At 41.9% G+C, this 248553-nt stretch overlaps 4 protein-coding genes and 1 long non-coding RNA gene across 32 annotated transcripts; 2 read left to right on the forward strand and 3 right to left on the reverse strand.

The window, feature by feature from the left end:
- Positions 1 to 30719: 30719 nt before the first annotated feature.
- On the reverse strand, positions 30720 to 62867 carry TMPRSS5 (transmembrane serine protease 5). 17 transcript variants are annotated; one of them, XM_070272801.1, is made up of 14 exons: positions 62604 to 62711; positions 62086 to 62203; positions 59674 to 59797; positions 59198 to 59296; positions 58567 to 58692; positions 57343 to 57478; positions 56879 to 56992; positions 55465 to 55508; positions 54505 to 54667; positions 53335 to 53513; positions 51541 to 51639; positions 50916 to 51100; positions 50554 to 50706; positions 48967 to 49678 (listed from the first exon to the last, which is right to left on the reverse strand). In XM_070272801.1, exons 3-14 carry the CDS (start codon positions 59789 to 59791, stop codon positions 49565 to 49567), a joined length of 1530 nt encoding a protein of 509 aa, XP_070128902.1. In that variant the 5' UTR covers positions 59792 to 59797; positions 62086 to 62203; positions 62604 to 62711; the 3' UTR covers positions 48967 to 49564. The 17 variants fall into 17 exon arrangements, 16 of the variants coding, with proteins under 16 accessions (XP_070128907.1, XP_070128902.1, XP_070128913.1 ...); XM_070272812.1 differs by having other exon boundaries at positions 59641 to 59797; XM_070272806.1 differs by lacking the exons at positions 48967 to 49678; positions 62086 to 62203 and adding an exon at positions 32319 to 32462 and having other exon boundaries at positions 62604 to 62867.
- A 13638-nt stretch (positions 62868 to 76505) lies between these two features.
- LOC111774216 (uncharacterized) lies at positions 76506 to 81738 on the forward strand. Its single transcript, XR_002809048.2, has 2 exons — positions 76506 to 76598; positions 80293 to 81738. It is a non-coding gene; the product is annotated as an uncharacterized lncRNA (long non-coding RNA).
- On the reverse strand, positions 81018 to 125907 carry ZW10 (zw10 kinetochore protein). The gene is made up of 16 exons (XM_001502053.6): positions 125328 to 125907; positions 123345 to 123479; positions 117754 to 117855; positions 117487 to 117564; positions 117174 to 117333; positions 115697 to 115849; positions 108274 to 108465; positions 96316 to 96479; positions 95575 to 95757; positions 91892 to 92130; positions 89749 to 89820; positions 87483 to 87652; positions 86518 to 86648; positions 85585 to 85716; positions 84579 to 84781; positions 81018 to 81609 (listed from the first exon to the last, which is right to left on the reverse strand). Exons 1-16 carry the CDS (start codon positions 125595 to 125597, stop codon positions 81489 to 81491), a joined length of 2505 nt encoding a protein of 834 aa, XP_001502103.2. The 5' UTR covers positions 125598 to 125907; the 3' UTR covers positions 81018 to 81488.
- Positions 125908 to 129609: 3702 nt separating this feature from the next.
- Positions 129610 to 130299, forward strand: CLDN25 (claudin 25). The gene has a single exon (XM_001500389.3). It carries the CDS (start codon positions 129610 to 129612, stop codon positions 130297 to 130299), a length of 690 nt encoding a protein of 229 aa, XP_001500439.2.
- Positions 130300 to 140779: 10480 nt separating this feature from the next.
- On the reverse strand, positions 140780 to 200027 carry USP28 (ubiquitin specific peptidase 28). 12 transcript variants are annotated; one of them, XM_070272816.1, is made up of 26 exons: positions 199788 to 200027; positions 184729 to 184806; positions 183611 to 183743; positions 177343 to 177448; positions 176241 to 176400; positions 170854 to 170940; positions 169779 to 169916; positions 168751 to 168824; positions 167665 to 167741; positions 166262 to 166410; positions 164354 to 164481; positions 161682 to 161777; positions 158229 to 158408; positions 155984 to 156204; positions 154886 to 154956; positions 153044 to 153272; positions 150638 to 150832; positions 149906 to 150045; positions 149624 to 149731; positions 147923 to 148018; positions 147046 to 147224; positions 146850 to 146928; positions 145961 to 146040; positions 145295 to 145418; positions 143126 to 143321; positions 140780 to 142004 (listed from the first exon to the last, which is right to left on the reverse strand). In XM_070272816.1, exons 1-26 carry the CDS (start codon positions 199842 to 199844, stop codon positions 141829 to 141831), a joined length of 3357 nt encoding a protein of 1118 aa, XP_070128917.1. In that variant the 5' UTR covers positions 199845 to 200027; the 3' UTR covers positions 140780 to 141828. The 12 variants fall into 12 exon arrangements, 11 of the variants coding, with proteins under 11 accessions (XP_070128917.1, XP_023500608.2, XP_023500609.2 ...); XM_023644840.2 differs by having other exon boundaries at positions 149552 to 149731; XM_023644841.2 differs by having other exon boundaries at positions 167665 to 167744.
- Positions 200028 to 248553: the final 48526 nt, after the last annotated feature.

The following is a 248553-nucleotide window of genomic DNA, read 5'->3' on the forward strand; positions in this document are numbered from 1 at the left end:
ATTTTAAATGAAATTATTAATAGATCCAAGCCTCTTAGTATCAATGTTGCACCCTACTATTCTTCCTGTTCATGAGTATGTTTTTAATTAGTCGATTAAATAAAATAAAGTTCAGCAAAAACCTTTAGGTAGATCTCATCTGGACTGCAGATTAGACAGGCAGGTCAGGATTCTGGTCTCCTATTTAAGGCCCCAGGGAATTCAACCTTCTAATTAAGACTTAGAAAGTGAAATCTTCCCACCTTAGCTCCCAAGGCTTCTTAATTCTATGATGTCCAATCCTCCCACCTGCCCCAGAGGTGAACTTTGCCCAATTTTAGAAGCTAGCCATCCTCACCCAAATCTGTGTGCTTCTCAACATTTCCCAGACCCCTTACTATGGATTGACCAAATGACAGAGTTCTGGCCAATAGGATATGGGAGAAAGTGATGTGTGCCACTTCCAGACCTGGTCCCCAGCAAGGGCTGCACCAAATGTCCCATCTGAGAGTCTGGCAGAACCACAGAATAGAAGGAGCCTGGCTGGATCCCTGAATCACGGCTCGGAAGGGGGCTGCCCAATAACATAACCCAACCCCATCAACAATTACGTTGATGAGCCAGTGAGATTTGAGGGTTGTTGCAGTGGCTAGTGTTAGTTACAATGGCCACACAGTTCTGATTGACATGCAGTCCAAGATGGAATCCACCCCAAGAAGCCAGAAGGTGAGATTTTCCGAGCATTTGAGACAAGAGTAAGTGAAAGTAACTGCTTGTATATTATTCAGGGTCACTCCGATGCATTGAATGGCCTCTTGACAGAAAATAATGTTTAAAGTCATGTTGGTTTTTGTACTATGTGTAAAACTAGTTTCACAGCTGGCGAATTAAAATTCCATGTTACAACAGAGATGAAAATCATACCTAAGGTTAAAGAATTGCCAACGTAATCCAACAAGCAATTATTTGTAAGGGTTGGGGGAGGGGTGGTAATATATTCAGTCTTTAGACACTTTATGAAACAGCCAAGATTCTTTTTTATATAAGTGCTGATTATAGATTTGTTGTTAGAATTAATGGCCCCATTTTATATACTTACTGGATACAATTGTGCTAGGTTAGAAATCTTATCTCAAGCAGAAGATAAAGTGAAAAGCAACCATTTCTTGAAATAGCAAAGAGTGAATATAACAGACACTTTTGAGAATTGGATACTGAACATTAAAAAAACCATAATTACATAGAAAGAAATTGATTTCTAAGAAAGGAAACTGAAAAAATATTAGAAGTGTTTGTGTTGTATGAAATTAGATCAAGTGTTTATGTCCGCGTTCACTCTGATTTTTATCGTCACTGACGTTATGTTGAAGGCAATCCTTTAATGTTTCAGTAGAAGCCCAGACATTGAGTGGAACATCCAAATTGCTTAGCTGTTTTTTTTGTGCAGTAACTTTTAAACAAAAACAGGTCTGTGATCATTGTTATTTTTTAATGAACCTGGAAACTCAGTGGTGCTGCCTCCAGAAGGGCCTTGGGCTTCGCAGGGCTTTAGAGCCAGGAGTGACAGCAAAAGTATTTTTGGAGGATAAAATTTTCATTGAGTGCAGGGTAGATGTATTGGAAAAGCTTCAGTCCTTTCCTCCCGAGTAGGGAAAAACCCAGTTCTCCTCTTGTTTCTCCTTTACTCTCACACGACTACCACGCGCACAACACTTCTGACACCAGATGTAGGGGAGTTTTCCCCCACCAAGTAATTCTCTGGCATCTACTGGGTGTCCTACAACTAACTCAGTTCTGACACCATCTACCTGGAGACAACATCAGATGTCACAAGTTGAGGGCTGCGTCTCACAAGGCTTCCCCCCTCCTCCCACTTCAGACGCCGATCTCAAGTCCAAGTTGTCATCTGTGCTTCTAGCGGATCAGCTATAAATCAGAGGTTCCCACAGTCCCCTCCATGGGATCAATTAATCTGCTAGAGCGGCTCACAGAACTTGGGGAAACACTTGCTTACATTTACCAGTTTATTACAGGATATGGTAAAGGATACAGATGAACAGCCCAATAAAGAGATACATAGGGCAAAGTCTGAGAGGGTCCCAAGCACAGGAGCTTCTGTCCCAGCGGAGTTGGGGAGCGTCACCCTCCCAACATGGATATGTCTGTCAACCTGGAAGATCTCCGAACCCCACACTATTGGGGTTTTATAGAGGCTTCCTCGCGTAGGCATGATCAGTTATTAACTCCATCTCCAGCCCCTCTCCCCTCTCTAGAGAAGGGAGGGGGCAGGGCTGAAAATTCCAAGCTTCTAAGGACACCTTGGTCTTTCCTGTGGCCAGCCCCCATCTAAGAGCCATACAGGAGCCCACCCAGAGTCCCCTCAGTAAAACAAAAGATGCTCCTAGTTCTCTTTTCACTCAGGAATTTACAAGGGGTGTAGTTGCTCTGTGCCAGGAACCAGGAGCAGAGATCAAATATGTATTTTCTACTATCTCACAGAAGATGACATGAGGAAGAAGATGGAGGTATCAATAAGGCCACTTTCAGAGACAGATTTACAAGGGTTTGGAGAGCATGAAGACCTGAGTTGATAGCAATGGATTTGGAGAAAGACAGAGGGAAGAAATATATTGGAAAAAAGATAGACAGGAAGTGATAACTGGTAGAGGTAAAGAAGGGGAAAAAATATTAAAATCATAAACCTGGGTGCCAGGGAAAAGGACAGAAGCCTGACAGGGTGTTGGGAGGACCTGGCGGAGGAGGAAGGAAGGTGCTGACGAGGAGATGCTATGCTCATAAAGCTAGGATAGCAGAGAGGTCATTCTTGGTTGGGAAGCTATGTTTGCATGGTGTAGAAGCAGAAACACAAGCAGTATGTTTGTAAAACAAAGAAACACCCAGGCCAGCCTGAGAAAAGCTTCCTGGAGACAGCTGTGATATTCAGGAAAGCACATGGGATCAGGCGGGTCTGCTTCTGACTCCTGGCTCTGCCCTTGTGAGCTACATGATCTTGGGCAATTTACTTTTGGGCAATTTTTGGGCAATACTTGGACAATTTTACTCTGGGCTTCAGTGTCCTCCTCTATAAAATGAGATAAACAATAGGTCACTAAACAGAAGTAACTCTTTTTTCTTGATTCTTCAAGACTATTTCCCAAACTCATCTCAGATACAGTCATTCCTGGGATCACAGGGAAATCGTTTTTTAATCCCCTCTCCCTTGGCCCATCTGTAGAACAAGGATGATATTTTTTACATCTATGGTACTTGAATGTTACATGTGTATCAAAATTACCTGTGGTATATTTTGAAAATACAGATTCCTAAGTCCTCATCCAAGAACTTCTGATTCAGTACTTTGGGCTAGGATCCATCAATATCTTTCCAGTTGAGAACCACTAATCCGTGTCAAAAACTGCAGTGGCGATTGAACAATGGTTACAAACCCACGTAGCACAGCTCCTGGCACACAGGGCTTGCTTTATAAGTGGTGCTGGCTGAGATGGTGCTGGAGGTGAATAGTGGGAACGGGGTGGAGTGGTGGTGGTTGATGGTGATGGATGGTGCCAGAGGAGGTGGTGAGTGATGACGGTGGGTGGTGGGTGATGGAAGCCAGGTCCTTGGAGGACCCTAATTCAGCAAGAAGACAGAATTTCTCTGGTGCAGCATGAGGAAACAGTGAATAGGAGGCTTCCAATGGGAACAAGCATTCCTTCTCACTTCCATTAGGAATTTCCTCCTGGACTGAATCAAAGGAGAGGCAGCTCCCCGGAAGTCAAATTCTCCTGTTCTCAGAGGTAAGAAATAAAACTGCAAAACTTTACTGTGACTTGCAAAACAGATCAATTGTACAAAATCATGTCTTACAACACAAACTAAGATCAAAACATTTTAACACCAGCTCATACAGACTTATAGGCTCCATAATAAGATCATGGGAAAATGACTTAACAGTAACTCCATATGAACTCAAGTTTCAGAGACAAGACCACTGACTATTCGAGCAATTCACTTGGGTTACAAATTCTGACCATTCCTTGCCCAGACCTTACTTGGCAACTAGTCCCCTAAGGCCACCCCATCACAAAAGCCCATGACTTCCCCCTTTTGAGCCACTACTGGGGCTCCCTCAGGATGATGCTCCCCGTTTCTCAGCATGTTTAATAAACCCAGTGTGGCATAATCACTAGGTCTCCCAGTGGCCTTTGGGAGGGGGCTTCATCAAGGAAGCCAGAGACCCATGGCCCTTTGCTCTTAGAATGTCAGCTTGTTTTATTGAAACAGCCTGTCCAGCATCTGGACTCACTGAATATGGAAAATGGCTCATTGAAGACCAAGCATTTCAAAGAGGTCACCCCTTCACAGAATCAAAATTCTGAGATATCAAGACAAATCCTTAAAGTGAAATTCATTTGGGTCTTTTCATATCCTTTTGGAAAAGGAGTCTGGGACCTGGAGGAAACAGGAACAGGACACTTGCCTTTCAACACTGGGAGCTCTCTGGTGCTTCATGCAGAGAACAAGGCTGATGGAGGACCACGGGGAGCGTCTTTGTCTGCCTGGAGGAAGGCTGGAGAACAGACTGTCCCTGAAGACTGCCCATGTCCTTGCTGTGGATGAGCCAGCACGTGGCCGTGGCGGGGAGCAGGTGTTCTGAGGACGACCCCACTCACGCACACTGGGACAGAGCACTCACCTCCTTCCTCTCCTCAGCTCCAGCTCCTGTTTTGGAAAGCCCCCTGCTCTCTAATTCCTCCACCCTCTGCCCAGTGCTGTGGGTTAGTGGGCGTTAAGGCTATGGTGGTTTAACATTCAAGTAGGAAGGAGCAGGCCCCGCAGGTGAACGGGAACTTCTTCACCCTAAAGATTGGGAGATTTACTGTTATCTGAAGACAGAAGGACTTGAATGGCCAAATTTATGCATGAGTGCTTTCATTTGTTTATCTTTCTTCCAGCTAGTTGTTTTTAAAGGGCCAGGTTGCCCACATGTTTCTTGCCTAAAGCCTTTTATGGCTTTTGACAGCTTAGGCACTGTCATCCATACCCCGACATGTAAACTAAGGTCCCTCACAGGGTGACCACGTCTCCCCATCTGCCTGGGGAGTCTGTTCCCAGTGGAATTATTAATAGCCTCCCTTTTACTCTCAGATTGGTTCCATTTAGGAAATAAATTATTGGTGATCCCACTAATCTGATGTTTTCAAAGGGGAAATAATGAAACAGTACACTTATTGAGCACTTACTGTATGCTGCACGTGACTCCAATAAGCCTATTTAGATTCTAAACATATAAATCTCTTCAACCCTCACCAGCTCTCTATGAAGTTAGGTAAAATGATTGTTCCCATTTTACATGGGAGAAAATCAAGACACAGGAGGAAGTAACTTGCCCAAGGTTATGCAATCTGACTTCAGAAACAGTCCTCTTAACCACTACCCATTGCCGCCTGGGGGATGCTGGATCTTTACTCCAGAAAATCTGGATGGTCAGAGATGATCCAATTTAGACTTAGCCATGCTAAGGCCCACAGATAGCAGAAAGACGTTGAGGCCTCAGAAGAAACAGAGAAATCTGAAGGTCCCTGCCTGTATTAGTTTCCTAGGACTGCTGTGGAAACTTGCAGCTGTGACAACAGAAATTTATTCTTTCGCTGGTCTGGAGCCCAGATGTCTAAAATCAAAGTGTCAGCAGGGCCAGGCTCCCTCTGAAGGCTCTATGGGAGGGTCCCTCCTTGCCTCTTCCAGCATCTAATGGCCCCAAGCGTTCCTTGGTTTATGGTAGCACCACTTCAGTCTCTGCCCCTGTCTTCTCTTATTTGTCTGTGTCTCAAATCTTCCTCTCTTTTCTCTTATAGGGACACTTGTCATCGGATGTAGGGTCCACCCTAAATCCAGGATGGTCTGATCTCAAGATCCTTCACTTAATTACATCTGAAAAGACCATTTTTCCAACTAAGGTCAAATTCACAAGTTTCAAGGGTTAGAACATGGACCCATCTTTTGGGGGCCACCATTCAACCCCTCCTGACATACATTATGAGAGTACGAGATGTAGTTTCCATAATCTGTATAAACCTAAGTCTAAAGGTATCTCTTTGAGCCTGTCTTGAGGAGTCATTTTATTCTTCCCTGCAGAGTTCTTTAATTTTACCTACTTAAGAAAACTTTCCAAGTTACCACCAGCAAAAAAGTATCCTTGTCTTTTCTAGAAAATCCTCAGAACTTAACAGAGGCCAGGATGCTGAAAAGAAGGAACGCATTTCCTCATCCTGGAAGCTCTGTTCCCCTTCTGCCTGCCGGGGCACTCTCCACCAAACCTAGCGGCACTCCATGGGGCATCGTTTAAACCACCTTTTCACCCACCCTCACAAGCCCACAGAGATACAGTCGGCTCTCGGCTGGACTTCATTAACTAGATGCGTGACTTCAGCCTGCTTCATTTTAATTCTCTAGGCTTCTGTTTTCCCCTAGGCATGGAAAAAAAAAAAAAAGTAGACAGTTTGACCTTGAAGGTCACTAAATTCTAGCATAGAAGTGAACTTCACAGCCTGGGAACCACCAGCTCTGTTGCAAGACCTCCATCTGGTCCTCGCTTTCCTGCTCAGGGAATATTTCATCTTCTCCTCTCAGCCCCAGCCCCATTTGCCCTATTCTCTTGTCCTGAAAGAGCTCTCTCCAAGGCTGATCTTACTCATCAACCGGAAGTCTTCACTACCTCTTACAGATCTTTGCCTCCAGGCAGCGCTCCTTGCTTCATCTTGTTCCCAGTCCCAGAGTTCTTTCCTCCCCCTGAAGGAGTCAGAGCAGAATCCTTTACTCCTTTCTCTAGCTCCTGTTTCCTCGCTGATTGTTAACCTTGCTATTATTTAATGAGGATACACAGAGGACTCCAGCTTTCTTAGCAAATCACCACAAAAGCTGGGCTTCCAGTATTAACATTTGGAATTTATCACATCCCGTTATCAGCCAGGAAGTGAATATGATGAAAAAGAACTTGCTGTAGGGTTTCTAAGCCTTCCCCATTAGAGGTGACAGATGGTTCCCAACCAAAAATAAATGCCAGGCACACTTGATTAAAAATATGCACACCAAACCAAAAAGACAGAGATGCAGAGCAAATTGACAACCACTATTACTATAGCTTATATTTTGCATTCAAAGACCCTGGTTGTGTACACTTTAGTCACGTCAGGCCATAATAAAATCCATACTTAATTTGGAAAAAAAGGCAGACAAACCGTACATGTTCAATATTTTTTCCACCAGACATTAAGCTCAAACACCAGACTCCTCTCTTCAAACCCAAGCACAGGGTAACCCTGCTGCTGTGGGGGCCTGAGGCCAAAATGTCGCCAGTTTGACATCCTGAAGAACAAGTTCAGAGTCAAGGTCAGCACTGTGGATTTCAGGAGATCAACTACTTCAAATAACTGTCATCCTGTGACTACCCTCCTTACCTCCCTCTTGGGCTGGCTTTGAAATTTCCGCAGCAGAAGTCACCTTAGTCTTCACTAGAATATCAACGGTGTTTTATTTTCCAAGTGTGCTCTGGGGAACAGCTGTTTCACCCCTGCCCCAGCAGAACAGCTTGTGCTGCAGAGTCGGTCTTCCCCCCAGCCCACCCCGTCCCTGCCCAGAAGCTTGGCCAGCAGGGTAAACTTAGGGAAGCCACAGGGCCACTGGCCGCCAAGAGCTTGCAGCAGAACTCGAAAGATTTCACCAACTGGTAAGAAGCGGAAAAACATCAAATAAGGAAAAGAATAATCAAGTGAGTTGTTCTGTTGTAAGCTGGCCCTGGGGAGTCTCTGCACGCCATTAATCTGCAGCCTAGCAGCAATCCCTTCCCCAGGGGTGCCTTGCTTTCACAAATAACAAGAGGCCAAACAAAAACACTCGATTTCAAAGCTTCCAAGAATCCCTGAAGAGGCTGGAGTTTCCTCCAGCGGCACAATGATTCTGTGTGTGAGGAGAGATTGTAGGCTGATGACAGAGGAAAGGGAGGTGAAATCTAAGCGGCACCCCACTAGGAAATATGGATGGTAGAAGTTGCCACCTCTTGGGTCTCTCAAAAGCCCAGACAGCTCCCGACTGGACTGGACAGGTTTCCATTCATTCATTCAACACCTAAGATATGTCAGGGCTTACAGCAGTCCTTGTCCTATTAGAACTGTTTTAATGGGAAAATAAACAAGCAAACTTGTGACCATAAAACATCTGAAATGTTTTCTCAGGGACATGCAAGTTGAGGTGTCGAGCGTGCACAGAGAGGGAGGAAGCCCTGACGCCCCAGGCAGGAGGGCCTTCTGTAGGCAGTCATGTCTACACTCAAAATGGAAGGAAGAGAAGGAGGAATGGGAGTGACAGAGAGTCGCCATATTCTATGACGTGGAAAGGAGTTCAGTTTCACTGGAGCAGAAGGGACGAGGGAGGCGGGGTGGTGAGAGATGAGGCTGCAGAAGGAGGCAGCAGCTGGGCGGTGGATTCCAGGTGCTGTAAGGAGTCTGGACATTCTCCTAAGGTATCTGGATAGTCTTAAGTGGAAGAAGAGGAACAAAATGGAGATGGGGAGCAAATGATGTAATTAGATCTGCAATTTAGAGCCACTTCTCTGAGAAGCAGCACCTTGACCTTGGGCTCTTTGTCATCTTTGACACTCTCGGCACTGGTGTCATGGCAATCAGTAAAAATAAAAGTTAAGAAAAAAAAAAAACAACAGAAGGTAGGAGACAGAAGATGGGAGGAGTCCCTGAATAGTTTTGAGCGTCATTATGGGAAGCCAGCTTAAGGCCTGCGGGGTCCAAGGTTCCCTAGAATCCACATCTGAAGGGAATGGCCTCCCAGCCTCCAATGCCAGGGAAAGGTCAGGCCACCAGCCTTCCCCGGAGACAAGGTGTGATGCTGCACACAGACTCGGGGCTCCCTCTTCATGACCCCCAGGCTGAGCCTATGTTAAACTTTCCACTGTTTTTCAGCCAATTGAACCCCATCAGATAATATTGAGTCTGTGTGTATAAAAGATGACAGAAGACCCTCTCCACACTGCTCCACCATCACACTCAATCCCAAGAGACCACCCCTGTCTCTTGCCCTCAGTCAGCACACTGCCAGAGTGAGGCTGCCAGGGTTGCCCTGGGACATCGCTGGGGAACAAGTGGCCTGAAGACTGTGCTGCTGTCAATGCAACCAATGCCTTTCCCACAGGGCCTGCCTGCTGCCTGTTCTGCCAACAGGAAAGTCAGGGTCCTGCCCCTAAGCCTGGAGCGGTTTCTGCCCTGGGGCTGAGAGTGTGAGCGGATGTAATGGGGAGCCAGCTCCAGGTCAGGCCCTGGGTAGGGCCTTCTCGGCCATGTCCTGCAGGTCTCAGCTCCTGTGGGGCTTCCCACTCTCTGGGCAAGAATTTGGAACTGGGGGTTTGGGATTATTTAGCAGGAAGGAGAGATGGAAAGGTTTGGAGGTGCATGCAGCGGTGAGAGAAGAGTAAAGAAGAGAATAAAACTCTTCAAGTGAAGGCAAGTGATCCCCTTAACTATAAACAATCTATGCATCAGGTACCAAGAAGAATCAAGAAGCAATCAAAGACCCTTGACTCCATCAGGGCAACAGCATATTCTTGTGCAATTCAGAACACCGAGAGGATAAGCAACTTTAAGAGGTGCCTTATTTTAGGCAAGAATGGATGTTAAATATGGCTTCTTAGTCACATGTATAAATGTAACAACAACTCACATTTGTATAGAGCTTTATAGCTTGCAAAATTTTATCACCTTCACACTGGATCTTTTTCACAAATCAAATGAGGTAGAAAAGAAAAGTATTATTATCATAGCCTCATTACAGATGAGGAAGCCAGAAGGAGGTTAAGCAAAACAAGTGTTGCATAGCAGAAAGGACATAAGATTTGGGGCTGAAAGACCTTGATTCAAGCTTTGTTTCTCCCACCAACTAAATTTGCAGAAATAATTGTGTGTGTGTTACTATTTAACTAAAGAATGACTGTATTTCTAAGTTCTTAAGGAGGGGATGGGCATGTCACTCTTACCCCCATGTGACATAAGTTGCATTCTCTCCATGGCTCCTACCAAATTATTGCTCTTTAAGTAAATGAATGCAAAGTGTGTTGAGTAGTGCCTGGCGTGCGTAAGTAGCATATGAATGTTAGGCTTGTTTATCTCTTTGTCCCCAAAGTACAGCATCTGGCACATACTGAGTATTCGATAAATAAATGCTGATGGACGGACTGCAAGGCCTTCATCCTGCAGTGCAGGAGACAGACATAAAGAAATAACGGCAGTGCAGTGAGATGCCTGCCACGGAAGGTACGTGTCAATGTGCAACACTGGGGAGTACAGATGCAGCTGCTCACCGTGGGAGGAAAGGTGAGGGACGGTGCATTGAGGAGGTGACCCATGAGGCAGGGCTGAAAGAACGAAGGAGAGTGTATGAGTTAAAGAGAGTGGAGTATAGACTTCTTAGGAGGTTAAGTGTGTAGAAAAGTCCCCAGTTATGATAGAGCAACATGTACTCTGAGAAGAGCAAATAATTCATTATGACTGAAAGGGACACTGTGAGGGGTACGACGGTAGAGAAGAGGTTGGAGCACATGGCCAGGGCCAGGCGTGGTGAGCTTTGGACACCAGGCTGGGAATCTGGATCTTATTCTCTAGCAGAATGTAGAGCCAATGAAGGGATTTTAAGCCAGGGAATGAATATTTGTGTTCTAGCAAGGATGATCTAGGGGTAATCAGTAGGATAGATTTGAAGGGAGTGAGACCAGAAGACGGACCAGTCAGGAAACGATCTTCATAGTTCAGGTAAAGTAGAAGAAGAGATTCGGGTAAGATTGAGATAATGGGGGCCGGCCCTGTGGCCCAGTGGTTCAGATCGCACGCTCTGCTTCAGCAGCCCAGGGTTTCACAGGTTTGAATCCTGGGTGCGAACATGGCACCACGCTTCAGGCCATGCTGAGGCGACGTCCCACATAGTAGAACTAGAAGGACCTACAACTAGAATATACAACTATGTACTGGGGGGCTCGGGGGAGAAGAAGAAAAAAAAGATTGAGTTAATGAAGAAGACAGAGATTAAAAATTTATCTAGTAAGTGTCATCGGAGGACTTGGTAATCCACTGAATTTGTCAGGGGAAAGAAATAAAGAAGGCAAAGATGGTGCTGAGGTTTCCAGTTTGAGTGACTGGGTCAATAGAGGCACCACTGAGTTAGAAGACACTGGACTAAGAGGAGATGAGGAGTTTCCCACTTGGACAGTCTGTGGTTGAGGTGCTTGCCTGGTGTGTACAGGAAGCCATGCAGCAGGTGGTTGAAACTAGAAGACAGCGAGGAGCCTGTGGAGGAGTCTGCCCGGGAGTTGTCGGTTTGTGGTCATCAGTGGACAAGTGATGGCTTAAAAATGGGAGAGGATGAGATCAGTCAGCGAGAGAGGATGACCTATGTTGGCCCACATGGGAGCCTCAGCAAGGTGCTCATTCTGCCAAAGAACTTAGAAATAAGGGAAATTCAGTCACTCTTCTAAGAATTAAATAGTAACATACAGACAATGGATGTGAGGAGTTAACTGTAGGAGTAAACTAAGAGGTCTATAGTCAAGTGCTCAATGAATTTGAGAAGGGCTAAAACACCATCAGAATGGCCCGGTGTAACCTCCCTCCTTTGGACCTTGTCTACAACTATGTGGCCTAGGATTGCTGCAGGATACCAGCCTGAAGAAGCGACAGCATGACAAGAGCATCTCAAAGAAACCAAGCAAGAGCTATGTTTGTACCGTGATCCATCCTTAGCCATTTTCACTCAATGATCAAATAAATCTCTGTTACAGTAATCAGTTGATTTGCATTGGGTTTCCTGATACTTTCAGTCAAAAGATTCCTAAGTTGTATCCTCAGTGAGCTTGGAAGCAGAGCAAGAAGAGGTAATGAATGAGTCCCAGTAGGGACACAGCTGCCTAGGGAGCAGGTCACTTGGGTCTGAGGGCCATGCTCCCCATTCTCATTTCTTGGACGGGCTCTGGATCTTTGGCTTCTCATTTTCAGAACTCTGGAGTCATCAGTGACCCAGTTCCTGCGGCTCTCTCTTAAGAGTGAAGAAGCATCTTTCCAAGCAGACCCCAGTAAACTTGCCCTCATGTCTCATTGGACCAAATTGAGTCACAGCCCTTCCCAAACAAATCCTGAGGCCAGGACTGATTCACGTTGGCTGGATTCTTACAGCCAAGGGAACGAGGTTATACTTAGGCCCAACCTTAGAGCTGGGGGTGGGGGTGGGGGTGGGCAGGTACATAGGCTGTGTGGACAAATATTGGGGACCTGAACAAAACTGGGAGGATTACCAAATGAAAGGGAAATGGATGTCATGGAGGCAACTAAGACACTCACCAGACTAAGCAACTTTACTAACTCCTGAATATAAATTGGCTTCCTACTTAGACCTACCAGAGGGGAGAACAAAAATACTGCCTATATTGCCTAATATTAGAGTCCAAGTTGTATTTCATATTAGTAAGGCTATTTTAGTTTACAAGCAGCTACTATACAGATAAACTTAAAAATCTCAATGATTTAATACAATTAAAGTTTTTCTTGCTCAAACGCTAAATAGTAGCTAAAGGAGAGTGAGTGCTCTGCTCTAGAGATGGGGGTCCCTGCCTTCTTCAAGGTGATTTTGAAAGTAATTCTGGACATCAACATTCAACCTTCAGATGATGAAAGAGAAAGGGTAGGACTGAGAGGGAGGTTTTATGGGCCAAGCCCGGAAGTAGGGTAACTGCCCACAGGTACATGCCACACAAAACCGCAGGGCAGTCTAGGAAGATTCCCTAGCTATGTGGCCCAGAAGAAGGGAAGTGGCAGTGTGAAGAGTGGCCAGTCTCTGCCATAGGGGCTTCTTAGCACCATCTGGCTGCCTTCCCTGCTGCCACCCAACCTCGTCCTACTTGCTCCCTCCATTCTACTTGAATTGCCAAAGAAAGAAAAAAAGAACAAGAGAGAGTATGGAACTTTGGATAACAATAAAATTCAATCTGTGAGGCAAGTAGGAAATCAAGCACTGAAGAAGACTGAGAAGGGAAATCAGAGAACCAAACACAAAACCAAGAACATGGAGACGTGGAGAGCAGAGGAAGAAGGAGTTTCAAGAAAGGAACCTGCCTTCCTGCCTAATCAGATGGAGCTGAGGATTGAATGAGCTGGGAAAGTGGAAGTGTTTTCAAGAAGGTCCACTGTTGTAGCCACGTAAGAGATGACCTGCAATAATCTGTTTCTGGCCTCAGTGGAAAGCCCGGCTTGCCTTCAACATCCCCAGCCTCTGGATTGCTACGTCCCACCCTACGCCCTCCCTTTCTGCAGTCCCAGCAGATGGAGTAACAAGGAAGCTTGGACAACTCTACCTAGTGCCTGAAAAAATGCCCCATGATGCCACAACCTCAGGTAGAGTTTGCAAAGTCAAGAAATGCTCCTAAACCCCCCAAAAGTCACAAGAGCTTGCATCTCCGAGATATGATGCCCCGGGGCCCTTCGGGGAAATATCGGCCCCTTGTTCATGCTGGACTGGAGTGGGCTGCACTTGTACTTGCACTTGAAAGAGGAGAGAGGATAAATACAAGAAATCTTTTGTACAGGAGGGCGGGGTGGGAGGGTAGGAGGAGTGTTTCAAAAGCTTTTCTAAATTTAATTATATGTCATTTTTCTAATTGTACTTCATAATTGTGTAATTATCCCCAAGTATTTTTCTTTAAGTAATAGAACTCATAATTACATACTAATTGAAATGTGTAATCTCGTCATTAGGATATGTAAATATATAATAGTGTGAGGATAAGGTAATTAAAATTCCAGGGATGACTGTGCCATAAAAACCTGTGACATGTTCCTGCTTCTGTCCCAGGATTCTCTCTTCCAACAGACTTTCAAATTCCACCTGGACAGGGAAGATAAGCTCCAAGGCCCGGGAAACATGTGATGAGACAGTACATTTACCAACAAACACAGTCCATCAGGCAGTGGGATGGCCTGCCTTCCCCTCCACAATCCTACCCAAAATACCTCCTTGGGATTTTCCGCTTTCACACCCTTCTCCATCAGGAAGGAACCCTAGAGTTGCAGAAGGGCTGAATATGGGCTGTCTGATAACTCCCTCCACCCTGCCTGAATGCAGAGCTCAGAGAGGGGTAGATTCGCCATGAGGCTACACCCAAGTGATGCACAGAAGGAAGAACATATATACCCCCTGTACCAGTCTGGGTTCTCCAGAGAAACAGGACCAATAGGATCTTTATAGATAGATACAAGAGGAGATTTATTACAGGAATTGGCTCATGCAGTTATGGAGGCCGAGAAGTCCCACGATCTGCTTTCTGAAACCTGGAGAAGTAGGAATGCCAGTGGCATAATTCAGTCCAAATCTGAAAGCCTGCAAATGGGGTGTAGGGAACTGATAGGGATAAGTTCTTGCCCAGGTCCCAAAGCCTGAGAACCAGGAGAGTTTGTATCCAAAGGCAAAAGACGGATGTTTCAGTTCAGGCAGAGAGAGTGAATTCGCCCTTCTGATGGCTTTTTGTTCTATTCAGGCCCTCAACAAACTGGATGACGCCCACGTGCATTGGTGAGGGAGATCTTTACTCAGTCTATTGACTCAAATGTTAATCTCTTCTGTAGACACCCTCACGGACACGCCCAGAAGTAATGTTTTACCAGTCACCTGGGCATCCCTTAGCCCAGTCTAGTTGACACATAAAATTAACCCTCACACCCCACTAGCCACTAACCCTCTCTCTGTGATCCCAGGACCAACCACAGATCAACATTTGATGTTTCCTTCATAGGTGGAAGCTGCCTCTTTTAGGGAGACCCATTGATCAGGATCACTCTGTGAGAGATTTCAGCCACCCAGACAGCCCCAAAGTGGAGGCAGAGAAGCAGCCTCGACCACAGCTACCAGCTTCCTGCCCCTGCGCTAGAACCCAATGGCACAGACCATGAGCAGATCTGTTCTGGTCAACCTCAAATGACACCCATGTCCTCCCCTACAGGGCGACAGGTGAGCCCTCATGGGGTAAACTCAAGAAGCTAAGGAAGCATGGATGAGGAGGGACATTTACCCAGACATGGGCAATGGGGAGGATGTGAGGAGAGCCTTCCTGGAGGAAGTAACATCTCAATTCAAGCCTGAAGGGTGAGCAGAAGGTGAATCTAGTAGAGGAGTCAAAGTAGAGAATGTGAGGTAAGGGAGAGAATGTGCACCACAGCTGGGAGGTGAGAGTGTGGCCAGTTCAACCTGGTGTAGACTGTGAAGCGGAGGGTCAGGAGAGACAAGGCCAGAGGGGAGACAAGGGCTGGGCTGAAGAACCTGTGACCTTCATCAAAGCTTGGATTCTCCTGAACATGATGACTAATTTGGAAGAAAGTTCAAGTCTGGCTGGATGGAAAGACAGACAAATTAATGGATTGATGGAGTGATGATGGAGGGGAGGTCTTGGATATCACGGCTGGGCCTGGAGCAAAACTACAACCTGAGCTCCCCCAAGGCAGTGGTGTTTCCTCCTACTACTGATTCCCCCATCCCAGAAGGCCAGGGCTGGCAAAGCAGAGGCTAGAACTCAACACCCAGGCTCTCTCCACTTTGTGTGCTCATCCTGGGGACATAGAGAGCTTCCTCTTGTCCATCCAACACTTCTTACCTGCTCTGGTCACTTCACATGGACACACACCCCAAAAGCCCCACATCATACAACAGCACTAAAGGCCTTGACCTCTAAGCCCCAGAGTTAGGACCTCTCCAAGCTGACATACACAAACAGACAATTTCCTAACATCGGATACACAGATTGATTTTTCCCACCATCACATTAAAAAATGAGGATTTCAAGCAAGCTGCTTTGAAATTTGGTTTGTGGCCTTCAGAAATCTCGGAGGCACATGGGGCTACAGCCCAGAGGTGACAGGGTAGACACTTTCCTGGGAAGTGGGTCACACACTTGCCTCTGTGGCCCAGGGCCTGAACCCTGCCTCTGGAGCAGGAGTGTTGGAGTGTCCGAGTGACAGAGAGGAAGATGGAGGGTGGCTTTCTGCAGGGAGCCAGTGGAACCCCTCGGTGACAGTGTTGGTGTCGGGGGGTGCAGAGATTAGGGTCAGAAATTGGAAGGAAGGTAAGGGGAGCCCCTACCTGAGTGTTTTTCAAGCATTTTCTCTGTGCTCCAGTCAGATGAGGGTTGAATTGTGACTTGACTCAGTGTCCCCAGATGCCAGAAATCTGTTACAAGACCCTTTCTAACCACCTAACCTGAAGAATACTCAATATAAGCCCTTTTTCCTTTTTTCTGAGATGTCTTTCTATCAAGGTGAAGAATCCAGCCCATGTGCACACGAAAATCCCCATCCAGACGTTGGCAGCCTTGCTCCACCAGGATGCGCCGCGGGATGAGGGAGGAATGAAAACAGAGGGATCCTCAGCACGGGTCTGTGGGCCACTCCTGAGGGAATAATGGGGACCTTCTTCCTGACATTTTCTTGGAAACCTGGCATCTCAACTACAGTCACTGAGGCCACAAATGCCAGCCCCTGACCAGACGGCTTAAACCCCATCCCATTTGTTCAGAAAAGTAACAGTTGCCTCAGTGTAGACATTTTCTCTATGAAAGTTTCTGGAATCGGCTGCCTCAGAGACACACACAATAGGGCTTCCATTAGTAAGACTAGAGCAGTGTATTGAGTTAAATTACATTTTGAAAGCCATTATCCACCTCAGAAGTCTCTCCCACGAGGTCTGGAAGGTGGGGCTGGACAGCACCCAGCTGAGTCGTTACCCAAGGCCTCTTTAGAGAAATCAGTGGATGGGAGGGAGCCGAGGCCACAGAGGGAGACACAGCAACATAGAAAGTGGAGCTGAGATCCTTGGGCACAGCTTGGGGCCTGAGACGCCCCCCGCAGGTTCTCCATCTCAGCACTCCTACGCCAGAGGCCACAGGTGTGGCCAATAGAGCACAGGCTCCTGAGTCACACAGATGTGAGTTCAAGTCCTGGCTTTGTCACCACAAATTGAAGGACCTAGAGAATTTTACCTTACCTCTCTGAACTCTAGTTTATTTCAGTAAAGTAAAAATAGACATACAAATTCATAGGATTTTGTTGTGAAGATTAGATAGTGTCATTAAGTACCTGGCACACAATAGGTATGCAATAATGGTCTTTCCTGGCCTCCACTTGACATAAGATATAATAAACTCTACCCTCAGGGTTTTTTCCTCCCCCCAGGAATTATCTCTGTCCATTTGGCTGACTTACCTGCCTCCTACCCATCCTAATAAAAAAAATAGCAATCGACTGAACAATTACTAACAAGGAATCCTGCCGGGAGCCGTGGCTACATCATTTGATCGGTTGTTTGACAGGGTCCAGCCGATTAATGCCGAGGGGTGCAGGGTCACCTCTTGGTGAAGAATAACTGGCCGGCCCCTCACATAGTTCTGAAACCTGTGCTGCTTCTAATTGCCCTTCATTCCTTTTCCTTTCTTAACCTCTAGTTTTCACTCCTTTGGGTGGCTGCTTGGGAGGCACTACCTCCTGGGAAAATTAGATATAGTAAGAGAATGTGACCACCTGCAGGTAACTTTCAAGATATTTTTCAGTTAATTATTGGAGGAGCACACAGTCCCATTTGAGACAATCAGAAAGGAATCCTGCCCAGATAAGATGTCGAATTAGGTTTATGGCCTCCATCTGGTTAATGTTTCCTTCTCCCTCCAGTTCTTTGTCTAAATATATATATGCATCGTCCTTCTAAGTTTGCTGGTTAATTGGATGATCAAGAAGTATCTACATATTATCCTTGACCTTCTGCTTTCTGTTAAAATGTTATAGAGGTTTTCTCCTAAAAGCAATAAATAATAAACAATTGATGAGTAGAAGGGCCGAGGGGTGCAGGGATGCCCCACGGTGAAGAATGGCCGGCCGACACCCCTGATATTTTCTGAATTATATGCATGCTTTCTAGCAAGGTTATGTCTATACTTATTTCTGCTTTTCATTCTTGAAGATATATAGTTTAGCTTAGCTTTTCAGCCCTTTACTTTACTAACAAAATGATACTTTCTCCGGCAGTGTGTTTAAGGGACTGTTAGCTCCACAATCTAAAAGACAAAGGAATGCTTCCACCCCCTAAAGGACGCGAAAAAGTAAAGATGTTTAACTGCCCGCTGAGAATGCAGATAGCCCTGGGGAGAAGACACCCTGGAGTCGCCTTTTGTTCCCATTAACCATCTACACTAATGGCGTAAATGATTGAGGGAGGTAGGGATGGCTCCACCAGGATGTAACCAGACGGACTGCTGTCCTGTCCGGAGGCCTGGACCTTCTCTCTTTGATTTAACTTTACCATGAATTACAACAGGTGTCTAGGTACCTATCTCTTTTAGCTTAGAGACAACAAACACTAGTTAGTTGCGGAGAAGACGATCATTAACCTTATGCTCTATAGAATGGAATGCTAATAAATATTCTTGTGCTCGTTTTTTTTACTTCCTTATCTCTCTGAGAATATCTGTAGAACCATTTCTGTACTAATCCTGAAAAACATATAAACGACACTTGTGCACAGTAAAGTCGGACTTGCTAACACCAACCCAAGTCTCACATCCCCTTTATTTTCCCCTCATTGCACCGACGCCGTCCATCCCTCAGGAACCTGGACTCAGCCGGAGCGGGACCTGGGCAGAATCCATAATTAGAGAGTAATAAACCTGGAGGGATGGAGGAGGGATCAGAGAATGATGTCCTGGAGTTTCATAAATGCCCACTCATCATCTAGCTGATGATGAGATACGAGGGTTGAGTGAGGGGGTAAATGAGATTATTGAGTCCAAGAGATCAAAGACTAGAAGCCATGCACTAACCACTATTCTGTACTGCCTTTTTTTTTTTTTTTAAAGTTTAGAGACAACCAGAGAGAGCAGACATGCACGTATACCAGGTGTAGCCACAGGATGATACGGTTATGAGGGCTGGGTGGAGCAGATGCTAGTTAAGATGGGCATTAGAGAACAAATGGGCAATGTTTGGCAACAGGAAGATTAGAGGAAACAAGTTCGAGAAAACAGCATGATGATCAATTATTACCAAGGTCTCCTAACTTGGCTCTGGTTTTCCCAAGAAACCGCATATAGAACCAGAAATGTAGATTTCAATCCCAGCTCTTCCACTTAAAAGTTGGTGAGAATGGACACAGCATAACCCTTTTGAAACTTCATCTTCTCAACTGTGAAATATGGATGAGGATAATGTTTTCAGTTACAAGATTAAAGGAGAAAGTGATTTGTAAACAATGTAGGTCAATGATTCCCAGACCCACCTAAATATTAGAATTACCTAGAGTGAATGCTAAAAATGTAGATTTCTGCAGGGACATAGCTGGTCCAGCAGGACAGAGCAGGAAGGTGTTTCCTGGCCCCCCTCTCCCATGCTCGGGTCTACTGCCAGTGCCCCCATCGGCTGAACTTAACCAGAAGGTGGCCAGCGAGGGAGCTGGGTGATGCAGGCTGTGGGAGTACTTCTGGCACACAAAAACAAGGGGACAGACAGACAATAATTAGCACTCTCCCCTCTCAGAAACTTCCAGTGTCTCCCCTGCCTACTAGGTACAGCCTAATCTCCCTAGAAAACCATCCAAGTCCCTTCACAATCTTCACCATCTTTCCAGACTCTTCTTCCCTCACTGCTCACAGACTTGAGCCTGAAATGGCATCGCTTGTTTTCTAGCCCATTGAATCTTCTCATGCCATTCCACCATCTGGAATGTTCTCCCCAGCCCCCTCTCTGTTTTAGGAGATCCTACTCAGCCTTGATTCAAGGTCTGTCTTAAGCTCTGTCTCCTCCATAATTGCATCTATGATCACCTCCAACTGGTAGGAATCTTTCTCTCCCTTTGCTGCCCCCACCTATTGCATTTGTACCACTCGTACAATCCATCACACACCGTTGCACACCTGTTGTCCATCCCCAATGCTCCTTGTGGTGAAGTTATCTGTGTCCATGTATTCCTTCCTCTGTGAGACTGAAAGCTTCTAGAGGGCAGAAACTGTGTCTTGTACATCTTTGCATTCTCCAGTTCCCAGCACTGTCCTGCTCAAGATGTCTCTCCTTCCTCTCCCTAGCTCACAGATTCCTACGTCTTCTTCAAAATCCAGGTCAAATGCCAACTCTATTTCCTCCAGACAGAGCCAAATCCATCTTCTCTTCCTCCTCCCATAGGACTGTGCAATGTCTATCTCACCCCCGACCCACACCCCACCCAGGGAGGCAGTGTCGTTGTTAGGAGTACACGTTCCCCAATCTGTCTGCCTGCGTTCACGTTCTGAAACGTTGTCACTCAAAAGCTGTGTAACACCGAGAAATTTACTTAACTTCTCTACGCTTCTTTCTTCATGGTACCTATCATAGCAAATGAGCTAATATATGTAAAGCATTTAGCACGGTGCTGGGCATATACATTAAATGCTGAATAAATGTTAGTTATTAATATTGTTACTTGACTCTAAGTTCCTTGAAAGCAGGACCTGTGTCTTGACCTTTGTTTCCCTAGTGTCTACACAATGTCTGGTATATAGTAGGTGCTCAATACGCATTTGTGGATTGCATGAATGAATAGGCACTTAATATTCAATAAATATTGGTTGGTTTGTTGGTTGGCTGGATGGCTGGATAGACAGATGAGTGGTCAGATAATAGGTACTGTGTTGCTGATTGATTACGTGAATAAGTGAATCAGTATTCAATACTTGTTGGCTGGGTAGTTCACTGCTTAAAACAAATGAGTGAATGAGAAAATGAATGAATAATAGGTACTTAATAAGAAGGTTGGTTGTTTGTATGGTTGAATTAACAAACAGATTTTCCACAAATGGCAAATGTTCCATAAATGTTAGCTGGTTGAGTGAAGGAACAAACATCCCTAAGATATAACAATAGCCTGGAGCCAAAGCCAGAGAGGACACAGCTAGAGCACTGATGGTGGGGAAGAGGGGTGACAGAGCCTGCCACCCAATAACGGTCTCAGAAACTGTCCCCTTGTCCCTGCTCTTCCTGGAGCTCTCCCCCCACCCAAGAGCTGATTCGACATATTGCCTGGGGCTGCAATGTGAGTGATTGGGATCCTGGAGGTGGAGAGAGGCCCAGAGGTGGGCTAGTCCCACCCTCTTCTCCCCACTCAGCGGAAGAGCAACCTGGAGGGGAAGGGTGCTTGTGGCCCCAGCACTGGCTTCTCTGCCCTGTCCCTGGTGAGGAGCAAATTCCACATTACCTTGGTCTTAGAGGCAGGGATGTCGGCTAATTGGCTCATGCTTTCTTAGCCCCACTCCCTGGCCCTGCTTTTCCCCTGAGGCAACCCTAGAAACTCACATCTCTAGTTAATGAATTATTTTGCAACATGTCTGGGGATGCATGAGCCAGAAATCTTACACATGTTGGAGAATTTTGCCATTTCCATTAAATATGCCATTCATTTGGTGGGTAATTAAATGTGCAATAATGAGCTCTAATTTCCATCTTAAATGACTTTCTAGGAGTAGCAGAAAAGGAGAGGCAGGGTGTAATTTTCTGCAAGAGCCTATTTTTTTTCCCTTAAAGCTTTTTAGCACATAGAAGAAGGTGGAATTGAGTAAAATACAGTTGGTTTTGATTCTGCTCCACCTGTGAGTCTCTGCAATTACCTCCCCCTGGGAAAGAAACTAGAGCCTATAACACAGTAACAAACCCTCACGCTAAAGCCGGCGGAGCAGCCTGGGGATGGCCATCCTGGCAGTCTGAACTTGGGGAGGAGGAGAGAGGTTGGGCAGGAATAGGAGCTGATGGTGCGGTGGGGAGGACGCAGCTCTGCAGACCCCACAAACCCCCCGCTTGTGCAGAGGCCATAAATCCGAGAGAGCTAAGCCCTCCTCCTCTCCATACCTCCCAAACCGTACATGTGCTGAATGGGAGCACACACATGCTCGTACACACACACACAAGCATGGGATTTGCCTTCTAACTCCAGAAGCACCAGCTTCTGTCAGAGCCAGCTGCAGAGAGGCAGCCAAGAAGCAAGAGGGAAGTGAAGGGGTCCACGCCACACAAGGGTTGAAAAGGGCCGTGCATGAAATGTCCCCTTCTGAGGAAGCAGCATGGGCTTTAAATCCAGACGCAGCTGGACTCAAATTCAAGCTCCACCACTTGCTGTGAGAATGCAGTTGAGTTCCTTCACCTCTCTGAGCCTCAGTTTCCTCATCTGTAAGATGAGAACAGTCAAACCCAACTCAGAAGATGATTGTAACAATCAGAGGATAACCCATGTGTAGAGGCCCTGGTACAGCCCTGGCACACAGTAGCAAGTTCTCAATAAATTGGATTCCCTCTTGCCCTTCTCTCCCTCAGTTGGCATTGGGGGTCAGGCTTGCCTGGGTTAACTTGCAATTCCAGGGCCCTCACACTCAGAGATGCCTCCATTCGTCCCCTCTCTTCAGTGTCACCTCTCTCCCTCCCACCATCCCACCTCTAGGATGGCCTCAGCATTTCAGCGGGAAGGAGACTTTTGGGCTTCCTTGACACACAGCTGAGATTGCAGGGAGGCTGAAGAGGTCCCAAGGAACTGGGCTCCTGGTGCTGAACCAAGGGAGCACAAGCGATGAGGGAGGTGGGAAAAGGCTAAGACCAGGCCCTCCCTTCTGTTCCAGGTCTGTGGTGAGTTCACAGATGTCCTGGTCAGCCTTCAGAGGCATTCCTCCCCAACTAGAATCTTGAGAGGCTGATGCCAGGGGCATCGGGCAGGGCTCTTCACGCCCGTTACCATGAATTTGGAGGGCCCAGAGGAAGGGCTGTCACTGGCCAGCGCCTCCCAGCTCCTGGGTCTCCCTTCAGCTTGGCAGAGCCTCTGAGTATGGACAAGGGTGCCGAGCAGGGCCGAGGGCAACAGCTCGGCTGTCTCCCTGCTCCTCTGGCTGGTCTCCATTCTGGGCATCTGGAAAGGAGATAAGTAAATGACTCTGAGGACGTCTCCCGGGTATCTCAGGATCTCAGGCCAGGAAATGGCCTGCATAAGAGCTCAGTTGGAAATAGGCCTGGGGTAGAGATGGGAGTGAGGACGAAATGAAAAGAAATTATCCGGTTGACTCAAAGCAGAGGCTCCACTCAAATAAACAAGATATGGGTGAATATGTGGAGAGAGCGGGGGTGGTCCTTTATGAGGCAAGAACACACTAGAACTACAAGGAACCCAGTGGACAGTTACCCACCTATAGGGCCTGGGCCCCATTCAGTGAAGTTAAGGAGGTGGCCTGTGAGTCCCTCAAGCCACTCAGGGTCTACACCAAGGTTCTTCCATTTATTTACTCTTTCAAGCACTCACTCTCCACTTAATTACTCAATCAATATTTCAGGATTGTCAACTTTACACAAAGCAGACCATTCATATGATAAATGTCATGGGGTTTAGAGGCAGGCAGATCTGGTTTGAGTCCCTATTCTGTCATTACTGGTCATATGACTTTGGCAGGTTACTTGAGGTCTCTGGCCTCAGTTTCCACATCTCTAGAGTAGGATTGTTATGAAGACTAAATGAGAAACTACTTACAAAGTGCTTAGCATGATGGCTAACATATAGTTCTGCATTAACTAAAAAATTAATCGTTGCTGCTATTATGAGGCAGTATGCTAAGACCTTAAGATGCTCACAACATACGACTATCCTTTTAGGCAATCAATGCATAAAATACACGATATAAAAAAATTATGTCCCCAAGGAAGAGAATGTTCTGTCCTTTTTGTTGCCTAGAGCATCTATGAAGGGTTTTGCTCATGATAGAATCTATTTGGTAAATGGAGTTAAATTCCTCAACAACCAAAGATAAATCATTTCAGAAATAATTGATACTGGAGACTATTACCTTATATAGGAGCATAGGACTGGAGAGGTGGCAATTTAAGCTAGGGCATCGACACAGACTCAAATTTAGCCTAGCCGTGAAATCTAGGATTGGACAGTTCCCAGAGGTTGCCTTTATCATGTTTCATTTGACTTTTTCTTAAAGATACAGGACAGAAAGCATTACATGGAGGCTGCCAGGTATTAATATTACAGTGTTCATCTCTGATCTTTTGTACAATATGTACAATATGTACAAAAGATCAGAGATCTGAGGGATGCTGATGTGCAAAGCAATTGCAGTTTGTGAGGAGGAAAGGGAGAGGTATTGAGGAAAATTGGGCAGAATTCATAAAATCATAGAGCAGAATTCATAAAATCCCAGGGCTGGGAACAAGCCTGGAGGCTCCTCTCATAATCCAAAACCATGGGGGCAGGAAGGAACTTTCGGGATCCCCCCACCTTCCCACCCATCGGACAGATGAGCACACAAAGTCCAAGGGGCTCTGAGACTTGGCCAAGGCCACGGGCTAGCTAGTGACAGAGCTGGGACAAAACATAGTCTCCTGACTCCACTTGGATGATTTTCCCACTATATGTGGCTGTCGTCTTCTCTGAATATGAATTCATCAGAGGCAAGCAGATGACTGCTTTCCTTCCCAAGCAGGCCAGAGGGACCCCTAGAGCATCGCTTAGCAAGAGAAGACCAAACACAACTCCTTCTTAGAAGTCAACCACGGAGCATGGCTGCTCTCACACAGATCCCTGACGAAGCAGTTTCTCTTTACCGCCCCCCATGACCCACCCTCCCTACGTTTGCTTGGAAGTGATGTTGTTAAGCACGTTTACATCTGCAGTTAAGGCTGTACAGGTGAATTGGTCCTAGAGACAATTAGAACTGACACTTGCTTTGACTAATGAAAACAATCTGAGGAATATTTAAGCGAGTCACAGCTCAGCTGCCACGTAAAAAAAAAGAAGAAGGATGGGGCCTAAGGGGGGGATGGTGGCTACTGGGGCAAGGCTCTCCAAGGGGCCTCTTCCACCTGAAACCCGACTCAGAGGGATCCAGAGACCCCATCTACCTGCTCTTCCCAGCCCCAGCACAGCGGGAAGACACAGGTCAGCAATGTGCTGCGGGACAAGTGAGGACCGCGCTGGGGTCCTTGGGGGCGAGAAGAAAAAGAAGTTGAAGGACTTAGGGAGCTACCTGTGGACTGGCACCATTTGGATCCAGTCCCTGCCCGCCCACCTCCTTGGGGTCCGATTCCCTGCTCCGGCCCTTGCACACAGCCTCCACCTCCTTGTTCACAGAGGGCTGTCAGCTCTGCTTTGTTCTTCCTGATAACCACTGCAAAGTCCCAAGGGATAATGAAGGGACCTCTTTCACCACGTTCTACCCAGAGGCCTGATACAAGTTCTAACATGTAGTAAACATTAAATAAATAGATGATAAATAACTGATAACCCTTAAGCGCTAGCATTCATTTCCTTGGCAACTTGATAGTTTTGTTCTATCATATCCATTCTTGGGTATTTATGATCTTTCAGACATGGGCGGGTATGAGCAGCATTTCACAGATTGGAAAACTGAGGTTTGAATCAGTGAGGAGGACCTGCCCAGGATTACCCAGCTGGTAGCGGGGAAAACCAAGAATCCAGCAGGTCTTTTGCCCTGGACTCCTTCAGCCACAGGAGGTGCCCGCCCTGACCTGTGAATGCTCCATCTGTAATAGCATTTAAAAGGGAAGGCTCTCTCATAGTCCAGGACCTGCCTTGGGCCATGCACATAGTAGGAGCTCATTAGCTAAGACAAACCAACTTAGAGGTGTTTGACCTTGGAGGCTGTTCTCCCACAGGGGCCTTGGGTGGTAGGGGGAGCTGATTTAAGCCTTTTGGTGGAGGTAGGGTCTGCGGCAATGGCGGTGGTGACAGGAACTGACCTGAGAACAGAATAATAAACAAGGCAATTTCAGATAGTGATAAGAGCTGCAAAGATTGTCACAAATGGAGACTCTCAGAGGAAAAATACAGGACAAAATGCATCAGTGGAATCAAGGCTAGGCTGTATGAGTCAGACTCTAAATGCCCAGATATTCAGGGAAGAGAGAAAATAGTGTAGGGGAAGAAGTCTGAGATGCTTCAGAGAAGTCGGGGACCCTGCACTGTGCCTTGAAGAAAGGTCAGAATTTGGTTCGGTGAAGGGCAGAGAAGCTGGGTCTTCCAAATGTGAAATCCAGAACAAGGGAAATGGGAGCAAGGATGTGATTATTGAGCAAATATTATCTGTCAGGCACCATGCCAGATGCTGTCATGTTCATAATAGCTTATTCCCCAAAAGAGGGGACAAACACAATGTGTGGGAAAGGGGACAAGAAAGAGATCAGACTACAGAAGAGGGCCCAAGTAGGAGAGGAATTAATGAGGAATGAGAGGAAGGGTCAGGAGCTCACGTTAAGACAGACCTTAAATGCTGGGCTAGGCAACCTTTCCTGACCTCTCCTATGTGCTGGCTACAGCACTGTTCCATGATTGCTTAGTAATGTAAGCTAGGCCACAGGCAACTTAATGGTAGGGACTGTCTCATACATCACAGCAATGGTTCCTAGACTTCATTGTGCACCAGAATGACCAGGAGGGCTTATTACAACTCCAGTTGTAGGCCCCACTCCCAAAGTGTCTGATCCAGTAGATCTTGGGCAAGGCCTGAGAATTTGCATTTCTAACAAATTCCCACTCTCACAAACAGCCTCGTGGTTCTTGCTCCCTGTATTCTTACCCTTGCGGGGTTTCCTCCCACATTCAATAGAGTTGACTTGTGTGACCAATAGGGTATTGTGGAAGTGATGGTGTGTGACTTCTAAGACTAGGTTCAAAAGAAATTACAGCTCGCTGCTTATTCTCTTGCATTGTTCACTTGAAGGAAGCCAGCCACCATGTTATGAGGACACTCAAGCAGCCCTGGGGAGAGGTGCACAGGGTTTGAAACTGACGCCTCCCACCAACAACCAACACCAACTTGCCAGCCATGTGAATGACCACCTTGGGAGCAGATCTTCTGATCCTAGACAAGCCTTCAGACGACCGTAGCCCCAGCCAATGTTCTGACTGCTAATTCGTGATAGATCCCAAGGCAGATCTCAGGGGTAACAAATGGTCATTGTTGCTCTAGGCCACTAAGTTTTGGGGTGATTTGTTAGGCAGCCACATATAACTAATAAACCAGGTGATACTGATGCAGCTGGTCCAGTTATGACACTTTGAGAACGACTGCGCTATTTTAACCCTTGTACCTAGCATGTGCCTGGCATATAGGATGCACTCAATAAATGTCTTTTTAATTAATTAATGAGTAAATGGATGAGTGACTGAAAGAATGAAGGTGAGGCTTGAAGCTACAAGTATTGGGGAGCCATTGAGTTGATGAATGACATGACATCAGAGATCTTTGGGGATATTTGCTGAGCAAAGTCTATAGAACCAGTTTGCTGAGTGGCTCTGCTGGTAAAATTGCCAGCTTAGGGTGGAGTCTCCATTCTAGTTTCCAATGCCTCCATCCAAGGACTTGGCAGGCCAAGGAGCCTAGGCTGGGAACGGCTATCTCTAGTTCTTTTTCTGGCCTGCAGGAGGTCTGCAGGACATCCATCTGGCCCCTGCATTTTGATCTCCATCAGGGATCTTTCATCCCTCTCTCGGCCCTCCTTTGTCAGTGTTATCCTCCCATTCTGTCCAGTCCTCCCCTCTCCCTTCTGTTCCTCTACCAGCCTTGCCTTCCTCAACAAGCCCCCTGGGGAAATTCCAGCCTCCTCTGAGGCTGGCCCCATGAAACCTCTTCCTATTCCCAGCCTGGGATGTTTCATCCCTTCTACATTATTCCCATAAAGTTCACAGTACAACGCCACAAATATTTATCAGGTACTAGCTGCCTGCGCCAGCCAGCACTACAGTGAGTTTATTGAGAAAAATAAGACCTATTCACACATGAAAGATTTCCATTACGGTTTCAAAGTACCCTAGACCAGCAGCTCTGTTTCCCCTAAAATCCTTCCATGCCACACTCCAGCACCCCTCCCCCTTGCCTTCCCCCCTCCCCCAACACACACACCATTGCCTCCTGTTTGGGGCTGGTGTGGTATGGGGTTGTGACCACTGGCCTAAGCTATGCACCACCTCACGCAGTGGCAGAAACATATAGAAAAGGGTAAGACAAGAGCATCTCCATCAGAGGGGAGCTTTCATCACAACCCTAGCCCAGGACAAATTCTCCGCTCCCCCAGATATTTGATTACTGCATTTGGAACTAGCCCAGAGCTTTGGAAGAAAACTGACTTGACTTTGGTGTTTTGCCAGCTTTCTCCCTTGCTCTATTGGTCTCAGCCACTCTTCCAGCGCTTCAGACCTAATTGTCTTCCCTTGCGTTTTGGCTCAGGGTGTTTGTGCAGCAATATTCAGGCTTTGGGTGGGATTTCTAAGATACAGTATCTGATATGCTACAGAAGGTTGGGAGTGTCTTCCTCACCTCTAAGCATGACTTGGGATGCTGGGAAGTTCATTTTTAGCATTGTTATGGTCCAGTTAAAGGGGTCTACCCACGCTCCCTTCTCACCGTTGGGTCTCAGAGGCCGCCTTCCAGAATGCCTAGAGCCTCCAAGAGGAGGTTGATCAACCTAGGGGGAGAGAACTGAGCCCAGCCTCAACTGCCAGGCCCTCCCAAGCCTTCCCCATAGTAGCTCCAGAGCTGCTTCTAGAGAAACTCTCAGTTCACACAAGGAAGCAGCCCACATAGTCCTGCAAAGGGTACAGACCACCAGTGTCTACTCAGGCAGTGCCCACCCCACACCACAAACATTTTGGCCTCACCTATTCAGGCTCCCAGTGTCTGACTTCCAGCCCCTTCTCTGAGGCTGCTCTCTGTAACAAAAGTCCCTTACACCCAGCAAGTCTGAATTGGAATGCCTGAGCTTCCCCTCGGATCTGGTCTTCCCATAGTCTTCCCGTGTTAAGAATCATGTTCCCCTTCTCCAGGTGCTCAAGCTAGAAACCCAGGATACATCTTTGCCATCTTCCTCTCCCTCACATCCCCCTGCCCCCACTCATTCTTTCATGGAGCCCAGAGTATTCTATCTCCAATATACATCTCAGTCTATCCATTTCTCACGTTTCTGCCACAACTCTAGCCGAGGCCACTATCATCCCTCCAGAGGACCCCAGACTCATCTCTCAACTCCCACAGTTGTCCCCTTCCAGCCTATTCTCAGCATAGTAACCAGAATGAGCCATCCACAACCAATGATCACATCATTCTCTGCTTCAAACTCTCCCTTGTACTAAGAAAATAAAAAATATCCCAAATCCCTTACAAGTCCTCTAAGATCTTTCCTGTTCTGGCCCCTGACCATCTCAGACTCCTCCGAGGCCACACGGCCCTTTCACCCCTCCTTGCCAATCACAGTCTTCAAACATTTCCAGTCCTTTGGCACATGCTGCCCCCGGTGCCCAGAAGAGGACACTAACACAGGTGTGCCCGTGCTCATTCCTCGCCTAACTCAAGTAGCCTTCAAGTCTTAGCCTAGAATTCACATCATCAGAGGCCTTCCCTGGCCACCTGAATCTAAATCGTAAACCCTGACCACTGCATTTTATTCTCTCATGTACCCTGTCCTTTTGCTTCGGTCCGTAATTGTACGATTATGTATGCAATACTGTGTTTAATATTTCATCTCTACACTCCAAGCTCCATGAGGGCAGGGGCCATGTATGTTTCTTCATCCCTGTATTCCTGACTCGGGGGCACAAATATGAACAAGTCCCTACCCTCGAGGAACTCACACTCTCATGGTGAGGACACATCCATGTTCTAACTGGACATCTAAGGCCTCAAGCTCTGGGGTTTGACAAGGTGCTAGGGAATGGCCGAGCTAGCCCAAGAGAGCTCGAGCTCCACCGAGACAGTTAGCATCAAAAGGATGAGCTGTAATCAACCAGTATGCTGACCATTTGGTCATGGTACCTGCTACTCCTGCAGCTCCTTCGAAGGGACAGCTGCCCATCCTTGACCTGCTGAATGGGTAGTCATGACCATGGCTTTCCCCCAGATCACCCACTCTCTGCCACAGCCAGTTGCATCGTAGTGGGCACCTGTCAGAGGGCAACCACTCCCCTGGCTTTCCAGCATAGCATGGAGCAGCCATGCTCCAATCTTTGGTCTTAGGACATCTTTGCATGCTTAAAAATTACTGAGAACCACTTTTGTTTATGTGGCTTTTATCTATTAATACTTAGCAAATTTTCTAACTCTAAAAATATTTATTCATTAATTCATTTAAAACAACAATAAATCCATTATATCCTAACATAAACAACATATTTTTATGAAAAACAACTAAATCTTCGAAATTTTAAATTTTAAAAATTTTAGTGAGAAGAATGGTATTGTTTCACATTTTTGCAAATCTCCCTAGTGTCTTGTTCCCTAGTGTCTGGTTCAGTGGAAGACAGATTCTCATATGTGCCTCTGCATGCAAGCTGTTGTGACATGTTGTTTTGGTTGATAAATGAAGAAAATCCAGCCTCACAGAAATATGTAGTTGGAAAAGGTGTGAATATGTTAACAGCCTTTCAGATAATTGTGGATACTCTTTTTTGATACTTGATCAAAACTAGACAAGGGATAGATTCTCAAAGCTTAGTTGCAATGTAGAGTCTGAAACCAAATCAGGAAATTTTCATACTCTGTATGTTAAATCCACTGGTCCACCTAGTACTTTAACTAGGTCTTTCTCCCATGCATGATGGTGTTACATCATGTCTTGGTCATTTGTCAAATATGGGCATACTTAATTATGTAGATTTTTCACATGACGTATTTTATTATACAATATCAAAAGCCACATTTGTTAATATCACCACCAATCAGAAAGGTCTTTAGGTATTGGAAAGCTATTCAGCTCCTGCTGGATACAAGTTTTCCAAAATCCTAATGTTCTCTGGAAACTTCAAATGTCATCATTGTCATCACTATCAGTTGTTTTCCTTGAAGCGGCAGACTTACTCCATTCATTTTCAAGAAAACGTCTGCAAAATATCAAATCTGAATAACCAAAGTTTTTCCGTCCATAAATCTCACAAGCAAAATTACGTTCTGTGAAAACAGTGGGCAGTTCAGCTCACAACTCAGTCACACGGATGCTTTTGCTGGAGACACTCACTGTACTTCGGTACGCAGAAGTGCTGTATTTGGACTTCACACAGATATGAAAAAGAGACGTACTCAAAGGTCGAGATTTAATAAAATTAATACTCTTTACCACTTCACCAAAGATACTCTTTAGCGAAACTGGCTCTTTTTTAAATTTTTTTATTTTACTGCAAGTGCATGGTGGTGAAAAATACGATGACTATTAGAATGGTTTGGTGGCCTTGCCTTGATCCATGCCAAGGTGCCAGCTGTGTTGTCCACCATTGTTTTTGTGCCACCACTGCAAGTGTCAACACTCTGAAAAACGCAAATGAAATCTTAGTGTTATCATGAAAATTGTTTCAACCATACAGACCCTCTGAAAGAGTCTCAGACCCCAGGGGTCCACAGACCATACTTATGAGTCCTACCAGCCCAGAGCAAAAGTGATTAGCTAGAACAACCAGATTCCCTCTCTGGAATTTGTAAACCAAGAAACACCGAACCACTAAAGTAGTTAGTAGTGAGAAGTGAACTTGAGAACAGTAGCACCCTTAGATCAGGGCCAGCAGGGCCCCTGTCCCGGGCTTCACACCTTAAGGGGACCCGCACTTCCTCTCTGATGTCTAGGTCCTGTTGGGGCCAGCAGTATCATCCAGGTGGGGAACCCCAATCCTGAACTAGGCCCTGCATTGGCCCTGTTTCATTTCTTTCATTGAAATAACCCTCTACCTCATATGTGGGAGGGACTAGATGCCCTGAATGCTCTAGGGCTCCTGCCAATGTGGTTGTTCCAGGCCCTGATAGGTAGGCCCTGGTTCCAGGAGGGCAGCCTGGCAGGAGGATTGCTTCTGCTGGCTAATGCAGTATTTATTTCATGAGATTACGCAAGATTAGGTGGCCAGAATGGTACTGTCGTATTTCTTTTCGTGACACTCACTCATGTCAGACACAAGATGAGTTCAGGACTTTAGACTTCCAAAGGTCCACCGCCAATCCTTGGGCTTGAGCTGAGTGTGGGGTCCCATGCATCGTGTTCCATCCATGGTGCTGCCTTCAGTCTACAGCACCCAACGACAGTGGGGAAATCCATCTCCCTAACCATTGGCACCCGCCCTCTGCAGGCTCTGTGCCATGTGTCAGGCAGTCCTCTGGGGGTGGCTGGGCCATCTCCTCCAAGGGCTTTAGAGATTATTGCTCCACAGTTCAACAGGCCCTTCCAATCAACGTCCTCTCTTGATTCTGATGGATGTGGTGACACCATGTTCTTCTAGGTTAGTCTTAAACCATCCCAGACGAGGGACTACCTTTCTTCCTCCACCTGTGTGTCCCTATCTATCCTCCCTGCAGGTGACAGTGTGTGGAATACTGAAGTGCAGTCAACATTGAAAGAAATCATATTCTAAGGTGCCTAGAGAAATCAAAAGAAGACATGGTTTTAAAATATGTTGTTCAATGTTTGTGCTATAAAATTCCAAAGATGAATTTAATGTGACCACAGTGCAAAGTTTTATTCATAATTTCTTGTATACTCTGGGTAAGACTTGCATTTGTGGTCATCATCAACAAAGAAGCATAGCAACAACCTTTGAGAGAGTGATTAGAAGCCAGTACTCACAGGCGGTATGACAGATGATACAGGGTCACAAGTAGTGATGTAACCAGCCACAACTACATGGTATTAGGGAAGCGCAGAGGCAAGAAGATTATATTGTTTCAATAAAAACACATTCCTAAGAGCGACGGCATTGTACATAATAACAGTAAAGCTTCCTTTTTCTCAGTGGGAGGTATAAAACTACCCAGAGTTTACAATAAAGAACACAAAGAGATGGTTCTTGGGACTGAAGAGGAAGAGTTGATGCCTAGACATTATGAAGACTCTTCACATGCCCAGAATGGACAATAAACAAACACATAAGTATCTCTCCTCCACCCATTATCCTAAATCTTCACTGATAAATTACTATACCTCACATGGGTCCATGAATTTTATAATATATTTTTATAACAGCTTTATTGAGATATAATTCACATGCCGTCCTTTTAAAGTGTATATTTCAGTGGTTTTTAGTATATTCACAGAGATATACAAACATGATAGCTATCTAATTATAGAACATTTTCATCACCCCAAAAGAAAGTTTGTACCCATTAGCACTCACTCCCCATCCCCTTTCCCCCAATCCCTGAGAACCACTAATCTACTTTCTGCCTCTGTGGATTTGTCCATTCTGGACATTTCATATAAATGAAACCACACAATATATAGCCTTTGTTTCTGGTTTCTTTCACTTAGCATAACGCTTTCAAGGTTCATCTGTGTTATAGCATGTATCAGTTCTCCTTTTCATTGCCAAAAAATATTCCATTGTATGGTTATACCACATTTTCTCTATCCATTTATCAGTTGTTGGACTTTGGAATGTTTCCACTTTTTGGCCACTATGAATAATGCTGCTTTGAATGTCCATGTACATTCAAATATATATACATATATATATATATATATATATATATATATATATATAAACATATACTTTTAATTCTCTTGGGTTTATATCTATGAGTAGAATTGCTGGGTCATATGGTGACTTTATGTTTAGCCTTTTGAGGAACTGTCAAACTGTTTTGCAAAGTAACTGCACCATTTTACGTTCCCACTAGCAATTTATGAAAGTTCTAATTTCTCCACATCATCACCAAAACTTGTTATTGTCTGTCTTTTTAATAATAATTTGTTTTATGGACTAACATATGCTCTATCCTAGAGAATGTTCCATACGTACTTGGAAGAAAATATAGTCTGTTGCTGGAGTATTCTATAGATATCTATTAGTTCTAGCTCATTTATAGCGTTGTCACTATTTCCTTATTGATTTTCTGTCTAGCTGTTCTATATGCTATTGAAAGTGGGTATTGAAGTGTGTCCAACTATTATTATTGAATTGTCTATTTTTCCCTTCGATTCTGTTAGCTTTTGTTTTGTGTATTTTAGAGCTCTCTTGTTAGGTGCATATATGTTTATAATTGTTATGTCTTCCTGAAGAATTAAACTTTTTCATTATAAAGTGTCCTTCTTTGTGTAGTAATAATTTTTGTCTCAAAGTCTATTTCATCTGACATTAATACAGCTACTCCAGATCTGTTTTGGTTTCTGTTGGCATGGTATGTCTTTTTCTATCTTTTACCTCCAACATATTTAGGTCTTTGAATCCAAAGTGTGTCTGTTATAGATAGCACATAACTGAATCACGGGTTTTTTGGTCCATTTTGCCAGTCTCTGTCAAAGAGTAATCTGAATGTTTGCACCTAGGACTCTTCTCTTAGGGCCCAGATAGTTGCCAAGAGGCCAAGGAAGTCCCTGATGGATGGTCTTAACTACTAAACAGAAACTCTGAGAGGAGGGATGAAGGCTCTTCAGAGCAGCAAATGCTTTAAGGAGCAACAATTTCAGTGGGATCCTACCACAAGGAGAGAAATGGGACAGCCTGGGAGCTCCAAAGCCACGTGGCCCACTTCACTGCAACACTGAATCGAGCCCCACAGGGCCTGCCCAGCGGTCTACATGGATCCATTATCTCCCCCTGCATTTACCAACACTACCCTCCTTCCCCCATCCAGTTCTTAAAAGACTTGACATGCCTGGGATTCTGGCTGGAGCCATCCTCATTCCAGGTAACAGACTCATAGCCTGCTGTCCACTCGAGCCGGGCACCTACCTTGTTCCCTGCAGCTTGGCTGGCTGCCCAGGACTTGAGTCAAAAAATTACTTACTTCCTTTCTTGTGCTGGCACAAAAGAAAGTTTTGTCTCTTAGATAGATTTTTCCCCACCCTTCTCTGCAACAACCAGCCCCTGAAAGGAATTGTAGATGACTTTCCTGTTGGCTGAATAGTGAGGTCTTCATCAGTTCAAGCCCAGAATGTTTGGGGACCAGCATTCTCCGAGAGATCCCCAGTGGTGCATAATGAGGAAGAGAAGCATGAACTCACTGGGCAGTTTAACACTGATTATTCTATCATCAAATGTGTCCTTGACAGTGATAAGGTGCTTCCACCCATTTGCTTCCATCCTATATTCACAACCCTGCAAAGGGGAAGGGAGTCTATTATTCTCACTTTATCCATGTTGGAAACCAAGGCTCCGAAAGGTCAAATGACTTCCCCAAGGTCAGGGCCACTAAGTCCCTCAGGGAACATTTTGGCCTGGGCCCTGCTGGGAGGCCCTGTGGCACCCTCTCCTGAGCTTCAGGGAAAGGTTGAGCTTTTTGTCTTCTGCTCAGGAGGCAGGGGTGGTGCAGAGAGCATAGATGTGGGAACCCCAAAAATGTGTACTTGAACCCTGTCCCTACTCCTCACCAGTTGTGTGAATTTGGGTGTGTTACTTAACCTCTCTGAGCCTCAGTTTCTCCATTTACACAGAGAAGAACAAAGACTACCCCCTGGCAGGGTTTTTGTAAAGATTTCATGAACCAACGTGGTTGACATGTGTGGCTCAGTGCCTGGTACATAGGCGGTGTCCCCCAAAGCATGGTCCCCTCCCTGCTCTTCTGAGCTCAGGGCAATCATTTGGCCACGTGAAAAAGGGCCACATTCTCATTCTCAGAGCCATTCTCAGGTTGGAACCAGCTCCCAGCCCATCGAGAGGCCTGAGCTGGGCCTGATCCTTGGGGCGCTGCAACCTAAAGGTATATGGGCTGTGAGTAAGGGGTACACGATCTCTGGGCACAATGCTCAGACTAACCCCGGGGGTGGGTTCAGCACGCTGGAACCTGAGCAGAAGCCCTCGAGGGTCAATGGCAACCATGACTTGTGTTCACTGGGTGAGCAGTGGCACCAGGGATCGGGGGAGGCTGCTGAACTTCATTCACAGTCACAATCCCCAAGCTCAGGCAGCTTCCCTACACCTCGCTGACTCCCCTTAATAGGGCTTTTGCTCTCCACTCTCCCAGAACTCCTTAAATCCTTCCTTGATGCTATTTTCATTCTCTGGTGTGAACACCGGAGATAACAAGCTCCATAAAATTGCTCCCAGCAGGAGATTCCTTTTGTTAATCCTGAAATAAATTCTTTCCAACTTCAAGGCTGGTGGCTATTCTAAGCCCTGCAAACAGGTCACCCGCCAGCCTGACCATGACTGACTCCAGAGCCGGTGCCCCGGCCAATCTGCGCACCCCGATTGACACATCTTCATTTACTCAGTCTGCTCGGCTTACCGTTCCTTCTTGAGAAAATCCAGCCCTGCCTCTGGGGACCTTCCCTTCATAGACTGGTTTTGCAATGGCTGCCCCCACCCTGCTGTTTCCTATCAATTTAGCTGCCTTGCCGGTTCACTTCCAAACCTCTTACCTTCAGTGGAGGCTTAATGGGCTGCTTCTCTTTACTTGGAAGGACCAAGGCCAGAAAAGGGTGTGTCTGAGGAGGATTCAGGAGCCAGGATCACACCTCACCCACAGCCACAGCATCCCATCACCCTTTCTGAACTGGGTCTGTCTCATCCTCTTGGTATCTTGGATCCTGCTGCCTGGCTCAAAGACCCCTAGGACAGTTTGCTGACTCCATGACACCTGATACTTCAGGATAGCATCATGAATCCAGACCACGGATGCCTCGACCCAGCTCCAAAGAGTACATTTCAAATAAGTTCCCGTGTATGTTGAGTCCCTCTCCCCACCTGCACTGCCTATTGCACAGTTTCTACTGAAACCTCCTCCTGAACATCATCAGAAGAACCCACATTCTAAGACTAGCACTGAGGACATTATTGGGAAAAATTAAGGGACAAGTGCAACGTTCAGTGCCAACTAAAAGATATGTATTAGCCCTCAGAGGTCTAATGTGAATTCTTACCTTGAAGAGGCGTAAGAGAGCATAGTGGTCAGGTATGCATAGTGATTCAAATCCCAGCTCTGCCACTTACTAGCTGCGTGACTTTGTGCAAGATGCTTAAACTCTTTGTGCCTCAATTTCCTCATCTGTAAAATGGAGACAATACTGGGGCCGGCCCCATGGCCAAGTGGTTAAGTTCACGCACTCCACTTCAGTGGCCCAGGGTTTCCCTAGTTCGGATCCTGGGCGTGGACATGGTACAGCTAGTTAGGCCATGCTGAGGCGGCGTCCCGCATAGCACAACCAGAGGCACAGACAACTACAATATAAAACTATGTACTGGGAGGATTGGGGGAGAAAAAGCAGAAAAAAAAAGACACCAGTAGATTGGCAACAGTTGTTAACTCAGGTGCCAATCAAAAAATAAATAAATAAAATGGAGACAATAATAGCAATCATCTCATAGGGTTGTTGCAAAGATTAAAAGTGTGGGTAAAGTGCACAAAACAGTTCCCAGCACATAGTAGGTCTTCTCTTGGTGGGCTTTTGTCCTTTGTGGAAGCTCCATGAGTGTATGCAGGTAGGAGTTTTCAGACATGTGAGGTCTCTCAATATCCCGACATTTTACTTGGGTTTTCCCAATGCCCACAAGTCATAGATCAGCCGGGTACCAAGATTGTACAAATGCCGCAGGCTGACGATAGGAAAGATGAACCCAATGTCGCCACCCACCCCCTATTCCTGCCAGTTTTGAGAGAAGTGCCTCTCAACAGCCACACTAAAGCAGTGCGTATTAATGCAACCCTAATTGTCCAACTCCAGCCACGGTCAGGGCCAGCTGCTGTCCCCCAGTGAATGAGCAACACAAATAAATCACATAATACCCTTTACTCTCAGGGTAGGGATAATCTTGTATGTCTCCAGTTTCCCTATGTGGCTTGGCGTTTTTCAAATATTTGATTTAAACTTCATTTAAAATATATTTTAACCATCTAAACCATAATAAAAATGTGTTAAGTAGCCAGTTTGGGTACATGGAGACCACCAGCCCACTTACATAGGATGCCAAAATAACTCATTTTTATATAGGCCTCTGAATCAAGTTTTCTCATTTTAATTAGAGAATATCCTGAGACTAAAAATCAAGCTGCGCAAAACCTATTGCTATTTGCAACGACTTAACTGTAAAAATCAGGGTTTCTTGTTGCTATGCAACTGTTATGGAGCGAATGTTTGTGTTTCTCCAAAATTCACATGCTGAAGACCCAATCCCCAGTGTGATAGTATTCGGAGACGGGGCCTTTGGGAGGTGACTAGGTTTCGATGAGTTCATGGGGGTGGGGCCTCCATGATAGGACTGATGTCCTTATAAGAAGAATACACGAGACCAGAGCATTCTTTCTCCATCATGTAAGGACACAGAATGAAGGTGGCCGTCTGCAAGATGGAGAGAGAGACCTCTCCAGACACCAAACCTGCTAGATCTGGGCCTTGGGAGTCTCCAGCCTCCAGAACTGTGAGAAAACAAATGTCTGTTGTTGAAACCACCCAGTCTACACTATCTATTATGGCAGCCCAAGCTAAGACGTATTTTAACCATTTAAATCGTAACGAAAATGTGTTATATGCTCAATTTTGGCACATGGACACCACTAGCCCATTAACTTAGGAAACAAAATGAACCGATTTTTATTCAGGCTCTGAATGAAGTTTCCCCCTTTTAAGTAAAGAGCGTCCTGAGATTAAAAGACAAGCTGTGAAAAACCCATTGCTATTAGCAACTAGTTAACTGTGTAAGTCAGGATTTCTTGGTGCTATGCAACCAAAACCAAAATCTGGAAATAAACTGGGTCCTGAAACTGATATAACTCTGCAATCTGATGCCCAGCCCTTGACTTCAACTTCCTATGCCCATAAAAACAATATTCACATTGATTTTATACTAAATGTGTATCGCCAATTTGGAATTATAAAATAAATGGTTTTATCTCATATGTTTAAGAATTCTAAATAAAGACTTTATTCTTAAAATAAGTTTGAAACCCTATGCTAATGGTTATAATGGTATGCCAGTGCCCCTCAAAGCTCACCTTCATGCCTCTTCCAGAATCTCTCCATTATACACTCATATACCCTCATTATCAATGACTGTGACTCTCTCTTGCTTTAACACTTTCAGTGGCATCTCCTCACTTCCCCTAAGACAAAGCGAGAATCCATTGGCTTGGCTCCCACATACTCACTGGCATCAGACCCCCTCCAGGTCCTCAATCACAGAACTACTACTTGCTGTTTCCCAGGAAAGGTCAGGTATTTCATGCTCTTCCCTTGGCCTGAACTGCCCTCATTCTCTCTTCGCCTCCCAGCCACATCCCCCTGCCCCTGCCCCAACTCAGTTCTGATATTCATCAGTGGAGGCCCAACTCAAGCAGAATCTCCTTCCCCAGCCCGATGCCTCGTCTGTGCTCCTGTTGCACCTTATAACTGGCCCTGTGCTGAAATGACCGCTGTACATCTCCCAGTTCCCCACATGGTTGCGTGTGTCTATTACAACAGTGAGATATTTATCTCTACGTTCTGGCACACAACAGGTGTTCAATAACAACGAAAGAAGGTGTGGGGAGAAGGAAAGGGAAGAGGTGAGAAGGGAGGACAGAAAGGAGGGAGGAAGGGATGGTCAGAGGCCAGCAGGAGAGATCCGGCAGGACTGGGTCCTCCGTGGTGACTGTGCTGACAAAGCAGACACAAAACTAAATGCAGCCTCTAATGCCGTGCCTGACCACCTTCTGGAAGCACGGAAGAAGCCCTTCCAGATAAGCTGTGCTCTGGACCACCTGTGCAGCAACTGTGCTCCTTGCTCTTTCAGGATAATAATATCGTTGATCTCATTTCAGTTTCATGACTACAGAACTTATGAAGCAGTATTACTCCTACTATACAGTTGAGGAAACTGAGACCCAGAGACATAAAGTGATGGGCCAGAGTTAGAACCCAGGATTCCAAGGAGAGCCTGATTTGACCCCTCCAAGACCCCACTTTACCTACTGTTGTGTTTGTGTGTATGTGTGTGGGAGCACACACACTTTGGCAGGGCACTGTGGGGGTGGGGGCTTAATCTTTTCTATTAAAAACATGATTCAACAAAGCTAGCCATATTGTGAATTTCGTGAGGCAGCTTTTCTTGGGCTTTTTATTCTGCACAGATAGGTTGGTATGGAAACCACACTTCTAAGGTTACGATCGAAACATCGTTTGCCTCCATTGGTTTTCTTAAAACCTTGCCTGCTGATGGTAGGTGGGAAATTTCTACATTTACCACATCAATTCTTTCTCAACAACGCATATCTACCTTTAAAGGATTGTAAAGTAATTGCAGCGAACTCTTTTAAAATTCTCTGTATTTGTACACCTTAAGCAAATAACAAATGTAGCCGGTTTTTAAAGTCTGTCTCAGACTAGACCATGAATCCCTGGAAGGCAGGGTTATTTTATTCAGTTCTGGGTGCTCAAGGCTTCCGTGGTACCAAAGACACAGTCAATAAATGGGGTTTAACTGGATAAACATGACAATTGGCAGATTTGCCAATACAGGTTAGAAACAATACGCTCTCGTATTTGTGTAGGTCTATCCAATCTCCAAGCCCTCTCATTACTTGATTGTATTTGGTCTTCTCATCTACTCTGTGAGTTATGCAGAACATATATTGTTAGTCTTAGTCCCATTACCTAGGGAAGAAAATAGAAACTCAGCAAAGTCCAGTAGCAGCTGGGTTTATTATCAAGTGATGGAGGCCAGGTTAGAACCCCAACTTCTGGGCTCCTGGACGAGCACTCTTCTCTCCTTCCCACCCAGCATCTCCTATATGCCTGCCACACATGATGCAATGAATACCTGAGTGACAGGCTCCACCTCAGGCCAGAACACCCTGGCTTGCTCTTGTATTTATTCTATTGTTTTAGGAGTGTCTCTTATGGTGATTTAGTTTCATATTCGTCTGCTAGGGTTGCCATAACAGAATACCATAGACTGGGTTGCTTAAAGAACAGAAATCTACTTCTCACAGTTCCAGAGCCTGGAAGTCCTAGATCAAGGTGCATCAGGGTCAGTTTCTGGTGAGAATTCCCCTCCCGGCTTGTAGACGGCTGCCTTCCCGATGCGCCCTCACGTGGCCTCTTCTCTGCGCTCGTGAGGAAAGAGAGCGAGCTCTGGTGTCTCTCCTCTTCTTATAAGGATACCAGTGCTATCAGATTAGGGCCCCATGCTTAAGAGCTTATTTACCTTAATTACCTCCCTAAGGACCTGATCTCCAACTATAGTCACATTGGGGGTTAGGGCTTCAACACATGAGTTTCGGGAGGACACAGTTCAGTCCACAAGTTTAATCCAGATCTCTCCAAAACACATACAGATGTGTATCCTGCTTCCTCTCCCGTGTCCTTTCTTTGACCCGACATATCCATTTTTCTAACTAGCTTTGACTCCGCTTAAATTTTTATTGAATTCTGTTCCGTGAGAGAGCTCTGGAGTACAATCTCTTTGTATACTAGAGTTTTTCTCCTTGTTTATCTCAATTAATTTCTGAAAGGTCACATGAGTGGGAATCATAATGAATCTCTCTGGATATTTCTCCACTGAGCATGAGCCCAGGGACCACCATAGGGGCAGGACTGATGGGAGGTGGAGCTCTGTGAAACGTGGCAGGGGTGCTTTACAGCCCTTCAGAGGAGTTGGGGGCCCAGGAGAGAGGGTCTTCTCCTGTCATCTTATCTCTGTCTTGATGGATGGCCTGGAGTAAATTTCAGCTCCCGTGGAGACCAGAAAAGAGAAGCCCTCCCTGCTCTGGGCTGCTCACTTTATAGGACCCCTGTCCTGCTGGGCCAGGACCAGGGTTAGGTAGGAGCCAGCCTGCCCTGCATGATCCTGAGAGCCATGCTCACTCGCCTCACCCTAGTCCTGGCCCTGCTGTCCTGGCCCTTTCAATCAGACCCTCCCCAAGGAGAGAACTCACAGGGCTGAGGTAATGTGCTCACCCAGAGCCCATGTGCCCCCTTCTAGACCCTGGAATTCAAATGGCTGTGAAGATGCACAGGCCTCTTTCCCTGAAGGCAGACTGCACTGGTGGGCACACGCCTAAGCAGGATCTGTGCCCACAGGTCTGCCCACAAGGCCCTGAGTAGGAGGGGATGGATCAGCGGGTGGGAAGAAAAGTGGCCACAGGCCAGCTTTCCCCATCCCGCCGTGTTCCAGGAGGGAATCCAAGGAGCCAAGGATCCTAAATTTGAACCTGGCCTTCCACACACTCAAGAAGGTATACTTGTCACGGCAAGAGGAGAAAACACTTTTAATTTAACTATTTGCTAGTTTGATGTGTAATTTTCAACTATTTAGACATATGGTATGTGGCCTTCCGCCCACAATCCTGCTCCAAGCCAAACAAATGTTAAAGTCGGGCTGGGGGCAGCAGTCTGGAGAGGATGACTAAAGATTCAGAAGCCCCTGTGGGAAATGACCACACACACACATACACACACGTACACACACGCTCGCAAGCATACACACGTACACGCACATACACACACATGTACACAAGCTCCTACAGGTCTGTATTTCTTGTATATAACCCTCAGTGACTGCTCTTTCTGGTAATTTATGATCATATCTGCGTTGAGGCGGTGCATAAGCGCGTGGGTGTGTGGGGGAGGATTAGCATGGTCACCCCAAAAGAGGAGGAGGTCTGTGGTGGGGAAGATTATAGCACTCTGCATGAGAATCCCCTGTCCTTGTCCACAAAGGCGGCAGCTAAAGGTGGTAGGGGGAGGTGTGGACACTGGCCAGAGTCAGAGCTCCCTCTCCAGGGTTAGGGAACAAATTCTGCAGAGCCTTACCCCAGACTGCTTACATTTATCTTCTCCCCTCAGGCCCTTCAAGTTTCCCACAGAACACACACACACAAACAGACACATATACACGCAAATACACAGACGCGCTCAAAAACACACACAGACATACACAAATACGCAGATACATGCATGCATGCAGACACACACACTCAGACACAGACACACAGGCACACAGACACGCACACAATGCGGATCATATCACGTCCCAGAGGTCACTCCCAGTCCCTCAGACTTTCCTCTCTTCTGCTGTTACCTCCCACCACCAGTTTTGACCCATTAGGACGGACTGTACAAAAAGTGGCCCATCTTTTGGTGGCCCCTGGAACAGTACAATGTCACCAAGACGTGGGTGCTATAGCCTTGGACAGGCATGCAGAAGTAACACTGGATCCTGTTCAAGGTCACTTTCCACTGAAATGTTTCAAATCCTAACCACTTCCCACCCGGCCCCAGGCCAGGTGAGGCCATGAAAAATGTCGATTTTTGATTGTGCCCATTGTCAGGGCCATGAGTGACAGATGAGCCCAGCCTGGGGCCCTTTTTTGGGGGTCCCCATTGGCAGCGCAGCTATCAGGCCCACCACATGGCCCTGGGTTTAGAGATTCTCAGATCCAAGCTACCTGCTAACAGTTCGAGCAGGGAGAAGGCAGGAGAGTGTGGGGCCTCAGAGGCAAGGACACTCTGGTCCCCGGTGATTGGAGTGTTGGCCAAAATACCTCCCTCCCAGCCTCACCTTCAGCTCCACCCCGGGGTCCTTGCAGAAAGACTGTGCAAGGGTCAGACTTTCTCCCTGAGTCCCACCATCGCTGCCACGTGCTCCAGCCGCTCCTCGCCTGGATCCGCTGTACAAACACAGGGCGACTGCCAAGCAGTGGGAACAGCAAATCTTCCTCACTCTTTTATGCATGCCCTCACCTCTGCAGACGGTGCTGAGGAAAAATAAACCCCACAAAATCCCCGTGGGCTCTAGCAGTCTGGCAGTCTCTTCTTTGCTGCTCTCTGATCCCCTCCAGGAGGCAGAGGCCAGGGGAAGAGACCCAGCAGCTTCCGTGGGGGCGGCAGTCCCTCTTCTCTCCTCCCGAGTGGGCTCAGCAAGCACCTGTTACATCCTGAGCCCCGTACTAGGCTCTGGGGGCCAGAAATCAGCGAGGCCTGGGGAAACCGGGTCATCAATCTTCAGGGAGCAGCGCTATATCTGCCTCACCTTCCCAGCCTCCCCAAAGCGCAGGAGAATTTCTGGGCCCGGGAGAGCCAAGCAGTTTGCTCATAACACTAGGCAAGGTGAGGTACAGCTGCCCTGGCTGCCATCTGAGGAGCCACCGTGGGAAAGAGAGGACAGCCAGGTCAGCTGCTGACCCTGTGGAAGGAAGGACTCTTGCTCTTAGGCCCTCGGGGCCATTACTGATGTCACAGCCTTTGCAACACAGTCCAGACCTCCAGAATTCCTGGACACCTTACCCTCCGACTCTGGGCCACCAGGGAAGGCTTCCTTTAACCCCAATCAGACAGCAGGAGGACTGAGGAGGCTCAGGGGCTCTGGATTTTGCAGCACCCCTTTTATAGAACAGAGAGGCAGTCGACTTAGCACCACCCACTCTCCCAGTTTGCCCAGGACTGAAGGATTTCCTGGGACACAGGGCTTTCGAAGCTAAAATTGAGACCGTCCTGGGCAAACTGGGAAGGTGGGGTCACCCTAACCGAGGGGCAGTCGGAAAGGATCCTCTCTCCCTGCACCTCAGGACAGAGCAGGTTTGGACTCCGGCTGCCTGTTAAGGGTTCTGCTAGCTGAAAACTTTCCTTGTGATTCCACCTCGTGCGCGGGGAAAGGCTGGAGAGTGGAGGCGGTCCTGTGGCCAGCTTACGAGCTGTCAAGGGAGAATGGGCAGAAGGAAAGTATCTGTGGTCTTCACAGTAGGGAGGAAATCCCCTCACTGTCTTTAGGAGGCTGGGGCCCATGATTCCCCACGCAGAGCCTGGGGTGTCAGGAAGTGGCTGGGGAGCACCTGAGAACGGTGCCGGGTCAAGGGCTTGACTTCTCCTTGACCTCCTCGCCAGGGTGCAGATGCTCGGCAGGAGGACAAGGGGAAAGATGGCTTTAAAGTCTTTTGCCTGATGCTTTGCCCTCCCAGGGACCCAGAGGGAGGCCTCGAGGAAGAGCAGCTGTGAGTGCTGTCCTGGAGCCGGGCGGAGACGCCAGAGCCAGCTCATTCCTTTACGTCTGTCCCAGGGAACACGCTCCCCTCCAGGGGTGTCCAAACTGGAAGCTGTGGGGCGGATGTCTCCAGAGGCAATGGAGGCTTGAGTTAAAGCTGGCCTGACAAGGCAGATCCCCTGAGGACTTCCTCACTCAGACCCCTCATCTGACAGGTGGGAGGCCAAACTCCAGGAAGGCTGAGTCACCAGCTCAGGGCAGCACGTTCTCAAGTGGTTAGAGACCCGGATGGGATCTTCCACCATCAAATGCCTCAGGCAGAGTCCTTGGAAGGTGAGGAAGCTCAGAAGACAAGCCCAGCCCTGTGAAATGCCCTGCCCTCCTGGAGCCCACGTGCTGTTCTGGGAGAGGAGCATTAGTGGGAGATGAGCACTTTCCGAGCCAAGGCTCCTCTCTCCGTTCTGTTTGAGTCCCCAGCTTGGTCCACTCCAGCACCAAATCCAGGTGAGAACCCTCTTAGAGGTGCTGGGGGTGCCCACCTGCTTGACAAATAAAAATGGCAAGCAATAGGATATATTGGAGTATATGAGGAAGCCATTTGGTGTAAACCTAATTCGGCCTGACCTTGTCTTTCCAAAAGGGCCTGACCGTGGCTGTTGAGCATGCATTGTATATCTGCTTTAGACATTCCCTATGGCAAGAACAAAGGCCCTTGAGATAAAGGTGCAACTTCCCTCCCCCTCCCAACACTGGCATTTCCTTAAGGATTAAGCATCTTTCCTTAGGCTAGGAACTGATTGCTGCGCTCACCTGTGACCACGCAGCTTGAGACAATAGACTTGTCTCCCACTACGCCCTCCGAGAGAGCAGACCCACTACCTGCTGTGTCCATCAAGGGCTGTGCCGACAGGGCAATCTTGTGACTATTGTGGGAGGGACATTTCAATCATATGTGAAATATCCTGTTTCGGGGTATATAACCACTCTGTATACCTCACTTCCTTGGTGCCCTTTCTTCCTTCGGGAAGAAAGGCCCCGGGCCATGGTCCTCAGATTTTAGCTCAGAATAAACTCACCCAAATTTTCATTTATAGATTGGTTATGGATTATTTTTGTCGATATGCTCCCCCTTGCCCCTTCCTGGTCTCCTCAGAAGGTGTAAGAAAGACCAGCCTCACCCTCAGGAGTGGAAGCTCCTCCCCACCCAGCACAGGGACCTTCCCAGCCACGGAGGCAGTGAAGATGCAATTTAAAGAGCCATTAACCACACTGGGCTCCAGTCAGATGAGCAGGAAGCAGAGCCCCAGGGTGAAGCAAACTCCTCAAGAGTATATGCTGGTGTGTCTGAGCAGTGAGGAGGGGAGAGATCCACACCTGGAGTGGGCTCTCTTTTGAGTGGCCAGGAGGGGCCTCTGTGCATGGCCAGGAAAGGGCAGAGGAGAGAGAGAAAAAACAGTGGAGAAACTGTGGAAAACTGCCTCCTGACAGCTACTGCACCATCTTTTAGCATCTATAGCATTTCCAGTTTTGTGCTGCTGTGGGTGAGCCCAGCACCTCTAAGAATAAAATGCAAGAGAGAGCCTGAGAATTGTTCCCAAGGAATGGCAAGGTTGCCCCTGGTTGACAGCAACCCTTCCAGGAAAAGCAAGACTCCACACAAGGTCTAACAAGGGGAGCTTGCCCTCCACCAAACCCTCCAGACCCAAGAGCACGGAGAAGGAGGAGAGGAGAGCGGGGCTCCACCCTGGGCATGGCAGCCAGGAGCAGCCTGCTGGGGAAGTCACAGGAGGCTCCCCAGCTCTGCGCAGGCAGGCAGGAAGCTGACTCCTCCGGGAGGCGAGCACAGGTTTCCTGCACAGGGAAATGCCTTGACTTATTGATGAGCAATTACTGTCTCACCATGCAGCTTCATGCCTGGCTGGCCGCTAATAATTTATTGCAAAAAAGTCTCATTGCTCCAATAAGGTAGTCAGCTTCTCTACCTCCAAATTCCCTACAGAGCTTAACACAGCTGGGCACCCAGCTTGTCCTCATTAAAATCCTCCAGACTTGAATCTTCCTACCCTTTCTTGTCCCCATCTCCACCCCCACATTCCAGCAGCTGGCCCAGGGGAGGCAGAGCCAGCACAGGGCACCTTCTCCTCACTTTTCGAAGGGCTGGATTATCAGGTGCCGACGAAGGAAGGACAGCTGAGAGCCTCCGAGTCTGCAGATCTGACTGGTGGCCTCGCAAAGGACACCCAGAGCTTCTGCAGGTAAACAGGGAATCGCTGTTAACAAATTCTCTAATTAGGGTTCTCTTTATTGTCCTCCTGTGGAAGATACTCATTTGTAAGTTTAAGTTAGACCATGAATGTCGTGCAGAACTGGAAATCTGTAAGAAGGTCTCTGGTGGGAGCCACTCAACTTCTCAGGTTTTGGTTACCTCCTACAAGAAGCAGGGATGGCAATGTGTTACGGCACAAAGGGCACAATCTGCTCACCACGAGACCAAAGCCAATCGTCAAGAGGCAAGACGGTGGCAGAGAAAGGGCATTTTATCACAGCTTGCTAGCAAGAGGGAAGATGGCCGACTAATGTCCAAAAGAACCATCTTAAGGGGGGCACAGAATCTTGAAGCATTGATGATGGCTATCAGCATAGACTCTCTGTCGGGGGTCATCACACTCCTAAGCTGGGAGGTGTATGCACATCAGGGGCCATAAAATCTACAGAGCAGGTGGATCAAGTGCATTACTGTAGGCAAGCGACTAACCAGGTGATAAATACCTTCCAGTTGCACACCTCTGTGCGATATTGGACTATCGTGTTCATCCATGTGTGAAATAGTGATGTGGATTTAGAGTAACCATACCCGGGGTTCGTATGCTGGCTCTGGCGTTAGGGAAGTCACTTAATCTTTCTGAACTCATTTTCTTGCCTGTAAAATGGGCACAGTGATAATAATATCTTCACCACACAGCTGTTATGAGATTTAAATGAGATACCACGTGTGAGCAGGGTTGATAAACTGTAAAGTAGTATTCAGATGTCACTGATTATTAACAGCATAATGACTGTGATAAATAGAAACCTCCCTTTAAATCAGCAAATGCTTATGGTTGATAGAGAAATACAAGAAAGATCATAGTTGATGATTTGCAGGTAACTCCTCCCTGCCCGGGGGGCTCAGCGGCGCTGGAACGGCCTCTGGAGGTGGGGACCTACCAGAACAGGGTAGGAAATTCTGATCTCAGGTGGAGGCTGGAGGTCTGGGCTCTAAGAACACAGGCTGAAGCTGTTTGCCACCTGCCCGGGCCTCTCCCATGACGCTTCTGCAATTTGACAGCAGACTCCCAGCAACCTCTTCCCCAAGTAACAAAGCAACAGTGAATTGAGGCCCTTATTTTTTATTGTACTTCATGGAAAGGGAGCAGACCCTCCAGGAATGAATATTCATTTGTATAACCCCTTAAGAAAAAAAAATGCTCATAAACTCCTGGAAAAGCTGTGTTATTACTAAACACTAATTGCATTTCCTTGGGTAAGCACCATAAAAAATTCATTGCAGTTTTTAGAAACAAGATGCCAATTGCATCTTAATTGCTAAAGAGGAGAGAACGGGAGAGAAGCTTCACTAGGAAAATGCTAACCTGGCATAAACTCAGAAAGAAATCTTCCCAAGCCGGAAGGCCCAGTTCTGAAGGAGAGATGGGTCTGATGGGGCAGCCAGACCCTCCGTAAGAGAGCATTGACTTAAGTGGTTCTCAGACCCACAGCATCAGAGCACCTGGGCGGCTGGGGCTCTTTGCTGCAGATCATAGCATGAAGATTTAACCAAAGTAAAGAATTAAATAAGGGCATGCCAAGATTCTAGAGAGACGAGCAAGAGTCAGTGCCAGAGCTTTTAAGAAACATGTATGGGAGGAAGTTTGTAATTCCATCCCTAACGTGTGTGTGTGCTTGTGTGTGTGTGTGTGTGTGTGAGAGAGAGAGAGAGAGAGAGAGAGAGAGAGAGAGGGAGAGGAGAGAGAATGAGAGAGAATCCGACCATGACCATCTATCAATTCACTTTAATAACAGAACTCCTTGGACCAGTTCACAGAACTGTTATTCTAAAACCAACACCCTATTTCAACACCAACCAGAGTGTTTTTACAGCGACCCCACCCAAGCAGGGCCAGCCAGAGCCAGGTGAGAACAAGAAGTAGGCGAGACCAACTGGAGAGGGGAGAGGATCCTGACTCCATGGGCTTAATCTGGGCTGGCTAGCCCTGACCCCATCTGCCTAGAAGCCTCCAAGCCAGGGCTTCTCTAGGGAGGCACTTCTGCCTTGAGCGCACAGGGAGAAGGCCCAGGATATCCCTGAGCATCCTCCCAAAAGATGCGCACAGGGGCTGGGGAGGAAAGAGGGCAGAAGGCTGGCTCCCACCTGCTGCCAGCAGCCTCTTCCTCTCCAGCTCCTCCCCCACACCTCTCAGCTCCCCCACCTTCCCAGCCCAGCCCCAGCCTCTCTCCTGTCAATGACGCTCTCTGGTGAGCTAGAGGGACTGGAAATCAGGGCCCAAGGGGAGAGGCCATGTGGCCTGGAGGCTGGCCCATGGGAGGTGACAGTCTCTTGTGCAGTGATGGAGCATCCATGCCTTCTGCATCAGGAGCCGCTGCTTCTCCTCCATCTAGTGGACCTGTCAGAGACCCCAGGAAACATGAGGCTGCTACACAGCGAGTTGGAGGAAACAACAGGCCTCGGAGAGGGAGTCCTGGGCTGGAAGAGAAAGGAGCTGGATCCACAGCGCAGCTCCACCGCGCACTAGCCGAGTGACTTTCATTTCTGTAAATCACTTAACCATTTAGAAACTTCATTTCCACTTCTATCAAACAGAAAGGCTTTAAAAATACACGCTGCTCTAGGTTTTCTGTAAGGTTTGAACGAGATGGATGCATATGTCCCCTGTAAACGCTAATGTTTATTATCTACCACCCGCCCCGTGCCCAACCTTGCAGAAGGATGATTTTCATTATCAAGTCTTGCATTTACAAAGTCCTTTATATGAAAAAATGTATTTTTATACACATTATCTCACTTGGTCGTCCCACTAAACAGACGAAGCTGAGTAGCTTGCCTCATGTCACACAAGAATTAATTTGCTGCTGAACCCAAACTGTTAAATGCTGAGCTCTCTCCACAGTGAAGAGTCACTGCCTTAGAAACCAGGGGGGAATGATGGTCATAAATAAATACATAAATAACAGGGGGGTCACTCATGCTAAGCCTTGCACCGTGCAGGCCTTGTACAGATCTTACCTCATTTAATCGTCACAGTAGCATGTAACCAGCCACGATGGTTATTACCGGGCAAGTGAGGTTTACTAAGTTATAAACTTGCCAAAAGTCACAGTAAATGGCAGATCTGGGCCACAATACAAACTCAAGTCTCCTCTTCCCTAGTTAACGCTTAAATGTATAGAAATCCAACGAATTCAATGTTACTGCATCACTCCTTCCTCCTCCCACTCTGGGAAACGTTCCCTAGCCCCCTCTCCAGCCCCCAGCAGGGCCCAGGCCTAAGGGATGAGGTCCACAGTTTCCAAAAGGTGGGTTCTTTACATACCTCCCCGCACACCTGCCCCCACACTCACCCATGCTGTGTCCTGGATCCAGTCCAGGAGCTCAGCGACCTTGGCATAGACACCGGGGTGATTGGGCTCTGCGCAGCCATGGCCCCAGCTGACCACCCCCACCAGGCGCCATGTGCCCCCATCCTGGCACACCAGGGGACCCCCGCTATCCCCCTGAGGGATCCAGGCACAGAAACACAGAGAAACAGGCCGTTAGTCCTTCCTGGTAGAGGGGCACAGACCTCCCCATTTCAGGCCCCTCCTGCTTCCAGCATGGATCTCGCCTTCCCTCACCCCTCCTAAAAAGGCTGCTCAGAGCAGGGGCCAAGTCACAGCAAGCCCCCGTGCCCCTGCCCTCCCCCAGGGCCCTCTTGCTGCCACACCTGGCATGCATCGGCCCTCCCGTCCAGGTAGCCGGCACACAGCATGCGGGGGGTGAGGGCCCCGCTGTACACGCAAGAGCTGTTGCAGAGCTGGGTGCTGAGCAGGGGCACCACCATGTCCTGCAGTGTGTCTGAGCTGTGGGCTGCAGGAAGCAGACACAGAGATGGAGGGACACAGAGCAGGGCTGCAGGGCACCAAGCAAGACCCAGGAAGGCAGAGCAGCAAGAGGGGGGTTGGTTAGAGACCCTGGAGACACAAAGAGGTGAGCTCAGGGTGGGAGGTGTGGACTCTGGGCAAGGAGGCAGGGGTCTGGCAGACCTGGGAGCTGGGAGTGAAGAAGCAAAGTAGAACTCACACATCCCCCCGAAAGCTGGGGCTATGGCACTCCTGGGACAAGGGGAGCGGAGGTAAAGGGCCAGATTTAGGGGAGTCTCAGGGGTTGTTCTCTCAGAAAGACACAGGCAGGGGAGACAGGGGCCCCTGGCCTGGCCAAGGGCAATGCCAGAGGAAAAGGGGGCTGGCCCTGCCACGTGGCCAGGGGAGTTGGAGGTGCCTCACCTTGAGAAGGATGCCTCCCCCACCCCCACGCCCCTTTTGTACCCAGGGCCCTGGGAGCTGACTTACCATGGCTGGGGTCAGTGTGGCCCCAGCCAGACACCCAGCACTGCGAGCCCCTGGGAAAATCTTGCTCCTCGGCCGGCAGGCACACAGCGCCCACGGTGTCTGTAGAGAGGAACGTGGTCCTAGGCCCCGCTCAGGCTCAGCTTCCCTTCCCCCTAGCCTGGGCAGAGAACCAGGGCTGGCAGGTCCTCCTCGCCCCCTTCTCAAATAGTCCTGGTTCTTGGCCTCCCCCAGCCAGGCCTCCTGTATGGCTGTGCGGGTCATGCACTGTACCACCTTGGGGGTCGCCGTGCACACAGAGGACAATGTGTGAACCGCAGCGTGCAGGGCACCCTCTAGTTGGGCAGTGTCCCCGCTGTGCACCCCCACCCAGGACTGCGAGAGAACGAAATTCCTTCTGGGTGTTTGTACCTAACTACTCCTAATGAGGACCCATTTTGTACTTTCCCCAGGGTTTGGATCCTCTTGGCATTATTTCCCAAAGTGTGTGACACTCCTTGCGGGTGGAGCCCAAACATGGTGTTAGGTGTGATGTTGAGACCAAATACACACTGATTGACTTGGGGAGACAGGACGTCCTGTCGGTTCTCTTTCAGTGCCTCTAACTGCAGCAGGGAGAAAGACTCGGCTGGTGCTCGGCTGTACCTCTCTCAGTGCCCGTCCACCTCCGCCCAAGCACGCAGAGAGCAGGTCTGCATGCGGCCACGCTGCAGAGGACGGCACCAGGCTAGAACTTGAGCACTGGCTGGTTTTCCCTCTGTGTATTTTTGTGGTTATGATCTATTTACTGTAAGTAATATGGGTTCTCCCATTAAGCACTAACCTAAAGTTTCCCTTTTAAATATATTTACGTCAATTTAGGAATGTTAACTGTTGAACAACAGTTCAGAGGGTACCCATATATGATAACATTTGTGAAAGGCATACGACAACAACCGTTGTCCCAGAAACCCAAGGCGACCGGTAGCAATGAGAGGGAGGAGTGCTAAGTGTATGTGAGTGTGTGCAGGAGTGGGCATGAGTGTGTGTTCGTGAGTGTGCATGAGTGTGTATGGTGTGCGCATGAGAGTGAGCGTGCATGAGTGTGTATGGTTTGAGCATATGGTGCATAGGAGTGAGTATGCCTGTGTGCTTGTGTGAGCATCACATGAGTGTGGGTTGTGGTGTGTGTGTGTGTTTTGTGAGTGTACGTGTTTGTCGGTCAGTGCGCATGTGCGTGTGCATGTTGAGGAGCTGCCCTTGGGCAGATGCTGTAGAGGAGAAGCCCCCGCCCTGGAGTCGGGGCACCAGGCTCAGGAACCATCTGTGCGTGAACTTGAAGAAAGCCACTGCCCTCAGGAAACCTCAGCATCCTTGTCTGTGTGTACCTGCCTCGTCTACCTGTCAGGGGAGGTAGGAGGATTGAACAAAAGAATATTTGGAAAAATGAGAGGAATCTTATTAACTGTAGCATGCCACAAGCTTCCTGGGACCTGAGACCAGCCTGGGGGCAGGGTTGGAGCAGCCTGTTGGCAGATGAGCAGCTGCGAAGCTCCTCTTGGGACCTCCAGGCAAATCCCGCCGCAGCCCAGCTGAGAAAGGGGCCGGCTCTTTAAGCTCTTTGTCCTCAAGAGCATGCAGAAGAGCCGGTGCGGCTTCAGGTCCAGGTGATGCCAAAGTTCAGGACAGTCTGAACTGAATGTTTTCAGGCTTACAGCGCTGGGAGGAACTCTAGAGCTCAGCCCCCCTGCCCGACCCAGGCGTCTGCTCCTCTCTCAGCACAGCCGACAGCCTGCTCACCCAAGGCCAGCGCCTCACCTGAGAAATCGAGTGGGGTCCGGAGCCGCAGGAGGGCGACGTCATAGTCGTGATTCTGGGCGCTGTAGAGTGGGTGGGGGATGATCCTCTCCACCACAGCCCCCTGGTGTGTCCTGACCATGCTGTGGCTGACCAATCCCACACGGACCCGCCAGCTGGACAGGCGGGACAGCCTGAAACTGCACATAGGAGTGATGCTGAGCCCGGGGAAGAAAGGGGCAGAAGAAGTTGACGTAAGTGAGGTGGCGGGTGGAGGAAGCTGGCCACAGAGGCTATTAGTGGGGCCCCCATCGCCAGACTGTAAGTTCCAGAACCATGCCTCTTAGTATCCCCCCCGCAGCTGGCAAGAGACTGGGCATGCAGTAGGTACCTAATAAATGCTCGAGTACTGATGGATAGAGAAGTAAAACATTATGGGTCATCTGCACCCACCACCCCTCTCTCCTGCAAATCCCCCTCCAAGTTCGACTGCGAACATCAAAGGACCTGGTATGATGCCATAACTCTAACCCGAGGCAGAAAAACGTGCATCCATCCTGTCTCTCCACTTACTATGTGTGATCGTGGGGGAGGCACTTCCCTGCTCCCAGCCTCAGTTTCCCCTTGTAAAATGAAGACTACACTAACTGCCCTGTCAGCCACCAGGAGAAGAGGGCCAAAGAGCTCACACACTCATCCGTCACTCATTCCTTCACTGCTCCAACCAGTATATATTAAGCACCTACTATATTCCAGAACTGTTCTGGGCCCTGGGGACAGGGCAGGGGGAGAAACAACAAAGGGATTCAGTGCTAAACAAGACTGAGAGTCCCTGCTCCCATGGGGCTTCCAGTCTCAAGGGGAAGGATGACATTAAACAAACAATGACAAGGAAATGATTTAATTACAGTGGTGATAAACATGAAGAAGTGCAGAGGGCTGTGAGTGTGAAAGCATTTTAAAAACTTAAAAACTGAGCAAATACAAAGAGCCGATATTTGTATGATTACTGCTATTCATGCAGAGCTGTTCTTGCCACTCAACAGGGAGAATTTCACAAACACCACCCACCCACTCAGAGCCGTCATGCGGAGGCAGACAGTTGGACACAGACATTATATACAGGACATACCAACGGCCAAACAGAAAAGACAACGGGGCCTGCTCCTCCCTAGCAGCCCCGAGACTTGCCTGTGCATGCAGTGCGCAGCGGTCACCACCCAGTGTGGCGCCAGCACGGAGCCCCCGCACGTGTGCCGGGAGCCCAGGGCCACGCTGGCATGCCATGGCCAGCGCCCAGGAGCCACGGCCTGCCCCCCGACTATCCGGGAAGCCAGGGGCCTTGCCCCACACTCTGCGAACAGAGAAGCACCAGTGAGATGGAAAGAAAGAGAGGCTGACTCTCAGGGAGTGGCCCACTGTGGACAGCTCTCATCTATTACTCCTGGTCCTAAGTAGGAGGGACCGAAAGGTAGGAATGTGGTTACACACCTGCCTGCCCCATCAGGCTGTGAGCTCACAGACTGCGCTTGCGTTATCTGTGGAGCCCTGATACCTAACAAAATGCCTGTCCCATAGGAGGGGTTGAAATGTTGGTGTGTGGATGGATGGGTGAAGGACAGATGAAGAGATGATAGCTGAATAGCATGAAAGGAACTCCACAGGCTGTCTCCCATTTGGCCCCTGAGGGGATGCCCAGCCAGCCCACCCAGGAGGCTGCTGGAAAGCTTAAAGAAGCCCAAGCAGGGTGAAGACCCTCTGGACTTGTGCCCATCCCCAGTCCACCACCCTCCTCAGTCTCCTGAAGCTGCTAACCAGTTAATAGCCAATAGTAACTCCACCTTTGGGGCTCTCCATAAGAAAGTGGGAGTGTGGGTCAGAGGTCAAGGCAGGTAGTGTCAAGTAGTGACGTGAGGAGGTCATCCACCCAGACCAGTGGCTGGTGTGGCGGGATGTGACAGAGGCTTCGACAGGGCTCTGTTCGGGCAGAATTGTGTCTGCACGAAGGGGCCTGGCAGGCTGATGGGCAGGTGGGTAAGGAACCCCACCCCAGGCCCAGCTGAGTGTCTCTATGGGGCTCTTCCACACTCAGGGCAGGGGGGAGACTCCTTCCTCCCACTGCCACCTTCCTGGACCCCAGACATGACTCACCAGAGCATTTGAGGGAAACGATTTGGCCAGAAGTGCAGTTGTCCCTGCAAAACAGAGGTGCCAGCAAGAAGCTGGGCAGGGGCCCACCCGAGGGCATGGAGGAGGAGGGTAGTTGGCGGGGTGGAGACAGAGGGGGGCCTCATGCGTAGCCACAGCCATCTGCTTCCCGCCCCCACCCAAGCCCCTAGGCCCCTCCTCACAACAGGTCTCCAGGACAGCAGGGCACACTCTGCCCAGTCACCCCAGGCCACCAGCAGGACTTCACGGTCCTCGAGGGTTGATTGGGCAGAGCCCCAAGTTACAGATGGAGTATTTATAGGTAAGACAGTCCAGCTGTTCCCACCAAGGGCCCTTGTGTATTTGATGGATGAGGGGATAAGCAAGTGCGTGAGCGAACAAGGCTCGGTGCCCTGTGCTCCTTCCGAGGGTACTCTATCCTCTTTCTCAAGCCCTTTGCCCGGACCCCGAATATTCATGTCCTTGCTCTCCTCTTCCCTCCTCTTTCTCAGCACAAACCTCAATTCCTTTTGGACCAAAGCCCTCTTCTCTTTCTTTACTCACCTCTTGCCCCCAGCAGTCCAACGTCTGGATCCTTCCAGTTTCATCTAGTTTCCCAAACCCACAGCCCTCCTGGCTCCCCTGGCAGAGTCCATCCCACCTCTACTTCCCTTTGCCCCTTTAGGTATCTAAGACAGGGAAACATTCCAAGCCTCCCCTTCTGCAGCCACATTCCCATGATGGCCCCTCAGAGGACAGCAGCTGCATAGGAGGGGCCTGAGGGAACAGTCCAGACAGGAAAAGAGGTGCAAGGAAGAGAGCAACGATGGCATGCCCAGCCAGCCAGCCCAGGAGGCCGCTAGAAAGCTTGAGGGAGCCCAAGCAAGGCAAAGACCCTCTCTACTTGTGCCCACCCCCAGGATTTGGAGAAGGGCTTGATCCATCCCAGGTCCCTCTTCCCTGGAGTGTCTCCAGGCCCCAAGCTGCTCTTAGCCAGAACAAATCAACCCTTGCTCTCCTGAGATACCAGCATTATCCAAGTAAACTATGGCAGGGCTGAGACGGCACTTAGTTTGGAGACAGGAGCCTGGTTTCAAGACTTGGTTTGGCTGCTTATTAGTTCTGTGACCTTGGACAAGTCCCTTTATCTCATTGAGCCTCAATTTCCCCACCTGTAAAATGGGGATAAAAGTACCAGTTCAAATCCTGTGACGATAACAACCAATCCTGCAGTTCTTATGAGGAGCAAATAAGGTAACATATGAAAACTTTGATGGGCAGGGCTCGTGTGAAGTGAGTTAGTAATTTCTGATTGGGAAATGATCTTCTTTGTCCTCCTATCTTACATCTCCAAGATTTTTGCTGGACTATTCACCAGGAAGTAAGGGACTCCATTCAACCTCCTCAGAAGCCCTACCTGGGCTGCCACACCTCCTCCAGGAGGCCTCCCAGTCTAGGAGGGAGCTGAGCAAACTCCTGGGAGCTGTTGAGCTTGAGGTCAGACAGGTTCACTCCCTTGTGGTGAGTGAGTCTTGGCAGAACAGGGGGACAGAATAGGAGGAAATCGGCTTTAAACAGCAGCATGAGAGATGGTGGTCAGTCATAACTGGAATGTGCATGAGATACTATCCCCGTACGGTGACTGAGCTACACTTTGACAAGGACCTCTTCTGGGATTTATATTTGTTAAAAAGCAGGGATGCTCAAAGGAGAGAAACAGGCTGGGGCGCCATCATGCCCAGAGGCCAGGAGATGGCCAAAATGATCTCTTGCCATTTCCTGAGTACTTTGGTGGTGACAGGCAGATAGAGGTCTCCAATTCCCCTTCTCCCACCCACCAGCCCTCCATGGTCCCCAGGCCCCAGCTCTGGCCCCAGTTACCTGAGGTGCCCCAGGCTGCGGCAGATCCGCACCCCCAGGGCAGAGCTCCAGCCCTCATGGCAGACCAGGAGCCAGTCTGGCCGGGCCCTCACCTGTACTTGCAGCAAGAAGTCCTCCTTGTTTATTCTGAAAGATACTGAAACCACAGCGTGAAAGCACATCCTACGTATTGCAGGGTGGAGGGGCAGGGTGGGTAGGGGGAGCTGGACCTGGCCACTGTGGGACCTGAAGAAGCCTTAATGATAGCAGCTGGGTCACCCAATGTCAGGCTCCCTGTTCCCCAGCGCGCCAGGCCAGTTCTGAGAACAAAATAACTCCTGTTTGTGCAGGATTTCAGTTTTGTGTTTTAACCAAGTGCTTTTAAACATGCTCCATCACTCCTTGTCCGCCCTATGGGGTGAGGATTACCATCCTCCCGGGAAAACTAATGCACGTAAGGTTAAACGGCTTGTATAAGATCACAGAATCTGCAAGTGATGGAGCCAGGACCAAGGCGAGGGCTTCTGATTTCGAATCTTGTGACAATGCTAGTGATGGTTGCCATTTATTGAGAGTCTGCTTTTCCAGACTCGGTACTAAACACTTCTATGTATTAGCTCACTTTATCCTTACAGCTTTATGCAGTAAATATTTTTATCTCCACTTCATAAAGAAGGAAATGGAAACTCAAAGAAGTAACGTACCCAAAGTCCCATGTCTAGCAAAAGGCAGGCCCCAAGCTTTTTCTAGTCTGGAACTGATTCTAACCCCAGCCTTGGCGGCATCATATCTTCTGATCTGCAACTCTTACCTGGAGGGGAGAGGACAATGCGAGGTAGGGGGAAGAGGCAGACAATGTCAAGTGATGTTCCCAGCCCGCTAGGTGGCCACTGGGCAAAGACTCCTGCTGCTCACACGCTGGTTCCCCACACACACCTGGCTCCTCTTCCTCCACATTGCGGCTCACTCTGCCCCAAATGGCAAGTCACCTGGGCTCCCAGCCCTGCCCCAGCTAGAGATCAAGACAGTCCCCAGGGAGTGCTGAAAGCCCTAAGTCAGAAATCAGCTCTGCAACGCAGGACCATGTCACTACCCTCACAGGAGAGGAGGAGATCCAGATGGATGGCAATGAATTCATGGCCCTCCATTTCGCTCTTCTTGCCCCCAGCCGGAAGGGGGGATCCCAGAGCTGCAAAGGGAGCCTGGGCTGGGGAGGAGTCTCATAGCCCTGGGGCTGTGGCCCACCTGCTTTGGGAATTGAGGGGAGGAGGGCTTCCTCGCCACCGCTGGCCTCTGAGCAGTTCAAAGTCATCTCCTCATCCTGCGAGTTCCGCGGAACAGGCTGAGAGGCAGCTGGCCACAGATACAGCACTTCAGAGGACAAGGACAAGGAGAGGGTCACAGAGAAGAGGCTGGGGAAGGGAGGGGTTCCCATAGTAGGCAGCCAAGGGGCAGAATGAGATATCTGCAGCAGAGGGAGGCAAAAGCACCCGCCTGGGGTCTCCATCCACCACCCTGCTTTACGCAGGTCTCCAGCTAACATGCAGAGGAGAGGCATAGCTCTCTGTCTGTCTCTCTGTCTCTGTATCTCTCCGACTGGGAAAGATTTCTAGAAGAAGTTTGACTAGGGCCTCCCTGGATCATCCACTCAAGGACTCTACACTTCTCACTGTAGGACTGAAATGTTCTTCCTACATGGACCCTTAATCCCATCTATTGCAATGTCATCCCTTCTCTTGTTGTCTACTCAGAGTGGATGACAAATACGCTCATCTCATCTGCCTTTAACACCTACTCAGCACCTGCTCCTCTCTTCCAGTATCTCCCAGATCCTATTCTTTGTCCCTCTCCAGACCACTGAAGTCCCAGCACTAACCTAGAAGCCATGAGCCGACACTCGCCCCAGCCAGCAGCCCCAGGGCTCCCAGCACTGCACAGCCACGCCGCCTGGAGCACCAGCGTCTTGACGGAGAGACTGTCAGGGAGGGCAGAGGAGGACCTAGGTGCCCTGTGCCTGCCTGCCAGCCTCACCCCACCCTGAGGCACAACCCCGGGGCTAGGCAGCCACTGAGCTGCAGCAGGAGTTCACCCCACTGTACCTGCCCGCCTCCCTCTGCTCCGTCTGGGTGGGGGCAGCCCCCTGACCACTGAAGCCGCCAGAGCCCCTTCAATCCCCCAAATGGAAACAGAGCAAAAGCATGTCTGGGATAAATAGTGAGGCAGCCTCTCGCCATCCACCAATTGGGGCTGACCCAAGGAGGATCTGGGGAAGAAGAGAATCTGGGGGATATAGGAAGATTATCCCTTCACTGTCCCCACCCTGTCATTCCCCTATGGCTCAGTCTGGCCTACTGGGTTGCTGCTGGGCCTCCGGTCTCCGTAGTGGGTCTCCCAGCACAGATCTGAAGATCCCGGGCCCTGGGCCCTCCTCTGCATACTGAGCCTCCATGGGGGCTTGGCCGTCCAGCATCAGGCTCTGAGGAAATAGTTGTCAGTCACTCGGGATCCCCCTACCAAGGAGAGAAGCCACAGCCCACTGCAAATCCCCATTCTCTAACCTCAGCCATGCCCTCACTGCTGCTTGCAAGCCTTTATTCATCTTGGGGACCCCCCCACATGTTCCCTTAGCTGCCCCTCCAGGCCCTCTCTGCTCTCCTGGAGCCCCTGACCCCACCCACCTTACTCACACACAGCCAGGAAGTGTCAGAGCAGAGCCTTGAACCCAGATTGGGCCCACTCCAAAGACTATGCTCTTCACCACCCCGTCACCTTGCCTCCCACGACCTGTGAGGGCATCTGCTGAATCCAGCAATATCCCTCCTGAAGCCTCCAGATCCCACCCTCCTTCATTCCCTCCTATCGAGAGGAAGAAGTGCCCCTCCCCAGTGCACCATCTGTTCATTCATTCATTATTATTTAGCCCAAGTGGGCAGGCCATGATGGGAGATACTGTATGGAGTTCAAGATAAATCAACACGGACCTCCACCACTACCATCTCAAAGAACTTACAGCTGAGTCCTGAAGATAAGTCATGTAAACAAAGCGATACATGTTAAGCGACAGAAGAAAAGTTCACTTACACTACCACTGGCATTCAGAAGGAGAGCTTAATTCTCACTAGGGAGATCAAGAAAGGGTTCTGAGAAGAGGCAGCATCTGAGATAGACCCTCATGGATGAATAAAGTTTGAACTGACATACATGGGTTTTGGTATTGCAGGCAAAGAGGACTGAATAGGCAAAGTCATGAGGGTAAGAATGCATAGAACAGAGTAAGTTAGACATTTGCCTGAAGTTCATGTGCCATGAAGAAGACTAATGGAAAATAAGATCTTGGGGAAAACACTGGACTAGCAGTTGAAAGCTAGGCCTACAGCCTACTATGTGAACCTGACAACTCAACATTCTTTCAAACTTCAGTTTTCTCATTTATAAAATAAGAGTGATAACCCCTACTTCCCAAGGAGTAATCTCCCTCCTCCAGTTCTTGTCCCCCTCCATCCATTCTCCATGCCAGAGCAATCTTTCTAAAATGCAAATATGAGCAAGTTAACCTCATCTTTAAAATACTCAATGAGTCTTCCTAGCCGTCAGGAGAAATCCAAAGGTCTGTGGCATGGCTCACAAAATCCTCAGTGATCTTGCCCTTCCTCACCTCTCCATCCTTCCCAGCCCGCACTGACTCCCTCCGCAGAGGAACTCAGGGTCATACTGACACACGTGCCAACCTTCAGCACATTTATGCAACCTCACACCACGGAGACTCTGCACCTGTAGTCCCTTCCCCCACGTAGCTGACCCTTCAAGACTCAGCTTAGATGTTGCTTCTCCAGGAAGCTTTCTTCAACCCATAGAGCACTTCTCGTGCCCTTGTACTGTGCTCATTTATTTCTCTCTCTCTTTCCTCACTGCTCTAGGCATCCCAGGGCCTGGTTCAAGGCCTAGCGTGAAGTGAGAATTCAATCAATATACACTGAATGAAAGAATGGAAGGAAGGAAGAAAGGGGGGGAGGAAGGAAGGCAGGCTAAATAAGATGATGTAATTGAAAGGGATCTATAAAGTACAATGCAAATATTAGGTATAATAACAATATTAACAGAAATATGTATAAGCTATGGATCCTTTCTTCAAGGAACTTATAATCCAGTAAAGTAGACAAGACCCCTTAAAGTGGAAGTGACTCCCATTTCCCCCGCAGACCACCTTTCCCTGTCAACACACAGGGTTATGCCCAAAGATCATAAAAACCTGAAACACCGACTCTAAAACATTATTGGCTTAGATGGGATTTTCATGTGTCATGTGGAAGGTTCTTTTCACACTAAAACCCTCCTCATCCTGCCTTTGTGCTCCATCCAACTGGCTTTCCTGATCCTCTGGCTGGGAGAAGGAAGGCCTTTGTCAGACTCACCTTGCTCAGTTGCCTCTAAATCGCCCTGAAAATCACTCCACCAGACGTGTGAGCACCTAAGCTGGCTCAGGTCACAAATCAGGCAGCAGCCCAACCTTCTTTATGGAGCAAGACACCACTCCTACTTCCCATCTCCTACACCAATCACAGCCCTGGGTCTGTAGGGCTGGACCTCCCACCACCAGAAGGCCTTTCTTCTCCACCAGAAACAGGGGTCATGGCTTGCACCCAACCATACGCACTCCTTCTTGTGCCTAGAAGTGAGACTCATAGGGCAGGGACAGTAAGACTGAAGACTAGCAGACCTGAGAGAGCCAGGCAAGCACCCCGAAGAAAACAGAGAAGTGCCTACTGGGGTGAGGTGTTGGTTTCTTCTCTGGGGATATGGTTTCTCTTGAGCTGGTGTCCCTCTGAGCAGAGAGGCAGAACTTGGTCTTGAGAGAATTCCAGGGCATGCCCAGCCTTTCCTCCTGTCTCAGTAGCAAGGGAGCTTGGCTTCAGGTTCAGCCACTGGACAAACTGGCCCCACCTCAGGTGCCGCCCCACCTCAAAACCCACCTGTCCAAGCTCATGTGGTAGCCTGGAAAAATGGTCTTTAATGGTATAGGATCTCTTGGTCCTTCTTTTGAGCAAGATTTCAATGTAATAATGATTTACTCAGCACTCCCCATGTGCAAAGTATGTGGGGGGAAGAGAGGAAAATAAAAAACAATCCCTGGGGGGAAAACCAAGAGGTTGGCCACACAGGGCCCCCCCTAGGATCTACCCCTGCACCAGAGCTGCCAGAGGAGCTCTTTCCACCAGCTTAGAATCCCAAGAGCAGTGGGGAGAGAGAGGCTAGATCGGGATGGCACAGAGATGTAGCCTTACCGTGTGGATCAGTGGCACCGACGTAAAGCCTTAGGGTTTGCTGGACAGGGTTCTGCTCCTGTTCTTGGATCAGCATTGATGAAATAGCCCAGCCAGCTTGGCTGTAGGGTGAGCTCTCCCTAGTTCACACACGGCTCCTCCCCTTGATTCCCCCTAGACACACACACACACACACACACACACACACACACGTGCGCACTCCAGAGAGACAATGAACTCTGCTCAGAAACCATGAATAGACCCCTTGTTGCACGAAAGGGGGCCAAGGGCTGGGCTGGGCTGGGCTGGGCAGCCTCAGCCCCTCCCATATGCTAACTGGATGCTTAGAAACAGAGAAAAAGGTTATGAGGAGGAGGGGAGGCCAGCTACTGTTGCTTAGCAACCAGATCCCTTGTGCCAAAAAGTGTGCCCCATGCACGCTAGCAGAATTCTCCCTTCCCGCTGACAGGGCTGTATTGGAGACACTGATATTAACATTTGTTGAAATGTTCTGAGCCCTCTGGATTACATCTCACCTTTGTATGGGTTGGCTTTCCCAGCAGTCTGGGGCTGTCACCATGTTGGAATTGGGATGATGATGAGGGATCTTTGTCATCTCTCTCCTCAGGGCTGCACCTGTCTCCCCAGTGCCAGGGAAATGGGGCCTCTCCATCAGGCTGCCCTGGGGCCTGGTTCCTACAGCAGCACTCAGTGATATGTTGCTTCAAAGCACGAGGTAGCCCAGCTGAGCCCGGGATGGGCTGAACACACCTGGGAGCCGCATCTCTTTAGTCAAGGAGGCAGAACAGGTCCCAGGGAGGGGAAAGCGTGGTATGGCTCCCCCTCTTCCAAATGCCTCTTATAAATCCCCCCAAAGGGACAGTTACGAATATGGGCTTTAGCCAGGCCTTCCTCCAACCCCAGCTCTGCCACTTCCTTTACACAGCATCACCTGTAAAGTTAGTATAATAGTACCTACCTCATATGGTTGATGATGGAATTAAATGAGATATTAAATACAGACCTCTTAGCCTGGTATCTAGCACAGACTGTTTTCAGTAAGTATTAGCTGCTATTATTATTATTATCATCGTTATTATTACTGTTTAACCTCACACAGACATTATTTGTACCTTTTGCTTCCTATTTTCCTCATACATTCAGTGTGTCAACTCTGAGCTTATGGTCATCACAAAGAGCTCTGCACATCCAGTACAATGAAGAGACAGAGGTCCGCCAGGAGTCACAGAAGCAGCAGGAGAGAGATGGTGCCGGAGGCTGAGAGCCCCCTGGCTAGGCTCTGAGGGCTCCTAGAATAATTACTGTGTGTCAGGACTGAACCTGGCCATGGGGAATGAATAAATCACAAGCCAGAAACTTGGAGGCCGAGAGGGGAGACAGGAGCAGATGTAAATAATGGTTATTTGTGAAAAGTGAAATAGCAGAGGCATGAACACAGAGGTGGAGGAGAATGAAGAAGTAGCTGGCTCCTTTGCCCAGAGGACCCAGAGAAGTCTTCACAAGAAAGGAGACATTGGAGCTGAGTTTTGAGAAATGAGAAGGCAATCACACAGAAGGGCATTTCAAACACATTACAGGTGATGTCAGTGAAAATAGCAGAGTAAAGACCTCCTGAAATTCTCTCCTCCATAAAACCAATGAGAAAACTGGCAAAAAATTGTCAGAATCAACTTTTTCAGAACTCCAGAAATTAACCCAAGGCTTACAGCAATATGAGAAGTGTCTATTCAAAAAAGATGACAGACCACAGCTGACGTCATACTCAATGGTGAAACGCTGAAAGCTTTTCCTTTAAGACCAGGAACAAAAGGATGCTCACTCTTGTCACTTTTATTCAACATAGTATTGGAAGTCCTAGCCAGAGTAATTAAGCAAGAAAAAGGAATAAAAGTCATCCACATTGGAAAGGAAGAAGTAAAACTGTCACTATTTGCTGATAACATGATATTATATGTAGAAAACCCTAAACACACCACCAAAAAACTGTTAGAATTAATAAACACATTTCATAAATTTTCAGGATACAAAATCAATATACAAAAATCTGTTGCATTTCTATACACTAGTAACAAACTATCAAGAAAGAGAAATTAAGAAAACAATCTCATTTACAATTGCATCAAAAAATAATAAAATGCCTAGGAATAAATTTAACCAAATAGTGAAAGACTTGAACATGAAAACTATAAGACATTGCTGAAAGAAATTAAAGACACAAATACATGGAAAGATATTCCATGCTCATGGATTGGAAGAATTAACCTTGATAAAATGTCCATACTATCCCAAGCAATCTACAGAGTCAATGCAATCTCTATTAGATTCAAAGGCATTTTCACAGAAATAGAACAACCAATCCTAAAATTTGAATGAAACCACAAAAGCATAACCAAAGCAACCTTGAGAAAGAAAAACAAAGTCAGAGGCATCACATTCCCTGATTTCAAACTACATTACGAAGCTATAGTGACCAAAACAGTATGGTATTGGCACAAAAACAGACACATAGATCAATGGAACAGAATAGAGAGCATAAATAAACCCATGGTCAATTAATTTACAACAAAGGAGCCAAGAATATACAATGAAGAAAGGATAGTCTTTTCAATAAATGGTGCTGGGAAAACTGGACAGCCACATGCAATGGACCCTTATCATATCCCATGCACAAGAATCAACTCAAAATGGATTAAAGACTTATATTTAAGACATGAAACCGTAAAACTCCTAGAAGACAACATAGGGGGTAAGCTCTTTGACGTTGGTCTTGGCGATGATTTTTTGGATTTGACGCCAAAAGCAAAGGCAACAAAAGCAAAAATAAACAAGTAGGACTACATAAAACCAGAAACCTTCTCCACAGCAAAGGAAACCATCAACAAAATGAAATGGGAACATACATAAAGGGAGAGAATATTTGCAAATCATATATCTGATAAGGGGTTAATATGCAAAATATATGAAGAACTCACACAACTCAATAGCCAAAAAAACCCCAATCTGATTAAAAAATGGGTAGAGGAGGGGCCGGCCCAGTGGCATAGAGGTTAAGTTTGTAAACTCTGCTCGGGCGGCTAGGGGTTCACAGGTTCAGATCCTGGGCACAGACCTAGTACCACTCGTCAAGCCATGCTGTGGCAGCATCCCACATAAAACAGAGGAAGACTGGCACAGATGTTAGCTCGGCAACAAGCTTCCTCACAAAAAAGAAGAAAAAAATGGGCAGAGGATCTGAACAGATATTTTTCCAAAATGGGCAGAGAATCTGAATAGACATTTTTCCAAAGAAGACATACAGATGGCCAGAAGGTACATGAAAAAGTGTTCAGCATCACTAATTATCAGGGAAATGCAAATCAAAACCACAGTGAGATATCACCTAACACCTATTAGAATGTCAGACATCAAAAAGACAAGAGATAACAAGGATTGGTGAGGTTTTGGAGAAAGGGGACTGACGGTAGGAATGTCAATTGGTGCAGCCACTATGGAAAGCAGTATGGAGGTTCCTCAAAAAATTAAAAACAAAACTACCATATGATTCAGCAATCTCACTTCTTGGTACACATCCAAAGGAAATGAAAACAGGATCTCAAAAATATATCTGCACTCCCATGTTCATTGCAGCGTTTTTCACAATAGCCAAGATACGGAAACACACTCGATGTCTGTCAACGGATGGATAACGAAGATGTGGTACAATATACAAGGGAATATTATTCAGCCATGAGAAAGAAGAAGATAAATTGCACCTACAATATCCCCAGGTCCCCTAAACAATGCCATTTGCCACAACATGAATGGACCTTGAGGGCATTATGCTAAGAAAAATAAGACAAACACTGCATGATATCACTATATGTGGGATCTAAAGGAAAAGTCAAACTCAGAAACAGAGAGTAGAAAAGTGGTTACCAAGGGGTTGGGGGGTGGGGGAAATCTGGAGAGGTTGGTAGAAGGGCACAAACCTTCTGTTATAAATAAGATTTGAGCATCTTAGTCATCTTGTCACTCGTATAAGTTATAACATGGTGACTATAGCTTATAACACTGTAATGCGCAATTGAAATGTGCTAAGAGAATAGAACTTAAATATTCTCACCAAAAAAAAAAAAGGCAAATATGTGAGGTGATGAATGTGTTAATGAATTAGATGGAAGGAATCCTTTCACAATGTGTATAGATAGCGAATCATCACTAAGTACGCTTTAAATATCTTACAATTTCATTTGTCAATTATACCGTAATACACCTGATTTTAAAAAAGATTGGGTTCTAGATTAAACTGAGGCTGGCCCCTTTCTGGACATCTTTCTCTGCCTGGCTATCCAAGAAGTCTCTCTCTCTTCCCTTTCTCTCTGCTATGCCTTCCATCCCAGATGAGCTATTCTGGGTTGCCCTGGTCATTTCTCCGGTTTGGACAGAATACCAACCTCTAAAGTGAGGTAGTGGGAGTCTAGGGTGCAAAATTTAAGGAGGTAGTCACTAGCAAGAGGAGTGTTGGCCCTTAAATACCCTAAGAGTGATGCCTTCTGAAATTTTGTGCCCTGGAGTGTCCTATGTGAAAACAACTGAAGCATATCCCCTCTGAATGAGGGCCCTGGGATCTGTATTTTTACCCTGGTGATTCAGAAGTAGCCTGACCCTAGTCCTGGTCCTGTTCCCCTGCCTCCTCCCCACTGATGACTCCCTGACTCTCCAGGACCACATCTATGGATGAGCCTGGACTTATGAACCTTGAAATTCTTGCTTTCTCTCCTCCTTCAGTCACTACTCTCAAAAACAACAAGAGACTTTCTCAACTGTCCAGATGGGCTCTGGCACCTTCAGGCAGATCCCACTCTTGTCTTTCTCCTCTACCCAGGAGGGAGACCATTGAATCTACCGTCTTTCCTATCAGAGAAGAAAACTGAGATTCTGAAAGGTGAATATGCCACAGGATGGTGGAGGCCATCCAAGCCCAGGTCTCCTGACCTCTGGTCCAGGATCTTCCCCCACTCCCACCACACACACATGCCTCATGAGTCATGTAGCCACTAAACAGGCAGACTCAGAGTGAAGAAATTTCACCTGTGGACCACAGCTATGGCCCGTGCCCAAGGAGTGCCATCCTGCTTGAGATCTTCCCTTCCCGTCTGCCAGTGGATGACAGCTTCAGCCCTTGTTTATGGACTTAAGTCTGTCAGTGATCTTCTCTCCCTGACTGCCTGTCCTACAGATTTGAGACTTGCTTAGACAGCCCTTGTAATCATTCTTTCTTTATCTCCTGGAAACGGAAAGGCTGGTGCTCCAGGTGGAGGTGATGAAAGTACGCATGCGTGAGATGCAAGCTCGAGATTCTGGACAGCTCTGTACATCCCCCTCCATCCCATCCCATTCACTGCTTTGACTTTGTCTCTATCAACAATGCACCCCTCATTCTCATCTAGTCTCTCTCTGTAGCATGGTCCATCTGCACCTACAATATCCCCAGGTCCCCCAAACAACCCCCATCCCCTCCAAGTTTGGTTTGATTGTTCTACTGGGGTTGGTTCAAGCCACCAAACCCTCTACTGCCATCCTATAGCCCAATCAGGCCCAGCCACATACCTCTTCCCATCCAGCCCTCTGCAGAGTGGTTTCTCAATGAAGAAGTGAATGATTCTTAAATCTAACGAGAGAGAAGCTTTAATGAGTGAAAAGTGGGAAAATGCTAGATCCACTTAACTTATTCCAGACTATTACTGCATATTAATAGGCAGTGAAGAAACCCCAAGTGTCTGTTGCCATTTTGCTTGCTTCGAATACAAAGAAATGGATAAAAGTGAATTTAGAAGGAAAAGAAAAGCTGTGTGGTCTCACATGATAATCAGCTGCTTATTCATTAGCATATTGCCTTCCAAGCACTCTCTTCTGTCTCGTTATTCTGGCCAAAGTCTAGAATAGGGATGCCTGAGCAAGTGGGGAAGGCCAGCTCATCAGAAGGGTACTGGAGGTGGTTTCCCCTCCGTCTTCTCTGCTCACTTCCCCTTCGTCTCCCCAGCAAGACCCCGCTGGCAAGAAGTTTGACCTTTCTTTGGCAAACTGAAATCTTGAATATCTTGGGGTCATCTTTGCCTGCTCCCAACACCTCACCTTCCATCCAGCCATTCAAATTGGATCTCTCTCAATTCTACCCCTCCTTCCAGCCCTACAGCTACCACCCTAACCATCTACCAGCATCTTCCCCAGAGTTCCTATAACAGCTGCCTGATTGATCTCCTGCCTCCAGTCTATTCCACTCTGATCAGTCTGTACCTTCACTCCTTTTAAGCAAATCCAGACTCTCAACTATCAATATGGAAGGCTAAAATAAATGAAAACACCTTTCTCTTTTCCACCCTGCTGTCAAAGTAACATTTCCTAGAGCAAATCTAAATATATTAACAACCTTCCATGGCTCCCCATAGCCCCCATAATAAAAGCTTTCAAGGGAGCTTTTCATTTGCTCATTCATTCATTCAGCAAGTGTTTGTTGATTCCTACCAAATGCGAGGCACTGTTCTAGACTCTGGAGTTAACAATCAAGGCAGGCAGAGCCCCTGCCCTCCAGGAGCTTATAGTCTAGCTTCATCAAGCCAACAATTAGAATGCAGTGTCTGATGGGTGAAGAACAGAGTATGATAAGAGCACCTAACTTGCACCCAGGGTGTCCTAAGAATGGCACAGGTGCTTCTTTCCAAGTTTACCCAACACACTTTCCTAGCCTCATCTTTTTTCCTCCCCTTTAACCTCCCTCCCATAAGCCAGTCACTAGTTGTTCCTAGAATATCCCCAGAAGAAACCACTGCACCTTTGTCTATGCTGTTCCCTATTCCTGAAATACCCTTCTTCCTTTAACTAATTACTTTAGTCCAGCAGTCAGCCAATATATATTTATTGAGTGTGTGCTATGTGCCAGGCACTGTGCAAATACTGAAGGTACAGTGCCCAGCAAAACCGGACACAATCCCTGCCCTAAAGAGCTTACCATTTAGTGGGAGGAGACACATGTAAATCAAGGGACCACACAAGTGCATATTTATAGTTTGGAAAAAGTGCAGGGAGAGACACGTCCGAGGTGCGAATGTGAGCACAGAACAGAGATAGGACTGAGTCTGAAGACTCAGGAAAGACTTCTCTAAGGAAGGGATGATTCCACTGGGATCTGGGAGGAGCGAGAGCTCTCCAGACAAAGGCAAGAGGCAAATTCCTGTGGCAGGGGAGAGTGTCGTGCCCCCGAAAGACTGAAAGGAGCCCCAGTGGGAGAGGGAAGAGGAGATGCTGTGAGCAGAGGCTGGATCATCAGTGAGTGCACCAGATTAGGCGAAGCCTTTAGAGCCAAGGTTAAGACCAGTCCCTATCCCCAGAGCAATGGCAACCATGTTTAAAAAGCAGCCTAGGGCCACAACCAGCTCACCACCATGCTTTTAAGACTCAAGTTAAAGGTCCCTCCACCTTCCCCCGCACCCTGGCAGCCCCGCACTGGATAGCCCCCTCTAATAGTGCAGGTGCCACGAGCCCGGGGGACACAGTCAGGGCTAAGTCAGGGGACGTCCTCGAGAGCAGGGACCCTGTCCTCTTCATCTTTGTACTTTCAGCTGCACACAGTGTCTGCCATGTGGTAAGTGCTCAGCAACATTTTGTTGAATCAGTCTATCGGTCCACACGTGCAGCTGCCAGTCTATTTTATTTCCTCCCCTCCACCATTTTGCCCGGTCTGGAAACTTCCATACTACTGCTTTAGTTCAGACTCCTATCATAGCCTGCCTTCCAAACACTCACCCTGCCTCCCTTCTCTCGCGCACAATCCATCCTTCATGTGGCTGCCAGGGTCCCTCCCTAAACACAGGACAGACCAGGCCACTCTGCCCCTTGTACAGACCTTTGCTGGCTCCCCACTGCCCCAGGATCAAATTCAAATTCTTTAGGCTAATTATTCAATGCACTTCATGATCTAGTCTCAAACTAATCTTTTTGGCCTCATGTTTCATTGCATCTTTCCTTCCCTGTACCCTATATTCCAACTACAATCAAAGAGTTCTAGAACGTTCCTCAAGTAGACCACCACTCCCACCCCTACACCTTTGTTTCGGCTGTGCTCTCAGCCTAGAATGTCTTTCCCTCGTGTTTTCCTAATCAGAAAACCACCGGTGCTTCAAGATGCAGCTCAACTGCCAGCCCATCCCAAAACTTTTGGCCTAACATCACAAATCCAGAATTAGTGGTGTCTTTTTGTATAGATACATTTATTCCTAGCACCTTGCCCAGTAACTGGCACATCAGAGTCCTCAAATTTAAAAAAAACAAATTGCCCCCATTCTGCGCCTGCCCTGCACTCTCCCTGCATCAGCCCCTATGGCAGCCACAAAGAGTGGGAGGGACAGGCCGAGCAGCTCTCTCCTCCCCTCGTGGGAGCCTGCATTCCCAGGAGGAAAGGGGAACAAGGCCGCCCTTGTTCAAATATTCAGACAAAAATGACCCAAGTTGTATTCTAGGAAATTATTTCTAAGCCTACAGAGAACCATCCATTGTTTCTGGACTATTTCTCAAGCTCAGACATAAAATATGAAGTTTATAATTTACCAACTATAAACAAAAGTGCGCCCCAAATTACTCATTTTGTTAAGCAACTACTTTTTTTTAATTTGCTTGAAAGTCATTTACTTTGGGAGTCATTCAAATTTAAATCTGAAGATGTAAGATAATGAAATTACTCAGACAAACATGGACTATGAGAGGAATTCCCCACATGGTGAGTCAGTGGTGTCACTATCGGACACAAAGGGTGTTTTTCATCTGTTTTAATTAAGACACAAAGGAGTAGTAAAAAATATCCATCATGTGGTTGATTAAAAATAGCTTTCGAAACATCTGCTCTAGGTCAGCAATAGCTGTCTAACACTTTAAGTCAATGTTTAACGACTGACATGACTAAACCCTTCGTGACTCAGAGAAAACAAGTCACTCTCTCCGTTGCAACCTTCTTTGATACCCACTTTGTCACCTACTGGTCTTTCCCCTCTTCTCCAAGACCGGCTTTCATCAATCATCTGAAGCCCATCACTGCCTGACCTCAGCTCTCTCGGAATTCACAGCCCAACTCAGACACACACACGAACGCAGAGACCACAAAATGACCCCAGCAACATGTCATACGGTAAATACCACAGAAGCAAAATCAGAGTTTTCTTCATTTTCATAACCGCTTATGCCAGGGCAGCTCCTTTGAAGTGCGTTCTGTCTTCACGACCATCCTGGGAGGAGAGCAAGGCGGGCATTTCTATCTCCATTTGATTAGTGAGCACACTGAGAGCAGAGGGGCTAGATGGTTTGCCCAAGTTCACACTGCTGGGCCAGGGGACGGGGGCTAAAAGAAAATCCAGGCCTTCTAACCTTAAATCCAGAGCTCCCCGCTGTCCAGGGCTGCCTCCCACAGACCTGGGAGGACAGGCAGGAGACTTAGCAGGTTGGGGCCCCTTGGAGTGAGAGGCAGGGCTGGGACCGGGTCTGGAGTGGGGAGACAGGAAGTGGTTTGAGGAACCACTACAGTTTGGATCGTGGGGCGGAAGCAGCCAACGAACCCAAGGAGAGAGCTGACTTGATAGGTGGCAAGACGAGGAAAGAGGGGAATGAAACTGCAGGGCCTTGACTTTTCCTCTGGTTCCCATCTAATTTTAGAAGACACAGCCAGGGTAGAAAATCCCAAATCCCACTTAAGCTTCCCTCTCTTTTCCTCCCAGAACAGAAGCGAAGTTCCCAGGGCCCGGGCTCCTTCAGTGACACCCGGGATCCGCAGTAAGCCCTGCCAGCCTCGCCTCTGCTCTCTGCTGGTCTGTGAACCTGCGTTCCGAAGCAGCTGTCCTGGGCACCTGGCTAATTAAAGCAGAGCCCAGTGAATGCTCTGTTGACCGGAGACTCACTCCAGCGAGCAGGCCCACTTGGAAAGTGACGATGTTCACGGCTGTTAGTCAACAGATTAAATAAAAGGGACAAAGACGTTAAGGGGCAATAGGAAAAAAAAGTCTTGCCACTAAACCAAGTGTTTGAAACACAGCTGCTAGAGTGTGTGACCCAGAGGAGATCTGTCTGGTTCGATGGTCTGAATTGTGCCCCCTCCCCGCAATTAATACATTGACGTCCTAACTCCAGTATCTCAGAAGGTGACGTCATTTGGAGATGGGGTCTTTCCAGAGGTGATCAAGTTAAAAGAAGGTCATTAGGATGAGGCCCAATCCAATATGGCTGGTGTCCTTGAAAAAGGGTAAATTGAGACAGAGAGACTCACGCGGAGGGAAGATGATAGGAGGAGACACAGAGAGAAGACCTATAAGCCAAGGAGAGTGTCCTGGAGCAGACCCTCCCTCACAGCCCCCGTAAGGTACCAATCCTGCCAACACTTTGGCTTTGGAGTTCTAGGCTCCGGAACTGTGACACGATCTGTTTCTGTTGTGTAAGCCACCCAGTTTCTGGTGCTTTGTTACAGCCATCCTGGTCAGCTAATGCATCTGGAGACTGTGAGAGGCAGAGAGACCCGTGGCGGAGAAGGAATTTTCATGAAAATAATGAAAAGAGCACCCACTCTAGCATCAAACAAACCCGGGTTGGGACGCTGACTTTGTATTGCCCACTGTGTGTCCTTGGGCAAGACGCTTAACCTCTCTGTGCCTTGATTCCTCATCTGTAAAATAGGGACAATACTATCTTCCTCAAAGGAATGTTCTTAGGATTAAACATGAAAACGTAGTCTTTGGGTTATACAGATCCAGATCACACACGGTCCCTCAGCAACGAGACAGAGTCACCAATGGAAATTCTGAACCACCTACCAAACACTGATGACAATGAGCACGAGTCACTTTTGTAAAATGACCACTAAGTGCACGTTAGCCTGATATTACGTCCCCTCTACAGGATCCTGGGAACATCATGATGACAGCTTCCTTTCTCAGTCCTTTCTGCCCCATGGAGTTTATCGCAGACTCGCTCTCTGTCTCTCTGACTGCAGACTCCAGCTTTATGCTGAGAAGTCGCTCTCCTTCATTTCTCAGGCCAGACTTGGGCCAGGAGAGGAGAGTGCATTCAGCAGCTCTCAGGGCCTGCCTCTCACCAGCTCCCTCCCGTGCTCACTCCTGGAGACAGACATACAGACGGGAGAAAAAACTGCACCTTTTATTTGCCGCTTTTGTTACCTGTTTTAAAAAAAAAAAATGCTTGTTACTTAAACCCTCCCATCTCCACCCAAAAATAACAACCATCATATAAAACCAAATGGAAAACTGCTTCCAGTATCAATAATAATAATAAGCTTATGTAATAAAGGCCTATTTGTCCAGAATTGTTGGGAAGTTGGCTGTTTTGGTTAGCTGCCTGTTCTGTTTAAAAGTTATCCTATCAAAGCTGAAGGTTTTCGAAGAATTAGAATGTAAATCAAGTACGCTCAACTCCAAGTGCACCGGGAGGTCTGAAGCGCACCGTTCAGGAGCCTCGCGGAAGTTGGCAGCGTTGCCGGGACACTGTGAGGGCTTCAGTGGGCGCTGAAGAGTCCTCATAACAAGAACTGAAGGTAATTTGTGCCTTTAGGTGGTATAAATCCTACACAAACGGGCTTTTATATATTTACATAAACACAAACATCCACACACAGCCAAGGGAAGAAGCTCTTCTGAGACCCAAAATCGAATCCCTCCCATGTCAGAGGTCTCGTGGGTTACTTACAAGGACACTCGGGCTCACACCACAAAGGTGCCCCCTTTTCTCTTTATTTGAGCCGCGTTGCCACACAGTGCGAGAGGCTGCCCTCAAATCCATCCGTGAGGATTTATTAAGCTTGCTCTGCCCAGCTCCACACCAAGAAAAGCTTCAGACGCCACCCCTGCCCTCCAAGAGTTGCAATTTAGTTGGAGAGCTACCGACATAACCCCACTCTAAACTGTGCGCCTCGAGCCCGGAGTGCCGAGCGCTGGAGTTAACGCGTCCACGACCACCACTCTGTCAGGCCCTGTGCCGTGTGCTTTACGTAGGTAACCTCATTTTATCTTCCCAGCAACTCCGTGAGGTCAGCCATATTATTATCCCCATTTTACAAATGAAGATTCTGAGCCTGACAGAACAAATGACTCGTCTAAGGTCACAGAGTTAAGTACTAAAGTGGGAATCCAGGTCGGTGTAACTCCACAGCCCACGCCGGCACTTCACCCCTCCATCCATCCTTCCTCCACCTCTCCTCTGACCCAGGTCCGGGCAGACCAGCCCGTCATGGCAAGGATCATCCGAAGGATCAGAGCTACATCCCTCCTGCTCCTTCATCGTTTCATCCCCATCTACTCACCCACAGTTCCTAGTAAGGTTTCCCAAGACAAGACAAAACAAAAGAACAGAGAACTGAGGCAATGGGCTTCTCAGGAGCCCCTTTCTTCTATTCTGAAGCAAACTCCAGGGGAAATATACTTCAGTGCCAGTCAAAAAAGGTGTTTACCGTCTTTGCTTCATGGGACAGTAATATTACTTTCTTAATGAGACCGTGACTTTGCCTTTATAAAAAAAAAAAATGAGTTATCATATAGGTCTGCTTCTCCTCTAACTGAACTATTCTTTCCCTCTGACTGCTTTGCTGGCAGAAATTAGTAAAAGACAAACAAAAACCAGTAAGTTAAGATTCTATTGAGTTCTCAGAGACCCCAAGTTAAATTCTCATAGGTTGATAAAGTCGACGTTAAACATTCAACCAGGCACTTGGGGTAAAAAGAAACAGAAAAAGAATGAGAAACAATACTGCCACATGCAGGTACCACAGCACCACCCGGCCAGATAGAGGAAGTGGCTGGTATCTCTCTAGACTGAACAGGAAATTGACGCAGGCATGTAGGGGATTTCAGCTCGCCATGAGAGGTCCCACTCTGCTAAACACCAGAATGTCCAATGTGCTTTTTAATTGCCTTGCTAGTAAGTGCTTTTCAGAAAGCCAAGGAAGAAAAGTGGGGAACTTTTTTTTCAAAACAACAGTTTGAGAACAATTGCAAATTTCACAATAGGCCAGAAAAAAAAAGGTTTGGCCTAGGCACAGGCCCTGGCTTTAGGAAAGCGTATTTTTTAAAGAGTACTGAAAATGTCAGAAATGATCTATGGTAAAATGATCTACTGTAAAAGAAAGACATCATCCTATGAATGAAAGTGAGGGGGTGTGTTCAAAACTGAAAATCTGGGGCCAGCCCAGACAGCCTAATGGTGAAAGTTTGACTCATTCTGCTTTGGCAACCTGGGTTCAGGTCCCTGGCACAGAACCATACCACTCATCTGTTATTGGCCATGCTGTGGCAGCAGCTCACATTTAAAAAAAAAAAAAAAGAGGAAGATTGGCAACAGATGCTAGCTTAGTACAAATCTTCCTCAGCAAAAAAAAAAAAAAAACTGAAAATCTGACCATATAATAAAATATGATAATACAGTAAAAAACAAGAGCGTGACTGCAAATGGAAACCAGCAATGAGTTCTACAAAACAACAACCAAAACAAGAAATAGGTCCTCCATACGCAACAATATAAAAACAGCCTGAACATGGAAAAATAGCGTCAGGAAGATCAGAGCCCAGAATATGCTGAAGTTTATGAAACACACTATTTCAAGGGATTTTGGGGGGGTGGCGGGAGGGGGTATGGTCCCTGAAAGAAAAGGAACAAGAAAGAGTTAGGCTATGCTTGGAGTTGGTGATGGATGTTAAGAAAATGACAGAAAGCTGAACAACTCAAATACCCTTTTGCTTCCATATTCCCTATCAAGGAGACTCCCTCTTCAACCTGGAAAGGATAGAACAAACGTATTTGAGAGGGAAACGAAGCCAAAGATAAGTGAAAAGATAGAAAAAGAAAACCTGGGTTTGAAATGAGTTCACAATTCTAGACTCTAGATATAATTCTAGAATTCCATCCCAAGAGACTTAACAATAAGAGAAACTGCAGATGTAATCACAAAACCGTGTCACACAGTCCTGGAGATGAGTAAGTGTCCCGATTTTCAAAAGGGGCAACAGGTCTACTGTTACGTCAGACCAATGCCATTGAAGTTAATTTTACAAAAGATCCTAGAACAGATTACTACATAGATAGTTGGGGAGCAAGAAGTCCTCATTTTTTAGTTCTAAGTAATAATAATGTAGATAGTGATATGGCAAAGTACTTAAGACTATGCACATAGGAAAAGAGCTCAGTATTGGAATTAAATGAAATTTATAATGAAGTTAATCTGACATATTTAATGTCATACATAATTTTTATCATACTGCATGGTAATCAAGCATAAATGGAGCCCTTCATGCAAATGAAAACAATTATTATTCTTTTAAAGCAGCGATTCTAAAGTCAGAGAATGGGAACGGGAGACAGAAGCCACCAGCGGCTGCTCCACTCCACCCAGACAGACCTCAGGGAAGGGGGTTCCTCTCACTTAAACCAAGCCAGTCCCAGACTCCAACCAACACCATTCCCAGAACCCAGCAGCTGGAGCTGGGTCACCTCATCTACTGGGATTCTCCATGAAAGGAGCCCAAAAGAATCGAGTCGTAAAGAGGTGGGGTGTATCTTCTGATAAAACAAACAAACAGCGTGTGTTTGCAGGAGCAAGAAGGAGGGGGTAGGGGAGGCGGGGTACAGATGAAACAAGATTGGCTGTATGACCATAATTGTTGAAGAGGAGTGATGCTAGGGGTTCACCATACTATTTTCTCTACTGTTATACGTTTCCCTTTTTTTTTTTTTTTTTTTAAAGCTACCAAAGGTTTCCCATTTGACTCAGAGTTTAAAACAAACCCCAAATCCTTGTAACGGCCTATACAATCTATCCCCCTCCTCTCCAGTTACTTCTCTAACCCCCTTAGCCCTGCTCTCTCTGTCACTCTCTGCTGTGCCTTGAGTTCACCAGGCACACTCCTCCCACCTCAGGGCTTTGCACGGGCTGGTCTCTCTGCTGAGCTGTCTGCACCCAGATGGCCACGTGGCTCATGCACCTGCTCGAGGAGGTGCGCTCTGACCGCCCTCTTCAGAACGGCAGCTCGCTCCACTTTCCTTTATCCTGGAACTCCAGGGGAGTTCAGTTATCACCCTACATTTATTTTTTCCATAGCACTTCAAGTCTGCAAACATACTAATTTACTTACTTTATGTTTATTATCTGTCTTTGTCATCAGAATTTAAATCTCGAGAAGGACAGGGGACTTTTGTTTTAGGGGAGTTTTTTTCAGCGACTAGAGCAATGCCTGGCACCCTATAAATGTAAGTGGAATGAATGTAGGAAGGTTTCAGAACTACTTAAAAGGCTGAGACAAGGGAGGGAGTAGGTGTCTCTGGCCTTGGTTCTCGTGTCTTCTTCAATAGCTGGAGCAGTTAAGACCCATCTACTCCCACCCCACTCTCTTGACTGCACAAGAAATCTGGGGCACCTGACTTCTGAGGAGGAGTGAAGACTTATACATAACTCATCAGAATTATCGCCCTCCTCCCCGACTCTCAGCAGAGATTTCATAACTTGGGTTTGAGACATCTAAGGCTATCTCCAGTCATGTCATGTGACATCACATAGTTCCTACCCAGACTCCTCATGACAAAGTGAGGAATTTCTGTCTAAACCATACGATAATTGAAATGCTTCCCAAAATTGGGGCTTTATAGCTTTTGGGAAATTTTAGGCTCTAGCGAAATGTGTATTTTTAGGAGGGAGGAAGTTATTATCGTAAAACAAATGTTCAAAGTCAGTTCTGTGATTAGGAAGAATGTGGGCATCAAAACCCAATTTAAAAGGACCACTTTGTGCCTAGACTGTGTGAGGCAGCTTCCAATCGCCTCAGCCCTTCCTGCCTTTGCAGTGCCCCCGCTCTGCTAAGAAGGTCCTCCCGGATACCTTCAGCTGGCCACGGCACAAACCAGCCGTGGGGCTTGGACAAACTACTCCTTTGGGCCAGCTTTCTTATCACAAAAAGACCCTAGGGTGTGTGTGTATCTATGTATACCACTCAGAACTTTCAGAAGATAGACAAAATGTTGGGAAATCAGATAAACAAGAGAATGAAACCCCACAAAAGGCTGGGAATCATTGCCTTAAGTGATAGTATGTACTTGCAAGCATAGGAAGGAAATTTCCCACATCTCCTTTAACAGTGTTATTAATAGAAGGAAATACGGTCTGATCTACCTACAAGTGATAGTTGGGCGACATGTTGCAGCTTATAATATAGATGCTGTTCAACGTCCGGATAACCTTCCTGGGCTGACAAGGGCCAGAATATAAGCCCAGGGTAAAATGGACAGGCTCCCTGGCTTTCATTTCCACAGACCAGGCCTAGATGCCTTGTGACGCTCCCAGGCCTGAGGAAAGAGTGCCATCTGGAGGATCTCCATTTCAGAGAGAAATCCTCATGCAAAACTGACCATGGAATGTGTCACCACAACGCAGGATCCACACAGTAACAGGAGCCACTATCAAGTCACTCTATGGATTTAAGTTGTTTGAAGTCTTGGCTTTTAACAAAAACTTTCCTTTTTACTAAAATCTTGGGGAACCTTTCTTGAATTTCATTTCTCGAAGTCATTTGTGTAGTTCTGGGTGTTAATTGGGAAGACGTGTGTTCTAGTAGGCGCACGGATCCACTAAATGAGTCAAGCCTCTTAAAGTTCCCTTCCTCTCATAATCTACACACTCTTTCTAAAGGAAGCAGGTCCTACTCCCATTCCAAGTCAGGTTCCCAATCAAAATAGGTGCCCTCGGGCTGGCCCAGCGGCATAGTGGTTAAGTTCGCACACTCTGCTTCAGCAGCCTAGGCTTTGCAGGTTCACATCCCAGACAGAGACCTACACACTGCTCATCAAGTCATGCTGTGGTGCCATCACACGTACAAAATAGAGGTAAACTGACACAAATGTTAGATCAGGGACAATCTTCCTCAAGCAAATAGAGGAGGACTAGCAACAGATGTTGGCTCAGGACCAATCTTCCTCACCCAAAAAAAAAAAAAAAAAGGTACCCTCAAGGTCCCTATAAGAGCTGCCAGACCCAACTCCCACATGCTCAATCAGATGGCTCATCCCTACCAGAGTGAACACCCACTTGATCATTAGCCATCAATTGCCTTGGCTAGGGAAGAGGATGGAGTCTGCCTGCTGTGTGTGCCATGGTATTCAAACTATTCATTAGGGGAAATAGTCCCAAGGAATGGAGTCTACACAGCCTCAGAAAAACTGTACTGCAGTTCTCTGTGCTTCTGAAGGGAGGGAAGGAGTGAGGAACATGCTTTTCAGTCACAAGAGATCCCACCCCCAAATTGCTGTACCTGTCAAGCAACAGGAATAGCTTCCATGAACAAAAGATCTGATGCTCTGTGTAATACTCCTGTGATGCCCTTATTTCAGTTCTGTCCTTAGTTCTCCATTCTCTCAACTGCGGAGAAAAGAATGCTACCCGAAATTGTGTGAATTTTCAAAAACAGGTATCTTCTTCACCTGTGAATGCCTCCTTCCTCTTCTCTCAAGAAAGACAGCTCCTTTGTTCCTAAAAAACTAGTTGGTTCAGGCAATTATTTTTTCTGTGAGTTCTCATAGGAAGACATGCTGAGTACAGACAAACAGCTTGTCATGAACCACAGCTGAGCTTTAAAGAAAACCATTCTTCTTCTTTCTTATTTATTCTTCTATGACCCCTAAACAGGTAAAAGAAAAATTAAGCATCTGGATGACGAGGGGCTGAGCCAGAACTAAGAGTGAGGCGGTGAAGGCAGAACACTTGAAGGCAGAAGGAAAAACACTTTGTTCTGTGTGTGCCAGGGATGGAGCGGCCGAGGCCGAAGGAAGCGTGCCCTCTGTCCTGAAAACGGCCCCCAGACAGCACCTGGCTCAAAGCACATGACGAGCACACCCTTTACCCCCTTTTCACAAGAAACCATACGTCAGTATGAAGAAACACAAGCCCGAGTCCTACCGAGGTCCAGGATAACCTTAACATAATATCTACCTCCAGTAGCTGCAAAGAGTTAAAACACAAAAAGTTGAGCTGAAGGATTACCTGTGTCCACCAAATAAAGGATGAGGCTACAGAGCCCACAGTTAGCATCTCATGGCACAACATTCGCCCAAAAAACAGTGGCAATTTAAACCTTTGTTATTTGATAGGCTCAGAAGCAGTGGAGCTTGAGAAGGCAAAAAAAAAAAACCCCGACCAAGAAAACAGAATTTAGTTGAAATGGCAAAAAGTGCTAAAAATTTATACTGAAAGTCCTAGGAATTCTGGGAAATTGTCAGTGTTATGAAGAAAGAAGAGGACAAGTCAGCGAGTCCTCTGTGAGGATCATAAATGTCAATAAAAAGAATGGCACAGAAGGTATGAAAACTTGGTCTCTTTCGTCAAAGTTCCTGTGTTATTAAAGACACTCACCCTTAAACTCTGAAAAGCATTATTTATTGGAAAGAAATATTAAAGCAAGTCTCCTTAATTCCCGGAAAGCTAGATATGATTGCCCTATTTTGGGGAATATATCTCCCATTTGCTCACAAATTCTTCACTGTCTCTTAGAATCTCCTGGATTCCTCGATCCAAGGCTACGGCCTACACTCACAATGAATACAGTTCCCAGAAGGCCCTGGACGCAACAGGAAATAACACTGTCCTATAGTTTCTTATCAAGGGAGAGTGGCTAGAAAGTGAACAAATTGAGGTGCTTCTCTTGACATCTTATCTTATCATCCAGTTCTTCAACAGGCCAGGAGGGAAGGCATTCTTAGGTGAAATCAAACTTCTGTGATATATTGGTTCATCAAAACCAACGGGTGATTCCAAAGTCTTTAAAGGAGTAATTATGCCAAGAGAGGAATCCACATAGTCAAGACAGCTTTCTTAGGAAGACAGAGCTATTTAATCTTAGCAAGGGCAGCTGCTCTTCTTTCTGTGTTCTGGAACAAGGCACGAATTAAAGCTTTTACTTCACTGGAAGAGAATGCAGCTGCCAAGGGCCCTTTTCCATCTGCCCACCTGCAAAATAAAAGATAAAATTCTATTTCCTATTACATCACTGCAGTATAATCAAGATTTTAAAATTGCTTATTTGATCCCAAATGCTTATTTATGTTAAATGAAAATAAAACAAACCTTGGCATCCTTCCCCTTCTTTACTACCACTCAATCTCTTTGACCTCTTCTGCTCTCTGGCTGCATTTTGGTATTAGTACAGACAGATGAGGAGACCAAGTTAGGAAGATAAGACAGTTCTCCATTATTCTATATTCACTAAGCCCTGTTCAAAGTTAACAATTATAACATTCTCATATAGTCATATAGAGCCTTGGGATCTGAAACTACTTTAAAAAGTGAACCACAGGCAACAAATATTAACTGACAAAGAATTGGTATAAAAAATACACAGAGGAGGGGCCAGCCGGTAGTGCAGTGATTAAGTGTTCAGGTTCCGCTCCAGCGGCCCAGGGTTCACCCGTTGGATCTCGCGTGCCGACATGGCACCGCTTGGCACGCCATACTGTGGTAGGCGTCCTACATAGAAAGTAGAGGAAGATGGGCACAGATGTTAGCTCAGGGCCAGTCTTCCTCAGAAAAAAGAGGAGGATTGGTAGCAGTTGGCTCAGGGCTAATCTTCCTCAAAAAAAAAAAAAAATCACAAACATAGAGGAGCCGCCCAGTGGCACAGCGGTTAAGTTCACACACTCCACTTCAGCAGCCCAGGGTTCTTGGGTTCGGATCCCAGGTGCAGACCTATACATCACTCATCAAGCCATGCTGTGGCAGATGTCCCACATACAAAATAGAGGGAGATTTGACACAGATATTAGTTCAGGGACAATCTCCCTCAAGCAAAAAAAGGAAGGCTGGCAACAGATGTTAGCTCAGGGCCAATCTTCCTCGCATACACACAAAAAGTACACAGAGAATTCCCATGAATCAATAATGAAATCATAAATAACAGTAAAATAAAGGGCAAAAAATATGAACAGGCATTTTACAATAAAAGAAAAATGGATGATTAATAAAAAGATGCTCAACATCATTAGAATTTAGGGAAATGCAAATTTCACACCAACTGGGTTATCAAAAATTTTTAAATCTGATAATACAAAATACTGGTAAAAGTGTGAAACAACAAGATAAACTATAAATATTTGTATAATGGAATACAGCAGTGAGAATGAACTGCAGAAGCACACACCACCACGAATGAATTTCAAAATCATAATATCGAATAAAAGAAGCAAGCGAGAAGATGCTACCGACAGAAAGTTCAAAAACAGGCAAGTCTAGACTTTACATTGTTTAGGGATATGTGGTAAAACTAAAGAAAGGCAAGGAAGTAAGTAACGCAATATTCAAGATAGCGGTTACCTGTGTGGGGAGCATTTGGAGAGGGTCACACAGGCTTCTTTAAAGGTACTGGTAATATTTTTCTTAAGTTGGGTAATAGGTACAGGAACACTGATTTTACTCTTTTTCTTTAAACTGTGAATAAATGTTATATATACTGTGCTCCTTCATATATATATTTTATAATTTTAAAATGTTTAAACTACACGATTGGAGATAGTTTCCTTTGGTAAAAAAAAATTTTCTCAATTAGTTATTATATTTATTGAAATCTCTGGGGGAAAAAACCTTCCTATGAAGAAAAAGGAAGCAAAGAAATACAAGTATTGTAATTTTTCTCATAATAGAAAATTAATGATCATTCTTAGGCTGCAAGAGGGCCCTTTTAACAGTAGAAAGAAAAATTCTTAGCTGCTGCCCTCTGGAGTCTTACCTAAAGATATCTTATTACTCACTAAGGACTTGTAAATAAATAAATAAATAAAATTTTGCACTAATGTAGTTAGAGGTATTTTGATGTGAATTTTTTTTCAAGTAGACATCGCATTTACATCATTTTAGAATGGACAGTATTTGCTGAGAAACTCAGACACATCTAGGATGGCTGGAGATGGACCTTAAGGCCTATTCAGGGAGTTCCCAATGCAAAGTGTGCAAACTTGTTAATCTACCACGACAATAATAAAAGCATCCAGAGATATATAACCAACCCACATCCATTCTGTTTGGGGCAGCATCAATGACCTCTGCACACTCAGTATAATGTGATACAGCATACAATTATGAGGCACAGCAGTGTTAACCGATGGTGCTGAGAGACATCATCATCCACTACACTTAAGAAAAGATGAATCCTTTCTGTGTATATTGTGCTTAATCCCTAAAACTACTGTGCTCCCTGTAGAAAAACTGCTGGTTGATCAAACAATGGTTTGATGCTGAATATTCCATACAGATAAAAGTCACTTCTCTGTTAACATATCAAAACCAATCTTCAAATGCATCCACTGTTGGTTAAAATGAGCAACAATTTCCGTCCAGGTGTCACAAGGTTGCAAGATCATTTGTACAGCATCCCAGAACAATATGTTTAAGACCAAAATAATATGAAACAAGGAAGCTTTATGTTATCAAATATGAGAAAGTGGTAATGAGATCCACACAATGACAGACCACACAAAGGTCCCAACTAGTACTTCTGAATATGAAACTCTCTCCTGAGTCACATTAAGAAACAGAAAAAAGGGGCTGGCCCCATCACATTAAGAAACAGAAAAAAGGGGCTGGCCCCGTAGCCGAGTGATTAAGTTCACACGCTCCACTTCGGCGGCCAGGTGTTGTCGGTTCAGATCCTGGGCGAAGACATGGCACCACTCATCAGGCAATGCTGAGGTGGCATCCCACAAGCCATAACTAGAAGGACCCACAACTAAAAAATATACAACTATGTACTGGGGGGATTTGGGGGAGAAAAAGCAGGAAAAAAAAGACTGGCAACAGTTGTTAGCTCAGACGCCACTCTTAAAAAAAAAAAAAGAAGGAAAGAAACAGAAAAAAGCAATGCTATCAATGACACTAATACTCTTTGTAGCTATGGAGAGATATATGCCTCTATAGAAGGTTATACCCACCGATCTCCAATTTCTTGCAGGCTGGCTTGTAACATCATCATCAATTCTTTGAATGACATCCATTTTGGCACATAGACTGGAACCTCTTCTTGATATTTCTTGTTCTTGCTTTCTTCAGAAAGAGGTGCAAATACCTGGGGTCCTTCATCCATCACTGTTTTGCATAAGGAATACAATCTATCACCATCTTCAGTAGAGATGTCCTGATTTTGCACAAAGGGAACACAACAGAATGGAATTGGGCCAGCTTAGTAGTAAGGAAAGGCAGATCTTTGGTGCATGTTGTCCAGGGGCTCAGCTACAGCAAGATGTTTTCCAACCAATTTAGCATACCTTACTAGACATTAAATTTCATCAGCTCTCTGACAATACCCCTAAAGCTAGGAAGACACAAAATATGTTTCAACAGATTGTCAGTAATTTAGTTTGCCTGCATGAAAGAGCCCATTTCTCCAGTAGAATGTGGCACAGCTTGCTGCAAAGCAGGGCATGTTATTACAAATAAGAGTTCAGCCAATCTATGCTTTAGAGGCATCAGCAGGCAGAGTCCAGGCAACTCTCTTGTAGGATGACACACATAATCCCAACTGCAATAGTGTGTTGGAAAAGTAGTACTTGCACAAGGCTGCATTTCACTTTACTATATTAAATTATTTAGTTCACTTGCAAATTAAATACATATATGATTTCATACTTTATAATACATCTTGGGACTATTCAGTTTACAACCTCCTCAATCATAATTTGTACAGAGGCTAGACGGAGAAGCAATATAATCCTACTTTCTTATACAAGTATAAAAGATATAGAGATTAGCAAGTCTCCAGCAAAACATAATTAAGACAAAACTGAATGACAGTATAATGAGTTAGACATAAAACAAGAGCAATTTCTTATACCATCTGTGTTGACTGAAAATGAGACTCCAACATCATTTTCTTAGTAAAGTGAGAATCTGGGACAAGAACTGCACCTCAAGTCTGGTGAGGCACGTAACGGCCCTTACCTCCAGGGCGGTGATTCTGCCAATGATCTCAGAAATTGCAGTACTGAGTAAAGTCCCCATAGCCTTGCAATATATATTCACTGGCAGGACATCCTGCCACACAATTCCAAGTCTCTTTAGTTGGTGCAGTACCTGTCAGGAGAACACAGCTATTTACATGCAAGAGAGATTGTTGCAACTCCTATTTTCCACATTTACATTTATTACTTGTGTGCATATGCAAGAAGAGGCGTTATGTAAAGGTGAGGTGAAGTAATCGAGAGTATGTGCTTCTTGAATATTTAACCTTAGTGCTATCCCTGCCAGATGAAAAGCAGACTTGTCCTGAGGATGGGAAAACTGCTGTAAAAAGATAAAGCACATAGGAGACAGGGGCATTAAGATGAAAGCTACTATTTCCAATTTCCCAAAACCAAGTTCACGGGTCAAATACTTGCTACCACAGACTTATTAGATAACTAATCACACTATGGGGCTGATGGAAAGATAACTTCCTGCTGGCTTGGTGGGGCAGGGGAAGGGAAAGTTCATAAACATGAATGTACAAGGTATCCAGATTTTCCAATGGCGGGGTGGGGAATCAACTGAGCTACCTATTACAGATTCTTCACTGCTTAAAAAACAAGAAGGGAGCCAGCCCTGATGGCCCAGCAGTTAAAGTCTGGCACACTCCACTCTGGCGGCCTGGGTTCAGTTCCCGGGCATGGTCACTTGTCTATCAGTAGCCATGCTGTGGCGGCAGCTCACATAGAAGAACCAGAAGAACTTACAACTATACGCAACTATGTACTGGGGCTTTGGGCAGAGGGAAAGGAGGAAGATTGGCAATAGATGTAGGCTTAGGGCAAATCTTCCCCTATAAAAAATTTTAAAAAGAAGGGGGCATTATGTAAAGATCAAGTACAAATTCCAGAGCTAACAACAGCTTCCCACCTGTCGGATTGCTTTACTTGCTGCAGAATAATTCTCTTCATCATCCATGTTTGAAAAGTTCCTAGCACTTGATAATCGTTCCAGAAGTTCTCCTTTCTGTGCGCGCATTTGGGCCAAAAAGCACTCTGTCCCTATGATGGTAAAATAGAATAAAGAATTCTAAAAGTTGTTCAGTTACATACTGCACAACCAGAGTGAAAGAGGAGAGACAAGCAGGAATCACGGATCTGTCCTGCCTATTTGAAAACAACTGCTTGCTAGATGACGTCATAAAGCTGCGCTAAGCTTACTAGAAACAATCACCTCTAATACATTAGCCAGTCCCTCCAAACCCATCCTCAGGATAAGTCTTTCCCAGTAGTTTGTCCAGAGTCAGATAAGAAAAGCTACTTGTATAGAAGAAACAGCCACTTCTTTTTCTGATATATCTACACCACCTAAGGGAAAAGTTAGGAATTGAAAAGCAGGTGAATCATAAAGACTCTCTGATTTTCTTCGGCTATCATTACAGTAAACATATTGATTTGCCCCACATTTCATTTTTTTTTATTTTAATAATCCTAAATAAAGCTAAAGAAGGGAGAAGATGGGGGAGGTTTTGCAAAAGAACAAGCACTGACATTAGTGAAGTCTTACCAACACTGCTAACAGAATTGTCACAATACAAATCTTATGTGGCATTCTACTAACATAACTCTGATTTGGTGAATTCACTGCATACCAGCAATGCAGCTGGGAACTCTTACGTATCATGAAATCATATCATGAAAAAGTAATGCTTCCACAAAGACTGCATTCACTTTATAAAATTACCTGGATCACTTGCAAATTAAATGCCCTCCCACTTCCCAATATAGCTCAGGACCAGCACCTAATTTCTAACTGCCTCATTCATAAATTACAAAGATACTAGGCTCAGAAACTGCACAATCAATATGCTTTCCAAAACTGAAGCTATCAGTTACCAAGTCTCCTGAAGCCAGGCACAAGGTCCACAAAAGTAGTAGTGCCATCACAGAGAATGGGGGTGAGACGCAATCCGAACTGGTGCCCGAGGGTCAGCAAGTGGTGAGCAATGTACATACAGTTGTTGTGGTGAATGGCAGCCAACTGGGGCAGTTTTTGAAGGTTCTCCCTAGGCCAGCAGGAGGAGGGGTAGAAAAAGAAATAAATCACCTGTTACTGAAGTCGGGGCTGAGGAAAAGTTACTACTCTTTCAACGTACTTCTAGGCTGTAATCACTGTCTACTGTACAAATGCCATGCATAACAAGATGTGATCTCACCACTCCCACTCCCACTCAATCAGAGGGAGGCTGTTTTGCCTGAAGGTGACCGCATCCTAGAAACGTATCCCAGTGATTAACAAAAAAGAAAGAATAAAGGAATCAAGATATTTACCTGTGTCAGCTCTTTGTACCGGAAACCTAGCATAGCTATACATAATAATGCCCTTGAAATTTAACACTGATAAGTCTGTAGAAATACAGATTTACTTCTCCTTTCTCCAAATTCCTATTTCATTGATATAACGAAGCACTTAACTATTATCTAATTCACAAGTTTCCAAAGGGGGCTACAGATTAGAGTCACTTGGGAAATTTAAAATATATAGATGTTTAGACGTCACCGCAAACAGATTAAATCACAGCCTCTGAGGGAAGCCAGCGCATTTGTTTCAAATCATCCCAGGTGATTTTAATTTTCATACAAGTGCGAAAATCACTGCTCTAATTCTTTCACACACATTAGTCTACCTACCCAGACTGAGAAGAGATCTTGTCTTATACTTCTGCTACATACCCACTAGCAGCCATTCAATTAATACTTCCTAGTTTGCTGATTCAAGGTCAGGCTAGAATACACAAAGTCAGAAACTAAAAATCTAAGACAGCTGTCTTCATTTGGGGCTACACATCAGAATCACTTGTAGGGCTTTGAAAAAACACAGATACATGGGTCTTACATCAGACCTATAAATCAAAATCTCTAGGAGTAAGGCCTAGGTAAATATATACATTCTCTAAGCTCCATAAGAGATTCTAAAATACAGCCAAAGCTGAGAACTCTAACCTAGGACAGTGGATCTCAAAGTGTGGTCCCTGACAAGTAATATCAGCATTACCTGGAAATTTGTTAAAAATCCCAGGTTTTACCCTAGTCCTTCTGAATTAGAAACCTTGGGCACAGGATCCAGAAATCTGCATTTTAAGAAGGCTTCCTGGTGATTCTGATATACACTGACTTTGTGAACCCTTGGTCCAGCACAAAGTTCCAAGATCATACAAAGGGGGAAGAGAGGCAAACCTCACTCCACACCAGTGTGAAAATATTTCTCTAAGCACAGAAACTCCTAAGTCAATCGTCCCTGACTCTCCAAGGACATGGCTATTAGCTGACCCAAAGATGCTTTTTCTTTTCCTTTACTTGACTAAGGAGAAAGCAAAACAAAAATTTTAAACCACAGCAAAGAGAACACAAATAAAAATAATAAGGTTCAGAATAAATAAGCTCTCTTGCATAACAAAAACAATAGGTGGACCTACTTAAAAACACACCTCAATTGTTCAAAAATCCGAAATAAAAAATGCTACAAATAACAAACTGATTTTTTTCTTTGAAGCCAGAGTTCTTGACTAAGGAAAAGCTTTGTCGATACATTATTTAAAGCATTTATAAAAGTCATCCAAAACACTTAATTTGGATGAGACAGAACTCCTAGAGGCTCAAAGTTATGACTAAATTTTCAGATTAATATTACAGGAAACTTTTACAATCCAAGATGTTAGGTAAATAGCTAGGAAGAATGGCTGATCATACTCAACAGTTAAACAGCAATCTTTTGTGCTATTAAGTCCACAAAGCTGTGAATGCCAAGGGAGAATGTGGTATGTTTACTGGATAGCAATATGGAGTGATGGCCTTTTTGTTTTGTAACCAAGTACAGTGTGGCAGTTCTAAAAATATCTATTATCAAAAACAGGGAAAAGTTCTTGTGAGTGTTTAAATTTGCATCATCCACTATATTGCAAGATTATAGTACCCTTATTAACTTATTAATAAATGACCAATGTCCTTTAAACATGTATTTTAAATGGTTTCCTGCACTTTATTATGAATTTTAGTAACCAAAATATCTTCGGTGGGAATATAAAATTACTGGTTTTAACCTGACATTATAAACATTTTACACATACAAGATTATACAGAAATCAGATACAGTGGCACTTACTTGTGATATGTTGGTACAACATCATGGAACAAATGGAAGATATTCCTCACTGAGTAGAAAAGTTGAACAGCACTAAGAGGAAAACACAGTTTCAACAGAAATGCATAAGGATATATTGGAAATGAGAAAAAAAATTCAAACTAGGTGCACCTTAAGTGAGAATCATCAGCTACAACTACAGTTGGAGAGAATACGTGACTTGGTGACCGCTGAAAACAACGATTAATCCAGATGGACATACATTTTCAACCAGTATTTACTAATTAGACTGCACCTCTAAAAACCTGGACCCATTAATAATTTTAAGAATAGCAGCATTCAATCCAAAGCCTCTTTTCCATTTATCAATTTGTGTTCTGCCAGCACCCAGAGTATCCCTTCTGCAAAAAATGGAGCTAAGCCTCAAGCAAATGTCACCCACTCACGGACGCAGTCTGCAAAGGGCAAGGTATCAATAAAGGCATTCACTTGGTTCTTTAGAATCAGGCTGACTTTCAGCTTTCACCTTTTCTCCTTCTTACCCCAGTGCAAGGAGATGAATCAACATTTCTAGGATAGAATCTAACCTCAAGGTTTTTTGCCCTTTAAATCTGGCCTTAGAACACCTAAAGATTATTATTAAAATGCATTTAGAAAGAGCAAATGTAAGGTTTGTACAGATTACTTCTACATAAGAATATCTTTAAACTATATACCTTGAATAAGTCATAGGAATTCCACAAATATTTAGAAAAATAATTACTGGTTACTATACCCCAAATACTGTTACTACTTGATTACCATGATACTTGATTAAATAATTTCATTTTATTTTTGTTGCATACATTGCCTTTTGAGGTTTGATAATAGGGAAGTGGGTTATTGTAAGGAGGAGAGTGTTTTTGTTCGTCTTGTTAAAAACTATTTCTTTCAGTGGAAGGAATGTCCATAGACATTCAGTATATAAAAATATTATTTGATGCTCTGTGTTCTCAAAAGATTTAGGAACTATTGCCTTGCAGTCTTAATTTGTGATCTGGTATATTTCAGGAAAATGCCATACGAAAAAACAGTCACACCTATATTTATTTTGCCAAAGGAGTATATACTCCCTTACATGCATTTTTCTTTCTTCTTCTATTTAAAACTGGGTGGACTTGTGAATATAATGATTCATTAAAGTCAAAGAAGTACCTTGATAAACATGTTCTTCCTAGAGCAGAATAAAATAAAGGGGTTTGTTTACACATGGAGAAAAAAACTGAAACTCGGGAAGCCCATCTGAAGATGCAATTTGATTAAGGCAAGCTCTAACTTAAATTGTTTTCTACTACAAGGACGAGAAGTAAAAAACTGCTACACAGAGATTCAAACTAAAGAGGCTTTTGTAAATCTGTTCTACAATCACTTTGGGCTACAACCTGCCATTTTCTCCTCAGTTTAGTCTAGGAGTAGGAAAGGAGCTTATTAAAGAAAGAGATTCAGTACAAGATGTGGAATGGAGCTTGAGGTACCCTGAATACAATGTAGATTACAAGAAATCGTCTTGAAAGGGAGAAATCAGATCTTTGGTACATTCCATTCTTTTCCTTCTACCTTTGGCTGCCCAATAAACTATTACTGCTTTAAAAATAAAGATTTAAAATGTAAATTAATTAAAACCTGGATTTCAAAAGGCAAAATGAATGTTAAAGTAAATGGCCAAAGCAGCTGGAGCAGATGGTAAACTATCACTATGACCCCTTCCACCAACAACAATAAACATTTGAGTACTAATCTCTTAATCCTTTTCCAGGTAGTATTCTAAGTTCTTTACACATGCTTTCTCATGTAATATGATTCAATTCAAATAAAGAGTAAAGATTAAACAAAAATTAAAGAGGTTTTTCTTAAAAAGTGATTAACAATTTTCAACAGCAAAGAAACCCGTTTGTCCCTCCATACACACGCTTTTATTTCTTATGCTTTGCTGTAAGACGTATATGTTATTGTAAACAAAACTTAATTATCAATGTGTATCTGTGTCCTACACTGTTTTTCTATGAAAAAAAATTAATGGGATAAGAAAACCCAAAGAATTCTAGCTAATTTTCTCAACAAATGTCCAATTTCGATGTGCATTTAACCACGCTGTTGCCATTTTCAGACGCCTCACAACTCTTACCATTGGTCACTGCTGGTTGTGGCCTCCAGTAAAGTCTGATAGGCAAGTTCCATGAGCTTCTCCACAGACTCACTGATGCGGCATGTGGGCAAAGAAAAGGAATGTTGGTCCAACGTATTTTCAGGCTCTAAATTCACCACTTCGTTGTACTGAGTTGTGGACATTTTCTGTACTTCTAGCTTGTTATCCTCATCAGGACTGGGTAAGTGTGGCACACTTATCTTAGAATCAGGAGTAATCTAAGATTCAAACACAGAAACATAGAAAATGCACTGTCCTTTGAATAATTCAAATGCAAGCATACAGTGAGGAATAAGATACTGGCTGCTTCCTTGATAATAAAGCTGTGGCTCTAGCGAGTAACTAAAAGATTGGAGGAAATATGGCAGTATTTTAATGACTGTTCGATCTTGGGTTGAGAGCGTGTCATAAGAAATAGGCAATCCCCTTTACTGTGCAATTCTTCCAATTCTTCTATGCACTCAATCTTGGTGGAAACAGAAAGCTGTGAAACTGGCCCAGGATTTCAGGTAAACAAAAGGACCTTCAAAAATCATCTGTCTCAGACTAGACTATTAGATTTTTGCAGACCAGTATGATTTTGTGTTCTATTGTCATTAAACAAATTATTTCCCACCTGGAACATGTGTTGGCTTAGCCAAAGAAATAACGCATTCAGGATACCATATCTTCCCCTTAAAAAAAATTCCAAACCAGGGGCTGGCCCCGTGGCCGAGTGGTTAACTTCGCACGCTCCGCTGCAGGCAGCCCAGTGTTTCGTTGGTTCGTATCCTGGGCGCGGACATGGCACTGCTCGTCAAGCCATGCTGAGGTGGCATCCCACATGCCACAACTAGAAGGACCCACAATGAAGAATATACAACTATGTACTGGGGGGCTTTGGGGAGAAAAAGGAGAAAATAAAATCTTTAAAAAAAAAAAAAAATTCCAAACCAAAACCAAAAAAGCCTCCCTAACATTTATACAGAATGAAAATTCCCAGACATGGTCAAGACTAAAGGAAGAACACTAGGCTGCTAGTCTGGAAACGTCAGTGACATTTTTTACCCTAATCTTTAACAAAGTCATTTAGCCTCTCTGGACCTCAATTTTCTCATTGTAAAATGAAGAAACTGTACTACAATAATGATTCTCAAACCCTGCTTCTCAAAGATTCCTGAAAGGCCAAAAAAAAGGGGATTAAGCAGATAGAAGCAGCAGGTTCCACTGCAAGAAGAGCAGCTCTGTTCTGCACACACTGGACCTCGCCAGAAAATTTCTGATAGAGAAAGTTCCAAGTCTAACAAAAAGCCATCACGCTTGCCTTCCTAATCTGTAAAATGGTAAAACAATATCTACTTTGTAGGGCTCTTATGAAATTTAAATGAGAATACAAGTGTCAGGGACCTGGCAGTCAAAACTACAGCTACGATTAGAATGCAGAAGGAAAAAATTATAATTACAGAGATGATTAGAAAAATGCTAATGTTTGTCTGAAAAAACAGTGAATCCAGAATACACGACTCAAAAAAGTCACTTCATGAGAACGGTTGAGGGAACCTCAACATAGAAAAATATAAGATCTAATATGCTATCTGTCAGTTTAAAATGTAAAACCAAAACAACAAAACACAACTTTAGATCTTTCGGGAAAATAGTACACATAGGGAACTGTTTCAGAGAGAATTTAGATGAAGTCCACGAAAGGCAATTAAGTTGAAAACGGTTCTCAGAAAAAGAAAGGGGAGCTTTTCAAAGTTGGGCAGTCTAGAAGATCTAATTCCAGGGCTGAAATGCCAAGAAAAAGAACTAGGTTCGAATTCAGAGGAGTGGTTCTCAACTAGGGACAATCGTGCCTTTCAGGGGACACTTAGCAATGTCTGGAGACATTTTTGGTTGTCACAACTGGGAGAGGTGCTATTGGCATCCAGTAGGTAGAGGTTAGGGATGCTGCCAAATCTCCAGCAGGAGAGCCTCCCACAGCAAAGAATAATCTGACCCCAAATGTCAACAGTGCCACTGGTGAGAAACCCTGATCTGGAGGAAGCACATTATTAGGATTTGGGTACTTGGGAAAAACACGGTTTTATAGAATGTCAGAACTAGCTGTGTAGAGTGCTCAGAGACTACCCAGTTCAATTCTGCCACAAGATTTAGCCCAGAGTCACAAAGGAATCCAGTAACAATCCTATTTACATCACGGAGTTATGACAGAGCTAAGTGATTAAATAATTTACCAAATATTTACTGAGGACTGAGTACATACTGGTATGTATCAGGTATTTTCTTTGTGCTGGAATACAACAGTAAATAGTAAAAAGAAAAAAGAAAAAAGAAAAACCCAAACCCTGCCCTTAAAGAGCTTATTTTCTAGAGAGGGAGAAACAATAAATAATTCATACAGAATGTTTGTTGATGTTAAGTGATATGAAGGAAAGAGAAGCAAGGAAAGGGTATATGAAATAGGGGGAGGTCACAATTTTAAACAGAGTGGTCAGGAAACGGAGAAAGCCATGTAGTATCTGTGGTAAGAATGTTCCCAAAAGTTCTGCCAATAAGTGGGCCTAGCAAATTCAGAGAGTAGCAATGAGTCCAGGTGTCTGGAGCAGAGCAACTAAAGAAGAATGCAAGAGAAAATGGAGTCAGAGAGGAAATGGGAAAAGAGAGCATATAAGGCCTTGAAGACCACTGGAAGGCAAGGGACTCTTCTCTAAATGAGAGGGGAAGCCACTGGATTTTGTGTAGAAGAGCGACGTGATCAAGCGGTATTCATGTAAAAACCAAACCACAGCATAGTTCCTGGTACTGAGGGGATTTCCACAACCTTAACAATCCAAAATTACCTCAAAACGTGTTAATATCTGTGCACCTCAAATGGCTAATTAAATATTTTGCTGAAGTGGACACAGTAGCAGGGTACCCCCAAGGGAAATGGAGGATGGCAGAAGAAGGAACAGAGCGAAGAAGAGCCTACTCCCTGCAGCAACAGCAGAAAGATGGCTGAGGAATTTTCTGTTAAGGGATTATCTTATTCTATGTGTTACTTCAATCTAAGGAATACCTGTGCTTACCAAATATTATTTTATATATGTAAGATACGGAAAAAAAAAGAAAAGAAAACACACAGAATTATCTAAGGTCAAAGGAGTAAATTACGTCCAATGTAAATTAATTAGTCTACTGTCTTTGCAGATAATTGTTTAAACCCTACATAGATATCTTTTTATTTGTTTTATTATTTTAATTTCAAAACTAGTGACTCAAAACTATTAGCCTAAGAGATGAAGTCAACATTTTCACAATAGGATATAATCTCTAGACATAATAAAGCCCGATTACACCGGTCACAAAATTGTGTACTATACTAAAAACTCAAGTAACAAAGCTGAAAAAAATCTATAGGTTGATATACTGTCTAATTTCAACAATAGTAATCCCTTATTTTTACGCAGACTTTTCAATTTTATACGTTTTCACGTGCATTATCTCATCTGGACCTCACAATACTCCAGGAAAGAAGCAGATATTAGGACCACTTTAAAGGCGGGAAAATTGATGTTTAAGAAGCTTAATAACTTGTCTCAGTGAACTGAGTGGCGGTCATGCTCTCTTCCATTCTACCATATTCATCTCAAAAGTCAGCTGCTTCCTAAATATAACTGAATACACTATAACCCCAATACCTTCACAGTGTTGTGAATTTCAGAGGTCATTAAGTTTCTAGCCGTCACAATCACATCCTGACACTTCTTGTTAGCAAAATGAGAATTGATGTTACGGGCATATTTCAGCAAATCAGTAGCATCCCCTTTTAAAAACTGCATCTCCTTTAAGGCATTTTCAAATTCTTCAGTAGCCTGTATGATCTGAGGAAGAAAAACAAGAAAGAAAAAAGAGAAGAATTATATACATATATTCCATTTCAATATTAAAATTTCAAATCCAATGTATAGAAAAGAACAAAGACCAGCTAGTTACTTAAGTCTTAGAACAGACCATCAATTACTAGGTATAAAAATATTATATCTTTTCCCAGCCTTAAATTCATTAGGAAGAGAATTTTCAATAAAAATTTCTGACTCTACTTAGTAAAGGTGCAAAGATCTTTCATTTTCAAGGAAACACACTAAAAAGAAGCAAAAAAAGTAAAGTGTCACATAGTAGCTGCTATAGCTGATACAAGTATAAAAGAATTGTTTTCAAAAGTATCTTACTAAAGAAAACATGCTTAAGAAGAAAACACACAACCCCAAATAAAAGTTAGGAAGCTTGGAGAGAAATGAAGTGATAGGGAATTTGCTTCCACTCCTTATTAATAATTTTCTTCAAGATGTCACTAAAGAACAAAAGACCTTCAAGGATAAACAAAAGACACCGATAGGAACCTAGTCTCCTAAACCCTTCTGTGCTCTCTCTGGTCTTACCTCTTCATACTGCTGTAACTTGCTGCTGTTTGTTGGAATAGAATAAACCAAACAGTTTTTAATGAGGCATTCAGACAAGTCCTCCCAGATCATGTCACCAAGCATCTCAGCCAACACGATCTTAGATGTTTTCTCATTTTCCAGGTCAGTATCCAGAGGCAAATCTGAATTCAAAAGAAAAAGTTTTAAACGAGAAACCATTCACAGTCCAGATATATTCTCAAGTTCCCTTGTTTTCCAGAATTCTTTCACTTTCAGATGATGGGGAAGAAAACAGCACAGGTAACGCTACAGCTATCTCAACAGACTGCGTGGGACAAAGCATGACACACAAGTATTATTTTATTTTCACTGCTCAAATGAATCGTCTGAACTGTATTACTGCCTGTCCTCTATAACAATAAGGTATTACGCCATCTACATTGTAATCATCTACTGCTAAACAACTGATCTGATTATATGACAAGCACTCAAAAGTTCTGCATACCAAGTTGAAACTAGTTTAGGATAAAACCCCAGTTCTTTAATAATGAATAAACATACTTTTTTCATCTCTGCATAGGATCTGAGTGTTAGGATCTGATCCTAAGTAAAAGATCAATAAACACCTTACATTATAGCATAATATCTAGTTTGCCAAACAGAATACTTCAGTACCTCTTCCATAGTATATCTTATGGTGGGTTTTTCCCAATACATTTTGAGGGACCTATATTTAGAATATAATATTAATTAAAAAATAGTTAAGAATTAGTGACCAATGTAGAGGGAAGAAGAACATAAAAGGGACCACCTATTCTGAAACTAGTTCTGATTCACCAAGGAAGACTTTAGGGGATAGGAATCTTAAAAGAAAGTGACCCTATTATCTCAGATCCTTGAGATAGCTGACAATGTTGAAAGTCGAGGCTTGCGCTATCCAACATGATAGCCGCCAGCCACATTTTGCTACTTGAAGTATGGCCAGTGTGACTGAAGAACTAATTTCTTTTCTTAAGGTATGCTTCTTCTTGGTGAGGAAGATTGGTCCTGAGCTAACATCTGTTGGCAATCTTCCTCTTTTTTCTCTCCAAAGCCCCAGTACATAGTTGTATAACCTAGTTGTAGGTCATTCTAGTTCTTCTGTGTGGGATGCTGCCACAGCATGGCTTGAGGAGCAGTGTGTAGGTCTGCACCCAGAATCCAAACCAGCGAACCCCAGGCTGCCAAAGAAGAGCACACAAACTTAACCACTTGGCCACGGGGACAGCCCTAATTTTTCTTTTAATTAATTTCAACTAAGTTTAAAAATGAAAGCAAGGATGAGTGGTTATAAAGGGGTAGCACAAAGGACCCTTGTGGCAATTGAACAGTTCTGTATCTTGACTGTGTTCATGGTTACATGAAGCTACACGTCATAAAATTGCAGAAAACTAAATACACACAGACAAATGAATGCAGGCAAAACTGGAGAAATTTGAATAAGCTCTGTGAATTGTACTAAAGTCAACTGCCTTGCTTTGCTATTTTACTATACTTACACAAGATGTTAACATTGGGGAAAACTGAGTGAAGGGTACATGAGACCTCTGTACATTTCTTGAATAAAAACTTTAACTAAAAAAAAAAAGGAAGTAGTGTAAAATACATTTTGGTTAAACACGACTTTGTTGTTTTGATAAGACTACATTACACTTTAACCACAGCACCACGTAAGCTATTATGCTGTACTGTAGTGCTCATGTCACGCACGTACATCATTTCTAGTATTTCATATTTCACGTAAACACATCACCAATCTAGTCAGCCCAAATGTTGATTCCATTTGAATGATATTTTTTCTATGCACCAATGTAACACTGTAATGTGTTTACTTGAATGTTTTATGCATAGAGTACTAGTTACAGTGATACCTAGATAAATTGTAGAAGGTAGCTAAATTGAAATACTTATTTTAATTATGATACAATTATCTTTCTAGTTTAAAAAAATAACTAGGGACAGACCTTTAAATTTAACATCATGATATACTATTGATGCAGAATGAAGTGAAGATGTAGAAGCTGGCAGAACTGTGGAACAGTAAAGGAAAAAAAAGAGACTGGAAGAAAATATGTCACAAATTTCACAATGAATGGCAGCTGCAATTTGCTAAAACAGAGCAAAACAAAAAGCCTGCTTTCTTGCTGTGCAAAATTTTATTAAAGACAACAAAGTAGACAATATTAAAAGACATTTTCAGCAAATATATTGGCAATTTAAGTTTCTTCTCAAAAAAGAAACAACAAAATTAGTCACCTGAAATCACAATTAAATATCCAATCAAAAAAGTGATTTTGGAGGGACCGGCCCAGTGGCGCAGAGGTTAAGTTCACACGTTCCCCTTTGGTGGCCCAGGGTTCGCTGGTTCGGATCCCAGGTGCAGACCTACGCACCATTTGTCACACCATGCTGTGGCAGGCATCCCACATATAAAATAGAGGAAGATGGGCATGGATGTTAGCTCAGGGCCAGTCTTCCTCAGCAAAAAGAGGAGGATTGGCGACAGATGTTAGCTCAGGGCTAATCTTCCTCAAAAAAAAAAGAAGAAGAAAAAAAATGATTTTAGGGCTGGCCCTGTGACCAAGTGGTTAAGTTCACGCACTCCACTTCAGTGGCCAGGCTTTTGTCGGTTTGGATCCTGGGCGTAGACATGGCACCGCTCATCAGGCCATGCTGAAGTGGCACCCTGCACAGCACAACCAGAAGGACCCACAACTGGAGTATACGGCTGTGTACTGGGGGGCTTTGGGGAGAAGAAAAAGAAAAAAAGAGAGAGAAAGAAGATTGGCAACAGATTGGGACTCAGGTGCCAAAAAAAATTTTAAAAAGTGATTTTAATAGGATCTGAGCTTGTAACTTTGACCAACTATAAAATGACTTGGATTCTTACCTACACACTCAAAACATTTTTAAATAGAGAGATGGTAAAAGAAATTATTTCACTTATGGAAACTGCTGAAAAATTATGAGAAAAAAACCTTTTTTAAAATGTGAAAGATCTTCAGTTAAGCCACTAATCTACAATATATGGCTCATATTATCCACAGAATATTAGATCTTTCTAACAATATCAAAGATCAATTGATTTAACTTCTGAAAAATTGTGAACACTTTTCTTTAGCTTTAGATAACACTTTGGGTACACTATGTCTTAAAGGACTTCCAAATTTACAAAGAAATATTCTCAATTCGGTCTAAACATCAAACTTGCAGCATAATATTTTTTCATCTTTTAAAAGTTATATGATTATATGACAGAGATGAATTTCAGCTGGGTAAAGAAAATCCGTTTCTATCACAACAGACAATGTTCCAATGTTAGGTTAGGTAAAAAACACGCAGACTTATTGGAATTTTAAAACAAGAGACTGATGATTCCCTATTGATTCACTCCACTTCATGATATATATATATGTTTAGTTTTTTCCTGAAGTAGACTCTAGGAAAAGTGTCACGAATACAGTTGTTAAAATCATTCATATACATGCAAAGTAGTTTTTTTGCCAATATGCTCATTAGTTGAGTCTGGAAGAGCTTTACAAAGATTTACTAAACTGTTATCTTCAAATCAAGGCTTTCTTGAAACAATAGTAATGCTTACCAAATATTCAATAATCAGAGATAAAAAATGGCAATGTACTTTGTTTTCTTACTGACGTCACACTGCATATGAACAAGGTAACTGTGAAGCTCCAAGGAAAGGAAAAGCTAGCTAGACAGATGCAAGAATTTATATTGAAATTAGACCTCCTCATAATACAAATTACTAACTTCACCATTTTTCTAATAAAACTCAGTTTGAAGATTTCAAATGTAATCAGCAATGTAAACTGGCTGCCAAAAATACCAAAAGAATCTGAAGAATGCTGTGTTGATTCAAGAGTTTTTTTTAATTCATGCAATACCACTTCGAATTCCATGTTAATAACATTAAGTTGATACATGAGTTAATGAATTTACTTAAACTTAGTCATAGTTTTGAAACTGATATGCTTTTCTTTCAAAGTCAAATTAATTCTTTTAAAAGGGATGAACCCATTTGTTGATGCAGATGAGACTATTAAAGGGAAATGATTTCTTGGTACTCAGTACAGTTACTGGAAAACTTTTCAATATGTTTGGAACAACTTGGGTCTGGAGCCTACTTTTTCAGCTGTAAATTTTGACATCTAAATACAGATCAAGCATTTCTAGGGAAAATTTGCATCCAAACTGAGATGTGCTATAAGTGTAAAATACCAAATTGAAAGAGTTTGTATGAAAAAAGAATGCAAAATATCTCATTAATAATTTTTATACTGATTATATACTGAAATAATATTTTGAATATATTGGGTTAAATAAAATATATTATTAAATATACGTTCACATTTCATTTGACTTTTTTTATTGTAGCTACAAAACCTTAAATTACACTATGTGACTCAAATTTTATTTCTATTAGACAGTGCTGATCTAGACCATAGCATCTAATTACAGGTACCATCTTAGTCAAGTGGTATAAGCATCTGGTACGGTGCTTTGCTCTATAAGATTTATTGAAAAGATATATGCATACATCCCAAAAAAGGAAAAGTCAGGTGTGATACATAGGTGTGACCACATTGTATAAACTATTTTGTACCCTTTTTTTCACTTAAAATCCCATCATCAACATTTCACTATACTATTAACAATTACTCTATTCCTATTTTACCTAATCTTTTATTAGGAAAGGGTACTGAATTTTGTCACAATATTTTCCATACCTAATGATATAACTCCTTTTAGTATGCTGACATCATAAACTGGTTGACAGCTTCCTTATGTTGAACCATCTTTACAGTCCCAGAATAAACCCTTGGTCACAATGTGATCTTTATAAAGGTACTATTAGATTTAATTTACTTCTTTTTTTGTTTGCAATTACAAGCCAAAGGTAAAACCATTCTATGTGTTTCTCTGTGTGTATGCCATCACTATTACGTTCGGTATTAAGTTTACTCTGGTTTTTAAACAATTAATTGGGGCACTTTTCACCTTTCCCATTGACCAAAAGAGCTTTATTAACAAAGGGACTATCTGCAATTTGAAGAATTCATAGCCATAAACCTTCTGTGCCTGATGGTGGCTTTTTTCGTGGCAAGTCCTTAACAACCTTTCAAATTTCAAATTTCTACAGTTATCTGTATGTTCAGAGTTTCTGCTTTTTGGTAAATTTTGGTAATTAATACTTTCCAGAAAACCATTCATGGCAAAAGCAAAATGTGCCTGTTGTGACAAGCCCAACAACACTAAAGTTTATAAAGAAAAAGCCAAATTTTCCCTCTCCCCATCCACAAGCTTCTCTCCCTCTCCTTGCCCAAGTGACCAATGTTAAGAGTTTGCCTTATATTTTTCCTCCCTTATACTCATTCAAAAAATATATATGCATTTTCCAAACACACACACACACTTGATATGGACTGAATGGTATCCCTCCACTAATTCACATGTTGAAGCCCTAATGTGACTGCATTTAGAGCCAGAGCCTGGCCTTGAAAGACGTAATTAAGGTTAAATGAGATTATAAGGGTGGGGCCCTAATCCAATATGACTAGTGTCCTTCTAAGAGGAAGAGACAACAGGGATGTGCATGCAGAAAGCTACGGCCATGTGAGGACACAGTGAGAAGGCTGTCTGCAAGGCAGGAGAAACCAAAGCTGCCAACACCTTGGTCTTAGACTTCCAGCCTCCAGAACTGCGAGACAATAAATTTCCGCTGTTTAAGCCACCCAGCCTGTGGTATTTGTTATGGCGGCCCTAGTAAACTAATATGATACTCATATAAGGGGCTGCTTTCTTTTTTATAAAAATGGCTTCATAACACAGGATTTACACTTAACCTTTTTATCATTTAAAAATAGATCATGGCCCTCTTCTAGGTCAACATATCTAGCTCTACTTCATTTCTTTCTTAATAGCTACATAATATCCCATAGTATGGCTCAACCATAAGTTATACAAGCATTTCTCAAATGATGTACATTTGGGTGTGCAAGTATATACTCACACATACAAACATATATAGTGTTGATATCACTTCTATAAGGAATTAAAAAGTGGGATACCTGGGTCAAAGGGGTGTATATTTTAGATTTTACTATATAGCTTTAGATTACTTTCTAAAAAGCATTCACAAAAAGCAATGAAAGAGACTACCTTTCCATTTCCTTACCAGAAGTGTCTTACACAGATCTTTTTTTTTGTTTTTTGAGGAAGATTAGCCCTGAGCTAATATCCACTGCCAATCCTCTTTTGCTGAGGAAGACTGGCCCTGAGCTAACATCTGTGCCCATCTCCTCTATTTCATAGGTGGGCACCAGCCACAGCATGGCTTGATTAAGTGGTGCATTGGTCCGCACCTGGGATCTGAACTGGCGAACTCCAGGCCACCAAAGCAGAGCGTACAAACTTAATCCCTAGGCCGCCAAGCCAGCCCCTACATAGATCTTTTAATTTTGTCAACCTTAAGCATGGAAAGTGCTACCTTGATGGTGTGACTTCCATTCTCCAACTATGGAGGTTAAGCAACACATCTTTTTATGTTTATTAACAAATTACAACTTTTCTTCCATAAATTGTCTACTCATATTTTTTGCCCATTTTTCAATTATTGTTGTCTTTTTCTTTGAAAAAAATCCTTATGTTAACTCCTTGTCTGCCAAATGCATTGCGAATATTGTCTCCCAGTACAACTATTATCTTTGGACTTTATGGTATCGTTTACCACACAGAATTTACCACTAACACATAGTCAAATTTGTCAATCCTTTCCTTTATGTCTTCTGAGCTTCCTGAGACTATTCAAGTCTTCTCCTAAATTTTCTTCTGGCATTTTTATTGTTTTAGTTTTTGCATAAAGGGCTTTAATTCATCTGAAATTCATTTCTGTATGAAGCATGAAGCAAGAATCTAATTTTGTTTTTTTCCATATATATAGTCTATTTTGGAAGCACCATTATTAAGTAAACTATCTATCGCACTAAATGAAATGTGACTTTCATCAAACAGTAAGTTCTTGTTTATTGTTTGCTCTACTTCTAGACTCTTTTTCATTCCACAGATCTTCTTGTACCAAGAACATAGCTGTAATTATAAAATTCTTCCACTAGTGTGTTTCAAATCTTTATTAGCAATTCTCAAAAAAATATATATATTTTTTTTTTGAGGGGGAGATTAGCCCTGAGCTAACATCTACCACCAATCCTCCACTTTTTGCAGAGGAAGATTGGCCCTGAGCTAACATCTGTGCCCATCTTCCTCTATTTTATATGTAGGACGCCTGCCACAGTGTGGCTTGATAAGTCGCGCATAGGTCCACACCTGGGATCTGAAAAGGCAAACCCCAGGCCACCCAAGCTGAGCACCTGAATTTAACGACTGTACCACCAGGCTGGCCCTAACAAATATATTTTTGATGTAAGCTTTAGAGTAAGTTGTATAGTTTGAAAAATATATAATGGGAATCTGATTGGAAATGTATTAAATTTATACAGTGTTTTGGAATAAACTGACAATTTTATGAGATTGTCCTCTAATCCAAGATAGCCTCCCTTTTATTCAGGTCTTACTTTATGTCCTCAATAAATTTTATGGTTTTCTTCACATATGTCCTCTCTTTTCTTATTAAATTTATCTTTAAGAATTTTATAGATTTTATTGCCATTATAAATAAAATATCTTGGGCTGGCCCCATGGTCAAGTGGTTAAAGTTCTGCACACTCTGCTTCAGCGGCCCAGGTTCATGGCTTTGGATCCCAGGCACAGACCTACTCCACTGCATGCTGTGGAGGCGTCTCAAGTACAAAGTGGAGGAGGATCAGCACAGGTGTCAGATCAGGTCTAATCTTCCTCAAGCCCAAAAAAAAAAAAGAGGAAGACTGGCACCAGATGTTAGCTCAGGGTCAATCTTCCTCACCAAAAAATAAATAAATATCTTTATATTTTAATTTATAACTGATTACTACTAGCTTAGAGAGAAGTTATCAATTTTCATATATTTATATTGTATCTAGACATTAAATATGTATTATTATTAATTTTAAGAGTTTTAGTAGAGTCTTGGTTTTCTAGGTTCACAATCATATCATTTACAAGTAAAGATAATTTCTTCTCTTTAATATTCATACTTATTTTCTCTTCTTTGCATCAGCCATAAGTCCTAAAATAACGTCAAGGTTATTAACGACATTGTGCATTCCTGACTTACAACTGCTTTTAATGGAAATAAAGTTTTTAATCCTTTAATATAATGCCTTTTGCTGGCTTTTTAGAAGCATTTAGTTTTAAAATCCTTAAAAAATTCAATAAAGTATAACATAATTATGCAAAGTAGTTCATTACACAGCTACATAACTTCATCGTTTCCCTATTGTTCAAGATTTCATTTCTTTCCAGTATTTCAGTATTATAAGTAACATAATGAACATCTGTATACATAAATGGTTTTATAGATTTAAGATTATTTCTTTACGGCAGACTCCTAGAAGTTGAAATCCTGGTTTAAAGGATATAAACATTTTAAGGCTTTCTATACATTTTGCCAAATTCTTTCCAAAAGGTTTTTTTTCTCCTCTTTTAAAAGTTCCTTTGTTGGTGGTATAATGATGCTTAATAATAAAGAAAACTTGGGAGCAAAAAATACATATTTAAAAGGTGAAAAGAACATATAACCAAAGATAAACCTAAGAGGAAGAAGGGCAAAAGCCTTTATGAAGTTTCAGAATAATTAAAATCCAAAGCAAGTAGAGGATTCTGAAAAGAACTAAGGACTCAAAATATGATTTTCAGGTTATATTCACACCAAGATGATGAAGGCGGCAATGTTGACTGATGAATATCAAAGAGAACGCAGAATTCCTGAAGTCCTGTTTTGTCATCCTCTTCTTGGTCAAAGACAGATCTTTGAACCAAAAGGGGAAAAATAAATGGTAAAAGAGAAACTGAAACCTAAAATGCATAAAGAGATTGGAAGAGCACGTAACAACATCAAATGAGTTGTCTTCTGCTCTGAATATCCTAGGTACGAGAAAACTTACAAATAAAACAACAGGTTTTGTGCTGATTAATTTAACGAACTAACGTAAAATTGGAAAGAGGTTTCTACTGGAATTCCCAGAGCACTCTCTGACGCTGGCCCTATCCCAGGCAACAGCATCATCACTGACTTAAACTATGAGAAAACATGGTTATCAATTATGCAAGTGACATGAAGTAGAAAGGATTGTAAACACACTGCAAAACTTTATCAAGTAAAGTTTAACAAAGACTAATGTTAATTCCAAAAAATCAAGTACAAATACAAAATGGGAGAGCAGCAATTTGCACTGAGTATGACATAGGATTTTCATCTACAGTAAGCTCAATGAGATATCTGTGTAATAAAAGCCTTTGGCTATACTAACAGAAGCATGGAACTGAGAATGAGGACATACATGTTCCCATATTATTCTAAATTGGTTCAGACTATACCTAGAATACTTTATTCTGTTTTGAACACCATACTTTAATAAGAGGACTACAGAAGAAATGAAACACACAGTCATGTGTCACTAAATGTTCTGAGAAACGTGTTGTTTGCGATTCTGTCCTTGTGTGAACATCACAGAGTGTACCTACACAAACCTAGATGGTATAGTCTACTGTACACTTAGGCTATATGGTATCAATCTTATGGGACCACCATGATATACAGGGTCCGTTGTGACCAAAACGTCATTATGCAGCGCATAGCTGTATTCACAGAACAGCAATGAAGATAAGGAGAACCTAAAACTATGTCATTCAAAAAAACCTAAGGATGTTTATATTGGTGATTAAGTTGTAGGGGAAATAATAACAGCTACTGTAAAGAATCTGAAATTCCACCATATGTAATAGTAATTAGACTTGTTCTATACCACTCCACACAGCAGAAATAGCATCAATAAAATAAACATTACAGGGCAAGATATTTTGAACAAAATTTTTAAACAACTACCCTAAAGATTTAATTTGCAAAATGGGCAACCGGTAATAGTATTTAATATAGTTAGGAGATATGATTTCTAAAAAACAAACAAACAAACAAATCTTCATAGTACTCAGAGTGGCCCAGGGGTAGAACGGAATGCCTCAAGAGGAAGTGAGTTCCTCTCACAAAAGGTGCTCAGGTTGGCTATGTAACGATTGATGGGAAAGTTACAGAGGAAATTCCAGCATCAGAGATATTTAGATTGAATCACCTCTCTCGTTCCTTCCAATCTTTGGATACTTTGATTATATCTAACAAAAATAAAAGTGTATTATTTCTCTAAGTGAAGTAACAAGAAAACTACCTTGGATTTCTGCAGTTTATGCAAGTCTTGAGATTTTCTCTTCTCTGCTACTGTCAAAACTAGAAAGAACTCCTTAGTTCACATCTAAATTATTTTACATAACTAAACTATACGACTGCCAGGAAGGCATATAAACAAGAACAGCATTTCTGTTTTATTTTCTCCACTCAAGAATGCTTGATTTGACTATTCAATAAGGTGACTGGGAAAAGCAAAAAGAAGGTTAAGTCAAATAAACTAAAAAACAATAGTATTAAAATAAAATACCAGAAGAAACATTTTTAATAGTATGACAACCAAAAGAAAATGATTCAAGTAATATAGAAACTAGCTATTTCAATTGTTAAACCTAGTTTGTTTACATCAAGTAGTGGGGATTTCCCACTGAAAAAATGTAAAATAGCACTCGGTTCATTTCTGCTTCTCCTATAATTAAAGCCTGAGTCCCAAAATGGGATTGTTACTGAAACGAGGGGGAGGGGCTACTTGCTTTAATTAGTATCAGTTCGTTGTCTGTCGGTAAAAGCAGTTAGATAATCCATTACTAAAGCCCGCCCTACATGGGGCCGGCCTGGTGGTGAAGTGGTTAAGTTAGCACTCTGCTTCAGTGGCCTGGGGTTCGCCAGTTCAGATCCCAGGCAAGGACCTACACACCACTTATCAAGCCACACTGTGGTAGGCGTCCCACATATAAAATAGAGGAAGATGGGCATGGATGTTAGCTCAGCAACAACCTTCCTCAGCAAAAAGAGGAGGATTGGCAGCAGATGTTAACTCAGGGCTAATCTTCCTCAAAAAAAAAAGCCTGCCCTATAGTCTACAGATAATGTCTCTGACGCTTGGGTCACCATAGTAATGGGAGCTTAAGTTTTTCAGGAACTGAAAGTCAACTCCTTGTCCAGTTCAGCCTGGTTAAGACCATCGACTCATTAACTGGGCCTGTGCAGACCAAGGATAGGTGACTCCTTGACGTCAGGGGGCCAAAAACTCCACCCTCAGATCATTTTAATGACGCCATTTTGTGAGCGTGTGTCCTATGAAGAGCTATGAAGCGTGACTATGCATGCACAGATCATCAACTACCGCACCCCTCCTTAGCTCCAATCATCTTTTCCCACATCTCAGACCACTCTGTCCCTTTATCCCATAAATATCCCTAATCCCCATTTTAGGGGAGGCAGATTTAGGATTGGTTCTCCTGTCTCTTTGCTTGGCTGCCTTGTGAATAAAAGCCGTTTTCTGCTGCAGACTCATCATCTCAGTGATTGGCATTTCACGCAACAGACAAAACAAACTTGGTTCAGTAACATTACCAGAAGTCTAGTGAGAGAAATGCGTCCTAGAATTCAACTAAATGTTACAAATACAGAATCTGGGGCAGCACTGATGACCCTACCTGTCAAAACAGAGCAGAGAAGGCATGTAAAATAGAGCAACAAATAAGAAGGTAATGACTATGCTCCTATGGCATAATTTACTCACCTCTGATCCTCCATTCATTCATACTGTCGGTATTTTTATCTACTTTAAAATAATATTGACTTTTAAAAACAATATTGACTTTGCCAAAATACAAAAGCACTTCCTTGGGGATACATACCTAGAAGTTGTTTCTGGAGCACTTCCAGTACCAGTCTGATCTTTACAAAAACTTCAGATGGTGAGGGATGTTCCAAGTCAGTCATCACAGATTCAAAACGAATGATAATGACGTTAGGCTGGCTTTCTATCACAGCATGAAGGGATGGGCAAGATGCCAGAGGCCTAAGGATGTACTTTAGCAGCATCTGACCTGAAAAATTATGTGAACACTCAACAGAAATCACTAGAAGAAACTTTTAAAAAGTGAGCATGTCAAAAAAAAATAAAGATCTTTGAACCTAACAACAAAAATACATTTACCATGACATTACACACCACTCATTATGCACTGCAGGTTTTCCCACTGAAGTTTCCCAAACTGTCTACAGATTTTTATTTAAATTATTCAAAAAAATCAAGTAAAATAAATAGTAGCTAGTTTAAAAAGGGAAAAAAGAAAGAGGTCAGCAACATGGCAGAGTGAGCAGTTTTCTTTGACTCTCCATCTTCGAACTACAACTAATTGGACATTCATTGGTCAACAAAGGATATCCACACAGCACCTCAGGATGCCTGAGAGACCCATGCTGCTATACATTGGGAGGTGGACAGCCATCTCCCCTGGAGGAGATGGAGATAGGTGAAAACTCTCCAACCCCGAGACAGCCTAGTACCTGCAAGCAACTTTCTACCGGCTGACATGCTCATAGCATCGCCACGGCACCAAGGGCGGGCATGCACATGCATCCGCAGCACAACTGTGGAAACAGGTGACTACAGCCCTAAATCCCCCGTGATTGCTCCTTAGCCCAGTGGGAAAATCCAGAGTCCCACAGCAGCCACAGGGAAAGCCTCTACTCGGCCTTAGCAGAGAGGCCCCGCCCAGCAATCAGACCACTGGGAGGCCCTGGGGCAAAAGGGGTTCCACCAGCTAAGCAACCCACCCAGCCGCACTTAACACACAAAGCCCTGCTGCGGCCCCAAGGGGGCAAGGGAGACCCAGTGGGATGGTGCAAGTGGGCAGTGACAAGTTGGAGCCCCAGTGAGACTGCTCCTCGGTCCAGCGGCAAAATCCACAGTCCCACAGCAGCTGCAAGGAAAGCCTCTACTTGCCTTGGTGGAGAGGCCCCGCCCAGCAACCAGAAGGCTGGGAGACCCTGGGGCAAAAGGGGCTTGGCTGGTTGAGCAACCCGGCCAGCCCCATCTAACACACAAAGCCCTGTTGCAGCTGCAAGGAGGCAAGGGAGACCCAGTGGAACTGTGTGAGGGAGCAGTGACAATTTGGAGCCCCAACATGACAGCTCCCTGGTCCAGGGGGAAAATCCACAGGCCCACAGCAGCCACAGGGAAAGCTTCTGCTCAGTATTAGTGAAGAGCTCCTGCCTGGCACTCACAAGGCTGGAAGGCCCTGGGGCAGAAGTGGCACAGCTGGGTAAGCTAACCACAGACTGCAGTAGATACCCATAGCTCTGCTGCAGCCCATAGTGGACAAGTGAGATCTTGTGGGACCTGATGGTGGCAGAGCTGCAAGTCTAGGTGAATCTGCTCCCTGGAGCTGTGAAAGCCCATAACACCACTACAGACCCTAAGGAGGGAGTGTGTCTAGGTGGTCTGTGAGAGTAGACACCAGCAACTTGAGGCCCCCTTGCAATTGTCCCCACAGCTGACGAGAGACCCCACAGGGCCACTGCGATCACGAGGAGGGGTCCAGGCTCAGTCAGGAACAGCTGACAGGGATCCTGGTCAGTGCAGATTACACAGCTACTGCCCCCGCCACCAGCAGAAGCAAGTGGAAGCAGTAACGAAACTCTATCTCTATGTGGAGGCACAAATCCACACCACCAAGCAGTATGAAAAAATATATTAAATCTCCAGAACAGAAGGAAAATGACAAGTACCCAGAAAACAATCCCAAAGACACTGAAATCTATAACCTAAATGACAATGAATTCAAAATTGCCATCATTAAAAAATTTAATGAGTTAAAAGAGAATACAGACAGACAACTCAATGAATTCAGGAGCTACGTCACAAAAGAGCTTGATACTATAAAGAAGAACCAATCAGAAATGTTGGAGATGAAGAACACAATGGAGGAGATTAAGAAAACTCTGGACTCTCTGAACAGTGGGGTCAATAATATAGAAGACAGAATTAGAAATTTGGAGGATAGGAATATAGAAATGCTGCAGATAGAGGAAGAGAGAGAACTAAGACTAAAAAGAAATAAAGAAACTCTCCGAGAAATATCCGACTCAATTAGGAAATGCAACATAAGGATTATAGGTATCCCAGAGGGAGATAGGGGAGAAGGAGGCAGAGAGAAGGGGGCAGAAAGCTTGTTCAAAGAAATAATGGCTGAGAACTTCCCAAATCTGGGGAGAGAGATGGAAATCCATGTGACAGAAGCTAATAGATCTCCAAAATTTATCAATGTAAAAAGACCAACCCCAAGGGATATAGTAGTGAAGCCTGCAAAAGTCAACAACAAAGAGAAGATACTAGGGGCAGCAAGGCAGAAGAAAATAACCTATAAAGGAACCCCCATAAGGCTGTCAGCAGATTTCTCAGCAGATACCTTACAGGCTAGAAGAGAGTGGAATGGCATATTCAAAACTCTGAAGGACAAAAACTTACAGCCAAGAATACTCTATCCAGCAAAAATATCCTTCAAATATGATGGAGAAATAGAAACTTTCCCAGATAAACAAAAGTTAAGGGAGTTCATCGCCACAAGACCCCCCCCGCCAAGAAATGTTCAGGAAGACCCTCATACTCGAAAAAACAAAAAAAGGAAAGGGGTTACAAAACCCAGAGCAAAGGAGATAAGTAGAAAGACAAAATTAGAAAGGTGCAGCTCTCCATCAGAACAGATTAGCAAAGGATAAGTATAACATTAACGATAAAAGGAAGGGAAACACCGAGAATAAATATAATCTTGTCATTTTAACCACAAACTCACAACGCAAGAAGGAAGAAAAAAAACACCTAACAATAACAACCTAGAAGGAGAAGAGGTAAGGGATGGAATGGCTTAATCTAAGGAAATAAGAGGCTATCAGAAAATGGACTATCTCATCTATGAGATGTTTTATACAAACCACATGGTAACCACTAAACAAGTAACGAGAATAAAGACACAAATTACAAATAAGAAGAAAGCCATACAGAAAACTATCTACCTGAATTGGTAGTCCAAAAATCACAGGACGAGAAACAAAGGAAATGCAAGAGAACTGGAAAACAAGCGATAAAATGGCAGCATTAGGCCCCCACATTTCAATAATCACTCTAAACGTAAATGGATTGAACTCTCCAATCAAAAGACACAGAGTGGTAGGATGGATTAAAGAACAAGACCCAACAATATGCTGACTCCAGGAAACACACCTCAGCCCCAAAGACAAACACAGACTCAGAGTGAAGTGATGGAAGATGATACTCCATGCTAATAATGAACATAAGAAACCAGGTGTTGACATACTTATATCAGACAAAGTAGACTTCAAAGCAAAACAGATAAAGAGAGACAAAGAGGGCAGTTTATAATGATAAAAGGGACACTCCACCAAGAAGACATAACACTTATAAATATATATGCACCCAACACAGGAGCATCAAAGTATCTAAAGCAACTATTAACAAAACTAAAAGGAGACATCAACAACAATACAATAATAGTAGGGGACCTCAACACCCCACTAACACCAATGGATAAATCATCCAGACAGAAAGTCAACAAGGAAACTGTAGAATTAAACTAGACCAGATGGACTAAATAGACATATATATATAGAATACTTCATCCAAAAACAGCAGGTTACACATTCTTCTCAAGTGTGCATGGAACATTCTGAAGGACAGAACATATCTTGGGGAACAAAGCAAGCCTCAACAAATTCAAGAGGGTTGAAATAATATCAAGCATCTTTTCCAACCAGAATGCTATGAAACTAGAAATAAACTACAAGAATAAAGCTGGGAAAGGGGCAAAAATGTGGAGATTAAACAACAGCTACTGAAAAACCAATGGATCATTGAAGAAATTAAAGAAGAAATCAAATATTATCTGGAGACAAATGAAAATGAAAACACGCCATGCCAATTCATTTGGGATGCAGCAAAAGCGGTCCTAAGAGGGAAATTCATTGCAATACAGGCTCACCTCAATAAACAAGAAAAATCTCAGATAAGCAATCTCAAACCACACCTAACAAATTAGAAAAAGAACAAGAAACAAAGCACAAAGTCAGTAAAAGGAGGGAAATAATAAAAATTAGAGCAGAAATAAATGAAGTTGAAACAAGAAAGACAGTAGAAAGGATCAATGAAACAAAGACTTGATTCTTTGAGAAAATAAACAAAATTGACAAACCCTTAGCCAGGCTCACTAAGAAAAAAAGAGAGAAGACTCAAATGAAAAAAATTAGAAATGAAAGAAGAGAAATCACAATGGATACCACAGAAATACAAAAGATTATAAGAGAATACTATGAAAAACTATATGCCAACAAATTGGACAACTTAGAAGAAATGGATAAATTCTTAGACTCTTACAATCTCCCAAAACTGAAGCGGGAAGAAATAGAGAATCTGAATAGACCAATCACAAGTAAAGAAATTGAAACAGTAATCAAAAACCTCCCACAAAATAAAAGTCCAGGACCAGACTCCTTCTATGAAGAATTCTATCAAACATTCAAAGAAGATTTAATACCTATCCTTCTCAAACTATTCCAGAAAATTGAGGAAGATGGAGCACTTCCTAACACATTCTATGAAGCCAACATCACCTTGATCCCAAAACCAGGCAAGGACAACACAAAGAAGGAAAACCACAGGGCAATATCACTGATGAACATAGATGCAAAAATCCTCAATAAAATTCTGGCAAACTGAATATAGTAATACATTAAAAAGATCATACACCATGATCAAGTGGGATTTATACTAGGGTCACAGGGATGGTTCAACATCCGCAAGTCAATCAGCATGACACACTACATTAACAAAATGAGAAACAAAAACCACATGATCATCCCAATAGATGCAGAGAAAGCTTTTGACAAGATCCAACATCCATTTATGATAAAAAAGCTCTCAATAAAATGGGTATAGAAGGAAAGTACCTCAACATAATAAAGGCTATATATGACCAACCCACAGCCAACATCATACTCAATGGGCAAAAACTGAAAGCCATCCCTCTGAGAACAGGAACAAGACAAGGGTGTCTACTCTCACCACTCTTATTCAACATAGTACTGGAGGTTTTGGACAGAGCAGTTAGGCAGGAAAAAGAAATAAAATGAACCCAAATAGGCAATGAAGTGAAACTCTTGCTGTTTGCAGACGACGTGATCTTATATAGAGAAAACTCCAAAGAATCCATTGGAAAACTATTAGAAATAATCAACAGCTACAGCAAAGTTGAGGGTATAAAATCAACATAATTAGTAGCATTTCTATACTCTAACAACAAACTAACAGAAAAAGAACATAATCCGATTCACAATCGCAACAAAAAGAATAAAATACCTTGGGGTAAATTTAACCAAGGAAGTGAAAGACCTATACAACGAAAACTGCAAGACTTTCCTGAAAGAAACTGATGACGAGATAAAGAGATGGAAAGACATTCCATGCACATGGATTGGAAAAATAAACATAGTTAAAATGTCCAGACTACCTAAAGCAATCTACAGATTCAACGCTATCCCAATCAGAATCCCAATAACATTATTTACAGAAATAGAACAAAGAATCCTAAAACTCATATGGGGCAACAAAAGACCCCAAATTGCTAAAGCAATCCCGAGAAAAAAGAACAAAGCTGGAGGCATCACAATCCCTGACTTCAAAACATACTACAAAGCTATAGTAATCCAAACAGCATGGTACTGGTACAAAAACAGCTGCACAGATCAATGGAACAGAATTGAAAGCCCAGAAATAAAACCACACATCTACGGACAGTTAATCTTCGACAAAGGAGCTGAGGGCATACAATGGAGAAAAGAAAGTCTTTTCAACAAATGGTTCTGGGAAAACTGGAAAGCCACATGTAAAAGAATGAAAATTGACCATTCTTTTTCACCACTCACAAAAATAAACTCAAAATGGATCAAAGACCTAAAGATAAGACCTGAAACCGTAAGGTTTCTAGAAGAAAATATAGGCAGTACACTCTTTGACATCAGTCTTAAAAAGATCTTTTCAGATATCAGGTCATCTCAGACAAGGGAAACAATAGAAAGAATAAACAAATGGGACTTCATCAGACTAAAGAGCTTCTTCAAGGCAAGGGAAAACAGGATTGAAACAAAAAAACAACCCACCAATTGGGAAAACATATTTGCAAGTCATATATCCAACACACGGTTAATTTCTATACTATATAAAGAACTCACACAACTCAACAACAACAAATCAAACAACCCAATCAAAAAATCAGCAGGGGACATGAACAGACATTTCTCCAAAGAAGATATACGGATGGCCAATAGACACATGAAAAGATGTTCATCATCACTGATCATCAGGGAAATGCAAATCAAAACTACACTAAGATATCACCTTACCCCTGCTAGAATGGCAAAAATAACCAAAACAAAAAGTCACAAATGTTGGAGAGGTTGTGGAGAAAAAGGAACCCTCATACACTGCTGGTGGGAATGCAAACTGGTGCAGCCACTATGGAAAACATAGCCACTATGGAAAACCGTATGGAGATTTATCAAAAAATTAAAAATAGAAATACCATATGACCCAGCCACCCCACTACTGGGTATCTATCCAAAGAACTTGAAATCAGCAATTCCAAAAGTCCCATGCACCCCTATGTTCATTGCAGCATTATTTACAATAGCCAAGACATGGAAGCAACCTACGTGCCCATCAACAGATGACTGGATAAAGAAGATATGGTATATATATACAATGGAATACTACTCAGTCATAAAAAAGGATAAAATCATCCCATTCACAACAACATGGATGGACCTTGAGGGTATTACGTTAAGTGAAATAAGCCAGATAGAGAAAGACAATCTCTATATGATTCTACTCATATGTGGAAGTTAGACATGTAGACAAAGAGAACAGATTAGTGGTCACCAGGGGAAATGGAGGGGTGGGGGATGGGCACAAAAGGTGAAGGGGTGCACCTACAACATGATTGACAAACAATAATGTACAACTGAAATTTCACAAGGTTGTAAACTATCATATCTTAATAAAAAGTAAAAAAAGGAAAGAAAGGATCCAAGACCTTAATAAAAACAGTAATACTTATGACAATTCCATTTGACGAATCATGAGGCCAAACCCTATGATCCAACATCAATATTATCCAGAGAATAGTTTTATAATCTTTTCTATCACTCCTTTAACACTGGACCTTCTAAGACTTCATGTAAAGGAAACACAGTAGCATGCCTTACCAAATGATTTAAGCTTGGTATGCAGCTCCCCAAGAATAGAAAATGCCAAGAGGACAGAACTGATTGGTGGCACAGGGGTCTTCTCTTCTTTCTGAGATTGTTCAGTGCATAAATGAAGTTCTGTTTGTAGGTAAGATTCCAAGTTGCTGGTATCTAAGAAAAAGGGAAAAAATATCAGCTGTCTCAGCAATACAAGATGTTTGCAATGCTATTCCTCAGAGCCCATTCTCTACTGAGATTCCTAAATATGTGGTTTTACTATAATACACTTCTAATGCAACCAAATATTACTTATGACATACATGTCCTTGGCATCACTTTAAAATAGGAAATGACTTTTTTTGATATGTTTAAAGAATCAACTAAGTGCAAAAGCAAGGTGATGTGTCTAAAATAAATGCTTATTAAATATGTATTGAATGAATGCAAGAAATGAAAAGCGAGGTTCTAATTTCACTTGAGACCTCCTCTTCTATGTTCTTTCTTATCAAGTAAAGAGGATAGCCTGCCAAACATGTTTAACAGGAAGGGTGTGTTATAACAAATAATTAGAAAACCTATCTTTTCTTAATTTTATAGTCTGCTTAGAAATAGAACCTAAAATTTCTCGATTACTTTCTTCAAAATACCTGAAATACATACACGTGTGTGTGTATCTCTATGTACACACATACATATATAATGTATCTGGAGGCCAAAGTGGATACAGGAAAGGGGGTGGAGGGAGACTGTGAGGTTTCCCCTGAAATAAACTAAATTTCAAGTTTCAAGATTGGAAAATACACCAGGTGTAATGGCATGTCCTTTACCTATTCCCTTAGAGGTTTTACTTTGTATTAACAAGATACCAGAGAGGGCTCACACCCAGAGATGGGCAGAGGAGCTGAGAGCCAAGTAGCATAAATCAAAGCCAGGGCCAGAGTTATTCTACTTCTTCATCTTGCTAAGCACCCCCTATCTCATGATTCTGTCACCATTTTTTCCCCAAGGACTGAGAATATTTGAGCCAAACTCTTGTCCCATTGACTTCCTGTCTTCTTTCCTCAGCAAGAGAGAGAATGGTTGAACAGCTTCTTTTAAGATTTCTAGCCAAGATAAATTGTTGGGATTCCAGCTGTCCAGAATGGCTACATCCTACAATGTCGTGGGAACTTTGTATGGTCTTAAATTACTACCACCTCCTCGACTACACCCTCATCATGTGGATCCCAGCCACTCAACCATCTTCCCTCTTCTCTGCTCCTTCCTAGCAAAGGCACAGAAAGAGAGGTAAGGGAAGTAAAGTGAGAACACTTTAGGGACCCAAATGAGTTGATTCTAACAAGCATTTTGCTTAATATGAAAATTCAATGTACACTTGGGAGATTAATAAATGAAACCTTCTCATCTACCACAATATAAAATATTTAGAATATATTCAGAGGTCAAACTGGTTCAGGCAGATTAAGCAAAGCAGTCCACCTGAGGTCAGCAGCACCTTTTGATGGTGAGAACTTCCATACAATCAGCTTCTGCCACTCTTCTCCAAGGTGATAAAGTATGTTCTGTTTCTGTATTGTGAACTCCATGCTGAGAGATTTTAACATTTTTAAATCAAAGCATTTTCTGGATTTTAATAATTTCAAGCATTTCTCTGCCTGGTAGTGAAACAGAATCATTGTTAAACATTCCATCTGGATTCAGGGCAAACAGAATATATCTGTATAACGATAAGGAATACATGGAACACAACATTTACTAAAAACAAAAATAGTACTAATTGCTCAGGCTTTGGAGAAAGCGTTTAATACCTCTTCCAGACGCTGAGCAGCAACGACATACTTCTTCTCTGTTAATGCACAATTATATTCTTCAATAGCAGTAGAAAACTAAAAAGATAAGATAGTTATTAGTCATTTTACTTTATATATCTTATTATTTCAAGTCTGTCAGCTTATTCTTTTTTAAAATATGAAAAAATACCATATAGCCCAATACTCAGTTAATAATGAGACCAAGTGAAAAAAAAATAACTTTCTTACCACCAAAACACTGAAGTTTGAGCTGAGTTTACTGACCTCATGTAGCTGTTTAAGCAAACTTAGGACTACTGAATCTCTTTCCAACTGTTGCTTCAAGTCTGTAAATTCAGCAGTTGATACATGAAGATCTCGGCGGACCTAATGCACACATCAAAAACAAGTACTTTCAAGCTACTCTGTACCTAAGAAATAAAACATTTATAGCTAATCATTAAGCTTTATTAGGTGAATATAATTCATGTTGAAATTTAAGTGCTGGTTAAGACTGGAACAAAAATCACAGAATAGCAGGAAGAGATCTTAGGCGGTCCTCTCAGTCCAAACCATGACCCTATGCAGGAATACCCATTCCCATCAACCAAGAATCCTCGCGTCACCACCTATTCTTAGCTTAAGCAGTTGCTATCTTTCATCAGAGAGCTCATCCACCTGGATTACTAGAAGGGTATCCCAACTGCCAAGTGATAACTCACTCTCCATTGGATAGGTCTAACTATTAGAAAGATTTTACATTGAATCAGAACCCGAACTCTCATTCTGCCCCCCCTTTTCAGGGACGTTGCACTATCAATTATTTCTTCTCTTTCTATATCTTTTACCTCTCCCTAATTCATTCATCATTCATGAAATATATATTGATTGAAGACCTACTACAGCATGGCTCTTCTCATCAGATTTAAATATGCTAAAATGTCTCCCAACTTTGAGAAAAAATTTCCTCCTCCTCAGCAACGACCTCATTCCTCAGTAGCTACCTTATTTCTCTCCTTCCTCTCACCAACAAGCTTACTGCAAGTGATCCATACTACTGTCTTGACTCTCTCACCTCTCATTCACTCTATAACTCACCATGATCTGGTTTCTACCCCCACCATTCCACCAAAACTATTCCAAAACAGCTGCTGCCCCAAACACCAAACAACTCTTTGTTGCTAAATCCACAGCATATACCATCAGTGTTAACTATTTATCAGCACACTGTTACTTTCCTTCCCTTAGTTCAACGACAACATTCTCTACTCATTTTCCTGCTAGTTCTCTGGCCATTCCTTTCATTTTTGGGGGGAAGCTTCATTTTGCCTCTGATCACTTCAAACATATTGATATTCCTTTCTCTCTGGCCCTCTTCTTACTCTGAACTGCTGGTTCTCAAAAAATAAACTTCTTTTTGCCCCATTCCCATGCAGGGACATTTGGCAATGTCTGGAGACATTTGGGGTTGTCACAACTGAAGGAGTTCTACTGGCATCTAGTGAGAAGCTAGGGACACTGCTAAACATCCTACAATGTACAGAACAGTCTCCCACAATAAAGAATTATCCAGCCCCAAATATCAGTGCCGAGGTTGAGAAACCTTGCTCTATACACTCTTTCTGGACAATCTCATCCATTCCCATGTCTTCAATTTCCAAGTGCTGCTATCCGAAGTCCACATCATTTTCCTAACCTCCAAACACGTATATGGATGGGTGATGTGCAAAATGCTCACTAAAATCCATACTTCCATTCTCCCACAGTAACAACAACACATGGCTACTCAACTAGTCTATTATGTTCTAGCCCCTTTCACAGTTGGGGTGACCATGTATCTCAGTCTCACCAATGGAATATAAGCAGAAGTGATGTGCACAATTTCCAGGTCTGAGTCTTAAGAAAATAGATGTGCCTCCCCCATTGCCCTTAACCTCCAGCTACAACTTGGACATGGGGAGAAACCAACTTCAACCACTCAACAACAAAATCCTAGAGCAGTGCTTCTCAAACTGTAATATACGTACCTATTACTTAGTGAATCTCATTAAAGTGCAGATCCTGATTCAATAGGTCTGCGATGGGGCCTGAGAGCCTCTAGGTCTAACAAGCCACCAGGTGTTGCCAATTCTGCTGCTCTACAGACTGTTGAAACATAATTTTTTAGGGGTCTCTTACATTTCTGCACTGTTTTGCGAGTGAAGTAATGACCATCTTTTGTTCTGGACTATCTTTTCAAGGAGGTCTGTGTAGTAAACAGCTTGGAAAACAGAGATGGTGTTTTCCTCCAAAGCAAAAAGCAAGCATGCTTACTCCCCATTATAAGAGATTCACATTCCCTGAGCTCAGGAGTTCTCTTCTATAATGCACTGCACATTGCCCTGTAGAAACTGGGGCTCAGGGCCCTGTGCAAAAATGCTCAGGCTGGCTACTGCTGTGAGTAATAAACTATTTTTCATCTCTCATCCAAGGAGTCTCATGTCTTCTACCAGCATCCATGAAACTGTGGCAGGCCAACTTGCAAGCAGGTTAAAATCTCAGACCCCCTTCACAGTGCTTGGCAGAGACTATACTAGAGCAGGTAGGCCATAGGTTGTAGAATCAGCATGCTAGCCTGGACTACTACAATTAAAAAATACGGATCTGGGGCTGGCTCTGTGGCCGAGTGGTTAAGTTCGCATGCTCTGCCGCGGCAGCCCAGGGTTCGGATCCTGGGCGCGGACAAGGCACTGCTCGTCAGGCCACGTTGAGGCGGCGTCCCACATCCCTCAACTAGAAGGACATGCAACTAAGATATACAACTGTGTACAGGGGGGGTTTGGGGAGATAAAGCAGAAAGAAAAAAAGATTGGCATCAGTTGTTAGCCCAGGTGCCAATCCTTAAAAAAAAAAATTGGCAACAGTTGTTAGGCCAGGTGCCAATCTTTAAAAAAAAAAATACATATCTTGTTTGAGCCAGTGGATTTCAATGTCTGTCTCTGTCTCCCTTTCTTCCTTTCTTTTGAACATCTAGCCTTCATCTTAATACACTCCAATTATACAACTCTATTTGGAGTTGTATATCACACAGGCACTCCATATTTAAACTAATTTCTCCCACAAAAACCTACCCCTTCTCTAGATTCTCTGTTTCAATGAATGGCACATCAATGACCTGGTTCCCCACTTATCATTGACTTCTCCGTCTTTTACTACCCACATCAACAAGTCCCAAAGATCTTATCCCTTAAATGTCACTAGGATTCATCCACTTTTCCCCATCCTCACTGCCACTGACTTTAGAGCAAGTCACCACCCTGTCTCGCCTGATTACTTTAACTGCCTCCTAATGCTTTAACTGCCTTCTCATTTCCCAGTCTCTTTTTCCCTCAAGTCCTTTCTTGAAACTTCAACCAGATGGGATTCCTAAAATTCAATTCTGATGTCACTCCCCTGCTTAAAATCCTCCATGGCTTCCACAGTGCCATCAAGATAATGTCCATACTACTTAACCTGATATACAAGGTCCTTGCTTACCTTTCTGATCTCATCTCATGTCCTTTCCCACCACACTCACTAAACATGAGTCATATGGAACACTTGCAGCTCTCCAAAAGTGACATCTCTCCATTACATCCTTGCTTCTGCAATGCTGTCCCCTACGTCTACCTAAAACACTCTTCCTTCCTCTCTGCCTAATTACCTGTCACTTCAGGCTTTGGTTTGGACACTATTTCCTGCCGGAAGCCATCCTTAACTACACCTCTTCTCTCTAACTGGATTACTCCTATTTGGTGTGTACCACACTATTTTACTCATCTACATCAGGCATGAGAGTCACATTTTGAAATTAAAAACTGTCTTATTCAGCAACTACCACCGTATCAGGCACTTTGTAGATGCTCAATGAGTATATCAAATGACTGAATAAATTTCTTTATAACATCCACCTATGGATCTAATTCCCCTTCTTTGGCTATAAATTTGAATCTTGATATGATAAGGGCTTAAACCTTTTTTTTTTTGCCCCCCGGTACATAGTTGTATATTTTTAGTTGTGGGTCCTTCTAGTTGTGGCATGTGGGATGCTGCCTCAGCATGGCTTGACGAGAACAGTGCTATGTCCACACCCAGGACTCGAACCAGCGAAATCCTGGGCCGCCGAAGCAGAGTGCACGAACCCAACCACTTGGCCACAGGGCCAGCCCCTAGGGCTTCAAATCTTGAAAGTGTTTCTTACTAAAACTAAACACCCTCAGTTTCTTTCATTGTTCTTCAGATGGTTCAGTATTCAGCCCTGGACCCTCTCATTTAGACCAGCCATTTTTCAAAAGACAACAACCAGAACTGAATAAATTTCACCAGCCATAATCCGGCCAGCAAAAGGCACAGAGAACTCATCACTCTCTTGTTCCAGATACTGCATTTCATTTCAATAGTACAGACTAAGATCGCACTATTGACTCATTGATCAAACAATCAACTAACGACAAATACACTTCCAAAATATTACTTGAGCTGTGCTGGAGTTGTAAGTAACGGATTTATTTTTATTAAAACCTCTAATCAGAATGATTGGTGAACTGACTGTTAAATAAATTTTCTAGCTAACTAGTGGTTTCCCTATTTGTCATTCAAATTTTATAGAAAACTTTTGAAAAACACATCTGTTCACTTTCCTTCTCTAGAAACTATCACATAGAGAAGAGACTTGTTGTCTTTCCTTCAGGACCTTGAGAATACCTCAACATCTTGATTTTTGGATATCAACGAGCCCTGAGCAAAAATTTAGAAATGGATGTTGAAGACACCTAAGATTAGAGTTTGTTTAAATCTCCAGTATCAGCTTGCTTTCTTTCAATTGCCTATTTTTCCTAAAAGGAAACTGTAGGGGAAAAATCCTGGGGAGATAATACATGTGGAAAATGTCTTTAATATTATAAAGCTGATATTTTTGTTTCCAGACTGGTTTACTTCTTTTTGTGATGAAAGCACTCCAGAAAACACGATACACATTCTTAAAACCCACCAGACTTTCCACACAAGTATAGAAAGCACTAGCCCCACAAACTGACACAGGACAAGATGGGCAAGGACTCTCTGGATGTCCAGAGGAAGTGGCTTGATGACAAGAAGTAGAGTGGTCATGATTGGCACACCAAGCCAATTTTCCAGAAGAAAACTGTCAAAAGACAAACCTTGTGCTGAAGCTTGAATGTGTTGAGGCCAGCTATAGACCTGTAAGACAATGCTGGCCATTAATAGATGCAAGTATTTTAACTAGGAAGAGGTAAGAGAAGAGACCAAATGATCCAGTTCTAAGCTTTACCTGTTTTTATTATGAAGATGACAAAATCCTCAGATTTTGCTGTTGTTGTTGTTGAGGAAGATTGGCCCTGAGCTAACATCTGTTGCCAATCTTCCTCTTTGCTTGAGGAAGATTCTCACTGAGCTAACATCTGTGCCAATCTTCCTCTATTCTGTATATAGGATGCTGCCACAGCATGGCTTGATGAGCAGTGTGTAGGTCCATGCCTGGGATCCAAACCCACAAACCCCAGGCCACTGAAGCAGAGCACGTGAACTTAACCACTACGCCACCAGGCCAGCTCTCCTCAGATTATTTTTTTAAAATTTATAAAGGGCTATTCAAATGCAAGACATTATTATTATAGCTAAAAAAAATTTTACTATAAAAAAGAAATTATTTAAATTATAATTTTGGAAAATATTTCTATTTTTAAGTTGGAAGTTACCCTAAAATCATCTAATTCAACTTCCATTTACCAATAAGAAAAGTGAAGTCTTGAAAAGTTGTACATAACTGAATTGTCTTAGGAATCAGGAAGCTGAACTACCCCCCTGCAAACGTACCCAATATAACAACCTCTTCTTACCTCACTCTCTATCCTGGACTTCAGCAGGTCAATGTCATCAGATAGCTTATCCACTTGGGAAACCAGGTCTTGTGCACTTTGCATGCTGGGCAGGAATTCACTGTACTTCTTGCTGATCATACTGCATACCTCACCCTATAATATAAAACAGAATTACACTGAGATGAGTAGGTGACTCTGTTAAAAATATATGCTTGTCTTCCATAAGGAATCCTCCATGTTGGAGCCTTCCTGCCAGTTACCCACACCCATTCCCATTTCCCTCCAAGCCAACAGATTTCTTTGAAACACATATTTCTCCCACCCTTAATGGTCCTATGACATTATTAGAGTGAAAGAAGACAATGATCACCAAATCCCACTAGTGCCCAAGAGTTTTACAAACACCAGAAAAGAGAAGGTGGAGCCAGAAGTTCTCATATTGAACTGTATCAACTCAGACTACAGCCAATTTTAATTATACATATATCTAATTAAAAAAAAGCAAATGGATAAGTTAAATCCATAATCTGTATATTTCAATCAATTTACGAATTTCTATCTTCTGGCTTATAAAATTTTAAGGTCTAATCTTAAAACTGTAAATTGATTTACATTTTATTAATAAACAAATTACTGAAGACTTTGCACTGAATTATTCAATGCTTTGGAAGCTACAGGTATAAATTACACCTGCCCACAAATAAATTCCTTTTAGGCAGGAAAACACTACGTACACTTGAGTAGCAAGAATGCAGAACACAGAAATGTAACACAACAACAGAGTTAATGTTCTCCAGGAGCACAAAAGAGAAAGAGAACACCTCTGCCTGAGGGAAAATGGGGATATTTTTCATGCAGGAAACTACATTTGAGATGAAACCTGGAAAATGGGTAGAAAGACTACGGGTAAAGATGGAGAAATGGCAACATAAGCAAAATCTGGGAACTAGAAATGATACTGGGCCTTCTTGGAGCATAGGAAGTAATTCTCAATTGGCTGAAGATTCAAGTTGGTAAAGGAAACTAGTGAAAGGAAAGGTAAGTTAGGTTCAGAACACACAGGAACCCCAAGTGCCATGCTAAGGTAGCTTAATAGTCTGTGTATCATATAAAACGTGGTTTAAAACCCAAAAGCCATGTTAAAGAGATGTCAGTATCGTGAAATACTTACAAACTAGGAAACCATTTTTGTAAAATCAAGAATTGTTAGGAAGAGCTACTTCTTGTGCCTTTATGGTAGGTGCCAAACTCGCTCCCTTAAATCCAGACTTAAGCAGGTGCACATAATTTTAAGTGAATGCAGCAAAGATGCGGGCAAATACTGGCAAGGTGAGGACAGCAGTACACAGGGAACCTGTGTACGGCTCTGTGCTTTTTGGTTCTCTCTCAGTCTCAAGACAGCAGGGTCCAGAGAAGTGCCATTGACGTGTTTTACAACACTCAGCACGGCCTCCAGGGCTTAGGGATGGAGAAGAGAGCAAATAAACACACTGCTAGGTTTCAATAACAAAAACTTCAGAGAGGAGAATGGTTCAATCTTCCCAAAGCTATCATGTGCATCAACAAATCGGACAAAAAGGAGTGGGTGCAGGAGACAAACACGTCCTGTCCTCATATCCATCCCTCTCCTGTGCTCCCTCTCTGGACACATGGAGGCTTTCAGTCCCACTCCCCTGCCCTGCTGGTCCCCTCAGTCTCCCTCCGCGTCCCCTGCCCCCGGCCTCCCCAACCTAACCCCACTCCCCAACATTCCCCCAGCCACCGCCTCTTCCTCCGCACAGTCCCAGGCCTCCTCGCCTCCTCCGTCCCCAACTCGGCTGCGCTCCAAGCTTCCTCCTCAATCCACATACTTCCCAGCCCTGCCACTCCTCATTCTTCCCACTCAGGCCCCACACCTGACTCTGCTCCTACCCACTCTGTCCGCCCTCAGCCACTGCTCATCTCTCCTCGAACACCACCCGGCGTCGCTCTCTAGTCCGCCGACTGCTGCCGCGCCCTCACCTTGATCTCCTCCACCCTCCGGGTCAGGCGGCTGATCCTGGTGCCCAGATCCTCCTTCTCTAGCCTTCCCGAGTATGCCAGAACTTCCGTCACGAACGAGGCCATGGCCACGACAGGAACCAAAGCTGACAGAGCCTCTCTCTCGTAGTCAGCGCGGCAGCTCCAGTCCCGCCGGCGGCCTTGGCGCGCGGCCTGCTGGGAAACGGAGTCTTGCGGGGCCCAGGCCGCTGCACGGAAGGCGAGGGCCACACTACAACTCCCAGTAGGCATCGCGACTATCCTAGCGTGGAATTTCCACGGTGTCCCGTAGTTGGCAAACTGTGCGGAGAAGCGTTTTCTTCCTAGCTGTTTTCGAATAGCTTGTCTCTTCCCGCCCGTTTTTAAGTAGAAGAAATGAAATGTTTTTATTTAGTAATCAGTCCTAACTGAACCCTTCTCAACTTCAAACTTCTTAGCTGTGAAGTTTATCTAGCTGGAAGACCCGACGAACCCATCTTGATTTTTTTTTCGTTAAATATTCGCTCCCATGGGCCGCAGTGGCCATCGGAGCCCATCTGAATGGTGCCCTCTGGAGTTGTGGAACGAAGTGGCGTCACCTCAGTATAAATAGAAGTCTGCCTATAATTGCACTCCTTTTGTATTGCATAGTTTATGTTACATCTACGTACATATATTACATATATAAATACTGCCTCTATGTACATATAAATATACATATATTACATCTACGTAATACATGACGTTTACATTATTTATATTACCTAGGTATAAACAACATTAGTACTGTGTGGACTAGAACAAGACACTTAGCACTTTCAGAGATTACAAATCAATTTTATCAAAAGCTTTTAAAAATTGTTTCATTATTTAAATGTTACATACTGAAAGATGTTCACAATATACTATGCACGGTATAATTTCTTTGTTAAAAATATGGAGAGAGAGGTAAAAGATATATACCAAATTATCTCTCTGAGTGGTGGACTTATGGTGTTTATTCTCTTTCCCTATCTATTGTTTTTTCCTGCAATAAACATGTACTGCTTTAATTAAAATATCTTTAATTTTTTGAAAAGATATCTTGTGAGGGTTGACCCCAAGTAGATGCTGACCCTAAGGTCCTTGTCAATTTTAAGTGGCTGTGGGACAATCTGCTTATCCTAGTGAGGCAAGGGCAGCTTCCTGTGACATGAGCAAAGGAAATGAAATTGGGGTTAAGACAGGAAGCACAAAGGACAGCCATAGCATCCTGGGAAGCACCTCTCCCTAGAAAACCAAATCAGTTTCTGTTTAGTAGACCTGTCAGCCTCACTTTGAATTCTAAATGCTACTAATAATAAATGCCCAGTGAGAAAGAAGGACTTGCAGATGAAATTCCTGAAAACTTGTATTACCTATTTATTAACTACTACATGACAGACAGGATGCCAGGTCTCAGAAGCCAAAATGTGTGAATAAATAATCACAGGAGGATATGATAATTATTTTGGAGGTAGATGAGGGAGCAATCCAGATTTTTGTGGTGCCTAATCTTACACAGTTGTGGGGAAGGAGAGGACTCTTTAAGGAAAAGAATATAAAATACAAAATCAGGTGCAGGCCTGGGAAGGGGCCTGTGCAAGTAACAGGCGTGAAACTTCACCCACCTCTGAGGAAGGTACAAAGAGCAGAGGAAATACTGGAGGAGGAGCACCCAGTCTCTGAGTGAATCAGGGAGGTTTCACAGCAAGGAGGCATCTGGACTGAGAATCGAAAGTGGTGCCACTTTGAGGCTGAGGTTCTGGGATCTTCCTCCAGGAAACCAATTCATGCATGCCCATAAACACACCTGCAGAAGCTCCACCTCTCCCTGGGCAGAGAAGCCACTGGATAAGCTGAAGATTGTTCCTCAGGGTTCCAGGAAAAGATGGAAGAGCCAGGGTAAGACTGAGGAAGGAGAAGGAAGAGCATAGGGGATGGGGTGCCATTGCTACACATAGACAGTCAATGCATGCAGGAATTGATGAATACTTGAATTAATAAAAAGAAATTAATAAACAAATGGGTTCCGTTTTCTCTTACTAATATGACTTCCTTCATAATTCTTACTTATGATGGTTTGTATGTCTCCCAATTCACAGATTTTCACGAATCATCAAGAAAGGCCCTGAAGAAAATGCAAGGATAAAGGAGCAACGTCTGAAAGGATTCCTCCTGACTTATCATGGCTCACGGGCATGTGGCATACCTGTGTCCAGGAAGCAGAGTATCAAACACAAATCTGGATGGATATAGTGCAAGCAGACAGTGTTTCCAGGGAGACAAAATATTTTGCCATCGTGTTGACTAGAACATGTGGCTGTTAAAAACGCAGCAGAAAGAGCCTACAATTTGAAACGCATATGAAGGGAGAGATGTGGAGTGGTGGATGCGGGTATGGGTGAAACGAGATGGGTAGAAGTGGATAATTTTTGAAACTGGGTGATGGGACATGAGATTTCTTTATACCATTTGCTCCACTTTTGTGTAAGTTTGAATTCCTATAATAAAACATAAAAGAAAAAAGAGTATTCCAGATGATTCTGATTGCCTCCTTCCACCCCTAGACCATTGATAATTTAATTAGGTTGCTTAGGTGTTGAAACGTCATTCAGATAAAGTCAAGATGCTTTCTCGGATGTTTCCTCCTTGCTGACTGTCCTACACCTCTGCTTTCACTGCGTGGTGTACCACAGGGTATGCATTTGCTTAAAATATGAATAGGGGAATACACTGGTCAAAAATTTATGTCTTCAATATAATAAATCCCCATTTTCTTCTGTGTTTTGTCATAAAGATTAATCCTCCCCACATGCTGGAGCAGTGCAGGGGGAATCACTGTCACAATCTGGGGATAAGAACGGGAAATGTCACAGTCTGAGCCTCCTAGCTCAGGAGTTGGATCTGTTGCTTACCAGCCAGGGTATGCTGGCAAGTTACCTAACGTGTATCTCCACAGTGGTAGCGTGAAAATTAACTAAGGATAAGGTATCTAGCCAAAAGTCTGGCGTTCAGCCGCACTCAGTAGGTGAAAATTATTTCCTTTCCAGTCAGAACCTGCTTCTTGGCAGCAGCAATAAATACCTAGGAATGGAAGCTGGTATGACTAGCATCTATTTATAACAGCTGTCATAGCAGCAGCAGGAGACTGGGGAGGGAGTGCTCCCCTCCTGGTATATTCTGGGTCTCGATAGGTTCTTTGGGTTGGGAAATTTTCTAATTTTTTCTGCTTACAAAAACACTAAATAATAAATTCATAAAATTTACAAAAACATAGATAAGCACAAAATAAGGAAATAAAAACTACCCATAGTCCTACCACTAAAATAACCATGGTCAACATTTTGTGGTATATGATATGCATATATATATGGATATAGATGTCAACATAGATATATGCACTTTTTTATGAAAGTGAAATTGTATTCTATATACTCTATATACTATTTAGTCACCTGCTTTTCTCACTTAACAACATAACAAAAACATTTTTCACGGGCCAGCCCCAGTGGTCTAGTGGTTAAGTTTGGCACACTCTGCTTCAGTGGCCCAGCTTCACTTCCCAGGCACAGACCTACACTACTCATCTGTCAGTGGCCATGCTGTGGCAGCAGCTCACATACAAAAAGAGAAAAATTGGCAGCAAATGTTAGCTCAGGGAAAATCTTCCTCAGGAAAAAAAAACAAAAACATTTTTCATGTTATTAAAATGTCTTCTATATCACTTTAAAATGGCTGCCTAGTATTAACCAAAATGTACAATTATTAACAATATTTCAAGAACATTTTCATAAATCTTTGTATATCTTCACAATAGGCTAAGGTAAGTTCCTGGAGGCAGGGCGCTAGGTCAAAATACGCATATATTTAAAAGTATGAACCATGAAGTCATGATGCTCTCCAGAAAGATTATATCAATGAATACTCCCAGAACATCATTCTTGTCATCTCAGAACTGGGGAGTGATTTTAACTTTAAGTTTGTGAGTTTACTCACCAAATATGTATTGATAGCTTACTGTCTGGCTTTCTTACCTTTCACGGGACCCTCTCCCAAAATCCACACCCACATCCGATCTTGGGCACACCCCCTAAACCCAAACATTGCCAACTTCCTGGCACCTGCCTCAGCTGCCGCCTAGAAAACTGAAACAGGAACCCTCTCCAAATACGAAAAATCTTCCGCCCAATCTTCCCAAAAGGCCTCCCCACTAACCAGTCTCCAAGCCTCCTTTTAACTTTCTGCCTCTGTGGTGGGAGCAGCCATGGCCTGGAGTTTCCGTGGAAAAGTCCAGCTGGCGGGACTGCTCCTCTCTCTCCTTGGCTGGATCTGCTCATGTGTGACCACTGCCCTGCCCCAGTGGAAGACTCTCAATTTGGAACTGAACGAAATGGAGACCTGGATCATGGGGCTTTGGGAAGTCTGCGTGAATCAGGAGGAAGTTGCCACTGTGTGCAAGGCCTTTGAGTCCTTCTTGTCCCTGCCCCAGGAGCTCCAGGTATCCCGTGTCCTCATGGTAGCCTCCCATGGGCTGGGACTATTGGGGCTTCTGCTTTCTGTCTTTGGGTCTGAATGCTTCCAGTTTCACAGGATCAGCCACATATTTAAGAGGAGGCTTTGCCTTCTGGGAGGGACTTTGGAGGCATCAGCTTCAGCCACTACCCTCTTTCCAGTCTCCTGGGTGGCCTATGCCACAATCCAAGACTTCTGGGATGACAGCGTCCCTGAGATTGTGCCTCGGTGGGAGTTTGGAGATGCCCTCTTCCTGGGCTGGGCTGCTGGTATTTTCCTGGCCCTTGGTGGGTTACTGCTCATCTTCTCATCTTGCCTGGGAAAAGAAGATGTGCCCTCTCCCCGGATGACTGGTCCTACAGCCCCACCATCCTATGCTCCAGCAGAGGAGTTCGATGGCTCCTTCTATCTAACACCAAGACCTAAGAACCTGTTCATCTAGGACTAGCTTCTGCCTAGGAATCTCTGGAATAAAGGAATGTCAGTAGAATCCTTTCTCTTCCTTACCCTTCATCACTCTGTATTTGTTTGCCTCATTTGGGGGGTGGTGGTCACAGTTCCATTTGTTAAGGATTGACTATCTTGGTGATATGGTGATTATAATTTCAGAATGAAAAATCAAAGCACAGTTTCTAACAAACATGTTTTTCTGATTTGAGATTTTATTTATATAAACTATTTTAAAACTTGTAATATTAATTATAAACTTCATGTTATTTATTACTAAGGAAAGTATATTACAAAATTATATCCATCATAGAAAATCTAGTGCGAATAGTCACCAGATGGATGGATGGATAGATAGATTAGATAGATAGATAGATAGATAGATAGATAGATAGATAGATAGATGGAATGATAGATAGATAGATAGATACATAGATAGATAGATAGGTAGGTAGGTAGGTAGGTAGACAGACAGACAAAGCTGAAGATGACTTGGCAAATGAAAATGAATTATTGGCCCAGAATAGCCCCTTAGGATAGGAACACTCCTTGCATCCATTTTTAGCCTCAGTTGCACAATTTGAAAGAGTTTCACAATATATCTTGGCTGTTCGTAGATCCTTAATATCCCAAAGGGAAGACATACTCTGGTTTCCGCTATGTTGAGTCTATGAGTGGTCTGCCCTGTTCCCAGCATGAAGGTAAGAAATAGTCACTGTGAGTGAGTGGTAGGGTGACCAACAATCCTGGTTTGTCCGGAACTGGGTACTTTCAGTGCTAAAACTAGGAAAGTCCTGGTCAAACAGGGACAAATTGGTTAGCCCAGAGTAGCTGTGCCCAAGAACTTCCCAATGTGGGCACATATGTGGAGAGAAGTACCAGCTCCTCAGAAATATCTTTTACTATAGGCAAAATCACATTATAAATCCCTTAAACTTTAACCCAAATGTCAGCAGACCTACCCAGGCTGTGAGTACAAATAAAGTCCCTTTCACAGCAATGATCCAAGTTCCTTCGCTTGTCCTACCTGCACAGGCAGACCCTCTGCCAGAGGACCCCACCCCAGGTCTTCCTCAGGCATTTCTGCAAGTCCTCAAGGAGGGGCCTCATGCTTAAGCTGCCTGGCAGCTGCGATCACTGCAGCATCCACGCTGCTCCTTCACTCCCACCTGTCCCCCTCCCTTAATCAGTTGAAAAAGAGTCACCATTAACCCTGCCAACAATTCCCACAGGAGAACAGCTAAGGGGCATGGCTCCCAATGTCCCCTAAATAGGTCACCTCTCCGGCTCAGAGGCTTGTGCTCAGAGCCCCATGACACCTCTCACTTCTTGATAAAATAGCCCTGCCATCTTGAGATAGCCGCTGCTCAAGCAGGAATATGCACACACCAATGCGAGAACAAACAACTTTGCAAGCATAGCCCAAGCCAATTCCCTCCTCAGAAAAATTACATTTTTTTTTGGAGGAAACAAATCTGCCCAGGTGCAACTTCATCTTCAGCAACTTTTACCTCCTCATCCAGAGGAGGGCTCTCTAGAAGTCACAGTTTCTCCAGAAAGCTCCTTCTCCTTTTATGCATGTCCTTTTGTGTATGGTTACTTGACATACACAAATCCAATGACTCGTTACGTAAATTTCTAAGTATAAAAGGGTAGTTCGCATCAAAGTTGTATTCTGGCCTTCTCTGGTTCCAATGCTCATCTTTTCAACCACCCCTTCTCAAAGTTTCAAAACTCTTTGGGCCAAGTGTCAACCACGGGTGAGGCTCAAATATGCAAGAGTTACCCTTGGGTCCCACAGAATCTACAAGAAGGACTCAGGTCATCATTCATGCATCTGATCATTTATTCACTCATTTAACCAATATTTATTGAGCATCTACCATATATGCCAGGCATTGTGCTAGGAGCCAGGAACAAAATGGTAAGACAGAATTTATCCCTGCCCCTTGTACAGGAAAACAGGGGAGACAAATATTAATGTAAAATTGCTCGAATAAGTGTAAATTGTAACCATGACAAACTTTACAAATTTGGAAAAATATATGCTTCTATAAGATCATGCAATAGAGGAATTTAACCTAGTCAGGGAGCCATGGATGGGTACCCTATGGGAGCGATAACTGGATAAAAGCTAAAGGATGGATAGTGGTTCTAGATGGAGCAAGGAAAATGTACAAGGTGAGGCTGGTGAAGTAGGAAGGAGCCAGATCCTGCAGGGCATGTAGGTCAGGTTGAGGAATGTTGTCTCTATTCTCAGGAAGCCAAGCGTGCGGCCAGGAATAGGAGCTCAGCCCCAGGTGACTGTGGCAGTAGTCTGCTCCTTTTCTCCTTTTTCTAATACTGTGTCCCTGTGCAGTTTCCCTATCACATAGTTGTACAGGGTTTAAGAGTTTACAAAGTACTTCCACATTTCTTGGTAGTTTTATTTGACGTATCTTGAGTTTTTTTGAGATTGGGAGAACAGATATTATTTGTTTTGCTAATCAGAAAACTGAGATCAGAGAATTTAGGCAACATGCCCAAGGTGAGCAACCAGCTGCTCTGGACTTGAATCCAGGTTTTGATGCCATGGTGGTCTTTTGTCATGCCCTCCTGTTGCTTCACGGAGATGGGCTGCCGAGACAACCCACCAGACCAAAGGAAGAGCTAAGCACCAAAGCAGAAGGAAAAACCAAAGACCTACAAAGAAAAATCTTGTCCTTTGTGCTTTTGTTGAGGTCTGAACAGAGTCTTTGTTGCCAGGTGGCTCACCTGCTCCTGCTGGTGACTCGCAGCCCTCACCCTAATCTCATGTTTGCAGGTGTTGATATTTTTCATCAGCATGTGATGATGGCTTCCTCTGCAAATAAACAGACACAAACTAAAGATTTGTTAAGAAAATAGTCTGTCTTCCTAACTCTCCTCACAGGGGACACAAAGGCATTTTTTTAAAATGGGGGTGGGGCACGGACAGTTGACTGGTTCTCAAGCAGCCAACAGCATGTCCTCCCCAGAAGGGAATGTGATCTTCTTTCTGGCCAGAATCCGCTTGTGGAGAATGAGTCCGAGGGTGAAAATGCTTTTCATCTAAAACTGCCCATGTTTCTATCTACCTGTTTTGTAGGGAGAATAATGAGAAATAAAAATAGAACTAATTATATCTTAGCTTCAACTCGGCCTTTTCTCATATATTTGTGGCAAATTATTCTCACATTAAAAACATTTCTTTATTGTGGTTACACATGGAAAGATGTGTTGTCATGCGTATTAGAAACAGTATTTCAAGTCAAAAGCTTTTATTATGTGCAAAGCATTGTAAGAAAATAACTCACGGACTCACCAAATTTGATGCATTTAGAATTTGATGTGTTCAGTGCTATCTTCTCCACCAGCCTGCCTTTGGGTCTGAAAATTTCACCATTAGCAGATAAGGCATTCCAGAAAGTCCCTATTAAAATACTCATCTGTTACTCTTATGAGCCTCTGAGATCAGCTCTAGGGAAAAAGTCCTAAGGGATTCCAACGTGGGTTAGCAGCATTTGGGGATGGGAGGGAAGTCAGAAACAGTTTCATGGGCTTCTGGATAGGAGATGTGTCTTAGCAGCAGTGTTAGGACAATAAAAAAGTCAGAGTTGGGAAAATGTTTGCAGTCACTGGCCTCTAACATGGAACCGAAAGAAGTTGAGTTCACTTTCCACTCTACTAAGTGATGGATTTTTTTTTTTTAAGCCTGTCACTTGTCTTACTACCTCTCCACATTTACAGGATGTGGCATGGACTATCCTGTTGCCCAGAATTTTGAATAGAGCCTCAAAGCCAAGTCCCATGGGTGATGTATGCCCCATAAAGAGAAGCGCTCAACATACTGCTGCTGAGAAGTGGCCAAACTGGTTGGCCTTTACACCCAATAGCCTACATAGAGAAGCACACAGATTCATTAGGGAAGGTTCCTGGAAGGGAATTCATAACAGTTGAGAGTATTGTGATGTTCTCTACCCGTCCCTGTGAGGAATGGGGTGGAGATGGACCTAACAGAACCACTCATAGACAGGAGTTTCTCCCAGAAGGTAAGACCAGTGTCTGAAACAGACCAATCCCACCCCTGCTGAGCTCATCCATTCCTACTGCCACCAGGATGGCACCCAAGAAAGTTCTTGAGAAAGACCTGGATTTTTTGCCATAACAAAGGACATTTGAGAACCAAGAGAGTATTACAAACAAGACTAGCAGCCTCTTAAAAAACTAAACAATGTCCTCTGCCTTCTCATATAAACTCTCCTCCCCCAGGCTCTAGGGTGGCCACCTGGCCAAAGTTGGGGGTGTGGGGGGAATGGAGCAGGGAGAGTGAAAGAACATTCTACAGCTCCTTCCTTACTGCTAGTTCCTGAATTTCGGGCTGAGGCCTGAACTAAGGTGAGGGGAGAAGCACTGAAGCAAATGAATGAGAGTGAACTCCTGATCTAGACTGGCTTGGACTCTATAAAACATGAAGATTATTCTCATGTATTGTCAAGTTTGAGATAAACTTGACAAAGTTATGTGATCTTCCTGAGATGCTGTCAAGGAGCAGGGAAAGGAGATCCAAAACATCATATTGGAAGGTAGCCGTGGAAACAAAAAGAAAGCTATTGACTCACTGTACCTTATCAAGCTCAGGCCATTCAATAAAATGATTAAAGAAAAAATATATCTAAAACAGGAAAAGAATCAGATAGGGGATAATGTTATTTTTCTATCTAGCATAAGCCCTGATCCCCCTTTTTTCCGCTAAGGAAGATTAGCCCTAAGCTAACATCTCTGCCCACCTTTCTCTATTTCGTATGTGGGTTGCTGCCCCAGCACGGCTGCTGACAAGCGGTGTAGGTCCGCTCCTGGGAACTGAACCCAGGCTGCCATAGTGCAGTGTGCCAAACTTAACTACTAGGCCACAGGGCCAGCTCCAAGCTCTGATCCCTTTAACATCTCTCTTCTAATCAGATTGGCTAATATGAACCCATCCACTTGCCAGAAGCCCATAACACACTGGATATCTACATTATGCCCCAATTATTTGGCCCCTACACAGGTCAGAAGGAGCCTTAAAATTCTTGCCCCATGACACATTTCCCCATGAAAACCACATCTGGAGCTCAACTTTACAGAGAGTCACTGCTGCATCTACTGTCTCCTTTAGCCCTTAAAACATAACTGCAAAGTTGTGTTTTCCTGTTTTATAGATCAGGAAAACAGGTTCAGCTGGGATTTGAGCTCAGATGTGTCAGATTCCGATGTCAATATTCTTTCCATGAACCACATCTTCATAAGAGACATACTGATTCATCAGTGATTTACAAATCAGGAAAGCTGTAGAACTGTTTAACTCATGAATGAGATCTGGCTATTCCTTAAGTAGGGACAGTCAAGATGACTTAGAGAATGACCATGCTACTTTCACGACATCACTGGGGATTCTGTCCTTACTCTTAAAATCCAAATGCTAATTTGGGAAGACCTTCTTTGGCAGGCAGTGATACCTCTAACCCATCATCAGGACTCTAGATAGAAAAGTGGCCATCCCTCTATGAATATGATTAACACCAGGACTAGCACACATTTAATTTTCAAAGCTCACTACTGGTGGTTCCTGGGTATCACTTTTGTGCCAGCTTATCAATTCCAAGTCACCTAAATAATTTAGAAGGTTTCTATCCCCTACTTCTACTCAAAGTCAATATTCCTGTTCATTGCTTATCATCACAATTTCTTCTCTTCCTGGTGTAGCAGGGACAATCCAGACTTATCTTATTTTGAGAAGGGAAAAGACCAGGTCTCTGCTCTGTAGGACCCATTCACCTGTCTATAAATGGTCAATCAACTACTCAACAATGAGGTTGAGGATTCATCCTAACTAGCCAACAACTTAATGGATGACCAGGAGCAATCAAGAGTGCTGAAAGAAGAATGGAAATGCCCTTAAAATCTCTCTTAAACTAGCCCCACTTTGACTTCTAATGGAGTACTATGTCAGTTTATTGTTCAATAACTTAAAAGAATGTGGAGAATTTTTTTAAAGGCTCAGGGAAAAGTAACGTAATGACTAAACAGCTGGGAAGTTAAGCCTGTGAGTAAACTTTAAGGAACTGACGTGTTTATGGAAATTAAAGGAAAGGTTAATTATGTAGAAAAAAATATTTCTCCATATCTCCATCAAAGTTCAGGTTAGCCTGAGGAATGTGCCAAGATAAAATATATTAACTCAGAAACCATGAAAACCTGTAAACTATCATTGAAGGAGGTTCTACAGACTTTTTATGGAAGCACAGAATTCAGTGTGTTGATCACAACGTTTAAGAGCCACTTTCTTAGTAGGCATAGCAGTTCTACAAAGGAGTAGTTCTCAGCTGTCACTGTGTTATCAGAATTATCTGTGATGATTTCTAAGCATAAAGGCATCAGGGGCCCAGCCCAAATCTAACAAGCGAGTGTCTGTACCGTTAAGGCCTTAGCAGGCCTTTTTAAAGTGACACAGCTGATTCTGGATTGGTGGCCAGGATTAAGGATCACTGCTGAAGAGCTCTGAATTAAAAAAGGCAGGGAAAAAAAATTTACAAAAGAGGAAAATAAGCAACACCAAAATACAGTTCTTTGAATGGACCAATAAACACCTGGATATACTAACCAAAAAGAAAAGAGGAGAAACATCACCCAGGATCAGTAAGGAAAAGGGGGCATCACTAAGATCCCAGAGTCATTAAAACAAAAACACACACGAGGTATTAATATGAGCTTTCAGACACTAAATTTTAAATTTTAATGAAATGAACAAATTTCTAATCATTTTCCAAAACTAACACAAGAGGAAGTAACCCCCCAAAATCTCAAAACTCTACATGTGTGGAAAGAAACTCAATGCATAAGTAAAAGCATTCCTAAAAAACACACACAAACAACAATTCTAGGTTCAGATGGCTTCAATAATGAAGTCTTCCAGGCTTTAAGGAAGAAATAATCCTATCTTATCCAAATTTTTCCAAAGCATAGAAAATGAGAGAACATTTCCCAACTCATTCAGTAAGGCCAGAATAATCTTGATTCCAAAACCTTGACAAGGACACTATAAGAAAAGAAAATTAAAGGCCAATGTCTCTCATGAACATACATGCAAAAATCCTAAACAAAATATAAAAAAGAAATTTCATATATATATAAAAATTGTATCATAATCAAATTCAGTTTACTCCGGCAACATATGGTTGGCTTAACATTTAAAATCAATAAATGTAATTCACACGTGAACAGAATATCCACGTAATCATTTCAATAGACACAGAAAAAGCATTTGACAAATTTCAACATCCATTTGTAAGTTTTATAAAACTGTTTGCAAACTAAGAATACAAGGAATCTTTCTTTACCTAATAAATAGAATTTACAAAAAGCCTACAGCATATTTAGTGGTGAAATATTGAAAACCTCTTCCCCTGATATTAGAGGACAAGGATGCCCACTATCACCACTTCTATTCAGCATTGTACCAGAGGTCCTAGTAAGTGTGACAAGAAAATAAATGTCGTAGAGACTTGAAATAAAGAATTAAAAGTCATTATTCACAGATAACATCGTGCATTTTAAAAATCTAAAAAAACTAGTGATAAACTATTAGAATTAATAAATGAATTTAGCAATGTTGTCGAATACAAAGTTGATATGAAAACATCAATTTGTTTCTAGATACCAGCAACAAACAATTAACAATGGAATTTTTAAAATGACAACATTTACAGTAGTTTGCAAACCCTCAAAGATCTAGGAGTAAATCTTATGGAAGATGTGGAAGACCTTTACACAGAAATTAAAGAAAACCTAAATAGATGTAGTATACCATGTTCACGGATTAGATGTCAATTCTCTCCAAATTCTCTCTAGTCACTGTAAACCTAATGAAAATCCCTGGAGATGTGTGTGCATGTGTGAAATTGACAAACTGATTCTAAAACTTTTATGGAAATATAAATGATCAAGGATAGCCAGGATGATCTTGAAGACATTCAAAACTGGACAACTTATTTTACTGGAAATCAAGACTTATAAGCTACACTAATTAAGACAGTGTGATAGTGGTACAAGTAGACAAGTAGGCCAGTGGAACAGACAAAAGAGCCCAGAAACAGACCCCCATGTAGACACTTGATTTATGACAAAGGCATAGCACTGGGAAATTGACAATGTTTTCAATAAATGATGCGGGCCTATCAGCTAAATGTGAAAGGTAAAACAGCAAAACTGCTGAGAGATAACACAGAATATCTTGATGACCTTGGGTAATAATTTCCTCAACAGGGTCTCATAAGCACTAACCATGAAGGAAAAGACTGATAAAATTGGAGTATATTAACATCAAACATTTGTTTTCATCAAAAGATAAAAGAGTGAAAAGTCAGAGTGGGAGAAGATACATGAAATGTACATAATCAAAAAAGTTTCCATAACTGGAATATTTTTAAACACTCCTATAAATCAATAAGTGAAAGACAAGAAATCCAACAAAAAAGTGGGCATGACTTAAACAGGTATTTCACAGAAGAGAATAACCAAAGGCCAGTAAGCATATAAAGAAATGCTCAACATCATTGTTATGCAGGTAAGTGCAAATTAAAATGATATCATCACACATCTGCCAGCATGGCCATAATTAAAAATACTAACAAAACCAAATCTTGACAAGAATATAGGGCAATTGGAACTCTTATAAAACTGCTGGTGGGAGGTTAAATTGGCATAACCGCTTTGGTAAACTGTTTGGCAGAATCTAATAAAGCTATTTATCTATTCCTATGACCCAAATATCCCATGACCCAGTAATTCCACTCATGGTTACATAGCAACAGAAATGCATCTGCACGCGCATCAAAAGGCACGTACATAAATGTTCCTGGCAGCATTATGTGTAGCAGCCAAAAACTGGAAACAACTTAAACAACAATTAGCAGAATAAATTTTAAGATATACTCATACAATGAAATACAATAAACTGAGCAATAAAAATGAATAGATCACAGCTACAATTAATTCCCCCTTCTATCCTACCCTTGATATATCCCAGCCCTTCATTCAATCCTCGCCTCTAGTTCTTTAAATTGTTCTGTTGTATGTATCCACTTCACACCTCTTTCTTCAAGTGGGTAGGGTAAAAATGAGTTTATATGCCTCATAGGTCTTAAAAGAGCTAACAAATACAAACAGAAAAGGATTGCAATTTCAGGTAACCATGGAAAGGCTAACCCCAGTCTCAACGGAATTTATGCTGATGTCAAGTACCCTGCCCAAATTCTTGAATCATTTTAGGTAAAGGTCATATAGGTTTCTTCTTCCTTCTCCCCACCTCCCTACTCCTCATCCTTTTTTCACACCCTTTAAATATGTAAAAACCATTCCTGGTCTCAGGCAGTTTGTGGATCCTGTAAGAAACCAAGCTGTACCTACAGTGAAGAAAAAGAAACGACTTTTCAGCACTCCCCCTGGTGGTTTGAGTGCATCCAAATGATACAAACTTTTCAACACCACACACTATACACTACAGATGTCCATCTGCTCCTTTCGTGGCCAACTGTAAATCCCAATAGCTCATTAGAAAATAACTAATTTGGAAAGATACAAAGCAAAAGATTTTACAAGATTACCAAGGACAGTTGAGCAGTCGTTAAAAGCAAAGGCCATGAAGTGAGACCACCTGGCTGCACTACTTTCTTCTCTGACTTAGGACAAACCATAGGCCCCATCATCATCGCAAGGTTGTTATATTAAGTGAAATAATATAACTGTGCATAGTACTCAATAATGACAGGGATTTAAAAGTGAAAGGTAAATGGTGGTACTTAGAATTTTAAATAGCAAAATGTAATCAATGGCAGGGGGCACAGTGGTTAAGTTTCTGCACTCCACGTCAGTGGCCTGGGGTTCACGGGTTCGGATCCAAGGTGCGGACTTACACACCGCTCATCAAGCCATGCTGTGGTGGCATCCCACATACAAAATAGAGGAAGATTGGCACAGATGTTAGCTCAGGGCCAATCTTCCTCACCAAAAAGAAAAGGTAACCAACGGGTAAGAAAACTGATCAATTCCCATGAAACAAATGTTTGCAATTAGCTTTAAAACACAAAAGCACCTCTGAGTATCTTTAAAAGATGGCCTAAACATTAATTTAATCACAATATAAGAAATTCAGCTTTAAGAAAATAATTTTTTTTGCTTTCTAAATTTGACAAATTACAAAGTGGATACCCGTACATGCAATACGACTGGCGCATGAGACGAAAAGGTATCAGTCACCACTAGGTGCTGCTCAAGAACTGTTGCCTGCTCTCATTTCATCCCATTAAGTTTCTCAACCCTTTAATCTGCTTTTTTCTTTTAAAGAAGAAAAACCAAAACATGACAAATGCTTACTGAGTTCATCCATTTCCAAAGTATAAAATTAATATTTAAATAAAGGCCATACTGCACACCAGAGGTAAAACAAATACTTTTATTGCACATTTATAAAATCTGCATAGTTGTATTAAGTGTTCTTCCCTCCCATGATTCCCTCATTAATCTTAAAATTTGCTTGAAACCCAGTATCCAATCTGGAGCCTTTTAAAAATGGTCAACAGGGGATAGTTCTCTCTCTACATATACATATATATAAGTTTTGTTTTCTTTTTACAAACCCACATCCTTTACTTTTCCAAAGCAAAAAAGGGTAAGGGCATCAAAATGTTCTTTTGGGCCAGAAGCAGCCTTAGACATCTGTTTTTGACAATTTTCAGAGGCTAGAAAATTTTACCTAAATGGTTAACAACTATCAAAATGCTATCTCTAGTCAAGTTTCACAATTCTATTCCACCTAAAGTCCCTAATGCCTTCCTTTCTTTCACTCAGGACTGAGTATGAGGTTTTCTGGTTTAATTAAAAATATAAAATAAAAGAGACAGAAGAAAGGAGAGGCAGCTTTGACTTTTCGGCATCTTACTGCCACATGACCTTATATTCAACCCACATGTAAAAGGGCAGTGGTTCATCACTAATCCATTTTGTCATCTCTTGTCAAAACCCAGGCAAGGTCTGTATTTCTCAACCCTTACAGTGAAGAATTCTTAAATGTCATCCATATTTGATAAAATAACTAGTAGCTTTTCTTCTGGTTCAGGTTCTGATGAATCACCCTTCTATTCTGCTGTCAAAAATATTTAAGCCTGAAAGATAATTTAAAAATTGGCAAGAGGCTTAGAAAAGCCCAAGCACTCTCGTAGGTACCAGAGGCATTTCAGGTCTTCTGGCATAATTCAATACTTTAATACACTGGTGCCTGCCTTTTTAAGTGAAATTGCTTTTATGATTCTGTACCTAAAAAGTGCAATTTTATTTTCAATCCTTCTTTACACACACAGCACAGTTGGGGTCTGGATCTGAATCTGACTTTCCCACCCAGTCCTTTTCCCAAGGTAAGCACTGTGATGACAGACTTTTGGACAACAGGCAAGCAACCAAAGACCAGGATAGGCCTTGAGTATGTGGGGGCTTAGTTCACTGTCACAGCTGAAACCCCTTGAATTGACTCCATGACAGCTGCAAATCGGCTACAAAGGTCATAGGGAGAATTAGGTCGAATAGTCGGAGGCTCCTTCAAGACAATGATTTCTGTAGAAGGATCTAGAAGCCTGGGTAGAAACTCCCCTAAGCACAGCTGCAGATTCTCTGTGGAGGGAAAACGGACAGTTACATACACAGCTAAACAGAACTCTAAATAAAAACTACTAAGTCTGCAACTATACGAGAAGGTCAGTACCCGACCTCACAGGTCAAAGCATTATGCCGGCCAGCTAACAACAAATGAGGATTCTTTCAGGCCAAACCAGGAACAAAGACCTACTTGCCAAATATACCAAAGCTTTAAGTCACAGCTTTAAGCCATTTGACATTTGGCAAAATAACACTGTATATTCACTTCATTATGGACCGATCTTCTAAACAATCATCCTCTAAAAATTTGAGAGAGTGGGTGGATATAATACTCTGTACCATAAATATAATGATGCTGTCTTCTTTCAAATGATTAAAATATACAAGCATGTATACATGGCATAAAGTAAAGCTATGTATCTACCACACATGGTCCAAACAAAAATTGAAGACACTGAAAGGAAATTCACAGCTACTAATTATTAGAGAATTTTTCAATAAATATTATAAACAAACACTTTAACAAGCCAGGAGAATATCTTTACATCAGTGAAAAACTAACAAAGAGAATTCATTCTAGAATATACACCATCTTTCTAAGTCTACCAAACTCACCTAAAAATAACTAGTTTTAGGCTCCCTCTCGAAAATGCTTTGGACAAGCAAGGATATTCCATTCACTAATTTATTAATGTTGAAGGCATTATTATTAATAACATGTTTATGTCTTGCAACTTCAAGTCACAGGGAAATTTAGTTATGGTACCCCTCAGGTAATCAAGTTGTACATATAGATTTTGATTTTTAAACTATAAAATTAGAATTCAGATTTTGGCAGATGAAAAAGTAATAGAAGTCTGATATTCCTGGAGAGCAGTGATTTTTGCAAACAGAGCTTGCTGGCTGTCTGTGGAACTGCTTCAGTAGCCAGAGGAGGTAACAGAGGCTAAAAGGGGCAGAGGCCCAGGCTCCCATTGCTCGTTTTGATAGCACAGAACACTTTTAACTCACTTATATGCTAGGGGGTTCCAATAATCTCTTAATAAGGTCTGTCAACCACTGCTATACAGTGAGACCAGCGTAATTTCTAGAATTCTCAAGAGCCTTAGAAATTATTGGAAGTGCTAACAACATACCTGCAATATCTTGCCCAAGGTAAGAGCACCAATGGTTTCTCATGATCTCAATGGCATCTAGGTCATCCTTGGAGATATCATTATTAATGATAAGGTGAATGCAGGGAATGATCAACTCATTCATCACATTAATGCCCTCTGTTACCGAGTTGTCATCATTTGTTTCAAAGAGAGAAGCTGCTTTGGCATTCAGCTCCTAAAGATAAAAGGCAGAGTGAAAAAAGTCTGAAAAAGATAACTATCTATTTTAGAAGAACCTAAATAAGTGGTTCCCAAACTTTACTGCACATTAAAATTGCCTGGGAATCTTTAAAAACTACTGATGCCCCACCTCAGACATGCTAATTTAATTGGTATGCTGGTGACCTGGGCACTGGCATTTTCCAAAAGCTCCCTAGGTGCTTCTAATGCAGCAAAGTCTCTGACCCACCAGCCTATGCTTCCAAGTCAAGGTCATGCTTAACCCCTGCTTCTACCAAAAGGCCTATTCAACGCTTCTCAACCTCCAGGGAGCATCAGAATCACCTGCAGAGGACATGCTGATGCTCAGGCCCCTCCCCAGAGAGCCTGGTTTAAGTGTCTGGGGAGGGGCCTGAGCGTCACCACTGTGTGAAAGCTCCCTAGGTGACTCTGAGGCACACTGAGGGTTGAGAGCCAGTGACGGAAAGAACCTGAATCACTGTTGCCGTCTACGAGTGGAAGCTGAGCAAGATATTCAAAATGTAACCTGTATTTGGGGATTTACAAAATAGAAGCATGGCTCTAGGGGGCCGGCCCTGTGGCCGAGTGTTTAAAGTTCCGCATGCTCCACTTCAGTGGCCCAGGTTCACAGGTTCGGATCCCAGGTGTGGACCGACTCCACTCATCAGCCATGCTGTGGAGGTGTCCCACATATAAAGTAGAGGAAGACTGGCACAGATATTAGCTCAAGGCTAATGTTCCTCAAGAAAGAAACAAAAAAGAGAAGGACTGGCAACGGATGTTAGCTCAGGGTGAATCTTCCTCACAAAATAAATAAATAATGGCTCTAAAAAAATTCAGATGATGGGGCTGGCCCCGTGGCCGAGTGGTTAAGTTCGCGCGCTCTGCTGCAGGCGGCCCAGTGTTTCGTTAGTTCGAATCCTGGGCGCGGACATGGCACTGCTCATCAGACCACGCTGAGGCAGCGTCCCACATGCCACAACTAGAAGAACCCACAACGAAGAATACACAACCATGTACCGGGGGGCTTTGGGGAGAAAAAGGAAAAAATAAAATCTTTAAAAAAAAAAAAAAAAAATTCAGATGCATCAAATCTACAAGGCCCCTTTTTCAGCTTCAAAATGTCCTGCCATACTTATAACTGATACAGAAATCAAAGTATAAATCAGAAAATGAACCTCTTGAGGTGAACATATGTCATGACTTAATCCCCTCCATTTGGTGTTAACAAGGCAGTGGTAGAAACGCTGGCCTGACTCTTCTCATGAAGGGCAATTCCGCTGGGTGTCAGGGAAGACAAACACAAACACACAATCTGAGGGCAAGCCACCTCTTTGTAGTTCTCTGAAGGACAAGCACCTGTATAAACCCCTGGGCAGGCAGAGGCCATACGGGTCTGCCTTTCCATGTGGCTGCCAAATGCAAAGTAGGGCAGGAGGGATCTTCAGTGGTGCATGCCAATGAAGTTAACAGAACAGCAGAACCAATGCTTATGGTTCATACTTTTTTTTAAAAACTGGAGTCTCTTTAGAAGTCATGAAAACTCTCACCTACCAGCTTAGCATGGAACACAGAAAAACACTGCATGCCTTCAACATACATTTATTAGATGCCTCCTATGTGCCAGGCACAGAGGAAACAGCTGAATAAGAAAAGGATCTGTGCTCAAGGAACTCACAATCTAGTAGGAAAGCAATGACATAAAAGCTATAATGCAGGAACACATCAAGGGCCCAGAAAAAGGGACAATTGATTCTCACCCTAACTTCTATCAGGGGTTGAAGAAGAATGATACTTAAGTAACTTAAAATAATCTATTTCAATGTAAAACTATTCTTGAGAGTTTGGAAAAATCTAAAACCTACTAGAGATTATTTGTTTTTTAAGTTATATTTCTTCATGGCTTCAAGGAGCAGAGGTTACAATATGATAAAATAAAAACTGTAAGGCTTTACAAACAGTACACACCAGAAGGCATTTTCTCCGGTACAAAGCGATCACGGACTCCTTCACCCCGCGGCGGGGCCCCTTCATCAGCAGCGCAGCATTGCTCTGATATGCATACACTAGGTAGGAAAGCGCCTCTTGGTACCTTAGAAAACGGCAGATAAACAACGGCTCAGTGCTCCTTCTCCAAAATCCAGGCCTTAGACCTCACTGTTCTCTAATACAAAAATTTACTGGGGTGCAATTACAGAAAAGTCTTAAAGATAGACAAGCCTGAGGGCCAAAGACTGCAGCCAGTTTCAGCTCTTCTACAAACCGGCCAAGAAACCCAAGGCAAATCAAGAAACTTCCCTAGGCTCCAGTTTTTCCCAACTCTAAAACAAAGACTGGACTTGATGCTCACTAAGGCCCATGCCAACTCTAAAATTCATTCTCTGAGTTCATTTGTCACAAAGCAAGTGTAGCTGTTATATCTCTTTACTAATAAACCTATTATTACAGGAAGGATGAAGAACAATGTATGATGTTCACCGCAAAACTGAAGTGAAACACTGGAACAAATAGAGGCACACGGGCGCAGGTGACAAGGGGGGTGATGCGGGCTGTGACTCTCTGTATTCCTCGGTGGGCATAAATAAATAACAGCGTCCTGACCAATAATCTGAGTGACAAAAAAAGCCAACATACTTTCCTTTTTGATACAGTTCCAGGCCTGTTAGGAGATACACAGACACCTTTCGAAACAAACTATAATCTTCATGCCACTTCTGAAAAGGAATGACTGCCATTAACAATTATGACCAAAACAAACGATTTCTACGCTCTCTACCACAGTAAGTTTTAAACTCAATACAAATATTTATTGAGCACATGTGACCAAGCACAAAAACAACAAACACAAAAGCTTTCAGAGAACAACATATTCAACATTTAGAATAAAAATCTACTGCAGACCTTAATTTTCAATGTTCTGTTCCTTCCACTGAGGAACAGAAATATTTATTTCATATGAGCTTTAGAATTTATCTTACTGCCCAACACCCATGTCAAAGTCATTCAGCTCTGGTTTAAATGAGTGAGCTCTCAAGTTCTGATGACACCTCAAGAGGTAGGGAAGATAGAAGGATAAGACCACTCCAGTCACAAAGAGCAACATGCAAGCTCAGTAGGGTGTGGGGGACATACCTTCGGTGGTACATAACATTGTTTTATGCAGAACCCAATGCTTGCTTAAAAAATTGTAATTATATATGCATTTTAATGCAAGAAATTGAATTTCTAATATAGAAACATTAGAAAACTATATTATTTAAAACCAAAACCATGAATTCAAAAATTTTATTGCCTAGGACAAGCCTAAAGTACTTATTTAAGGAAAATGAAGTGTTGATTCATTCTAACAGAAGAATGGAACAAAGAAATCTGCTATTCTGAAGCAAGAAAAGATCACTTATCCATTCTTAGCCAGTTTTTTGGGGGCCAGGGGGGACAAGTCAGTCTGTGACAACCTAAAATTGTTAGTTTTGCCTCAGGAAATAATGTTTTTTGTCTTGTAGATTTATAGGAAAGACTTCACCTTGTACTCTTCCATATTCATGTCATCTGGACCAATCTCCTTCAGTTTAGCTTGAGCCACTTTCATAATACTGATTGACCTGTGTGGGACAAAGTTCAGAGAGCAATCACAGGGTCGGTGCACAGCTCCCGCCTCGGAGGAGTTAGTCAAGCCAGCAGCAGAAGGAGGGTGATTCACCTGCATCTTCCCTTCTTACCTTTCATCATAGCTGAGATTTTTATCTGCAAACTGTTCCAAAAGGGTCCGTTCTACCACCCTCTTGGGTGCTTCATTTTGGAAAAAGTAGATAAGCACGTGTTGAAGTCGAGGATCACTGTGGGAGGTGGGGGTCTCCTTGGCAAGCTGATAGAGTCTGGAGTATTCTTCATGGAATGCCTATTAACGACGGAACTGAGAGTTAGAAAAGGGGGCACTGTGGGCTTTTGCACACAGAAACTGAGGGCTATGGAGGCTTCCCTAACTCTAACAAGACTTCTAAGAAATTCTTATTGAGGAGTGACAGAGGCAACCAGGAATTCTCTAAGTTGTTTGCATTTCCCAAGGGATGAAACTCCTCTGGCATTCTGGGACCAAAGACAGACTGTACTCATAAGAAACTCATTTTTCTCATGAAGTTCTCAGAAAAACAAATATTTAGCTTTACTTCTTTCAGGCATAACCTTGAGTACCAAGGACCTCAATTTTAAAAATCCACATAAATGCAATTTATTCAAGCACCTTAAATTTTATTCAAGTACTTTAAAAAGTATGGCCCACTTTCTTATATTAATGCCCCCAAATTACAAAGGCAATGTCTCACTCACAGCTTTATTAATAGACATTTCCTAAGAACAACAAGCCCTCAGGCCAGGTGTGACACGGAACGGCAGGGCCCCCCCAAGGCTGCCAGAGCACCAAGAGCAGAGGAGAGCCCCGCGTTGTGGGGTACCTTGTTCATCAGTAAGACAGGACAGGGAGTTTTACATCTTACTTCAATGAAAGACACTTTTAATCTCATTTTTACCATAATAGCATTACTGCCCATTATTATGATACCTACGGTACAAGGATTAGAATTTAAAAAACAGAGATACCTTAATAAGCCCTGCTTCAGACCCGTCTCGGTCAAAGGTCTGACGGGCTTTAGCTATGGCCAGGATGACCCCTTGCATGGCAGGGCTCAGCATCACCTACCACAAGAGGGCACAAACACAGAGAGAAAAAGGAGAGAAGAAAGGTTCAAAAGAAGACTGCACGAGAGAAAGGCGCACAGGCTGCTGAAGGGCAGCGGGGCAGCGTGCTCCTGGGCAGCCTCTACTGCAAGTCAGGGCGCACGCACCTATTCACGCTCTCACAGCCCGCCCCGCCACACATGGTCAAGACCTAGCCCAAGACAAGTGACCCCTATCTATCCTCTCTAATTGAGCAGATGTATAAAGACCTATGTCTAAAAATACCTACAAAATGGCGCTGCTGAAAAACCAAGTCAAATTATAGCTCTCAGAAGGGAAGTGTCTGAATGAGAATTCCAATTTAGTTCTGTAGTTTGAACATACATCCTAAATACACAAACATTTTAGAGTTTTACTAGAAAGAACAGTACATTTAAAACAGTCTGGAAATAGGGAATACACAAATATAACTATAAAATGAAAACCTTTCCATGATTTAAAAAGAACATCCCACAAGAAACACTAGAAATCTGAGGGACAGGATTCATGATTATTTATGCGCAGTGACAAGTGAAAAGGAGACAGACAGTGAATAACTTGGGATTCTCCAGCTTCTTTCTCAAGCTTTACAATTAAAAACAACTCCAGGGGCTGGAGCGGTGGTGTAGCGGTTAAGTTCGCATGCTCCACTTTGATGGCCCAGTGTTCGCCGGTTCAGATCCCGGGCATGGACGCACACATCACTTATCAAGCCGTGCTGTGGCAGGCATCCCACATATAAAGTAGAGGAAGATGGGCATGGACGTTAGCTCAGGGCCAGTCTTCCTCAGCAAAAAGAGGACTTGTGGTGGATGTTAGCGCAGGGCTAATCTTTCTCAAAAAAAAAAAAAGCTTCAATTCATATGGGTTCTGCTTGCTAGATTAACTAAAAATTTCATATTTAGAGGGAAAACAGTGGACTAATATTAACAAAGATTCCTAACTTAAAATTAAAAGGCAATTTTTTTGTTCATTACCAAAAAAGGAACTAATTTCTACCTTTCTGAGTGATCCAGACTCTGCGGCGACCCCCATAAGTGTATGCCTGGGTAGACCTATACTGGGAACAAGCTATCTTTTTAAAAATGGTAACTAGGGTCAAAACCAGATAGGCCTTCTTATTTATTATTTGTTTCAAAGAGAAAATATTTACTATTTATATTTAATATATAAATATTTATATTTACTAAAATATAACTATTGCCAAACCCCTTTAAAAAGCATATTCAGGGGCCAGCCCAGTGGCATAGTGGTTAAGTACGTGCACTCTGCTTCAGCGGCCCAGGGTTTGCAGGTTTGGATCCTGGGTGCGGACTTATACACTACTCATCAAGCCATGCTGTGGTGGTGTCCCACATACAAAATAGAGGAAGACTGGCACAGATGTTAGCTCAGGGCCAATCTTCCTCACCAAAAAAAAAAAAAAATATATATATATATATATATACAGTCACATGAGAAGGGAATGTAAGACTGACAACAAGCAGCTAAATCCTGCACTCATCTTTGTACCTCCTCATCATATCCATCTGCATCAGATCTAACCAGAATCCTTCCCACACTGGGAATCTCGACTTCAGAGACCTCAGAATTAGGCTGGGCAGCAGATTCTGCATCATTAGCCTTTTGGGGCTGTTCTGACTGCTCTGCAAGGTTTGTTTCCGGGGGCATGGGCTTCTTGGGTTCAGTTTCCTTAAGCCGTGGCAGAAGAATGAAGAGAAAGAGGAGGAAAAAACAGGAGAAATAAAGAGGGATTGGTTAAACGCAGCAGAAACACAGAAAAACAGAAATGTGAGAAAACTGCAGCAATTATCGCTGAAAGCCTGCCCCTTTGAAGGGGAATTTGGGCTTCTGAGTCACGCTCACCTCACTCAGGGCTGCTTCTACACCACTCTTCTCATAGGCACGTGCCGTGTTTGCAATAGCCTGGGCAGTCTGCTCCTTTACAATCACAGCGTGCTCAGACGACAGGCAGCGAGCCCCATGAGAAGAGGCTACTGGAGGCTCTGATAAACAATTACACAGAAGAATTAGCACGTGATGGGAAGTAACGTCTAGAACACTCTGTAAAAGGTAAGCAGGATGGATACAAAGTTTAACATACAACCCTTCTAACAAACCTTGTAAAAGAAAAATCTATACAAATTTTCCCTAGAAACCAGTGACTAGAAGAAATGGCTACTTCAGCACGAACCCACTGATGATTCTGTAAAATGTAATGTGCTCCCATATTTGTCATATTTCTTTATGCCAAGAAGCTTTCCTACAACCAACCGTCTGTTAGGAAGATTATCTTTGGAGAACAGTTTTCATAAAGTCTACCTAGTATTCTATCACAGTTTCACCTATAACCTGGGAAATAGGCCAAAACTAAACAGTGTGAAAGTACAGGTGGCTAGGCTTTCTGACATTACTTCTGCTCACGAGAAACCACATTCTAAAGCCACAAGTTATTCCAGCAGGTTGTGCAATGTCACCTAGATCGGAACGACACTGCGCGGACTGTGCATCACTTCAGCAGCTGAGGCGCACGGGCTGCCTGAGGGGGCGCGGCACGAGCGCCGCTAGCTTACTGGCGTGAGCGGCCTTCTTAGCTACCTTGTGACGTGGAGAAGTCCTGTGATGCGGAGCTGGTGGAGGACTCCATCTGAGGGATTTTGCAAGACTGCTCTTCTTCCCACTCCTCCACCTCCTGCTCGAACCTCCAGTTGTCTTCCTGAATGTAATGCTTCAGTTCAACAGACAGGGCTTCCACTTCTCCTAACATCTGATCGGATTCATCAGGGGCTGCCTCTGAGGAAGAACACAGACAGTGACAATGGAGTACCATCCAGTGACAGGTCACGAGGAATCAAAAGGTTCTTTCTGGAAAGAAAAAGAATATGACAGTTTGTCCCTTTTTTCCTAATAAAAAATACATACAAAACCCATTAGTAGTACTGACAGTACAAGGCCAACAGTCACAGCACACCAATAGCAGCGCCTGGCATAGTAGTAGGCGGACATGCATTGAATATCTATTGAATGACTGACTGACTGAATGAATGAATGAATGAATGACAGAGAGTAAGGATTTGGAATAGAGGTCAGTCACTGCCAAAGCAGCAAGAACGGACCAAATATTTCTTGGAAATTCAGAAAATCATTAGATCCAATGGAAATTTCAAGCTAAATGGTTTTATCAATGTAACCATTGCACCTATTTTTTTTTTTAATAGATTGGCCCTGAGCTAACATCTGGTGTCAATCATTTTTTTTCTTCTTCTCTCCAAAGGCCCCCAGTACATAACTGTATATTTTAGTTATAGGTCCTTCTATTTGTGCTATATGGGATGCCACCTCAACACAGCCTGACAAGTGGGGCCACGTCTGTGCCCAGGATCCAAACTGGTAAAACCCCGGGCCACTGAACTAGAGCGTGTGAACTTAACCACTCTGCCACGGGGCCGGCCCCAGCACCTATTATTGATTGTAGATAACTTATGGCTACAGTAGATACTGATATTGATGGTTATAGACAGTATATAGTAGATGTCGATGGTTAGAGATGAATTCCAAGACATTTATACTGCCCAAGTTTCACACAATTAAGTGCTATCAGAAAGCAGTTTGATACAATGGTTAGACGGTCAATAACAGATGGTCATTAAAAGTTATGAAGAAAAATGGCAAGAACATATTAAATTTCACTTCTAACCCTGTGACCAAAACAAAACAAAAAAACCTACAGTAGAACGTTATCTACTTACTGGTTGCCACTAACTAGTCTTTTCACTAAGCAAATGACAGTTTCCACTTGCTTAGCTCCATAATACAAAAATGAGCCACACATGTGATAACAAGGCTCCCATATACCACCAATAGCCAGAACAGTCATTTGTACAGTAACTCCCACAAACAGCTGTTCCTGCTTTCACACTGCAAATATGCAATCACAAAGATCAGTTCCTGTTCAGTGATTGTTCTCCCATCCCCATCCCCCAAACACACTAGCAAATCAGACAACGTGCTGCCTGGACAAAATGCCTCACATGTTTTCTTACTTACACAAAAAGTTTGAATACTAAAAGAAAAAGCCTTCTATGATCTTTGATATGAAACACTGGTCATAGAACCTCTCACGGAAGATGTAAAAGGAATAAGGAGAAAATAATGCAAATGGAAAACAGCACAGAATTTGAAGTCAGAACTGGATCTGAATCTTGGGCCCACCATTTATTTATTGCCTGTATGACTGGACAACTGGAGCAGCTCAGCTGGAAAATGGGGATAATAAGAATTCCTACCCTGCCTATCTTCCTTTTACAGTTATAAGTTATTAGAGAGAGAAAGTTTGAAAGCAGGTAGTAAGTACCAATATAAATGATAATTACGATTGTTCTTAGCACCAGTGATAGTATTACGAGAAGTATGACACTGTTCAGGCAACTCCACTTGTAAACTTTAGCTCTCCTCCAGAGGGTGCAAAAATATGTGCAGGATAAGGATGTCACTAAAAAAGAAAAAACTAGAGACAACTTAAAAGTCTCTTAATGAGAGGCTGGTTTAATAAATTACATACATATTCCATGCAATGGAATTATTATGCAGTTGTTAAAAAGAATGAGTTGGTTCTATTTATGAAAATATACAGATTTGCTGAGATACATTAATTAATACAAAAGATGCAGAATAGAATGGAAAAATATCCCATTTGGGGAAAAAAATGAGGTGAGGGAGACATATCGATAAACAAAACCCAGCATCTGCAGGGAATATTTCTTGAAGACTACGTAAGAAAGCCTGCAATGGATACTCGGTGGCGGGACCAGGGCTCAAGGATGGAGTAGGAAAGCAAACTTCTTTTTCCTTTTTATTCTCTTTTGTGCTGTTTGTATTTTTTAAATGCATTATTACTTTACAATAAACTCTAGTTTAAATTTTCTAAAGCAATTGTTAGACTGTTTCCTTCCCTGAGCAGCACAGCTGTTCCCCCATCTCTGGCTTCGGCTAAGATATTTTTACCTGCACTGAAGTGGGGTAGCTTGTCGTTAATGTACATCAGACAGTAAGCACTAACATTTCTCAGGCCCCCATAGGAATCTCTTTCAAGTTCTTCCCAGGAAGATTCGGTAACAGAGATGTCATTGTACTTGAGCCAGACTTGTCGGGGTTGATTGTAGATATAGGCCCAGTAGTGTCCGGCATTTGCTTGTCCTTCATGAACAAGAACCGCATGCAAGCGATAAGGCACCTGCAAATCAGAAGGCACGTTCCTGAGTGAGATTAAGCAAAGTATTCTGACAAAGTTTAGGTTATTAAAATTCAAAATTACTCCCAACTCTCAGACAGGAAAACTACTTATATATACACGTCTGATACGGGGTTCCCAGCATAACGTCTTGTTGATTCAAGATGAACCAACAAAACCACAGCCTTGGAATCTACCACGTACGTCTCAGTTCCCGGATCTTTACAAGCAGACTGTTACCTTGATGACCACTCTGCGGACTCCTTCAACTCTAAACTCCTACGATTATAGTTCTGAAACCAAAGATAACCTAGACCTGTTTATCCCCCTAAGTCCAAACTCAGTTTATCTTCAAATAGAACCACCTTGACTACTCATGTAAAGAAAAAGTTTACCATATTTGGGACCTACAAGTTTAGCAGCTATCTTCTTCCATGTTTACTTTACTTAGTACCAAAATTTAAGTTAGCATATTTCATTATGAATCAGTCACATGTTCCCTATGTTTCTTCTTTTTCTTTTTCTGCTTCTTTTCCCCAAATCCCCCCAGTACATAGTCTTACATTTCAGTTGTGGGTCCTTCTAGTTGTGGCACGTGGGACGCCGCCTCAGCGTGGCCTGACGAGCGGTGCCATGTCCGTGTTCAGGATCTGAACTGGCAAAACCCTGGGCCGCCGAAGCGGAGCGCACGAACTTAACCACTTGGCCATGGGGCTGGCCCCCTATGTTGATTCTTGAGAGTGATCATCTACCTATCTGGAGTGAAGACCCTTTTAACCACATACTTGCGTGTTTCAACATTTGAAAAGCATATATTTTTTTCAATATGGAGAAAATACAGCAATGCTTAAGTGTCAAGTAAGTAGTGAAGAAGGAAGGGAAAGTCAGCCACAGAGTCAAATTAAACTTACATTTAGTCAACACCTTGACATGTTTTTACTAGTGGTGAAATTTCTGAAATAACACTAAAGACAAAATGGGGAAAGTCCAAGATTTACAGGTCGCATTCCTTCTACTCGTGGATAACTGTGCCTCCATGCAACCCTGGAAAGAGAGCTCTCCTCCTGCAGCTGTTCACACAGAACACCCAGAGAGGTCACACCCCTGCCCAGAGCCTCATTTTCCCTCCATGCCAGAATGTTATTCTAAACTAAAATTTATGTGGATAATAAGAATTTCTGCCCATTTCCCTTTTGGGGTTAGAGAAAGTTTGAAAGTGCTGCTAAAGGAAGAATCACAAAGGATCGTGGAACTCTGGAAAGAATGGGTTACTAGTCCCTACGCACACTACTTAATTACCATTGCACTACTTAACTTACCATTTTATGAGAAATTTGTCTTACTAGTCGACAGCAAACCTTTTTATTGTGTGAAAAAATACCATGTGGCAGAATCAAAACAAAAGTTTTAGGTTCTATTGTTAATAAAAGATATATTGCCTTTTTTACCCTAAAATAAAGAAACAGAACAATATCTGCTGCTTTCCTAAGTTTATTCTTATATCTCAGGGAGGTTCCCACTTGGTTTCAAAGAAAACCATCAAATTTTGTTTTTATATCTACCATTGGCACCACTAGAACATGCCTTGACCACTTTCCCATCCATTTTCATCCTACCTGACGAAGGAGAGGATCACAGTACATCTGCTCAATAGTCTGGGTAGTGCTTGCAATGCAATTCTTTAAATCTGTTAAGAAAGAATATTTAGTTAAGACGATTTCATTCCACGTCACACAGGCTGCTTCAACTAAGCAAAGACCCCTGCTTATCTGCACCTGGGACTCTATTTCAGCTTCACTTTATGAACCACAAAGCAGTACACGGTTTTCAAGCACCTGGTGCTTTATTTTATGAAAGCTTTTGGTTCAATATAACAAACTTATGTAATCACACAACATATATAACATATGTGATTACACGACATAATATAACTTATTATATTACATAATATAATTACATTGAGGTTTTAAAAAATTATCTCTTATAATTAGAACCAAAATTTCTTAAAGAGGAAACAATCTCTATCTAGAAAAAGACCTTAATGAGTCACTTGGGTGTAAAATATATGTTCCAGAGACAGGACTGGAAAGGAGAAGGCAGAGCAAAAGGTAGGGCTAAATTTCTGTGAATAAGAACTTGGGAGGAATCCAGACTTTTATTTTTATTTTCTTGCTCTCCAGATAAAAGGAGAAAGGAAGGGGAGGGGGGAAAGTCTGAGCAACATGACAAAGAAGCCAAAGGACTTTTAAGATCAAAATGCTGAATAATTCGATTTTAGTTTGTGTGGATTGCTCAAATATTCTCTACCTGACTAACCTTCAGTAAAGCATGCTTCACATAGAAAAGGCTTCTAAAGGTAGGAATCCAGGAAAGCTAAATTCTAAGTCTGGGTCAAGTGAAGCCAGAGTTCAGACAACTGCAGCAAGAGGAATCAGCAGATGCAGACAAATTCCAGCCAAAGGTGATCATCAGTGTGTAAGCTATTCAGGAATTACCGGAAATTGTCAAGAGGGATCTTTCCAGTTGTATATGGGAGTGTGAACCTACCTTATGGGGAACTAAAAGTGACAACAAAAGATGTCACCGCCACCATGCCGAAATTCAACAGCATATATGGTAACCGCAGGGAGTGTACCCAAGGCGCCTCACTTCCAAACAGTCAACACACAGAAAAGGCACAGAGTAACTGTTCGACAGGTTTTAAAAGAGCCAACCTTGTATATCCTGCTCGATCTCACTCCTCCACCTCTGAAGACAGGTCTTAACAAAGTTTATCTCCTCATCTGTGACCGTTCGAGGAGCTGGCCGTGCGGGCATTTCCATGGAAGACCGGGAAGCCCTCAGCGGATTATTCACTGTCTCAGACTTGTGTAGACAATCTTCACAAGAAGAGAAGGAACTTTCAACATCCTGAGAAGAGCTTTCTTTACTTGTACTGAAAGGAGACAAAAATGATGTTCATGCAATAATTTCCAAAATATGCCTCTGCCTAAATTAATGTCCTTTGTAAAGGAAAGCTGCTATATGGAAAAGGACGACTATAATTTAGTGAGCATTTGTTCTGCGAAGGTACTGAGTCAAACCTTTTCTTTCTGAGCACCATCTCATTTAACACAACTGCTTATGAGGCAGATACTATTACCATCCCTATTTTACCAGTTACAAACCTAAGGTTCAGAGAAATTAAGCAACCTACCCAAGTTCACCCAGCTGGTACATGATGGAGAGGGCTTTAAACCCAGATCTGCCTGAGTCTACAACTCACACTCTCTAACCACTCATCAGAATGCCTTCTCATAAGAAGGGACAAGAAGGAAGATGGAGCAGAGAAGACTGGGACTGGAAGAATCAAGACATCAACTACAGAGTTTCCAAGATGCAACCGACTAAAGTGACACTACCCATCCAGGAATAAAATATGCAGAATCAAGAAAAATGAAGCATCAGCTGAACATCCTGTGTTCTCACTGGAATACAACCAGGTGGCCCCTGGGAGAGCACATGGGGCAGGACTTAAAGGCATTCAATCTCAGCTGCCACCACTCCTTGGCTAAACGCCCAAGGAAAAGTTAGTAATCTAACACCTCAGGTAAGGAATCTAACACCTCGGCTACAAAATGTAAACGTTAACTTCTTTACATCATTGCTGGAAACTAACTGAGAATACAGCATGTAAAGTAAACGTTAATTCATCTACTAATGAACTACTGTCAAACAAACTGCACACAGACAAAGCAGCGAGAATAGAAACTAAGCTTCTAATTGTACTCAGGTTTCTGTTTCACACCAAAGCTGAAGAGCACAAACTTCCCTTAGCTCTGACTTAAAAGAAACGCTCAATTCCCTACTCCTCCCACCCCCGTCTCGCATGCAGAAAATACTACAGAAAACCTCTTTTCCCTAACCCACACATATCAAAGAATAAGCCCAACACAAGCAAAAGAGCAGATATCCCAAGCTCAGAAGAGATCTCTGTCTCTCTCTCACACACATGCATACTGTAATTTTAAAATCTAATAATATCAGGCAGTATTATTTTATGTGATTAAACAGCCTGCCCGACCACTTTTAAAAATTAAAGGCATTTATATTTCATAAAGAATATGAAAACATTCTATTAAAATAATCCAAACACAAAGGGAGAATGTAAAAAGTAAAAGAACCCCCATCTCTAGCCTCATGTCACCCCTTAGAGATAATTATTCTTAACATTTGGAATGGTCTATCCAGATATGCATTTCCACGCATACGTGGATGAATAAATATTAATATGGGGGGAGAGTTGGGAGAATGGTTGGGTTTTTTTTACCATAAAAGTCTAACTTTTTTTTTTATGGGTTCTAGTGTTTTCATTAGCCAGGACACACACATCAAATTTGATCCGTGCTGACCCTACGATCAAATTTGGCTCCTCTAGGCCACAAAGGTTGTTGAGCTGGAATACATTCAGAGAGCTCATGTGACTGGTCTTGTTTCTTCACTAGATGTGCCCCTCTGGGCTGTCCTCCTCAATTTCTAGCCAGTTCTTTTTCATGTCTTAATTTTCTATTTACAAATTAGTCTCTCTTTCCTTGATGTTTACTTAGTCATGCATACTTCTCAGCACATGGGAGATGAGATGTTCTGGAAGATCAGGGCTGGAGGATCCCTCTGAGAAAGGCCTTTAGTGGCAGCTAGCTAATAGTCAGCTCAAAATCAAGCAGCCCTGGTGGAGCGTGAACACCATTCCCAACAGTTTAGGAGCCTCTGAAATAATGCGCCCATCCCATGGGCAAGACGACTGCGCTGGGGGGGATTATGAACACTCCCACCCAAGTGACAGTTGGTAAAATCCCACCCTTTAAGACAAAGAGCTCACAGCCCTTGAGCTCTTATGGGGTGAATGGTGGAAAGATGGTGCTTAGTTGAAATTAAACCAAAAAGACAACATAGACTATCTTTAAAATTTGTTTTTATTACCTTTCCTCGGATGTCAGGTCAGAACCCGGAGAGTGCACTGAAGAAACTGGTAACGTCAGACGGGCATCACTCTGAGACGAAGAGCTTTCTGAGGCAGGTTTTGTACTAGCAAATTCAATAACATACTTCAGCATGTCTGGGAGCGGGAACCGAGCTGGGCCTGAGCCGTACTTCACGTATCTGAGAGGCAAAGACAATGGTGCTCTACTGGCCAGGTCTGTCTTGTATTTTGAGACTTGCTGACAAAAGATCTGCTATTGTGTGGAAAGTCAACTGACAGGCTAATTCCTAAAGGCTACACAATATTTAATATGTTACTCAAACAATCTAACACGTAAAAATTCTCTAACTACCAAAGTAAAACTTGATGACAGTCTACATTTTTATACCTGGCAGAAAACATTTCAAATGGGCTTCTAATCAAAGTCAGGCAAGTCAGACCTTCTCTTGATATAATATCACATTTAGGCTTTGGTCATAAAAGTAAATTCTGTTTCTTAAAGGAAAACAGATATGTTACCAGTACTCAAATCTGAAAATAATGCTGGTGAGCTAGTACCCAAGGGTTTTTTCTTGGCTGCCCTTTAGAGCACCTATTTTACAATTTAAGAGAAAGCTGGAAATGGGAAGTAGGTGTTGCTAATGGTGAGAGTTTAAGAAAACTGACAAATCTTTCCTCTGCAGAGTCCTAAGTACCCTATTATTCATACACTCGTACAATAGCATAGGCCTACTACTGAATAGCATAAACTACTGAAGATTTCTTTGGGATCAGTAAATAATAAATATTTTCAATATGTAATCAGAATAATTAAAAAATTACTTTAATAATATCCAATATTCTGCCATTACTAGTATAGGTCAGACTCAGTAAAGAGATTTATTTTAATGAATTCTATGGCCCGCTATAGTAAACAGAGTTTTTAAATGGTACAATTATTAAGTTGAATAGTTGGTACAGGTAAACCCTATAATTCTGGGATTCCACTTACAAGGGATGAGTCACTTCACATTTTTCTTCTCTGAACAAAGTAGAAGAAAAAAGAGGTACAGAACTAAGAAGAAGGAGAATTGTCTGTTTCTATATTAAAAAGGACACTATGAAATGAAAATGCTAGTGGAAATAAAGTACAATGCAACTCCACATATTGGTGGTAGAGGGTATGTAGCAAAGACACTTCATCTTCACTAATTTAAAGGAGAAGTAGAATTAGGAGCTGCCTGCCACCGAGAGCTGCAGCTTTCACTGGAACGGACGTCAAACGTGTAAAAGTAGAGGAACCTTGGAGAACTGCTCTATTCCTTAGATGTATTTTCTCCCCTTAATTTTGGCTGCTTTCAGCTTACCTAAACTCCACTTACCTTTCAAGATCTACTTTCTCCATGGCATCACCCTCATTATTCCACCCTCCCAATGCTGGAAAGAACACGTCCCCTCTCTGAACTCCTACAGTACATGAACTAAGCCTTGTGTCCATCCCATAGACACCACTAACATGACATGTCTTCTTAAGCACTTAGTGTTTATGAAAAGAATTAACTAATATACGACTGGCCTGGACCAAAGGAAACATTTTCTTACTAGCAATGCAGCACTGAACTATGTCAACGGGTTTTAAGTCATCACTTTACATCTGTAACTCTTCCCAGGGTTGCTGTATGCATTTTAATATGATACTTATACAAAATTTCAGGAAAAATTTTTCTCTAAGAAACCTATCTTCAGTTGTGTGACATAATCATTTTCCTTTTCTTCTACTGAATTCCTTTAGACAACTTTTAGGACCAACTACTTCATACAATGCAGCATCTGTATTAATTTAGTAGGATCAGAGCAAACGTAGTTTCAAAAAAGATGTCTATGCTGTATACAAGAAATCTTATTTTTAATATTACATCAAGGTATCTCAGAGAAGAAATGGTGAACATTTTCTTTCTTTCTTTCTTTTTTATTTCTGCTGAGGATGATTGGCCCTTAACTAACATCTGTGCCAGTCCTCTTCTATTTTGTATATGGGTCATTGCCACATCATGGCTGCCAGCAAGTGGTGTGGGTTCATGCCCAGGAACCAAACCCAGGTGGCTAAAGCAGAACACACTGAACTTAACCACTAGGCCACAGGGCCGGCCTCCTATTTTCGATTTTTTTAACGATAAAAGTAATGCAGGTACCTGATAAGCAAATTCAAATACAAAAAAGTGTAAAACAAACCACAAAAGTCATCTACCCCACCTCAGTTCTACTACCTAATGGTATCCTTTAACAGTTTCTTGTATATTTCCCCAGGAATATGTCACATATAGACAGGCAATTTAAAAAAAAAATTGTCCAAGTAAAATTCTCTGAAACTTTAAAAGGCATTTTATTTTAAAAAGAAAGTGCTAGAGAAAATGCTCCTATACTCTATCTTAGAATTTAAATAAGCCAGAATGCCTTGTTGGTTACTGGTAAATTGAGTATTTGTGAGCTATAATACATTAGGTATGTTTGGTTCTATGAAAACAATTAAAATTTTCCAATCTTACAAAGTATCACTAAAACATTAAAAGTAAACTATTGCTGCATGTAGAGAGCTCTGTAAATCACTTCCAGGACCGTATCTGAGGAATCAATCCTCAGCTTAAGTCTATATTAAGACAAACAGATGACTGATCACAGTACATCTTGGACAAGCTCTTCCGAAGTGAGAGAGGAAGCTGGGGGAGGGGGAAGGGTCTATCCTGGGCTGGTATGGAAAAGTGCAGCCTCTCAGGGAAATTAATGACCTAGCAAAGGAGTGGGTGGAGATAGGGTGGTGGCAGCAGCAAAATTAAGTAGATGAGTGGGAAAAAGCCATTGACATTGAATGGGATTTCCTTCTTAAATTCTAAATCAATGAGATCTATCTTGACCAGAAAGAAATTACTCGACTCCTCTTTAGGAAGTCATAGAGTGATTCCACAGAAATAGTGCAAAACAAACAAACAAAAAGGGAAAGATTCTCCGTAAGAGAAAGGACTTTGTGTCAGACATATTAGCCCTTTTAATCAGTCAGCTCTGCTCTAGGTAGAACAGTGTTTTTTTTAATCTTTCCCAGACACTTTCAAATTACTCCCAGACACGTGGGAAACTGCTTTCCCACGACAAAGAGATTGGAGTATTTTGACAGTTACCTCTCTCATATTTATGAAAAAGATACCAAGGAGAGTAGAAAAAGTGAAGGGCTAGGAAATCTGGACTTGAGTCCTCTTGAGGTCACTGCCAGTAACTAACTGTGCCACTGTGGGTCACTTAGGTCCCCTGGGACTCATGGATACTATTAGTTCATTTTAAAGACTGCTTCACACTTAGAAAAAAAATTTTCTTAGCTATTTTATAAAATATACTAATACTTAATTTTTAAATAGGAGCAAATTATGATTTTAATGTTCTCCTCTTGCACGTTTCTAAGCACAAAGCTGTCCACGACTCACCTTTCCAGTTTTTGCTGCAGAACTTTTACTTCCTCCTTCAGCTTTCGAACGCACTCTCTCTTACTTCGAATGAGCTCTTTACTCCTGTACATGTACCTAAGCAAATGATAATCCCACAAACACAATTTATATTTAAAAACATTAATGACACAAAGTCTCAGCAAACTAAGGATACACGGAAATATCCTCAATCAGACAAACAGCATCTACGAAAACACAAAGCAAACATCATACTTAACGGTGAAAGACAGAAAGCTTTCCCCTAAGATCAGGAACAACTCAAGGATGCCTACTCTCGCTTCTTCTATTCAATGTTTTATTGGAGACGTAGTCAGTGCAATAAGGTTAAAAAAAAAAAAGAAAGAAAGAAAAGGTATACAGATAGTAAAGGAAGAAGTAAAACTGCCCTTACTTGCAGATGACATGATCATCTACATAGAAAAATCTCAAGGAATCTACAAAAATGCACCAGAACTAGTAAGTGAGTTTAGTAAGGTCAAAAGATAAAGTCAATTAAAAAAGAGAGGGAAAAAATCTACTGCATTTCTGTATACTTGTAAAGAACAAATGGAAAGTAGAATTTTTAAAAAACCATATAATGACATCAAAAGCATGCATTAGTTAGGGATAAACTTAATAAGATATGTGCAAGACCTATACACTAAAAATCATAAAATACTGTTGAGAGAAATTAAGTCTTAAACAAATAGAGCTATACCATGTTCATGGACTGAAGGAATGAAAACTGTTAAGATGTCAATTTCCTCAAATTGATCTACAGGTTCAACACAATCCCAATCAAAATCTCAATAGCTATTAGGTAGAAAATGACAAGCTGATTCTAATATTTATATAGACAGGCAAAGGCCCAAAACAATTTTGAAAAAAGAAAAACAAAGTTGGAAGATCTACACTACCTGATGTCAAGATTTACAATAAAGCGACAGTAATCAAGACAATATGGCACTGGCCTAAGATTAGACAACAGACAGAATACAGACTCCAGAAACAGATCCACAAATAGATGTCCAATTAATTTTTGACAAAAGTATCAAGGTAATTCAATAGAGGAAAGGAGAGACTTTTCAACAAATGGTACTGGAATTTCTGGACATCCACATGCCTCCATTCCTCCTCCTGCCAAAAAAACCCCTCACCTCATACTATATATAAAAATAAACTCTAAATGGGTCATAGACATGAAGATAAAGTTAAAATTACAAAATTTCTAGGCAAAAATAGAACAAAATTTTTGTGACCTTGGCTTGAGAAAGATTTCTTAATTAGGACACAAAAAGCACAAACTATAAAAGAGAAACTGATACATTAGACTTCATTAAAACTAAAAATTCCTAGTCTTCTAAAGACACTAGTACAAAAATGGAACAGACAAGCAAGACAACAAATATTTGGATTTCTATCTAAAATATATAAAGAATTCTTACAACTCAGTATGAACACAACCAACCCAATTAAAGCAGACAGAAGATCTGGACAGATACTTCACCAAAGAAAATACACAAATGACCATTAATCAAGCACATGAAAAGATGCTCAACATCGTTAGTTATCAGGGAAATATAAATCAAAAGAAATTAAGATATTCCTACAAACCCACTAGAATGGCTAAAATTAAAAAGACTGATAATCGCAAGTATTGGCGAGGATTTGGAGCAAATGGAGTTCTCTGCTGGTAGGAATGAAAAATTATTCAGTCACTTTTGAAAATACTTTGGAAATTTTTTATAAAGTTAAACATACACTTTTCATACAACTCAGCAATCTCACTCCTAGTTATTTTACCCAGAAGCATAAAAACCACACTAACACATCTGTGAGTGTTCACAGCAGCTTTATTCATAGTAGCCTAAAACTGGATACATATGAAATGTCCATCAATTGGTGAGTGGAAAAAATATCGCAGTACATCCATACAATGGAATACTACTCAATAATATCAAAGAACAAACCACTGATACATGCAACAACATGGATGAATCCCAAAAACATTATCCTAAATGAAAGAAAATGGTCACAACAGGGTACATACTGAATATAAATGTCACTGATATGACATTGTAGAAATGGCAAAACTATAGGGCCAGAAAACAATGAAGTGGTTACCAGGGCCTGGAGGTAGGGGAAGGGACTGGCTGCAAAGGGGAGGAGGGAGCCTTCTGGGTGGTGGAAACGTTCTATATCTTGACTACGATGGTGGTTACCTGGCTGCACACATTTGTCAAAGCTCACTGGCTATACACCTAAGAATGGTAACTTTTTTGTGTGTAAACTATACATCAGTAAACCAGACTTTAAAAAGATTAAAATTCTATAATATAAGTCTCTCTAGAAGTTCTTTCCCCAGAAATACAAATAGTATTCAGACTAGAAAGAAATACACTGGGGTTACTCCAGATACTGTTCTTCACCCCCAAATTAGCAGGGCTTTCACCTAAAGCCTACCCACTCAAATTGCGGTCCAGAGATCAGAAGCATCATTAGCATCACCCTGAGAGCTTCTTAGAAATGCAAACTCTTGGCCCCAACTTAGATCCACTGAATCCAAATGTGCATATTATCAAGACCTCCAGGTGATTCCTATGCACGATACACTTAGTACATGCTCACTTCTGCTGCAATACATCGAGACGACAATTTCCCACAGAACTCACCTGTCCATATAAATGATCTGAGGAAACTCCAGCTTATTGTGAATTTTCTCTGGCTGACCAAGGGACTGATTGAACTCAAATCTTGAGAGTTCAAAGGTCAACACCGGAGGTAGCTTTGTAAACCAACGCTGCGTCAAGAGTAGAAATGTTGGAGAAAGAAGTTAATTTTAGGAACCAGCAGCAGCCAGATTTAAAACACCCCTCACCAAAGTTTCTTCTTTTGGTATAGAATTTATATTCAAACCAAACTCATACTAGAACTTTGTTTAGTCCCAAATACTAAAGGAAATGACCACTTAGAATTATGCCCTCTTAGAGAATATGATTGAAGAGTCCTCAAGACTCCAAATTTAGGAGCCAGTCAACAGCATTTTACTCAAATATCATCCTCAGATATAATCACCCTTAAATATGTGAACTGCACCAAGCTTCTACACAACTCATTCCTTACGTCATCAGTATTCAAAAGAGGCTCAAACTTGAAGAAAATGGCCAGCCAACCAAAGAATTAGAAATTATGATCTAAACAGCATATAACATAAGAGACAACGATCTCTATGAATCAGCTCAAAAGACTAATAGGTGTAGATACATTATATACTATTATCTACAGTCTTTACTATTTATTTACAGTATTTATTTACACAATTTGAATCCCCTTTATGTCTAAAAAGCCTCACGATTATGAGTTCTCAACTTTCTGAGAAAATCTCTCAATTCCAAGAATTTACACGTCTCCTGAGAGACCCAATCAAACCAACCTACAACGTTTCAAGAAAAGAAAGCGCTGACTTATAAACAAGATCTCACTGTCACTGATCCTGGATGAGGAAAAGCTAGACCAGGAAGGGCATTTCTCTTCAATTCACCTGTATGCCAGAGGTCTGTATGAATCGCTTTAACCCTTTACCAAAGGTGCAAACAGCCACGCTCCCTTCTCACACCCTGTTGGCATGAGGTGAATCCAGATAGTCTGTGTGATGGTACCCAGGGCTAAATCTAAACAAGCATAATGATTTTCATTTTTTTTTAGAGTTCCTAGCCTTGAATAAAGGTCTCCAGAGGTCCTTCTCTTCTGGAAGAGCCTGCATCAGCTCTGCACAGAGGGCACAGAGGTTATGCCTCTCAATGTGGAATCAGTACTTCCCCTGAAAACTAAGGAGGCGGTAGCTCTCTCCAGTTGCCACTGCTCTACAGCTAATATACTTTGACAAGGCTCATCTTAGGCTTCCTATTTTAATTCAAGAAAGCTTTTCTTTCTCCTACAGTAATTACCAAGTTGGACTCATATAAGTCACAATTTTGTTTCAAAATGTATACAAAAGGAGAATAATCCAAGCTGTGTGGTGTTGACAATTAAGCTACAAATGCAACTCACAAATTCTTAACCCAACTAGAATTTTGAGATATTAATTACCCTTGCTCTCTAACTTCCCACTTTCTTTCCAACCCACAAAAATAAATAAATGAATATTAAATTTAAAAGCAAAGGCAGAATTTACAACCGAGAACAATAAATACTATAATAGGGAAAATATTCTAAATGGCATACCATAGGAGTTAATCACTGTACTTTTACCCTCCGAAAATATGGAGGCAGTGGGTTCTCCCTACTCAGGTACAGGTAGGCTTCAACAGAAAGAGAGAAACTTGATCATACTTAAAACATCAGAAGCAGCACACAACCTTTATATGATTAACTCAAATTCACACTTTTAGTAAAGAATTCATTTATCAAACACTAAGACTCACTAGTTCATATCAACTCATGAGAGACTTCGGACTAGTTCAAGTTCTGTTAAGTGTAAAGTTATTTAGCATGTGATGGGAAAATAGTTTGCCAAAAAGCACAGTCCTACTTAACTGGTTTTGCCATTGGCACAGCAAATAAAAAAATATCCAACTCACCTCTTGTCCATACTTCACTGAATGATCGGAAGGAAGCAGCTCAATGTCACCCTCCACCATGGCCCCTTCCAAACATTCGTCTAAGTTGCGATAACCATTTACCTGAAGGGGATACTGGCCGAAGGTCTCATTGTTACAAAAGTGCTTTCCTAGGCAAAGAAACAGATTGCTTTTTTAAAGACATCACTACTGCTATCTAAAGCTTTTTTTCTGGCACCACAGACACAATATCTTCTTAATTCAGCAACTTCCTGAGAACTGGTTAGAAGTAGACATCAGCCTGCATAGCAGCCTCTACTGAGCCAGTGGATGCGGGCACTGATCACTACAACTGCTCACATCGCAAAAAGAAAGACAACCAGACACTATGTGCCACCTGATCAAAGACAATCCACCACCTGTGAATTAGTCTTGCCAAAAAAAGCCTTACCTGAATCTGGCCAAACTCTAACTACCAATTTACAAAAATAGGAGGAGGTAGAAAGGAACATGTAAAACTATGTCACAGATATGCGAGTAGCACAACTTCAGACTGTAGGGAATGTTGGAGAACAAATAACCCAGGTTCTTAAAAAAAAATACGTTTCAAGGAGAAACGGATGGAGAGGGAGAGTCTACAGATTTTGAAAAGAGACTTGAAAGACATGCCCACCAATCATACATGAATCACATTTGGGTCCTGATTAAAGCAAACTGTAAAAATAAACACACTCCCCACCCCCTTCTCTCTCCCTCTCTCTCTGTATATGTAATTATAAAACAAATTGGAAATTTGAACACTGACTAGGTATTTGATATGAAGAAATGAGATTTTTTGGAGTGACAGTGGTAATGGGTTGTTCTAAAAAGACTGTTGGAGGGGTAAGAGCAGACAGGGGTCAGATGGGAAATGACCAGCCATGGCTAATGGTTGCTGAGTTCATGGGGGTTTTTATCTTGCTCTATTTGTATGTGTTCAAAATTCTCCATAGTTAAAAACAAAACAAAACAGCATTATGTGTCCAACATGCGGCTTAGAGAAACCTCTTTTGTAGACAAACATTTTTGGCAGTCTCACTCAATAAAACCTTTTCAGATTAAATATTATATTAGAAAAAACAACACTAAGTAACATCATTGTGTGTCTGACATTAATACTAGATTTGGGGAGTACTAATGTTATACAATTTAATAGAACAACTCTGAGATAAACATTGTGCCCATTTTACAAATGAAGAGACTGAGGATCCAGGAGCTCACATAGTTTGTCCACGATCACACAGATAGTAAGAGGCAGAACCAACATTTAGACCTGGATTTGTCTGACTTTCAAGCCTTTTCATTATGCTGCCTCCCCAAAGGGACACAGTCATATACAGACATGGTCACAGGTCTAGACTCAACACTTAGAGCAGACAATTTACCTTCACGAACCCCTTCAGTGAGGAAAGTACCGTAGAAGAGCTGCACCATTGGATTTTCAGATTTGTTCCTGGGATCGCTGCTTTTAAAAAAAGGAGACAACTGTTCCATTTGGATCAAACAAACACTGCACTAACCCCAACCATCAATCATTCAAAAGCAAAAATAATACATTTTCATCAACCCCTGAAGAGCCAGGTATGGTCAAAAATCAGTCATGAATTAGTTCAGTTCAAGCATTCATTAACAAGTATCTGCCCAGCATTGTGCCAAATTCTGAAGGCACAAAGACAGGAAGACATGATCCCTGGCCTTGCAGAGCTGAAAGTCTAAAATCAGAGTCACAGATGCAGACAAATACATATATTTGTATACATTCGATCTATGCATCTATATCCAATCATAGAGGTGTACAAGGTACAGAAGTAGTATAGAGGTAAGAATGAACCCTCATGCAGTTTGCACATACAGAACTGTTCCCAGTGGCATAATAGCAATGCAATGAAAAGAATTCATTTCTACAAGCCCATCTTAAATTGTTATTAACTATATAAGTTGCTATTTGCAAAGCTGTTTTATGATATACATTTCTTCTATCTAGAGTTAACACAGTCTAGGAAAACAAATTTCTCAAGATTTGTATTAAGCAAGGGATACTTGTATTCTCTGCCCTGAATTTCACTTCTGTCAGGGACTGAAACAATCAAAAGCTAGCCTCTAACATTCTACATAGACTTCACAAGTCATCTCAGATTAAATTTAATATATCCATACTATACCACTATACTCACACCTAAGATTTATTTAACCTTTTAATACATTTTACAGCACAGGCTATGACTTTATCAAAGTTAACAATCTTGGGCCTTTTAGTAAAAAAGTTGCAGGTTAAGATGATTATCTATATCCTCAGAGAGGAAAACCAAAGGCAATGGGGATACACAACAGCGAATACCTAAGTGGTCATCCCATGAGGTTTGCTAAAAACCAGCAATTTCTACTTGAGAAGAGTACTTTTCCCCCAGATCGTAATTCTCACTGGACCACCGTGAAGAGGAAGGATGTACAAACAAATCCTCAACACTCACTTAACATTAACAGCTAGCTGGAATGCGTCCTCTAGCCAATCCAGGAGCTTGTGTGTGAATTCACTCACATCTTGCTATAAGAGAGGCACAAATTGCATAAGAGTTAGACCCAACACTATACTTCAGGAAATGAACATTTGCTCTCATCTCACCAATGACTAAGACTCTACTGCAACGAAAGGATTTATTTTTCAGGGTCAAATATCATGAAGATACAAGGAACACGGGAACCTAGCTACTATGGATAAACAGAAGGCGCGCGGGGCAACCTCTGACTAGGCCGTGGCTGGGAGGAAAGTGGAACTCTACCACCTCCGGCCACAGCTTTCCGTAACTAACTAACGAAATTCCAAGTAGGCCTTAAAAAAAATCCAAAGAACAGACCGCGGTCCTCTAGAACAATATGAGAGCTGAACGGAGACAGGAGACTTACGAAATGCTGTGAGGATTTTACAGAGCTGTAGGACCTTACACACATAGAAAAATTACATTATGAAGAAGCAGCTGCTGTAATAGCGACAGCTTTGTTGTTTGACAGGAGGCAGAGAAAGGAGAGTGCTAATGTCTAGGAGAGAAAGATTGCTCAGAAAAGCCACTGACCTCAGGTTTAGATAGTCTTAAAAATAGGCTTTCTACCTGGGCCATCCCAAGACAAAGGCACAGACAAAGGACTTTACTTTTCTCTGTGACCCTTTGCTATGATTCACTGAGGTTATTTTCCAATATCCTCCTTTCTACTTTAACAGCCCGTCTATTCTATTTCTTCCTCTCTTTAGAACTGCCAGCCTCCCCGACACAGCGTGCACACACACGAACACACACACACACACACACACACACACACTCTTTTTACCACCTGTTCCTTAGGCATTATAAGGGACAAAAACAGGCACCCGTAGTCCTCTTCAGTCATGTTCAAAACTTACTACACAGTTGAAATAAAGCAACATCACAGTAATATTAACAAGGTATGATTGCAAACTCCATGGAGTTTGAGGAAAACAAAAGAAGAACAGGCTTCTTTGTACCTGCTGTTCCTCAGGTGATCGGAACGCTCCCTTCAAGAGATCTAGGGCTGCGGAAGGGTCTACAAATTTGCGATTTGATCCCATCATCAGAGCAAACAAATACTGAAGCTCTTGCATAAACACGATGTTTCTCTTTTCCTGTAGAAAGGACAGCAATGTATTTGGAGAATTAGAACTTATAAAGGAAAAGTTATCACTGCCTAATTGATATTTCCCTAGATCTAGGTCAGAGTCAGGTCTCAAACTATGTTATAGGCACTCTCATAAGGTCTCTGTTGGGGATTGCCCTAACCTGAGGAATATCTATGTAAAAGCCAGAGAGAGAATATTCTCAGAAAAGCAAAAATGCTTATTTTCTGAAGCTGCTGCCCTCTCTCATGTTAGGAGAATGTATCACCCAGGTGAAATCCTGGGAAGCGTTAGATATCGAGGGCAGGAGGTTTGTCCTTTGGCAAAAACAGATTGAAGGCTCTTCAGAAGAGGGTCGGGGCCTCAGGCATCAGGCCATCTGTCCGGCATCGCCTGGCCTGAGGGGCTGATAAGCAGTGTAGGAGCTTACTATTTCTGAATCTCCCCCTGGGGCACAGAAGCTGAGGCCGTCAGGGTGACTTGCCAGTTTCTTCGAACTGCTTTTCTAATTTTATTCCTATGTAACTTTACATTTTGGTAAACCCTTATTTCTTTTTTTTTTTTTTTTTCAGATTTTTTTTCCTTTTTCTCCCCAAAGCCCCCCCGGTACATAGTTGTATATTCTTCGTTGTGGGTCCTTCTAGTTGTGGCATGTGGGATGCTGCCTCAGCGTGGTTTGATGAGCAGCGCCATGTCCGCGCCCAGGATTCGAACCAATGAAACACTGGGCCACCTGCAGCCGAGCACGCAAACTTAACCACTCGGCCAAGGGGCCAGCCCCGGGTAAACCCTTATTTCCTGTCACAAAGAAGGCAGAAGAGCCATTTGGAAATGAAAACATGTATTAGCACAAGCAAAGAGCATCAGTTATCAGCTTTAGCCAAAAATGTAAAAGCCTTTGGGATGAAAGGAACTAAACAGTGAAGATTCCTCAGCACCAACTTACCGTGTGACTTGGACAATTTTCAAGCACATTCTGTGGCAGACTATAGCTGAGCACAAGTCTTCGAAATTCAGGCAATTGAAAGAGAGACTGAAATAAAGAAAGAAATGGATTCATAGCCTTTTTTTCCAAAATAATTGCAGCAAAAAAATATTTCTTTTACCTTCCAAGTGCATATAATGTCAACCTAGTAATTCCACTTTGCTACATAAAGGGAAATAATAATAGCCATGCATAAAAATTCAGCCGAAAGAATGTTAATCCTTTTAGGAAAAAACAACCTACTGGCTAACAATAGGAATAGATTAAATAAATTATAGTACATTTACACAACAGACTATTATGTAATCATTAAAATAATATTATAGAAAAATGTTTTCATAAAATGGACTACTACGTAGCAGTGAAAATGAATCAAGAGCTACATGTATCAACATGGATAAATCTCAGAAATATATTTTGTGTGAAAAAAATAGACTATTACACTGTTTATATTAAGTTTACTTATACATAAAACGACACGATTATATTGCTCAGGGATCCATACACGTGTGGTTATACCTGTGGGGAGCGAGGATGTAACTGAGCATGGTACAACAGGGACTCAGAATGCAGGGATTTGTAACATTTACTTCTAAAGCTGGGTGGTAGGTATGGCAGTGTTTACTATTCTCCATTCTTTGTCCTAAGTATTGTATTTCAAAAAATTTTAACAGCAGATATCTCTAGCTGGCAGAATCAGAAACAGGGATTCTTTTTATTATTTGTAAATCATACATTTTTCTACTATGAACACCTTTTGCAAGTTAACGCTTTTTAAAATCCCTTGTTTGAATATAACTCCTCACCCAACATACGCCTCAAATGAAAAACCCCTCAAGCCTGAATACTGGACCAGGCAAAACACTTTGCAATCAGAACTAAATAAAATACTTGAATTGTATTGAAAAAAAAAAAACCCAGGAGTGAGGCCAGCCTGGTGGCACAGTGGTTAAGTTCACGCGCTCTGCTTTGGCAGCCTGGGGTTCCCCGGTTCGGATCCCGGGTGCCAAACTACGCACCACTTATCAAGCCATGCTGTGACAGGCATCCTACATATAAAATAGAGGAAGATGGGCACAAATGTTAGCTCAGGGTCAATCTTCCTCAGCAAAAAGAGGAGGATTGGTGGTGGATCTTAGCTCAGGGCTAATCTTCCTCAAAAAACCCCAAAAAACACCCCAGATATACCTTCTAATACCAAACACAAACTCACGGCAATGGTATCTGACCAGAGCCGCGTGCCACCTCTCCAACTTCCCTCACTCTCTCACAAGCTGTACTGGGATTTAATCAGTAGGGTGGGGGTACAACTGGGCTGGGAATTTAAAGTTACGTCCCGTTGCTTTACCACAGTTTTGTCTGGAGCCAGGACTGGATTGCTTAGCTCCCTGCTGGGCCCACTGTCTTCTCTTTCACCTCATCTGTCTACCCAGCACTTCTCCATTCCTCCCAGTTTCATTCCTACTCTACCCCAGATTTTCCAGAACCTCTGTTCTACCATGAGAAAAATGGCTTTACCTTCTCAGTCCCACTTCACTCTACCTCCTCACCTCTGCCGAAATCTGGCTTTCCCCAAAGATGCCATTTTTCTTAAAAACTACAAAAGCGTGAGCTAATAGTACTCAGATTTCCCAATCCAGTACTGATATGATCCTCTGCCACCTGCTGCCTCTCCTGTATTCTCGGTGTCACTTAATTACATCCTCCTCTTCCTCCAGCCATCAAAGTTTAGAACCTCAGAATAATCTTCACATCCTCTCCCTTTCTTAACTACCCACAGCCAATAAGTAAGAAGACCCTGGACTCTGCCTTTGGAGTGCTATTTACACCCACCTCCTCCCTATCAGGCCCCATCAACCGCTCCAGTCAAACTCCCATCACTGCTCCCTTGGATCACTGCCATGGTCTCTCTGCCTCCAGAACTTACCCTCTACCAATCCACTTGCCACACAGGATCTTCCAACCTGTATGTTTCTAATATAACCAAAAAAAGCTCCTGATTCACTGAAGACTATCATCTGATGATAACTCTTCTTACTATCCCAAGTCCTGTCACCTTACTAGGTGACTTCAGTCAACATCCAATCCATAGGACATCCTATCAGCTTCACCTTCAGAATAAATCAAGAATCCAACCTCTTTTCTATTTCCATGGCTCCCCGCCTGGTCCAGGCCACCATCACTTCTCCCATGACGACTGCAACAGCCTCCTTCAGAGCTCCTTCCACGTGAAACCTTGCCCCTCCATCCTGCTCTCCTCCTAGCAGCCAGAGGGAGGCTTTTAAACCCCGGGCCAGAGTTCACCACTCCTTTGCTCAGAACCCTCTGTGACTCTCCATCTCACTCAGAATAAAAGACAAGCTCTCTCTCCAACCTCAACTCCAGTGACTCTTCTCTCTGCCCCTAGCCTTCCAGCCACCTGGTACTCCTTGATGGCCCATGAACACACCAAGCCTACCCCCACCTTAGGGCCGTTGCTCTATGGTTTCCCCCACCTGGAATGTTCTTCCCACATAGCTGCCCAGCTCACTCCCTCGCCTCTTGTGTATCCGGCATCTGCTCCAATCTCATCCCCTCAGTGAGGCCTAACTTAACATCATAGCTAATATGGCAGCCTGCTCCTGTCTCTCCTGCAGCAATTCCAAACTTCCTGACCCTGCTATTTTTTCTATCACTCTAATCACAGTCTAACATATTACATCAATTTATTTAGTTAACTAGCTAGTTTTTCAGTTTATTGTTCCTTATCTGTCTTGCCTCAAGAGAATTTAAATTCCATAAGGCAAGGCTCCATCTTGCTTTGGTTCACTCCTACATCTCAAGGGCCTGGAAGAGTGCTAAATATACAAGAGGTGTTCAACCAGTATCTATTGAGGGAACACAGAGGTGCATCCATTCAGCCCAGGGACCCCTTGGCTTCCTGAGCACCTTATCTCTAGTGACATATTCATCCACCTCTATACCCACATCCAAGGCCAAACCCAGGATACGTTAATACCTGAAAAGCTGCCAATTCTCAGATCCAAAATTCAGAAAGTCCCACTCTTGAACCATAACTTGTCTTCTGGTTTATTTGTTCAATAACCCATAGGACATGTGATCTATGACTTCATCACGAGTCCAAGCAAACTGACCTCTTTCAGTTCTTCCTAACCATTAGCTCCTTCCTGTCTTCATTTCTCCCTCTATCTAGCTTTCATTTCATGGTCTTTAACCACCTTCCTTTAATTCTCAAACTGCCCTTTTGTCCTTTCATCATACCCAGCAAATCCTCTGACTTAAATGAATTTAATTTTCCACTTAAGAGTCTCAGAGTGCTAAGAGAAAGTCCTGATAAAAACAGGACATTGATATCACTACACATTTAAGGTCAAAAACCTCAAGTAGATCTCCAAGTTTTTAGAAATGCTACTAGTGTATTCTGGTGCCAACTGGTTTTCCAACTGTCTACAACAACTATTTTAAACTTTCACTCCCTTTAAAATCTGACTCTGTCACTTCTCCACTCTGTCTCAGAAAATGGCTGCCTATTTCACAGATGAAAAAATGACTATTAGAAATGATTACAACTTTAATTTGCAGTCATCATTTCTTCCTTCTCCCTTCCCCTAGCACTCTCTTGCCCTTTTCCTCTTTAGGACCAATCCCTTCCTACTCGCTCTATCTGTCCTCTCACGCGTTCTCAGAAACCTTACCCAGTTATCCCCTCTATCTGCTAGCCCTTTTCAAGATCTCTCATAGGAGTGAAGGCTGAGAGGGGAGTGAATCCAGGGAAGGTTGGCAACCTGTCTTCCTCTCGATAGGAAAGAACTGACTCATGTCCCTAATTCCACATTACCTTCTACATTCTATTCTCAACACAGATGCCAGTGGTCCTCTTGAAACAGAAGTAGGATCATATCACTTCTCTGCTCCAAGCTTCCAATAGCTTCCCATCTCATATACAATTCCTAAATCCTCATCATAACCGCAAACTCCCCCACCCCACCTCCACTACCTTTCTGACCGCCCCTATCACTCAGTCCCAGCCTTCTTACTACTTCTCAACATATTAAACAAGCTCCTGAATCTGGATCTTTTCACACTTGCTGTTTCCTGTCTGTAGTGTTCTTTATGTAATTATACAAAATGTTCTTTATGTAATTATATGGCTCATTCCTTCACCCTCTTCAGGCCTCTGTTGAAATGCCCACCTTATTAAAAAGGCCCACCTAACCAACCTGTATAAATAACACCCCTCCCCTCTCTAGCTGAACCCTCTCTAGCCCCACTACCCTCGTTCATTTGTCTTTAGGGCACTTATCATCACCTCATACATAGATTGTTTACAATCTATCCCACTCTTCTCAGAGCAAACTCCATGAAAGTAAGGGCTTTGTTTCACTCACTCCTGTTTCCCCAGTGCTAAAACAGTGCAAGCACATGGTAAGTGGAATAAATTCAAGGATCATACGTATGGAAAGCGAGGATTTCATTTTTGGCTGAGTTGCTGGGGAGATGCCAAGTACTGATGAAGAAGATTGCTGCGGTGGGAGCAAGTGTTGCATTGTGCCCATGCTGACTTTAAGATGCCTGGGAGATACTTCTGGAGAAGCAACACTTGCTCTAGGGGAATCCATCCACTCCCTTGGCTTTATCATCATCTATAGGCTACTGATTCCCAGAACTGTATCTGCAGCCCAGATCTTTTTACTGAATTACAGATTCATATAGTTAACTGCCCACATAGTATCTCCATGTGACACCTCAAACTCAGCATGTATAAAACTGAACTGAAATCCCACTCTTAACACACACGTGCATTATTCCTCCTCCAGCATCAAATGGCACCATCAGGCATGTGGTTACTCAAGCAAGAAACCGTAGATTCTTTCTTAACTCTCTCCTGAACATATCCTATATTCAGTCGCTCACCAAATCCTGCAGATTTGATCTCCTAAATGATCTCTAAAATGCTTTCATTCTCTCTTTTCATGGTTTATGCCACTTCTTTATTCCAGGCCCCATCATTTCCTGCCTGGATATTTACAATTGCCTCCCAACAGCTGATTTCTCTTTATTAACTCTTGCTTTGCTGTAATACAGTATTTACTAAATGCTGATCCAAAACACCTATTCAACATATTTACAACCACAGCAGATTTGTTTTTAGTACTGCCCAATATAGACACCAGAACATCTAAATCTAAAACACAAGAAAGCAACCAAAGCATAATAATGCCATGGGGGAAACTCCCCAGGTTTATGTATCTGGTTCCATTTTTCTAAAGCTATGTTTCTCACATATCAGTTTAATAAATTACAAAATTGCTTCCAGAAGACACAGTTGTCTCTTAAAAATATCATACCTGAATAACAGCACTAAACCAACATGTATTGCCAACATTTTTCAGCCCAACTGGCCAACCATCAACTCGCCTCCAGTCATTGGGATTGGGATTTTCTCCCCAGACTTCACAGCGTTTTCTTTTTGAGCGTTTAGTTTCTGCAGAGGTTGCCTCATGCATCCTATATCGTGCCAATATAGCACACATCAAAAAAGAAAAAAGTTAAAGGACAATATACTGTATGGAAGATGCTGGTAACCTTTCATAGATAATTCAAAATGCCAGATAAACTATTTACCGAGTAATCACTGGCTATATAGTAACTTCAAGATTACAACTTAAGTGAAAAGTAAGGCTTAAATATAGAGATATTAATCCTTCCATAACAGAGATTACTACTAATAAGGTCCATGATGGAACTGAGTTGAGACTCCAGACTATTTATGGCTACCACACTGAAAGTTTTAGATTTTAACAACAGCACCCCATCTCAGACTTCGCCATTGAAAGAGGCAAGAGAGACACTCTGCTAAAGATAAGAGCCTCCAAATTGCTTAGCACACAAATCATGTCCCGTGTTTCCCTGAAAGAAACAACTCAGCAGTGACAGGGGAGACACATGTCTGGAAACTGAGAGGCCACCACTGGAAGTGGATATCTGTGAACACCACCAGACAATCGCCAAATCAGTACCAATTAATAAAATATATCCGCTGGTCATGTCTGACACAGGGCAGTTGAGTGGTAACATCCATTTTTCAAATAGCCAACAAAATAATCCTCCAATTTTACAAAGACTCAAAGCTTATAAAAGGAATACACATTTATCAGATACCTGCAATGGGATGGGGCTTTTCCCCCTAGCAATTGTGAACTAAAACCTTGTAGGCTTCTACTCAAAGACTACAGTATGTACTATGACCCTTATCATATTTGGCTTCTTCAAAAGTGAGACAAAGAGTAAGTAAGCCAACGTGAATTTAAATGTTCTCCTAAAAGAAATTTCACTTGGGTGCAATTTAAAGGAGCTTGGCAGAATTGTTCCTCAGTGGCATTCACAGAGCTATTGCCTTTGACCTACAGACTAATCTGGGGAGCAAAGACTATAAATTAAATCAATAACCTGTTAAGATCTCTTCCATCAGCTTGAATTTTGGGGGACTCCAGTAGACTCAAAGCAATGGCAGCCTGAAGATCATCTTTGTTATCATGAGTAAGGTCTATTACTTCTGGAAGATAAATAGAAATCTAATTAGTTTACATGCACGAAACACTGCCCCTCTGCCTATATTGTAGGAGAAAAGGTAAAAGCATTCACAAAACTAGATATACTCCCTAGCTCTCAATACAACGGTTCATCATGTAACAATTTATTACTCTATGCCAGAGTCAAATGAATAACTTACAGCTACACTGTAACCTTAAAACTAGCCAAGAGTATAGTAATAACAAGCTGCTAAAATGCAATGTATCAAATACCCCCTTCTGCAGTTTTATTCCACAAAGTCAAAAACATATCCCATACCCGTAGGTTAAATAGTCTCTTTACTTAACATCAAAGAACATCAGCTAAATATCAAACATTCATTGAACAGAAATTTTCAACCTCAACAAATTATTCTAGAGAATAGAAGACATACGCCTCAAGTCATTTTATGAGGTCAGCATAACACCTCGGTATATCTCAAGCCAGTCAAGAATAGTAAGAGAAAGGAAAAATGACAAACTCACACATGATCACAGATGTAAAAGACCCAAACAAAACATTAGCTAACAGAATCCAACAATGTACAAAAAAAGATTATATGTTAAGGTCAAGTTGAGTTCATTGCAGGAATGAAAAATTGAGATAACATTAGAAAAGAGACCAATAAAATTCACTATCTTAACAGTTAAAGGTAAAAAGGATCATCTCAATAGATACAGAAAAAGTATTTAATAACACTCAAACTCTATTCAGGAATAAAAACTCCAAGCCAATTAGGAACCTCAGGCTGAGAAAGAATATCGATGAAAAGCCCACAGTAAACTTCACACTTAATTGTGAAATGTTAAACACATTTCCTTTAAAACCAAGATGAAGACAAAGATGTCCACTATCAGAGCTTTTCCTCACCATGCTTCTGAAAGTTCTGGCAAGTTCAGCAAGAAAATTTTAAAAATTAAAAAATATAAAGATTGGGAAAAAAGAAACAAAGCTGTCATAATTCACAGATAATGATCAACTATGAGGGAAACCCAAAATAATCTATAGAAAATAATTATGATTAACAACAAGTGGTTAGATAAAAGATCAATGTACAAAAGTGAAGTGAATTTCTACACAAGAGCAGTAAAGAACATTTAATTTAAAAAGCAAAAACACAAAAGAACACAAAGCTGCAGTCATCAAGACTGTGTGCTACTGGCATAAGGGCAGACATACAGAGCCATGGGACAGAACTGAGAGTCCAGAAATAAACCCTTACATTTACACTCAATTGATTTTCAACACAGGTACCGAGACAATTCAATAGGGAAAGAACATCTTTTGAACAAATGGTGCTGGGACAACTGGATACCCACATGCAAACGAATGACTTTTACCTACTAACCTACACCATTTAGAAAAACGAACTCAAAATGGAGCAAGCCCTCAAGATAGGAGAGCTACACAACCCTTAGAAGAAAACACAGGTACATATTTTCATGACCTTAGATTAGGCAATGGCATCTTAGAGAAGACACCCAAAGCATAAGCAACCCAAGAAAAAATAGATAAATTTGACATCATCAAAATAAAAAACCTTTGGGCTTCAAAGGACACCATCAAGAAAGTAAAATGACAAAAATGGGAGAAAATTTTTGCAAATCATGTATTTAATAAGGGACCTATACACAGAATATATAAAAAACTCCTGCAACTGAATAATAAAAAGACAAATAGTTCAATTTTTAAAATGGGCAAAGAATCTGAATAGACATTTCTCCAAAGAAGATATACAAATGGCCAATAAGCAGATGAAAAGATGCTCAACACGATTAGCCATTAAGGAAATGCAATGAGTTTGGCAGTTCTTCAAAAAGTTAAAGAGAAAGCTTCATGATATTGGACTTGATAATGATTTCTTGGATATGACACCAAAAGCATAGGCAACAAAAACAAAACACGACAATTAGGACTAAATCAAACTTAAAATTTTCTGTGCATGAAAGGATACAATCAAGAGTGAAAAGGCAGCAAACAGAATGGGAGAAAATATTTGCCAATCATATATCTGATAAACGGTTAATATGCAAAATATATAAAGAACTCTTACAATTCAACACAACAAACAAATGAAATAACCCAATCAAAAAATGGGTAAAGGACTTGAATAGACCTTTCTCTAAAGATGACACACAAAAGGCCAACAAGCATATGAAAAGATGTTCAACATCACTAATCATCATAGAAAATGGAAACCAAAATGACAATGAGCTATCACTTCACACCCATTAGGACGGCTATCAAAAAAACCCCAGAAAATAACAAGGGTTTGTGAGAATATGGAGACATTGGAACCCTTGTGTACCATTAGTGGGATGTAAAATGGTGCAACTGCTATGGAAAACAGTATGGAGTATCAAAACATTAAAAATAGAACTACCACATGATACAGCAATCTCACTTTCGGGGATATATTCGAAAGAATTGAAAGCAGAATCTCGAAGAGATGTTTACACACCCACGTTCATAGCAGCACTATTCATAATAGCCAAGGGGTGGAAGTAACCCGAATATCCACTGATGGATAAAGGGATAAACAAAATGTGGTGTATATATACAATGGAGTATTATTCAGCCTTAAATAGAAAAGAAATTCTGACACAAGCTACAACATGGATGAACTTCGAAGACATTATGATAAGTAAAACAACCCAGTCACAAAAGGACAAAAACCGCCTGATTCTACTTTTATATGAAGTGCTTAGAGTAATTAAACTTATAGAGACAGGAAGCAGCACAGTGGTTGTTAGGAGCTGAGGGGAGGAGGGAATGGGGAGTTATTACGGAATGGGGACAGAGTCATAGTTTTGCAAGATGGAAAAGTTGTGGAGATCTGTTTCACAACAACGTGAATATACTTAACACTACTGAACTGTATATGCAGAAATGGTTAAGATGGTAAATTTTGTTACGTGTTTTTTATGACAATTTAAAAAAAAAATTCCAACTAATAAATTATGAAGTAATGATAGACAGAATATTACCATTTTGAAATCTCCAGTAAAATACAGAATCTCAGCAACAATCACTACTGGCTGCTTAAAACACTAGGTGGGGAATTTCATAATAAATTCATCAAGCTGACAATATCTGAACACACTAACAATTTTAACAACACAAAAAGAGGGCGACCAGACGTTATTTAATTCTTGACATGACAAAATAGAAGATATACACACACACAACTATGACTCAGTCATGCCAGTTAAGCATCTAAGTTTACAGGAAAGACAGGAGACAGAAAAATCCACTAAAGGATATCATAAGAATGAAATCAGCAAATTCCAGAGCATGATGAAATGTGACAGGACAAGGGATGTGATTTCTCCAGGCATTAAATTGCAAGAAAAAAAGCGAAAATTTATAAAGACGGTCTCAAAAGACATTTCAAACATGTTTAATGTTTTACTGTTATTTGGATCATTATTCTCACAAACCAACTGCAAATATAATGTCAATGAGACAAGCAGGGTAATTTCTACACCAGTATTTGATGAAATTAAGGAATTATTATTAATTTTTAAAGTGTGATAATGTTGCAGTTATGAAAAGAGTTCTCTTTTAGAAATATTAAAACCAAGAAGTTAAATATAGAATTGTTATATGACCCAGCAATTCCACTCCTAGGTATAAATCCCAAAGAATTAAAAACAGATACTCAATGAAACAGAATGGAAAACATGAAAATGTGATGCAACACAGAGCTGACACTGCAGATCAGTGGGAAAGGAGAGCCTTTTCAATGAAACGTAGTAGGACAACTGAGTATGGGGGGGAAAATCTAACTGGATCCCTACCTTTTGCCTCACCAAAAAAAAAAAAATCCATTTCAGATGAATTAAAGATTTAAATGTGAAATGTAAAACATTACAATTACAGAAGAAAATATAAAAGAATATTCTATGACTTCAGGGTATAGAAAGAGTTCTTAAACAAAAAGCACAAACCATAAAAAAAGATGATAAATGCAACTACAGTAAAATGCAGGTATTTCAGTTCATCACCATAGTGTAAAAACACAAGGTACCAACAGGGAGAAGGCATCTGAAACATACAAATCCAGAAAAATGGGTTAATATTAAAAATATATAAGTTCAATATCAATAAGATATATATCATGAATAAGGTTATTATCCATAAGATAATATCAAGAAAGAATAAGAAAGAAGCTAACAAATAGAAAAAAAGCAGAAGACAGAGAAATTTCACATGAGAGGAAACATGAATGGTCAAAATGGAAGATGCTCAATCTCATTACTAACTTTAAAAATTCTCATTAAAAACAAGATATTATTTCATATTAAAAATATTTGCAACAATTTTATAATCTAACAAGTTTGAGAGCAATAGTTATCCGCAAATCCTGTTAGAGGGAGTTTACAAAATAGGTAACAAATCATTTTGGAAAATACTGTCATTACCTATAAAGATGAAGATGAGCCAGCCAATGATACCCACCAATTACAGTGCCAGGTATATACACTAAACAAACTCTTGCATACATGCACAAGAAACGTGAATCAAAACTGCTCAGAGCAGCCTTGCTTATAACAGCAAAAGAATTCAAACCACCCCAAAGTCAATAAACAAATACAGAAATTGTGGTATATTTAGACAAGGAAATACTACATACCAGCGAAAATAAATGAACTACACTTACAACCTTCAACATGGAGGAGTCTCAAAAAAGAAAAATGACTGAAAAAAGTCAGTATGTGCACCAGAAGTCCTATACAAGACTATTTAACCAGCATTACTCAGAATAGCTCAAAACTGCGAACAGCCCAAATATCCATTAGCACCATGTGACCCAGCTGATGGTTCCCTCCTCCCGGAAGCCTCCTTGGTTTCCAGAGTACCACTCTCCCGGTCTTCTGCCGACCTCCCTGGATACTCTTCACCTCCCCAGACCTCTCAACACTGGAAGTATCTACTGCTTAGTCATTGAACCCTTTCTCTTTTCTACACTCACTCCCTTAGAGAGCTCATCCAGTCTCATAACTTTACATACCATTTCAGGTTTATGATCCTAAGTTTTATCTATCTCCAGCCCAGATCTCTCCCCTGAACTGCACACTTGGATCTCCACTGGCTCTTTGACATTCCACCTGGATGTCTAACAAGCTCAAACCTAATACTGCCAAAACTGATCTCTATATCTTCCCCTCCAAATCTGCTCCATCTGCAGTTACTCCCATGTCAGTTAAGTGCAACTCCATCCTTTCAGCTGCTTACGGAAAAAAACCCTGGAGCCACCTTTAACTCCTCTCTTTCACAACCCTTATCTCCCCTGTAAGCAAACCCTGTATGGCAAGCACTTCTCTCCACCCACCAATACATCCTGACCCAGCCCACCATCATCTGCAATAGTCTCCTGACTGGTCCTGGACTCCCTGCTCTGACCCATGCTCACTAGCCCCTCCCCGACATTCTGTTCTCAACACAGCAGTCAGAATGATCTTTGGAAAATGGAAATCAGTTCACGATTCCTCTGCTCCAAACTCTCCAATGGCTAGCCATCTAACTCAGAGTAACAGCCAAGCACTTAGGAAGGCACTGAATGCTCTGCCTCCCGTTCCCTCTATGGCCTCATCTCTTACTGCCCTCCTCACTCACTAAACCTCAGCCCTGGCCTCCTCCTCCTCCTTAAGCAAGCCAAGCTGTATTCCCATCCTAAGGCTTCCCATGACTTACCCCCTCATCTCCCTTGCACCTTCTCAAAATGTCCATCCTGTTTAAAATGCAGTCCCCAGCACTCCTTTCTTCATTTCTTTCATTCTATCCTTTACTTTTCTCCATGGTACTTATCATGTTCTAATATGCTACATAATTTACTTATTTACCTGTTGATCTCCCCCCCACGAAAAAATAAGTTACAAGAAGGCAAGGATTCTTGTTTCTTTTCTTCATCTCCAGTGCCTAAGAGTGCTTGGCACAGGTAGGTGCTCAGTGAATAAGTGCTGAATGAATGAATGAACCCATTTAAAGTGCTTAGAATTGTGATTGCCACATAGTGATGGCTCAATAATTAGCTATTATTACCATCATTTCCAAAGGGTTGATGTGATTGATAAGAAATTCACATAAACTCATCTCTTATTTTCCGTCAGTTCAGAGGAGGACCAAGACAGGATATACCTACTTGCTAATACTTCTTTGTTGGCAGCACTCCCCTCTACTTCAGATGGTTCTGTAGCAACAGAGTCTTGACTGGGCTCCTTAACTCTTTCATCAGTAAGCAAGCTGACTGCCTGGGTGATGTCACCATTACTGGCCTAAGGGGAGGAAAAGAATAGAAATTTCAAAAGTAAAACATCACAGTATTTAAAATAAGTAGCGAGTTAATTTTTTTATTATAACTGCTTACTACCCTGGTGACGTACTGAGTAAGTCTAGGCTTAATTTTAGGGTAGAAAGTAGAAAAAAAGAGCATGGTGGAGGACAGTAAGTCTAATATGCTTCAAGTTTACACCAAACTCCTAGTAACAGGAAGGGGCTTGCCATGCTCTGACTTCCTGCCACATGCAAACAAGAATGAAATCTTGCTGGAGACTTGTTCTCACTGCTTTGGGTGCCTGATCTCACAGAATAGCTAAGCCACATTGAATCAAAAAGTGGGTTGGCAATTAACACAGAGATTCTAAATGAAGTCCACCTCTACAACAAAAGTGCCAAGCAGTCACCATATTCTGTAGTGGTGACCACACTTCCATCTGTTTTTAACTTTTTATTAGGGAAAATCTCTAACATGCACAACAGGAGAGGGCACGTATAATTGAACCCCATGGACCCATCACTCAGCTTCAACAATTATCAAGTCATTGGTTTATCTATTCTTCCTACCCTCTCCCAGATATTTTGAAGCAAATCATAAATATCTTATCAGCTCATCAGTCAACATTTCAGAATGTATCTTTTTTTTTTTAATATAACCCTCAATGCTATTATTACGCCTTAGGAGAAATAAGCTTTTTAATATCAAATAACCAGTTGAAATTTCCCTGACTCGAATGTTCATTTGAATCAAGACCCATATAAGGTCTATTTCACCCTGCAGGGTCCCCCTCACTGCCAGTCTCCCCCATCCCCAACTTCTTCCCCCCAATCACTGACATGTTGAAGATGGCAGGTCATTTGACCTGTAGAGCTTCTGTCTGAACATGCGCTTTCATTCTGGCATAAAAATAGCTTGAACTGACAGAACTATGATATGGACAACTGTTTTAAAGCCTGTTGACTAACAGAAGCCTTGAAACTAACCTTGAGAGCTTCATGAAGAAAGGAAGGATCTTGGATGCCTGTGATTTCTCTCAGTTGATTTAACAGCATTTGGCAGCTCTGTATTTGAGAAACAAAAAACCACAGGCATACATCAGTCAAAAAGCAAACCTGGATACATTTAAAGAATAAGTACAAGCATCTCGGATAAACAAGCTTGAGACTTGTTTACCTTAAAGAACCGACTAGCTCCAAGCAACAAGGTACCGACTATCAGACACATTCTGAAATGCCAATCAATTGCTCTTTTAAAAGCTTAATCATGGGAAATGCTTTTGGCACTTGTGGAAGAAATATGAGTAAACAGTAAAACTACAAATATATAAAACATTTAAAGGTAACATTCTGGCCTTAATGGACGCTTAAAGTGCCTCAGGTTTTCCTTTCCGTGAGCCTAAGTAGGTCATATCAGGAGTCCAGGGAATTTGCATGGATGCGAAGATGTGCTATTTTTAAGCTTCACGGCACATGCCATTTGTGCGTGTCATTTGTCACTGGCAATAAGTTTCCAATCATGTAGTTAACAAATGACACCACCAACGTCATATTTAAAACTTTAGGTCTGACTGCTCAAAAAGAAGTAGAGACAAAGTTAGAATTTTCTGAATTATAAATACAATTCCAGAGGGAATAAACTATGGAATGTTTTCATTATTCCGAATCAAGGAAAAACCTATCTTGTTAACTTCCAGCTATCACAAGATCAGGATATAACCTCTTTTCAGCCTTAAATCTTCACTGGAACATTTTATCCTATTTTGAACAAAGAGAAAAGTTAACATAAAACACGTATTTACAAGTAAGCTCAATTTAAACAACTGGTTGGCCCAACTGAAGATCATTCTCTCTCAGATGAATACTGAAAATGAAATAATTCAAATCTAATTCAGTGAGAAGTCTGATTTATACCATTCCTAAGGTTATCTTAGAATTAGGCCCGGATTCAACACTTGATGCTTCACCATTAACTATCTTTCAGTTAGGAGAGGCCGTCTACCCCACTGTCAGCTGTGACAGAAACAGTATCCTATGTTCTTCAACAGCTGAGGGCCCAATGTCACACTTAAGTATCACACAACTAGAAATAACTAACTGAAACACCCCTGGATAGCCCTCGGAAAGCATCAACAGTCCTTCTGTTCTAGTCACAGCCCATAGTCATATTCTAGAAATGGAACCCCACCCTGCTGAGACCAGCAGTCTTTGAGGCTGTGAGCCTTGTCAAAGGCAGTCACAGCCTGTGCACTGGAAGAGGGACTGTCAGACTAAAAGGAGTCCAGATTTAGCCTTGGCGAATGCCGAAAACACAAGCATGTGATTTTAGAAAAATAAAGTATTAAAAAGTTTTTTCCCAAACTAATTCTAATTCCATTTGATTTTCTTGTATAAAAGTGTAACTCTATATATTTCAATCATACACAATTTTCTAAAAAATCAAAATCAATATACCAAAAAACGGTGGAATAAGAATTGGGAGGAGGAAATGAGCAGCATATTAACCCTAAACCAGAACCAAGAAGGTAACAATGGGATAGATAATCACATCTTCACCTCAAATTACTCTGTATACCAAGTGACACCTAGGATTCACAGAAAATAATCCCAGTAAAAAATAACAGCTAATACATACTGCTTACTGTTAGCCCAGCGCTGTTCTAAACACTTCATATGTATTAACTCATTTAACCCTCATAACAAACCTGTGAGACAGATATTATGCCCATTTGACAGGACACCAAGGCAGAGAGAGGTTAGGAAACTTACACAAGGTTCTTGCTAGTAAGGGGTGTAGCTGGGATTTGACCCCAGGTTGCCTGACCTCAGAATCTGCCCTCTAACTCTATGCCATGCTATATCTGAGAAGACAAAGAAAACAGACAAGAATACCTTTTTAATGCAAAACAATGCAAATATTTTATTCTTGTATTTTGACCTTGATCTTTGCATCTTAAGTTCCCTATTTTGATTTGCCTGCCATTATCTAATCACAACTTTGATCACCTAGTAGTACAATCAGTTCCAAACGAGCTACCATCAGGAAGTCCAGAGGTGAATACTGTGTTTGATGGAATGCAAGATGCCGTTGGTTATAAAAAGCACCATTATTTTATGTACCACTAAGGAGAAAAACTGCTGCCACTTAAACTATGACACAATGCCTTCAGGACAGGCCTAGGAGACATATGAATTGGTCACACTAGCTTCTTGTAGCTCTAAAATTTCTCATTTATGTTGAGAAATACAGCAATTTACCCTGCTTTGAGATGTAGTGCCTGGCATGTGATGGGCAATTCTTTTGCATATTTCTCAGTGACAAAACTTCATACAGCTTAAAATACCTATGGTATCTTCCTTCATAGGTCCCATAACGCACTTGATTTGCAAGAAAATTTGAAACTGCGATCATTCCTCCAGTGATGAATATTTTGCTTCACGTAAAATCAAACTTGAACCCTGTTGTTCTGTTTCTATGCCTTTCTCCATACACAGTTTTTTTCATCTCAATCTTGAATCACAGTGTGATCTTTTAAAGACATTTTAAATGGCAAGTAAACTAACCGTGTGGTACCAACAGTGCATATAACTCAAGTGTCACGACAACAGGAACAGTTATGACCAAGCCCATACCTGTGCAGACCATGATAACTACATTACACCTGCTACTTGGATGACAGTCAATGTAAGGAGCATCTTGACTTCAGAGAGCTCAGAAGGCCAAATAAATGAATCAACAAAATATGGTATTCACACATTAAATAATTTACTAATCACTACATTTGACCATGGATTAAAGTCCCACTCCTTTGTCCATTCTGTAATAGGTAGCGGTGGACATTAACACATCTAGAATAAGACAGTCAAAAAAGGAAAATAAACTCTTAGTTTCCGTTTTTTAAAAGCTATTGGGCAGAAATGGCAACTATGTAAAATCTTTTGTTCAGCTCCTAGAACAATCTTCTACATGTTAATTCAAATCCACGTTCCTCATCTTTCTATTTAAAGACCATTACCTGATTCTACCCTTTACCTGCTCAACCTTTTCTCCTACTCAGTTCCTTACCTCACAAACTCATCCTCTCATGCCTTGGAGTATTACTTATATTATCTCTAAAAAATACCTACATTTATTTAACCATGGAATGCCAACCTACAGTCCATGGTTATATTTACCCAACCTCCTCCAGAAAGTCATTCCCAAGGACTCTGGCCCACACTGTTCTCCCCTTCTACCTCCCACGTGGAGGGAACAAATGAGCCCATGAATAAATGGGACTTACTGTCTTTACCGAGTATTTCTCATCACGTGGTTCTTGTAAAGGCAGAATTATACAACATACCACATAATTTGAATTATCTATAGGACACCACCAGTAACAATTTTAACTAACATTTATTGAACACCTCCTTTGTGCCAGGAACCTTAGCTGCCCCACATACATGTAATCCTTATAATAACCCAAAAAGTGAAGAATCGTTATCTTCACTGTGCAAATTAGGAAACTAAAGTTTACAAAACCTATTTTATCATCAAATATCTTGGATTAAAAGATAAATCAAAGATAACTATTAAGAGTTTAACAAATTTCACAAGGATTAAGCTATGCCATTGACACACATAAACAACTGCTACGACACAACTCAGTCTTATAAATATTTAGCTAAACCTAAGTTCTCAATAGTACCCACAACCCGAATCCTAGTAAGTATTATATTAAATGTTCATTTTACAGTAACAGATAAATTAAGCTCATTAGGGTCCTTCTGTATTACTAATTCACGGTTTCTCCTGGAACTTCACAGGAAGCTGACTGAAATATTAACTTCACCCTAACTACGATGCTGTAAACAGTCATGCACCGCGTAATGACGTTTTGGTCCAACAACAAACCGTATATACAACAGTGGTCCCATTAAGATTAGTGCCACGTAGCCGCGCTGTGTAGTAGGCTATTCCATCTAGGTTTGTGTAAGTACAGTCTGATGTTTGCATAATGACGAAATGGCCTAAACATGCATTTCTCAAAACGCATCCCTGTCGTTAAGCACCTCCTGACTGTATAAAGGACGCACCCAACAGGAGACAAGACAAGGCCTGTGCCCCAGTCATAACCGAGTCAAATAACTGACAAGAGCCAACAGGTCTGCATTTCCTTAGCTAAATTCTCATTGTTTTCATAAAACAAAAAGTACTCTCTTTTCTTGCCCAGAGGCAGCGAAGAAAGACAGGCACACACAAATCTAGGAACTCAGCTTCCTGACCTCAGCTACTCGGTAGTTTTGGTGCAATTCAGTCCACTTCTCAGGACTGAGGTTTTCTTAAAGACAATAACTCATCTCATAATAAGCAATAAACGGGATTATTCAGACAATAAAAACATTAAGCTATCAAGTTTTCATAGTAAACAATAACTGGCCTAATCCTACTGTAACTAAATTAAAACTCTCTTTGATCAGATGAGGCAAATTTGTGAGATTACTAATTAAAAGTTTTATCTTCATAACACCCAGGTCAGCACTGTGATAAGGAGCTTTCTAGATTTTTCAATTCCTTCAAACAGGGATGCTGTTTTAATCATTCTGATGTGCACATTTCCTGATCTCAATCATCTATTCTTATAGACATTTCTAAGTTTAAAACTAATAGATAAACGTCCCTTTACTCCAAAGAGCTACCAAGGTATGCCTAATAAAATTCCCTCCAAAGTTAAAGATCTGGTTTTTCAATTTTAAAATAAAACTTAAGTACCCAAGGAAAGCAAAAGAATAACTTTAGGAGTCAAAGAAAATGTACAGCGGCAACTCCAGAAATCCAGTCTGGACAACAGGGTCCCAATGACGCACCCTGAGACTGCCGCCAACCTTTCCACTTGCACAAAACGAGGAATGGCCCACAGAAGCCCTGGCATTTTTTCAGTTTTTCTTCCAGCAACAACTCCATGTTGGTCCAACTTACTCATAAAGCAGAAATCTAAAGTGCCATAAGAATACGACTCCCTTAAAATGACAAATAGCAGCTTTTTTGGATACAATTAAATCTCCTGAAACAGGCTACTTGCTAACTTATTTTAATGACGCAAAAAGTAGGCACATGATGAAAATGACTGTTCTGATTCATCAATTGGCTTAAAGTTTTTAAAAAGCTTTAAAAACTTTTAAAATTTAGCTACTCTTATATGGTGTAAAGAGGTTTAAACAGGAATTAATAGCAATAAAAAAGGAACTAACCATTATTTACTTTCAAACTTTTTCATCTTTTTTTCAGATTCACTAAGTAAGAAATTCCAACAGTATAAAGGATACAAAACGAAAAGGAAATTTCCCTCTTCCTCCCATCCCAGTCTCATTTCCCAGGAGTACCCACTATTAACAATTTCTGATATATCTTTCTAGAATTGATCTCTGCATCTGAATATATTTTTTCACACTATAAATTATGTCCTGCACTTTGTTTCTTTCTTACTTTAGGATACATTAAAAAAATATTTTCTTATTTCTTTGAATACATGCCCCAACTAAATACAAGAAATGAGAATGGGAAGCTGTTACAATAAAGTCATATGGAATGCATCTTCAAAAGTTTTTAAAAATGCCATTTTTAGCAATATATTGTGAAGGTTAACTGAGAAACTAGGAAAATATGGGAAAGATATAAGAAATCAAGTTTACATGCTTATGGTTTCAGAAATCTAACAACAGTAAAATTTTAAGTTATTATTAGGTGGGCCTTAGTATGTAGTTTCTATTTTTGATAAATAACAGGGACCAGAGAGCTGATGCAGGTTGGATTATGAAGTGTTCTAAATGTCAGGATAAGTTTAGACTTGATCTGATGAACAATGGAAAATCATTACAGACTCCTCAGCAAGGAAGAAAGATGAAGGGGGAGAAAAGGTACTTTAAGGTGATTAATCTAGCACATATGAACAACTGGTTCAAAGTAGGATGAGTAGGGAAAGACAGCTTAACTATGAGTTAGAGGGCTACTGAATAAACCACGTGTAACGAGAGGGGAATGCTGTAGGAGAAATGGAAAGGGAGGATAAACTCTGAACAGCTCAAAGAATGTCAAATATTTGAAGACGGAAGCCTGACAGAATGCTATTGCCAATGACATAATAGGAAACCAGTAAGAACACCAACCAACGTAATAAACACACTAATAGAATGAAGGGGGGAAAACACAGGACCATCATCAATGCAGAAACAGCATTTAAGAAAATCTAACACCCTCTCACAATAAAAACTGTCAGAAAACTAAAAGTAAAAGGAAATTTCCTCAACATGAGAAAAGCCCTTTATTTATCACAGCTTATATCACACTCAATGGTAAAATATCGAAACCTTTCCCCCTAAAATCAGGAACAAGATAAGGATGCCCACTTTCCACAGTGCTATTCAACATTGTACTGAAGTTTTAGCCTGAGCAATCAGGCAAGAAAAATAAATAAAAGGCATTCAAATTGGAAAGGAAAAAGTAAAACTATCTCTATTCACAAGAGACATGATTATATATATAAAGTTCCAAAGAATCCACAAAAACATTACTAGAGCTAATTAACAAATAGAGCAAAGTTGCAGGGTAGAAAATCAACATGCAAAAATCAGTTGTGCTTCTACACAGCAGCAAAGAACAATGTGAAAAGGAAATTAAGAAAACAATTCCATTTACAATAGTATTCAAAAGAATAAAATATCTAGGAATAAATTTAACCAAAGAAGGTGAAAGACTTGTACCCAGAAAACTGTAAAACACTGCAAAAGAAGTTAAAGGAAATCTAAATAAATGGGAAGACATTCAGGTTCATGGATTCAAAGACTGTATTGGTCAAGGTTCTCCAGAGAAACAGAACATAGGGTATACGTGCGTGTGTGTGTGTGTGTGTGTGTGTGTAAAGGAACCTTGTATTTCTAGTTTCCTGTGTGCGTGTTGGTAAAGTAATTTATTACAGTCATGTGTCACTTAACACTTAACCTGAGAAGTGCATCATTCGACAATTTCAACACTGTGTGAACAGAAGAGTGTACTTACACAAACCTAGATGGTATGGCCTACTACACACATAAACTATATGGTACTAATCTTATGCGTCCACCACTGCATATACAGTCCTTCAATCAAAACATTGTTATCAGGCACATGAGTGTGTAAGGTATTGGCTCTTGTGATTACGGAGGCTGAGAAGTCCCAAGATCTGCAGCTGGCAAGCTGGAGACCCAGGAGAGTCGGTGGTGTAGTTCTAGTCTGAGTTGGTAAGCCTGAGAATCAGAAGAGCTGATGGTTTAAGTTCCAGTCGGAGGACGGAAGACAGATGTCCCAAGCCAGCAGTCAGGTAGGTGAAGTTTCCTCTTACTCAGCCTTTTTGTTCTAGTCAGGTCTTCAGTTGACTGAACGAGGCCCATAGACATTAAGGAGGCAATCTGCTTTATTCAGTTTATCAATTCAAATGTCAATCTCATCCAGAAGCACCCTCACAAACATACCCAGAATAATATCTGACAAATGTCTGGGCACTTCACGGCCCAACCAAGTTCACACATTAAATTACAAAGACTTACACTGCTAAAATGGCAAGACTACCCAAAGTGATCTACAAATTCAATGCAATCCCTATCAAAATTCCAATGGCCTTTTTTTCAGAAATGGGAAAGCTGATACTCAAATTTATACGGGATTTCAGTGGACTCTGAATAACCAAAACAATACTGAAAAAGAACAAACTTGGAGGACTCACACTTCTTAATTTCAAACCTACAAAGCTACAGTAATCATGCCGTGTAGTACTAGCATAAAGACAGACACATAGACAAATGAGTCAGAACTGTGAGTTCAGAAAAAACCATACATCTATGGTCAACTGATTGTCAACAAGAGTGCCAAGACCATTTGATGGGGAAAAAAATAGTCTCTTCAAAAAATGGTACTGGGAAAACAAGATACCCACATGTAAAAGAACAAAGTTGGATCCCTACCACACACAATATACAAAACCTAATTCAAAATGGATCAATAACCTAAATATAAGAGCCAAATATAAAACTCTTGGAAGAAAACATAGAGAAAAATCTTCATGATCTTGGATTTGGCAATGGATTCTTAGATATGATACCAAAAGCAGAAACAGAAGGAAAAAATAGGTAATTGGGACTTCCTCAAAATTAAACACTGTTGTGCATGAAAGGACATTATCAAGAAAGTGAAATGACAACCTACAGGATGGGAGAAAGTATTTTCAAACCATAAATCTGATAAGAGTCTAGTATCCAGATTATATTAAACTCTTACAATTCAAACAACCAAAGACAAACCCAACTCAAAAATGAGCAAAGGACTTGAATAGACATTCCTCCAAAGAAGTATACAAATGGCCAATAAACACATGAAAAGATGCTTAACAACATCAGCCATTAGGAAAATGCCAATCAAAACTACAATGAGATTCCACTTCACACACATGGGGATGGCCATTATAGAACAAAACAAAACAAAAATGGAAAATAACAAGTGTTTGGTAAGGATGAGGAGAAACTGGAACTCCTGTGCATTGCTAGTGGGAATGTAAAATGGCGCAGCTGCTGTGGACAACAGTTTGGTGGTTCCCCAAGAAGTTAAAAATAGAATTACCACATGACCCAGCAATTCCACTTCTAACCCAAAAGAAATGGAAACAGGTACTCAAAAACTTGTACACAAATGTTCACAGCAGCACTCTTCACAATAGTCAAAACGTGGAAACAACTCAAACGTCCACCAATGGAAAAATGGATAAAATGTAGTAAGAGTAGAATATTAGTCATTAAAAGGAATGAAATATGATAGATGCTACAACTTGACTGAACCTTGAAAACATTACAGTAGGTGAAAGAAGCCAGACATAAAAGGTCAGATACTGTATAGTTCCATTTATATGAAATATGCAAAATAGGCAAATGCAGAGACAGAAAGCAGACCGGTCTTGCCAGGGGCTGGGAGAAGGAAGAAATAGGGAGTGACAGCTTAGTGGATACAGCTTTTCTTTTGGGATGATGAAAATGTCTTGGAACTACATACAGGTGGTGGTTGCACAATACTGTGCATATCTTAAGTGTCAGTGAATTGTACACTTTAAAAGTTAATTTTCTATTATACGAATTTCAATTCAATTGAATAAAAATCAAGAAATATTTGCACCTGCACACATACACATAAACACCCACACACCAAAAAAGAAAAAGGACACAAGGTAAAAACTAACTTGGGCAGGAAGAATGGAAAAAGGAAATCTTTGTTTAAGACATCTTGAGTTGAAACGGACTACCAACCACCAGGAAGCATGCTGCTAACACCAACTCACGCAGATCTCTAATTTGGCTTTGTATGTCCGGAATTTTGACCTCCCTTTTTACGTAGAAAGCCTAGATAGCAGAAATATGCAGCCCAGACTCCACGACATGTCAGCCTCTGGGCAAATCTCAACTTTCCTGACCACCGATTTCCATATCTGGAAAATAAAGTATACCACAGGCTTTGACAGGACTGATGTGAATATCAAATGAAGTACTGCATATAGGAATTGTTAGTAAAATGAAAAAATGTATAAACGTAAAACTCTGTGACCTAGCTGTCAACCAAAACTCTAGAGGCTGCAGTGAGAATACCGATATCCTAGGAGAAAACTACCTGTGCTATGGTTTTGGTTTTATCACTTACGAGCTCTGTCACTTTGCAAATTCTACTTCCTAGTCACACTACATTTTATGGCGTAGGACTGCTATATGGGTTCAACAAGATTATGTGTTAAAGTGCTTCGTAAACTGTCAAGTGGTGGTCAAAATGTTTGGTTTTAGAAAGGCATGTATTGCAGCGGGACAAATTCAGAATGGCCTGAAGTGTCAGTTCTGCTACTTAGAATTTAATTACCAGTAAGCCACATTTCTCATCTATAATACGGAAGCAAACAGACTTAAGAGCTCATATTAGGCCCTTATAAGCTATATTACTATCTGAGTCTCAGTTTCTTCATCAGTAATAAGATATAATAATTCATCCCTTGCAGAGTTTTTGTAAATACTAAAAATGTGCAGAAAAGTGCTCAGGGCAGTAACTGGAATATGACAGATGCTATTATTACAAGTACATTCCCCTGCCTGGTATAATACCCGTGGGAATAGTAGCTACACAGCAAATGTACATAGCCAAGGAGGTTGACATTCAAGTAGAACTGTTTAACAACCATTTGGAAATAGAGGGGGAGAAGGCATTTGCAACTCGGGATTACAAATGCAGATTTGGACGCAGTTAATAAAAGGACAGTAACAGGCAAGAAAGCAAACGGGTTAGCCCCTAGAAGAGAAGAAAGGTAGAAGAACCAGAATAACAGAGGGCCCGAAGGTCCAAAGGAGGGGGGCTCAGGAAGTAAGGGAGCTGTAGCACTGAGGGCACTAACACGGGACTGAAGCCCGAGGCCAGGGTTCTGCCTTAGACTGCGGGAGCCAGAGTAAATGAACTCCCTAAACCCCTTACGGCCTTTGCAAGATGAAGGCTGTATTAGATAAAGTCAAACATCTCTTCCAGAGCTAATTTTCATAAGAAAGTTGTAAAATGATGCAGTCAATTCAGAAGTGAGGGCCTACTACTTCTGTCTGTAATGAGACTATGGCAAATGATTAAAAAATATATGCTGGAAATTTCTAGAAAAAAGCAGAACAGTTGATAACAAGTAGCAATAAAATCAAATGCCAAAATAACAACAAAGTGGCAATGAGGAACCATCAAAAATAAAAGTATGAGACTGGAACTTGAGTGGGTACTTGAACAAGGAAGGGAAAATGGCAAAAAGAATTACTACTTAAAGGCCACTGATTCGACCAAGTGGTCATTGGTCACTTCCGAGAGATTTGTTTCATTCACTAGTAACAATATTAGAAGCCTACTATTGGCAAGGCTCTCAGTGGGAAGCCGGGAGATGCTGATCACATGAAACCACTCATTGCCCTACAATCTAACCTTCTCTTGCCTGGTTAGCCTCTCTCCAGGCCTCTGGGCAATCAGCCCTCTTCTTGCTGGAGCCTAGACTGCTCCCCACAGCCATCTCCCAACTGGGCTTTTGCAGAGCTGTTGCTGCCACCTCAAGTTCTATGCTGGAATCTGGGAACTAACTTGGCTCAGCATGGGGGCTGTGCCTCCTATCAGCCAAGAGTTAATCTTGCCTGGGTCTGTATTTTCTAAGTTTTCTACATTGAGTTAGAATCACACCGTAATTGGAAAAACACTTTAGAAAAGAAACAGGTGGATTTAGAAACTTTGTTCAAAAAGTAAACAAAATAAAAGGAAGGTGGTGGACAAGGCAACAGCTGGACAGGGCAGAAGAGGATTTCGTTGTTATTCTTTTGTTTGAGGACTGGAGAAATGTGTGCATAGCTGAAGGGAAAAGAGGAATTCTGTGGAGTAGGACAGAGCTTCTCAAAGTTTATCACCCAGGGATCTTGTCAAAAGGCAGATTTGATTCAATCGGTCTAGGGTGGAGGCCCAAACAGTGGTGTGTAGATCTGCACAGCTTGCTTATTTCCTTGGTACTATAAATACTTGACCGTGGCAATTTCAAGCCACCAACATGTCGTCACTAAATACAGAGTTGGGAAGAGATGAACACAATCGACAAGCTGGCTCCAGCACACCCAAATGTCTACATTTCCAAAAAACTCCCAGCTGATGCTGCTGGTCCACGGACCATATTTTGAGTCACAAGGGAGTAGAAGACAGTGAAGGTGTCTGGGTGTTAGCCTAGGATAAAGGAGATGTGAGATAACTTAGAATGAGGAGAGACATCACCTAAATCAGGGTTTCTCAAGTTCAGCATTACTGACATTTTTGGGCCAGACGACTCTTTGCTTTGTGGGGCTATCCTGGACATTGTAGGATGTTTAGCAGCATTCCTGGCTTTCACCCACTAGATGCCAGTAGCATCCTCCCCCATAAGTCACAATCAAAAAGGTCTCCAGACACCACTGATCTAGATTCATCTCTAAGAAATGAAGGGAGAAGGGAAGGGTACCTCTTCCACTGAGAGAAGTGATGCCAAAGGGGTAAAAAAAAAAAAAATGAGACAGCTCCCTTTAGATGTCAGCAATATCGGTCAAGTAGAATAGAAGCTTATGTATTTAGAAAGAGTAGAGAGAGGACTGAAAGTTGAAAACATCAGGAGAGTTCTAAAAATTAATAGAAAGGTTCTGACCCAAGACAATGGGTCCACTGACTAATAAGCAGGATCAGGGATATCTTGGGTTCTTGGAGTCAGAATTGCCTGGATTCACTCCTGGCTGTACTATTTACTAGCTGGGTGACCACGGGCAAATTATTTAACAGGTATAGCCTTCCCATAAGAAAACTTCATGGAGTTGTCATAAGTACTGAGATGATAAAGTTCTGAGCACATGGTCTGGCACACAGCACACGCTCAATGAATGTCAGCTCCTACTGCTATCTGCATCATTATTTTCCTTGCAAAATATGTGCTTCACTTGGCTATTGCTTTAAACTCCTTTGATGAAACAAAACACATGGAAAGATCTTGCCTGGTGAGGCGTTGTTAATGTGTTTTATAAACACTGTACTCATTGTGCGAACAGAAACTTTGTAACTGAGGAGGCATGCAAGTTGTGGAAGCCAACCAAGCACTGACTTACTGATGTTCCAAAAACGAATAAGACCAGGTAAAAGGGAAGGAAAAGCCAATAAATCAAGAGCAAGCAAAAGGGACATTAACTTTTCACTGAAACTGGCAGGTTTTCATAAGGCTTCATTTAGCACAAAGAATGTGTGATGAACCCTACAACAGCTGCCAAGAATGACAGCTTATAAGAACCAACCTGACTTCAAGTTGTTTATCTCACAATAACCGTAAACACTGCTGCTGATTTTTATCTGAGTCAAGAATTGATTAAAATACAGGAAGCTGTCTGGAAGTAATCTCTTTAGATATCTGCGTCTGCAGTCTGGGGGACACAGGAATATCACAAAGTGTCCTCTTTTAGGTTCGAGTACTGAGAACATATTTCAAGAGTACTACATTTTTCTCTCACTAAAAGTCTTGGGAAGCCAAAAAAGGTTCTGTCTGTCCCATGCACAACCGACGAATAAGGGAAGGGAAGCATTCTAGGTTTTAAATAGCTTCTGAGTGTCAGGGGAGGAAGGCTCTTCTCAACTAGAACAATGAATGATCCTTTAAGGGTAATGTAGAATGCTTCAGAGAATTCCAAATAGAGTCCATTCTAACAGGAAACTTATCAAGATGAGGAAGACATTATTAAAATCTTTCCTCTGAGTTGCGAAAGCTACTTTTCCCATTTAAGATTCCTTCAACCTAGCTTGCTAACTTTAAGCATTTTACATTAGCAGAAACAAAAAGGGCAAACATTATCAAGCATTCCAAGCTTATCATCTGTCTGGATGGGGCGAATCACTGGGAAGAACAGTAAATGTCATCACTCCGCAGGTTGCCAGGAATGAGGGTACTCCAGCCAGCCACAGCCACCAGAGATCCAAGCTGTCCAAAAATAGCTATGACTTATATAAAGTGTTCCTCAAACACCTCACATACAAACTCTCAAATAGAGAGTGCTAAGACAGTGGTCACCACTCAAACTGCGGCAGAAGTAAATGATGCTCCTGATTAACAGGCACATGGTCTCAATTGACAGAGCTCCGACAAATTTAAATATGACTTGCTCTCCCTTAAAATAGTCCCTTCTCTAAATCAACATGACTGTCTCAAAACTAAGATTTTCCCACCTGTTTTTAAGTCACTGTCCTAAAAACAAATGGAACTGATCTCTGAAACCAGAGAAAATCCTGACTCAGATTCCAAGAGGCATTTGTAAACACCTAAAAATAATATTTCCATTAGAAATCAGCACACGAAATGCCATCCACATACTTCAATTTTGGAGCCCAGGACCTGGAAGTTATCTTTTACTACAGGAGTATTCAAAGGAAATGCGTTCACCTTATACACTATTGGTCTCCTGAGTGCATGAAAACAATAAAAACACTTAAAAGAGCTCTCATGTGGAGGTATCTGACAGCTTTATATTGTAAATATTTTATGAAATTCCTCATTCCCAAACTCGTATTTAAGTATCTGGCACAGGTTTCCCATTCTGTCTTGAAAAAGCGCAGGACTTGAGGGGTGAGGGGGTAGTGTTAAGTTCTAACATTCCAAAGAAACATTAGAAGACATTCTCAAATTGCCCACTTGCCAAGTTTCTTCACACAGACATTAGCCTTTTGATTTTCTCCCAAACCAGTGTTTTCACTCTCACCATCTTAGCCCAGAAATCCTTGTATTGATTTCAATCTCCTTAGAGAATAGGAATAGGAAAGCATTAACAGCATACCTTCTATTCATCGCGCTATTCCTCCCCCTCGTTAAAATCTAGAGGGATGAATGCAGTAATCGGGGAGGCTACTCCGTTTAAAAAAAAAAAAGGGGGGGGGGGTAGGGGAAGCTCGGAAGTGGTAACTGGGACCTGTTCTTTCACAAGGTGTTGATAAATCCTAGCTTTAAGTTAGACAACTTCGGTCTGCTTTAGACACTTTAAAACAACACTGCCGTAAAACCGATTTAAAAATACGAACAAAAAACAAAAGCCATCAAAGCTGCCGCTTTCGGAAGTTTCTCACCCCTGATCCGGGCCCAGGAGCGCTCTCCTGAGAGATCTCTGATGCAGACAGCCCTACGTCCGGCCCTTTATACTATGTGGTTTTCCAAAACACCAAATCCCCCCCCACCCCGAACTTCAGCTCGCCCACGGACCCGAAGATGGTCCTCAATCTCGGGGACCTGAGCCTTGCAAAGACTTCAGCCTCCTCCCCGAGGGTCCGTCCTCACCCGCCCGGCGCCCTCCACCCCGGCCCCAGCCCGCCCCGCGCCCGCAGCCCCGCAGCCCCGCAGCCCCGCAGGCCCGCCCGCGACACGCGCGGCTCCCGCCCGGGCCCCGCGCCCTCTCCCCTCTCGGGACCCAGAGCCCGACCCCCGGCTCCCGCTAGCAGCCCCGGGGCCCACCGAGCCTTGGCGGTCGGCCGCTCCGGCCGCGTCGTCCTGTTGCAGCTCCGCAGTCATGGCCGAGGCGCCCCTCCGCGGATCACACGCCTCCCACCGCCGCCGCAGCCGCCAGCCCAGCCTCGCAGGAGGAGGTCCAGCCCCCGCCCGCCACCCTACTCCGGCCCCGCCTCCGCTCCAGCGCGCGCCGGAGGCTCAGCCCACAGGCCCCGCCCCCGGCCTGCGCGCGCACGCAAGGCGCGCGGCCGAGGCCCAAGCCGCAGTGCGTGCTCCCGCGCACGCCGGGCTGTGCCCCGGCGCCGGCCACGTGACCCCGACCCCGCCCCTGGCTAACGGTCAGCGCTGGCACTCGGGGCGGTAGTGTTCCGTTCCGGGAGGTTGGCCCCTGGAAAAGGGTTTGGAGCATGGCGGCGTTTGCGTTCCCGAGGCTCGTTCTCCGCCCTCTGTTTTCAAAACCTACTCGTTTATAGGACCGGCTCCTGCCTCGCCTCGGAGTTAAAGCTGCTCCCCACTTTGGGAACCGGTCTAGGGAGCGCGTAATAGACATTTTCCCCCTGGCCATGGCGCCATTTCGAAGTCTGGTCCATGAAAAATTTTCAGCATCTTTAAGAAAAGGAGAGGAGGAGGCCGAATGGAGGGGTCTGTCTAAAGCCAAGCAAACGGACCAGAGCCTCTCTTCGCTGATGCCCAGCGTGCTGCCTGACGCTGACCTGGGCGTGGGAAGCGAGAATTGCCAAGTTATCCCATTGTAGATTTCTGGAGTTCAAACTAAAATTTTGTAGTATTTTGTTAAGTTTGAGCCAGATGCTTATGATGGCACATTAAGAACTAAGGTGCCGGTAACTCAATTGTATTTTCAACCATTTGGCGGAAATTGTAACTACTAACCATGTTTCTCATTTATTCACATTATCACGGCAACAATCCACATGGCACACTTTTGGCTGTTCCAAATCTGGGTGGAGGCCGGTTGTGGAAGGGCGTCTTTTAGGGGCACTGCTTATACCATCTCCCTGGTCTGGCCCTCAGGCAGCACCTTACGTGTGAATTTTGTATGGATGGTGGCCTCTCCTGTGCTCCTGGCATTGTTGTCCACGTGACTGTGATGTTTCACCTGCAAGCCTTTCTAGCCTGCATGTGGGTACAGCTTGTAGCATCAGGAAACAGGTACAGATCAGGTGCAGCTCCCGTGGATAACCTACCTGGTTACTCTCAGGAGCCCGGACTGCAACTGCTGCTACTTCCATCACCTGGAGAGACAAGGGACCCCTTTCCCTGGCAGGCAAGTTGGCAGAGTGCTCAGAATCTTCCACATGCGGCAGACTGTCTGTGTTTATGTCTGATGGTTGTAGGGCTTTTGTGGCTTTGCCTTTTTTTTTCCTGTAAGTAACTGAAACCTGTGTTCATGGCCTCAACCTGGGGGTCATTGCAAAACAAGTTGATTTCTCATCCTAGTTTATTTGCAGCATTGCATACGTCCACGTTGCTAAAAAGCTCTATATCTGTGTGTCTTCACCATGTCTCTGGAGCAACTCTTGTTTGTCTTTGCACATTCATTTTAGGAAATTGTTTGTTTAATGTGTGTAAGTGGGGTGGAAACCTATAACTCTTATTCATGAAAATTTCCTTAAGAGATCACCAGAGACCTCCTATACACATATCTCGATAGAGGTATGTACAGGCAATTTGGTAAACAGAGGCTCCTGAGTTTTGATTAAATATCTTTCTGCTATATGGTTCTAAACAGGGGTCTAAATCTAATAAATTCAGTCTAATCAATTTGCAGGCTCCAGATCTGATAAATCCTCTTGGCCCCCTTGGGTTTAACCACCAGCTGGTGCTGGCCATGTGATCAGCTAAAGACACCCTGTCCAACCAGAGTATTTAATGAACACTCGACGTCAGTGCTTGGCCATCGGTTGACAAGCTTCATGGTGATCAAATATCAAAAATGGGTATCAGGGAACATGAACTGTCACCACAGAAAATCCTTTCTCACTCCTCCTCAAAACCTATACATGAAGGCTCTAGAATAATTACGCTGTTAATTGATAATAGTATCAAGAGTATTCAGGGAAAAAAGAAATAATATTAATAAGGAGCAATAGCAAACAGTTGACGAGCTTAAAAAGGGAATAATTTCCAGATTATCTTCTCAAGGAAGAAGTGGAAATTTTTTCCTTTCCTGGAAAACTTTTTGTCCCAATGCAGTTATGTTCTGAGTCAGTGAATTTATATTTCTGCTTCTGATTTACCTCAAACCCAAAATATAGTTTGTATTATAATAAAATGATCCCATTTCAATGTTATAGAATAGTTGTGTGGAGCTTGTGTGGGATAAGTGAGAAGGAAGGGAAAGTGTTAGGAAAAGAAAAGAGAAAAGAGGAAAGAAAGAAATGTATACTTACACTTCCTCTGGGCTTCACTCCGTAAATAGTTTTTCCACTGGCTTCGGAGCAACTGGATTTGAAAGCTGACAGCTGAGGCTGATTGACAGGTGTGACTGTTCTTTGAGTTATAGATTCCTTTCCAGGAATGATCTAGTCATAAATGCCCATAAGGGCTACCTTTTCAGCAGTTGGGAAATTGGCCTTTCTTACTATGGAGGAAAGAATATGGATATTTCTGTTATAACCTCTCAATTAAAGAATTAAATGATATATAAGTTTAGATTATAGATGCTAAGAAAATGTTCCAGAAAAGCCTTTTTTCCTAGTTGAAAAATAAATAGGTTTCCACCCTTCCTGAAATGTGTACTGTAGGCAAATGTAGTTTGTGGAGAAGTGAAACAACTTTCAGTAAAATTAATGAGTTCATTTTCACTTTAGAAGTATTTGGTCTTGTTGGTATTAAAAATAACAATCTCATGTCCCCTTCTCTTTGTTTCTCTAGGAAATATAGAGAAACACCAAAAAAAAAGTTCTTGAAATCTGTTTTCATGAATTCTTCAGAATTCTTAAACTCTTGGGATCCAATTTTCCTTGTATAAGAAGGTGGAGATAACTTTAGCCTCCACATAAAAAGGTGGTAATAAATTAGAGAACTAGAAAGAAGCCCATACCTGAAAACTTGATATTCGACAGACCAGCATTGTGGACCAGTAGGGGTAGAATGGACTTTTAATAAATGGTGCTCAACCAGTTAGTTAACCATATAAAAATTAGTTTTGGACTCTAAACTTACATCATAAACAGATATCAATTTCAAGTGGATTAGAGGCTTAAATGTAGAAAAGCAAAATTAAAAATTCTTAAAACGCTTTGTTGGAGAATCTCTATGCTTAGAAGATAGGGAACTTTCTTAAATCAGACACAAAAAGCACAATCCATAAAAGAAAGGATTGATAACTTCAATTATGTTAAAATTAAGAATTTCTCCTCATCAAAAGGTACCATGAGAAAAATGAAACTATCCACAAACTGGGAAAAAATATTTACGGCATGTATAACTGGTAACATATGAGTATCTAGAACAAAGTTTCTCAACCTTGGCACTATTAACATATTGGGCCAAATAATTCTTTGTTGGGGAAGCTATCCTGTGCGTTATAGCGTGTTTTAGCATCATTCCTGGCCTCTGCCTGCTAGATGCCAGTAGCTGTCCCCTACCCAGTTGTAACCATAAAAAATGTCTCCAGACATTGCCAAATGTTTCCTCAGGGGCAAATTCCCCTCCAGTTGAGAACTGCTGATCTAAACTAGGTGAAAAACTCTTACAAATTAAAAGAAAAATGCAATGCAATGGACAAAAGGACCAAAGGCTTAAGCAGACACTTCGCAAAAAGGAAACACAAGCCTATGAAAAGATGCTAAACTCACTGATAATCAGGAACACATGAATTAAAACCATAAAGATACCATTTCTTGCATGCAATTGGCAAAAATTAAAAGATACCACAATAACAAGTGTTGGTGAAAATGTGGAGCAAGGGGAGAACAGTTATACAGTCATGTGCCGCTTAACAATAGGGATATGTTCTGAGAAATGCATCGTTAGCTGATTTTGTCATTGTGCAAACATCACGGAGTGTACTTACACAAAGCTAGATGGTAGCCTACTACACACCAAGGCTACATGGTATATAGCCTATTGCTCCTAGGCTACAAACATATACAGCATGTTACTGTACTGAATACTGTAGGTAATTGTAACACAATGGTAAGTATATATCTAAACATACCTAAACATAGAAAAGGTGCAGTAAAAGTACACGTGTATAGGGCACTTACCATGAAAGGAGCTTGCAGGAATGGAAGTTGCTCTGGGTGAGGCAGTTGAGTGGGTTGTGAGTGAATGTGAAGGCCTAGGACGTTATTGAGCATTACTGTGGACTTTACAAACACTACACACTTGGGCTACACTAAATTTATTAAAAAAATATTTTTCTTCAGTAAAAATTAATTTTAGCTTACTGTAACTTTTATACTTTATAAACTTTTTAATTTTTTTAACTTTTTGACTCTTTTGTAATAATACTTAGCTTAAAACACAAATACATTGGACAGTTGTACAAAAATCTTTTCTTTATATCCTTATTCTATACGATTTCTCCATTTTTTAAATTTTTTATTATTTTTTTGCTTAAAAATTTTTTGTTAAAAACGAAGACCCAAACACATACATTAGCCTAGACACACACGGGGTCAGGACCATCAATATCACTGTCTTCCACCTCCACATCTTGTCCCACTGGAAGGTCTTCAGAAGCAATAACACATATGTTGCTGTCATCTCCTATGATAATGATGCCTTCTGGAATACCTCTGGAAGGACTTACCTGAGACCCTTCTTGAGGAAGTGTCATTTTTTTTCAGAAATATGTCCATGTTATTTGCTTGGTTTGTTTCTTTTTTCATCATAGATTTGCTTGTAAGCAGATAATGCACCATGAAAACTCCTCTCTATTAATGAAAACCTTTTGGTGTTGGGTCCATGTTTTCAAACTTTTTGAGGAGCTTGTTGAGGTCTGAAAATGCTTTTGCTAAACACTGTGAGTTTTCTTGGGTGTTCTTTTTCTTTTCCTGCAGTTTCCTTTTCTCTTGCCTATTGTTCAGCTATGTGTTCTTGTTCCAGTTCCAAGAACTCCTCATTAATCAATTCCTCAGGAACCACCTCTAGGAGCTCCTCAGTGTCAACCTCATCCACACCCAGGTTAAGTTGTTTGCCATCTCAACCACAGCCTTGTTGACTTTTGCAACCTCCTCATCCCTGGAAAATCCTCTGAAGCCATGGATGAATCTCTTGAATGTTTTCTTCCAGATGCCATTCATATATTCCTTGGTGACATCATCCCAAGCCCAGACAAAGTTCTTGATGCAGTCCTAGAAGTTGTGATCCTTCCAGAATTTCATCAGTATCTTCCTCAATTGTAGCAATAATCCTCCTCAGGTAGTAGGTCTTAAAAGCTGCTACAATGCCTTGATCCATTGGTTGGATCAAAGACGTGGTGTTTGGAGGGAGAAACACTGCTTTGATATTGGGATGATGATCACCAATAAAAGGAGGATGTAGGGGAGCATTCTCAACAATAAGCAAAATCTTGAAAGGTATGTTTTTCTCCAAACAGTACTCCATTTCACTGGCGTAGCAATACAGGAGAGCATCTTGGAAAAGGAGCTGGGTCATCCATGACTTCATACTGCTCCTGTAGTACACTGGCAATGTGTGCTTATTGATATGTTTGAAGGTCCTGGGGTTCTCACTGTGCCAGGTCACAAAGGGTTTCAATTTGTAGCCTGCAATATTGCCCCCAAGCAAGACTGTTTTTCTGTCCTTAAAAGCCTTGAAACCTGACATTGACTTGGCCTCCTTATGGATGGAAGTCTTTTCAGGCATCTGTTTCCAGAATAGGGAGATTTCATCCATGTTGAATATTTGCTCTGGCAAGTACTTTTCCTCCTCAGTCAACTTATTGAGAGATACCAAAAATTTTTCTGCTGCCTTCACATCAGCACTCGCAGATGCACCACTCATTTTCACGTTATGTAATGAATAACAATTTTAGAATCTCTTAAACCACCCAGAGCTAGCAGTAAAGTCAACATTGTAGTTGGGTCCAGCCTTTTCTTTCAACACTGCAGACAAACTTTTTGCTTTGGCTGTGATTGTCATGGTGCTGAGAGGGAGATGTTTCTGTGTCTGGTCTTGAACTCAGGCCTTTAGAAATTTCCCCATGTCTGATGTAGGCCCTTCTCAAATTTTTGTCAGTCTCGTTGCCTTCAATGAAGCAGATCCTTTAACAGCTTCTGTCACTTTGTTCTTGTTATTCAAGTACATAGCTATGGTGGAATGGGACATGCCTGACTGGTGAGCAATAAACATCACTGATTTTCCACCTTCATAGTCCTTAATAACTTTTCATTTCACTTCTAGGTCAATCACTCAATGTAGCTTCTTACTGGTAACATTAGCAGTGGGTTTTGCACACTTAGGGGCCATGATGAAGAAAACAACACAAGATTAAATCAAGCACAAGAGAAAATGATGAAATCAAGAGACGCAGTAAACATGAGATGTATGAGGCTGCTGCCAGCGTAACACAGCCTAATGCTTTACAGTAAAATTTTTTTATATAAGTAGAAAGAGTACACTCTAAAATAGTGATTAAAAGTACAGTATAGTAAATACATAAACCAATAACATCGTCGTTTATTATCATTATGAAATATTATGCACTGTACATGATTGTATGTGCTATACTTTTTTATGACTGACAGCACAGTAAGTTTGTTCACATAAGCATCACCACAAACACTTGAATAATGCATTGCTCTGTGATGTTATGACAACTACAATGTCATTAGGCAATAAGAATTTTTTGGCTCCATTATAATCTTATGGGACCATAATGGTACATGGGGAACATCATTGACTGAAACATAGTTATGCAGCACATGACTGTACACTGATAGTATAAATTAGGGCAACCACTTTGGAAAACAATTTGAGTCAACCACTAAAATTTGCCTAATGGTCAACAATTCCTTTCCTAAGTAAGTATCCTAGAAAAATTCTTGAACATTTTTACCAGGATATACATACAAAAGTTTCACAATACTTTTAAAAGCAGACAAAAGAGGAAGAAACCTAAATTTATCAACAGTAAAATTGATCAATCTTTGTATAGTCATTCAATGGAACATTATACAGCAGTGAAAATGAATGAATGACAGCTTTGTAATATTGTATATGAATCTCAGGAACATAGTGTTGTGGGGTGAGAAGCAAATCACAGAACGTGATATACAGTGTTACTCCATTTATACAAATTACAGAAACAACATTAAACAGTATATTGTCTAGAGAGATAAACATATGCTTAAAATACAAATAAAAGCTAGAACATTATAAACACAAAATTCAGAATAGAAGCTCTGAGAAAAGGGAAGGTATGTGATGGGTAAGTGGCATATAGTGGACTTCACAGATATTGGCAATGTTCTATTTTTATGAATCAGGTGGTAGATACATGAGCGTTCATTATATCATTTTACAACTAATAAAAACAAAAGAATAGCATTCTAAAATAAAGATCAAAGCATACCATCTTCATTCTCTAATTACATTTCTGTGCCCTCAAAAAACACTGAGAAACAAAAGTCTCTTCAGTTTGCAGAAGATAACTCTTATGCATGAGGCACAGATTTATTTTTTTTGGGGGGGGCGGGGGGTGAGGAAGACTGGCCCTTAGCTAACATCTGTTGCCAATCTTCCTCTTTTTGGTAAAGGAAGATTGTTGCTGGGCTAACATCTGTGCCAGTCTTCCTCTACTTTGTATGTGGGATGCTGCCTCAGCATGGCTTGATGAGGGTGTGCAGGTCCATGCCCAGGATCCAAACCCATGAACCCTGGGCTGCCAAAGCAGAACACACAAACCTAATCACTACACCACTGTGCCAGCCCCATGAGGCAGAGATTTAACATCTTCTCCTTATGTAACCACAGGCCCTCTAGGACCAGTTCAAACTGACCCTATCTTATCAACAGAATAATTAAAAGTGGTTTTTCAGGAACTGAGAAATGAGCTCTTGTCCAGTTCAGGCTCGTTGAGACCACCAACCCATCAACTGGGCCTGCACAAATGCCTGAAAAGTGGCCCTTTTGTGATTAAGGGGCTGAAAACTCCACCCTCCGATCATACTAATACCACCATTTTGTGAGCATGCATCCTATGAAGAGTCATGAAACTTGACTACGCTTGCACAGATTGTCAATTATCACACTTCTCCTTACCTCCAATCATCTATCTCCACACATCAGACTGCCCTGCCTTTTGTCCCATAAATGTTGCCCCAAGCCCTGGATCTGGGAGACAAATATGAAACTGTTGACTCCTGTCTCCTTGCAGGTTGACCTTGCAATAAAGCTTTTTTCTTCTCTCAAAAGCTGATACTGTAATAATTGGCTTTTTATGCACATTGGGCAAGAGAACTCCAATTTGTGTGGTAACAATTTTGATGACCACAAAGGGACTAGGTCCTGTGACCACCTTCCTGAGGCTCTGAAACCCCTAGCAGGGTGTGGGGCAGCCTAGACAGTTTTGTCTGGAGGCTTGGCTGATCAGATTCCTGTTTCCCACTGCAGTGCTCCAGGTCCCAAGATTTTTTTTTCTTTTGAGAGAAGAAACAGCTCCTGAATCAGGGTCTTTGGGGTGAGAGATCTCCGTAAAACATGTCTGTGCCTAAATAGTCTAATAATCTCATCAGAATTGTGGGTAGAATACCTATAAAGGAGATTTTGCCAGGTTAAAGTCCCAAGGCTAAAACTGTGGGTTCAAGTCCCACTCCAAGGGAAACTATATAAAGGGGTTACAGCCACTGGGGCACTCAATGGATGAGGTTAGAGTCCTGAACTCTGGGTTAGAGTCCCAGGGTATTGGATTTCTGTGTCTGTTCATGTTTGTCTATGTCTGACTGTTTCATTTGTTAAAATTGGCCATTTGGGGATTGAGTTTCTCAGTAACCATAACAAACTCTCTTTAGAAATTAACCTTATGAGGGTTATACACTGTTAGACCTTAAATATTATCCTCTAGAAAGATCTTATTTGTTGTGGCCACCTTGAAAAAGTTCCCTAAAATAGAAATAACTGTAAATGGCTGGCAAGATAACCCAGGATAATTTAAAATTACAGTGACCATTTTGGGTTCTTTTTGAGCTTTCAAACCAAGAAACAAAGAGATCTTCAATCTTTAGAGTCAGGCACACCACCTTCTGGAACTATTGCTCAAAACCTAAAGGTTCCAGAAGCTGTAACTATTTACAAAGAACTACAAAGTCTTACTAAGCTTGTTTTGTGTCCTAAGGGCTTGACTTGGTAATTGTCAATGTCCCAAAATATGATTGGATGAAAGCGTAGTTGCATCCCATTTTGCCATCAGAGATGGTCAGACAGAAATGTGGGTTGCACTCCATTTGTGGCTAAAGGTCCTATCTAACTGCTATCAGCCTCAAGGGAATTATATTGGCCATTAGAAGGGATGCTCCAATTAGATAAGATCATTCAAGAAGTACACGTAAAAGCAAAACCTTCAAATTTCCTAAATAACCTTACTAAAAGTTTTGTTGCAAAAAGTTAATAGAAAATTAAGTTATAAAAGATACCTGAAAGAAAAACCTAGTTGGTCATGGCTTTACAGACACCCTGTAATCAACTTTTGGAGGAAGGTCTAATATGAGCCCCTCCTCCCAGAGTTAACGAGACTCTGAGAGATTTTCTGGGAAACTGCTATGTTAAGAATTAATGGAGTTGTTCAATACTGCCAGGTATAGTTAATGTTCATCCCAGCTGAGACCTGACAAGATATTTGAAAGGATTTAGCAATTTACAATCTGAAATTCAGCCAAACTGGAAGCTGATATTCAGAGCCTGATAGGATTTTTTTTAGGCTACCTTCCCTAAGTTAAAATAAAACTAAGCACTCAGAAGGAAAGAAACAAATTACAGATGATGTAGTTAGACAGGTAGATCAGCCTATAGTGTCATTTATTACAATCTAATTTCTCAGGAATTAGGAGCAACTGCCCTAAAAAAAAAAAATCCTTGCAAAACTGGAAATGCAGCTCTAGAGGTGTTCAGATTCCACCCATTTCCTTTATCTCAAAAAGCTTGTAAGCTCTCCAGGAACTGTTATCTAGCCCATCACCAGTTCCTAAGACTGAAGGAAAAAAAGGAAAAAGGAAAGAAAAACTGCCTGTGGGGTGCTGTTTCCCAAAACATAGCAGCTTGATTGTCTTGTCCACAAATATTAGTAGAAAAAGCTTAAAATTTGGATTCCTAACTAGTGAATTTTGTCTTATCATACCTGATTCATGGCAGTATTTTTTAAATGATAGCTCTGGAGTCTCTGTGTATGTGTGCCTATATACATGTTATATATATGTGTGATTTTTTTTTTTTACCTCCAAATGGTATAATTTCTAAAAGGAATTCTATTTAATTGACTTAAAGTACATGGTGATATAAATGTAATAAAAACTAACCCAAATGTCTTTCAAGTTAATGTGATATAAAATGATTTTTGGTAAATGAAAGCTTATTTGAACTTGGTTTTATTGAAATAGGAATGTGAGTTATCAACACTCGATATGATGCAGACATGCAGCCTTTATTCTAACCTGGGTTTATTTACCAAATAAGCTCATGTTCTCTCTGTTACAAAGTTTTTTAGCAAAAATAATAACTTAGAATAATAGCTAATTTTGCCTGAATGTCTCATGAAGTCATGTAAGCAATCTAAATAACTATTGGGAAGAAGTAAACTAAATATATGTGAAAAAGATAAGTTCTTTGTGAGAACTTTTTAATAATAATTATGTGTTATGGTGTATGTACTTAACGTCAAAACCTTTTGGTAACTTGAAACCTTAGAGTTCTGCTAAAGTAAGTTAAATGATAAGATTTATTGAGTATCTAATCACTTCCACATAATAAATAATATTTAATATTAATTACTAAACATAGATTTGTAAACCTTTGGCTTCTTGTTACAGAGAAACTGAAAAATATCTGAGATTACTGATAAACATGTTTTGTGCCGCACTGAGAAATTTTCTATGAGAAAGCCCATGTTTCTAGACAGTGTCTGTGGATCTGCCAGGCAACAGGATGCCAATACATAAAAAATAAGGAAAGCAAGATGTATGTTTTCAGTAAAGAATATTTTAACTGATGGAGATATTTTTGTTTGTTTTGTTAAGTAAGATAAATTTGTCCTAAAATACTGGGAGGGAAGAAAGAAGGCATGGGACAAATTCTGAATGTAAAAAGAAAGTTATAGAAGGTTTATGCAAGAGGAACTCTGAGGAAAGAGTTTCATGCAGTCAAGTTGGCTAAGATTAAAACGAATTTAATTAAGTGAATAAGTTTTAATATCAAACGTAAGCTGGTACAAAAATTAAAATTTGATTTTCTGTCTCTTAAAAAGATAATTTTCCTGAGCTTTTAGTCTGCTCTTGATAAAGATATTATAAAAGGTTTTTCTTTATTTTTTAATAAGTCTACCTAAAAGATAGAATATCTATGTTTGGTCCAAATAATTTCCTATGTTCTAAAACAATGGAATCTCACTATTAAGAGAACAAAGTGTTTTGTTGTTAACTGTTTAACTCTGTATGTTTGCCTTTTATATATTCTGTTGTCACTTTGGTTAATTGGATAACTAAGCATTGTTTCACAGTGAGCTATGATCCTATTTGACCAATGTTTTAAAACTTTTTGATATTTTTGACAAAATTCCCCAAAAATTCATATCCTAAATAAAGTCATCCTTTTGACTTGAAAGTAACCTTGAGAATTTCCAGTGGGTCCCTGAGATGTCTCAAAGAATTTGTTCTCTCTGTAAAGAGGCAGATATTAAACCAATTAGGCTTATTTCATATGTTAAATAACATGGGAGGCATTCTCAAATAAATGAAGATAAACCTTCTCGGGTTATATTGCATGAGTGAATGTTGTTAACATAGTGTTTTAAAAATTATATAGCATTCCTAAAATTCTGATCTGTCCTAGTTATCAGTCATAATTCCAGTTATTTTAAATTTTCATGCATCACAGAAATAACCAAATTTCTTTTCAATTGCCATTTTTTAGTATTTTGTCATTTGCAGACAGTTCTTTTACTCTGATGTTTTTGCAAACATGTTTCATCTTCAGAGAGGTTCATGGAAAGGACTCTTACACTTACTCTAAAATACAAGTTTCTGATGCTTTTTGATTGCAAAACTGAACTGAGGAAGAAATTACAGAACTCTAATGGAAAAACTGATGGCTTCATAAAACTGCTAACAGAAGATCAAAATCAAGAATTGATTACATGTGACTGAATGAACTGATGAGGATGATTACAATTTTTATGACTTTTTTGTTTGAAATAGTATTGATTTTTTTAGTGTTTTGTTTTTCAGATTTAAGGAAACATTTTTCTCTTTTCTCTTAGGTTAATTATGACTTATAGCAGTTTGGTATATTATACCTTTGTAAGCAGAATTGAAACATCTTTTTCTCCCTGCCTTATCCCTCCAAAATTTGGGAACAGTTCATGAATGAGTATTCTTATTTTCATGGCAATATAGTTATTTGCATAAGTTCAAAAGAATCTCTTCTCCTTATAACAGGACAGAATTGCAAACATTGGTTATATTACCAAGGCTTTGACTAGAATGTCATATTTGAGAGGAACACACATAGACTCAGATATGACCAAACAGCTTTCTTCCTTTCTTTTGCCTAATTACTCTAGCCAAAACTTCCAGTACTATGTTGAATAAGAGTGGTGATAGTGGGCATCCTTGTCTTGTTCCTGTTCTCAAGAGGATGGCACTCAGTTTTTGCCCATTGAGTATGATGTTGGCTGTGGGTTTGTCATATATGGCCTTTATTATGTTGAGGTAATTACCTTCTACCCCCATTTTGTTAAGAGGTTTTATCATAAATGGCTGTTGGATCTTGCCAGATGCTTTCTCTGCATCTATCAAGATGATCATGTGGATTTTATTCCTCAATTTGTTGATGTGGTGTATCACATTGATTGATTTGCAGATGTTGAACTATCCCTGTGTCCCTGGTATGAATCCCACGTGATCAAGCTGTGTAATCCTTTTGATGTATTGCTGAATTCAGGTTGCCAAAATTTTGTTGAGGATTTTTGCATCTATGTTCATCAGTGATATTGGCCTATAGTTTTCCTTTTTTGTGCTGTCCTTGTCAGGCTTTGGTATCAGAGTGATGTTGGCCTCATAGAATGTGTTAGGAAGTCTTCTCTATTCCCTAATTTTTTGGAATAGCTTGAGAAGGATAGGTATTAAATCCTCTCTGAAAGTTGGGTAAATTCCCCAGGAAAGCCATCTGATCCTGGGGTTTTGTTCTTTGGGAAGCTTTTGATTACTGTTTCAATCTCTTTCCTTGTGATTGTTCTATTCCAATTGTCTGTTTCTTCTCAACTCAGCTTTGGGAGTTTGTAAGAGTCTAAGAATTTATTCATTTCCTCTAGGTTATCCATTTTGTTGGCATATAGTTTTTCATAGTATTCTCTTATAATCCATTGTATTTCTGTGGCGTTTGTTGTTATTTCTCCTCTTTCACTTCTGATTTTAATTATCTGAGCTTTCTCTCTTTTTTTCTTTGTAAGTCTGGCTAGGGGGTTGTCAATTTTATTTATCTTCTCAAAGCACCAGCTCTTTGTCTCATTGATCCTTTCTACTGCCTTTTTTGTTTCAATAGCATTTATTTCTGCTCTGATTTTTATTATTTCTCTCCTTCTTCTGACTTTGGGCCTTGTTTGTTCTTCTTTTTCTGATTCAGTTATGTGTAACTTGAGATTCCTTATTTGGGATTTTTCTTGTTTGTTAAGGTGTGCCTGTATTGCAATGAATTTCCCTCCTAATATGGCTTTTGCTGCATCTGATATGAATTGGTATGGTATGCTATCATTTTCATTTGTCTCCAGATATTTTTTGATTTCTCCCTTAATTTCTTCAGTGATCCATTGCTTGTTCAATAGTGTGTTGTTTAGTCTCCACATCTTTGTCCCTTTCTCAGCTTTTTTCTTGTAATTAATTTCTAGCTTTATAGCATTATGATGAGAGAAGATGCTTGTTATTATTTCAATTTTTAAAAATTTATAGAGGCTTGCCTTGTTTCCCAACATGTGGAGTCTATCCTTGAGAATGTTCTGTGCACACCTGAGAAGAATGTATATTCTGCTGTTTTTGGGTGGAGTGTTCTATATATGTCTATTAAGTCCAACTGTTTTAGCTTTTCATTTAATTCCACTCTTTCTCTGTTGATTTTCTGTCTCAATGATCTATCCATTTATGTGAGTGGGGTGTTGAGGTCCCCTACTATTATTGTGTTATTTTTAAAATATTCCTTTATGTTTGTTAATAGTTGCTTTATGAACTTTGGTGCTCCTGTGTTGAGAGTGTAGATATTTACAAGCATTATTTCTTCTTGATGGAGTGTCACTTTGATCATTATGTACTGCCCCCTTTGTCTCTCTTTACCTGTCTTATCTTGAAGTCTACTTTGTCTGATAGAAGTATTGTGACACCAGCTTTCTTTTGTTTGCCATTAGCTTGGAGTATCGTCTTCCACCCATTCACTCTGAGCCTGTGTTTGCCATTGGAGCTAAGATGTGTTTCCTGGAGTAAATTGTTGGGTCTTGTTCTTTAATCTATCTTGCCACTCTGTGTCTTTTTATTGCAGAATTCAATCCATTTACATTTAGCTTGATTATTGATGTATGAGGCCTTAATGCTGTTACTCATTTTTTGGTTTTCCTGCACTTACTTTGTTTCTTGTCCTGTGTGTTTTGGTCTACCTATTGAAGTATGTAGTTTTTTATGATGTGTTTCTTTGTTTGTTCCTTATTTATTTTTTGTGTTTCTGTTCTGCTTTTTTGTTTAGTGGTTACCCTGAAGTTTGTATTCAGAATCTCATGTATAAGATAGTCCCCAAAGAGCTTTAAAGAACAAAGGTTGAATTTATGAAACTAATAAAGCCACTTGGAAATATTTGCCTGGTTCTTTGCTTACAGGATTCACAGCAACCTTACCAAATGAGTAAAGAAGGTCACTTCCCTGAAAGGTGCAGGAACTTCAGGATATTTGGGGGAATGTCAAGAAGAGATGAATCCACCCAAATCTATAGATTTTGTAGGCAAAATCTGATGACAAGTCCTTAGGTTGGTTTTCCTGGTCTCAAGAGTTCTTTAAAGTTGAATCTGAGATTCTCTTTTTTTTCTTTTTTTTTGGTGAGAAACATTGGCCATGAGCTAACATCTGTTGCCAATCTTCCTCCACTAAAACCCCTTTCTTTCTCCTCCACCAAAACCCCAGTACATAGTTGTATATCCTAGCTGTAAGTCCTTCTAATTCTTCTTTGTGAGATGCCACCATGGCATGACTTGATGAGTGGTGTTTAGGTCCATGCCCACGATCTGAACAGGAGAACCCTGGACCACCAAATCAGAACACATGAACTTAACCACCATGCCACTGGGCCAGCCCCTGAATCTGAGATTCTTTATGAAAAGTTCCTGCAAAGCAGATTTTTAAAACCCTATATGAACAGTTGTTATTCTTGTGGTATTTAATGTAAATAGTTGGCCAAGTTTATTGAAACTAGACATTTTACAAACCAGTGAGTCTTAATTTGGTTGCCTTTGGCAAAAATGAGGGTTATTTTAGAGAAAAACCTTATGTTTCAGTAGAAACTATAATACACATTTGTGGATATTAGATTCTAGTTCTGTTAATTGTCTTTGAAGTTTTTGTTTTCTATCTCTAAACTGGACTAGATCCTGAATTCTCCTAGCCTCCTCAAATATCTGGCTACAAATTTCCAAACTAATGTTTTCAATTTTTTTCTATCATTTTAATTTGGAATCATTGAGAACTGAAACCACATTTTTTCCCAAAGCCCTGCAAACTGAAGCTGGACAACTTGATATACACTTAAGAGAGATTTATATCTGTTGCTGTGTAAGCCATTCAGAAAGATATGTGAACACTTGATGACATCATCAGAGATATTTCAAACTGCAAAAGATGCTTCAACCCTGACACCTATAAATCTTCTTGACTGGCTGCCCCTGGGCTCAGAAACTGGCTTATAATTTGCTCTAACCATTAACCTTGTTTTTCTTTTTGTTTCTCCAGAAATTCTTCTTATTAAATGCTTGCTTACTTGTTTATACAATATAGGCCTAACTGTGGTAGCCCATCTGCATTGCAAACTTACTAAGAGACTGGTTCAATGAGATGGAAAAACCTACACCCCTTATCAGCAGGAAGAAGCCAGAGCAGTCAGTTGTTGCCTTATATCTCTAAAGATTGAGGAATGAACAACAAAAAGGGGGGATTTGTTATGATGGACCCTCTATGACCAGTTCAAACTGATCCCATCTTACCAATGGAGTAATTAAGAGTAGTTTTTCAGAAACCAAGATACAACCCCTTGTTCAGTTAAGGTCAGTTGAGACCACCAACCCATCAACTGGACCTGTGCAACGTCCAATAAGTGACCCTTTTGATGTGAAGGGGCTGAAAACTCCACCTTCACATCATACTAACACCATCATTTTATTAACATATGTCCTATGAAGAGTAGTGAAGCTTGACCACATTTGAGCAGATCATCAATGACCTCACTTCTCCTTACCTCCAATCATCTATCTCCATACTTCAGTCTGCCCTGTCCATCATAAATTTTGCCCCAAGCTCTGGATCAGGGAGACAGATTTGAGAGCATTGCCTCCTTGCAGGTTGATCTTGCAATAAAGCTTTTCTCTTTACTCAAAAACTTATGCCATAATAACTGGCTTTTTATTCACTTCAGGCAAGAGAACCCCAATTTTATGCAGCAACACTAGTAAGTAGAAATTATCATTTGACTATCCTCAAGATAAAACAAATGAAAAATATTACCATTCCATTTTATGCAGAGTATGCCAAAAATCCAGATTTTACATGATGTATGAGGAGTTAGCAAGCCTATTTTGTAAAATAATTTTCCTTTTATCTCCCAGCCTTGGGAAAGAGTCTGTGTAAAGTTGGGGCTTCCCTACCAAAAACATGACTTAGGATAAAAACCGGAAAGCCACCCAGGAAAAGAAAATAAAAATTTGTATAAAGCAGAAAGTACTGTGACTTAAATTAGGACTCTAGGTGACTTAATTTATTCACCCAGGACACCACTGAAGGGAAAAATCTTTCTCAAAATATCAGAATTTGAAAGAATAGATGAGGCAAGAAGAGTAACTAAAACAAATTTGCCTTTAGAAATCCAAATGTTTTTACTGATCTGATACTTGACTCTGGAAGAAAAAAATAACATTTTTAGAGGAAGTAATATCTAACTTTACTCAGCACTTATAGGCTAGGTAGTGGTCTGAGTGCTTCGCGTGTATGAACTCATTTTATCCTCACAGCACCCTATGAAATAAGTGTTATTATTTTAATACCTGCTTTACCAATGTGGAAACTTCCACAGGAAGGTTAATATTCCCAAAGTCTTTCTACTAATAAAGGTAGAGCCAGGATTCACAGCTAAGCAGTGTAACGCTCTCTTTCTATAGCCTGAGGCAAAAGATAAGAAGATTCTGATTTAGATAAATCCTAGCTCAGAAAGATGAATAGTTAGGGAAGCAGCCTCTAAACATTTCTCTGAGGAGGTGAAAATTGAGCTCAGCTGAGAAAGACAGGGAAAGCTGAGAGGAAGACAATGGCAGTCTTGACCTTTGGTCAGAAGACTAGTTATAGTTGGGGTAAGCACAAGTCCCAGTTTGCCTGGGGGAATTCTGGTTTACCCCTATTTTCCCAGCCTGATTATTAGTAGCTCCACCTTTCTCAGACCTCCAGGTTTGTATGATAAATTAAATGGTCACCCTACATATGGCACAGTTTATCTTGAATTTAAGAAATGGTCCTAGAAAATCTTACCATAGTATTTCCCAGTCTTTCAGATATAGGTAAAATGCAAATCCCCAGCCAATTCTGGTACGCATGAGTCATTAACAAGAAGTGGTTAATCTGTTTCTAAAGAACAAAGCCAGAGGGAATAGAGGGCACCCCACTGAAAGTAGGTGATGTCACTGCCTTGAGTCTCATGCCCTTAAGAGACTGCAGCTTTTTCTCTTTTGTAAGCCAACTTCTATTGGCAATTAAGGCCTAGGTGCCTCAAGGCCATCCCTGAAGAGATAGAGACAATGAGGAGTTCAAGGAAGGAAAATATTTGATGGTCTCTGCCAGAGGGGTAAAAGCTAAGGGCAAAGGTTGAACGGGGCTTTCCATCCCCATTGGAGAAAAGAGTTTAGAATTTCAGAACTGGGATGGCAAAAGTAACAACTCTAAAGTTCTGAAACAATTGTTTGTTGTAGTATTTATTGTGTCTTATACTTTTCCAGAGTAATACATAGCAAGAAACTTAAAATCAAATGAACAGGGTGCTGAATAGACTGTCTGGACTCTTCAGCCATTTTTGTGAGGAGCTGCAACCCTATAGAGGAGGTGTCAGTTGCTTTAAGGAGTACAGGTAGTATTGTATTCTTGGGGCCAGCAGATGAGAGAGTTGGTCTGTGCAAATCAAGGAGTTCTAGTAGCAGGGAATAAAAAGTCTTAGGAAAGTACTTCAGCTTAAAATTGTTAGCCTTGTGTTTTGAAGTAGAAGATTCTCAACTTTCGTTCCCTCGGCTTTATGATCCCAACAACTATTGTTTTATGCTAAATCTCATTAATTTCATTGGCAAGACAGAGAATGGAATGAGGTCAAAACCAATACTATGACTTGATCTTGTGAGTAGGTCTTTTGGTGTCTGAATGATATTAAAGAATAAAAATTTAGCCAAGTAAATTTAAATTGGCTGTATTCAGTGATTCATGTATTGGGCAGCATCCCATCTAGAAAGTGGAAAGGAGCTCTGAGGCACTGTACAACGTGGGAGGATTTTATAGGCAGAAAGATGGTGGGACAAAGAAGTTAAAAGAGTGGACTATTTCAGGCAAGCTCACTTTCCCTTGGGGTAAGACAGGGGGTCTTATCAGACAGGGTGTCTCACTAGTGTTAATCAGGAAACTCCAGACTGATTAGTTTAAAATTCCACTCCTGGGAGAGGCCAAAACTGCAATTACATTAGATATTAGGTCTTGGTGAGGCTTAGCATAAGTGACTCCATTTGGGGCCTGTTGTATCTTTTTAACATTGTTCTGGTTATAAGCTCATCTGAAGGACATACTAAAAGTATTTTGAACATCATGAAGTGACATTTGACTAAGTTTTGATTTTTAAAAGAGCTAAATATGCATTACTCAAACTGGATGGGGTAAAGAGCCCCTTTTCAATGATTTTGTGGACCTTACCAAGTAAACCTACACATTCAGGGCAGATTCTGGAGATTGCTTGAGGGAGGTTTCTTAGTACAAAATTTTTGTAACAAATATGACATTTTTGTTTCCTTTCTTGGTTGGGAATTCATTCTTAGTATTTAACCATACTAGAAAAGCTATGATACATCTTTTGTCATTTCCACTCATGTACACAGCTTAGTTGAAAATCTCTGTGTTGGTTATCATAAAAGCTAAAAATCTGAACCACTCATTGATGTAAGACCTCATCTTTGTCTTAAACTAAGCTACTAGAGCTACTTTTCCCTCTTACAAATGACAGATTGAAAATAGTTTTATTTTTCTCATAAAAGAACTTATATTTTATAAATTTATCTATTGTTTCATATAGTTCTTGTTTATTTTTATTTTCAGTTTTGAAAAATTAATAATAATTAAGTGTTATTTTTATGATTACGTTCAGTCCATAACAAGTAATAGTTATTTTCCTTTTATATTACTAATATAGTTTTGCATTTTTAAATAAATTAAAACTAAAAAGTGAGTCAATCAAGAGTATTGATTTTGGAGTGAAGGAATAAGATCTCAACAAACCTACTTTCCAACAAATAACAATTATAAACTCAGGACAAAATAAAAAACAAGTATTTGAAGGATCTGAAGATTGAACAGAGGTTTTAAAAGGGAATCAAAATGTGGAAGAAAGGTCTGGCAAGGGGTATGTGCCCTATTTTTGCTTCTTTACTCAGACAACAGGCCATAGTCAGAGCACGACACTGAATAGTTGAATCACTGATAGAAAACCAACCAGGTTTCTGGCCTGAGGGATCATAAACTAGAGCTTGGGACAAACACAGCACCCAAAAGTGAGGAACGGACTTGTGAAAAGGAGAGAAGTAGAGAGAGGATCCCTGGGTTCTCATGTAGAGTCTGCCCAAGTCTCTGGCTGACTCTTCTACCTTAGACACAAAGCACCTCAAAAAGGACAAAAGAAATCAGCTGAGCTGTTCCCTCCTCAGAAGAAATTGCAGTTTGGGTCTAATTCACTACTAAAATGAAAACTTCGATATTCATTGGAGGAAGATTTTACATACACACACACACAAATATCCTCCTCGCTTTTTAGATATAGTAGGATCCAGAGTCTCAACAAAAAAAATTCATAATGTACAGGATACAATCCAAAATTACTCAGTATATAAAGAGCCAGGAAAATGTGACCCATTCTCAAGGGAAAAGACAATCAACAGGCCAAATCAAGATGTTGGAATTATCAGACAAAAATATTAAAGTATCTATGACAAGTATACTCAAAGAAGTAAAGGAAAACATACTTGTAATAAATGAAAAAATAGAAAACCTCAAGAGACAACTAGAAAATACAAAGAAAAACAAAGTAAAAATTTTGAACTTAAAACATTCAATATCTGAAATTAAAAAGTCATTTAATTGTTTTCATAGCAGGCTGCATATTACTGTGTACAGGAAAAACTATAACATTGTTTTATGGAGTGTATAATACATTTAGGTGTAATACATATGACAACTACAGCATAAATGATGGCAGGGGCTGGTAAATGGAACTAAACGATTGCAAGATTGCTTACATTTCATGGAAAGGTGCAGTCCTAACTCTGGAAGTAGATTGTGAAAAGTTAAGAATGCATATTTTAATCCCTTGCGCAACCACTAAGAAAATGATGCAAAATGCATAGCAAAAAAGCCATAATCTTAAATGGAAGTTAAAAATTTTAAAAATTCAACAGAAGGCAGAAAATGAAGAAAAAAAACCCCAGGAGAATATAGAAAACAAATAATAAAATGGGAGACCCAAATCCAACCATATCAATAATTACTTTAAATATTAATGGGTTAAACATTCCAATTACATAGCAGAGAGGAGCAAAATGGAATTAAAAGCTAGACCCAACTGTACTATACACAAGGGATGCATTTTAAATATAAAGACATATGTAGACTGAATGTAAATAGATGGAAAAAACAGATATGCCATGTGAGTTGGACTGAATGTTTCTATCCCCCTAAAATTCGTATGTTGAAATCCTAACCCCCAATGTGATGGTATTAGGAGGTGGGAGCTTTGGGAGGTAACTAGGTCATGAGGGTGGAGCCCTCATGAATGAAACTAGTCCCCATATAAAGGAGACCCCAGAGAGCTTTCTAGTTCCTCTTTCCACCACGTAAGGATACAAGGAGAAGTTGGCGGTCTGCAGCCCAATAGAGTGCCCTCACCAGAACTTGACCATGCTGGTGCCCTGATCTCAGACATCCAGACTCCAGAACTGTGAGAAACAAATTCTCTTGTTTCTAAGCCACCTAGTCTATGGTATTCTGTTACAGCAGCCCAAACAGACTAAAACGCCATCCAACAATAAGGATAGGAAGGCTAGAGTGGCTATTACTATCAGACAAAATAGATCTCATGATAAAGAGTTTTATCAGAAAAAAAGAAGGTTGTTTTATAACGATAAAAGCATCAATTCATCAGGAAGACATAATAATGATAAATAGGTATGTGCCTAATAAGAGATCTTCAAAAATACATGAAGGGAAAATTGAAGGAATAATAAGGAGAAACGGACAATTCCACAAAAGTAGTAGGAGATTTTAACATCTCTCAGGAAGAGGTAGAGCAAGAGACTAAAAACAAAACAAAAAAAACAGTTAAAATATAACCTAACACATTATCAACCGCCTTGATCTAATTGATATTCACAGAATGCTACATCCAACAATGGCGGGATATTCCATTCAAGCATGCATGGTGCTTTCACATCAATAGAGCATATGCCAGGCCATAAAACAACTCTCAGTCAAAATAAAGTCATTGAAAGCATACAGAGTATGTTATTTGACCACAACAAAATTAAACTAGAAATCAAGAACAATACAATGTCTAGAAAAACACTCAGAATTTTAAAATAACTCATTTCTAAATACTCTAGGGTTCAAGAAAGAAATCACAAGAGAAATTAGAAAATATTTACAACTGAAAAGTAATGAATATACAACATATTAAAATTTGTGTGATGCTCCTAATGCCGTACCTAAAGGAACTGTAAGCTTTTAAATGCTTATATTAGAAAAGAAGAAAGGTCTTGAATCAATGACCTAAGGTTCCCCTTTAAGAAGATAAACAAAGAAGAGCCAAGTCAACTCAGAGTAAGTGTAAGGAAGGAAATAATAAAGATAAAAGGATGTCAATGAAATAGAAAACAGAGAAAAAGAAAGTGAAAACAAAGCCAAAGGCTGGTTCATTGAAACATAACTTTAGAAAATTGATAACCTTCTATGTTATAGACTGAATTGTGTCCCCCCAAAATTCGTATGTTGAACCCTAACCCCTACTATTATTGTATTTGGAGATAGGCATTTAAGGAGACAATTAAGGTTAAATGATGTCATAAGGTTGGGGCCCTAATCCTATAGGACTGGTGTCCTCATAAGAAGAGGAAGAGACGCCAGGAATGTGCATGCACAGAGAAAAGATCATGCGAAGAGTGCAAGAAAGAGGCCATCTACAAGCCAAGGAGAGAGGCCTTGGGAGAAACTAACTCTGCCTGTACCTTGATCTGGGACTTCCAGACTGTAGAACTGTGAGAAAATAAATGTCTGATGTTTAAGCCAACCAGTCTGTAGTAATTTGTTGTGGCAGCCCTGGCAGGCCTGTACCCTTTGTGTAGACTAACCAAGAGAGAGAAAACACAGATCATCACTATCAGAAATGAAGGAGAGGTTATCTACACATATTGAAAGGCTAATAAGAGAATATGATGACTAACTTTATCCTCACAAATTGAACAACTTAAGTGAAATGCACAAGTTCCATGAAAAATACAAAATTGACCCAAGATGAAACAAAGCCAAAATAGCTGTGTGTCTATGAAGGAAAGAGAGTTTATTATTAGAAAATTTCCAGAAAAGGGAAACTCAAGGCACAGATGGTTACACTGGTGAATTCTATGAAAATTTTAAGGAAGAAGAAACTGCCTCAGGCCCAGAAATTGGGCAGGGATCGTGTCTGTTTATTGGAATGTGTGCCCTCAGGCTCCTGATCATACATTCTTGGTTTCACACACTGAACTATACTCTTGTTGGCTGTCTAATTCGTGCCTAGACACATCCTGTTCTAACTACCCCACAACTCTATGCAAGCTGGCCCTCTTGGCTGCCACTCTGACATTGCTACTCATTACAATAGTTGTCCCCACCTGACTTCTGATGGTTTAGCCCTGACACCTGGTCTCTGTTGTTTCAGTCTTATTCCCATCGCTACTAATGAGCTCAATTCTATAACAATATCTACCCCCAACAGCTCTGGCCTACAGAGGAGAGCCACAACTGAACGTAGTCATGTTTGTATACTTCCCACTAATGCATTCCTGTTGCTTTGGTAAATGATATAGTCTTTGGGTCCTCCCACAGAACATAATCAAGTGGTGGGTTTCCTAGCCTTTTGTAGCACATGCACCCTAACATTTCCACTGCTCTGAGCCTTGTAGTCCCTCTTCCACCATCTACCGCAGCCCTTCTTGCACTTTCATCTCACTTAGTTTGGGCCATGATATTTTCCATGGTTCTAGGATCCATCTAAGCAGTGTCATTTATTAGTGTCATTCTTTAGTGTCATTCTGTGGGGTTCTTGCTGGGGTGTTAAATTCCACGCCTAGAAAAATACTCCCATATGGAAAAGTCTCTTTTATGCAAGTTTATGTTCTCCCCATTCCATCCCCTTTGGCTCTGGACACCAGTCTTACACATGTGCTCCCAGCTTCCGCTCATATGTGTTGTCTAAGCTATGCAGCTCCTTTGGGGAATAGTTCTTTTAGGCCCAGCACATTCCCGTCTAGGTTATATATGTACTTAACCTAATTTTTAGTCTAGTGGCCAGGAAGGAGGTGGGGATGTATCCTGATGCAGGCTCATATTATCTTGTAGTGGAGATGCCTCTGCATTGTCATTAAGCAAGGGGCTAGGGGATAGTGCACTATCCCATAGTAAGGAGAAATGGACCAATTCTGCAGGCTTAGAGGGTTCAGGAGAACCTGGGAATTCAGGATTTTTAGATGTATTAACCCAGATATCACCATCTTATGTGTCAGGAACCTTTTCTTTCCTAGTCAGAGCCCTGACCCTGGCATAGCAGACGTGCTTTTGTTGGGAATTCAGCTACTCTGCGGATTAAGTCCTGAGCCTGGTTCTCAGCTTTCTCTACCCTTCCACTACAGGAGATAAGTTCCTCTTTACATGCTACTAAGGAGGCTCCCTGGCTTTCACACTTAACTTTTAATTTCTGGTTAATCATTCTCAGCTTTTCCTTATTTTTTCCAGAGCTTTAGTCAAGATTAGCCATAGCCACTCGATACCACTGTATTTATAGTTATTATTACCTCCATACATCTCATACACCAGATATATTGCACTAGCTAACACACTTCTTTCTATTGGCATATCATCCTTATTCATCGCCAACGCAAGTTTTAACAATTGCACTTCTACTTTGTGCAGGGGCTACTTGTGAGTACTGATATCCTCTTGCCAGATGGATATCAGGTTATCCAACTACAAAATCCCCTCTTAGCATCCATTTTCTTGGACCAATCTTGGCACCAATCATTGAATGTTGAGTTCCCCAGGAAATAAACTCTGAGAAAAATCTAGTGTGCAGGACATTTTACTAGGGAATGCTCTTGGGATCACGAGGGAGGGGAATGAAATAGAATTGAACAGAAGGAGAAGTTTAGCTGTGATGCAGTCGTAACAAAGACCTCAGCTGATCTTGCAGGAAGCTCTAGATTTGGAATGAACCTTCTGAGTTGTCCTGAGTTGGACACGGATAGAGGGAAGGCCTTTATACCACCACATCAGTCAACCACTAGATGTGGGCCACCCCAGAAAGGGGATATAACCTTGGGCAAAGTAACTGTCTTCAGCCAAGGCACTTCTTAAAGTGGCTGACAACTGAGGGCTTTCTGCTGACAACACTCCCAGAAGCTGGGGGAATAATTCTTCTATTCCTGAATGTGGATCATGGTAGCACATCACAGCATCCACCACACCCAAGAATATAAGATTGGTTAATATTTGAAAATCGATGTAGTTCATCACTGCAAGAATGTAGCCAACTACAAAGTTACAGGGATCATGGTATTCATATAAGATCACCCTCACTTCTGACACCAACTGTAAATTTAGGCATCCCCAAAACCACTCTTAGTTTTGAAAATTCACTAGAGGGACTCATAGAACTCACTGAAACCTGTTATACTCATGGCTATGATTTATTATGGCCAAAGGACACAGATTTAAATCAGCAAAGGGAAGATGTGCACAGGGTAGTGCCCAGTGCAGAGTTTCTATTGTCCTTTTCCTGTGGATTCAGGACAGAATTACTTTCCTGATATAGGCGTGTGACAATATGCAAAGTATTACCAACCAAGGCAGGTCACTTGGGCCTTAGTATCCAGAGATTTTTATTGGGGCTCCATTGCATATACATGATTGATTGAACACATGGCTGATCTCAGTTTCCAGTCCTTCAGGAGGTCGAACTGATGTTGTGTGACCCAAAGCTCCCATCCCAAATGATGTTGTTGACCTTTCGGCATGGTCAGCTCTCACTGTATATATCATGTAGTGTAGCCAGTCCATCAGCAAACAAAGACCTTCCTATCAGGCATGACATTCCAGGAACTTAGAGATTACATCCCGGAAGCTGAGAGGGCCAGACCTCCTTTTGGGCATGGTTAAATTCTTTAATATATAATCACATTAACCAAATAAAGAACAGAAACCATATGATCATCTCGGTGCATGCAAAAAAAGCACTGACAAAAACTTCAAAACCCAATTGTTATATAACTCACAGCAAGCTAGAAACAGAAAGAAATTTCTGTGACCTGATAAAAGACATCTATGGAAAACCAATGACTAACATCGTAGTTAAGATATATTGAGATGCTTCTCCTCAAAAATGGGGAAAAAGGCAAAGACATCTGGTCTCACTACTTTAATATTGTATCTGTGCACCTACCTAGTACAGAAGGCAAGAAAAATAAAGGCATGCATATTGGAAAGAAAAATGTAAATTTGTCTTTATTTGATATGATATGACTATGCATAAAATCCTAAGGAACCTACAAAATAACTACTGAAATTAATAAGTAAATTTAGCAGAGTTATAAGATATACAAAATCAACACACAAAAATCACTTTCATTTCTGTATACTAGTTACAATTTGAAAACGAAATAAAAATTATCAATTGCAATAACATTAAAAACATAAAACACATAAGAAAAAATTTAATAAAAGATACACAAGACCTCTTTGCACAATATTGCTCAATGAAGTTTAAAGAGCCCTAAAATAAACAGATACACTTTGTTCATGGATAGTGTTATAAACTGAATGTTTGTGTCCATCCAAAATTCGTATGTTGAAGTGTTAACCCCAACTGTGACGGTTTTTGGAGATGGGCCTTCAGAGGTAATTGTGGTTAGATTAGTTCATGCGAGTGAGGCCCTCATGATGGGATTAGTGGCCTTATAACAAGAGGAAGAGAGATCACATACATATCTCTGTGTGCATGCTCTGAGAAGAGGCCTTGTGAAGACAGTGAGAAGTGGCCATCTACAAGCCAGGAAGAGAATCCATTCCAGGAATCAAATAAATTAACACTTATTGGACTTCCCAGCCTACAGAACTGTGAGAAATAAATTTCCACTCTTTAAGCCACCCAGTCTATAGTATTTTTATTATGTCAGCCTGAGCTAAGATAGTGAATAAGTTTTGTGCTATTAATTCTTCCCAAATTGATCTACAGATTCAACATAATTTCATCAAAATCTCAGTAGGTTTTTTTAATAAACTAAAACTTATATAGAAATGTAGAGGAGCTAGAATAGCTAATAAAGTCTTGAAAAATACCATGTTTGGAGAACTTATACTATATGCTTTCAAGTCAGGTGCTGTTGGCAAAAGGATATGCAAGTGGCTCTCCCTGAGAGTCAAGTTTGTCCCCCAGGAGACATCTGGCAATGTGTGGAGACATTTTTGGTTGTCACAATTAGGGGAGGGGTACTACAGGTATCTAATGAGCAGAGGTCAGGGACACTGTTAAATATCCCATAGTACACAGGAAAGCTCCCCACAGCAAAGAATTATTTAGCCCAAGATATCAATAGGGCTGAAGTTGAGAAACCGTATGATAGACAAGTATATTATTGTAACAGAACAAAGAGTCCAGAAATAAATTCACAGAGTCAATTTTTCAGAAGAGGTGCTGATGCACTTCAGTGGGGAAAGAAAAGTCTTTCCAATAAATGGTGATAAATGACAAGATATTTGTATAAAAAAATGAAACGACTTAAATCTTACCTCATATACAACAGCTAATGCAAGATGGGCCATAGATCTAAGTGTAAAACTAAAACTTTAATGCTCCTAGAGACAAAACCACATAAAAGAATATCTTCTCTACCTAGCTATAGGCAGAGATGTGTTTGACAGGAAAGTACACTAAACATAAAAGAAAAAATTGATGAATTGGCCTCATCAAAATGAAAACTTTATGATCCTCAAAAGACTGTTAAGAAAATGGAGAGACAAGCCACAGACTGGGGGAACTCTTACAAAATTACTCATAACTAGGTGCATAAAGAACTCCTACAAGTTGTTAAGAAAAAGACAGCTCAATTTAAAAATGGGCAAAAGACTTAAATAGATACTTTAAAAAGTGGGATATATGAATGGCCAATGCGTCATTAGTCATCAAGGAAATGCAAATTAAAACTGCAATGTAATACCTCTACACACCCACCATAATGACTAAATATGAAAGACTTGATAAAGTGTTGGAAAGGATGTGGAGGAACCTAAACTCACATATGTTGCTGGTGGGAGTATAAAATGGCAAAGCCACTTTGGAAAACAGTTCTTTAAATGTTAAACATACACCTTCCTAAAACCCGGTAATTGATTCCTAAGTTTTCACTGAGGAGAAATGAGGTGTGAGTCCACAAAAAGACTTGTACAAGAACTTCTTGGGCCAGCCCTGTGACCGAGTAGTTCAGTTCGTGTGCTCCGCTTTGGTGGCCAAGGCCTGTGCGGGTTCAGATCCTGGGCGCAGACATGGCACTGCTCATCAAGCCATGCTGAGGCAACGTGCCACATAGCAGAGCCAGAAGGACCTACAACTAGAATATGCAACTATGAACAGGGGGGCTTTGGGGAGAAGAAGAAGGGAAAAAAGAAGACTGGCAACAGATGTTAGCTCAGGTGCCAATCTTTAAAAAAAATAAAAGAATGTCTGTAGTATGTTTATTCATAATAGTCCCAAATTGGAAATGATCCAAATGTCTATCAACAGGAGATTAGGTAAACAAATTGTAAAATATCCATATGCTAAAATATCATTAAGCAATAAAAATCAAAGAATTATTGATATATATAACAACATATTTGAATTTCAAAAACATTAAGTTAAGAGAAAGAAATCTCACACAAAAGAGTTCATACTGCATCTGATTCTAATTATATGAAATTCTAAAACAGGCAACAGATATGAAGGAACTTTTTGGAAATGTACTATATCTTGATTGAGACGTTGGTTACATGAATGTATACACTTTTCAAAACTCATCAGACTGTACATTTAAGATCTGTGCATTTTACTATCTGTAAAATTATTATTTCCATTGAACAGTAACAACAACAAAGCACAAAAAAGAAAAAGATTTTAAAAATAAAAGAATTAACAAGTGAGCTGGCCAACTGAGGGTGAAAGCTAGAGTAAAAGCCTTTAAAAAGCTGTTTCCAAAAATCTCATGATCATGTCAATAGATGCAGAAAAGACATTTGACAAAATCTGACATTCATTCATGATAAAAACTGTCAGTGAACCAGGAATAGAGGGGGACTCCCCCAACTTGATAAAGAATATCTACAAAACCCTACAGGTAACATCGTACTTAATGGTGAGAAACTCTAAGCTTTCCCTCTAAGATCAGGTAGTAGGTAAGGATCTTTCCTCTCGCTGTTCCTTTTCAACACCATACTGGAAGTTCTACCTAATGCAATAAGACAAGAAAAGGAAATAAAGGTATATAGATTGTAAAGGAAGAAATAAAACTGTCTTTATTCACAGATGGCATGATCGTCTATGTAGAAAATCCAAAAGAATTGACAGAAAAAACTCCTGGAACTAATCAGTGATTATAGCAAGGTTGCAGAACACAAGATTAATATATAAAAGTCAATCACTTTCCTATGTACCAGCAATTTACAAATGGAATTTGAAATTGTAAATACAATACCATTTACATTAGCACCCCCAAAAATTCAATACAAAGGTATAAATCAAACAAAATGTGCACAATATCTACCTGAGGAAAACTAAAAAACTCTTGTGAATGAAATAAGAGAACTTAATAAATGGAGAGATAATCTATGTTCATGGATAGGAAGACTCAATATTTTCAAAATGTCAGTTCTTCACAACTTATCTATAGATTCAATGCAATTCCAATCAAAATCCCAGCAGGTTATTTTGTGGATATCCACAAACTGACTCTAAAGTTTATATGGAGAGGAAAAAGACCCAGAATAGCCAATACAATATTGAAGAAGAAGAACAAAGTTGGAGGACTGACACTACCCAACTTTAAGACTTACTATAAAGCTATGGTAATCAAGACAGTATAGCATTGACAAAAGACTAGATTGTAGTATTGGCAAAAGACTAAATAGATTAATAGAACAGAATAGAGAGTGCAGAGAAAGACCCAAATAATTATAGTCAATTGATCATTGACAAAGGAGCAAAGGTAATACAATGGAGCAAAGATAGTATTTTCAATAAATGATGCAGGAACAACTGGACATCCACATGTGAAATAAATAAATAAATCTTAATACATAACTTATACCCTTCACAAAAATTAACTAATAAAGGATCACAGGCCTCAATGAAAGCATGAAACTATAACACCCCTAAACAATAACACAGGAGAAAACCCAGATAACCTTGGGTATGTCGATGACTTTGTAGATACAACACCAAAGTCACAACCTATGAAAGAAATAATTGATAAGCTAGACTTCACTAAAATTAAACACTTCTGCCCCATGAAAGCAGTGTCAAGAGAATGAAAAGAAAAGCCACAGACTTGGAGAAAATATTTGCAAAAGACACATCTGATAAAGGACTATTATCCAAAGAACTGTTAAAACTCAGCAATAAGAAAACAAACAACCTGATTGAAACATGGACCAAAGACCTTAACAGACACTTCACCAAAGAAGGTATACAGATGCAAATAAGCACATGAAAAAATGCTCCACATAATATGTCATCAGGAAAACGCAAATTAAAACAACAATGAGGTACAAGTACATACCTATTAGAATGGTCAAAATCTGGAATACTGACAGCACTAAATGCTGGTGAGGATGTGTAGCCACAAAAACTCTCACTTATTGCTGGTGGGAATGCAAAATGGTACAGCACTTAGGAACACGGTTGGACAGTTTCTTACAAAACTAAACGTACTCTTACCATACTATCCAGAAATTGTTCTCCTTGATATTTACCCAAAGGAGTTGAAAACTTATTTCCATACTAAAACCTGTACATGGATGTTTATAGCAGCTTTATTCATAATTGCCAAAACTTGGAAGCAACCAAGATGTCCTTCAGTAGATGAATGGATGAATAAACTGTAGTACATCTGGACAATGGAATATTATTCAGCACTAAAATGAAATGAGCTATCAAGCCATGAAAAGACATGGAGGAACCTTAAGTGAATACTCATAAGTGAAAAAAGCCAATCTGAAATGGTTACATACTGTATGATTCCAACTATATGACATTCTGGAAAAGGCAAAACTCTGAAGAGAGTAAAAAGATCACTGTTTGCTAGGGAGTTGGATGGGGTATGAAGAGGCAGAGCACAGAGGATTTTTATGGAAGTGAAAATACTCTGTACGATACCATAATGATGGATTCACATCATTATACATTTGTCCAAGCCCATAGAATGTACAAGAGTGAACTGTAACATAAACTATGGACTTGGGGTAATTACAACATGTCGATGTACCTTTATCCATTGTAACAAATAAACCACTTTGGTGGGGGATGTTGACAATAGAGGAAGGTATGCATGTCGGGGGGCAGGGGGGTGTATATGAGAAATCTTTCTTTTTGCTCTGTCCTTTTTTTCTTTTTTTTTTTTGTTGAGGTAAAATTGGTTTATAACATTAAATTTAAGGTGTACATCACTATATTTCGATTTCTGTGTAAACTACATTGTGTTCACCACCCAAAGTCTAATTGCCATCTGCCACAGTACACATACACCCTTTCTCCCCTTTCACCCTCTTCCTTCTTCCCTTCCCCTTTGCTAACCACCAATCTATTCTCTGCATCTCTGTGTTTGTTTGTTGTTGTTGTTGTTGTTATCTTCCACATATGAGTGAAATCATATGGTATTTGGCTTTCTCTGTCTGACTTATTTCGCTTAGCGCAATGCCTTCAAGGTCCATCCATGTTCTTGCAGATGGCAAGATTTCATCTTTTTTTAATGGCTAAGTAGTATTCCATTGTACATATGCCACATCTTTATTATCCATTCATCCATTGATGGGCATTTAGGTTGTTTCAAAGTATTGTGAAAAATGCTGCAATGAGCATAGGAGTGCATATATCTTTTCAAATTAGTGTTTTCGTATTCCTTGCATAAGTATCCAGAAATGGAATAGCTGGATCATATGGTAGCTCTATTCTTAATTTTTTGAGAAATCTCCATACCGTTTTCTATAGTGTATGCATCAGTTTACATTCCCACCAGCAGTGTATTACTGTTCCCTTTTCTCCACTTCCTTTCCAACACTTGTTATTTCTTGTCTTTTTAATAATAGCCACTCTGAGCGGCGTGAGGTGATATCTTATTATAGTTTTTTTTTCATGAAGCGTTCCATATATTTTTTTATTAAGGTTATAAAAGTTAACATCCTTGTGAAATTACAGTTGTACATTATTACTAGTCATGTTGCAGGTACACCACTTCACCCCTAGTGCCCTCCCCCCACCCTCCTTTCCCCTGGCAACCACCAATCAGTTCTCTTTGTCCATATGTTAACTACCACCTATGAGTGGAGTCATGCCAAGTTCGTCTTTCTCTGTCTGGCTTATTTCACTCAACATAATACTCTCAAGGTCTATCCATGTTGTTGTGAATGGGACAACTTTGTCCTTTTTTATGGCTGAGTAGTATTCCATTGTATAAATATACCACAACTTCTTTATCCAATCATCAGTTGCTGGGCACTTAGGTTGGTTCCATGACTTGGCTATTGTGAATAATGCTGCAATGAAGATAGGGGTGCATAGAGCTTCTGAAATTGCTGATTTCAGGTTCTTAGGATATATACCCAGTAGTGGGATGGCTGGGTCATAAGGTATTTCTATTCTTAACTTTTTGAGGAATCTCCATACTGTTTTCCATAGTGGCTGCACCAGTTTGCATTCCCACCAACAGTGTATGAGGGTTCCCTTTTCTCCACAGCCTCTCCAACATTTGTCACTCTTGGTTTTGGATATTTTTGCCATTCTAACAGGTGTAAGGTGATATCTTAGTGTAGTTTTGATTTGCATTTCCCTGATGATTAGTGATGATGAGCACCTTTTCATGTGTCTATTGGCCATCCGTATATCTTCTTTGGAGAAATGTCTGTTCATGTCCCCTGCCCATTTCGTAATTGGGTTATTTGATTTTTTATTGTTGAGTTGTGTGAGTTCTTTGTATATTATGGAGATTAACTCTTTGTCAGATAAATAACTTGTGAATATTTTTTCCCACTTAGTGGGCTGTTTTTTTGTTTCAATCCTGTTTTCCCTTGCCTTGAAGAAGCTGTTTAGCCTGATGAAGTCCCATTTGTTTATCCTTTCTATTGTTTCCCTCATGTGAGGGGTTATGGTGTCCGAAAAAATTCTTTTGAAGCTGATGTCAAAGAGTGTGCTGCCGATATTCTCTTCTAGCAGACTTATTGTTTCGGGCCTAATCTTTAGGTCTTTGATCCATTTTGAGTTTATTTTAGTAAATGGTGAAAAAGAATGGTTGATTTTCATTCTTTTACATGTGGCTGTCCAGTTTTCCCAGCACCATTTGTTGAAGAGACTTTCTTTCCTCCATTGTAGGCCCTCAGCTCCTTTGTCAAAGATTAGCTGTACATAGATGTGTGGTTTTATTTCTGGGCTTTCAATTCTGTTCCATTGATCTGTGCAGCTGTTTTTGTACCAGTACCATGCTGTTTTGATTACTGTGGCTTTAGTGCGTTTTGAAGTCAGGGATTGTGATGCCTCCAGCTTTGTTCTTCTTTCTCAGGATTGCTTTAGCAATTTGGGTCTTTTGTTGCCCCATATGAATTTTTGGATTCTTTGTTTGATTTCTGTAAAGAATGATGTTGGAATTCTGATTGGGATAGTGTTGAATCTGTATATTGCTTTAGGTAGTATGGACATTTTAACTATGTTTATTCTTGCAATCCATGTGCATGGAATATCTTTCCATCTCTTTATGTCGTCGTCGATTTCTTTCAAGAAGGTCTTGTAGTTTTCGTTGTATAGATCTTTCACTTCCTTGGTTAAATTTATCCCAAGGTATTTTATTCTTTTTGTTGCGATCATGAATGTGATTGAGTTCTTGAGATCTTTTTCTGTTAGTTCATTGTTAGCATATAGAAATGCTACTGATTTATGTATGTTGATTTTATACCCTGCAACTTTGCTGTAGTTGTTGATTGTTTCTAATAGTTTTTGTATGGATTCTTTGGGGTTTTCTATATATAAGATCATGTCGTCTGCAAACAGCGAGAGTTTTACTTCTTCATTGCCTATTTGGATTCCTTTTATTTCTTTTTCCTGCTGAATAGCTCTGGCCAACACCTCCAGTGCTATGTTGAATAGGAGCGGTGAAAGTGGGCACCCTTGTCTTGTTCCTGTTCTGAGAGGGATGGGTTTCAGTTTTTGTCCATTGAGTATGATGTTGGCTGTGGGTTTGTCATATATGGCCTTTATTATCTTGAGGTACTTTCCTTCTATACCTATTTTATTGAGGGTTTTTATCATAAATGGATGTTGGATCTTGTCGAATGCTTTCTCTGCATCTATTGAGATGATCATGTGGTTTTTGTTTCTCATATTGTTAATGTAGTGAATTATGTTGATTGACTTGCGGATGTTGAACCATCCCTGTGTCCCTGGTATAAATCCCACTTGATCATGGTGTATAATCTTCTTGTAATATTGCTGTATTCGGTTTGCCAAAATTTTGTTGAGGATTTTTGCATCTATGTTCATCAGTGATATTGGCCTGTAGTTTTCCTTCTTTGTGTTATCCTTGTCAGGTTTTGGGATCAGGGTGATGTTGGCTTCATAGAATGCATTAGGGAGTGCTCCATCTTCCTCTATTTTCTGGAACAGTTTGAGAAGGATAGGTATTAAATCTTCTTTGAATGTTTGGTAGAATTCTCCAGAGAAGCCGTCTGGTCCTGGACTCTTATTTTTGGGGAGGTTTCTGATTATTGTTTCTATTTCTTTACTTGTGATTGGTCTATTCAGATTCTCTATTTCTTCCTGATTCAGTTTTGGTAGGTTGTATGAGTCTAGGAATTTATCCATTTCTTCTAGGTTGTTCAATTTGTTGGCATATAGTTTTTCATAGTATTCTCTTATGATCCTTTGTATTTCTTCGGTATCTGTTGTGATTTCTCCTCTCTCGTTTCTAATTTTATTTATTTGAGACTTCTCTCTCTTTTTTTTAGTGAGTCTGGCTAAGGGTTTGTCGATTTTGTTAATTTTTTCAAAGAACCAACTCTTTGTTTCATTGATCCTTTCTACTGTCTTTTTTGTTTCAATATCATTTATTTCTGCCCTGATTCTTATTATCTCCCTCCTTCTACTGACTTTGGGCTTTGTTTGTTCTTCTTTTTCTAATTCCGTTAGGTGTCGTTTGAGGTTGTTTATGTAAGATTTTTCTTGCTTATTGAGGTGAGCCTGTATTGCAATGAATTTTCCTCTTAGGACTGCCTTTACTGCGTCCCAAATAATTTGGAACGGTGTGTTTTCATTTTCATTTGTCTCCCGATAATATTTGATTTCTTCTTTAATTTCTTCAATAATCCATTGTTTGTTCAGTAGCATGTTGTTTAGTCTCCACGTTTTTGGCCCTTTCCCAGCTTCATTCTTGTAGTTGATTTCTAGTTTCATAGCATTGTGATCAGAAAAGATGCTTGATATTATTTCAACCCTCTTGAACTTATTGATGCTTGCTTTTTTTCCCAAGATATGGTCTATCCTTGAGAAAGTTCCATGCGCACTTGAGAAGAATGTGTAACCTACTGTTTTTGGATGAAGTGTCCTATATATATCTATTAGGTCCATCTGATCTAATTTTTCATTTAATTCTATTATTTCCTTGTTGATTTTCTGTCTGGATGATCTGTCCATTGGTGTTAATGGGGTGTTGAGGTCCCCTTCTATTATTGTATTACTGTTGATGTCTCCTTTTAGTTTTGTTAAGAGTTTCTTCACGAATTTTGGTGCTCCTGTGTTAGGTGCGTATATATTTATGACTGTTATGTCATCTTGGTGGAGCGTCCCTTTTATCATTATATACTGCCCCTCTTTGTCTTTCATTACCTGTTTTGCTTTGAAGTCTACTTTGTCTGATATAAGTATGGCAACACCTGCTTTCTTTTGTTCATTATTGGCTTGGAGTATTGTCTTCCACCCCTTCACTCTGAGTCTGTGTTTGTCTTTGGGGCTGAGGTGTGTTTCCTGGAGGCAGCATATTGTTGGATCTTGTTGTTTGATCCATCCTGCCACTCTGTGCCTTTTGATTGGAGAGTTCAATCCATTCACGTTTAGTGAGATTATTGAAACATGGGGGCCTACTGTTGCAATTTTATCACTTGCTTTCCAGTTCTTTTGCATTTTGTCCTGATGGAGAGCTGTTACTTTGTATTATTCCTTCTGCTTATCTCCTTTGTTCTGGATTTTGTAACCCCTTTCCTTTTTTTGATTTTTCAGGAATGAGTTTCTTCCTGAGCAATTCTTGAAGAGAAGGTTTTGTGGTGATGAACTCCCTTAGCTTTTGTTTATCTGGGAAAGGTTTTATTTCTCCATCATATCTGAAGGATATTTTCGCTGGGTAGAGTATTCTTGGCTGCAAGTTTTTATCCTTCAGAGTTTGGAATATTTCATTCCAATCTCTTCTAGCCTGTAAGGTCTCTCCTGAGAAATCTGCTGCTAGCCTTATGGGGTTTCCTTTGTAAGTTAGTTTCTTCTGCCTGGCTGCCCTTAGTATTTTCTCTTTGTTGTTGACTTTTGCTAGTTTCACTACTATATGTCTTGGGGTTGGTCTTCTTGTGTTAATAAAGCTTGGAGATCTATTGGCTTCTGTGACATGAAGTTCCATCTCTCTTCCCAAGTTTGGAAAGTTCTCAGCTATTATTTCTTTGAACAGGCCTTCTGCCCCCTTCTCCTTCTCGTCTCCCTCTGGTATACCTATAATCCTTATGTTGCATCTCCTAATTGAGTTGGATAATTCTCGGAGAGTTTCTTCATTTCTTTTTAGTCTTAATTCTCTCTCCTCCTCTGCCTGCAGCATTTCTATATTCCTATCCTCCAAATTGCTAATTCTGTCCTCCATATTATCGACCCTACTGTTCAGAGAGTCCAGATTTTTCTTAATCTTCTCCATTGTGTTCTTCATCTCCAGTATTTCTAATTGGTTCTTCTTTATGGTGTCAAGCTCTTTTGTGACATAGCTCCTGAACTCGTTGAGTTGTCTATCTGAATTCTCTTTTAGGTCGTTGAGTGTTTTCATAATGGCAGTTTTGAAATAATCGTCATTTAGGTTATAGATTTCATTGTCTTTGGGATTGTTTTCTGGATGCTTATGATTTTCTTTCTGTTCTGGAGATTTAATATATTTTTTCATACTGCTTGATGGTGTGGGTTTGTGCCTCCACATAGAGATAGAGTTTAGTTGCTGTTTCCACTTGTTGCAACTGGTGTGTGTGAGGGGGCAGCTGTTTAGACTGCCCCAACCAGGAACCCTGTCAGCTGTTACTGACTGGGTCTGGACCCCTCCTCGTAGTCACAGTGGTCCTGTGGGGTCCCTTGTCGGTTGTGGGGGCTATTGCAAGGGGGCCTCAGGCTGCTGGTGCCTACAGCTGCAGCCCACCTAGACGCGCTCCCTCCTTGTGGTCTGCAGCAGTGTTGCGGGTTTTCCCATCAGCCAGGAGCAGGATCACCTATAATTTCCGATTTGTCCCTAACAGAGCCCACCAGATCACACTTGTCCACTATAAGTCCCAGCAGAGCTATGGGTATCTTCTGCAGTCTGTCATTAGCTCACTTAGCTGTGCTGCTTTTGCCCCAGGGCCTTCCCACCTTGCGATTGCCAGTTTGGACCTCTCCACTAGTGCTATGCAGAGGCTTTCACTGAGGCTGCTGTAAGAACCTGGAGTTCCCCCGTGGGCTATGTAGTCATTTCACCGGAGCTCTACTCTGCCCCACTTTACTCTCGCAGGATCTCTGGGAGCCCCTTGCCTCGTCTGGGACACGGCCAGAGTCTGTAGGCCTGTAAGCTGCTGCCTTGTGGGGAATTCTGCTCTAGGGAGCTTCCTGGTGTTCTGAATGCTGTGCGGGGCCTCCCTGCCAATGGCAAGCAGAGGCCCTCCCTGTTGGGGGGGGTGTGGGACCCTGGAGCAACCCCCCGGTCCACAGAGCCGGGTGTTGGAGCTCCACCCAGTCCCCAGGCGCGTTCACGGGAAGTCCGGGCACCCCCTGTACCGACTCGTGCACAGGAGACCATGAGCCCAGCAGCAGCTTGTGGCCTGGAGCCACACCAGGGGATCCGTCCAGCGGGAGCTTTCCTTTTTTCCTGGATTCTGGGTGTGGCCTCCCTGTTAGTGGTGAGCAGAGGCTTTCCCTGCCAGGGAGATGCGGGACCCTGGAGCCTTCTCCCACGCCACAGAACCAGGCACTGGAGCTCCAAACGTGTCCCCAAGCACGTCTACGGGAAGTCAGGGTGCCCCCTGTACCGAGCCGTGCACCAGAGACCGTGAGCTCAGTGGCAGCTTGTGGTCTGGTGCCGTGCCGGGCCCACCAGGAGCTTCTCTTTGTTCTGGCTTCTGGGCGGAGCCTCCCTGCTAATGGCGAGTGGAAGCCTTCCCTGCCGGTGGGTGCAGGGCCCTGGGATTTCCCCCTGGGCCTAGGTGCGATCACGGTGGGCTTGGGTAGCAGTGTTGTCACCTGTTTCCACCGTCGCTCAGCTGGTGAGTGCACACTTCTCCCCTTGGTGTCTGGCGATGCTATGGTGGACTCCGTTGGAAGAGAGCCTCCTGCAGGAACTAGGCTGTCCGGGGGTTGGGGGTCGGGGGTCGGAGAGCTTTCACCTATTTCCACCTCCTCCCGGGGCGGGGGAAGTCTGTCCGTGTTCCGATGTGTAGTAGCACGAGACTTTTAGGCGTCTTGAGATGCTATCTGGATATCCTTTGTTAATCGGTGAATGTCCAATTAGTTGTAGAGTCGATGGGGGAGAGACAAAGAAGACCTCTCACTCCGCCATCTTGGTCCCCTCTATCTTATTGTAGTTTTGATTTGCATTTCCCTAATAACTAGAGATGTTGAACATCTTTTCATGTGCCTGTTGGCCATCTGTATATCTTTGGAAAAATGTCCATTCAGATCCTCTGCCCATTTTTTAATTGGGTTGTTTGGGTTTTTGTTGTTGAGTTGTGTAAGTTGTTTATATATTTTGGATATTAACCCCTTTATCAAATATATGGTTTGCAAATATCTTCTCCCAATTGTTGGGTTGTCTTTTCGTTTTGTTGGTGATTTCCTTTGCTATGCAGAAGGTTTTAGTTTGATGTAGTCCCATTTGCTTATTTTTTCTTTTGCCTCTGTTGTTTGAGGAGACATGATATTCAAAAACATACCGCTAAGACTGATGTCAAAGAGCATACTGCCTGTATTTTCTTCTAGAAGATTTATGGTTTCAGGTTTTATGTTTAAATCTTTAATCCATTTTCAGTTAAATTTTGTGTGTGGAGTGAGATAATGGTCTACTTTCATTCTTTTTCCAGTTTTCCCAACACCATTTGTTGAAGAGATTTTCCTTTCTCTGTTGTATGTTCTTGGCTTTTTTTTGAAAATTAGCTGTCCGTAGATTTGTGGGTTTATTTCTGGACTCTTGATTCTGTTCCATTGATCTGCATGTCTCTTTTTGTGCCAGTACCATGCTGTTTTGATTACTATAGTTTTGTAGTATATCTTTTTAAATCAGAGATTTGATACCTCCAGGTTTGTTCTTTTTCTCAGGATTGCTTTGGCTATTCAGGGACTTTGTTGTTCCATATAAATTTTAGGATTCTTTGTTCTATTTCCATGAAAAATGTCATTGGGACTTTGATAGGGATTACACTAAATCTGTAGATTGCTTTAGAAAGTATGGATATTTTAACTATATTAATTCTTCCAATCCATGAGCAAGGAATATCATTTCATTTCTTTGTGTCTTCTTTGATTTCTTTCAACAATGTTTTATCGTCTTTAGTGCACAGGTCCTTTTGTTCTTTTTGTTGCGATTGTAAATGGGATTGTATTCTTTTTTTCTTCATCTTCTCCCCAGTGTATAGTTGTATGGTCTAGTTGTAGGTCCTTCTGGTTGTGTTATGTGGGACACCACCTCAGCATGGCTCAATGAGCGGTGCCATGTTCGTGCCCAGGATCTGAATCAGCAAAACCCCGGCAGCCAAAGCAGAGAGCACGAACCCAACCACTTAATCATGGGACCAGCCCCTGGGATTGTATTCTTGATTTATCTTTCTGCTATTTTGTGGTTAGCGTATAGACACGCAACTGATTTTTGTGTTTTGACTTTGCACTCAGCAACTTTGCTGTATTCGTTTATTATTTCTAAGTTTTTTGGTGGATCCTTTAGAGCTTTCTATATATAAAATCAAGACATCTGCAAATGGCCACTATATCATTATATATAATGCCTCCTCTTGTGTCTTTTAAGTCTATTTTGTCTGATATAAGTATTGCTGCCCTAGCTCTCTTTTCCTTTCCATTTGTGTGGAATATCTTTTTCTATCCCTTCACTTTCAGTTTGTGAGTGTCTTTAGGTCTGAAGTGTGTCTTTTATATGCAGCATATATATGGGTCTTGGTTTTTTATCCATTCAGACACCCTATGTCTTTTGATTGGAGCATTCAGTCTATTTACATTTAAAGTAACTATTGATAAGTATGTACTTATTGCCATTTTGTTAATTTTTTCTGGATGTTTTTGTAATTCTTCTCTGTTCTTTTCTTCTTCTCTTGTTCTCTTCCCTTGTGGTTTGAGGCTTTCTTTAGTGTTATGTTTGGGTTCCTTTCTCTTTATTTTTTGTCTATTTATCACAGGTTTTTGGTTCATGGTTACCATGAGGTTCGTATATAATAACCTACGCAAATAACAATCTTTATTAAGTTGGCGGTCTCTTAAGTTTGACCTCTTGTTTAAAGCCCTACACTTTTACTCTCCCCACACACACATTTTATGTTTTTGATATCATAGTTTACCACTTTTATTTTTGTGTATCCTTTAACCTCTTATAATACATATAGATCATTGTACCATTTTTTAGCTAGTACCTTCATACTAGATTTATTGGTGGTTGATTCAGTAACTTTCCTGTATATTTATCTTTACCAGTGATATTTTTCTTTGATAATTTTCTTATTCCTATTTGTAGCCTTTCTTTTTCACTTAAATAACTCCCTTTAACATTTCTTGTAAGGCCAGTTTAGTGGTAATTAACTCCTCTAGTTTTTGCTTGTTTGGAAAGCTCTTTATCTCTTCTTCCACTCTGAATGATAACCTTGCTTGGTAGAACATTCTTGGTTCTAGTTTTTTTCCTTTCAGTCCTTTGTGTATATTGTGCCTCTCCCTTCTAGCCTATAAGGTTTCTGCTGAAAAGTCAGCTGATAGCCTTATGGGATTTCCTTTGTATGTAACTTGTTGCTTTGCTCTAGCAGCTTTTAGGATTCTCTCTTTAATTCTTGATATTTTAATTACAATATGTCTTAATGTGGGCCTCTTTGAATTCATCTTGTTTAGTATTCTCTGTGCTTCCTGTACCTGGAGGTCTGTTTCCTTCCCCAGATTAGGGAAGGTTTCAGCTATTATTTCTTCAAATAAGTTCTCTGCCCCTTTGCCTCTTTCTTCACCTTCTGGGACTCCTATAAGACAGATGTTAGTATGCTTGATGTTGTTCCAGAGGTCTCTTAGACTGTCCTCATTCTCTTTTCTTTTCTCTGTTCAGCTTGGGCGATTTTCCCTACTCTATTGTCCAGATCACTGATCCACTCTTCTGTATCATCTACTCTGCTACGGATTCCCTGTAGTGAATTTTTCGTTTCTATTGTATTTTCAGCTCTGATTAGTTCTTTTTTATATTTTCTAATTCTTTATTGAAGTTCTCCTTGTGTTCATCTATTCTCCTCCCCAGATCAGTGAGCATCCTTATTACTATTAGTTTGTACTCCTTATCATGTAAATTGTTTATCTCTATTTCATTTAGTTCTTTTTTTTCCCCTGAGGATTTGTCCTGTTTCCTTATTTGAAACATATTCCTTTGTCTCCTCACTTTGCCTATTTCTCTATGCTTATTTCTAGTATTAGGTAGATCAGCTATGCCTCCTGAACTTGGAAATGTGGCCTTATGTAAGAGATGTCTTATGGGGCCCAGCAGCATGCTCTCCTCTCATCACCAGGACCAAATGATCCAGGGGTGTCCCCTGTAGGCTGCACATGCCCTTCTGTTGTGATGGGGTTGCTATTGCTGTGAGTGCATGGGTAGGCTAGGCTGGCCCACAGGCCAGCTGGTTATGAGTTTCAGCCATATTTGGCTGCTACAGGCATTTTACTGAGTGCAGCAAGCCCTGACATGGCTGGCTGTGAGGTTGGTAGCACACAACTACTGCAGTTTTGCTGGCAAGTGAGTCAAGCCCCCAATGTGGCTGGTTGCTAAGCCCAAGGACACACAATTGCTGCAGGCCTCCCTCCCCCTTGTGGTTCCCTGCTATGCTCAGCTTCCTCTATGTTGGTGAGTGGGGAAGGCTTCAAGTGAGGCTAGCTGTGTGGCATGTGGTTGTTGTCAGCTCACTTATGGATGGGGCAAGCTCTGGCAAGAAGTGACTCTGCTGCGCTGATGGATGGGGCAGCACACAACCATTTCAGGCTTTGGAAGGCAGGGCAGATACCCTGTGTGGCTGTTTGCAATCACCAGCAGCACAAGTCCGCTGTGGGCCCACAAGTCCACCACAGGCTCATTGGTAGGTGGGGCAGTCCCTGGGGTGGGCTGCCTGCTGCCTGGCCATGCTTGATTGCCTTGAGTGCTCTAGTGGGCAGGGCAGATGCCTGCACTAACAGACTAGAAGGAAGATTCCAATGGCACCTGCCAGCTTCTGTGCGAGCACAACTGAACAAGGTCACAATAATGGCTGCCACCAGTGTCTCACTCCCTGGGGGTGGGTCCAACCATCTCCTGCCTCTCCAGGATGCATTCTGAGTTTAGTAAGTGAGTCTCTTTTACCAATGGACTATGCAATTTTTTATCTGATGCTTTTGTTCTGGTTCCAGGTCAAGTGATTCTGTGTGGGGGTCCTTTAAGAGCAAGTTTTTCTTTCCCTGAAGTTCTGTAGTTTCCCTGGGCATATTCTCTGTTGGCTTTCAAACCCAGCAATGCCAGGTATTATGGAAATCTGTGTACCTTCCCCTCAATTTTCCTGTGAACCTAAAACTGCTCTAAAAAACATAAAGTCCTAATAAATAAATATAAATGAAGCAAAATTAAAAAACACTGTATCCATACTAGTTTTAATAAGAAGACTGTGCTAGGAACTTACCTAATTTTCTGAAATTAGTAGCCTTAGATTTCCTCCAAGGGCTAATCATATAATTTGGAGTTAATTCAATCTCCAAGATTCTTCCAGAGTTACAAACTAAGAATGTGAAGGAGTTGGCACCTTTAGCAATGATGGAACACCCAAGAGTCTTTAGTCTGGAAGACTGCATTAGTCCTGTTGCATTATGATCAATAAAAATGGGTTGAATAAGTAAATAAGTGCACATATATTGTTATGGTCTGAGTTGTGTCCCCTAAAAATTCATATGTTGAAGCCTTAATACCCAGAACCTCAGAATGTGACTATATTTGGAGACAGGGCCTTTAAAGAAGTAATTAGGTTAACATTGGGTCATTAGAGTGGCCTTTAGTCTAATAAGACTGGGACCCTTGTAAGAAGAGGACATTAGGACACAGACACATACAGAACTTAGGAGTGACAATGTAAAGCCACAATGAGAAGGTGGCCCTCTGTGAGCCAAGGGAAGAGGTGGCCCTCTGTGAGCCAAGGGGAGAGGGCTCAGAAGAAATCAATCTTGCTGACACCTTGATCTTGGCCTTCTGGCCTCCAGAACTGTGAGAAAATGCATTTCTGTTGTTGAAGCCACCAAGTCAGTGGTATTTTGTTACGGCAGCCCTGGCAGACTAACATATACATATTGTGTTTGACAAGCCTAATAGTTGAATTCGACAATTATTTCTTGAACATCCACTACACTACTTTACTGTGCTAGATGCTGGCTGCATGATTAAGGCACAGCCTCGTTCCCTGAAGGAGCCTTCAGTATAGAGGGGTAGACAAATATGGCGGTGGGGAATGATTCGACACAGGCTCAGAAACACATGTGCACAATCAGCTTACACACTGTATGCACTTTATGTTTGTACTACCCCTCTATGTACTTTACCTAACAGAAAGATATTTGGGGGCAAAGACTTAGCACCTGGCCAAACTACCATTGCTTTAACAAAAACTTTTTAGTTATAAGCAATAGAAACCAGCACAAAGCAGCTCAAAGTAAAAAGTGGTCGGGAGGGCGACTTTTTTTTTTTTTGGAGGCCAGAGAGCAATATTGTAGTAGTGCAGCCGGGCTGTACAAGTACTAAAACCAGTTCTTGGAGAATCATCGGAAGTCAAAATTACTCCTGTCTTTGTTGCCACATGTGTTTTCTCATCCTTTCTCATCCTCAACAGGTCTGTTTTCTTCTTCTTCTCTGTAGTCCAGCATTCTTTGCTTCTCTGTGGAAATTGGCATCACCCCAGCCCTGGGTCCATGACACTTTTCCAGCCCCAGCACCACTAACCAAGTGGCTAGTGACTTATTTTCCTGGTTCCAAGTTCTGGGAGAGAGTCTAGTGGTCCACTTGGACCAAATGTCCACCCCTTATCCCATTGGCTTTGGTCAGAGAAGGTGAAATAACATCTATGTCCACTGGAACTGGAGAAAAAGGCAATTCTCAGAGAAGGGAAGTGTAGACAGGCAGACATTCCGACAGTTTCCTTTTACAAGCATCAAAGTAGAATTGGATAATAATTGAATGGAATTGAATTGAATAATTGAATCCGTCCATCTATGAGTGAGTCTATTTGCATTGATTTCAACTTGTGGTTTTCAGATCTGCCTGCACATTGGAGTCACCTGTGGAGTTTCAGAAACATGCTAATGCCTGGTCTTCAGCTTACACCATAACATCAGAATCTGTGGAGGTGGGGCCCAGGAAATTTTTAAATACTCCAGATGATCCTAATGTGCTATCAGCATTGCAAGTTACTCGTTTAGACTTCACATCAGTATAACTTAGACTTCAGATTTTATGATTTCATACCTTATTCTTAAAAGACGTGATCAAGTTAGGAATCAGGTGTCTGAGCTAAAATTTATGGCAAAATCATCATTGATTATTTGGGGAAGAGAAGTGCTTTCTTCGGGAGGGTTAGTATTCATTTGAAAATAGCTGTTTATATTTCTGTATGATTAGGCTCCCAAAAAGTCGATCATCGGGTTCCACTGTCTTCTGGAGAAATAAGAAACTTAGTGCCTCCCGTAAATCTTCACCGTCTCTGCAGTGGAAACCTTCAGTGGTCTTCCCAGATCTTCTCAGATCCCTTTTTACTGTTTCTCTGCATCCCTCTCTTGGCTTCTGTGTGCTATTGCTTCCAAACATCCACACCTAGAACTTTTGTAGACCTCTCTTGGGCTAGTAAAGCTTTGCCTGCCCAGAAAAAGAGCAAGAAATGCCTGGGAGTTGTCTCCCTGTCATCTCGGCCCTCAGGACCATAGCTAGTGACTGACAGGTGTGAGTGAGAGTATGACAGCCAGGCTCCCTTCCTAATGAACGAACTCTTAGTGTAGCTTTCACTGTCACATTTCCACGTAGAGTCAGGTTAAAACCACCCTTGTTCCTTAGCTATTCCATTGTGCGTTCTTCTGTAATAAACACTCAGACGCAGATCCCTATCTCAGGTAGGCTGCGGGAAAACCCAATCCAAGACAGTCAACTTTATGGAATTTTTTATCCTTTCAGTCTAATATTAAAATTCTATATGGTTTTTAATAAGACAGTTTAAAACTTTCCAGAGGTGGAGAACCAAGGCTTTGTTTATTCCTACTCTTAGGAAGAGGACGGGGAGGTTACCCGCTAAGAAGTCACTGAGTCGCTGGGAAACTTGGAAGCTCCCAGGGGCAGAGTTTGGAGGAACAAGAGTAAGGAAGTAAGCGGGGAGGAATTGATTGACAGTTGTAAGCAGAGTGGAAACAAACGAGAAGGGTTGGTGTGAGTTGGGGTTGGGGAACCTGAAGAGGGATATTTAGAGCAAAGAAAAAATCGTGGTGGCACGAATAGAGGCTTGACATGACTTTCAAGTCATGTAAAAGTATTCCGGGATAATAAAATGTAAAATAGGTTGGAGTTTTCTGGGGCTGCAGGCATGATGGCTGCCACAAGGCGGCGCTCTGACTACATTTACTTTGGTTTCCACCTAGCTTTGCATTTTCCTATTCCGCTGCTTGGAGTCTTCAGGGGCTCTAACTAGAGGTCTGTCACACTCTAGCCATAGTCAGCCAGCCTATCATTAGTGCCAAGGCTTCCTCCTGGAGCAATGACAGTGTAAATTTCAGCTATGGCAGAACGGGGACAAGTACAGCTGTTGTGCATTTTAGAATAATTGCTACAGTCCATTTGGTGACAGCTTTATAATAACAGCACTTATACAGACTTATACAATATTTCACTTTTCCATTTTATTTCTCCCTCAACACTTGGTATCGTAGATTTGTTAATCCACTCAACTCATGTGAATGTGGAATTATCTGCCCCCAAATTTTACGAAGTGAGGCTTGCAACCCCTTGGAAGTTCCCATATTCTCTTCTCTCGCCATCCAGCCTTTCCACCTGCTATTCCCTGCGCTGGGAGCTCCACACTCCCTCTCCTCACCTAGCTGACTATCTTTACCTGGCACAAATGCCATTTGTAAAAAGTCTCTCCTCACCCCACCCCAAATCTGGGCTTTTTTTTTTTACCTCCATCCTCCCCAGTTCACTCATCTGCTGGCATTTATCTCATTGTATTCTAAGAGTTTCTTATCTATGAACTCCACCCTAAGTTCCCTGAACTTTCTTATCTTTATAACCCCAGTGTCTACCACAATTCCCCACATAGTGAGTGGATGAATGAATGAATGAATGAATAAGACAAGCTCTAAAAGATCAAAGCCCTTGCCCCATCTTGAGTCCAGAGCAGAGATGGCAATATCCAGAAATTTAGACCTGAACCAGAATAACTTACTGGCTGCCATGATTGACAGTATCCAGGCCTCTCCATAGGAAACTCCTAAATGGCCTAAATGGAAAAGTCCTGGGCCCTGCAGTGAGCCACAGATCAAGGGAGATTCCCTAGTGCTGGCACAGCAAGACTTCGAGGATTAGGATCTGGGCAGAAGACCCAGACAACAGCTTACTGAGTAAGACTATCTGCCTTGCATTGCCGTCTAAGCAGCTTCCTGGAACTGACGTAGTTGGGGCATAAACAGAAGCAGAAGGCCCATGGCTCTATGTTCCTCTGGGTTTTGGGGGAACACCTCACTCTTGATGACTGCAAGACCCCCGAATTTTAGGCATCTTCTGAGAAAATCAAAGAAGGGCACGGATACCTTGCATCTGTGTCCCATGTTTATCCTTTGCACTTCTTGCTAACCACTTCTAGAGCAAACCAAATAAAAGCAACCTTGCTCTGAATCCAAGTAATCATTCTCGCCCGTCCTTTGTGAGCTGGGTGATATAAGGATAGCATATTGGATATGGTTGTGAAAAATCTGGGCCCTTCTTAGTGTCATCTGTCTCACATAAACCAAAATTCTTTTCTGCGCATTTGTTAATCTTCCTTCCATCCTTCTCCAACATTTGATGAGCACTAGGTACCAAGCTCTGTGCTGGAGATACAAAGATGTATAAGATACAATGCTCTACCTTCAAGGAATTCACAGAATTCTGGAAGAGATAGGAAAGTAAACCTATAGACATATGATACTTGAATAAGTGCTATAACAGAGGTGTCTGCAAGGCCCTGTGAGTTCAAGGGGGTGGGTCATGGTTGCGAGTAGCTGTTTAGTAGCCAGCTGGTGGAAGGGGCCCTAATTTGCAGCGTTCGCTGATTTCCCTGTGGCAAATACTCCTAACACGGCTGATTCCAAATTACTAACTTGCTGTCACTGAACACAGCTTTGGGAAGGGATGTCCACAATTGGCTCTTTTGACGCCGTGAGAGCCACCTCCAGTGCGCCGCCATGATTACCGCCTTGTGAGACCCTGAGCAGAGAATCCATCCACACTGTGTCTGAGCTCATAAATGAATTTTGTCTTAAGCCACTAAGTGTGTGGTAATTTATTATGCAACCACAGAAAACAAAGCAGAGCCTATTCTATCCCTTTTACAGATATGAAAACTAAGGCTTAGAAACAGTAAGCAGTGTGACCGAGGCCGTGAGCATCTAGCAAGAGATGGAGCTGGGAGGCCAAACAAGGTGTGTCTGACTCCAAAGCTTGGAACCTTGGCTCCTATGTTCTATGACCCCCCCATAGGAAACCATGTCACAGAACCTGGAAGGGTCAGAGTCACGGGGAACGCTGTTCCTTGGTTTATTTGTTTGCTTACTTGTTTATTTATTTATTTATTCTTAGGGACCAGAAAATATGCGTGATTATTAAAAATGAAACTCTGAACCAGAAGGAAATCAAGTGTTGAGCCTGGCTCTGGACTTGAAGTGGTGTCCCGGGGTCTCCTTGATATTTATTTCAGGGGATAATGCTATAGAGTAAAAGAAATTTCATATGGGACTCTGCTTATTAAATATTTGAGTTTGGCTTGAGTGTCCATTTCTGCTTTTCTCCTCCAGCCTGACCAGATGTGCTCAGAAAATTTGGTTCCCCCTGAATATG

The sequence above is a fragment of the Equus caballus genome, chromosome 7 (assembly GCF_041296265.1).
Source record: "Equus caballus isolate H_3958 breed thoroughbred chromosome 7, TB-T2T, whole genome shotgun sequence".
NCBI classification, from domain to species: Eukaryota; Metazoa; Chordata; class Mammalia; order Perissodactyla; family Equidae; genus Equus; species Equus caballus.

Bases quoted from the DNA above. Each gene is read 5' to 3' on its own strand.
- TMPRSS5 (XM_070272799.1), bottom strand. From the start codon at position 59,791: ATGCTGGACGGCCAAGCCCCCATGGAGGCTCAGTATGCAGAGGAGGGC. The intron at 55,509-56,878 runs GTAGGGCTTCTG...TCTGTTTTGCAG, and splicing joins GAGGAGGTGTGGCAGCCCAG to GGACAACTGCACTTCTGGCC. The intron at 54,668-55,464 runs GTGAGTCATGTC...CTCTGTTCGCAG, and splicing joins CGTTTCCCTCAAATGCTCTG to AGTGTGGGGCAAGGCCCCTG.
- ZW10 (XM_001502053.6), bottom strand. From the start codon at position 125,597: ATGCCTACTGGGAGTTGTAGTGTGGCCCTCGCCTTCCGTGCAGCGGCC. The intron at 95,758-96,315 runs GTAAGACCAGAG...TTTCTTCCTCAG, and splicing joins AGTTACAGCAGTATGAAGAG to ATCATACAGGCTACTGAAGA. The intron at 87,653-89,748 runs GTAAGTGCCACT...CTGCTGGCCTAG, and splicing joins GTTGTACCAACATATCACAA to GGAGAACCTTCAAAAACTGC.
- CLDN25 (XM_001500389.3), top strand. From the start codon at position 129,610: ATGGCCTGGAGTTTCCGTGGAAAAGTCCAGCTGGCGGGACTGCTCCTC.
- USP28 (XM_023644839.2), bottom strand. From the start codon at position 199,844: ATGACTGCGGAGCTGCAACAGGACGACGCGGCCGGAGCGGCCGACCGC. The intron at 177,449-183,610 runs GTAGGTATATCC...TTTATCTTCCAG, and splicing joins CAACAAAGAAGTATTAGCAA to AAGTAATAGACCTTACTCAT. The intron at 176,401-177,342 runs GTTATTGATTTA...GGCACGATATAG, and splicing joins GATGGAAGAGATCTTAACAG to GATGCATGAGGCAACCTCTG.